Source organism: Hydra viridissima, unplaced genomic scaffold, assembly GCF_058129835.1.
Source record: "Hydra viridissima isolate aposymbiotic clone 2 unplaced genomic scaffold, HvirCarnegie_v1 scaffold_6, whole genome shotgun sequence".
Classification (NCBI taxonomy): Eukaryota; Metazoa; Cnidaria; class Hydrozoa; order Anthoathecata; family Hydridae; genus Hydra; species Hydra viridissima.
Window position 1 is genome coordinate 18,458,254 of NW_028324305.1, and position 288,358 is coordinate 18,746,611.

General features: G+C 30.8%; 17 protein-coding genes, 1 long non-coding RNA gene and 3 pseudogenes across 40 annotated transcripts; 6 read left to right on the forward strand and 15 right to left on the reverse strand.

The window, feature by feature from the left end:
- Positions 1 to 8,470: 8,470 nt before the first annotated feature.
- LOC145190695 (uncharacterized) lies at positions 8,471 to 17,750 on the reverse strand. Of its 4 annotated transcripts, none has more exons than XM_080067580.2 (4): positions 17,539 to 17,730; positions 17,104 to 17,166; positions 16,791 to 16,838; positions 8,471 to 9,239 (listed from the first exon to the last, which is right to left on the reverse strand). In XM_080067580.2, the coding sequence occupies exons 1-4, from the start codon at positions 17,603 to 17,605 to the stop codon at positions 8,542 to 8,544; spliced, it is 876 nt and encodes a 291-aa protein (XP_079923706.2). In that variant the 5' UTR covers positions 17,606 to 17,730; the 3' UTR covers positions 8,471 to 8,541. The 4 variants fall into 4 exon arrangements, with proteins under 4 accessions (XP_079923706.2, XP_079923709.2, XP_089946321.1 ...); XM_090090195.1 differs by lacking the exon at positions 8,471 to 9,239 and adding an exon at positions 13,676 to 14,720 and having other exon boundaries at positions 17,539 to 17,744; XM_080067583.2 differs by lacking the exon at positions 17,104 to 17,166 and having other exon boundaries at positions 17,539 to 17,750.
- On the reverse strand, positions 15,342 to 16,784 carry LOC149887361 (uncharacterized). Its single transcript, XM_090090197.1, has one exon. The coding sequence runs from the start codon at positions 16,708 to 16,710 to the stop codon at positions 16,060 to 16,062; it is 651 nt and encodes a 216-aa protein (XP_089946323.1). The 5' UTR covers positions 16,711 to 16,784; the 3' UTR covers positions 15,342 to 16,059.
- Positions 17,751 to 20,049: 2,299 nt separating the features above from the next.
- LOC145190078 (splicing factor 3B subunit 1-like) lies at positions 20,050 to 39,568 on the reverse strand. 2 transcript variants are annotated; one of them, XM_090090657.1, is made up of 20 exons: positions 39,486 to 39,568; positions 38,424 to 38,509; positions 37,878 to 37,930; positions 35,569 to 35,614; positions 33,856 to 34,072; positions 32,040 to 32,113; positions 26,468 to 26,528; positions 26,038 to 26,373; positions 25,445 to 25,890; positions 25,042 to 25,347; positions 24,329 to 24,508; positions 23,036 to 23,393; positions 22,311 to 22,951; positions 21,928 to 22,110; positions 21,680 to 21,772; positions 21,466 to 21,551; positions 21,191 to 21,376; positions 20,591 to 21,080; positions 20,402 to 20,476; positions 20,050 to 20,308 (listed from the first exon to the last, which is right to left on the reverse strand). In XM_090090657.1, exons 1-20 carry the CDS (start codon positions 39,502 to 39,504, stop codon positions 20,225 to 20,227), a joined length of 4,020 nt encoding a protein of 1,339 aa, XP_089946783.1. In that variant the 5' UTR covers positions 39,505 to 39,568; the 3' UTR covers positions 20,050 to 20,224. The 2 variants fall into 2 exon arrangements, with proteins under 2 accessions (XP_089946783.1, XP_089946784.1); XM_090090658.1 differs by lacking the exons at positions 33,856 to 34,072; positions 35,569 to 35,614; positions 37,878 to 37,930; positions 38,424 to 38,509; positions 39,486 to 39,568 and adding an exon at positions 32,327 to 32,879.
- Positions 39,569 to 52,280: 12,712 nt separating this feature from the next.
- Positions 52,281 to 56,489, forward strand: LOC145190086 (cGMP-dependent protein kinase 1-like). Of its 5 annotated transcripts, none has more exons than XM_090090633.1 (5): positions 52,281 to 52,522; positions 53,335 to 53,431; positions 53,553 to 53,616; positions 53,768 to 54,750; positions 54,958 to 56,489. In XM_090090633.1, exons 4-5 carry the CDS (start codon positions 53,805 to 53,807, stop codon positions 56,220 to 56,222), a joined length of 2,211 nt encoding a protein of 736 aa, XP_089946759.1. In that variant the 5' UTR covers positions 52,281 to 52,522; positions 53,335 to 53,431; positions 53,553 to 53,616; positions 53,768 to 53,804; the 3' UTR covers positions 56,223 to 56,489. The 5 variants fall into 5 exon arrangements, with proteins under 5 accessions (XP_089946759.1, XP_089946758.1, XP_079922977.2 ...); XM_090090632.1 differs by having other exon boundaries at positions 53,335 to 53,396; positions 53,506 to 53,616; XM_080066851.2 differs by lacking the exon at positions 52,281 to 52,522 and adding an exon at positions 52,645 to 52,950.
- A 2,571-nt stretch (positions 56,490 to 59,060) lies between these two features.
- LOC145190094 (eIF5-mimic protein 2-like) lies at positions 59,061 to 69,583 on the reverse strand. 2 transcript variants are annotated; one of them, XM_090091592.1, is made up of 10 exons: positions 69,469 to 69,583; positions 61,943 to 62,008; positions 61,743 to 61,825; positions 60,986 to 61,243; positions 60,572 to 60,817; positions 60,415 to 60,501; positions 60,248 to 60,331; positions 59,980 to 60,045; positions 59,466 to 59,685; positions 59,061 to 59,362 (listed from the first exon to the last, which is right to left on the reverse strand). In XM_090091592.1, the coding sequence occupies exons 2-10, from the start codon at positions 62,001 to 62,003 to the stop codon at positions 59,211 to 59,213; spliced, it is 1,257 nt and encodes a 418-aa protein (XP_089947718.1). In that variant the 5' UTR covers positions 62,004 to 62,008; positions 69,469 to 69,583; the 3' UTR covers positions 59,061 to 59,210. The 2 variants fall into 2 exon arrangements, with proteins under 2 accessions (XP_089947718.1, XP_089947717.1); XM_090091591.1 differs by lacking the exon at positions 69,469 to 69,583 and adding an exon at positions 65,212 to 65,343.
- A 218-nt stretch (positions 69,584 to 69,801) lies between these two features.
- Positions 69,802 to 76,891, reverse strand: LOC145189933 (actin-related protein 2/3 complex subunit 2-like). Its single transcript, XM_090091593.1, has 11 exons — positions 76,732 to 76,891; positions 75,397 to 75,431; positions 74,593 to 74,651; positions 74,428 to 74,481; positions 73,716 to 73,761; positions 73,509 to 73,559; positions 71,635 to 71,864; positions 70,964 to 71,090; positions 70,744 to 70,844; positions 70,521 to 70,621; positions 69,802 to 70,093 (listed from the first exon to the last, which is right to left on the reverse strand). The coding sequence occupies exons 1-11, from the start codon at positions 76,791 to 76,793 to the stop codon at positions 70,069 to 70,071; spliced, it is 891 nt and encodes a 296-aa protein (XP_089947719.1). The 5' UTR covers positions 76,794 to 76,891; the 3' UTR covers positions 69,802 to 70,068.
- Positions 76,892 to 78,080: 1,189 nt separating this feature from the next.
- On the forward strand, positions 78,081 to 81,029 carry LOC145190691 (uncharacterized). Of its 2 annotated transcripts, none has more exons than XM_080067574.2 (2): positions 78,081 to 79,209; positions 80,469 to 81,029. In XM_080067574.2, exons 1-2 carry the CDS (start codon positions 78,216 to 78,218, stop codon positions 80,759 to 80,761), a joined length of 1,287 nt encoding a protein of 428 aa, XP_079923700.2. In that variant the 5' UTR covers positions 78,081 to 78,215; the 3' UTR covers positions 80,762 to 81,029. The 2 variants fall into 2 exon arrangements, with proteins under 2 accessions (XP_079923700.2, XP_079923702.2); XM_080067576.2 differs by having other exon boundaries at positions 78,099 to 79,209; positions 80,410 to 81,029.
- A 1,985-nt stretch (positions 81,030 to 83,014) lies between these two features.
- Positions 83,015 to 84,960, reverse strand: LOC145190184 (protein canopy homolog 2-like). Its single transcript, XM_090091859.1, has 6 exons — positions 84,742 to 84,960; positions 84,446 to 84,513; positions 84,088 to 84,135; positions 83,758 to 83,955; positions 83,572 to 83,668; positions 83,015 to 83,351 (listed from the first exon to the last, which is right to left on the reverse strand). Exons 1-6 carry the CDS (start codon positions 84,821 to 84,823, stop codon positions 83,290 to 83,292), a joined length of 555 nt encoding a protein of 184 aa, XP_089947985.1. The 5' UTR covers positions 84,824 to 84,960; the 3' UTR covers positions 83,015 to 83,289.
- Positions 84,961 to 88,525: 3,565 nt separating this feature from the next.
- Positions 88,526 to 102,848, forward strand: LOC145189932 (uncharacterized). Its single transcript, XM_090090158.1, has 13 exons — positions 88,526 to 88,858; positions 88,966 to 89,104; positions 89,387 to 89,627; positions 92,592 to 92,733; positions 94,494 to 94,604; positions 94,673 to 94,820; positions 94,893 to 95,212; positions 95,344 to 95,421; positions 95,520 to 96,290; positions 96,394 to 96,819; positions 96,913 to 97,830; positions 97,954 to 98,397; positions 99,837 to 102,848. Exons 1-13 carry the CDS (start codon positions 88,643 to 88,645, stop codon positions 102,765 to 102,767), a joined length of 6,885 nt encoding a protein of 2,294 aa, XP_089946284.1. The 5' UTR covers positions 88,526 to 88,642; the 3' UTR covers positions 102,768 to 102,848.
- On the reverse strand, positions 99,984 to 107,715 carry LOC149887362 (uncharacterized). Of its 2 annotated transcripts, none has more exons than XM_090090159.1 (12): positions 107,459 to 107,715; positions 107,167 to 107,346; positions 106,910 to 106,964; positions 106,738 to 106,827; positions 106,081 to 106,214; positions 105,149 to 105,344; positions 104,130 to 104,919; positions 104,010 to 104,031; positions 103,849 to 103,929; positions 103,664 to 103,771; positions 102,923 to 103,405; positions 99,984 to 102,763 (listed from the first exon to the last, which is right to left on the reverse strand). In XM_090090159.1, the coding sequence occupies exons 1-11, from the start codon at positions 107,639 to 107,641 to the stop codon at positions 103,055 to 103,057; spliced, it is 2,190 nt and encodes a 729-aa protein (XP_089946285.1). In that variant the 5' UTR covers positions 107,642 to 107,715; the 3' UTR covers positions 99,984 to 102,763; positions 102,923 to 103,054. The 2 variants fall into 2 exon arrangements, with proteins under 2 accessions (XP_089946285.1, XP_089946286.1); XM_090090160.1 differs by having other exon boundaries at positions 106,179 to 106,214; positions 107,459 to 107,686.
- A 173-nt stretch (positions 107,716 to 107,888) lies between these two features.
- LOC149887363 (integrator complex subunit 1-like) lies at positions 107,889 to 133,603 on the reverse strand. Of its 2 annotated transcripts, XM_090090993.1 has the most exons (44): positions 133,495 to 133,603; positions 132,891 to 132,980; positions 129,395 to 129,439; positions 127,767 to 127,886; positions 127,485 to 127,601; positions 127,208 to 127,404; positions 126,362 to 126,502; positions 124,759 to 124,949; positions 124,412 to 124,604; positions 124,175 to 124,320; positions 123,946 to 124,087; positions 123,733 to 123,770; positions 123,248 to 123,392; positions 121,780 to 121,882; positions 121,448 to 121,568; positions 121,175 to 121,252; positions 120,882 to 121,036; positions 120,477 to 120,573; positions 120,270 to 120,361; positions 119,906 to 119,966; positions 119,463 to 119,532; positions 119,107 to 119,361; positions 118,354 to 118,836; positions 117,939 to 118,193; positions 116,216 to 116,474; positions 115,740 to 115,886; positions 115,175 to 115,367; positions 114,574 to 115,094; positions 113,487 to 113,597; positions 113,135 to 113,393; positions 112,900 to 113,008; positions 112,698 to 112,800; positions 112,550 to 112,574; positions 111,550 to 111,651; positions 111,353 to 111,473; positions 111,129 to 111,262; positions 110,830 to 110,974; positions 110,554 to 110,607; positions 110,336 to 110,463; positions 109,330 to 109,505; positions 109,062 to 109,132; positions 108,734 to 108,825; positions 108,342 to 108,451; positions 107,889 to 108,046 (listed from the first exon to the last, which is right to left on the reverse strand). In XM_090090993.1, the coding sequence occupies exons 2-44, from the start codon at positions 132,937 to 132,939 to the stop codon at positions 107,934 to 107,936; spliced, it is 6,267 nt and encodes a 2,088-aa protein (XP_089947119.1). In that variant the 5' UTR covers positions 132,940 to 132,980; positions 133,495 to 133,603; the 3' UTR covers positions 107,889 to 107,933. The 2 variants fall into 2 exon arrangements, with proteins under 2 accessions (XP_089947119.1, XP_089947117.1); XM_090090991.1 differs by lacking the exon at positions 133,495 to 133,603 and having other exon boundaries at positions 132,891 to 133,028.
- Positions 133,604 to 138,472: 4,869 nt separating this feature from the next.
- On the reverse strand, positions 138,473 to 144,027 carry LOC149887364 (uncharacterized). Of its 2 annotated transcripts, none has more exons than XM_090090994.1 (3): positions 143,778 to 144,027; positions 138,852 to 138,920; positions 138,473 to 138,690 (listed from the first exon to the last, which is right to left on the reverse strand). In XM_090090994.1, exons 1-3 carry the CDS (start codon positions 143,985 to 143,987, stop codon positions 138,631 to 138,633), a joined length of 339 nt encoding a protein of 112 aa, XP_089947120.1. In that variant the 5' UTR covers positions 143,988 to 144,027; the 3' UTR covers positions 138,473 to 138,630. The 2 variants fall into 2 exon arrangements, with proteins under 2 accessions (XP_089947120.1, XP_089947121.1); XM_090090995.1 differs by having other exon boundaries at positions 138,590 to 138,710.
- A 3,366-nt stretch (positions 144,028 to 147,393) lies between these two features.
- On the reverse strand, positions 147,394 to 148,678 carry LOC145190116 (uncharacterized). Its single transcript, XM_090090858.1, has 3 exons — positions 148,531 to 148,678; positions 147,886 to 148,160; positions 147,394 to 147,737 (listed from the first exon to the last, which is right to left on the reverse strand). Coding segments are annotated over exons 1-3 (501 nt in total). The 5' UTR covers positions 148,533 to 148,678; the 3' UTR covers positions 147,394 to 147,513.
- A 4,173-nt stretch (positions 148,679 to 152,851) lies between these two features.
- LOC149887365 (uncharacterized) lies at positions 152,852 to 157,898 on the forward strand. The gene is made up of 6 exons (XM_090091587.1): positions 152,852 to 153,255; positions 153,415 to 153,526; positions 154,101 to 154,238; positions 155,834 to 156,100; positions 156,316 to 156,594; positions 157,290 to 157,898. The coding sequence occupies exons 1-6, from the start codon at positions 152,911 to 152,913 to the stop codon at positions 157,478 to 157,480; spliced, it is 1,332 nt and encodes a 443-aa protein (XP_089947713.1). The 5' UTR covers positions 152,852 to 152,910; the 3' UTR covers positions 157,481 to 157,898.
- Positions 157,899 to 167,173: 9,275 nt separating this feature from the next.
- LOC149887366 (uncharacterized) lies at positions 167,174 to 174,081 on the reverse strand. 5 transcript variants are annotated; one of them, XR_016453630.1, is made up of 8 exons: positions 173,292 to 174,075; positions 171,403 to 171,522; positions 171,221 to 171,257; positions 171,020 to 171,101; positions 169,640 to 169,765; positions 168,653 to 168,715; positions 167,836 to 167,943; positions 167,723 to 167,741 (listed from the first exon to the last, which is right to left on the reverse strand). XR_016453630.1 is itself a non-coding variant. In XM_090091362.1 (7 exons), exons 2-7 carry the CDS (start codon positions 171,431 to 171,433, stop codon positions 167,686 to 167,688), a joined length of 1,212 nt encoding a protein of 403 aa, XP_089947488.1. In that variant the 5' UTR covers positions 171,434 to 171,522; positions 173,292 to 174,081; the 3' UTR covers positions 167,405 to 167,685. The 5 variants fall into 5 exon arrangements, 4 of the variants coding, with proteins under 4 accessions (XP_089947487.1, XP_089947485.1, XP_089947488.1 ...); XM_090091362.1 differs by having other exon boundaries at positions 167,405 to 167,741; positions 167,836 to 168,715; positions 173,292 to 174,081; XM_090091363.1 differs by having other exon boundaries at positions 167,674 to 167,943.
- A 311-nt stretch (positions 174,082 to 174,392) lies between these two features.
- Positions 174,393 to 189,027, reverse strand: LOC149887367 (endoplasmic reticulum junction formation protein lunapark-like). Of its 2 annotated transcripts, none has more exons than XM_090090963.1 (12): positions 188,807 to 188,892; positions 182,548 to 182,613; positions 180,264 to 180,451; positions 179,630 to 179,688; positions 179,457 to 179,497; positions 178,990 to 179,073; positions 176,424 to 176,472; positions 175,904 to 176,050; positions 175,762 to 175,823; positions 175,247 to 175,355; positions 174,897 to 175,085; positions 174,393 to 174,642 (listed from the first exon to the last, which is right to left on the reverse strand). In XM_090090963.1, the coding sequence occupies exons 6-12, from the start codon at positions 179,059 to 179,061 to the stop codon at positions 174,590 to 174,592; spliced, it is 681 nt and encodes a 226-aa protein (XP_089947089.1). In that variant the 5' UTR covers positions 179,062 to 179,073; positions 179,457 to 179,497; positions 179,630 to 179,688; positions 180,264 to 180,451; positions 182,548 to 182,613; positions 188,807 to 188,892; the 3' UTR covers positions 174,393 to 174,589. The 2 variants fall into 2 exon arrangements, with proteins under 2 accessions (XP_089947089.1, XP_089947087.1); XM_090090961.1 differs by having other exon boundaries at positions 174,394 to 174,642; positions 182,575 to 182,613; positions 188,807 to 189,027.
- A 5,694-nt stretch (positions 189,028 to 194,721) lies between these two features.
- On the reverse strand, positions 194,722 to 211,411 carry LOC149887368 (uncharacterized). 4 transcript variants are annotated; one of them, XR_016453491.1, is made up of 5 exons: positions 211,363 to 211,411; positions 211,024 to 211,165; positions 206,881 to 207,012; positions 195,123 to 195,243; positions 194,722 to 194,858 (listed from the first exon to the last, which is right to left on the reverse strand). It is a non-coding gene; the product is annotated as an uncharacterized LOC149887368 (long non-coding RNA). The 4 variants fall into 4 exon arrangements; XR_016453493.1 differs by having other exon boundaries at positions 211,071 to 211,165; positions 211,363 to 211,408; XR_016453490.1 differs by having other exon boundaries at positions 211,308 to 211,408.
- An 8,071-nt stretch (positions 211,412 to 219,482) lies between these two features.
- LOC149887369 (phospholipid scramblase 1-like) lies at positions 219,483 to 232,925 on the reverse strand (annotated as a pseudogene). Its single transcript, XR_016453625.1, has 9 exons — positions 232,638 to 232,925; positions 224,689 to 224,835; positions 224,235 to 224,351; positions 223,084 to 223,161; positions 222,584 to 222,776; positions 221,032 to 221,146; positions 220,001 to 220,085; positions 219,789 to 219,847; positions 219,483 to 219,577 (listed from the first exon to the last, which is right to left on the reverse strand). The product of XR_016453625.1 is annotated as a phospholipid scramblase 1-like (transcript).
- Positions 232,926 to 245,238: 12,313 nt separating this feature from the next.
- LOC149887370 (uncharacterized) lies at positions 245,239 to 246,254 on the forward strand. Its single transcript, XM_090091513.1, has 2 exons — positions 245,239 to 246,036; positions 246,105 to 246,254. The coding sequence occupies exons 1-2, from the start codon at positions 245,239 to 245,241 to the stop codon at positions 246,252 to 246,254; spliced, it is 948 nt and encodes a 315-aa protein (XP_089947639.1).
- A 12,589-nt stretch (positions 246,255 to 258,843) lies between these two features.
- On the reverse strand, positions 258,844 to 265,108 carry LOC149887371 (uncharacterized; annotated as a pseudogene).
- Positions 265,109 to 266,643: 1,535 nt separating this feature from the next.
- On the forward strand, positions 266,644 to 267,653 carry LOC149887372 (uncharacterized; annotated as a pseudogene).
- Positions 267,654 to 288,358: the final 20,705 nt, after the last annotated feature.

Here is a 288,358-nt window from a genome sequence, read left to right on the forward strand (position 1 = left end):
CATCATAAATAAACGAACACCGTTAAGTTTGGGAAAACACCACTCAGTTGTTTTCTATTTAAAATAAGTAAGATATTAGCCCAAGATTTTTTTAAAATAAATAGAATCATACTAAACTTTACATATCAACTAATTTTAAAAGCCAAGACAATTGTCAATAACTCTAAGCTATTACTCAGTTTGAAAATATTCTTTCAGCATGAGAGCCATTAAGAAGCTTGACTGCATGTCGCTATTTTTTAGACTTTCAAAATCATTTGTCTATGTGCTGCGTAAATGTTGCAAATAACATAACTTACTTTCTATTATAGATGAACGACGGGTAAAGTAATAGGACTTCGATTATATTGTCAAACTAAGTACCATCTATTCATTTTTGAGAAAACGAGGTTTCACATGTTTGTAACTTTGAAAAAAAGGAATTTAGTTTGTACATAACAAAAGTTACTACCAGTTCGACATTATTATAGACAGTTACGAGTTTTTCATATAATAGAACGTCAAAAAAGAATTCACTTGATCAAAACTGTACTTAGTGACTTTTTTTCATCTGAAATGACGACCAACGATGTAAAAAAAAATCTTTAAAACCGTGACAATGAAATCTCTATCTAACAAGTCGGGGAAACCACCCTCACTGTGTAAAGTTACCCCTCATGTGTATTATTCACGGTATAATTGTTCGAATAAGTTTTTTTAAATGTTTCTATTTCTTAAATTGTTTAAAAAAACCTTTATATTTCTTATTCTTCTATCTTTATAATGTTAGTAAACCACGGTGATATTACAGCCAATAGATGATTTAAGTAAAAAGATGCTTAAAAGAATATCATAAGCTTAACAATATTTGGATATCATCTCAAGTAGGTGTTAACAGTTTTTTAGCTAAACACACTCTTTAAATAAATAGTGATAAACCTCGCAGTCATCATGACTAATTATTGTGCAAAAGTTACAAACGCTAAGAAGCATTCACATTTAAATATTCCTGCGCATTACGTTTCGAAAGGGTTTTTTATGGTATAGTTTTGCTGCAATGAAGTTCCAAATTAATTTCACTTTTTGCTATTTTTATTAAACTATAATACTTTTAAATACTAAATGGCAAAAGCGCGAACTTTCTGTAGGAAGAAGACTAGCAGCATTTACTTCGTATCAAGTAAAATAATCATAATGGCAGAAAAGTTGAAATTCTCTATTTATCTTCTAACGGGATTGAATTTACAATAATACTTGGTGAACGGATGATAAAACTGTGTGATGCCAATTATAAAACATGGTGGACATAAGGTCGTGGTATGCTGTTATTTTTTGGTAACAAAACTGGTGGTATTGTTAAAACTGACAGAATGTTAATAAAAAAGAATCCTTTTGAAGACTAGTTGAAATAAAGAGGAATAAAAATTCTTTAAGAAAGAGAAATCTTTAGCGAATAAGTTTGTAATTGCTTTTTTAACTATTTATTCCACACCAAATGTTAAACTTCCGTGATGTGTGATTTGCTTGAGTAATTTGAAGCAGTAAACACCAACATAGTTGCAACAAATTAACTGACTGCGAAAGAAAAAAATCTTTTTTTGTGTTAACAAACCATTTGCGATTCTCTAACGCGCTTTGCGAAAGTTTAAAATTGACATAAAACTGTTTTCTTTAAGAACCAAGCCTACATATTTATTCTAAATGTGTAAAAGTAGGTATACATTAGATAACGAAGTGCCTCCTCGACAGATTCATCATTTATATATTCGCAAATCTCAGTTTACTGTCAAAACATTGTGTCTTTGAGAATGACCAGTCAGTCTACAAAGCTATGACAGATCACTTGAGGTCGAAAACTGGGTATTCAAATAAATAGAAACTCAAACCTCTTTTTCTTTCCCTTGTTTTTTTTCCTTCATTTTTTCCCCTTTTTATTGTTACTATAAAAAAAGGAATTTCATTAGAAGATAAAAAATCAAGAATCTGAAAGACAACATTTTTGAACTAGATTCTCCATCGCAAAAAACAACGTTTTTCCAAAATTATATTTATTGTTGACTTAACAATGCGCGATAACGACTAAACGCTATTACAAAAATTAAATCGCCACAATCGTTTAATGAAAAACGTTCATAAAAAAATTCTGATGAAAAACCTGTAGTGGTCTAACAAATCAGAACGTTTTAGTGCACACTGCTTTTGGGATGTAAATTGAAAATTAAAAAAAAACACCAGCAAGAAGAAGAAATGCTAACAACCAAGACAGTGATTCCATTTGGTTGGGTTAATTTAGCCAAATGTATTTTTTATTTTCCACCCAAAAGTTACAAAACTCTTGGAGCATATATTTCTGAGGGGGCTGTGTTCTGTGAGGGGGCTGTGTTCTGTGAGGGGGCTGTGTTCTGTGAGGGGGCTGTGTTCTGTGAGGGGGCTGTGTTCTGTGAGGGGGCTGTTCTGGAGCCAGAATGGAAAGAATTTGAGTTTATTGAATTTATTTTGGAAGCTGGGACATTAGAGATATGCAACCAGATGCTTCAATTTCAAACAGAAGTGAGTCCGAATATCAAGGTTCATTTTATTATTATTATTTATATAATCAATTTTCATGATAAAAAAAAAATTATAGAGTATGAATATTTTTTCTGTATGAAAAAAAATCATGCACCTAGTCCAGAGCTAGACTTCATTTTTCATTCCAATGAACTTATGAGCGATGGATTTTCTTATAAGCTGAGTGATAAATATTCAAATACAGATGATGAAGAACATTTATTTAAAAATACTCCAGATAAACTACTGCTCTCTTAGTATTTATATCAACTTTATTACTTTTTTAGAATTAGAAAAATTGAAAGCCGCACAAACTCCCACTGTGTAGCTTGATTTTCCGCCTGATTTGGTTTAAAAAAGTGTCGGCATTGAATTTTCAACTTTAGATCGTTTTAAAACTGGTAAATTAAAAAATTAAACATTCAAATTTAGGTGATGGTGGAGTTTCTTTTAAAGAAATGAAAAATAAGCCAGAGTATTTTTGTATTTATATTTGTATTATATATTTTTTATATTATATCTTTGTATTTTCTTGTAAATATTTTATCAATATTACATTACAGATAGTTTATGAAAATTGCTTCTTATTCATTATTTTGTATTACATTAATAATAATATAAACATTTCAGTTGTTTGTTTTAACTTTAGTTTTAGAATTTAGAATAAAAAACTTATTTAAAAAGCTATATGTTTAGTCATTTTTGACAAATGAATACATAAAAATGTTTAGTTAAAATCTCAGTTTTTGTTTTCTCAGAAAATCTCAGAATTCCAATATGCTTTATAATATGGAACTGATACGTCAGTTTGATCAAATTAAGGAAAAGTTTTGTCAGTGTTATTTTTTTTTTAATGTAGAAAACTTATTTGAACTGTGAGGTTTGGGAATATAGTTTTGTAAGTGTTATTTTTTTTTTATTATTGTAGAAAACCTATTTGAAAAGTAACCTAAATCAATAAAATTTAAAACGCTATCGCTATAAACACAGCTCAAAACTATTGGGTTGGGGAATAAATTCGTAGCGTTTTTATCAAAGACTTTTATTTAAGGGAAATCTTTACTTATAATAATAAATTAATCGATTATGTATTCGCCATCGCTGTTTACGACCTCCTCCCACCTCTCGACCAATTTGTCGATGCCTTTCCGCCAAAAATCGCCCGGTCTAGTACCGAAGAAGTTATTGACCCAGTTTTTAAGGTCCTCTTCATTATCGAAGGTAACGCCCCTCATATGGTTCGACAGAGATCGGAAAAGATGGTAATCTGTGGGTGCAAGATCCGGAGAATACGGCGGATGCTGAAGGACCTCCCATTCCTCTTGGAGTGTGGCTTTGACGACTTGTGCAACATGGGGTCTAGCGTTGTCGTGAAGGAGTATGGTTAGGCCTTGTCAATGAGGTCTTTTCAGTTGAATAGCTTCATTTACGCGGCGTAGCTGGGCTATGTAGAGCTCCTTGGTGATCGTGACATTCCTATCGAGCATTTCCCAGTGCACCATGCCCTCCCAGTCCCACCAAACACATATCATTATCTTCTTTGGATGAAGGTCACGCTTGACTCTGGGCTTTGGCGTATCTCCTGGTGCCACCCATTCCTTCCTTTGCTTCATATTAATGTATAGACACCATTTCTCATCTCCCGTGACGATTCGATACAAAAAGCGCTGTTTATGACCACGTGTTGCTCGATGGCGGGCGAGATGTTGAGAAGCAATTTGAAGGCGATTTTCTTTGTTTATTTCGCTCAACTCGTGAGGTACCCAGGCTCCCAATTTTTCAGCAAATCCCATTGAATGAAGATGGTTGAGAATCGTTTTATGAACACAGTTCATTTTTTCGGCCAATTCATGACTTGTTTGGTGAACGTCCTCCTTTAAAAGTGCTTTGAGACGCTCTTCGTCGAAGTCAGAAGGTCTCCCGCTGCAAGGTGTGTCGTCGCTATTTTTAAACTTTGCAAACCATTTTCGTGTAGTGGACTCACCTATGACACCGTCTCTGTATACGTTGCAAATGTCCCGGGTTGCTTCAGCAGCCTTTTGGCCTCGATGAAAAGCGAAGAAAAGTAGGTGTCGAAAATGTTGTTTTTTACCTCCTGGATATTCCATTTTTAAGCCTTAAAAGTAACAAAAAATTAAATTATTCCAAAAGATGATTAGGAAAGTTTTGTAGAGCAGAAAGAGCTCTATCGAATGAATATTTACACTTTGTCAAACAGAAACAATTCGTTGTAAAATAAAATAAAATATAAAAACGCTACGAATATATTCCCCAACCCAATAAAAAAAAAGTTTGTTACATTGATTTAAAAGCATCCCTACACTGATGTAGACTGCTATTGTCTTTCCTCAACTATAGATTCGTTTGCACTGAACTTTTTTTTAATTAAACTTTTTTATTTTCTCTAGATTACACTGATTAAAAGTGTTGGTGGTTCAACGAAATGTAGAATAGTTAAAAATGTGTTAGACAACCATTGCAAAGCTGTTTTAGTAAAGATGGAATAAAGGGAAAACGGAAATTTGTAGCGACAACGTTATACAAATGTTTAAAAAAAAAATTAATTTACATACCAACTTAAGGTTGTAAGGTTTCAATGAGTGTTGCTTTGAAGAACAAAAAGCCATAATAAAATTTAAGTATGTATTTAATTAGATATAAATATTTAAATAAAAAATAGTTCTATATTTTGCTTGTTTTAGAAGCGCTTGTTTCAGAAAAAGATGGTTTTGACGCAGGCAATATCGAGACACTCGTAGGCGACTTGTTTTAACGAGCAATGCCTAAATTGCAAAATGAACAAATTAAATAATATAAAAGTTCTTTTTTATTAACATTATTATTATTACAGCACTTTCATTATCCAATGCGTATTTAAACTTTTAAATATATCTTTAAGACGTCGCAATTTGTCCTAAAAGTGTCTAAAAAGGACGTCCGTGGACCTCTAATATGGACGGACGAAAGGTGTTTCATTCGGACGTCTGCTGGACGTCCACTGGATGTTCTAAATAGACGTCCTAGATTCAATTTGGATGTCGTTGATGTTCAGCAAATAATGAACATTCAAAATTAATTTATAAATGAACTAAGGGTCTGCGAATCGCTTTATTTCCATATCGTTATCATACTGACATGATATCGGATAAAAAGTATCATCGGAATGATTACGATATAATGCTGTTATAAAAATTTTAACCGGTATTGTAGTTAGTTTAAAACTCGGTATATACCGGAATTCTCCTCACAGGTTTTACGTCTGTATTCTCTAATGTATTACTTTTGATTGAGAAACAATGAGCGTTGTGTGTACCGATACATATTTCACTTTTAATAAGTAAAAGCGGTATCCGCTTTTACTTACAAGACCTATTGTTTAATTAACTAACTAAATTTAATAATTATCATTAACAAAATTGGAAAATACACAATGCCATCAACTCTACACAAGCAATTAAGGCAGGGATTTCGAATTGTAGATTGATTTGAACACCTAAAAGTGTGCATTCAGAAGAGATTCTTTAAAAAAATAGCTTGAGTTGCAAAACTGTTGCATAAATCATTTATACAGAATTTTATGATAAACCAATATCATCTCAAGTAGCAACGCTCGTATGGGCCAGTACCGGCTACGCCAGTTCTGGCGATCCATTTACGGAACATTAAAGTTCCATGAATGGCATGCCGGAGCCGATATGAACCATTGTTGTACCGTAAAAGATTCATCAGAGCTGGAAATATTTTGCGAAAAAAATGTTATGTTAAACAAAAAAACAGATTTTTATTTGAAACATGTATTTATCAATATTTGAACTCAAGATATAAAACTTCATTACAATCGACTTTATAATTTTCATTTAAGGGTTCGTTTATTCCGTCGGCATCTTGAGAGTCCAAAACAGGCTTCAAAAAAATTGCCATATACGCTATTCAGTTATGTTTTGAGCAGTGGTCCAGTTGCGGCTAACCGGCTCTGGCGTGCCATCTGTGTATATATATCGGCCCGTTATTGGATATCCAGGACTCGGATGCCGCAAAAGGACTACATAACAGTTGCTATCTGGCAAACCAGCTCTGGTGAATCTTTTACGGTACAACAATCGTTCATATCGGCTCCGGCATGCCATTCATGGAACTTTAATGTTCCGTAAATGGATTTCCAGAACTGGCATAGCCGGCACAGGCCCATACGAGCGCTGCTACTTGGAATATACTTTAAGAAAGTCCTAATTTAAGAAATGACAAATTTCGTATACATAAAATAAACATTTAGAGAAAAAAAATTGAGCTATTTTATCTAACTAGATATCTAGTTAAAACAACAAAGCTATTTCCCGCAAATGTTTCTTTTATATGTACGAAATTTGTCATTTCTTAAATTAGGATTTTCTTAAAGCATAAGACTTTGTTAGGTCAGACCACGACAATTTATATTCATTTTGGTTTAAATTTACAAATCGAAAAGAGTGGTTTAACTTAATGGTATTTTCTCTACTCCATTAATAAGGAACATTTAAATGGCAGGCTTTAATAACTTAATTAAAATAAATTAGAAATCTCAAACTTTTCTTTTACATTTGAGTGATATGTACATGCAATATATAAAACTGATGAAGAGGAACGTTATAATAATAGCGATTTACTGTTTTTGGCCCGTCACCGATTTGGCTCTGGTAAATCTATGGGCTTGCATAGGACTTTTAAGCATTTTTAAACATTTATTATTATTACTATTATTATCATTATTATTATTATTATTATTATTATTATTATTATTATTATTATTATTATTATTATTATTATTATTATTATTATTATTATTATTATTATTATTATTATTATTATTATTATTATTATTATTATTATTATTATTATTATTATTATTATTATTATTATTATTATTATTATTATTATTATTATTATTATTATTATTATTATTATTATTATTATTATTATTATTATTATTATTATTATTATTATTATTATTATTATTATTATTATTATTATTATTATTATTATTATTATTATTATTATTATTACTATTATTATTATTATTATTATTATTATTATTATTATTATTACTATTATTATTATTATTATTATTATTATTATTATTATTACTATTATTATTATTATTATTATTATTATTATTATTATTATTGTCTATATTTCAACTGATGTTTGGAGGAGTTATATAATTTTTTCAATTAACTACCTAATGCCTGAATGTAAATAAATAAATCGCCAAATTCACAGACAGAGTGATTAAATTGTTTTTATATATTTAAATTTATATATCAAAAATATTTTAAAAGGAATTCCTATGCCTTACCAACTTTAACCTTTAAAAATCATGCATATTACTATTCTTAAGACTCCCAGTATATAAATATAGTTTTTAACTTGAAACGTAAAAAATGTAAAATGTTTTAATTTAATGGAAATTTGTTGACACTTTTTAGCAATTCATGTGGATTATGAGCCGAATTCACGTAGATTATGAGCGAATTCACGTAGATTATGAGCCGAAACGTAATTAAGTGTATTAAACTCAAAAATCTATTTGCCGTTAGAAGTACAAACTGATTTCAAACTACGATTTCTTTTGCCTATCAGTGGGAAGTTCAGTTTGCCTATCAGAGCGTCAATTTTTGTCTTTAATTTAAAATTTCTCAAGAAAGTTTAGAAATAACTTAACTAGCAACATCGATCAATTTTTCTGATTGATTGCTGTATTATTATTTATTATACTTTTATTTATTATTTAATATATTATATATATATGTATATATATATATATATATATATATATATATATATATATATATATATATATATATATATATATATATATATATATATATATATATATATATATATATATATATATATATATATAATTTAGTATCTTTTTTAAATAGATGATAAGAATTGGATCCAATTCAATTGTAAAATGGTTTAGTTTAAAAAAATTATTACAAAATGTTATTCTTGTTCTTTGTTAAGAATAATTTATCTTCCGCAGCACTGTGGTGCGCAGGATGCCATGCAGGCTTGCTGAGGCTGTGGTTGTGCTTGCATAGGCGGATAGCAACATTGTGATTGTTGACACTGCTGTGGACATGATACAGGTTGCGCTGGGGCTGAAGGAGCTTGGCTTATGATTGCCATCCAATGAAGACAGATTGGACTGCAAGGTCTCGAGGCTGGAGCAGGCATTCCTGGTGGCCCACATGGACCTTGTGGCCCACATGGTCCCATTGGGCCTGGTAAACCTGGCGAACCAGGCATACCTGCTGGACCCATTGGTCCTTGTGGCCCTGGTATATAGGCTACCTGCATACTTGGCATAGCTTGCATACCTTGCATACCTTGCATACCACCACCGCATCCACTCATCTGTTGACCACATCCTTGCGGCATTTGTTGGCCGCACATTTGTTGCCCACCACATCCTTGAGACATTTGTGGCCCACACATCTGAGGGGCACATCCTTGTGGCATTTGCTGTCCACACATTTGTGGTCCACATCCTTGTGGCATAGCCATTGGAATCGGCATCATTTGAGGAGGAGGTGGAGGTGGTGCGCAAGGCATTTGAGCATACCCACCGCATGGCATTTGTGGAGGTGGTGGAGGTGCGCAACCTGGGGGTGGTAAGCATGGCATCGGAGGTGGTGGACAAGCGTAACTGCACATTTGACGTTTACCTGAAATGATAACATAATTTTAATTATACAAAAACCGTTACAAATTTTAAGATAAAAACAGCAGTTTAAAATTTTTGTTTTCTTATTTAGCTTAAATTTAATATGTGTGTGCGCGTGCGTGCGTGTGTGTGAGAGAGAGTTATTGTGTTGGATGTTTAATTAGCTACAGCAATAACTTTTATCAAATTAGATTTAACTTAGAGAGTTATTTAATCGGTTTTGTATCAGTTTTTAAGAATTAATGTTCATAAAATAAAAAAAAGTTAAAATTAAAAAAGCTTAACAAGTTTTAAGATACGAATCCCTCGTATAATTTTTTAGTTTTAGAATTTTAGTTAAAACTACAAATTAACAAAAAAATATAAAACTGTTTCTTGTTGTTGTTGTATTTAAGAAAAAGTTTTCATGATTAATATGTTGTATGTTATATGTTGTTTCATGTTATATGTTATATGTTGATTTTGTCGTTTCAACTCCTGTTGTTGCCTTCTTATATATTTTTTTATGCTAATTCAAAATACGGAGCTATGATTTTCTACCACTAAAAAAAGTGGATTGGTCAAAGTATGATATGCTAATCGTTTTGGTAAATAGCTTTCTGCCAAAATGTAATATTTGATTAAAGCCCCGACCTGAGAATTTTAGGTTTTTATGTCCCATTTTTTTCATCGGAAGAATGCTTTTGATTCTTTTCTAAAAGCAGTTTTTATGTAAAGTTTTAAAAATTTTTTACATAAAATCAAGTTTTTAATATAATAACAATCTAATAATATAATGTTATGATTTAATATAATAATTCAAAGTAGCTTATATTTTAAAAAATTTTTTTAAAAATTTTAAAATACGTGTTTTTAAAATGTAATTCTAAAGCCGTGAAGCGCTGAAATTTGTTTTTATTTTTTAGATTTTACAAATTTGGTTTATCAAAATTAAAATGGATATGTCTTGAAAGTGCCGAACTAACTCCATGGATTGTTTCTATCAAATTTGTAGTCGATGATTTATGTTAATTTATGTAAGGGAATTTACATGACTTATAAAATGAAACGTTTAAACCTTTCGGAAGCAAAGCTGATGACCAGGATAAAATTTGCGTGTCAAATTTATGCTGAATTCGTTGCATTATCAACTTTAGAAAATGGTTAAATGGAAGTTGAACTTCTATTCAATAGGTACCAACGGCTCCATTGTACCAATAGATACCAACGATTTGCAGTCAACCCAAGGGTAGTGGACTTTTGTAAATCTAATATTAAAATTTTCTTCAAAAAACAAAGTTGATCAAACATTTTCTCTATTGTAAGTCCTGTGTTCCATAGTGAAATCCATCGTATTAAAAATGTTGATAATCCTGAGATGTTAATTATTCTTATGGCTCAAAAAACATTGGACTAAGACGAATATTAAAAATTAAACCAAATGGATATGCATCAAAAAACGAGAGTATAAACTGCCTCAAACAAAAGAAACCCCATTTCGTTCATCAAATAAGTTCATTTATCATATCCATAAGAGATCACGAGTTCATATGAAGAACATATGAAGAACACTTAAATTTCATCTTAAAGGAAACTAAAGAAATAGACTAAAAGGATATGAGAAACTAAAAGTGGTTGCACCACTGGATATGCACCATCGGTATACACTGGATATGCACCATCGGTATACTTTTATACTTTTTCTGGGGTTGCTTCTCTTCTCCTAGTTAAATATCGTCCGACTCTTTTCGAATTATATCTCATCAGCTATTGGTTGATCTAAAAGGTGACTTATTAGTTCTCTTCCATATCTTCCATATTAGTTCTCTTCCATATTTTATAAAAGCCATAAACTAAGATCGAGTAGTTTTACAATATCTTTGCCAGACTTTTCAACATTTCAAAAAAGCAAAAATAAAAGAAGGACCTTTTGTTGGCCTCATATTTGAGAACTTATGAGATGAGAAAAAAAGCTTTTAAACGGATTGAAAAACGTTATTGCAAAATATGAAGGCAAACATAAAAATGACAAGAAATTTGTGAAAGAAATGTTCTCAGTGTATGATTTGTTTTCAATTTCTCTAAATTGCATTTTATTTGTATTCTCATTTAGATTTTTGTTTAGAAAATCTCAGACACTAGTGATACAAAAAAAAATTTTTCTGAGTATATTTACTGTTAAAAAGTGTGATAAAGAAAATGAGGGCCACTATTAACTCTTCTGAACACTGAACAGCCACTGATGTCATCGGTTTGTTTCACAAACCTGAACAAGTAAAAGGAAATTAATGGCTGTAAAATTTTTGAAATTTTAAAAGCTTTAGAGATTTGGTGTAAAATTAAATGCTGTTTGTTATTTTTTCATAAAAATGCAAAAAAAGACAAATTTTTCAATAAACTGACGTAAGATCTAAATTTTTCAATGACAAACAATTCTAAAGTTGACAATACATGACAATGCACCTAAAAAACTTATGACAGTTTATGAGAATCTAACTAATACAATTGTACTATAAGATGTTTGTCATTTTTAGCTTTTGTATTCCCTCATGAGGTATTTCACAATGCCCTCATAACCCACAAAAGGTCTCCATGAACTTTTCTACATCTCAGTAATTGAGTTCAATCAACAGTGAGTTTAATCAACATTATTTTAATCAACAGTGAGTTTTAATTGAGTTCAATCAGCAGTGAGTTTTTAAACTGGTCCATCAAAAGTAACGGATTTTATTTTTACACAAATCAAATAAAATAAGTTTTCTACTAACCTTTTTAAACTAAAATGAGATTCTTGTACAGGGTTCGTAGAAACTCTTAAGAAAAACGTTTGGCTTTTATAAAATCAAGTCTACTGCTTCTAAAACGTTTGGCTTTTATAAAATCAAGTGTACTGCCTTTAAAACATAATAAAAATGGAAAATGGAATGAATAAAATATCTTTATTTATACTTTAACCAGGCAATGATTACTTCAAGGCAAGTTCTGAACCTTTAGCAACTTTCTTGATGAGGATTCTTTCATTTTTGACCAATGCTCCTTTATAGTAACTTACAGAGGTTTCAAATTTTGACGAAAGAGTACAAACCTTGGATTCAATTTTGCCCCCTATGGCTTGGTCTAATAGATTCAGGTTAGGTTTGCTCGGAGGCCACTTTTTCTTTGACTAGAACTCAGGCATATTAGGTTATAGCAATTTTTGAAATTTTTTTTATTATGGGCAGGAGTCTTGTCCTACTGATTCATAACCTTTGCATCTAGACTTATGTTGGACTTACCAAGGACAAAACCTACTTTTTAACTATACCTTGGTAGTCATCAGCTGTAATTTTTGAGCCACTAGAAAAAAACACTAAAGACATCTTTTTTTCTGAATCAAAAGCTAAAAACAATAAACCCTGCAGCGTGTTTCGTTTGAAAAGCATGTCTGATGTTTTTTGGAATATATTCAGCCTTTTTAAGGTGTATATAACGTTTATTTCGATTGTTATGAACATTATCAAGGTTGAATTGCTTCTCATCCAAAAATAAGATCGCCTTCTTCTGTCTTTCGCTTTCTTCTGTCTTTGAAAATGTAGAGTGACTATGAGAATGACCTTTTTGATTTTTATAGTTTTGAAGCTTTTATAGTGTCTGTAACCAGGTAAAGTCTTGTTCTTGCCCTTGAATTTGCTTTAAGGTTATCTTGGATGATTTTCCTGATCTTACCCTTACTTACTCCAGCTTCCATGATCATTTTTCTCATGTATCTTATGAGTTATAGCAAATTGTAAGCATACCCCAGAGTGCTTTTGAGGTCTACATTTTTTAGTCTGTAAACAGGTGCTAAACTGTAGCTTAAAACATTTGCAACATCTGAAGGTTTTATTTCCGCGGAAATCAGCTTGAAAGCTTTTTATTGATCCTTTTTAACACATTTAGAGAGGTTTTTTCTAAAAAATCTTCATTCAAATCATTCAATTAAAAAAAATAAATCAGAGAGCGGTGATTGAACCTGCTGCTCTTCAATTCACGTAAGCACATCTAAGACGCATCACGATTTCTGATGAGTTTCTACGCAACTTGTAAAGAAACACATTTTGCATCTTAAAAAAAGATGATAAACTCAAGATTTTTTCACTAGATATTGGTATTGACAAAGTTTTGATAAACTAATTTTTAATGTCATCTTTAGTGAGTGTCAAAAATTTCTTAATTTATAGAGCAAATGTTTTATCAGTTAGGGTTATCTTTACATCAGTTAGGGTTATCTTTACAAAAGATGTGTTAAAAAGTTCCTAAATTCTATAGATCTGACTATGCTTCTTTTTAAAACTTTTTTAAAACTAGGAAACTGAACTGAAGTTTGATGTTATTGAGGAATGTCATTTAAAAAGGAATGGTTTCTACTAATCGCATTAAGAAATTTTCTGAATTTTATCAGAAAAACCCATCTAAAGATCGTTAAAAAAGAAACAGTCATGAAATAATTAGTAAACTTTAAAATAATTTTCAAAAAGTTTTGATATTAAGTAAATTTGTTAATATTTATTGAAGCATTATTCTTAAATGATTTTTTTTGTAGGTTGTCATTTTGAAAGAATACGCATATGCATCTCATCATAACAGGTTATGCATACAATACCAGATGAACTTTTTTATTTCTTATTGCGTCTGCTAATATTTAATTTATTGATTTTACTGTAAACCTTTTTAAACGGCATGACTACCGCAACTGTGAAAAATGTTGTTAAATAATCTTTTTCTTTCACATGCAATAAATATTTTCCCGCCAAAAGTTTTTTTTTGTAATTGCAAGAGTTATGTGAAAGAACATTTTTGAAAAATTAACCACAACAAGCCGGAGCACATGACGGGTTACAAGCTGCAGGAGCAAAAGGAAAGCACGGTGGAGATGGGGGTAATCCGCACGGCATTGGTGGTGGTGGTGGTGGCGGAGGTTGAGCAGGTCCGCAACAATTGCTCTGAGCACACTGAGTTGGGCACCCTTGAATTGGTTGTGCAGGTTGGCCTGATGCTGGATTTGGTCGTGGCATTTTTGTTATAATGGCTTGGAAATGCAAGCATATAGGGGCACATGGTGGCTCTGGCGGTGCAGGCATACCAGGTGGCCCCATCGGTCCCATAGGACCCATTGGACCAGCTGGACCTGGCACTCCTTGCATTCCTGGTGTACCTGGCATTCCCATTGGACCAGGAGGCCCAGTTAATGCTGACATTCCACTTGGAGAAAACATACCATTACTCGCCATGCATGGGAATGATGGAGAAGAACCCATACTAAAGCAAGGTGCAGGTGCAGGTACTGGAGCTGGAGCTGGAGCGCTACATGGGACTGGTGGGAGAGGAGGAGATGGTCCACAAGGTGCATAAGGGGGTGGGAACGGTATTTGTATAACTGTAGGAGGTAAGACAATCGGAGGAGGAGGTGGTGGTGGAGGAACAGGAGGACTTTGAGCAGAACACATGCCACATGGTGGTGACGCACAAATACATCTTTTAGAACCTAGATAATAATTCTTGAAGTTCAACACATTTTCAAATAAAATGATGAACGAGCGAAGGAGTTGTGCATTGGATTTTTTGGTGCTAACTATATATGCATGATCTCTTGAGAGTAACATAGCATAGACATGTATGATTATTTGTGCATAAGAGAACATAGGCGTTGTTTAAGTGTATTTGCTTATATCATTTATTGTATTGATGCTAATAAACAATACTCCAATAAATAGTACAGAAATGGTGGAGCTTTTTTAAACTCCTTTGTTTGGTTACCAAGGAAGAAAATTAAAAAAACAAAGTAAAAAAGCATTTGAAACTTTTTATCCCCTTAAAGTTTGCATTTAATGAAAAAGTCGCTGGAGTTTTTGCAACTAGAGAGACCTGTCATGGCCTTTTGCCATTTTGCAGGTGGCTTTTTGTTGTTAAAATTTTTTCTCTCAACTTTTTTATTCCAAACTTTTTTTTTTAAAGAAATCTTTTGTTTCTTCGAAAACTAAAAATTATAAAAAGTGATAAAAGAAACATTTATTTTAAATTGAAATTTAAAATTTCAATTTCACGCGGAAAATGAAGTATGACATTTTCTTTATTGTAAGGGATCCGTCAAAAATATATCAAAATATTTTTCTAAAAATAATCTTCTATTTTTTTTTTTTTTTTTGTGTAATAATAAAATGTTTTACAAGAGACTGCATTGAATGGATATAGCTATATTAAATGAATGAATGAATTGTATAAACAAATTTACATTGTTATTGTAGTATCTTTATAGCTCAGGCAAATGAGACACACATATACACATATTTACTAATTACTTATATATATAGTAAGCTTAATATGTCGTATATGCAGAATAGTTATGTGCAATATATTATCATAATTAATATAAATTGATATATTTAGGATAACTAAGAATCCCATAAGCAACAAATGTCCTAAATTTCAGAAACAGGTTTGAAACATTCGTATTCAAAAAGTTACGGCAGATGCTGTGCAGCGTTTATTGCGCTGAGGGAGAGAAGGTCAGTCTTGTTCGTTACCAGTACCTTATCTGATGTATATATTTGCCAGTACCACAGTGGTTTAAATAACGCTGTTAATGTCTATTTAAGTCTCTGAATTTAAAAAGGTGAGTTAATTTTTCTAAACTCGCTAAACCGGTCGATCGGAAACTTTTAGATTACCGATGGAGATATGTCACTGTCATTGAAGTTTGTTCTTTTGTAGTTCGAAGTCATTGTGCCGTAATTGTCATGTCGTCATCATATTGCTTTTTCTTTTAACAGAATTTTACTTCACTGTACAACTTGTATCCGTCATCTTTTGTCAGTCAGCGCGAATTACTTCTTTCCCAAACAACAAGCTGGTGCGCACGCAGGTTGACATGAAAGAGGTGGAATCGCTGGCATAATTGGGGTGCAGCACCCTTGAGGAGCGCATGAGGGTTGACAAATTGGCATAGTAAGGGACATTGGTATTGCTGGGGGAGGTGGTGGAGGCGGTGGCATAAACATCATTGGAAAAGCCATTCCTTGGGGCAAGCAGCACATGGGGGCACATTGTGGTCTACAAATTGGTATCATTTGCGGCATAATTGGCATTAAAGGCATTACAGGTGGGGGTGGGGGTGGTGCTGGAGGTGGAGTGCAGCAATTAGTTGCTTGACATTGTGATGGACAAGCTAATGCTAATTGTTGTGGTCTTGGTTGACTAATAATTGTCCACCAATGAATACAAATAGGAGGACATGGAGGTGGTGGGGGAGCTGGTATACCTGGTAAACCAGGAGGACCTGGGGGACCCATTGGTCCCATAGGACCTTGCATTCCTGCCATACCAGGTGGACCAGGCATTCCCATTGGACCTATTGGACTAACCATGCTTGGAACACTCATTAACATAGGTGGATATGACGCAGGGTAAGCGCCTGAATAACCAAAGTTGCAACCAGCTGCCCCACACATAGATGATGTCATTGGGGGCATAATCATAGACGCTGCACAACAAGCGCTACTACAAGCAGGGGCGCAACTTGGTGCGCAACTTCCTCCACAGAAATATCTTTTCTTACCAGCAGCAGCTTCATTCTTTTTGTCTCCTGGAGCACTGCGTCTTTCGACTAAAATAATTTAAATTATATCTATAAGTATTCACGCAGGAAAGTAGTTCACGCAACAAAATAGCACTAAAGCCCAAAGTTTGTATATAAAAGATTGGTATATTTTTTTATTCAAAAGATGTTCGCAGGTTTATCAAAACACCTTGAAAAATTCTTATTTATTGCATTTTATCCTTTCGAAGATAAATGTTTGATTATTAATTAAATAAATTTAAATTTTTAGCAGATAAACATTTTTTGGTGTGAAAGTCTATGTAACTCTTACCATCTTCTTTAACCTCTTTCGTTTGGTGCACTATCTTACCATGGTAAAGATAAGCCTCCCTAACTAAAAAACGCACGCATAAAAAACATTTAGAATTTTCTTTGTTGCAGATGACGTGAAATGTGCATATCATTAGTGGGTTTGTCCAGTTATTATTTCGTGTATCATTAATATTTGAATTTTTCACATATCAAAAAAGAAAATGCATATTTTTTTCATAGGCACGACTCAGTGAATTGCTGTAAAGTCTTGGGCAGTATTTTAAATTGCGTAATTAAGTATTGTAATTTACAATAAGGATGAGGTAGGTTAAAAGATGGAAAGAGTTTACAAAGTTTTTTCATCCCAAACTTCGTTCTGAGGTTTGAGAATACCACTGTTTTAATGCATCAGGTTTTAGCTGCCTGAAGCAAGCACCCTACAAAATGAACTTACTTTTTCTGGAGTGCACATTGACCAGCATTAATAGGGAAATCACTACGGCTACGCTTTTAAACCCCATTCCCGAGCTCTATCAGTTTCTTTATAGACAAAAGTGTAACTGACAGTAAATAAGCCTTCCTTTCCTATAGTAAATAAAAAAATCTCTTTTCGATTTTGCAAATGTAATTTTTTTGCATGTGTGATTTTTATTTAACGGTGCCCAATGGGGCATCAACGTTTCAATTGAAGTTCATATGTATCACTGAGCTTGATAATAAACAGCGTTACGCATCATTGCACGAAAGAGCTTACAATGAACATTTGCAGTTTAACGGAGCTTTAAAAAAAATGAAAAGCAAGCTGAAAGTGTTCGCGACAAACATCAAACATTTAAGAAGAAATGATAAAAACAAAGAACTCATCAACGGTTTAAAATATTAAAAATAAATCACTTAAAAAAGAAATCCTCAGATTTTTTATAAATGCAGTTTTGTAAGAAAAGAAATATTCAAAAAGTTTCAAAAATATAAATCTTTTTTTACAAAAATTTAGTCAGGCAATTTTCACTCTTTTTGCAACATTAAGAGTACTAAGAGATATAGTTTAACACTCATTTATCTCGGTCCAGTGAATGTGATTTTAATTTGCCGTCAGATATCTGTTATATCCATTTAAAACACGGGGCCTCAGTCATTTAATAAGGTAAAATTTGCTGATCAACGTATTTCTCATTAAGCATATTAAACCCTTTTTTGCTTCTCTAAAATTAACTTTTGATTTTTACATTACTTTTTTATCAAAATCTCGCCCCGTAAAAGTATACCGTAAACGAATATATTCGACGTTTTGTTAGCAATTTAATTACTGGTTGTTGCTGTTATTGAGAAAAGAAACTCTTCGAGCGGGGTGGCAACCCTTGGAACAGGTTAGAAACTCTTTAACCAAATTAGAAACGAATTTCACAAGATTTATTTTGTCCAGCATGAGTATTTGTTTGAAAGTCGTCTATGTCATAAACAAAACGCATGAAATAGTATCATTTAAGCACTACAAACTTGAATGGAATTGCCATAATTAGAGGAAAGATTTAACATTAGTTTGAGAAATCAAACTAATGTTAAATCAAAGGTAATCGAGAAATTTATCTCGATTACCTCCAACAGCTCTTATTTAAATCACACTTAAAGGGTTTCGATTAGTATTCGAAGAAACTTTTTATTAAGTAATAATAATTTATAAAATATTTAACTCTTTCACCTATGTGTAGGTGAAAAGAGCTAAAGATTTTGTTCCCACAGTTTAGTGCAATCAAGATTTCTAATTTTCGCGAATATTAAATTTCGCAGCCATTTCTTGGAGAAACAGCATAAAAATAGGGGAAGTTCGTGTACCTAGGCTCACCCCACTTTTTTTGAAAACCAATAAGGTCAAAACTATGCTTCTCAATCAGGTGATTTGTTATACAAGTTTCTATTTTTTAATCCTATTTAAAGTCTTACAGAACGTTGCCAAGGCAAGTTATAACCGGAAAACGTTTTTTGATGGTCTACAGTAAAGTCTTGCTATTGCTACCTTGTTTTAGAATCCTAAAGGAAATGCTTTTCTATAGGGTTCTTGTATATAATACTGTTTGTTACTTAAGTACTAAATACGATATTCAGTAAGCTTGTGCTTTGGGCCATGTTTGTTTCTCTGATAAAGAACTTACTTAATCACGAGGTAGTTTATTTTCGATTGGTGAAGAGCGTTTTTTTTCCGCGGTCGTCTTGTGGATACCATTTTATGCGTAGAATTATTCGTCAATTTTGATTAGAATTATTAGTTGATTTTGTTGTTTATGTTGCAATCAAATTGTGTTACTTAAATGTTCAGAATTCATGTTTCTATAATGATCTGATTTGGATACTTAACAATGCAGTATATTAACGTGATGATAATTATTATCATCACAAATATTAAATATTCTACAAATAAGAGTTGTAAACTTGTTAAATATTCTACAAATAAGAGTTGTAAACTTCGCTACATAACTTGTTGATTGTAAAGAAAGTTATAGCTTTTGATATATTTATATTAAGTCTTTGTAATTATTATCATCATCATTAATATCATCATTACTATCTTTATTATATTATTATTATTACTATCATTATTATTATCATTACTATTATTATTACTACTACTATTATTATCATTATTATTATTATTATTATTATTATTATTATTATTATTATTATTATTATTATTATTATTATTATTATTATTATTATTATTATCATTATTATTATTATTATTATTATTATCATCATCATCATCATCATCATCATCATTATTATTATTATTATTATTATTATTATTATTATTATTATTATTATTATTATTATTATTATTATTATTATTATTATTATTATTATTATTATTATTATTATTATTATTATTATTACTAGTACTCTTCACATCTTTTTCAGGCTTGTAGTAAGGAAGTAAGGAAGTGAAATCAAAAGAAGAAAAAATACAACTCAATTAAAATGACCCCAATTTTTAAAGATATACATTTATATGATCAAATATGAAATATAAAAGTCCTGTCGATTTTATAAAGTCCAACTTAAATCTTATTAACAATTGTTCTGCGCTTTTTATCGATGTTGATCATAAAATTTATCGATCTTCATCACAAGATCTATACCAACGTATTTTACAAAAAGTAGTGAAGCTCAGTACGTAAATAATTGTTTTCACCTTCATTTGGTATAGACGGGTAGCCAGCAACAAGAGCATCCTTATATCAAAATACAAAAAAATTATATTTTTTAGAACTTTTTTTAAATACAAAAGATAATATAAAAAGCGAATGCTGACCAAAGCGAAATACCTGAGATGCAATATACAAGCCGTTATAGATTTTCCAATATACATCTCGAACCTTCCTTGCCGGATGAAACAAACCCTATTGTAACATAAGAAAACAGAAATTTATATCAAAAAAGTTTTCTTGAACTAGCAAAAATAATTGTATACAGAGCTTAGTAAATAAGTTTAATATTTCTAACACTAAACTTGCCTGCAAAACATATTGTAATAGCCGAAGAGGACCTAATCCGACTCTCATGCCTTCAACTGCTTCAATAACAGCATTAATAACATGTGGAGATGTTTCAAAAACGTTAGGCCACACATAGTTCATTAAATGCGTGAGAGAGTCTTCACAACCGAAGCCACAAACACCAATTGCCATGTGTTTAATCGCAGCACAAGCGGTTTGTCGGTGAACTAAGTCTCTGTCCATAAGTGCATCTTCAAGCAATGGTGTTACTGCATATATATAATCTTTGCCCATTTCTCCTATATATTCAAACAAGAACGAAAGTGACTTCAAAACACCATTTTGTACATTCAACTCAGGAACTCTGTATTCGTTCATAAGAGCTGGTAAGACAGTAAAGGGGGAACACGTTTCAGCAACAATAGCAATAGCTACTGTTGTACATACACGATTTTGACGCTCTTGAACTTTTAGGTTATTCAATAATGTGGCGAGTACATCTTGCGGTCTAGAAAACAAAACACTAAACGTTTTAAGAAACTATGCCATAAAAAACAGGATAACTTATTTTTATTCCAAAAACGTTAATATATAAGCTTTACAAATATAAAAGAATACCCTATCGCTTTGGCGATATATCCAAATGTATTGACAGTAGCTCGTCGTATTGCTTTTTTATGAGCTTTTAACAACTCAAGAAGTTCAAAACATATTCGCATCCATTCTCTGGCGGACACGTGTTCAGCACCTCTGTCAGCTATTCGACCAACTAAGTCAATGCAGTTTTCTTGAACTTTTTCATGTCTTAAATATGAAAAGCATAAATTTATAACCAAAAAATAATCTTTTTAAATAGTTTTGTGTAAAGACATACAATGAAAACTGTTTATTACCTGTTCTTGAGAATCGGAGTAAGTCGTGGTAATAAATCTTTAATAGGTGGAGTCATTTTATTCATACCAATCACATTTACGATTGACTAAAATAAGCGTGTAGAAAAATTTAAGAAACAGCGTACACACATGAAGACCTTTATGACATCATTCGGAATCTTAGAAACTTTTAACAAATCATTTTTGAACATTAAACCAAAAGGTTTCATCTCACCTTTAATGCTCCCAAAATACTTCCTAAAACTTCAGGGTATTCTTCTCCCAAGTATTCATACAAAACAACACCTAAATGACCCATAAGTTTCTCCTAAAAATAAAATAAAAAAAAAAAAAAAAGTACTAAATATTCAGTGCATTTGAACGGACAGTAAAACATTGTTTTGCTTTCCTATTTTTTTAGATATTTAAACAGTGCTTATAAAACAGTAAAACAATAACATTTAGAAGAAACAGCACTCATACCTCTCCACATATCTTCATTACATACGATATACGTGCAATGAGATCTGCAGCTTGTTGACGAACTTTAGCTGATTTATTATTTAAACGCCACAGTATAGTACCACATATTTGCGGTAGATAGGGTTTTGTTCGTGCACCAAAAGCATTCACTACGGTACCAAATCCATTTAACATGACAATATCCTAACAAAAACAATAACTGGATATACTTAAGTATGCTTAGTAATCATATATATACTATTGAAACAAATTTACTGATCTCTGAAAATAATATGAATTGAAGACTATTTCATAAAATACAACACTCTCTAAATTAAATTTTTATTTACTGGAAAATTGGAATTATTTTTGAAGCTGAGAATGAGCCACTGGATTAAACATACCTCATTAGTTTGCTCTTGAAATGCATAGAGAATTCCATCAATTAATTGCTCTTCTAACCGTGAATCAACCTCAGAAGCTCCAAGATTTGACATAACTTTTTCAATTGTTTCAAGAACCATCTTCCTGTATTGTTCATTTTCATCTTTGAGATCATCAACTACTCGCCCAATAATATGAGCTGCACCAACTTTATTAGCAACTTCTACCGTTGTATCTACTAATTGACGATAATTTCTACGATCGAGTGCCATCCGATGTGTCCAAAAATGTTTAAAAAATTCAGGTAGAATTTCTTCTTTTATGTAATTGGCTTCCACACCATCAGTAGCACAGCATTGCTTAACCACTTTCAACACAATCTTTTTCATTTCTTCATCAGGAGACTGAAACTCTCGAATTAAAATAATCATCACTTCCCTTGTGTAATGATATGCATACTCAGCATCCATGAGTGGAATAAGATAACCAATAGCTTTAAGAAATGCAGCTAGACCTTTACCACGATGCTGCTTAATACCTTTCCAAAGAGGTTTTAATACACTGTCAAAAGACTCGATACCATATGGAGTTGCAGCTTCAGCTAATGCAGCAATAGCAAGAGCAGTAATAGTTCTAACTTTTTGTTGCTCATCAATTAAACCTGGCAAAATTTAAAACTAATGATTAAAAATTGACTAAAAAAATTCTATAAAGAGAAGAAGATTTAGATTATTAAAAAATGTACCATGCTCAATAATTTCTACAAGGTTTCTCAGATGAGGCAGTATAGCACAACCCATAAGAATAGCAATTTGCTGGACAATCTTAATTCCAGTGTGGCGTGCTTGCCATGATTTTTTACTTTTACATACAGCTTTTAAAAAAGGAAGCAGAGATGGAATACCAAGAGCAGATGCTACTACAGCAAAGGCCCTGGCTGTTGTGTTACGCACATACTCATCTATGTTATCAATATCAGGTCTCATAGTGGAAATCATGGTAGCTAAACCAGCAGCTTTCGCAAGATTTGAAATAATTTCTCTCCCTTCAACACGTGCATAATAATCCTCATCAATTAATAAAGGTTCAATAACCACAAGAATCTAGTACAATAAAAAGTTATTAAAAAAATCTTATAAGAATTTTTCGAACAAATATTTCCTGAATAACTGATATTGTACTATAACCATATTGTTAAAAAAAATGAAGGTAGCAAGTAATTCTATATAAGCTTTAAAATGTTGCCTCTTTGTTTTCTGTGATTTTATTATTTTGCACTTATGGTCCTATGGAATTAGGTGTGCAATTTGATCCATAATTATTTTGTTTAAACTTAGTCAAACAGAAATCATTCTTAACATTGACTTTGGTTCATCACAAGCACAACACTTTATAGAGATTTTTAATTGAGGTAATTCTACTTTGACAAATTTCAGTAAACACTAATGGCATAATGGACATTAGTTTTTGGGTCTAAAAGTTATATCTTGAACATAACTTGTCAGAAACTCTGCATGTATAATAAATTCATAAATAAATGACTTATTTTTACATTTAAATAATTTTACAAAATAGTTTCTTTCTGGATTTTATTTACACTGAGGCATATTTTTTAAGTAAACTTAACCAGTTCACCAATTGGAATATAAAAACTTTTATTTTTATTTTGTCCATTTATTTTGGTTTCTCTAATAAATATTCCTTTTCTTTTTTATTACTTTGATGATAACTTTTGGGCTATAATCTTTAATGCATTCTCATGCTTGTAGAATATATCAAAATTATATACAGTTGTTTTTTGAATATTTTCACAAGTGACTTTAAAAATATTGCATTACTATAAGTGTTTATATACAAACTAATGTTTAAAGTTAAGAGTTTCCAGAATAAAGACATATTAGTAAATATTCTTTTACTAAAATAATTGTTGCTAAAAGTGCTAAACTTTTTTTTTAACTTTGTAACTTCTAAGTCTTCAGAAATTATTAGAATCAAAACCAAAAACATAACTAGAAAATCATGCTTTAAAAAAGTTTACCTTATGAACATAAGGTCTAACCAGATCATCAAGTTTATATAAAATCCTATCAATAACTTTTACTAATAAATGTCGCTCTTGATCTTCTAAAGTTGGTGACATAAGCAATGGTAGAATCTGGTTAAACAAAGGCCCTGCACCAAATTCACGAGCTTTGTCTGTAACTTGTCTTAGAGCAGCCTAAAGCAAAATTTTATCAAAATACAGAATAAGAATGAGATGATAAAGATAATTGTTGAACTTGTATCTTAACCCTGACACTGCCAGTAAAAAAAATTAGGCATAAATTAGTAGTCAATTGCAAATTCTTCAAAATATACTTTTTTAAATTTCAGTTTCCTAATTCAAACTTGCTAAGAATACTTTTCCAATATAAAGTAAAGAAATAACATAATCTTACTAAATTATTATACAGCTGATTGTTTTTAAAAAAAACTTCCTTAATTAACATTGTAGCAATATAATATTATCATGGTATTATACAGCAATATATAAACTATTATAACAATATCAGCCAATACTATTAAAAAATTGTTCTTACAGCTTTTATCATTTAAATTTTTTTAAAAGATGTTTAAAAGAAAAAAAGTACTGGACTACCAACAAGCTTTTTGGTTGATTTCACTGGAATAATGCCAGAAAAAGGTCATCAGCTAATGTTTAACCACAAAGTTCTTAATTAAATTTTGGCACCACAATTAAATATTACCTACCTTTCTCATTGGTGGAGTACCATTCTTAATCTTTAACAAAAGTTTCATAATTTTACGCTCTCTCTGTTCCTCTGCACTTAATGTAGTTTCATCAACATCTACAAGTAATTTGTCAAAATATTGATAGTCATCAGGCTTTAAACTAGGAAGATTTCCAGGAGGTTGTTCTTCAACAACACCTTTAATGTTGCCTCTTTCATCAGTTTGCATTCGAAACCCAGTACCCATGTTCAAAGGTGTCGGGGTAGCAATAAGTTTGCGAGCAGGTGTTCGAATTGGTTGATAATTTGCAGGAGGTTGAAGAACCTAAATACAATTTGATTTTACAATAAATTACAACCAACATAAATTTGATATGAAAAAGTTTAAAATACAAATAGTTGCAACACATCATTGACTTTACCTTATATCCTTCAAAAGGCATCAAAGTATCAAGCTCATCATCAGTTAAAGGACGATTTCGTTCATCTATTTCCTTTTCCCATCTATAAGCCTGCATTTGCTCAGGAGTCATAGATATTAGGTGTCCTGGTGTAGGAGTTTGCATTTGCATAGCAAGTGTTCCACCTGGAGTTACTCCAGGCGTACCAACTATTGATGGTGTTCCAGCTGGAGTACTCATACCTGCACCTGCAGGAGTAGCATGTGGAGTTCCACTACCAGGTGTTGCACTTACTTGTGGTGTTTCATCCCAGCGAGATTTGCGCTTTGAACCATGAGGAGTTGGTGTCATTCCAGGAGTCTCCCCACCCTGACGATCTGTTCTAGGAGTTTCAGCCCATCCAGGAGTTCGCCCTGGAGTTTCTGTTGCCTGGCCAGGAGTTTCATCCCAACGCTTTCTGCGAGAGCCTAATTAAAGAAACCTTAAGCTATTAATTTATGCTTTATTCTAGAACAAGCTTAGGGAAATATTATGCAATTTCACAGCATTTATCCCTTTTAATAAAAATTTAATCATATACTAAACAAGGATTAATGTATAAGTTTTTAACTTACTGGCTGATGGTGTAGTACCTCCTGGTGTAGCGTTACCAGGAGTACTTGATCCTGCTGGAATATAACTTGGGGTTGCTTCCCATGACATTTTTGGGGTGGCACCAGGAGTGCGCCCTGGAGTTTCCTCACCTATAGGTGTTGCAGCTGGAGTTTCACTTCCATGTACTGTACCAGGAGTTTCCCCTCCTTTACCAGGAGTTTCAGCACCTTTAGATCTTCCTGGTGTTTCATCCCATCTGGTATTGGATGGTGTATCAGCCTGATCCCATTTTTTTTTTGGTGCCACAACTTCTTCCCCAGATGGCTGGTCCCATCGCCCACTCCGCTTTTTTGTTGCTAAAGGAAAACAATCTTATAAGATTAAGAATTGATTAGGGCTTATAGAATCAAAAAACTATAAACTAAAGTATAAAAAAGTTAAAAAAATTACGTTTTGTAACTTGCAACTCTCCAGCTTTGGCTTTATCTTGAATTTTCTTCACAACGGCAGCCTGTAAAAAAAATTTTGAAGCTTTTAAGTTAGTATATATGTTAAATGAGCAAATTCTAAAGGTCTCTCATTCATGTTAAAGCACAAATTGAACACTGAAAATGAACATTTCAAAAATGAACACTCTGAAAATATTGGTTACAGCCTTTTGAATTTAGCGGGAATTTTTACTAAATCATGTAACATATTTGTAATCACATAACTGTAATTAAAATATTGCATTAACTATACTGAAGTGGCACAAACAACTTTGTAGTGTGTTATGAAAATTCAGCATCATTATCTTTAATGAACATCACTCAGGTTAGCTAGATATTTTCACATAATCTGTACTAAATGAAGGAGCTTTTACATTCACTTTGGGATTATAATCTTTCAATGTGCTAATAGCTGCCTGTTCAAATTTAAATACAAATGATCCTGGATTTTTTTAGATATCTATTAGACATGGATTTGTAAATACACTTACACCCTCAATTGTTTCTTCTAAAAGATAATTCATCTAGGTGATAACAATTAACACTATTTCAACCTTCTTGCAAATATTACCTTTCTCATACTTCTTTAAATTATTATCCCTATTTGCAGACTTAAACAAAAATGTTCATGCATCTATAATGGTTTAGTTTTCAGAATACACATCAGTTAAGCTTAATGACAAAAGCAATTAAATGCATTAAAACAACAGCAATAACTGAATATTTCATTCCAGTTCCTGAATCTGTATTTCAAAACTACTATAATAATGGCAGAATATAATTTCTTAATGTAAATTAAGAAAAATATAGAACCATGGATGTAAAATACTGTAATTAAAAACTCTACAATACTCAACTTCCATAAAAAGAAAAAATACATTGGTTTATACCAGACTGCAAACCGAAGAAATTATTGCTGTTAAGTTAGAGATAGAAGATTTCAAAGACAATTTTAGATTTCTTATTGGTTTTTGTAGAGGATTCTGTTTCCTTAAAGAAAATTATACATATCCAAGGATTTTGTGCCAAAGTCACCATCTTTATACAATCCCAAATGCAATTCACAGGCTATATATATGCTATTATATTGTTCTTTAAGCCCTTTTCAATTATATCCATATCAGAATGACTGTTTTTAGAACCAAACATTGAAAAAATATTTTTCCTACAAAAATGTGCATTTTAATCTTAGTTTGTACAACCAATGATGATGAGTATACTTGTCACTTAAAAAGATTGGTAAAGTTTCTGTATGCACTATGAGGTATGAAATGAAATATTGAACAGAAATGGTACTTTTCTGATTTGAAAAAGCCATTATGCTAAATATTGTTTGAACTTACTTCGTATCCCATGAAAGTTTGCTCTGCTTGTGAAAGCTGAACTAAATTCCAAAAATATATTAATATAAATTGATTGGTGTTGTTTAAAATGGTGCTGATTAAAGTGATCACTATTAGGAAGAAGGCTGTTTAGATTTTAGTAGAAAAATATTGGTCCATTTTTGACCCAGTGACCATGTATAAAAACATGACTGCATGTGACAGAAGTACTTTTGACTTCAAAATTATACATTCTGTAGAACTTGATAAATTAGGTCATTAGATATCATAAATTCACATGATTTTAAAAGTTAACACAAAGATCTTTATTTCTTCCTTATCTTTTGTTCTGGTCCTTCTTCTGGTACTGCACTTTTTTGCACTTATCTTCTTCTGGTACTGCATTTTTTTGCACTTACCTTCTTCTGGTACTGCACTTTTTGAAACTTGAATGGGAAAAATCAAGTATAATTTTTAAAATTTGCTTTTTTCTTACAGAATGTAAGTAGCCTCAGAGACTGATAAAAAAAAATCATTTAATGGAATCCTCATTCTCATAAATCATTACTGACTCTTCTGATTTCCTTCAACGACCGAAATAGTAATTTTCAATTAGACTCAAATCATTTGTATATTTACATAATCATTTTTTGTTTTGTTATCTAAAACTTTAGCTTTTTAGTATTCAGACTAAATTTATCAGTGGCTGTAAGATCAGAGATATGAAGGAGGTTGGAAATATATGAAGCCAGGTTTCCAGCAAAAATTGGTTGAGCAAAATAAAGTTCTTCTACAAGTTTGATACCAACATTTTTATTGTTAAAATTTTATTTCAAAAAGTTTTATCATTTAAATTTGAAAATATAACCTTCAAAGTCACTTTATTAGGTCAGTTGTTTCTATATGTAAAGTTTAATCCAAAAAAAAAATAATAATAATGCAAGAAGTAAGCTCAGTAATGTTTAGATGCATACTTTAAATTTAAAAAAAAATCATAAATTATAAAAGAAAAAAATTGCTATTGGTTATAAATGCACATTTTAACCAATTAAAGTAAGTTAGTTAAAATGTGAATTTATAACCAATGTTATTGGTCATAAATGCACATTTTAACTAACTTATGAGCTTAAACATGCACAAAACCCCTGTATACCCTCCTCCTTCTTTCTGAACAGTCTGTTTAACAAATCTTGAATCATACTTTTTGTGAGCCATTCTTTTGATTGTCTAATAATTTCAAAGTTATTTCATCACTTTAAACAACTTTTTTCAATTGTTTTATGGTCCAGTTTTAAAATTCTTTATATCATTTTAATCTTTTTTTTTTTATCAAAATGTTTTAAAAGTAGGCTTTTAGCAGCAGAATAAACACATACTTTATACTTAATATTCTTCATATAGTACTTAATGAAATATATTTGTTCCTAGAAATATTAAAGCAAGTAAAAACTGGCTCTAGGATAAATCCTTAAATTGCACAATTATCATGAGTAGTAGTTGCCAAAGGTAAATTTCATTTTCTGGAGACTTTTGTTTTAAAAACAAAATTATTTTTAGTTGTTCTAAAATACTTTTCTGAAACTCCAGCTAATTATACAATTTTTCTATTGCTTTTAGTTTTTTCTTTTAGGAAAGCGATAACCTTTCTCATCTCTCTAGAAACAGCTTCTGTTCACCTATTTTTATTTTTTTTTTTTTTATTATTTTTTTTTTTAGAACTTTCTTTAAAAAATTGAATTTTTCAACTAGAATAAATAATGAAGCAACCAATAAATAGTCAAAAGATCATTTCCATAAAATTTTATAAATAATTAGAGTAAAAAATAACATTAAAAACTTATCAATTATAACCTTATTTAAAGGGAGAAATCAAACAAGTAGTTTATGCTTTTTTATGTGAAATATTGAAATTTTAAATGATACATTGTCTTAACTTTTGAAAACTACTTTAACATCTCCTACAAGTTAGTCAAATGTAGCAGTGTTAAGTTAATTACAAAGGATTTACATCAAAGATTATAAGGAAATGAATATGTGAAGATAGATGGAGGCTAAGCATATCTAAAGTAAAATTAGCAAAATCGGCAAAATTTGTAAATGGTAAAGGTGATCGTTTCTGAGTTTTTTTTATAAATCATCAACTACACTGAAGATATTAAAAAGTTTTCAGCATGTATCAGAGAGATCTTTGTTACAGCATTACTTACAGTCGTTCATTACCAAAACAATGAGTGGTAAACTTTTATATTTTACAGCAACACTTTTTATTCACTTATTGATAACTTTATACCTTTTAAATATTAAACCTTTTTAATTAAGACTTAGTGTACTTAATTTAGCATATGTTGAAATCTATTGAGCAAGACATTGAATGGTTTTGGAGGTACAGATGGTATTTTATATACAAAGGAAAGATATGCCACTGGTTACAGACAGCCTTGAGAAAAACTGTCTGCCCATAGTCCATTTTGATAGGGGTGCACATCTGAAATAAAGCGTATAACTTATTAAGGTTTGTTACTAACACTAAATTTTAGATTTTTGCCCTCATTCCAATAAAACACTGTCTGTAAATAAACTTATAATGAAAAAAACTGTCAAGTAATCTATATGAATCTTTTACAAAATTAAGAAATGAAAACTAAGGAAACCCATTGAAATTTTTTAAAATGTTAAAGAACAAACTACTTTTGTTTCAATACAAAAAAATATTGATTTAGATAAAATTTAGCAGAAGCACTTATTCTATGCAAGATAGATATATATTGACACAACAACATAAAAAAAAATTACAGAAAAAAAAAATCATTTTTAACTCCAAAAAAAAAAAGTTTTAAAAGCATATCATTAAGGGCATATTAGATCAGTAATTGATGACATATTAATTGTACTTAATAGCCTTAGTACATTTATGAGGCATAGACTCAATAAGTTTGCTTTATTTGTGACCAGATAGTTAAAGTTACTAATACAATTCATCAGCATTTCTGAACCTACCATGACTTATTATGGTAAAAAAACATAATTTACTATCAAGTTGTTTCCATAAATTCTTAGTAGAATTTAGGTAAATGATTTTTATTTATACCAATTGCAAAAAACATTCTGAAACATTTTCCCAAACCATTAAGCTTTTGCCACTCCATGTTTTACAGTAATATATATATTTCCAATAATATACACTTATTAACTGATTGCTAAAGTTCTGTTCACTTTTTGTTTACCGTATGAACCTTTCAGGTTAAACTTTCACTCATACAACTATAATATTTGTCTCCACTGCACTACCATCTAATTTCTGTGAGACTTAGCAAATTCCAAATGTGCTTTTCATTCTTCTGTGGATATGAATCGCTTTTTTGCTGCACAATAACGATTCATCCCTGCATCATTCATAACTATCCATCCTTCCATCAAGCTCCAATTTGCAAATTATATTTTCGGTACTTGCAAATAGATTCTTTTTCACACACTTAATAATATAACAATCAGTATAGGGAATGCTATTCTTAATTATTCACTTAAAACTCAATTTTAGAAGTTCCTCTGGTTTTATATTAATTCATCAACATATCACTGCTTTTGACATCTTATAATTTTTACATAATTCTCTTTCTGTTCTTCCAGCATTACAATCATCAATGATTTTTTGTTTGAAAACTCTATATTCATTACAAGATTCTCTGTTATCTTTCAGATATAGCTTTATAGTAAGTTTCTATTAAGCAACATTTGTAGCATTTTATGTAACACAAAAGACTAATTATAAAACTAATATGTCTTCCTTGAATAAAACCCAGATTCAAAATGAACAGTTTATTATTAAATTGCAGTATTTTTCTAAAATTAACAGCATTAGGATAAAAGTGTCCTTTCTTTTGAAATCTTACTAGTCTTACACTGTTTAGTATTCATTAAAAAAATATTTAAAAGAGAGTAACACAAGTGAAGACAAAACAACAATCTATTCCACATGTATTAGCAAACAATATATCTAATAAAAGTTTATAAGTTAAAACTGTTGTATAATTATTTTAAAGGATTTTGTATTCTGGAAAAGTATTTTACTTTCCCTTTTAAGTTCCCTTAGTTTAGGAGGACAACATATATCTAAGAAAAGAGTATTTATCTTTGTCATAAAGTAGATATGACATGCATAGAAAACAGTAACATAGAAAAATAGAAAACCAACAAAAAAAACAGAGAACATACCTGATCTTTGATCAATTTCTGTTCTTTTAAGACATCATGATAAGAACGCAATTTCGGATCAGGCGTCTTACCTCCTAAATATAAAAAATCATTCATATTAAAATAAATAGACACAACTCTCTGAAGTAATTAATATCACCACCTGTGTAGATCTTCACAACTTGAATGCAATCACCTGGTCACCTTTTCCGCCAATGAAGTTGTAATTACATTGAGATTATTTTAAAATGTTTATCTAAAGAATTTCAGAGAAAAAAGCTCTTTTCAAAACCTCATAAAGCACTCACCTCAAAATAACACTCCTATAAAGAAAGGAGGTTTTGTGTTAAAATTCATTGTGAAGAATATTCAAAAACAAAATTTTCTTTTCAAAATTCAAATATCCTCTGTTGTTCTTTAGGCTAATTTTTATGACATGCAAGACCGTAAAACAGATCTATGAGATAAGAAACCTTAATGTTTCTACTTAAGTTTTAGCTTTTGATGCCCCTATCCAAATAACTTTTAAAATGTTTTGTAATCATTAGGAGTTCACTATAAATAAACATGGATACTTTAAGATAATTTAGCCTGAAGAACAACATCAAATAACAATCACAAAACTAATTAACAAATTTTTTAACAACAACATCATCACACAGAAGCTCTGCGTATTGATATGGCGTCTTCCTGAAAAAGAGAAATTCAATAGCAATTAACAAAATAAAGAAATGTGGTTTTATATGAAAAAAATAGAAGGGATTTCAATCAGGCATTTTACAACTGATATATGTGGTAGTATATTTGCATTTCATTTTGCTTGCAGATTTGAGCTCCAATGTGCATTTTTATTGAACTTTAAAATATTTTTAAACAACTTAAATAACCCAAGTCTTAAAGCCAAACCAGGTAATAATAATTTGACCAAAATCACAAAAGTTGGAAGTGGTGAGGTCTGTATTTCTTCAATATTGATTCTTGAATCTTTTAAAGGGACATTTTCAATAAAGATGCTGAGGTGCTAAATCAATGAAAAAGTCGTATGAATTATAGGAAAACGCAATTGATTGTAATCTGCAAAATATAAAAAAAGTTATTTTAACTTCAGTCCATTAATAGGTCGTTTTACTCCTTAACTATAGCTAACTCAGACTGTTGGTATTTCTGTTTGAGAAAATCTTATTAAAATCTCATCTAAATATTTTAGTTGATAAACAGGACTCAAAAATTAGTATTACAATAATTTTCTTTTTTTTTTTTTTTTTTTCATTTTCTAGAAAAACTACTTTTTAATTTGTAAATTGATAAGATTCTTAATCAAACAAACTTTTTTTAAAACCCGTTAGGGTAACAACTTTAAAATATGCTGGGAAACTTGTTTTAAGTTTTTATAGTATGCTTTACTACAATTAAAGTAAGTTTCTATTTGAAACATAACTTGGTTTTTCAATTTTTTAAGGTTCATAAAAGAATATGAAAAATATCAAAGCAGTTTTTTAGCATCTAGCTACAGCTAGTGAGCTAGCCAGCTATCAATATAAAATATTGGGATGTCTTCAAAATGATTAATGAAAGAATTACAACTTAGCAAGATTGATCAATAAGTTAAAGTTTCCAATAAAGAAAATTTAATATCTTTTTACAAACACACAACCACAAGTTCAATAAGATGCATTTGAATTTAAGTTAAAAAGAGCAGTCTTTTTAAAAAATCAATTGTTTTTGAAACCCTTCCTTCAAATGTTCAGATTTTTTAGAATGAGGATTCAGAATATGGAAACTCAAAACAAGTTTTAAAAAATTACAAAAAAAGTTAGTTTTTGTAATAAAGACTTACCATCAGCGAAAGGATCTACTCTGGCAGGAGAAATCATAAGATTTCGCATACGTTGCTGATATTCATTTTGACGCTCTGCTATTGTGGGTTTTCTTGTTGCAGCAAATGGATCTATATCTACACCATTTTTTGCAAGATCTTTTAAAACTGCTTGGGGTGCAGTGAAAGAAGATAATTTTGAGCCACCTAAAGGAGCACTTGAATAATCATCTTCATCCTGAAAATCCAAAAATAGCATGATACAAGCTATGGAGATAAATATAATCTTTACTGAGTTTTAAACTTTTTCAATGTTGTTGCCAATCAAGACTGCTTTCACTAAAGTGAAAGGATTAAATAGACTTCTTAGGCAACTTTTCACCTATTTGACTGATCAACACTACGTAGACTTTTTTGACTTGTTACAGCAATAAGTTTTTTTAGTCATCAAAGAATAATTAAGATTTGTGAATTAATGCAAGTGGTAAGGAAAGTCCTATGGTTAGTCTTAAAGTGGTGGTCATTTTTAAACTTAAGTTTTCTTTCTAAATCATAAAGCAACAATAAATCATGAATAAAAAATAAAATGTCAAAACATGGCATTGAATTTACAGAGGTCTGTGTTTTGGGTAAGTGTTAATTTTAAAAACCATTGCATTTTTTTATATTAAATGTTTGTTTTTTTTCCTTGTAGCTTATTCAAATTAAAGTACTATGCCTGACCTTCTTTTAATGGTTTCCACTCACTATAATTATCCTTGTGTATCTACTACTTGTAATGGTTTCTACTCACTATGATTATCCTTGTGTATCTACTTGAAGATTAAAATTAATAACTTAGCATTTATAGCTAGTTAATCCTCATACACACCCAATTGACAACTTGACCATCCAAATAATTTACCTTTTATAACTGCGTTTTTATCCTTATCTTATTCACTATTGTAATTCAAAACTCATGAAATGTATTTTCCTGATCATTTTTAACTTATACTTTATTCAATGATGAGGTTTAAATGTTACAAACACATAAAACACAGGATGGATTATAATTTATGGTAAAAGAACATGGTTATAATTTTCTATTTTTTTTTGCTGAATACAAGCTAAATCTGTTTTTTTAGACTTTTTTTTTTTTTTGGCCAGAGCAGTCTGGACTTTAATCTGATGAAATATTTTTGAACACTTGGTGTGTTCTGAAGTAAAAGGCTCAAAACCTTAAAAAAACAAAGAACTGTAAAAAGCTTGGGATGACCTTGATGAGGATTAGTTGCAAATCATTATTGATAATTTCCCAAGTATCTCAAACCCTATCCTGAAGTTGATGAAAGATATTTCAAGATCTTATCTTAGTTTTTTTCTGAAAAATATTTTTTATTTTGAAATGGACTTTTTTAGTTTTATACAATTGCTGAAAAAACCTGTTTGCATTTATAGCTATATTGAACTTTTTTTCTTTAAATAATATTACAAAAATATTTAGCAGGATTTATTTTGGAAATTGGCATTTTTTGTTAGCTTTCATCTATGACTAACTTGATTAACTTATACACCCCTATATATTATGTACATCCAAAAATATTATATTGAAAAGATATACTTAAATGTTATGTAAAGTTTCTTTTACATCCTACTCCACTCAAACATTTGATTATTTTAATTTTACTTATAACTTATAAGAGTACAAAAATAATTGAAACATAACATAGAAGAAAGGAAAAAAAAAAGACGTACCTCTTCTTGATCATTAGTGGCAATTGACATATCATAGCCAGCATATCTAAAGTAAAATATTTAGATTACAGAAATTTCAGTTAACTGAATACCCAACATAAAAGACAGAATTTATTTGATAAAGAGAAATTGTCTTACTTTTTAATGCTCCTTTATTCTAACTTACAAATAACCAATGAAAATTTTTAGTCTAGCTAATTAATTATGATTAAGTAATATTTAGCTAAGCAAACAGCATCTTATTAGAAAGACAAAGTTTTTTAATTATTTTCTGAATTGCATGCAAAAGTTTAAGAGCAATCTTTTTTCTAAGTTTTTTTTTTTTTTTTTTTTTTTTTTTATAAACTTAATTCTTTTAAAAGAGACTTAAGATTGCAATTAAAGAAAGTTGCATCAGTTTAAGCGCAAACAAGGAAAATTTTAATCTTCCAAAAATCTATTAAACTAATTTCATTTTTTGTAAAACAAGTCATTATTTGATTCATATTTTATGATTACATTCTAATTAATCGAGTTAATTGTAAGATTCAACTGAAGTAACTGGCATCTTAAATCAGTTACAAAACTTCCACTAATAATTTGCATTAAAGTACATAAATAACGATATCTTTTTATAAATGATGTTTTTAATACAATTTTATTTGTTTAAAAATTTTTCTCCACATACTAGATCAGTTCTTATTTTAAAGAGTTTTTAAAGTCTTATTTTTACTTGTATTTTTATTAGTATTGTTAAGCTTACTGAATTTATTGAGATATTAATGAAATTTGTTTTTTGTTATTTGTACTTTAATCATTTTTTATGATTCGTCAACATAAATATTCATCAGTTAAAAAATTTGACTATATTTTTTTCAACGAAATTCCTTCAGCCCTGTTGTCATCAACATGTCAACATCCCCCATATAATGATGGTTTGGTAAGGTCAACAAGGGTGGTTTATATCCAATTAATGACTCATAAGAGAAAGGAAACACTGAGGTTTCAGATTCAGAGGAAGATATAGACAATGAAACTAAAAAAGGAGCAATTGCTACTCAAAACACCTTTCAGTCTCAGTACTCAGCAGCAGAGGAACATGTCAGAACACCAGCTAGGAAATAACTGAGAAGATATGAATTACCCAAGGCAGTCAAATGACAAGTTCTGATTGCTGTTAGAATATATATGTACAGACAAGTTTAAGATTTTTTGCATAGTTTATAATTCTTAACATTTTTATCAGAACTTTAACAAAAGTGAAACTGTTCTAATGCATGTGTATAATATTCTAGTAACAAATGGGTTTGTAGAAAAATCTTCAATAGTAGTAAGTGTAAGAATATTCATTTTTGAACTTTTATGACAATTTAAGGGAACAGGATTGTAATCAATTGATTGATGGTTCTCGTAGTTTTTAACAGAAATTTTGAGCAAATTTCTTGAAGTTACGAATATATTGAAGCAATTCTTTGTCAGAACTTCAATATTACAATTTAACTGATATTGCTAATTGTTGGATTGGGTCAATTTTACACACCTAATTTTAATCTTTAATCATTAGTTCACAAAAACTTCATAACTCTTTCCTCTAGCACCAAAAGACTTTTACAGAAGATTACCAATATAAAAAGTAATATTTTGAGCAAATAAAACTTCTAACTTTTAACTAATTTTAAAGAATGAAAAGTGAGCCCATGCAAAAGTTTGCAAATAATTAGTAATTAGTGTGCAAGTTTAAATTTCAAGGTTCAAGAAATCATAAAACTTAATTTGAACTTAATTATAAGCTTAACACTTTCTTGAATCAATTGCTTCATACCAACACAATATGAAATCCTCAAGCTTGATAAGTGCGTAAATTTAAATTTATTCCAAAACATACTTAACAATCATAAAGAAAGTTGGTCATTCTGTTTGATTCCAACCTATTAACTCAAATGTCCCTATAAAGGTTCAATTCAAATGTTCCTATAAAGGTTCTACAGGATTTAAATTAGGAGTTTGCAACAGCAGGAAAGAAAAATTGAAAAGATGTCATTTCTCTTAACATTTAATGTTTGTCTATAAATCTTACTGTGTTTGCTATTAAGTAATTAATAGTGAGGAACTTTAACTTCTGCTTGAATTACTTACTCGGCAATAAAAAAAAAATTGAAAAAATTAAGTTGATTTTGTCACTAAACTTGTTAAACTTAAATGTGGGTTTTAAAAAGAACAGTATTATTCATACACTATTTCTACAATACATCTCTTAAAAATCCAACAATTACTAGTGATAAACACTCAGTTTGTTTTTTATACTTTTAATGATAAAAAGAAATTCTTACTTGTCACCTGCAGAACCATACAACTCTGCTTCCACTGCAGTTCCAAAAGCAATCTAAAATAATGTGATTATTTAAATATTTCAAGATATTTTGAAGTATGAAAAAGTTTTTATTGAACTTGAAATTTTTTTAGAGTTTCATATAAGTAATTGTTTAAATATTAGGTACCTGACATCATTTTAACAGTTGCTTATATGAGGTAATTAAAAATAATCTGTCTTTAATAAAGCATTTTTAGTCTAATTGTAACTTTAATGATTGTTATTTAAATTATTCAACCTGTTTTAATTTATTCTTTTTAATTAAAAGCTTTTTTTCTTTTCTTTAAAACATTCATTGCAGTTCTTTTACTCAGATATCCAATTATGAAAGATAAACAAGAGTATATGCTTATAAATTTATAACATTTAACAATTTTTCAAAATACTTTTAGATAAAATAAATATTAACAGCTTGGTAATAACAGACAACAAGAAAAGTTGCAACAGAATATTTTATTGCATACGATTTCTGATTGTCTGTGAGTCACAATTTTTTATATCTTACACCAGCTTTTCTTTGTGTTTCATCATCTTGATCACCTTTTTTACTTCCTCTTAACGTTTGGAGTTCTTTTATCTGTGATTCGATATCTAAGAAATATAGAAGCTAGTCAGTAATTTACATCTATTAATACCTATATTTAATTACAAAAATATTCTACTAATGCCCATACTGGATGACTGAATAATGCTATCATAGGCTTTAGCAAAATATTTTTCTTTTGCAAAAACACCATTCTTATTTCAATATCCAAAGTGATATAGGGATTTTTCATGATACTGTTATAATTTCATTAGGGGTGCTTTGTCTAGCTATCAAATTTTATTGTTAAACAAATACAAAATACAAAGATATTTTGCTGTGAAAGAAGTATTTTGGCTTCATCTTTAATTTAAAATATCAGAGTAGTTATGTTTTATAGGCATAATTAAAAGTGAAAAAGTAAACTTGAGTATACTTAGTCAGTGAACACAAAATTTGGTTACAAATTTTTTGTAGACAACTTTCATAAATTATAATTAAAAGGAAGGAGAGTTGCAAAAAAATAACATTCTAAATATGCTAAATTTTATCAAATCAAAAATTTAAGTTTGTGAAATATAAATAGTACACAGATTTAATGTAGATTTAGAAAGAATAACCATAGAAAAAAAAATCCTTTCTAGATCAGCCAAGCAAAATTAACCTGGAGGGTTGTTACTTAACTTTAAAAATGTTGCAACCAGCATTTTATTTTAATGGAGTAAATCAACTAACTTTATAAATAGAAAAAAAGACAAAGTTTACCATTGAAATTTAAGAGAAAAGTATAAATTACAATTCAATTCATGAGTTATTACAGATGAGGCGACATAAAGCATGTAAGTTATTATAGATGAGGCAGCTCAAAACATGTCGGCTATTTACAATTTAATTAAAATTTGTAAGTCGATAAAACCAAATACTATTTCATGACTTTGAATAGATTTATAAAAAGCTCGAAATAACAATCATAATGACATGCTCGGCTAGCATGAAAGATAACTAATACTCCTCTAATAAGGTTGTTATTTAAATTTATCATACCTTGCTGAACAGCAGCCATTTTTCTGTCTTTAATGATCTGAATAGTTCCCAGGAAATATTGATACCTTATTTAAACCAATAATACGAGCATGCGCAGAAGTTTGTAATACCCCCTCTCCCCTCCCCCCTCCTCTTTCTTTTGAAAATAAATTTTAACTGATCTTCTTTTTTTGAGGGTTGTTTCTTAGCGAGAATATTTTTCATTAACCTTTACTTGTAATATCAATAATGTTTTTAGAAACGATCGTGCGAAATTTTTTTCTACCTCCTGCCCCTCACTTCCATCTTATTGGGAGTTATTGGATTTATCAACTCGAGCTTTTATTTCAGCGAATATCTAATAAAATCATACGCTCCAATTCAAATTCATACTTGTATTCTTTTTGGTCTATTCCATAAGGAGCCAAGTTTTTTTTGGTTCTGTTAAGTAAACTTGACATGTTTTTAGATTTAAGTCTAAGATTATTTGTAATCTACATCAAAACTCTTTAAACTCACTAAAGAGAATGCGGGGCCGTCGTAAACTAAATTTTATCTGTCGAATTATGATGTTTAATTTACTGACAAGTTATTTCATCGTTTAGAATTCTACTTAAACAACGTAATAAATTGCAAATCAGTCAAACAAAATCTATAGTAAAAAAAAAAAAAGGTGAAGCCACATTAAAATGGCGTCCAAAACGTCATCTTTAAAGGATGTCAACCACACATTCCATCAATCGTCTGGCGTGAAAAAAGAGATGTGCAGGCTAGAGTACAAAAAACCTGCAGTTCTATTTTTATAAAATGATGACGCAATACACAAAATAAAAATACTTCTATTCTTATTCTAAATGCTAAATCAGCACGGACCAAATGGACCAAAATGTTGTACTGGGGCCAATGCTGTAAACAATTCGAAATTTTTTTCGAGAAAAAAAATCTTTCGTAAAAACGCAATTTTTCACGTAAATTTTTTTTACGAAAAAAAGTTCGTAAACTCGAAGAATTTATCGCTGTTTGTATTTTTTTCGGCCATTGCTATAAAGCATAAAACGTATACGTCACTAAAATTCACGTACTTTTTTTATTCGTAATACGTCATTGAAAACAACAATTTTTTTTTAATTTTTATTAAGTAGGCCTACTTAATAAATTTTATTAGTTGTTAAGTAGGCTGTGCTGCCTATTCTATTTTTATAAATATTTTTACATTCTAGTATTTGGTGTTTAAAAAAACTGTGTAAAATTAAAATAGGAACATGATTTAATTTTTTCGGATGAAGACTTAGACTTCGAAGTTGCAAAAAATGAGCTTCGCCACCGATTGCCTCGAGAGGTTGGTGTTTAAAACATCACTTAAAATTACTAAATTTTGATGTTTTTTTAATGATTTTTTATCGAATAAAATCAGAAATCATACTAAATAGGCGCAGAAATTATATTTTTGTTTTGTTCTTCAATTTCATTTTAGTTTAAATGGCCGCTTTTTTAACGAAGATGTTTCTAACAACGTTTTTCGAGAGCAGTATCGAGTCCCAAGAGCTTTATTAGATTTTTAGAAACTAGGCTTAAAGATGGTTTGCAACATTATACTAAGCGAAATAAAAGCATTTCAGTACGTTTCCAGATAATGATATTTCTTCATTTTATTGGCACAAATGTCTTTTTTCATGTTCTCAGAGACTGTCATGGAATCTCTACCAACACAATTTATCGTATTATACATAGTGTAGGAGAAGCTATTTTCAATGTTAGTGTATTAAGTTAATAAAACTATTGAAAGCATATATATATATATATATATAAAATTGATATATACTATATATATATTGTAATATATCTCTGCTGTTGCTACTGTTTTTGAATATAATGGTTAAATTCCCATTATTATAACCCTTGTTATATATCATCAGCACTATTAGTAGTTTACTTTACATTAGTTTATAACTATTTGTGTGCAAACTTGAATGTAAAATCTTTAGTTAGAAGTATATGATTGATTGATTTCAAACTTAAATTATGTTAATATATGTTATATATTACATACTTATACTATAACAACACTTGTGTATATATATATATATATATATATATATATATATATATATATATATATATATATATATATATATATATATACATGTAATTATACATATTTTTACTTTAATAGTTTGCTAATTAAAACATACTAAGTTCCCAAGAAGAACCTCTTTGTTTTCTCTGATCTTTATTGCTAGTATCATTTTAAGTTCTTTAGACAGCATTTTATTTTGTTGTGTATTTGTGTATTATTTTGTTGTGTATTTGTGTATTATATGGCATATTTGTCGACACAACAAGGAACTGAATAATCGATTAAACGCATATTTTAAGTAATTAGTTTATTATGGAGTTACAAAAATCCTTTTCAGTTTTATCTATAAAATATCTACATAAAAACACAAACAAAGAATATTCAATGATTTTGAAGCGCTAACGTTGTTCCAACAATGGCCGCCAAAAATCACGAAGAAAATATCTAAAATTGAGATCAAAAATCTATCTGAAGTTTTTTTTCAAAAAAACGCATTTTTTTATCTGAAAAGGCGATTCTCTTGTTCGTTTATGGCATTGGATTTAGTAGCGAAGTTTTTATCTTAAAAACGGAATTTTTTGAATGTTTATAGCAATGGACTTTTTTTTTCTTCGCTTTTTACGGTAAAAACTTCGTGTTTTACGGAAAAAACTTCGTTTTTTATGTTTATAGCATTGGCCCCTGATTTACCGATAATACGAGATTTGGGTGAAGCATTAAAGCATTTTTTTTAAGCTCTTCGATACTTAATAATTTTTGTTTTATATTTATAAATGTTATTTTAGATTGGTATTTGTGTGAATTATAAACCTAAATTTAATTTTAAATAGTTGTTTTGTGTCGACCAACTTTATCCGGTTTTGTTTAAGCCATATTTGAACAGAACCCAATGGAGAGTGTAGCTTGAATATATCTTTTATGTTGTTTTTTTTTATTTTTTCTGTTTAATGATTCATGATAAATAAGTAAAAAATAAAAATAATATTATTTGTTGAAACAACATTTAAGTGAGTCAGCAATAGCTGATTTTATTTAATACAAACGTGAATCATATGTTTAAAAAAACTTCATTCAAGCAAGAAAAATTTTATGTTATGGCGAACTGGAGAAAAGAGTTCGTTAGTTTCATTTAAACCAAATCTTTGTATTTCTTGAATTTATAAAAGTTCAAAATTAAGAATGTTTATATTGTTGTTGGTTAGGTCAAGTCCAAGTGCAAAGTATATTTGTTTAAGGGTGAACAAACCAACCGTGGAATGGTCGAGGCCATCACTTTAAAAATCAGGTACCATTCTCTGCACAAAAACCCGAAGTAGGTCGAATATTTTGTAGGAAGAAAGTCCTGCAAATTTCCAACAAGGATGCTAAAGTGAATGATGCTGACCGTGTTGAGAAGAGGACGTGTGCTGGAGCTACAAGCAAGTGGTTTGTTTGTTCAGATTATCAGCTTACAAGAGAAATGGTAATCAGGGAATTGTTGGCAAATGATACTTTTGTAAACCACCTGCTTTTGTTAAGATGATGGGCGTCATTACCAGAGACACATCGTCAAACACTTTTCTACCTTTGACAAGTACTTTAAAAAGTAGTTTAATAATAGTGTAAATAGTCTTTGCTTTGGTAAGATTTGAACCAAGCTAACTCAATTATTTACAATAGGTAAACTTAATTTTCGTCACTAACGAAAAATTGCGCTTAGTATTCGTGGCTGACGAAATAAAAATAAACAGTATTTGTCAATGTTGACATTGACAATCAATGCTTTTTTCATTTTTATTTTTGAAATAACCTACCCTTACTGTACCAAGCCATCAAAAGTTATTTGTGTAAAATCCAAGCAGTAGAACTCCCCGAGGTTAGATGGCCCAAACCTTTGATGGTTGAGCCTCTTGCTCTAATAACGCCTATCAGGTGATAACCTTGCACTTTGCAATAAGAAGTTTATGTTAAGTAGATGGGTCCTTGGTGTCAGCACGCCACACTGGTAAAAATATAGCAGAATATCTCAATGAACTGATAAAGGGTAATGAAGCCCTGAACTATACCCAGCATCGAGTTGCTGTAGTTGATCAGGCATACAACATGAAGGCTGTACTCTCGTTGTTCCTACAAGTGGAATCACTCGACCAAGATTTAATCAAGTGTGAAATCACGATTTGAACATGAGCCACTACAACACCATTGAGATGGTATATGTTATGAAGTCTGCTATTGATGCCGTGGAATAAGTGATTAGGCTACATTACTCTGTTCATGCGTAGCAGCTTCTTGTAAGCTATTAAGGCTTTGAAAATGAATTAAAATAGCTACGACAATAAATTGAAAAAGTTTCTTTATTTTAACAATCAAATTCTGCGGCCTTTAAAAATCTAAACAGGTCATTTTTAACGAAAATTTCGAGCTAAGTAATAGATTTCTTTTAGTTATAACAAGCCTTTGGAATGAATTAAACAAATTTAATTGTCAGAACTTTAATTTTACAACTTAATTGTTAAGGTTAATAGTTGCGCTCGTTAAATTTTACAAAGGCACTTTAAATGTAACAATTGAGAAGTCTTTTCTTTTCCTCTTCTTCTTGACTTTTTTGTCAAGTTGTATATGCAAATGCAGTTTTTTTATTGGTGAAAAAGTAAGACATTGTTACGAATTGAGATCAACAATCAAACTCTAAATTACTTAACGCTACCTGATTTTTTAACTAAATTTTTACCAAGGTGAAAAAAATGATTTAAAGGACTTATTGGAAATTTTGAGGGTAGAAAATAAGTTTCTATTTTTATTGTCAAATGGTTTCAAAGGTGACAGAGGCAGACAGAGAAAATTATTTCCAGATCAGTGTTCTTATTAAGCATCTGCGTCTCGTTATTTTTTTATTCGAGACGAGACGAGATGATGATATCCGGGACACAATTTTTAAATTCCGAAAAAAATTTATTGTCCCGGTTTACAAATTTATTCCGGGACAGTTTATTCGTCAATTTTTTCCGGGACATTTCTCGTCTCGTTATGCTTGCCCCGGTTCATTTCAAGAAAACGATTCCGAGACGCACACCCTTAGTTCTTATCAAACTATGACATTTGCCTCTTTATTAAATTTATTATCTTTGTTAAATTGTGCTAAAGCTCATTGTGTCTTAAATATTTTTGACAAATATATTTTATACTACTATACTTTAAATAGGCAGCTTTTTATAATCTTAAAATCTGTAGTTTACATGAAGATTTAGAATGAGTCCCAAAATTTAAAAAATATAGTCTCAGCCAATATCAATCCATTATGCTTGAAAAAGGCCCATTTGTAATGTTAGAGTACTTAAAAATCTTTTATTTTATCATTTAAAAGGTTAAAACAATATTATAACTTGACCTAGAAAAGTTCAAAATTTTTTTTGCATTAATTATTTCGCTAAATTCTAAAAAATCAACCACTGAGGGGGTTAAGGGGGGTTGGGGGTGGATGAGCATCGAAGTTAACATCGCTTACATTGAATATGAAACTTATGCAGTTTACAAATGTCAGCAAAGTAACCGAACCGAAAGTAAGCAAACAAAATAATTGCAACTTTGAAATTTTATCACTTCTGAAAATAATTATTGCATACGAAATGCTTCAATGACTTGAAACATGAGCTTGTTAAACAAAAGTTTCAGTGCATCAATTTGTTTGGAAGAAATAAAAGGTTTATGAACTATAAATCAACTGCATTAAACAATACAAGTAGTTAAATAGTAAGAATAACAGCGATTGTTTAGAAGATCTATCTACAAATGTTAAAGTTAATTATTTCTACATTTTTTATTATAATCGACAAGATATTAATTAAGAATGGCTTCATCAGCTTCACCGAGAAAAAAAACGAAGGCTCTGATTTTAACCTAGCACTACAGCATTAGAATGACGTCTTTATCATAAATTTATTTTGCTCAAGCTTCACCAGTTTTGCTACAGGAAAGCGTCACGTATTAATTCAGTCAATTTACTGTATTTATGACATTACGTTCTGAAGAAAAACATTCAAACAAATAAAATGCGGGAAGCATGATGCTTCGCTGTCACTCATAACGATAAAATAAATTTTTTATCTCCAACTTCTGGATAAAATGCTCATATTGGTTACAAATAGTGGTGATGCCCACATTAGGCACAAATGAAGAAACCCTCATTGTGAACCGGAGAGACTACCAGGTTTTAGGTTGTGTCACTCGCTAGAAACCTTTATTAACAAATTTTTTTGGTTTATGTAAATTGTCCAATAAAAGTATTTTTATATTTATTTACATAAATGGGTCCCCTTACCTTTTGCATGGCCCTGTGGTAGGCTATAAGGAAGTGCATACCTAAAACGAAAGTTACTTAACAATATAATAATCTAGATGATAATTATCTATAATCTCTTAATAATATTCTAGTTAATATTTTCAAAAAATGTTAAAAAAATAACACATGTTCACTTTAGTCACACATTTAATGTAGACAAGAATAGGGTAGGACTATTGTAATTGTAAATGTAAAAATTAAATGCAGCTTCACATTACAATACAATAATATTGTATTATAATATTACAGAAACAATAAGAAAATTCTATTTTGGTATTGTATTGCTGTGATTTTTTTTTCTAACAATACAATAAAGTTCTAGAACTATTGTATTATATTGTTTTAATGAAATAAAATAACAATAACTATTGTATTGTTTTGATGAAAACAATCACAATAATTATTGTAGTGTATTACTTTACATTAAAGAAGAAAAGCTAACGTATTTTAACGTATTTATATTCATCTCTGACGAACTTACAATTATTTTTTATTTCTCAGGACGTATTTTATGTTGAATCGCTGTCTTAGGTCTGACGAGTCCCTTTCATTTGCAGAAAAATGGTGGTTTCCTTTTTTTTGATCCCGTTAACTTTGATTTTCAATATTTAAAGTTGCCCAATTTACCATTCTGGCACCCCTTCCCCCTCCCATTATGTTTCAGTAAAATAGTGTCAATCATTAAATATTAGTTGTACCCTATTTCAAGGGTACAAGGGTATATAGTCGGCAACTGGACTATTAAAACATTTATTAAATTACAATAACAATATATTGTTATTGTATTACAAAGACGAATATTTATACAATATTTATTGTTATTGCAGTGGGTCATTACAATACATTTTTTTTTTAAGATATTATTATTGTTTTATAAAGATGAATTGCAATACAATATTTATTGTTATTGTATTTAAGAATTACAATAGTTGTAAAATCACAAGTATTGTTATTGTTTCTAAATTAAGTTAATACAATAACAATAATTATTGTTACTGTTATTGTTTTCATTACAATTACAATAGTCCTAATCCTAGACAAGAAGATACTGACCTTTTTCAAAAGATGTTGACTCAATGAATCAATTTTACAGGGTGCGGCAGCAATTCGCGAACTAATTTTTGGCTAGGTTTTGTGATGTAAATAAAATACTTCAGCAATTTGTTTTTGTTGATTAATATTCAATGACCGTCTTAGATTTTAATAAAATTGTGAATAGAAAACATTTTAGTTAAAAGTTTTACAATGGAAACCAAAAGAAACGAAGCTTTAAATTTGATTCAAGGGGGTTTGCCTGCACGTAAAGTTATTCGTGTTTCTGGAATGTCTAAAACTTCATTTTACAAAGTGAAAAAACGTGAAAGTGCTGAGAGAGCCAAAATCCCATCTCTAGTGAATAAAAGAGTTGATAAAAAGTTCACAGAAAAGCTTAAAATGCATTTTGAAAAAAATCCTACTGTATCCATCAGAAAAACATCAAAATTGTTCAATATTGATGAGAGGACAGTCAGAAGAACTCTAAAAACACTTGGAAAAGTCAGAGTAGCCCGACCTTCATGTCAACTTTTGACAGGAAGAGTAAAAACGTTACGATTGGAGTGATCAAAGAAGCTTCTGAATCAGCTAAAAAGCTATGCTTCGTCAAAAGTTAAAGTTTTCTCAGATGAAAATCTTTTTAGTATAGACTGTGTGATAAATAGGTGAAATAAATAGGTGTAATAAAAGATTCATTGTGCAGAAGGGTGACAAAGCACCACCTGTGTGTCACACCAAGCACCTTCAGTCCATCATGATGCTAGGAATCATCGCTTCTAATGGAGAGAAATGTCCACCAATCTACATCAAAGAGAAGGAAAAAGTTACCTCTGATGTGTATATCAGCTTACTAAAATGTTATGTGGTGTTATGGCTGAAGAAGACATTCCCAGAAAACAATTATATCTTTCAACAGATAATACACCTTGTCATGGGTCTAGAAAAACTCAACAATATCTTCAGGACAGTATGGCTAATTTCTGGCCCAAATACTTTTGGCCACCATCCAATCCTGATCTGAATCCCCTTGACTATAGTGTGTGGAGCGTAGTTGAAAATATGACTTGCAAAAAGGCCTACTCAAGTGCTAAGTCACTAAAGTCATCAGTTATCCGTGCTAGGAAATCAATGTCAAGGTACTGTATAATAAGCACCTGCCAGTCTTCCGTCCTAGGCTTGAGACAGTGATCAAAAAAAAAAGGAAACCTAATTGAATGTTAAGGTGGGAAAAGTATTTATCTTCAACTTTTCTCCTTTTAATATTCCATGAATGCAATTTTTTAGTGCTTTAAAAATTCATTTTGAAAAATGTTCTAAAAAGTTCGCGAATCGCTGCCGCACCCTGTAGGTTATGATTTTTTATAAATAAGATAATTTAGTTTCACATGACAAAAACATTTCGTGACGTTTAAATAGGTTTTCGTTGCATTTAAATAGGCTTTACAGCACAATTTTTTTTCGATATACTGTGATGACCTCCTGAACCCCCCCCCCCCCCCCCACACACACACACACACACATCTCCTTTGGATTGGTCACTGTATAATGTGTTCGTCAAAGCTTTAAATCAATGTTTCTAACATAATATCACACGATTTCGAATTCAAAAGTAGCTTAAATGATCAGTACAAACTGATACTGGACTAATAATAAAGATTTTAAAGGACATAAAACCAGACGATCTTCCTGGTTTACTGTGCCCTCTTCAGTCTCCTTGTGTGAAATAGTAGATAAGGCAACACAAGCATACGTTACTTAATCACTCTAAAATATTACGGAACCTTTCTTTAATTTGAATAAATACGGCACTGAAAAACTGATAAAAAAATAAAAATTAGTTAATGCTAGGGATTGCAATCCCGCATTGCGGGATCCCGCATTAATTTAGCGCATGCGAGATCCCGCAAAAACTACTGCGGGATCCGCGGGATTTGCGGGATTTTGAAACAATTGCTTTTAAACAAAAAAGGTCAATTCTTTTAAACAAAAAAGACAAAAGAGATATCAAATTAAAAGTGTTTAATGTATTTGTGAAACAAATCAATTTAAAAATTTATCTTCAGCTATTAAAATTTTTTTCTTAGCTATAAATATAAAAACATCATTCAAAAATAAGCAATTATTTAGCAAAACATTAGTCGAACTCGTTCAAATTTTTTTTTTGTTTAATTAATGATTATGTTGAAATTTTCGCTAATGAGTATGTTCAAATTTTTGTTAATGAGTATGTTGAAAACGTGAAATTGAAAACGTGCGTGTATAATTGTAAAAAATATACTTTTAAAAACTACTTTTTAAAAAGTCTTAAAAAATTATTTACATCAAGATTTTAAAACAAAAGTACTAAGCATGTCGCAAATTAAAACTATATGGAATTATTTTAAAAAAAGTGATAATGAAGAAAATGCCAAGTGCATTTTATGTTCGGCTATTTTAAAAATTAATCAAAGATCAACTAAAGGGTTATTAATCCATTTAAAAACTAAACGTGGCACCGATTTAAAATCAAACGTTTTACAACAAGACGGAGCTTCAACTTCAAAACAGCATGAACCAGTTGAACTAGAGCTTAAAATATACATCGACTGCGAAGACGAAGAAGTAATTCCATCGAAAAATATAATGCAAAAATTCACATCACTAAAAAAGCAAAATCAAAAGTTTTCAATAACGTTTGACGAATGGACATCACAAAATAGTCAGAGATACTTAAACTTAAATTTACATATGGAGGCGAAACACTTTAATCTTGGATTGATTCGAATCCATGGATCGTGTAATGCAGAATATTGCGTCAAGTTAGTTTCAGAAAGGCTAAATAGCTTCGATATTGACCTCCAAGAAGACATTATTGCCATGACCACTGATAGAGCAAGTGTGATGGTGAAAGTCGGTAAAATGATGTCTTGCTATCAACAGCTATGTTATGCTCATGGAATACAACTTGCAGTTATTGATATCTTATACAAGAAAAACTGCGGAGAAGTCGAAGAATCGTTTATTACATATGAAAATTGTGAAGAAGAAGATGAATGTGGTAAAACTGAGGATGATGAAGTTATAAATAAAGAAAATGGTTTGACAATGATTTTGGACCGAGCATCAACTGAATTGGTTAGCAATTACAAAGATCTCATAAAAAAAGTGAGAAAGGTTGTAAAAATATTTAAAAACTCTCCTGTAAAAAATGATACATATTTACAGAAATATATCGTACAAGAACACGGGAAAAAGCTTCAGTTGATTCTTGATTGTAAAACTAGGTGGGACAGTATATTCGATATGTTAGAAAGATTTCATAGACTAAAAGTGTGTATTGAAAAAACCTTAATTAATGTTGGGTCAGAAATTCGTTTCACCCAAGAAGAGTGGTCCCAAATCAATGACTTAATTATTTGCCTGGCACCACTAAAACTTAGTCTCGAACTTTAATGCAGAAGAGAATCGAACCTTGTCACGGTGGAAACAACTTTTCAATTTATGCTAGATAAATTGCGAAAGCAATCATCACTTTTGAGCATAGATTTAGCCGCGGCACTTCGTGAGAGGTTTACACAACGTCGTAATAAGAATTTAAATGGACTACTAGTTTACTTAAAAAATCCGACGAAGAAAATGAACTCGAAGAAAAAGAAGCTGTAGATTTTATTAACAATTCCCAAATACTTATTCCTACAATTCTATCCCTGAAAAAAGAATTGGAAAATCAAACACAGAAAGACAAGAACAACTGGACAGAAAATGTAAAGGAGAGACCAAATTTAGATTCTTTAGACTTTGATAAATTATTGAAGCCGGAAATGTCTGCCTATGAAAGTAATGGAGTAAGAGGCAAGTTTCTAGATATAGCGCATAGTTACTTGATGACCATACCACCAATAAGCGTAGAGGCCGAGCAAGCTTTTTCAGCTGCTGGTTACATATGCAATCCTTTGAGGAGTAGATTAAGTGATGATACTTTAAGTAGGGTCTGTTTCTTAAGAGCCCATTTCTTACAATCATTTTCTCAATTTGATATTTTAAAAAACAAATAAAGCTAATAGTTCTACGTAAAGCTAAAAGATGTTCTATGTACTTTGGCTTATCTTTTTGTTCATTAAATGTTAAGAATTATATTGATTTACAAATGAATTGCGTTTTTTGGCTTTATTTACCTTATCTTATCAATTTAATAAGTTGAGTATATTTTTTCTAAAATACTTGAAAGAAAAATACAATTTTCATTTTGCCTTTTATAATGTGCATAAGAAACCTACTAATCCCGCGCGGGATCCCGCGGGATCCGCACAAAAATTAAAAAAATCCGCGCGGATCCCGCGGGATTGAAAAGTGTGCGGGATTGCAATCCCTAAATATCACTTTATCTTTTAAAAAAGTTGCAAGCATTTTTTTTCAAAGACTTTTTTATAATGAGTTAGAGCATATGATAAATTTGAAGACAAACGACATATTTTCGATGAGTTTATTATAATCAACAGTGAGCACTTAAAGTTTCTTCTTCAAAAAAGAAAAGAAATAGCTCAACTAAGACCCTAACAAATTTTTTGTAAACAAATAAATTTGAAATCTGTGGCTATATGAAAGGAATAAATACTTTTAGAGGTTTTTCTTAACGCAGGCTTTATAAGATCGGCGCCTGTTGCTGAAATATTAAAAAGAGAGCCGATGAAAGAAATCTTTGAGAAGCAAAGCAAATAAAGCACAAGCGAGAAGAACGGAGAACAAACAATTCTCGTAAAACACATTAAAGTTAAAAATATGCAAGAGAAAAATTTTCAACTAAAAATAACTCAAAAATTAAAATAATTTTAAAATCTCAGTTGAGCCGCTTTATGAATTTAAACCTTTTTTATGTTCATAAACACTAAGGATTATTTTAAGCCTTCAAAGTAAAAAAAAAAAAAAAAAATCGATCTTTTGTTGTTGTCGAAGCTTTTGAAAAACTCATTTTTGCATTTTTATTGCGCGTTTTAGAGTTTTTACACGTATTTTATTTTAGTTTGCATATTCGGTTATACGACATTTAAAATACTTTTTTAAACATTGAGGATGTTCTTAATGTTGGATTAAAAGAATGTTACAAATTTAAATTTCAATACGTTTTTAAGCCCCAGAGAATATTTTTTTTTAAAAGATTTGTTTGAATTAAATGATGGAAAATATTCTGAAATTATTAATCCATTTTTACGAAACTTGGATTCTAAGATCTTAAAGGTTGGCAGAATTAGGTGAACGCTTTTTTAAGAAATACGTAGTTCTCATTTGCTCGCTAATAGCATTAAAAAGAGGAGTCTTTCAAAACGAGAGTTTTTTTTATTTAATGTTGATGCTGTTGCCATAGGGATTTTAAAATGTTTTATAACAGAAGAAAAATACATTAGCACATATAAAAAACTTTCCGAACAAATAGCAAAAAATAGAAAATTAGTGAAGTTGGCAGCATTTTTTGAGTTATTGCAAAAACATGGATAGAATTATTTAGTTATACGATTTCTCACCCGTTACTTTGATTTATGCTTATTTTTTTTAAACTTGTATATTTTCAAATAAAATATTTGGTGGTGTTGTATTATATTGGGTAGAAACTGTAGATTTTAAACTATCCAATGAGATCACATTCAAAAACAGGTACACGCGTCAGTTGTCAATTTGACCTTTTAAATAGCTTTTATGAAAACTAGTTTCGTGTTTTCGATTTACTGTTATTCGCGCAATTAAGTAATAAGTAAAAAAAAAAAAAAAAAGTAGTTTTCGACCAAATTGAATGCAAATTTCACATATTTTAAGTTTCTAATTGAATGAGATTCGACTTCCTTGTGAATAGTAAAAAAATTTATGTAAATAATCTTTAATGAACGTTTGCCGCAAAAGCAAATGTTAAGACAGCCTGACAAATAGATTTATCAGGAACTTTAACATGAAGTTTTTTGTACAGAGTAGTACATGTAGTTATTTTTAATTATCTCGTTTTTGCATTTCAAACCTCTTCATTTGTAGACTTTTTCAGTCGTTTTTTAGTGGAAACTGTAAGTGATGAAGGGAATATATAGTTCTCGGTAAATTTTTATCTATTTGCTTCCAATGAAACCGTTTTACATTTAAATTGTTAAAAATTTTAACTTTATTTAATTGACTGTCAGAATTGAAAGTTTAGTCAATATAAAACAAAAAAACGCAGCACAAATAATACAAAATCACCCGAGATATTTTTTACTAATAATTCAATTAATAGGTTTCAAGTGACTTGGATTAATTTTCACGAGTTTTTAAGCGTAGCACGCAATTATAGATCGAACTTAAAGGCTGGTAACATTCGAAACTCGAGAGAAGACCGTCTACCGAATTGCAACTCTCGCGTCTTCCAAAAGATTTCTTTTTGATGAATATTATTATTTACTATTTACCATTTTAATTTTTTATTACATAATTGTTTTCCTTAGGATTGAAAATATTCTTGATTTAAGTCTTCAGAGAGAAACGTTTTGGAATTGTAATGAAACACGTAAATACATTTTTAGAACTCTGATTACTATGTAGGTGCGTATTTTAATGAGGTTAAGTTGAATAATGCAATTTGTCTAAATCGCTTTCTTTTTTTTTTAACATATTAGAATAAAGTCTCCAAATTATCAATTGGATATATCGCATTGATCTTTAGAATAGTAAGACAAAAATACGTTTGCTGTAGAAAGAAAAAAAAAAAGTCTGTGCGTCGAGACGAGGTTATTTCTCTATTTACTTTGAGCGCTGCTTCCAGTGCTTCGTTGTTCGAAAAGGCGTTGTTGTAACAGCGTTATTTTTTGATCAACTTATCAAATTATGGAATGTAACAATTTTGAATAAGTAAGATGTAAAGCATAAACTCCTTTTTAGGATTTGAAGAAGAAGACTAGAGAAAAGAAAGTACGAGATGGGTAACAGCGCAAGTTTGCGAAGAAGCACTGACACTATGAATATTGATGGTGAAAAAATCGATTGTGCAAGACTTAAGCACATGTATCCTAAATTAAGACAAGAACTAAAAAAAAAAGATGAATTAATTGAGGAAAAAAACAAGAAGCTTACAGGATATGAACTAGATATTTTAAATTTAAAGAAAGAGATACGCCAGTTGCAAAGCGTTATCGAAGCTACTCGCAGCACGAACATCGCAAATGATGTCATTGTCGAAGAAGGCAATCAAAATGAGTCTCGCCATTCTATAAATTACCCAAAGGCAAAATTTATTGAAGTTGTTAAAAATGTTCGCAACAAACGGTTTGCAGTGTCAGCAGAAAGTGGTAAAGAACTTAAAAATTTAGACTTTCCTAAAACACCCAAAAGTACAGAAGTGAAAGAATTTATAAGTCAGGCCGTGCTGAAGAATAACTTCTTGAAACATTTGGAAGAATGTCAAGTCAAAGAAATTGTTCTCTTTATGACACAAAAGTCTTTTAAGCGAGGCGAATACATTATTAAAGAAGGTGACATGGGCAATGCCTTGTTTGTGTCTTATATTGGACAGTTAGAAATAAGCCAAGGTGAAAAAATACTTGGAAAACCTTTAAGGCCTGGTGAGTTATTTGGTGAGTTAGCAATTCTTTACAATTGTACACGGACAGCATCCGTCAAAGCCATCGATGATGTTGAAGTATGGTATTTGGAGAGAAACGTTTTTCAAGCAGTAATGCAAAAGACTGGTATTATGAGAAGAGAGGAACATTTCAACTTCCTTCAAAGTGTTCCGGCGTTTAAAGAACTCCCTAATGACACTTTGTTAAAGATTGTTGAGGTAATCGAGGAAGAATTCTACGATGAGGGAGAGTATATTGTGAGAGAAGGAGAGCATGGAGATTCCTTCTTCATTCTAAAGCAAGGTAAAACCTAATTTCATGCTTAATTTTTATGCTTTAGGTGATTAGAAGCTTACATTTTTTTTTACGTTTTATTAAAGTGGCTCCTGGTAAACATATTATGTGTAAAGCTTCAGTTTTTTTTTCTATTTTATCATTTTTAAAAATATAATTCATATTAAGTAGTTTTACAGGATATTTTTTATTAATCATCAAGTGTTGCTCTTTTAGGCTTAGTTAAAGTTCTACAAATGCTTGAAGGTAAAGAAGAACCGCAAGAAATTCGTCAGTTATTGCAAGGCGAGTATTTTGGGGAAAAAGCGTTACTAGGAGAAGATGTTCGTACCGCAAGTGTCGTCGCTGGTGCTGGTGGCGTTGTTTGTTTAGTGATTGAAAGAGATACGTTTATGAGTTTCATAGGAGATTTGTCGTATTTAAAAAATAAAGATTATGGCGATAAACTTAGAAAAGCGGTTAATTTATCGCGAGCAAATTCACTAACCAATAAACCAATTCCCGACACATTAAATCCAGACTTTTTAAATGTAAAAATCACTGATTATAAAGTAATTGCTACTCTAGGTGTTGGTGGATTCGGTCGCGTTGAATTAGTACAAGATAAACGCAACAAAGATCGAACTTTTGCGTTGAAAAGCTTATCAAAGCATTATGTTGTGGAGACAAAACAGCAAGAGCATGTTTTCAACGAGAAAAAGATTCTGATGTCTCTTGATTCTCCTTTCATAATTAAGCTTTACAAATCGTTTAAAGATGAACGCTACGTCTACATGCTACTCGAAGTTTGTTTAGGAGGAGAGTTATGGACTATTCTAAGAGACAGAGATTACTTCGATGAGCCCGCTTGTCGCTTCTATATAGCATGCGTTGTTGAGGCATTTGAATATATCCACAAACGTGGTATTATTTACAGAGATTTAAAACCAGAGAATCTGCTAATGGATAGCCATGGCTACATAAAAATTGTCGATTTTGGTTTCGCTAAAAAAATTCCGGCTGGAACAAAAACATGGACATTTTGTGGAACACCGGAATATGTACCCCCAGAGATTATCCTCAACAAGGGGCACGATTCTTCAGCAGACTACTGGTCACTAGGAATCCTCATTTACGAGTTAATGGCAGGAAATCCCCCTTTTACGAGTTCCGATCCTATGAGTACTTATAATATCATTTTAAGAGGTATAGAAGTATTGGATTTTTCGAATTTAATTACAAAAAATGCTCAAAATTTGATAAAACGTTTATGCAAGGATAACCCAATGGAGAGATTAGGAAACCAGAAAGACGGAGTTATGGACATTCGCAAGCATAAATGGTATCAAGGTTTCCATTGGAGCGGTTTACGTAACAGAACTTTACCAGCGCCTTTCGTTCCAAAGATTCGTCATCACGCAGATAACTCGAACTTTGACTATTTCTCTCCGTTGAAAGAAAAACCACCGAAAGAATTTTCAGGTTGGGACCAAGACTTCTGAAGTTGTTTCAAAACATGACCCCCGTTGTAATTTTTTAACTATTTATTCTCCTATAACTTGTAGCATAAGGAAGTGATGTCTTTAGTTTGTCAACAAAGAGACTTTCAGCTGCATGTTTCAGTCACTTGTTATGTAGTTAGGTGTATATTCAATTTTGCATTTTTGTATGCAACGACAAGGGATAGTCCTCCCCTCACACTTCATGTGTGAGAGAAAAAATTTTATTTTTGACGTTTTTGGTTTCAATACTAATCCCAAAATGTTTGACCTGTTGTTTCTGTTGTTGCTATTTTTATAAAACTTAATTTTGAAAAGTAATTCAAGCTAAGCTCTGGTGAAATGAAAATCTCGGATTTCTCATGTCTGTCAAAAATCTCCATTTTGACCATTCTCTCTGCAGAAGTATGTGAATGCTTTTTAAATTTTTCATTGTTATTCTGATGACTCTTTCATAGACATTTTACGACAATTTACTAATATAATATTTTATCATTAAATTTTCCATTTGATGATTAAATCTAGATTATTTTTGAAAATTTGTTTACAGCTTAGCGTATCTTTTTATCATATTTGCGCCTTCATTAAAAATTACGTAACAAATATTTTTAAATTTGATTTTCTGTTCTTTTTTTAAACGAATCTGAGGAAACTTCGCACATTGAGAAAATTGAAAATCCCTGCAGTGTTGAAACTGACTTAAAAGAAAAAACAGAAAATTTAATAAAGGGTGTTAAAATAGTTTGGACAGATGTTAAATGTGAATGGGAGCTTAAACATCAATTGTTTTTTTGAGGATATTTATAGAAGTCGTTTACAAATTGGAATCGTAGAAAAGTTGAGCATTAAAAAAACATGTTAAAGATATGGAAACCTATTACGAAAATAGACGTTCAAAGTAAAGTGTATTCTACTTTTTTTTCTACGTAATTGACTAACCAAGAGAGTGCTATTGACAAAACTGTGAAGAAATTCCAAGCAGCTGGATTTGTGGCAGATGTTAAAAAGACAGTACGTGCTCGTGCAGGGCGTTCATTGGAAAAGTTTACCATCGTGAGAGAGAATGAGGCCGAGAGCCCAAACATCACTATTCGAAATCTAGCACAGGAACTGCACTTGCATTTCATGCGCTATTCGTCAGAACTAACTGGAAAATTATTTGTCATCGACAAAGAATTTTCCAGCAAATACGTCGATGACAAATCACATTTCCATCTCAATGGCTGCGTCAACAAGTAGAAATGCAGAATATGGACAAATAATAATCCAAGGGCAAATGTCGACAAACAAATGCGTCCACAAAAGTCAGTGTAGCCTGAATTTTGTTTTGGAGGAATTATCAATTTTACATTTGTTTCCTATTTTTGTGAAGATTATTCTGGGAAAAATCTCTGTAAAAGTAGTTAACAAATATAAAATATACAAGAAACCTTTTTTTTAAAAAAAAGGGCTTTTGTAATAAGTAACCGAAACTGATTGATTTTAGTGTGTTTAACCAAAATAGAAAAACTAAATATTAACTTTGATTTTTTAAAATACTCTTCAAAAGGCCCTAAAGAAGGATTTTAAACGGTGTCAAAATCGCATATATTCTTCAACATTTGTGATACCTACTTTTTAAAAAATTGTTTCCAAAACATCTTCTACAGTTTGACTGCCATCAATCATAACAGTTTTGATAGATCTACTTTCAAATATCTGTTTACCTCGATATATCAAGTAGATCCGATTGTTAGTTCCATAAAATCAAGAATTTTGTCATTCTCTAGCCACTGACTTTTAAAAAAAATCTTTTTGGTCAACATAAAAGATTTCGTTGAAATCATTAACAAAAAAAAAAAAAAAAAAAAAAAAAAAAAAAAAAAAAAAAAATCAATTTTGCTTTAGTTCTATTTTTTTCTATCTTACTAAATTTATGACTTCTTTGTAAATTGATGATGGTTTAAACTGAAATGTTTTGACAATTTCTAATAACTCAAGGTTTACTATGTTTACAATAAGATTCGACATTTCAAATTTAAAGCTGCTTCAGTTATATAGTCAATTAACATTCCTCATTGCTGATTTATTCATAATGGCTTTCATCGTACGAGGAATGGTTGATGCAATGATATATATTAACTAGATGTCCAACTTCACTAAAACTCCGTAAGAAAAAGTGAAGCAAGTTTTTAATGCCGGTAGCAGTGTTATTTTAACTGGCAATAATTCATTTTTGTTCTACTTGATATATCATTGCGTCATTTCAGGCTGGCAAAAAATTTGCTTTACTGCGAAAGCGCGAGTTAGTTATCTAGTTAATATATGTTTGGGTTGATGTCATGTGGTTAGGACAACCCTCTTTCTTCATGGTACTTTATGCGAAAATCGTTTTTCTGTCTAAAAAAATGAAGTTTCGAATTCGAGACAGAAATTCTTTTGTTTTTTATTGCTGAGTTGTTTACAGGAATCTTTATAAAAAATCTTGAAGAGAGGATAAAGATCAGAGTACCTGACTTCTTGAATTCTTCAGAAGATGTAAATGTCTTACAATTCTAACTCAGTACTAGAGCATGAAGATCGCTGAAGATTTTAGACTGGTTATAATTAAACGAGTAAAGGAAATTGTCCATAGTTATGGACAATTTATAGAGCCTATTTTTCAGTTTCTCCAGCTTTACCTCGGGACGCTTAAAAATTTCGCCGTTTTCTAAGAAAACTCTTCAAGATCAACTTTGTTATTCCAATCTAACGCAACAAAAAATTAATTTCTTGTTAGATCGTTGATCATTTCTTTTATAATAATGTTAAGTGAAAGCATAACGAAATATGATTGATTATGCCTTTAGTAAGTAAGCGAAATAAGAGAAGGATGCGAGATGTATTCAAAAGATTTCTACAGTTTTAAAGAAGAGCATTTGGTAAAAAATGAGCTATCGAGTCTCCTTTTAAATTACTTTACATTTTAATAGGGGATTTAAAAAAAATTCTCGCGAAAATTAAATAAAACATTCAACCATCGCTTTCATCTTCTGAGGATTCTTCTTGAGCGGTTTGTAGCCATTCAACCATTTTCTCCATCTGAGCGAGAAATACGCTTTTTCCTTTCGCGCTGTGACCATTTTTGTACCACCGTATAACAGCATCTTCACCGATGACATCAGCTAAATTTAAATTAAAACATTCAGCAACAGAAAAATCATTAAAAACTAGAGAATGATAAAACGCGGTTTAAAAAAGTATATAAAAAAGTCGATTCAAACTTACTTTTATAAAATAACATGATGATCTTCTGAAAAAGTTTCATAAAGTTCATATTATCGTAACAGTACTCTTGTATCTTTTGAAGTAGCAGAAGTTCACTTTCGCTTTCAGGTGTAAATGCTTGGAGAACCGAAGAATATTTTTTCAAATGCCGTAAAGCTTGTTCAGCCAACAAATCTTCTTTTTTGTTCCACTCAACAGCATTCATAATTGACGTCCATAACTAAAGAAACAAAATATTTCATGCTTTAGATTATGAAAAATGTTAAACTGCTGAAACACTTAGCAATCTTAATAAACTTTGCCTACTTATTTTAAATGATTTTTTTTTTCCAACTTCAGCAAACAAGAAAACTTGTGTAGACTTATTTTTGTAGAACAAAATATCACAGGTCTTTTTTTTTTTTTTTAAAAAGTGACCTTTCAATTGAAAGTTTTAACTTGGTAAAAATACAACAGGTATTGAGTTTGTTTACTTATGTACCATACAACTACCAAAGTATCAAACATAACTCACCAATATGCAAACTTCAGAATCCTTTAGTCCGTGTTTCTCTTTACAATCCTTAGAAACTGCAATAACCTATGAATAAAATGTCTGTTGCAATTGCTTACCAAAAAAGAAATCCAGTTATTAGGTTTGACAAAGGTTGAATGATATTCAAAAACTGAATATATTTAACTGTCAAGTTTGAAGTTGTAATTACTTATTGTAACCTTTTCGCCAAAATCAACAAATCATGAATATGCAAAAAAAAATTTTTTTAATATTCTTTTAGACATACCTCTGCTGCACTTCCATCATTTTCAAGCAACTTTTTTAAACGACTTTTTAATTCTTGAATGGCAGTTCGGGTATTCTGAGATCTCTACAAGGGGGAGAAAAAAAAATCAGGTTTAAATGTTGCACCTAAACTTAGACCATTTTATGATAATAGGAATAAAAATTTACCTGAAATTCAACTATTTGGTTGAGATTAGCACCACTGAAGTATGCTTCAAAGTTTTCTATTGTACGTTTGTTCAATGGGAAAAGCTCCTATTATGAAATTAAACTTTTTATATGAGATAGTAAAAATTCTGATTTAATTAAATGAATAATTACTAACCAATAACTTCCCATCGATTTCTGACTTTTTAAGCATGCTGATCAAGCTTGGGAAGTCTTTCTCATTTAACCAAATAGAAAAAAAAGAGCGAGCAAAATCAAGTCCAATACCATCTTTGGTAAGATGCTCATTAATGATCTGTGCTAGACAGACAGGAGAAGATAGTCCACTAGAAATGAGTAGATAAACAGCAATTGATAGACGCTCTCTTTGAATATCAGTAAAACCTTTCATAAACATCAAGACCTGGAAATTATTTTAAATAAATTTTAAAGTTCTTTTGAATTAAACTACAGGTTATAAAAATTCTGAAGATTATTTTTAACAAAAAAAAAAAAAAAAAAAAAAACAAAACAACAAAAACAAAACAACACTGCCACAATTAACTAATTAGGACAAAATAACTTTGGTAACCTTCTTCATCTCATCATCAAGAGACTTTTCCAAATATTTGTATTGACGAATCATTCTCTCAAAGACACTTGTCATATTTCGCATGCTTTTAACATCCTTTTCAGTCTCAAAAATACATAAACTTGTGGTAGCACCATTATCATCATTAATAGTTCCACCAGGTCCGAGAATTCCACCAGTTATAAGAATATCAAAAAGGGCTTCAGCATAGCGACGAAAGTCTAATTTACTGCCCGCTTGAATTAAAAACTTTGAGGCCTGTTAGAAACAATCAACACTAATTTTTATAAAAAGAAAAAATACTAATAAAGAAGTAACTTAAGATTTTAAATAGTTATTTATGTAATAATTATCAAAATTTTTATCAAAACAAAATTAATCAATTAAAGATATTGCCTTATCACATTTGAATATTAATAGATTCAAATATGTACAGACAAACAAGTTACTTGATTTTATTGAAAGTTAAAATTAATCATTAACAGAATCATTATCTTAAACTTGAAGAAATTCATTACTTTCAAAAAGAATATTAAGCCTTTTACAAAAAATTTAACTGAAAGTAAAAAGGAGTGCCTAGCATGAATGCACTTAAATAACAGCTATTTCTCAGTACACAACCCTAGGCTTGTATTACAAAATGAGCACATCAGGTATCCATAGAAGGCATTCTCTTTTAAGCATTGCAGACCTGTGCATATCTTTACAGACAATAAAATTTTCTTACAATTTCAGAAAAATAAAAAATTAAAATAACCTGTTCAAGATCTGAATTAACAGCATTTAATCCAGCAACTATTTGATCTCGAAAATTTGTTGGGTCATACTTTTCTTTCTCATCTAAATTTTAAAATCTAGAAATTAGTCTTCATCATTTCGATTGAAGTGAAATAAATAAAGTAACAAGTTGAAAATCTCCATACATGTTCATAACTCATAATGGTAATTAAAAATTACCCCTTTTTCTGGTTTTAATCCTCTGACCAGTTAATGTTGGTTTTGGTGCTTTTTGACTCATACAGTCTAAAAAGAAATCCTTTCTAAAGCCTGTAGTTTATATTTCTCATATAATTTAGAGACCAGTTTACCCTGACTTAAGCTAGGAATATACAGCTGTATTAAATAATTTACATACTTTTTAGAAAACACAAAAGTTTAACCTTTAACTCAAAATAAAGTACTAACTTTCTAGGTTCTAGACAACTCGACACAAAAATATACCAAAAATATTTTCCATTAAGATCTTTCTTTTTAATTGAAAAAATAACTAAAGCTTCTCAAATAAGCTAAATTCTTTAGAGAAAATTCTGCTATCTTGATTGAGATAAACTCAGGCAGGCTTTTAATCTGCTTCCTATGCTTACAGACTGTTGTCTTTGCTTACAGTTTCAAACAATTTTAGACACCTGTAGATCTAAAATATACATGCTCATAATGTTCTGCCTTTGCAATGCTTTTTCTTACAAGAAAGATGTTGAGCTATTTGATGATTTATAACCTTAAGTGCACAGTAATATCTTAAGTTCAAGACCCTTTTTAATTTTGTCACTCATTAAGAAATTGAATTAGCTGTACCTTGTTTACTGCTATATCTTGTTCCATTTTGTGTGCTGTCAAAGACTAGATGTTACCAATATTTAATTGTATCTTACCATAAAAGAAATCTGCAAAGACTATTAAAAGAGGCCTTGGTATCAGTCATCAAAAGAATTACTTAGCTAGACTTGCATCTCTCTTTTTTGGAATCAATAAGTGAAAATAGCAAAGACAAGTAAATCAAAAAAATTGTAAAGAATCATTTGGGGTACCATGTTACCATACTCTATGGTCTATTATTACTTCAAGGAAGTATCTGGTTCTACCCAAAGGCCAAAGTGAACGATTGAGTACTGAAAGAAAATTTTTTTTGTCAAAAGTAGCTTGTATCTCTTTGTAGCTATTTTGAATTGTCTTTTATTAGGGAAACTGAGGATTGTGAAACAGCTCTCAATAATAATTTAGGTTAAAACACCACTAGAGGTTGTATCTGCTGAATGTATAAATTTTACTTGAAGTAAAACACAAAAAAACCATCATACTATATTATTATAACCATTCAGTAGAATGTGATTAAAATTAAAAAATTTTTTTTTTGAAACATCCTGGTATATCATAAAATTAAACATTAAACCAAAAAAAGAATTAATTACATCTAGAACAAAACAAAAAAAAAACAAAAAAAAAAAAAAACAAAAAAAAAAAAAAAAAATTAAAAGATTGAAGCTTTTAAAATATTTAGGTATTGAATAGAATATTTATGTATCAGATTTACTCACACTAAGAGATCTGTCCCTTTTTTTTATTTTATAAGAAATAAGGGACAAAAACAAAAGAAATTGTAAAATATTTGATGAACAATGTTTACTCAAAGTTAATTGAAAGGTGGACCCAACTTAATGCCTTATTAGTGTTTCCTGTCATCAATTAGGGTTTATCTAGAAAAGTAAAATTAATTTCATGCCAAAAATAATTTTTTTTTATTACTATTCAAGAAAATTATCCCCTCCTTCATTATGTTGTTTAATTTATTTTTTAACATTTAGCTTCAGAGAGGAGTAATCTAGTGAAAGAACTATTTTGGTACAAAGAATCTTTCTACCCCCCCTTCCTTAAAAAAAAGTCAATATAATAGCTGAATGTTCTAATAATTATAATATTATTAGGGTTTTGGAAACTGGAAACATAAAATGGAAAATATTTAAAGAGCTTTTATTTCCCTACTTCACATTACAGAATCACAATATAGATAAATTTATTTGCTGAAATAAACTTTTTACAGTTTTCAAAAAGAAATAAAAATTTTCAAAAATACTATAATCTCACTGTTTAATCTCACAGAGAAAAGAAGAAAACAAGTAGCTACATTAAATCTGCTGAAGTATTAAAGCTTGTAACTGCATTCTGTGAAGTCAGTACTACTGGGAGCCTTAATCCTCCTTTATTTGTCTTCCCATGAGATAAAAAGATTACTTCATTATAGGTGCATCTTAAGGGTTAATTGCAACAATGATGGACATCATACTAGTTAAGGCTGATGCAGAAGATTCAAAAGAGAAGACATTCCATTCAATTATGTAACAAATAACAATTAACTGAAACAAGACATAAAATTTTACTTATTTTAATATTTGCATTTGTCGAAACAATTGTTTAATGAAAATTTGATGTCTAAACTCTAGTTTAAGTGAAACAGATTTAAAAAATTACCAGTAAGGAACAGGAAGAAAGTTATAACTAAACCAGGTAGATATCAATAAAGAGTCACAAACTGAAGATACTTAATCAAATCAAGCCTTTTCTCCAAAATTAAATTAAGAATCAGAGAAGAGGCCAGAGAGATCATCTAGGTATTGCAAATGTAATTCTAGCAAGTATAAAACACAGGATTACTTCTCCTCGGATTGACATAGGACTAGCTAGAGAGGTTCCTATCATAATAGTTATTTAATGTAATAAACTAAAGAGAGTGCAAGAAAATCTCATGTTGCCTCTTTTGAGTTTGATGAAGGATGTATTTCTAAATTAATTTACTGTGTTCTTTTTATAATTTGAACTAATCACTCAAAAACATGGTCAATAGCTGAAGGTTTTCATCAAGAAAATGACCTCTTTCAGTAAGCAAGCAAAATTACACTAGATGTGAGTTAGAAGTGCTAAAAAAAGCTCAAAAAATATTAAATAAGTAAAAATCAAACAACTGATAAACAAAATTTTCAAAAACTAATGGTTTTAATCTTGATAAAAGCATTAAAAAAAAAAAAAGTTTAAACAAAATCATCATCAAATAAAAACTACAAAATATTTTGAATATACGGTTTAGCAGCAATTAAACAGAATCAGGAATAGAATTTATAGAGCTAAGAATGAAAGAGGTGCATTGTAGGTATAATTTTCATGTTAGCATATACTTTTTATAATTTTCAAATTTAAAATTTTTTTCTGAGGTCTTAGAATAATATAGTATACATATAGAATATAAGAATTTAAGTTTTCAAATGTATGTGTAATTGTGTTCTTATGTATAGCATATAAATATATGAAAACTTTAATTCTCGAAATTTTAATTCAGAATGTATCATAAATTATATTTAAGATAATTGATTGACTATATTCAAAGATTTTTCAAATGATAAGAAAACTAAAGTTATTCTAGCACAAATAAGCTTAAGAATAGAATGTAACATCACCTTTCGTTCAGTTTTTTTTTTTCAAGTACTTCTGATCTTACAGGCCTCGTTGGTCTATTCGTACCTTTTCCTAAAGGTATAATGCGTGCGAGAAAAAAATACAAAAATGGCGAGCTCATAAAAAAAGACTGGACTTTAATATGAAGTAGAAACTGTTTTGATAGGGCCGGAATTTCGGTTTGATTGGTTAGATTTAGATTTATGTGCTATAACATTTTAAAATTCTAAGGTAATTAACGGAATATTGGTTGATTATTACAGTTGAAACTCGTTTTATCAACAAAATAATTGCTAGAGTTGAGAGTCCAATTAAACTAAACAAGGTACTTAAAAATAAAGTGTAAACAATTAACCGGAAGTTAAATTCTCTAAATAACACAGAAAAATTTTACATTTGGAAACTATTTCAATAGTTGGAAACTTTTGGGGATTATTGTAATTTTACAATTATCATTAGTGAAATTATTAGGTAGAGACATGTACATATATTTGGTATATATATGTAGTTATATATATATATATATATATATGACAATATGTTAATATAAATCTTTAACAGTATTCAATCTTTATTAAAAAATGTTTCAAAAGTTCTCATGAAAGCTTTTTTGTTAATTAAGATAAGAATAGTTTTACACTAGTGCATCTTCCTCCCCCTCCCCCTCCCCCTTTTTTTTTTTTTTTAATTTTTATTTCAGATTATCAAAGATCGTTGTTTAAAATGGAGAAAAATGGTATCCATTTTATTTTAAGACCAACCCAAAGCGCTCTAACTTTAACTTGGAGAAAAATCAATTCCCTATCAAAACGCTAATTTTCACCGTTTTCTCAACGCCGTTATATTTTAATTCCCTATTTCAAAAACTACTTCCACGTTAATAGTAATTTTTTAGAGAGAGAAAGAGAGAGAGACAGAGACAGATATAGAGACACAGATAGAAACAGACAGAGATAGACAGAGACAGAGAAAGACAGAGAGAGACAGAGAGAGACAGAGAAGAGAAACAGAGAGACAGAGAAGAGAGACAGAGAGAGACAGAAAGAAACAGAGTGAGACAGAGAGAGAGACGGAGAGAGACAGGGAGAGACAGAGAGAAACAGAGTGAGACAGAGAGAGAGACAGAGAGAGACAGAGAAGAGAAACAGAGAGAAACAGAGTGAGACAGAGAGAGACTGAGACAGAGAGAAAGAGATAGAGAAAGAGAAAGATACAATGAGACTGAGACAGAGACAGAGAAAGAGAGACAGAGAGAGTGAGTGAGAGAGACAGAAACAGAGAGAGACAGACAGACAGACAGAGATAGGAGGGGGGAGGGGGTAAGGATGGTGCCTAAGTGCACTAGTGCCAAATTGTTTAAATTTTGGATTTTTTATATTACCAATTTATTCTTCCTGTTTTTCTTCGAGGAGTTAGCCAAAAAATATACCAATGGTTACATTTATGAATTTAAAGCTTCATGTATTGTTTCAATTTTTCATACATTTTTATCTGGTTTCCTTTAAGACTTTCATCACACATAAACAAGGCACTCGTTGGTGGTTTTCAGAAAACCACACTGTGTAACAAAGTTTAGGTTTTTATTTTGTTTCAGTTAGCAAATTTCCTAATTTTCCTAAACTTTCCTAAACTTTCTTCATGCAGAAAGTCCTATAACCATGGTTTTTAAAATTAGATTAAGTTATCGAAGCTGGAATTTTTATAGCATTTTAGGTTTTTAGACCTACGATGAGCTTCTAAAAATTTCATGAACTTTTGCTACTACATATCCTGGAGTAAGGGGGAAACAACATCAAATGGGAGCTGCTGTTGAGAATATTGCTTCCAATGAAAGATAAAAATGATTTTTATGTAAAACAATTTAAAATGGCTCTAGATCAATGGCTCCAAAACCTTCAAGCATACAAAAGATTTCTTCTTAAGCTTTTAAAGGCAATGATCAAAGCTGGTGTTTTCGTCGGACCTCAAATAAAGAAAATTATCATTGAACTAAGCTAGAGGAAGCAGCTTGGAACAATTTTTTTAAATGCCATTTTGTTCCTGGTAAATTATAAGATCACAAACAATGTAGAGTTTGTTCAAGTACTGGTGAAGAAAAAGGTGAAGGATGTCCCTCACAAAGTCCACATCCTTGACTCTCATGGTAATAAATTCAAGTATATGGGTGTATTTGGAACTGGGCGAGCGAATCTAATAAGAATCAGATTATTTTGTAGCATAAGTATACCAATAACTTTGTTTAAAACACGAAAAGGTTTTTTGAGTGTATGATAAAATACGAAAAGGTTTGTTGAGTGCATGATAAAATTTGAAAAGGTTTATTGAGTGTATGATAAAACTTGAAAAGGCTTGTTGAGTGTATGATAAAATAAATGTTCTTAAACCAAGCTTCAATGAAAAAGAAATAAAAATCCAATAGTGACAGTGGACCACAATTATGCTAAACATTGAAAATGTTGAATTTGGCGGCCCCCCATATCTTCATTTAAATGCTTATGATCTTCATGTCACATTTTATGATAAAAAATTTCCATTTGCCAAACTGAGAATATCTCTGTTAAGAGCCAACGGAAGAAGTTTTTTGAGAAATTTCCAATCATAAAACGTTTCAAGGAAAAACTATTCATTTAAAACTACAACAAAAACAAAAAAAGGACTTGTTTTAAGCATATACGTGTATGTTTTAAACATATACGTGTAGTCCTTGTATAACTTTTCGACGTGGTAAAACAGATTTCTGTTATAAGATATTTTGAATGAACCAAAAAAGTTTATATTTAGAACATGAGTTTTTTTTTTTTTTTAATGTTATCAGAAAAAAGAATATCTACAATGCCAATGAGGTATTTTGTTTAAATACTCCAAGGGGTATACAGCATTGAGAAAATCAAATACAAAAAACGGCAAACGATGTTGATGATTTGCTTAAAGCTCGTTTTTTAGAAGTGCTTCTAATTTCTTTAGCTTTAAGAAAAGACGTCAAAGCATTAGTTTAGCCAACGTCACAGACTGTTGAAAATTTATAGGGTTCGATTTATTGTGCAGGTTGTCTAATATGAGAATGAATAAATCTAATAGTTTCATCAAATATATAAAATAGATTCATAGATATATTTAAGATTGAATCTTTTTTTTGCATATGCAAGGAAAGAGGCAATCCATGGACTCGATAGATTTGCGATGGTTTGTGAGTTTTAAATCAAAATTCTTATTAGTAAAGATTCCCATTCCCCCTCATGCATAACGACAAACAATTTATTTCAACGTTGTTCTAACCATTTTAACTGACTATTAGTGCTAATAGCTTACTCCTAAACTTAGCCACAAGTGTATCGAGTTTGAGATTTCAAAATTACTTCGTTTCGAGACGGATAATCTGTCTGGAAAACAAAATTCAAATTTGATTTTTATCCAGAAAACAAGATTTCATTCACAAGAAACTGTTAAAAAAGAATCTATGTAAGTTAGTTTAAAATAAGAATGAATTTTCAATTTTGATACAAAATTTTAAGCAGGATTGCGTTTGCTTTCTCATCTTTTATTTCTTTCAAAATTTTCTTAGACCTTTTTTGAATTGAAAAACTTTATTGGTCTCTAGTTGGTCTTTCATTAATTACGAAAGGTAAAGCCCCTCAAATCCTTTTTTAATATTTTTAGTCTTTAAAAATGATTATTATTTGTAACTAACAAGTATATAAAATAAATATATATAAAAATAAAAATATTAAATGTGCAACATTTAAAAAAAAAAAAAAAAAAAAAAAATAGGAAACGGATATTTTTTTAAGAAAGACTTGTTTCCAACACTCAGGATAAGGAGGCGATGATGAATTAGAATACATATAGTCCAGATTTGGATTTTTAGAGTAACAATGTAGTAGTCATCATGTCATGTGATCTATTCATGTTAAGCTTCCTTTTTAAGGTTTGAAAGGGGAAAGAAATTTTTTTTTTCCTTAAAAGTATTTAAATTACGTTTAACAATTAATTATTGATCTATTTTTTAAGTTTTACAAATCAACGAACAGCAACAGCCCTGATGCACGTATTGCAACTTTATATCCGTCACACAAAAAAATCACAACATGCCGTACATTTTGATGTGTGAAAGATTTACTAAATACAACAATGTAAGAGGAAAGCAAAATACTGCCCCATTTAATTAGAACTTAAAAAAATCAATCGATCCGAGTCTTTGTATAAAAATCGCTTAAATCACAGCGGATTAGAAAAAAAACCTCCATGAAAAAGTCACTTACTTTTGCAATAAAGTTGACTTAAATCTGCTTTTCTAAGGACGCTTTTCTAACTTGACCGATCCTTTGCAAATTCCAAGATCAAAACTTACATAAATCTTTAAACGACCTAATACCCATCACCATTAATTAATAAACTTTACTATACTATATTATGTCTCCAGGGCAACCGTTGATTCAAATCCTGACAGCAATCAATAATCTGAAATCTATTCGAGTGAAACAACGATAGCGTGGAGTATTTGCGTCAAAGTAAATGCGTTTGGGTCAACAGAATTTGACATACTGATTTTATATTAGAATTTCTTCTTTCGAGGGAAAGCGATTTAAAAGTCATTTACAAAAAAAAGCAACTATTTCACAAAGCATGAATACTTGCATATAATTATTATAATAAAAAATAATAAAAAAAAAAAACATGCCACTGAATATTTCTGAGTGGATAAGCATAACTATAGGTAGCTCTTTCAGAAAACAACGAAAAAAAATCAAATAAAAGTACAAAATTAACTCATTTACACAAATCATTACGAAAGAGGTTTAATAGCCGCCAGACAATTTCCACAAACAGTATAAAATTTGATGGCCGTTCTTAATTCCATGTTATTGACGCGTGAAAGTACGACCGCTAAAAACAAAAAAGATGACATCATAAATTTTTACGGTCACTGGGTATAAAGCCCTAATTTTTTTCATATTAAACTTAGATATACACCAATTGTGAGCCACCTATTTTATTACATGTTTATTTGGTTCTATTAGGTTTTTAATCGACATGAAAATTGGTTAATTCAAAAATGGAATAGATAAATTTGTCGGTTGAAATGAAAACTTGATGGAGTAGGTGCAAATCAAATGTACATAAAGTTGATTAAAATTTAAAAAACATCATTGTAGACATTATAGTATTACAATTTTTAGAAGTTTGCAAAATAACAGATTAAAGTTATCTGTTCAAAAAAAGGTTGATTTATCAGTGACACCATATTTACGCAGTGAAATTACTTTAAAAAAAAAAAAAAAAAAAAAAAAAAAAGAAGTTTAAAAGAATTTACGTGATAGTTTTCTTTTCTACTGTTTTTACTTCAGGTCGAGCTCTGTTCAAAACTTTTATAAAATCAGTAGTTTTAGCACGCATGCGTGAATGAAGATATGCCTAGAATTAAATTAGAAATAAGTAGGAAAAAAAAAAAAGTTACAAAATATGCATACTGCTATATTAACTCACAAAAAATGTCAATGCTGGCCCGATTTCTAACCAATTTAAAAAGTAAATACCTTTGAACACTTAATATGATAATGTAAGTAGTTTCTGAAGGTATGAATCAAATTAATGGTGTTTTCTCGCGCCTTCGGGTTAGTGTGGCGTTTCTCCAACACTAGAAAAAAATGAAGATTTTAAGAGTAAAGGTACGTCAATGAGAAACAAGTAAATAAAATAACGAACTGTTGATATGAAGAAATTCAAATGAAAAAAAAAAAACCTTAAAAAAAATACCGAAGGTAATGTATCCAATATTGTCCCCGCGTGCAGCATCTGTTCCTTCTAATTCTCGTGGTGGTTCCTTGTGACTAAATAGCACCTGCGGAGCGGTCTGACTGGCACGACGACCTTCTTTAAATTCCTAAAGTCAATAGATAATACATTTATAGAGATAAAAAACAATAATGAACATTTACTCAATAGATAATACTTTACAAAAAAGATAGTAATTATTTCTAAGTGACTATGAAAAAAAATGCAAATTAACTTCTGCAAAGTAGGCCATCTTTTGTTAAACAGCCTCAATTTGGACTCTTTTCTTTTTATCAAAATGACTATTATTCTTAACAAAAAAAAGAGCTCTTTTTTTTTCAACAGAAATAAAACAAACAAATGTGTGTTTCTTTTAATGGTCTGTTTATTACATTTCACTTGTAGCATTAAAAATGCTGACATAATATGACATGATATGCTGACAGGCTGATAGTTGATTATTATTAAAACAAATAAAAACTTTTGATGTATTTTCCTTAAACAACTAAAAAACATCCAAAGACATAAGTATATTTTTAGTTGCTATTGTAGTTATACCAGCATTTTAGCAATTGTAAAACAAAGGTGCAGCTATTTATGACAGCGAAGAAAGTTTTTAAGTTATTGCAACAAAATAACAAAAATGTAAAAACCTGCATGAACACTTTTCCAATAATGACATCATCATCATCTTTAAATACTGTACTGAATATGACAGTTACTCTGTCAGCTTTTGCCTCTACATACATTGTTTCATCTTCACGGTAATGTATTACAGCTGTTTCCTTGCTGTCTTCTTGCTTCTCAAGGAAGTTGAAGTAACGTTCAAAAACAGACGCAAAACAGTTACGCTTCAACAAACCAATTTTTTTGATGAGGGGCTCTAATACAGTGAAAAATTATTATGCAATAATCACAGTAAAGTATTCAACAATAATCAAAATGATAAGTAGGCTGGCCAATATTTGTATAGAGTACTAACTTTTTTTAAATTTTTCTTGCACACCCAATTCTTTAACAAGATTTGATGATATAGGATACAGAAAAATTGTAGGGCAATTAAATAACAGAAAGAGATCCCTCACAACCCTACAAACTATGCTCATGATCCAGTGTAAACAACAGTATGACTTCTTACCCAAAACACTGAACTTCTACCTAATACACTGAATCATAAGCAAAATGAAAAATGTTATATTGTGAGCTAAGAAAACCTAGACGTACTTACAAAGTACTTAGTTGTAATTATTAAAGACAGCAAAGCAGATACTACATTTATATGAGTGATAGTAAAGAAAACACTGCTCCACATGCTTATATATCTTTATATATCTTTAAAAAAGTAAGACATTTATCTATTGCTAATTATACGGTAATAGATATTGAATTATTAGTTATAACAAACTGTTAGTTATAACAATTTATATCGATTACCATACTATAATAAACAATATGAAGTTAAAAACCACAGAAAAAGATGCCAAAACAGTTATCACTGACATTACACAAGATGTAGTTTGAAAAACTTATTTTGTAAGATCTTTCTAGACCTTTACTTGGTCTCTGCCTGAAATGAAGTTTTTTCTTTCTCTACTTACTACCACCATATACATTAAATTTATGCAGCTTGTGTATTTGATTCTTTCCTTATGTCAAAAGAACCAGAAAGTAAGCTGTTTGGTTGACTGAAATCTAAATGCGAGTATAGAAAAACTCAATAGACAATGATGAGGACTGTCTAAACAAAAAGGAACAAACATTTCCAGCCATGTTGGTTCAGTTTCAGTTTTTCCAATTCTTTGCCCTTTTTTTTCACTATTGGAATTGATGACAGCTGATTTTAATGCATGGAATAAAATAACTGAATTCAATTCAGTTCTTACCAAAAGTAGGACAGATTACCAGCTTTTGTACTGGTTTGTAGAATGCCGTAGAGAATTGCTAACAAGTGCAACTTAGATGGAACTTGTCAAGATCAGCACTAAAAGTTAATAACTTAAATGCTCTAACTGTAAGATTCAAAAGCAGATCAAGACTGAGTAAGCAACTTTTACAACAGTAATTTCATTTTTGCATTTTTATTAGTCTTTCTAGATCAAATCGATCTTTTAAACATTGAGTAAATAAAGTCTACTTAATTTAGGTGGATTTAAACCATTTCAATTCAAAACAAAATAATATCATAATTTGAATACTTAGTTATCAAATATATATATATATATATATATATATATATATATATATATATATATATATATATATATATATATATATATATATATATATATATATATATACAAAATATAGTCATAATAAGACAACCCAAGTAATTTTGAAGAATTACTTAAAATCATTTGATAGCAATAAATTTTTAAAAAGGCATTTATTTTATAATACCTTAACAAATGAGAGGGTGTGCAATTTAAAAAATGTATTTCTAATCACCCTAATAATGAGTAATGATAACAATTATTCAACAACCATCATTTAAAAAAACTAAATCATATTTGAACGAAAAAGACAAAACCTTTATCTTCAGGGAGTTTTTCCACATCAAGAAGTAACGTGATATCAAAACCTAAAAAACAATTAAAAAATATATTTCTAACATTACTTGATGCGCCTCACTGCTCTTAATAAAACTTTTCATTATGTTTAAAATTCTATATGTGCAAATTCTAATCATTTAAGAAAAGTCAATAACACTCTTAATCCATTTGAAGTACTAACAAACCTGGTTCTGGTTGAGTGAGATATTCACCATACTCTTGCTTTATCAACTAAAAAAGCAGAAATAAATTCACTTTGTATTTGTATTGAGAGAGCACCAAATTTCAAAAATGTTTTCTAAACTAAAACAACATTATAAAAATAAGTTTAAACATAGTGGCCATTACAAGTCACTGAAACTGCCTAAAAAACAAAGATTTAGAAAAAAAAAAAAAAAAAACATTTGGTGGATTACAAATGAATTAGTCTTTAGCTCTAACTAAAAATAATGCGAAACAAATGTAGCATTTTAAAACAATAGGCTAAATAGAACATTTTGTATGTATATCCCTCCTACTCTTATGTGAATGTGAATACCAAGCTGGGCTAAGTAGAAGAAACGGGAAGTATTTTTTCTTTTTATAAATTACTTTGTTAAAATTAACTTGAACCCTAATGGTCTTTAATTAAATTATAAGTTAGAACTATAAGTTTGAACATCAAGATATAAACACAAATTTGAGATGTCATGATTGGTACATTTTAGTTGAGAAACTCTAAAGGATGTAACACCACACAGATTTAAGCTGCCATAGAAAAGAGATATAACTCCTTGAACTAATTTAACATGGTACAATGCAATCAAATGTAATTTGGTGATTGATTTGGTATACAATAACCATTTTATGATGGATGGAGATTTTTTATTCTTGTTAACTTTACATTCAAAGGCTTACTTCATCAGCACCATGCTCTTGCAACTGCTTGTAAAATTTCAATGAGATGCTGACCTAAAAAAGATTTTTAAAAGATTTGCTTTCTTTTTTTTGAATCATTATTTTTGGTATATTGTATTAAGCTAGATTACTAAAAGAACTTAAAACTGTAAGTTATTTTCTTACAATTATTTTAGATTTATCACCACCTTGGTTCCCAACATGAAAAATACATCCATCAAAATCTAAAAAATAAATAATAAACTAGGATAAAAATTTGAGATTTATTAACAAAGGAACTCAGGCTCTCTAAGAGTTGATTTGATACCTAATATTTGTTATAGACACTGAGGAGTGAATAACTAACTTAAAAACCTTTGCCAATCAACTCAAATGCAGAGGTACTCAGGCATCAACATTATTTTGACACTGGATATGAAAAGCCAGTATTTCCTAAACCAAAATCCTAAGAGAGAACACTTGAAAATCTCCTATTTTTGAGAATTTTGGCTTAAAAATGAAAAATGATGCCTGAAAATTACACTTTCTTAGATGAAGTTACTGGTATTTTTTATAATAGTATAAAATTAATTGATTTTTTTTCCAGAAAAAAACAAAAACATTTCCATTCTCTCTCTCTCTCTCTCTCTCTCTCTCTCTCTCTCTCTCTCTCTCTCTCTCTCTCTCTCTCTCTCTCTCTCTCTCTCTCTCTCTCTCTCTCTCTCTCTCTCTCTCTCTCTCTCTCTCTCTCTCTCTGTGTGTGTGTGTGTGTGTGTGTGTGTGTGTGTGTGTGTGTGTGTGTGTGTGTAAAATCTAGCCTGAATCAATACCTAAAATAATTATAACTTAAAGAATTGTAAATATGTTGGATTGGACATAACTTACATCATACGTAATGTTTGATGAGCTAATAAGTTAATATCTAATTCCAGCAATTTATTATGCTAGAAAAATAACCTTAACTATAAAGCAACAATAAAATAACCTTACCAGCAACCTTGATGTCTATTGCTTCTGGCTTTTGACTAAAAATGCAACCAGGAGAGTATTAATTTTGTGGGAAACAAGATAGTAAATAAATAAAAAAGGGAAGAGCAATATTAAGCATAAAAACTAGTCAAAAATTAAAAACATTTATCTTTTGAAAATCTTTATTGCAAGTTGGTCTACAGTTGAATCCTTTTGTAAAAATCTTTATTCTAAGCAAATCTACAGTTGAATCCCTTTGGAAATTACAGGGAAAGACCCACTGTTGTCTACTTTTCCTACTTTTGAGAAAAAAGGAAAATATTTGTTCGAAGACTTCAGTAAGCATTTGACTTTAAACATTTTTAAACACTTCTTTAGTGTCTGACAATTGTGTTTTCAGCTTGTATATTGTCAAAAGTAATAGGTAAGCACCAATACATGATGAAAAGGACACAAACATGAAAAATTGGCTTTTTTCCTTAAACTTTTAGCGTTCATTTGTAGAAATCTTTGTTTAAAGGAAATCAACAGTTGAATCTGCTTGTAAAAGTTGAAAACAACCTTTAAAACTTTTAAGTATTAATTTTTTTTTTTAAATTTTTTATTTTGTGTGAAAAGATTTTAAATTGTGAATTATTTTCTGATTATACATTACTTATGACATTGCTTTTTTTTTAAAGGCTTTTTTCATATTCAACACACTATTTTTGGATAATCAATTACAGATAAACTACAGATTTTATAAAGTTAATTTTTTAAATTCCCAAGCATATAGCCTTAAATGGTAAATCAGCTTATGTTTAAAATTGACGATGATGATGACGATGATGATGATGATGATGATGATGATGATGATGATGATGATGATGATGATGATGATGATGATGATGATGATGATGATGATGGTAAAAATTTTTTCCTTGTAAGTAATATTTTGAAATTCATAATGCAGATCAACTCCTTTGTATTATTTAAAATAATTTACCCAATGATGATTGATAGTAAACTAAGTATGAGCTTGATCAGGATGCTTTAGATCAAACTGCAGGAACTAGCTTAATATTGAATATATACCAGTTTTTAGGATTTTTATACACGAGGAAGTTACTTACTTTTTCGTGGTTCATAAAAATGAATTTTTATTTATATATTTCACTCCTTCTTAAAAGTTATACTGCTTTCCGTCTTATCCTTCTCTATGATCATTTCTTGCATGTAGCTGATTATATATGACGGCATCAATAATGCTGCCATAATAAGTCTGTTTATAAGTTACATGATTACATAATCATGAAACTAATAAAGTTAAAAAATCACTTCCACCTCTTAGAAAATCAGATAAAAGAAGATATATACCTCGAAAGTCTTGATCTTAATGCTTCTTCAACTATGTTATTGTTGATCTCCAAAAGAATCATTTTTGATCAGCAAGCAATTTAGACAGTAGAATTTTGTTTTATTTTTAAGGTCGGGAGTCGATCTTTCTCGCTAACCCATAAAAAAACTATAATCAAGGCAATTAATATATACATAAAAACGATGGCGCGCCCTTTTACTGCTGAACAACTAAAGTCTCTAGCTTTAGTCTCTTTCTTACTAGGGGAAGATTGCGCAAGACAGAACAAGTTTTAATTAAACTCACCAAATATATCTTTTTAATCCCCTAAAACACGTTAATCAATAACATTATCATCTTACAGACAATTTTATATTATCAAGCCAAAAATTGGTCTGGTTGTATGAATTAAATTACAACTTTCAAACACTTTTGAAAAATCTTTCTTTTTGTTCTTTCCTTTGGCTGACACTAAAGACAAGAAGGAGCACCTAAATGACAATAATGGATGAAGAAAAGTTAAATGCCTGCCAAACTATTTAAAAATTTAAAATTGAAGCGAACTTATCTAAAGTATCCCAGGTAGAAAAAACGGATGGCTTAACTTTAAACAAGTTTAAACGAGTTTCTGGGGAGAATGTAGCTGTGACGATAATATATGATTGTAGAAGAATTAATCCAAAGTTTTCAAAGGACATTATAGTAAAACGGATGTATAAATTTGCCGTTTAATTTTTAACGGAATTTTTTCTAGAAATGAACTTGATTTAAATCGTTAAAACTTTTATCTAACGAGGATGTTTGTATTTAGCGAGGATGTTTGTATGAATCTTTGCAATTAGCGTTCATTGTTCTGTCAGCTTCAGGAGGATAAGGGGCTTATGAAATATAACTGCACTTGTCTCAAAAAAATGCCCCAACAGACGGCTTAAAGCTAAACTAATGTGCAACTCCAGGTTCCTTTGAATAAACTCATGTATAAACAAATGAATTAGAAACGCTTTTCAGTGCGGCTATAGGGTATCTACTGTAATTAGTGATTTTACAAATAAATGAGTTTACTTAAATTAAAAGGTTGAATTGTTTTGATTTGAGTAAAAACTTAAATTCATAAAATATCAGAATTTCCAGGAAATATTAGAAAATTCTGTAATCCCTGAGTAAAACAAGTTCAAAGTTTACTAAAATCAGCCGAGATTTTTCAAATTTACTAATTTGTACTATATTCTATGAATTTACTGTGACATATTTGAATTCGTTTAAAGATAAAAACTGCTAATTGATTATTCCATATTATTCAATTCAACCGTGACCGGCAAAAGATTTTGTTCGAGTTTAGAAACGAACGTTTTGAAAGATTACCACCATTAAATAATGCTGCATATGTGCACACCATACCTTTGAGTATATTACTTCATGCTTATGAAAAGAAAAAAAATTTAAAAAAACCTTCTGAGTGGGATGGTTATTATGCAATCAAGAATCCAGAAACCTATTGAGAAAAATGGAGAACTTAGCGAGCGATAAAACATTAGAGACACCACAAACTAAACGCGGTTTAAGCGTAGCCGCAGCAGTATTTTTTATAGTTGGTGATGTTGTTGGTGCTGGTATTATAACGCTACCTTATACAATGAAATTGGTGGGATGGGTGGGTGTTCCACTGTTTTTTATTTCAGCTTTGCTCATGTGTTTGTGCGGAATTCTACTTTCCAAAGGATGTCTTCTCGCTTTTTCTTCTGTACACAATAGAGAAGCACTAAGGGATCCTTACCCACAGTTAGCTGAGAAATCTTACGGAATGTTTGCAAAATATTCTGTCGCGGTGATTTTAAATTTGTCGCTTATTTTTACTTGTATAGTTTTTTTGTTATTACTTGGGGAAGTTTTTAGCAAGATTGCGCCGATCCCTTCTGACTTAGTTAATAATAGAAATCAACTGAGAATATGGTTTGTTGTATGTGGTATAGTGCTACTGCCTTTAACTTTTCTTGGAACACCAAAAGATTTTCCAATGATTGGATTCTTAGCGACGGCATGCAGCTTCGCAGCTGCCGTTCTTATTATGCTTAATATAGCAATGACAAGTCATTCGGTAGGATACAACGTACCTAAAAAAACTACTGCAAATTTAGAAACAATATTGGGCGTCTTTGGAACAGTTCAATTTACTTTTGGAGGAATAGCAATATTTCCTACAATACAAAACGATTTAAAACAACCGGAAAAATTTCCGTACGCAGTAGCGATTGGCTACACAATCGTTTTTTTTATTTACACTAGTGTTTCCTTGAGCGCATTTATCATTCTTGATCAAAAAATCCAAGAAGATATTTTGACAACTTTTACTGAGATGCCACTTTTTACTAAATGCGTTTACTTTCGTACATATGTCACTGTTGCTCAAATATTGATATGCGGTCACGTTTTATGCGCTTTCATAATGCTGGTCAACCCAGTCAATCAACAAATGGAAGCTATTTTTAATGCACCATTACGTAAGTTCAACTTAATTCAAATTTTAAATTTACTAAACCCCTGTATACTAGATAACAGCAGTTTTTATAATGTTGGTAATAGCAGTTTTTATAATATTTATATTATTTATAATTGTTTATGAAAACTTTTATTAATGGTTTTATTACTTTCTCCTCGTGTTAAAAGTAAACATCGGCGTTCGTTTTGTTCTTCTTCATTCCGAACCTCAAGAACAAACTCATTATTCAATGTGTACTTTCGCCTTAAACATTTTATTAATCGCTTTTCATAATTTGTCGGAATAAAAGGTTTCATCAACTGTTAAAAACCGAGTAATACTTATATTTGTTTTAAAAAAAGGAAAACTTTTAAAGTTTATAGTTTATACAAATAGTACTACCTCCGTTCCACAATAATTGTCACATTTGGATACTTTTGGTCCGAATATTGAAAATGTATGCTGTTTAAGTAGTTTTTTTAAAGGTTTGCGAAATTTGTACCGTTCTAATTATTTTCTAAAAGTGAAAATTTAAGAGAATAAATTTGTAGTACTCACCACAAAATGCAAATAAAATTACAGTGTGAATCTACCCTAAATAAAGAAAAATTTCGATGAGAAAGTCGACTCCCCTTAAATTTAAAATGTAATGCCGAAGCCGTGGAGAATACGAAAAGTTTTTTAAATATTGAATAACTGAAATAAATGTTACTGCAATAAAATTAATAAAGAACTTATTTCTGACTCGCAATTTTTTATTCTCCTATTGATCACCTATTTTTAAGTGGCCAACCGTGTTAGAAAACCTTGAGTAAACCTTTTCAACAAGCTATTACTTTTGAAAATCGGTCTAACACAAGCGAAGCTATAGCTATAAAAGTTTGATCAAATGGGACAAGTATTATGAAACAAACTTTATGCATCAAATGTGACAGCTCTTGTGGAACGGAGGTTGTAGTAAATATATAATTTAATAAAAGTTTTTTTGTTTTTTGTTTTCACAGTTTATAGAAAAATAAATTAGCAGTGTGAATAAATTAAATTTTTTTTTTTTAAAAAAAAATTTATTCGCACTTCCAAAACATGGTCAAAAATTGGCCAGCGTGCCTAAGAACTTAAAAAAAGTATACATTGTATATCATTAAATATTCTTTGAATATGTTAGTATATATTCTCGATATAAATGATCCAGCGAATTTAAAAAATGGTTTTTACATTTTAGAATTACTTTCATGAAAACTTCTGATTCCTTGTGACGTCTAGTTTTGTTCTGTTTAATAGACTTCGGGTGGCAAAGATTGGCAATTCGCACAACAATAGTTGTTGCTATAGTAACAATAGCACTTGTTGTACCAAGTTTTGGTCCTGTACTTTCTTTGGCCGGTGGAAGTTTTTTCAGCGTGCTAAGCGTAATTTTACCTATTCTTTTCTACTGCAAGCTGGTCGATCATGTTAGTTTTATAAAGGAACTTTTTCTAGGCGTCATAGTTATTGTTGCCGTAATAACAGCCGTCGGTAACGGTTACGTAGAAGTAAAGAACGTCGCAAAAGTGGTAAAGGGAACATACCGATGAATTTTTTTATTTAAAAAATTTTTTTTATATGAATGAAACTTTTTGTGTCTGAAACTTTTTTTAGCTCAATTTTTATTTAAAAAGCGATATGACTAAGATTATCAAAAACATCAATTTTTTTTGTAAATCAACGTAGCAAGAGATTTTCATATTGTAATTATACATAATAACAAATTCTTAACGCGAATTAGCTTAATTATTTCTAATTATGCTTTAAACATTTTAATTAGAGACTGGAAATCTTAAAAAAGAAGAATTTCAAAAGAAATGATGTTATATAGTATAAATGTAAATATACTTTTCTGTTCGTATAAAAAGTATTTTGTAAAAACAGTAAGACATCTAAATTTATCCATCCTTGGACGAAAAAATCTCGGAAGATGAGCACAATCTTGAAATTAGTCATGTACTTAACCCATTTTTCTAACTCTTTTTAAGGGAAAATCGTTTACCTCAAACAGATATGAAAGATTCTCTTCACTGGAACTGATTTATTGTGATCTTTAAATACTACGTTATTTCTTGCATTTTGATTGTTAGTTTTTCTGTTGCTTCTATATAGAGGCTTCTATCGATTCTAGATGATTCTGTTACCAGGAATAAGATTTTAGAAAATCATATAAAATTTTATCACTAAAACTTCCCCAACTTTACTTATGTTCGCCATTTTGATTAATTCTACCATCATTTTCTACATTATCAGTACGCTCAACTTCCTCTAACGCACTAGCCACAGTTTTAGGTTTTTCAAATATTTCAAGATCTAATGTAAAGGAATAAATACCAGTTTTATTCTTTTAACATATAGTAGCAATTTCAATTATTGCGGCACACAAATTGGCTTAGCATAACAATGAGAAAGCCTAGAATTTTTTATTGCTCGATTGGGTCTATTATACAATCACCTGTTGTTAGCAGACTTTTCATAACCTTTTAAGGTAACCTATGTCCTATCTCATGTTTTCTTACGGAAAGGATAACTTTCATAATCGAATCAGTATCCCAAATTCATCATAGAATCCAAAATTTGCAGGTGGGGGAGGGGAGAATAAAATATGGCAAAAAAAAAACAAAAACTGAACTATAAAGTTAAATATTTCCATAAATTAATTCTATTTCTTATTAGATTTTATGAGTTCATTTTTATGTTTAAATTATAATTTATACACACGTAAGCAAGCAACCAAGGAAACAAATTATTATTTTAAAAATGAACTCTAAATCTTAATAACTGACTTTGTTACTATAAAGTTTTTTTAATTTTTGTATGATTTATACCCAGGCCATGTTACATTAAGTCATGTAGCTAAATTCAAGAAAAAGATTTATCTCCATAAATAGTTAAATATTTATTGAAAACTTTTTTAGCTCTGTATGACATCGGAATAGTATTCATTTAATAACATCCATAAAAAGTTCATGAATTTTGTCCTCTAACCACTGTATTGCTGATTTTCTTAGACTTGCAGTTTAGGAGGTCATCTTTTTCATTAAGTACCTCAATTACTGCAATGCTGGTGGAGTTCTCTTTAAAAACTAAATTTTTAGCAATATGGCATGTTGATTTCTATTACATGTAAGTAAAGTCCATTAAGCGTATTTAAAAAAAATTTTTAAAATCAAGAAAGTAAAGATTTGGACTTGTTTTACTCCCATTCTTTAACGTCGGTGTGACTCAGGAAATTTTTAATCAGAAACATTACTCATAATAATGATTTCTGAATTGAATGATGAAAATGTAATTCAAAAACAATCTAAGAAATGTTTTGAGAAAATCTTCTGGCTTTTGCTTAACGAGGATTTTACGCTAATATCGAGTTTTAGCATTAGCCAAAATGCGCCGATTTTAAGTTAATACGAAGAAAGATTGTAGGGTGGTATCTTGTTTATCAGTTTCAAAGTTTCATTGATTAGGTTACAATTGGCTAGCGTAAATCTTAACACATTTACAAAAAAAATAAACACAGAGAACGTGACAAATGTAACGCCATGAAAGCCATAAAGAATGAAAACTCTAAAAATGAAAACGAAAGCTGTAGATCTATCAGTAATAACTCAAGTTGAAATGATGGAAAAAACGTCGACATTCGTCACTATTAACATTCCTATCGGTTTAGGCTTGAGATTAGAAGAACAAGAAAAATAAGTTTTAGCCAATTTAGACTTTTAACATTGAACATTTTTTTATTAAATAATAATATAAAAACCAGCTTTGTAAATTATAATTTTTTAAATCTTAAATCTCATTTAACGTTTTCTTTTTTTGAAGCCAAATTTCAACAGAAGCCCCACCTTATCAAGTAAGACAATTTTAAATCACAATTGATCATTAAGTTGACAACTTTAGGAGCCACAGAGAATGAAAATTTACGAGCAAAAAACAATTAATGTAACTTTGGTATCATGTAAACAATTCAAATAAATAGTTTAAAAGTATTTAAAAACCTATTGCAAATCCTTGTTGAAAATCTTGGAAAACTTCACATAATTGTAAAATCATACTATAAAAACTACATTCAATTTTAAATCTATAGCTCTTCTTTATTTTCCTCCTCTTCAGTTTCCTCTTTAACATCGTCAGGGCATAGATCTGTTAGTAACAATCAAGAAAAATTTTAAAAGCAGGTAAAAAAGTATTTAAAATACTTTCACAATTTTTAATAAAATATTTAACAAAAAGACTATTTGAGATTTTTTTATATTTTGGAAATTTAAAAAAAAAAAATAAAAAATGAAATCAACAATACAAACAAAATGCCTAAAGAATGTCAAAAACATATTAAAACAGACAATAGAGATCAAGAACTAACCTGTTACTTTAGAACAGAACTCCGATTTAGGCTCTGCGGATGGCTTTTTAAAGAACTCAATTATATGTTCTTCATTGTCTTCAATAATATTTTCACACTAAAAGTTGTTCATCAAAAATTACATAAAGTAAAACAACTTGATTTAAAAATTGATCAACCTTTAAAAAATGAAGCGAAAAACCTCACCATAATCTGCAATTTGTCAGAGATTTCAGAACTTATTGAAACATTTTCCAGCTGTATGGGTTGACCATCACGAGATTTAGTTGATACATACTTGATATTACCAGTACTTTTATCAACTGATTCTGCAAAATTTTTCATTCTTTGACATAAATTTTCAGTCACCTCTGTAAGATGGGTTTCTGAGCGTGCATAACTTATCTGTGCAGAAGTAAATATTCTTACAGTTGATCATTAAAAAATATAATTCTGTTGTGATAATTATCATAATACTGTGTATGAAATTATATTTCTTATTTTGCTTTTTATTTTTTACTAAGAACTTTTTTTTACCTGCTTACGCTGCTGGTTTCCATTTGGATCTACGCGAAAACTTTCAATCTAAGTTCAATAAAAATGTAAATAAACATTAAAACTTTGAAGGATTATAAAATTTATTTGCAAACTTATTGAAACTTAGGATAAAATTATTAACAGTAACTATTCCAATAAACCAAATAGCTATGCTTCTAAAAAAAATATTTACTTATATTAGTTCCATATGCTGTTTTTAATCTTAAATTTTACATTAAAACATTTTTTTAATTATTAGTAATAAATAATTTCAAAACTAAAAAAAACAAACTAAAAACAAATTAAAAAAACAAAACATCAACAAACACAAAAAACATTAAAAATGCTATCTTCTTACATCTAAGGTTTTTGCTGGATCAACTTTAGATATTTCATACTCTATTTCATCAATAACCACATGACAAGCTAAAATCATTAGAACTTGATTTATCAATTTATCAAAAAACACTTTATGAGCAAATTTACTACCATAGCTAGATTAATTAAAAACTACACAGGATATTCAAAACTAAATGAAACACAAATATTTGTAGAAAACAAAATTTTTAATGTTTAGTTTTAAACTAACCCACTTGACATTAACTTCTAACTAAAGCACATAAATGAAAGATAAAGAAAAATGGTAACACTGACCTGCACAATATCTTACTTTGTCTTTGTTGCAAGCTATTTCACTTAACATGCATAAACCAAATATTAGATATAAAAAAATCATTGCAAAGCTATATATTAAATCCTATAAGTATAGTAATCTTCAGTACATTTTGTGCATTAAACATCAGGAAGTTTATTTCAAAGAAACCATTTAAAAATTGTGGATGGAGAGTTTAATATTTGTCTAAAATGACAACATATAACAACAATCTACATCTTATAATCATAGTAATTTATTTAATCATAAAATAAAAAAGGAGCGTTTGTTCTTTATCAAAGTAAATATATTCAATGTGTTTTTATGCTACCAATAGCGCAGTGAGACACATGCCACACATATGAAGGATTGCAACAATGTACCACTTTAACCACATTAAAAACTTTCTAAATCATATGAAAACTGGATATTTTTGTATGTAATAAATTGAGCACGATCTGTGGAGCATCAGGAGATATTATCTAGGTTTTCCTAAGCAAGAAAACTGAGTACTAGATTAACTGACGTGGAATTCAGAAGTTATCAAGCTTTTTCTTATTAAGAGAAATGAGTACTAGATTAACTGACGTGGAACTCAGAAAATGAAAGTGAAAATCTCGTGGGACATTTTAGCGGTAGAAATGTTTTTTTCAATTGCTGCCGGATGAATGCACAAATTTATGACCGAAACTAGGGTTAGGACTATTGTAATTGTAAAAATTAAATACAATTACACATTACAATACAATAATGCAATCGGCATTAATCTTGATCGCCTTCGGATCATATTTAGATATCGCATCACCTATCTTGTTATGTATTTCTAAGCTCTAAATGGCCGCAGAATATTGCCTGTCTGATGATAATCTTACTATTTAAAGTTGCCCAATTTACCATTCTGGCACTCCTTCCCCCTCCCATTATGTTTCAGTAAAATAGAATAAATCATTAAATATTAGTTGTACCCTATTTTAAGGGTACAAGGGTATATAGTCGGCAACTGGACTGTTAAAACATTTATTAAATTTTGACAATAAAATAATTTTTTTTATTACAATAACAATATATTGTTATTGTATTACAAAGACGAATTACAATACAATATTTACTGTTATTGTAGTGGGTCATTACAATATATTTTTTTTTCAGATATTGTTATTGTTTTATAAAGATGAATTGCAATACAATATTTATTGTTATTGTATTACAGAATTACAATAGTTGTAAATCACAAGTATTGTTATTGTTTCTAAATTAAGTTAATACAGTAACAATAATTATTGTTACTGTTATTGTTTTCATTACAACTACAATAGTCCTAACCCTAACCGAAACTATATTCTAGTCGCTGTTAGATCAACTAATACGCATTGCATATAAAACTTATTGTCATCGTATTATTTTTGAAAAAAATACTTGCCTTCTTAGAAGAATATTCGACCGTTGAAATGTTTTTAAACAGACTTGACCGTTATCCTTTATTCAAATTTATTGAACAACAACAAACAGCAAAGTAAAAATGAATGAAGCTTTTTATACACTGAAGGAGGGGAGAATAATGTCTCATAGATTTAATTTGTAATTTTTAAAATCCTTAAAAATAATAATAAAATTTCACTTCTATGATGAAGTTAAATTTCTTTGACTGCAATTTTTAGAAAAGTTAGAGTTGGATTTAAAATGAGAGTTTTTCTAAAATAATGGAGATCTTATTGAAAAACGAAATTCTTCCCAGTGGGCATCGACGTCATTCTCACGTCGGTTCGATGTTAGTTTTAGGTTAGCGACGTCGCCAACGTAAATTCAACATCGCACCAACGTGAGAATGACGTCGAAAATTAACATCGAGTTGCGATGTTAAATCAACGTCAAAACGACATAAAACATCGCGATTTCATCGCGATAACATCGAATATTAACGTTGATCCAACTTTCCATTTCCAACGTTAATGCAATGTCGCACTCGACGTCGCCTAAACGTTAAACCAACATCGCGGTGCCCACTGGGTTTGTTCAAAATTAGTCCGCTACCAAAATGAGTCTCCATTACATAAACAAATATACAATTATTACAACGATTAACATTAGAATTCACAACGATTTCTATACAACAGAAGACTTTTCAACCTCGGTTTTTCATACGTCGGCACCGTTCGAGCAAACTAAAGATTTTTACCATAAAAAATGAAAAAGAATCCTTCTCGTCCTGTACTGTCGTCTCTTTTTGGCTTTCACGAAAATTTGGTTTTGCATTTTAAGTACGTGCCAAAAAAGAATAAAGCTGTGAATTTGCTATCCACCGTACACTATACAAAATAATACGAAGCCGATGGAATGAAACCACGAGCGATTTTGCATTGCAATAAAAAATAAAATTGGTGTTGATTATATGGACCAAATTGTCATCCATTACTCAACAAAAAAGCCCACTAAACAAAGGGGACTTATTTATTTTTTCGTAATATGTTATATATTACGGTTTTAGCGGCATGGAAAACGATAGACTTAATCAACATGACTCAAGACGCAAATTTCTTCGAAATTTTTTTGGTAAACCCATCCGAATTTCAGGAAATAGATTGCTAACTTAAACAAGTGGTTAAACAAGATTGCTTGCTTAAACAATACACTAAAATACACACAAATACAAATACACTAAATACACACTAATACAAATACACTAAAAAGAAAGAGAGATGCTAAATTTTGTTTACAAGGAGGTGACAATTTGCATCGCAAACTGGATTTTTCTTCTGAGAGATAAATAAATAAAGTAACAATAAAAAAAATAGTTTAGCAACAATCCCGAACAATCCCAAAAGTTCTACTCTTTTAAAACCTTTACAAATTCTTATTTTAGTGCTAATCTATCATCATCTTTACAATCAAATAACTTTTTATCAACAAAGATACAACTATTGTTTTATAATATTGTAAATATATACCTGTTCGCTCGACTTCCATTTTAAAAAAATGTTTAAATAACAGTTTTAGGTACACTTAAATTCACTTTGAAAGGGAGGCGCTGGTAAATTGCCTGAAACTACTGAGCGTAAGCTCAGTAAAGAAGTACAACTTTCGGGTTCAATTGTTCACTTCGAGGTGGGAGTTGAGTTCTAAGAACGATTTTTTTTGTTTACCTGGTTACCTAGGTATTCAATAAGTGTCATTACAACCGATTATTTGAAGATGAATTTTATGCCTTGTGCAACCATAGATTATGAAAAAGGACCACCGTTCGCCGTCTAGGAGATTTCCTTACTTTGTGAACTGACGTGTGATGCATGAGTCAATAATTAATTAAATTTTCGGAGGCTACCAGGAAGCACAAGTTGCTAAGTTGATTAGACATATATCAAATTTACACTCAAAAAGTCAAAAAAAGTCTAACCCGACCCATGGTCTCCAACGAAGGGTTAAGTAGCGTATATAAAAAAAACTTTTTTATTGGCTGCTTTTCAGATATTTAAAACAAACTAAAATTAAGAAAAAAAAAACCCGGAAACTAGTTAAATTTAAAATTTGAAAATTAATTTTGAATTCTCAAGTATTTACTATCTTTGTGTTGCTAATTTATCCCTTTTTTTTCATTTAGGGGGGGGGGGGGGGGTATGATGCTCCCTTTACTGTGGTGCCCGAGACAAACTACAATTTCCCTCTCCCCCACTCCTCCCTCGGCGATCTTAAAGATGATATTGATTAACTAATCGATTTTTGAATTTCGTATAAAAAAAGCTAATACCTTCAATGCAACACGAGAGTGTAACTGACGCGTATCATTGCACTTTCAAACAACAATGCAAAGTTTTCTCACGCGAAGCTATTGTATCGCAACAGATAAAAACGTTGATACTTTTGCAAATTTTTTTTATTAAAAAAAAAAATGATTTTCGATTTGAAAAAATGATTCTTATAAACAAAAAAGAAAAAACCAAAAAATCATACAATTGGGACTGGCTGGAAAATGCAAGTTCACAGAAGGAACGTTGTTTTACTTTCCCGCAAATAAATCCATCTCTAGCACTGCTAGAAACTGTCTCCAGTTTAGATCGCAAGGTTCCCTATTTGCATGGACCATCAAATGTTGTTGTTCTTTGCACTACAAAGGTCGGAACGAAGGTAAGATTTGGCTAAATGTTTCTTCATTTTGCAAGAACAACTTTAAAAAAAAAAATGAACTGTTTCATAAAAGCTGTGAAATTTTTTCTCCACTCATATTTTAAAAGAGATTTCAAGTCCCATCGAAAGCAGAATTCGATCTCAGAGATCCATTTCGACCTCCTCCGCAATATAACTTTCTTCACGATAGTCATCTTACCAATTATCTGATGAACCCTCGTGTAAAAAGAAGGTTATTGAAAAAAGGTAAATCTAGTGCATTTTAACCGTTTGCAATCTATTCATATTAAAAAGTTTAATGATGTTTTTAGAAAACTTTTCGGTTGTGGGTTTTACATTTTGTAGACTCACTGTTGCATCCGCCATCATAAATAACATATATGTTTATTGAGTAAAAACAGTTTAGTAGAAGGGATGAGGATGTTAAAAACAATAATCTTTACTCCCCTGTTTGTATACTCTTTACCTTTACTTTGGATTCTAGTTTTCAAAGATACTTTAAAACTTTTCAAACTTTCAAACTTACAGGTTTGCTAACGGAAGAAGGGGATGTTAAATGCACAATCAAAGAATTTAACGAGTATAGACAATGGATACGAAAACTTAAATTGGATGCCATTGACAAGGATTGGCGTAAAGAATCAAAGAAAGCAAATAAATTTGACAAACTAGCAATAAATGAAGAAACAGAAATGATCAAACAAAAAAATGATCGTGCAAAAAAGTTGTTCCGAATACAGTTTATAAAAGAGAAATCGAAAATTGAAAAGTAAGTTATTAAAATCTGCGTTCAGCGGCTGTTTCTGCAACTTGACGTACCACTAGGATAAATAAGGAGGCTTGAGATTCATGGGGATGGGATACTTTTGACGAATTTTGATCATTATAACAGTTAAGCAATGCAAAAAATAACGAATCATATATGTTAGCTGTTTGCAACATAAATTTTTCAACACGCTGAATAAAAAAAAATGACTGTACTTTTAAGAACCAGGGTGTGTTAATTTAATTTAATTGATTCGCGATTAAGAAATATCTGCAATCGGTTTCTAATCTATTTGATTGACATAAGAATATAAATATAATTTAATATATAATATAATTTCCCATTACGATAATTCGATTAAAACAGTGAGTTGTAGACAATATGGTTTGATATTTTTATTTCGTCAAGAATACCATTGTTAATCGTGGTTACCGAGGTTAAAATGCGTACTGTTATCACGGATAAAAATAATGCCGACCTAGCTGACCCGAGAGCGCTACCTATAGTGCCAAAAAATCAGGGGTGACCCTAAACATCGGGTACCCTGTGACGCTAATTTTGAAATCTTTTAATTACGTCCGCGGAAAAAAAATTGAATTTGAAAGTTCATGTTGAGTAAAATTATAACCTCATAGCGCGACAAATAAAAACAGCTGTAAAATCAGAAGCAATCATTATAGTTTGATCAAACTTTGTGCAAATGTAGCCTATGGCCACACCAAACTCTGGATAAAATTTCAGATGAATTGATTCACTAGTTCAGGATTTATAGCAGATTCATTTTTTGGCACTTCTACCAGATTCAGAGCATTGTCGGGCCCGCTGATGCTTGGTTTTCGAATGATATTTCCGAATGATTTTCCATTAGCGCAAAACCAACCGGATTGCTTAAATGATTAGAAACAGGATTTCATTGAGCCCAGTATTCGCAAGTTTCTGGAGTGCGCAAGGTTCTTGGATACTATGTCACATCATGTTCATGGGTGGATACTTGAGTGGGTTGTCAGACCATACAATTTATTTGCAACCTTAATGTCACAAGCCAAAATATTGGAGTGTGTTTCTGGCAAATTTTCTGATACTACCAAGAGAATTTCTCTCTTGACTCCAGTGTCTTTGCCAGTCCTGTGAGTGAGAAGTTGTTTTTGTAATAATGAGCTAGATTCATCCCTCGATGCAGTATCATCAATGCTAAGAAAATACTTGAGAGAACCTTTGCAAACGTCAATACCTTGCTTTACAAAATCGCCAATACCTTGCTTTACAAAATCAAAAATGGCCATCAGAAATCTTACGAGGTTTAATAACATGATTCACAAGGTTTGGTAAATCTTTGCAATGCGCAACAACCCGAATAGAATCTCCTTTTCCGTTTGAGATTTTCAAATCGCTGCAGGTGAAGAAATCTCTTAAATATTGACCTGCCTTCTGGAAATTTATTTAAAATTTTGTCTCAACCATCTTGCTACTCGATATTTGATTCACAATTCTGACCAGTTTCTTAAACCCGTAGTTTGACAGGTAGGTATTTAATTGAACATTGGCAAAAGTTTGAGCCGTCAATTTAGGAGTGCTTGAAGGTGGCTTGGCACTACTTGGACCCGAATTCAAAACATACAATTCCAGAATATATTTATTATATTCTTTTTGAAGAAAGTTTTTTGTTAAACTTGAAATTCAATTTTTCTGTTTTTTAAGAGATCAGAAACTATACTTCCTCAAATACATCTAGTCTCATTTCGTAAGAATCAAAACTTTCTCTAAATATATATGTAAAAAAATTTCTCATCTATAAATATTTACCGGGTGTGATTGAAAGTCTACCGGTTGCTTTGGCAAGTTAAACAGTTACTTGAGGGGATAATTCCTTGTTAGAAATTACTTAAGATGCAATTTGTTTTGCTGCTTTGGCGTCTTTTGTTACAAAGGATCGAAGGTTTTCTCTGAATTTAAACTAAGAGCACTGGTGCGGCATACCATTTCCTAAAAGGCTAAGGCAAGTGATGCAACTCACACATGGTTCTTTCTCATTGTTTTTTCTTTTGGTTTGCTCTTCGAGAGTATGTTTCTCTTACAGCTTTGAACAGCTTTGAACAAAGGGGAGATAAAATAAAATAGATAAATATGCTAAATTGTATTCTGGTTGCATTTTTTTCAAGCCTAAAATCGAAAGTAAGCCATAAGATACAATTTGTATTTGTAAAATTTTTCATTGATTTAGTTTGAGTGGTTTGGATTTTAGAGTCGATTATATTTACTTCTCAATGAGGTCAAAAAGACACTCTAATCGGTCCTTAAAGTTGAATTTTTTTCCACGGGCGTAATTAAACGATTTCAAAATCATCCTATATAGCTAGCGTTTTCGGGGAAGCTAGGTTAGCACTATCGGTATCTGTGGTGACTGCGTCCTTTACAAGAAACAGATTGATACTCTTGACCGCTTTTAAAAGCTCCACAAATCAAAGTTGATAGTTCTAGGAAAAAAAACTCTGAAAATTAATTTCCAGAATAAAGCCCCCATAGGGTAAAATATCCCGTGAATATAGCCGCTATGAAAACTCTCCTCCCCAGGATATAGTTACCAAGAAAAAGTCCCCCTCCCTACTTTATCATGAACGTTTTACATTTTGTAACGTTTAAAACATTTAGAAAAGCAATTCATTAAAGTATTTTGCACTTTTAATAAAAAAAAAAAAAAAAAAAATTAATAGTAACAAAAAAAGTTGTGCATTTGACAACGGAGGATTCTGGAAGATTTGTTCCCATCAGGGTAATACAAAAGTTCATTTTTATTGCAGCTTCTAATTGTTGTTGTTCGAGTTCTAAACACTTGTAAGTTTCATTTCAAGGTAATATATTAAATATTTTATCAAATACTCTATTGTTAATATGTTAACCGCAAAATCGTTTGGGTTTATCTTACAATAAAATAATCAAATGCAAATTTTTAAAGTGTCTTTTTTTCAGATACATGACACTTATAGATGAAAAAGAAGCTCGTACAAATCTTAAGAAAAAACAAATTGAGAAGAACATAAAAAAAAGAAAGATTAAAAGAAACGAAGAAAAAGAAAAAAAACGACAAAAGCGTGAAGAGCTAGAAGAAGAGGTATTACTCTCTCCTCCTCTTTCTCTCTGTCTGTCTCTCCCTTCCTATATATATATATATATATATATATATATATATATATATATATATATATATATATATATATATATATATATATATATATATATATATATATATATATATATATATATATATTGCATATTACAGCGTGTTTCTACTTATTTAATTTTGATGGCATTTCTAATGATATCTTACAAGTTGGAAATTACATTATTGTTAGGAAGTAAATACGACAATTAAAATTTTTATTGCCAAACTTCGTTGTGTTGACGTGCTCAATTAAATAACACATGCCAGTGAAGAATCCCATTTACTGTTAAAAATTGGACTTTTTCAATAAAATTCTTAACTGAGAACTGAAACAAGGGATTGTAAATTTTATTTGTAATGTACTTTTAATTTCCTTGTAGTAACTAAACAAAGGGGGGAAACAAAGATTGCTCTGTAGAAAAAAGTAGACTTAATATTTCTGAAATTTCGTATCAACTAGTGTGTTTTAGAAAATTGCTTCAAAAATTTTGGCAAACATTAAAAAATATAATACCATTGATGATAAAACAAGAAAACCACCGCTAAAAAAAACTTCAACCAATATGGATTAACAAATTGTTTGGATGTCTAAAAAAATTCTTTTTTAACTTCTAAGGAAAAAAAAAACAAAATGAAAGTATAGTACCATGTAGTTTTTTCTGCCCCAACCATTCGTTGTCGTTTAAAAGAAGAAGACCTTCAAGCCGGCATAACAATGAAAAAAAGCATTGTTTCAAAACGAAATTGACTAAAACGATTAATGTGCAAAAATATTCCTTAATAAAAATGTTTTCTTTTGAAAAAAAAACGTTTTTTTTTCAAAAGAAAACGTTTTTATTTAAGGAATATTTCAAATTTAATTGCTTGCAGTCTGATTGGATAGTATATGATAGGCATCCTATGAAGCAAGAAAACAACCCATTTTATACTCTAAAGATGGTGAAGCACGGTGGGGGTAATATTAAGGTTTGGCAAAATATGTCCTGGCATGGCATTAGCCCGCTGGTCAAAAAATGATGGAAGTTTGGATCAATACAAATACAAAGATATATAAAAAACGAATATATGAGAATAAACCCTGATATAGCCGTATGCTGATGATAAACTGTTACTTGGATTAAATGAACGACAACGATCCAAAGCATATTACGAGATCCGTAAATTCTAGGCTTGAGGAAAATAAAGTTGATGTTTTAGATTGACCACCCCAAATTCTCGATCTGACTCCAATTAAGAACTTTTGGAACGATAATGGGAAGGTTTTACGAGATAATGAAACCTCTATTTTTAACAATTTTTTGTGGGGAAATTAAAAAATTCTGGTATGCCACTGCTGTCGAACGGATGTCGAAGGCTTACTAACAGTATGCCATCAAGAATTGCTGAAGTAATAAAGAATAAAGGCTACTCAATAAAATACTAATGTTAGTTTTAATATTTTGATGTAGAGTTTTATACAGCATAAACTTTTCAATAATTATAGTTATACTTCTGTTATACTTATAGCTTAAAGCTAATAAATGGATATCAATTTTATTTTTTAAAAATTTCTCTAATGAAGAAAATAATTATATTAATTCTAATAAAAAAAAATGTAAGGTTACTATTTCTGTGATCACCACTGAGTGCGTTCGTGTGTGTATTTGTGTGTGTGTGTGTGTGTGTTTGTATGTGTATGTGTGCGTATTTATAGTTTTTTGTTTTTGTAGGATAAAAAGTATCGCCATCGGATTTTGATGCTATCGAAGAAAAATATGAAGACGCAAGAAGAGAAAGTAAACAAAATTTACTTGGAAAAACAAAAAGTTATGGAAACGAAGGTTGGTGACGATGAAGATGACAATAGCTGATAGCATTTGCGATTATTATAATAGTTGTATTGTTTCAGGTTGTTGAGATGTGGAAAAGAAGGCAATCATACTTCATTGAGAAGATGGAGGATGAAAAGTTAGCTTATGAGAATGAAATAAAAAAAAGAATAAAAAATATTCAGAAAAGAGAAAAAAATTACATGAAGCAAAAAAAGAAGAGAGAAGGTAATAAATGATTTTTCGGAAATTTTTCATTACGATCAAATAGGGTAAAAAATATTTGTTATATTTTAACAGAATACCTCGAGCAGCATTTGATTAAAAACAGAGAGAACTCTCTAAAACATCTTCGAGAGGCCAGCCTGTATTTTATAAAAATGCAGAGAAGAAAAGAATGTGAAATCCAAAAATGGAGGGAATATCAAAAATTTGCTGAAAAAAGAGAACAGATGCTAATGTACTGGAGGAAAATAAGATTAAAAAACGAAAGAGAATCTAAAAAGAATAAAAATCCTCGACAATTACAGTGGAGAAGTGCTTGGGATATCAGTAAAATTCTTCTTAATCAAGACGAAACATCAGGAGATACAAAAATGGACCATCAGGAACATCATACGGTAATTAGATTGTTAGAACACCTGAAAATTCTTCAGTTTTAAACATCATTTTCAGTATTGTTAGATTATCATATCTTATCTATTTTCTTATTACTTAAACTGTACAGCATCAAACTTGCTTTTTTGTAAAGGTTGACCAAGAGCAACGCGAAGAGTTGTCAAAAAAGTTCGTTCGTGAGCAAAAAAACAAAGATATTAATAGAAGTGAGGTAATGGTATACGAATTAGATCGTCAGCATAAAGTTGCGGTAATTTCGATTTCAGTTTTGGTTCCAAAAAAGTTAAAATAAATCTCTTTTTCTTTTAGAACAAAAAATCCGGCATACAAACTGATGAACTAAATATCACTTCTTTAGAAAATTTAAATTCTGCACAAACTAAAGAAAACACTACTGAAACAAATTCGATATCAATTCTTAGCGCGCCATCTCCTTTATGTTCCAAGGATCTTAACACATCATTTTTTTCTCTGGTGGAAATAGAACGAATTCGTATAATGGCCATCGAAATTATCAACACTAAGCTTCTATCAGCTGTAGATGACTTTCTTTATGTGCAAAGAGAAACTGAAGAATCCCTTTATTTAAGTTTTGAAGTCCTCAGTTACGCAAAGAATATTGCAGCGTCAACGCTCGTCAAAGCAGGTCAACGTCTAGGATTTGATAAAAACCAAATTATATCAACGTTTGGGATTGAAGAACTCATAGCAGAACCGAATATCAATTCTACAGTAGAAAACTGGGAAGATCTCAAAAAGGAATTAGAAAAGATTTCACAAGAAGGGCATGGAAAATTTTTGTCGCAAGAAGCTTCATATATGGAAATAGAATCGTCATTAAACCTTGAAGTGGAAAGATGTGCTAAAAATATTGCAGCATTAACCTTGATTAGAGCTGGTGCATCCTTAGGTTATACTTGTCTAGAAATTGTGTCGTCGTTTGGTATAGAATTTAGTGGTACAGATCTTCTTCCAACCGTGGAGAAAACAAACCACCGGTTTGTTACCAACTTGGTAAAAAAAGCCGTGTTACAAGCAGCTTTGAGTCTAGGTTACAATCAGATTGAGGCAGAACTGGCGGTATTTATCTGTTTGTCTGTCTATCTGTCTTTTTGTCTAAGATAACAATTAATGTTACAATCTGTTTAACTTATTATTAAAAAACTTTCTTTCTCTTTCTTAGGTCAATTCAATGCAACCTTTAGACGACAGTTTACCTGCGCATGGTTTCATTTTGCAGGATGACGAATTTTTATCTAGGACAGCTCAAGAAAGCCTAGCGTTAACAAACATGTTTGAATTAGGGAATTCTAATGTTTCAGGAAAATCAACTCGAACTATCGCGTCAATAGGCAACCAAAATGCGCTTGAAAATGCTGAAATCACAAATTATGCAAAAGAAATTACTGCAGTTTCGCTCATTAAAGCAGGTATATCATTGGGTTATGAAAACCTTGAAGTTGTGTCAGCCTTCGGTATTGAAGTAAGCGGCGATCTGTTAAATTATATACAGAAAGAGAACAAAGATTTTGTGTCCAAAATGGTGAAAAAGGCTGTGATGCAAGCTGCCTTAAATTTAGGCTATAGCGAGATTGATGTAGAACTTGAGGTAAAAAACTTGCGGTTTAATAATTCAAATCTTTTCTCTTTCACTGATTAACGTGTATATTTTACATTAATTTTACATCTTTAAAACTTCTAGCATCTTTCCGATCAAGAAATCATTGACACAGATTTGAACGAATTCAGGAAATTAACAAACTATCATAACTCTATGGCGAGTATACTCGAATCAGTCAGGCCAGTTGGCCCAACTGATGGGATGAATCATGGCACAGCAGAAAAATGTATTATGGATCAATCGTATCGGTCCTCTGCCAAAAGAAAGGAAAAGTTGTACTCAACCACTATTTCCATGTCGCAAATGGATGCTGAAACAAAATCTTTATCAAGCCTTGAGATAGCAAACTATGCTAAGAACATGGCTGCAATATCAATTATGAGAGCGGCAGCATCCTTGGGTTATGATCATCTTGATGTTGTACCTAGTTTTGGTATTGAATTGAGCGAAGATCTCATATCTGACATAGAAGAGAAGTACAACGAGTTTATAAGTGACATGGTAAAGCGCGCTTTGGTGCAAGCTGCTTTGAGCCTGGGTTATAATCAGTTTGAAGAAAATGACATTCATATTAATTTAAGTATTTTAAAAAGAGAAGGTAATAAACGAACTCATTTTTCAACAAAATCTAAACCGTTTGCCTGCACTGATGAGATATATAGCGAGACATCAACTGGTGTAACGCCTTTAAGTAAAAATAACTTACCAACTGATACATATTCCGATCACAAAATGCATTTTGAATTGGAACCATCAATGAGTTTCCAGATTGCTGATTATGCAAAGAACCTTGCTTCTATTTCGCTAATTAGAGCTGGTATATCGTTAGGGTATGATAGTCTTGAAATCGTATCTGCGTTCGGAATTGAAATTAGCGGGACAAGTCTTATTATCAGTATAGAGAGAAAATACAACGAACTTGTGCGCGCTATGGTAAAAGAAGCTGTTATACATGCAGCTTTAAGTTTGGGGTACAGTCAGGAAGAAGCCGAGATTGCGGTAAGCATTGGTCATTATGCAAGCTGTAAGATAATTTGCAACGTATAATTACAGTTTTTGTATCTAAAATAAAATCAGAAATCTAAATAATTTATTTAGAATTTGAAATAATTTCTTCTTTAGATTTTAAATTCTCAGAATATTTTCAAAAATATATCAGAAGATACTCAAGCGAGTTTGCTCTTTTCCAGCAACCAAGCTCCTGTAAAAAGTGATCAAACAGGTATTGTTACTCCTAGTTTAAGCAAAATAGCTCTACACCAAACAAATCATTTTAGCAACTCCGACCAAGAAAACAGCATAGAAAATACTTTTCCTATATCTCCCAAGAGATCAAACAAGGAGCTTGCTATAGATCCTACCATAAATGCTCAGATAATGAGATGTGCAAAGAATATGGCAGTTGTTTCACTCATTAAAGCAGCTGGTTCACTCGGTTACGATTTAAGCGAAATTGGTATGGCACTAAGATTAAACATAAACGATGAAAATATAAACGCATATCTACAGAAATTATGCAGTGATCTTGATTTCGATGGAGTAAAAGAGCCTGGTGTATCAATCGAAGTAAGCAACAACCTTATTAAAAAATTTAAAATCAGCGGATTTCACTTGTTTTTAAACTATCAATTATTTAACGACAATGTTTTCGTAAAAATTGCGTATTTTAAACGAAACCATTATAGGTTGTGTTTATATATTACATATGGTCGATGCGGGTAAAACTGACGCTTTAAATTTTGAACAATAACAGCATCCAGTAAGTTGAGATAAGCATCTCATTCAGTTGGTATTTTTGTGCAGATATCAACTTTTAAACCAGGTACATAAACTTCTTTTATAATCTCAAAGATTATTGACAGACATACCATGGCGTTTGGCCTTTATCTTTAAGGTTTTTATGTTAGGCATTACGTCTAGCTTTCAGACAGTTGCCACGTTGTATAACGCGCTAGCTTAGAATGCTTTTTCCTTACGATCTGGCTATAACTGGTTCGTTTTTTACTTCTTTTTCTTTGACACAAAGAGACGGTTGTGCGTTTTGTTAATTACCCAAAACCAAAAAATGGTGGGCAAAATGCGGATACCAGCATAAGTAATTCAAAATGATAAAAGAATTGAGGAATTACCCTTAAGAGGCCCCTAAGAAATGAATAACAATATGAGAAGGAAGATTGTCACTACTGCACAAATAATAACTGAATATATCTTTTAAAGGTAAAAGAACGTCACAATACATGCTGTAAAAATGCTAAAAAATTTATTGAAATTAAGGCCTTTGAGCTAATCTCTATGGACAATCATCAACCGCCACGTGTACTTAATTTGTAATCTATTAAGTTTTTATGTTTTTATTTTGAACTGAAGCCATGAAAAAAAATCACCTTGTTCAAAAATTAATTTTTGCCAAATATAGATACGGTATTTGAAAAAACATTAAATTATTTGAGATTTTTAAGACAATATTTGTACCTCAAAATTTAGCACTTAATTTCACTCTACGCGTCAGAGGCTCAAATTTTAGCGGATTTAATGGCTAAAACTGGCACACTAAGTTTGCGATAATTGTTCAAAATGAGTGGTTTTACGAGAGAAAGTGTTAAAAAACCTAAAATGCCCAAACTGATTTCCATAGAGTTTTTCAGTCGTTTGTATGACGATGCTTGGATAAAAGATGCCGTTTTATCCAAATCGACCATTAGTATTCTCTACTAAGACAGCTAATCTCTAGCATCGTAGGAGCTCTAGAAACAAATTCAATTCGTATTAGTTTGTCTTCCTTTTCTCAAAGTTTTCTGCTCAGTTTTAAAGAATTTTATGAAAAAAAAAAAAAGTAAAAAAAATAAAAGAAAATTAAAGCTTTCGAAGAAAGTGATAAGATACGCGTGAACAATTTTGTAATTAGTTATAATTCACGATGCTATTTTTTCATAACTTATTGGCCTAAAGTTTAGCTTATTTTACAGATTGTATTTTCATAAATTTGATGCAAATACTTTGTTTAGCTTAGTTACAAGGTTGAAACAGATGCTTCCAACAGATCTCAAAAATCTAGCCCAGGTGATGACCTAGAAAAGCATATGCGATGTGTTAACAACTTAATGCACTCTCAAAATTCTCATTTAAAGGGCTTTAAACCAAGACTAAACAGGTTCAGAAAAGATTTTATTCATCCGTTATTTTCTAAAATTTTAACTGGATGTCCATCTTTGTCCTCCATCCAAAGTGATTTGGTTCGTACTGTTGCTTCCAGCATTGTGAAAGAAGCTTTGTTATTGTCAGTGGAAAAACTGTGTCGCGATCAATCTGGTACATTTAAAAAAATAGAAAGAATACCTTTATCACCTGATCGTTCTAAAACTTTCATGAATAATGAAGCTAAATTATCTTCCAATGACGAACTGAACGGTTATGCTAATGACATTGCTGAAATTTCATTAATCAGCGTCGGTATTTCATTAGGTTTAGACAGTAACTCAAAATCATCAGCATTTGGAGTTGATAAAAGTAAAGAGCCTGTTTCTAACATAAAGACGAAGATGATTTACGACGAACTTGTGAGAAACATGTCAATGGAGTCCGTTTTACAAGCTGCATTAAGTCTTGGATATTGCGAAATCGACATAAAAAATGCTTTAACTGATGAAAGCGAGAAAACTAACAGGAAAAAAAGAAACCTGACAGGTTTTGCTGTTGACGTTGCGAAGAAAGCTATCTCTGAAGCCATTAAATCAATTGAATGTTGCACAGAACCCGATTTAATGACGAATTTTGAAAAACGAGAAGAATTAATGCAAATCTATTATGCTATATCGAACTTGAAATCTAACAAAAACGAAGCCTCGTATGCAAGTTTAGCTTACAATGCCTTAAGACGTGCTGCCAGATCGCTTGGATATTCTGAAACAGAAATAAAAATGATTAATGGAAATGAAAAGACTAGAATCTTACAAAAACCTCAAGGTATAGAAACTGATATTAAAAAATTGCAACACGAACCCAATACTGATGTTAACGAATGTTCAAAATTCTTGACGGAACTTAAAATTATGGATATCCCGCCGAAATCAGTTTTGTTAGATAAATTAGAAACGATACCAAATAAGTTTAAAACAAAACCAGTGCAAGTTGTAGATACAGGCTCATGCAAAAGTTTAACTAGCACAAAAAAAAACTCGCGAGATTTTGGGACTGATGATGAAAAAAACGCATCCAAAAAATCATTAGAGAATATTTTGTCGAGTAGCCTTATTTCCCATCATGATTTTCTAACTGACCCATCAGACCGCAAGACTCCTCTAAAATTAAGTGCTGAACTTACTAGTGTTATTGTATCTACACCAACGTCGTCGTTACAAAAAGAACCTAAGAAATCTAGTAAAAAAACTACATCTGTTTGGGAATCAACTCCCACGTCATGCTCAGAACTAGATTGCAACGAAAACAATGATCTTTTATCAATAAGCAATGACAGTCTGTTTGTGACAGACGAGCCTGAAGTAGTTATAAAAAATCCAGCAGACTTTTACGATAATAAAAAATCATCTTTTGCAATTCAAAAAAAAAAAACTCATCGCTATCTGAACAAAAGAAACTTAAGAAGAACCGTCAGCCATCAGTTGACGTCAAACGTAAAGCAAAAATTATTTAGATTTTATTCAAATAGCCATATTCAACCAAGTGTTCAATGCGACGAATACGTCTGGAAACGATTTATAATTGGTGACGAGCCCAGTGAAAATACTTATGAACATTCAAACATAGAACTTAATTCAAAAAGGAACTCTAACCAGCAAATAAAACTGGAATTTAAAAGCAAAAATTCTTCACAGAGTTTTTCTAAATTATCTAAAATAGCTTCCCTTCATAAGGCCAGTGCAGAATCTCATGAGCAACATCTACTCTATGAATCTAACGTAGCGAAAAATATTATTCGCAAAGCTCAATCAAGTAGCAAACTAAAAAGGGAGTTTTTAGATGAATCGGTCTACAACTCAAGCTATTTAAAACCAGTGTCAGTCTCTGTCAATACAGGATTAAGACGAGTCACAAATGTTAAAAAAGGTCACAATATAAGTCTAAAAGATATGTTATCAAAAAATCAACACACTAGTTTAGATGCCGAAAAATACTCAGATTCTTTGAATGGACCTACATGTGTTGATACGCAAAAGGTCGGTGTTTCAGAAAGGAACTTAGAGACAGGACCAAACAATTCTACCATTCAAAAAGACAGTAAAGAAAACATTCAGCAGGATAATGAAACCTTACATCAGACAAACTTTAGTAGAACATCGGAGAACATTCCCAGCACAGTTAAAAAGCAAACTACTTCAGTTTTAAATAAAGTTGGACCCTCCGGAATAAAGTTGACGCCTTCTCCACCTTTAGCCTCGAAACCACGTTATCCTTACTTGTCACAGTCCGTTAGAACACTTGTAGACAATAAAAATATGACAGAGTTACTGAAGAGTAGAAGCCTTGATTCGGCAAGAAGTTTTAGAAATGCAAGAGTTAGACCATTTTCATCCAACAGAGATGTAACAACCAATAGTAGGTTAAATATAGTTAAACACGTGAACTCCAATGAAACAGGTGCATCAATTTATCCATTTATAAATGATACCAGAAAAAAACGATTAAGACCATCTGTAGCAGAAAAAAGTTCTCTTCCACAAGTCAATTCAGCAGACGACAACATGAAAACACCTTACACGATACCGGCTGATCAAGAATCAGTTACATCATTAGTAGCTTCAAAAGACGGGCGTCTAATTTCAATCATATTAGCTAACGATGAAGAGCCAACCGATCAGATGAATACGGCTAAAACTTCTGAGATGTTAGAAGACAAGACGATTTCAAAAAATCTTTCATCAGACGAAATGACATTAAATCCTCTGGGCTCACATCCGGATAGCAATAATCCAGTCTAAGATTAAAGTAAAACTTTAATAAAAATGTAAAAACAGTTGAACTTTATTTTAAGAATAGATTTTATTAATCATTATTTTTAAGATCATCGTTTTCTATTTTTAAAACTGCGGAAAAATATTTTTTGGAAATCTAACAGTTCTTAGCTATTACATACCATTGAGACTATTTCATATAGTTTCCTCGCATGCATTCTTGTTCACCTCTGAAACCCATTCATGTCAAGCAGATTTTAAAATTAAAAAAATGAATTTTTTTGACATGATATCGTCTTTGTAATCGAAGGTCTTTAAAGAGTTCGAAAAGAATTTCCGCCCAAAAGCGATTGAAAATATTCGTACTGTTGAGGCTCAAAGTTACACATTCCGAGTTGTTGCCGGGGTATATATTGGTGCAGCCGTTCTTGAAAGTTATTTTGGGTATTTTCAGATACTAAAAATTGACTGTAACTTGGTGTCTGCAGGTAATATTGCAATAAATCAGGAGAAAACAGATTTCCACCACATGTAAAAAACCTCGTTGGCAGTTGCCCAGGGACATTTGAATACATAAACTGGGTCAGAGGCTGAACATTTCCTATAAAAGGTTGCTGCTGTTGTAAGAACTGTTGATTCGTGACTGATTTCAAAGCCTGTAGCATCTAAAAAATAAAAAGTATGTATGTATGTATGTATGTATGTATGTATGTATGTATGTATGTATGTATGTATGTATGTATGTATGTATGTATGTATGTATGTATGTATGTATGTATGTATGTATGTATGTATGTATGTACGTACGTACGTAAGTACGTATGTATGTATGTGTATATGCATGCATGCATGCATGCAAGCATGCATCCATTTAATTATGTGGAAGTGTTACTATAAGAAAAAATAAATTTAAGAGTCCTCACAGACGCAGGCATATTCTCCATCCTATATTGTAGCAACGCTTGTGTTAGGGCATTCGAGATTTGCAGAGCCAAATCTGCATCTGCTTCATTTGTAACACAACATTTAGCCTAAACAGAACAAAAAAACTGTAAAAACGCTTTTTAAAATGTTGCAAACGACGAATAACTTCATAAATTCTCCTCACTAATTCTGTTAAGTTCTGCATCACAAGCCTCTTAGTTTCTTCATCGAGAGTTCTGGGAGGAGGCGGCGGAGCATTTCCATGCTAAAAAAAGTTGCTGACAAAATAAACGTGCACTTATGTGTAAAGAACAAAATACCGACTTGCAAAATTATCTCCCTTACCTCTTTCTCTTTTGTTGAATTTCTAGTAAAACGTTAAAAGATGAGTTACTAAAATTACCAAATAAAAATTTCATTATCATAAAGAAACTAAAGAAAATAGGAAACAAAAACGGAACATACCTCATTTCCTCTTCTTCTCTTTTCTCTCTTTCTTTACTCTCTCCCTCTTGATATTCAGCACGCCTCATCTCTTCTGCCTGTTTTTGTATTCTTTTCATTTCCTCCTTAATCTCGTCGCCAATATCTCTTTGGGGAGGTGAAAATCCCCCATATGGAGATTCGTACTCCGCAAGCGGAGATAAAGAACGGCTTGATTTTAACTTGGACAGTGAAGTTGCGACAACATTCCGCGTTCGAGATCTATGAAAAATGCCGCTGCGATGAGATTTTAAACCACAAGGTGACCTTGAACGCCTCAAATCGTGTGGAAAAATATTGCGCACACGCAACTTATTATCAGGAAAAGATATACATTGAGTTTCTCGAAGAGGGCATAAATTACGATTTGTAGGAGATTTTTTACATATTCTTTTAAAAGGAGAGTTAACTTTTTCACGGCAGCTTTCTCTTAAAAACGATCTATTTTGCGGAGCAGTTGTTTGAAAATCGTCAAAGGATTTTATGTTTAAGTTATGTTTTACATTTTTGTTATAATCAAACGAATGTCTTTGCACGTTTTCAATACCAGAAGATGAAAACAATGTCTGTCTGTCGTTTCCTTGAGGTACGTTGTCTAAATGGATGTCTCGTTTTAATAGTGAATTATCACCTCTATAATCAGGAGCGAAAAAATAAGGAGGGCGAATCTCTTGGTCCATGAGTGAAGGAATGTAATCGTTCAATAAAGATTGTTTTTCACAAGATGAACAACTAGGTAGATTTTTTTCTTTTTGTTGTTGCAGTCCATTTTCTAAACAAACTTTTTTAATCAGAAAAACTGAATTGAAAAAAAAAAAAAAAAAAAAAAAAAAAAAAAATAATAATAATAATAATAATGATAATAATAATAATAATAAACAGAGCAAATAATAAAAAATATGCGTAAATATAGAACAAAAGAAATTAGATAAAAATGGTACACCAAATTATAAATTACTTTTAATACTAAATGTCATTAAAAAAAAACCTTTCTCAATTACCATTATTATCCTCGTCTAATTCCCCTTGTTCTTTTTCCTTTGGCAGAATAAATAACTTTTCCGTTTTAAAACGAATCTTTTGTCTACCCTCAAAACGCTCTAGTTTTAATGCTGCATCAGCCAATTCTTTAATTAATGCAGAGCGTTTGTAACACGTTTGTTCGATACGCGTACCCAGTTCTTTAGACTTAAGCTTCTGATTTAGAGAAAAATTTAAGTTTTAAGATTTTTGAAGTTTATAGCTTACAAAAGTTTTAAAACCAGAGAATTTATTGTAAAAATATAAAAATTATTTTAAAAAAATTACAGAAATTTGCTAAAGATAGAGCTAATTTTAAACTTCAATCTTATCAAATAAAATGATCATAAAGATGTTTAAAAAATATTTTTAAACATCTTTAGCAAAGCATATACACAAAAGAAAAAACTCCCACGTGGATGATTTGTGAACATTGCATCTTGAATCTTTCACAAACAACATTAACTATTATTTTTATCAAATATTACATACTATCAAATATTAGATACAATCAAATAACGTTAAAGAGACGAAATGCGACAAAGTAAACTTTTAACAAAGTTTCATTAAGATCTTTAAGATTTCACTGCACCAGAACATTTTTTCTAATCTTTTTACATTTTAATCACAATAAAGAGACCTACGAACAGTTTTTTGCTCATACGAACTTTAGTCTTCCTTTTTAAAGCTCAATCGTTTATCATACCTTCACAAAAAGATAAAGACACCAATATATGTGTTCCACTTTGCAATTCCAACTGCAACATATTTATACCGCCACAAAGAAACACAGGGACAAAAACGAAAATTATGGATATTTTTCCTTTGTGTTTGAAGAAAGGTTAAAAAAAATATCATGACCAAACCTACAATGTAATAGGTTCATTTTACAGAAAAGTGAATAGCGACTTACTACAACGTTTAAGCGATGTTTTACCCCAGTTATATGTGAAAACTTGGAATGACTGTCGAATTTTATGTGACAAAGAGAACATTCAAAGTATAACGTACCGATAGCTTTTTGTGCAACGACGATAAACTCTAGCCCTAAAAATAAAAGCATACGAACAAATGTTAAACTTCAAGCTGATGGGCTGATGAAAAAATCTTCTTTACCTTAATCTTCTTTACCTTCTTTACTTTAATCTTTTTTAAAAAATCTTCTTTATAAAACACTTTGTTTCAATGAAAAAGGAAATTTCATAAGAAGAAACAAAAAATGAACGATTATTAACTTTAAAAGAACTTATCAGAGTTTAAATTTTAGTGTTTTAAAAGAGTTCTTCTAGCAGATAAAAAAAATCTTTTAAGATTTTCAAACTTTTCAAAAATTCGCACTTGTCTTTGTAACGGATTAATTTTTCTGACATCTAATCCATTCCAACTTTATATTGGAGAAACGAATTCTGATTACAATTGACACATATTTTCATTTCAAATAAGTCAATAAATTGAAAATCAAAAACTAAATGTCAAATCAACATATCTTTCATGTGCCCAGAAATGCCATCTAGTAAAAAAAAATCTTCAGATAATCAGATGTTGATCAAGCAATTAATAAAAAAATTACCTATAAGAACCTCAGGATGATTCATGAACTCTCGAGCTAATTTATTTGCAGGATGATTTACTTCTGTAGATAACTGATTTCTCAACACGTCTATGTTAAAAAAATAAATAAAGAGATTTAAATTATCAAAAAATTAAAAAAAAGTATGAAAACTAAAAACAAAATTAATTACCTTTTTCAACAACATATCCCACAGATGATCCGATAACTTGATACTGCTTCTTTCTCTAAAAAAGCATTGGTCAAATGTTTAATCTTTTATTTACTTTTTGATAAAAAAAAAAAAAAAAAAAAAACGTTTGAAAGCCAACACTAAAGATATATAAACATTTTTAAGATTTAAGATTAAAAGCAAAAGTGATGTCTGACAATCATTCTCAAGCCAAACAACGTCTACAACAATAATTAGCTTTAAAAAATTGTCTATACCTTTTTATGCTTTAACCCCTGCAAATGAGCTTTCCAGCATATACTCCCATTGCAGATGACATTACATAGGTCACAATGATGCATCTCCTTTTCTCTGCCTGCATCATTTTCATTGGCTGCACTTTCTTGTGGAATGCAACTTTTTAAATGCAACTCTGATAAAATATGTTCTTCGTGTACCTGAAAATACCAACCTTTTTAATTTTTTTTCTTTCTTAAGTGATTTTTTAAAGATTTAACAATATTCTTGATGAAATCTTTTTATTGATATGGCTGCATAATAAACTCTCACCGCAAATGATGATTTGTTTTCACATAAGTCACAAAGAAAGTCTGGAACTGTTTCCAAGTTGTTTTTAGATTTTGTAGAAAGATTTTCTATTGATTCACAACGAAAATCTTTTTTGGGATCTTGTTTATTTGAGAATTTTTCATACTCTCCTAATAAATCTGTTGCTGCATCTGATTGGTACATCTCTACATACTTAACTACATGTAGTTTTAAATGTTTAAGACTAAAACAAATAACTATGTATAAAATATAAATTCCAAATAATAAAACGTTGATCATAAATGATCATTAAGGATCAAAATGAATTAGGATTTTACAAAAATGCTTTTAACATTCCGTGGAGTGAGCATTTCAGTTAAAATTTGCATGTGTTGTAATGGCAAAATTATGGCTAAAATAAAAAAAAAAAAAAAAAAAAAAGAAACTCAAGTAAAAATGATAAATATATTTCACTTAAAATTCTTTACAAAACTCTTTACATAAAGTCAATATTCAAATTTGCGACTGTCTTTAACAAATGCGTGTCATTTAATGAGCAATGTTTTGTCGATATATCAAACAATCGTTTCAACAACTTTCCACAGTTTACTAAAAGCATAATTTTAGAAATGAAACAAATCCTACCATTTGTAAATAAGTTAAATATATCGTTTAGTCTGTTTATAAATAAAAATTATAAACACAAAATGAAAAAATTACTAAAGAAAAGTTTTGAAAGTTAAATTAAATTTAACAGAAAAAAAAAATAAAGAGAAAAATTACGCAATGAGAATAACAAATTCAACAAATGAGACAAAAACATGAATTAAAAGCTAAAATGAAATTTGAAGTTTAAGTGATATTGGAAAAAAAAAAAAAAAAAAAAAAAAGCAGATGTTCATACCATCAACAAATAGAAGAAACTGTGGCACATGCATGCTTGCTGATGAAACAATATCTGGGTCATCTGACTCCAAACATTCCAAGTAAACATTTATCAAACTGGTTGCTTGACTAAAAAAAAAGGATTAGAAAAAGTTAGAATCTTTAAACTTGACACAAAGTGTGCTTTGTCCAAAATCCAATTGTTTAATATACATTATTACTTACCAAAAATAATTGACAAACTTTACAAGATTCTTAGTTGATTGACATTACATTCATTTTTTTAAATTTTAAATGTGTACTTGAAAATTACAACTCTGAAGCAATATAAAAAACCAAAATATGGCTAAAAGATTTTAAGACAACATTCCCAAACATCATTAAAGTCACAAATAAAGATAAATCACATACCATGGCTTATGCACACAATGCCTTAATAGCAATAAATGAGACTCGTTTCTGATTTCCTGAGACTGAGAGGTTGTTAATGAAGCTAACTCAGCCTAAAAAAAGGGTAAATTAATATGCTTGCTACTTTAAGTTCAAATGTCTTAACAACTTTTTATAAACTGCTATTACATAGATAAAGTATAAATATAAAAAAATACATATAATATGTAAATGAATATTAAGAAAATACTTAGTACAGAGCAGGGTTTTAAGGAGAAATTGCTAGAAAATATCTGGTTCAGAGCATAATTCAGAGGAATGCTTACAAAATAAACTTATAAAGCTATACCAAGAAATACTCCAAGATATCAACTCTTCTCTTTGAATTCTCATCCAAATCATGAATTACCTCTAGTAACTCTGGAAAAAACTCAAAATATTAATTTACTTAAGAAGTTTGAAAATTTTTTATTTCACTAAAAATAAATGAACAACATCATTTAAAATACTATCAACTATTTTCTATATAGAATTTTTTTAAACAACTTGTTAAAATAGAAATCTCGCAAAATTAAAAATATCTACTAATTAAGAAAGAATTTAGAAAGACAATTCACCTTTTTGATGACGATGAAATGTAACAAATCTAGTTTTTAATGAACTGAGTTGACTTTTATCTAGTGCTACAGCTGATGAAGCACATAAAGTGGCACCAACAGAATTATCTTTTGTTTTTATAAATGTACATATAGCAGTTAAGCTTTGCATGCTGGGGAAGCTGTACATTAAATCCCTAAGCAAAATTTTACAAGCAACTTGTAACATGCAAGATAAAGGTAGTTGCAATTTTAGAAAAGCATATGAAAAAATGAATAAAATAAAAAACTCCAAAATCCAGCCAAAGTAACATTTTGAAATATTATTCACAACCTGAGAAATTCATGAATGATATAGATAAAACTCTCTAAAGTTTATCTTTTGCCATATAGAACTAGAAGCATAGCTCCAAAAAATAAAATCAGGTTCATAGGACTTTTTTCTAAAAATTGGCTTTTAGTTCAATTGAACTTTATCACAGATATATATATATATATATATATATATATATATATATATATATATATATATATATATATATATTCAGTAGTTTATTGTAAAAAATTACAAAACTCTTTCATACCAATGTCTTAAAAATATTTGTAATATAAATTTACTAATACAAATTTCCAATTAAAATGTGAAATTATTTATTCAAAACTTGCTTCTTTTTTTTAACAAAAGTTTAGTTTAAAGTTGAACTAATAATTATTTTTAAATGCATTTGAATATTTTGGTTGATCTAACTGACAGCAAAATAATTATTTTGAAAATTAAGTCTCAACATATGAATGTTTTTGATAAAATTTGAATGAATTCAAAATCAATTTTTAGAAATAAACCCTTACAACTCAATTTTAATTTTTAGATTTTCTGAACAAGTGAGGCTTCTAGTATTATTTGCCAAAAGATAGATTAGAGAGAATTTTGTTTATCATTTATGCACTTTTCAGGGTTTGTATTGCTTGAGAAAAAGAAATGATTGATTTTCCTATTGACTGATAACTTTATCTTTTCTAAACTTACATGAAAATAAACTCATGTTGTGACAGCACTTTAGCAGCATCTGAATTTCCAGAAGATATATATCCATTAACTAGTTCAACTAATTTACTGACCACAACTGCACATTGATCAGGATTGAGACAAGGAGACTAGAGTCATGCAAACAAAGTGTTCATACATTCTTTTTAAAACAAAACAAAAAAATACAAAAACGAAGAATAAAAACTTTAACTTCATACCTGGATAAGCTGTAAGAAAACATCAACAAGAAGCTCCATTGTTGTTTGGGATAGCTACAGATAAATATGATAGGCATCTAGTCAACTTTGAACGATAAGAAAATAACAATAACAACAAAAAAATAACATTTAAATAAAAAGTAAAAATAAAAATAACTGCAAAGATATCTTGCTGTAAAAAAATAATATATTGTAGCATATTAAAATAGTATATTATAGTATATTAAAACAATATATTATAGAAAGCATTATTTTCAAAAATAAGTAAATTGATACTTCATTTTGCATGAAAATATGCGGTCGAAGCAAATCACATAAATTTAAGACATGCATGAATAAACGAAAACTTTGAGTAATTCGAAATGTTGCAGGTGATGCACGACTTTTACCCTGTAGCAGTGATAAAATAAGTGGCAGTTGCCTGAAATAAATTATATTTATTAAATAAACCAATCCTAAATATCATGATATCTTTATAAAATAAATAAATTTAAATATGTTTTAAATTTTTAATAATCAATAATTAAAAATTTTTTAAAAAGTTTAGTAAAACACAAGAATATAAATCAAAAAACCTGGAGTACAAATGAGGGTGATTGTAGGCAATCCTCCTTATAATTGCAGATACACTTTGAAACTTTTCTTCCCAAGATGAAGATCCATCAGGTTCAGCTATTGATAGAATCAAACGATGAATGAGTTTATCAACCTAAAAATTGTAGAAAAAAAAGAAAAAACATACTTTCATTCCATAGAAATAAAAAATGGTGAAGGTAAAAAAAAAAGAAAAAATATTCACCACAGTTTTTTGTTGTTGCAGTTGAGAAACATCAGTAAAATCATGTGACAAATCTGGTAGCAATAGAGGATTGTGCATATACACCAACTTTAAAAACATCATCAAAATGGAAGGTGGAAATCTTGAAGTAATACAACAACATAAAGTGAAATGTAAAAACTTTACAAAGTGCACTAACTTCAAATTAACAAAAATACCTTTTGACTTGTCGAGTCAGTTGGATAGCTTTCTTGAAAATCTTTGTTTGCTTACCTACCAAATTGAACAATAAGGGTAAGCGAGACTGAATTTTAACTTGCCTAGAATAAGAAAAAAATTTATATTAATATATTTTTAAATGTATGCAATATCTGAAAACAAATTTTTTACTTCAAAAAAAAAAAAAAAAATTCTGTTGGTTTATTTCTAAATAAAAAAAATAAAAGTAAAAAATTTTAGCTTCATTTTTCTTTATAAAATAAAAACAACTTAAAGAACAGAAAAAGACAGGTGAAACCCAGTTGAAAGTGTTAAGGAGCCATTCTTAAGGGAGCCATCAAATGGCTCCCTTAAGAATGGTTCCCTTAAGAAATGCAAACCATCAACCATTTCACTCAACTATATTGTGAATGAAGCTATACAACTGCAATGATGCTGATATATTAGAAAAATTATTGTCTGAAGAGTACCTACAAGAGTACCTATATAAACATACACACAAACTTACATATATGTATACTTATATACATATATTTTTATGCTGTGTGTATGCATGTAAATATATATGTATATATGGATGTATCTAAAATTATATATATATATAAATATGTGTGTATATATATTTTAATTTTTCAAAAACAACATAAGTAGCTCTATGTAAAAAAAACTTTTTTTTTTACATTTTGATTATTCCAAATAAGTAAATGAGATTTTAATTAAAAAAAGAAAATGTCAAAATAAGATCCAACCCTGTACTGCATCTCTTTAAACACTAAATATGTGATGGGGTGGTTTACAGTTTTTGAAAAGAGGATGGAATGGGATCCCACCCCATCCTACCACAGCTTGAGTACTGGTGATAGTTAATAAGGACAGAAAAAGTTTTATGTTACTTTACAACTTGATACAACATAATAAAATATGAAAGTAATTAAAATGTTTTACATGGATTCAAATATATAATAATTTGAACCTAAATAAAAGAGTGATTATTTTTACCTCAGCAACTCTAAATCTTCAGACTCTAAATAGAAAAATTTTATTGAAAAATTGATAAAGAAATATTTTAGGCAGTCAATAAAAAATGAACAGAGAGTAGAAAACTCTTTATAATGATGTAAAAGTAACTTAAAAATAACATGAAAACCTGTTCCTTCAGTTAACTGATTATTTGCTTCACAGAGGATAACTTGTATAAATCGATAAACTTGTGGAATTGTTAGGGTTAGGTTCAAGTGGTCACCAGATTCCTATTAAGAGTTAAAAATATTAGTCTTAAAAAGTGTTATATGCTGTAAATATTTCTTTTTTTGATAATAAGAATTTGATATAAATGAAAGTTAAATTACATTCAGTTTTCCAGAAAGTTCTTTTGCTTCTTTACTTTCACCTCCATACCACAATCTTGGGTTCTCAATCATTAGGCCAATTACATCTAAGCATTGTTTTGCATTTAATCTAAATTAAAGTTTTTCCATTACAAAGAAAAATGCAAAAAAACTTAGATTTACAATGGTAAATTGATACAAAACTAATAAAACCTAAACTCAGAGCATAAAAGAAAATATTATCAAACAGACAAACCCTTTGACATCTGAAGCAGCATCAAGTATCCAGTTAAAACAGTCTTCTAATGTTGAATTTTGGGCTTGATGTGTCAACAAAGAAATTAAATATGATTTGGCTTTTAACACAGAAGGTAAGGTGGTCACCCCATTTGAGTACTTGAAAATAAGTTGACGCTGCAGTAAAGGGTTAAGACATAAAATCTCTGGATCAAGTAGATCAAGAAAGCTGACTATAATTCCAACAAACTTTTGTTCAACTACATTCATTAACTCAACTGAAACAAAAGTCAAGTTATTTTAAAGTGTAAAAATTCTTTTAAGAGTTTAACCTTAAAAATACCTCTGAAAATTAAAATATAAGAACATACTTAATATATCAATGCACAATCTTCTTGCTTGAGAGTTTGTTGCACCAGCACATAACACTTGTATAAATATTTCAAACATCAACTCGAAACAACTTGAAATCAACCTTCCAACTTTAAGTCAAATAATTTTAAAATGAAGTGTAAACTTTTAAAGCAACAAATATAGAAGCAGTAAATACAACACCAGTTTAAAAAACAACAGTAAGGAAAAGTAGAATTACAAAATAATTTTTTAACAGAACATTATAAATTCAGGCTAAGTGCTTGGACACTTGAAATTATCAGAACAAAACTGATCATAATATACAACTGATGATCACAACCAAAGTTAAATCCAACTCTCTTTTTTTTTTTTTGAAACAATGAGCATTTTTTCAATCTTAAAACTTTATTTCAACCATAAAAACTTTTTTCTAACAATGGTTCTGAAAGATTTTCTTTTTCCTTTTATCCCTTTCAATATTATCTTATCAATTGGTCGGAATTCTCATATACTTTTGTTACAAAGAAAGCAGCATTTCAAGGTTTTTTGGATCTTTTTTTATTTTTGGCTTTTACTAAACTTTTCAGTAATTTTTCTATACTCTAAGCTACTTTCATGATCATTAACAATCACTTGCTGTAACTCAACACTAATTTCGAAGGTCTTAGACATTTTGTAAAACTTTTTGAAACAAAACAAAAGAAGTAATTATTAAAATATTTAAAATTTCACTCCTGCGGTGTAGATATAAGAAAAAAAAAAAAAAATTACCATCAAATGTAATCAAAAAATAAACTTACAGCACTAAATAAATCAATAGGTAAGGAATACTTATGTTGTATATAAAATTGCACATTTAATGTTATATACTAAATATAACCAATCATAACAATTTACCATAATTAACTATCAACACAGAATTATTCTTTACTTTCATGTTTACACATATTCTTTTTATTTATAGCAGTAAAGAATAAACACATTAGAGTATGAAAATAAAATTTAGTATTTTGCGAGGGGTATGAATAATTTTTTCGCATACTATGCATAAAAAGAAAACAATAAAATGCATGTTCTAATAGGTTTAAAAAGATAAAAGTCAACCTGAAACCCACTGATCTCTGGATACTTCTGTAATATCATCAATCCTTTTAATCTCCATAAGAACAAAATGCATACAATTTATTGTTGCTTTACTCCCTGACCGTATAAAATCTCCCAAAACTTTTGTAATTTTTTGAGGAACTTTTGCTTTGTCTTCTGTTAAAGAAAACTTTCTACATAAACCATCAAAAACTATTTTTAAAGACTTGGTTTTTTGTGCAGAACTCAATACCAGAGATTTTAGAAGAGCTAAGAATACTTCACTGTGATGAAAGTGAAGCACAAGCAGCTTTAGTAGCAACGCAGATTGATTTGATGCACAGAAACCTTCCAGAAACTTTTCATTTACCATCAATTCATTCAGAGATGAGAGAACCATCTCTGGCAATCTTTCATTTTTCTTTTGAACACTGCTCAAAGCAAGATTTTTTTTCAAATTATAAAAGATATTTTTCCCAGAGCAACCAATAAAAAACTGCTCTAGACATTCTTTAACATTTTGGTGATTGAATTCAAAAAAGCTAAAAAAATAAAAACAAAAGAGTAATAACAACCACAAAAAACACATTGCATTTTACTTTTATAGAAAAGAAATCACAACCTTACAAAATCAGCTACTTTTTCTTTTGTTTTCAATAGCAGTTTACAATTGCTAAGATTGCTTGCAATATCATCAATAGACATAATAGAGTTATTTTTATACAATTGCTCTAACGTTTCATAAAATATTTTCCCGCTAACAACTCCTAATTGCCAGTTTAGTTCTACCCATTGACAGCACAACTTTGTTAACCCTTAAATTAAATGAACATTTAAACATCAGCATTACAACATTAAAAAAAAACCTGGAAAATTTCAAAAACAATTCATAAGAGCGAAAGCGAAAACAAAAAAGAATGTGCAAAAAAAAAAAAAAATAAACAAACCTACAAAATATGTAAAAGAATGTTTTTAACTTAGCAAAAATAACTAAAATAAATAACTCATGAATGAAAAATCTAGTAACACTAATCTTAAAAATTAAGTATTACTAAATTCTTAAAATAAAAGTATTACTAAATTCTTCATTTCTGAATTATTTACAATAATGACCTATTTAACAGTAACAATTTTTAATAGTTATGATTTATTCCTTAATAATTGCAAAAACTGAACACAAAATTTACCATTTTGTTTAACTAATTTTTGAACATCTTTAGCATCAACTTGGCAATAATCATCTAGTGCATCTAATACCATACTAATACTTTCCAATGGTAGCCCTGAGATGGTTGTTAATGCCAATATCTCATTTAAAGTCATTAATTTCAAAGCTAAAAAGAAAAATGTCACAAAAAATTTTGCAGTAGTAAAAAAGTTCCATTTGAGTTTGATAAACTCAACTTTCATTTGAAGAAAAAATGCTCCAAGTTTGCTAGAAAACTTTAAAATCAAAACAATAACAGAAAAAACAACAACAAAAACAAACAACCAAAAAGCTTATTTAGTCTTGAAAACTTTCTCATAAATTATATATATATATATATATATATATATATATATATATATATATATATATATATATATATATATATATATATATATATATATAATAAATTTTCAAAAGTTTAAAACTGCTCAAACAGTTTTTATTTTTTTTTACCTTTTTTTACAAGGTATGGGTTGCTTGACTTAATCAAAGCATCACACAGGAAACCATTAAATACATTGTTTTGTGAAAATTTCACATTTTCTGAGCAGAGTAGATCCATAACAAATTTATAACATTCTAAATTACTGTTCTCTGGCTTCTTTGCCAATATAAAAATCACAGCCTGAATGGCTTCCACAAACACTATCATGGAGTTGTTAGCATTAGCACTGTTAGTATCCCAAGTTACTAAAACAAGCTCATCTGGTTGCTAAAGTAAAATGAAATAAAACACAATGTCTTTCTAAAGAAATAAAAGAAAACTAAGTTTACTACATAAATTAAATGTAAACTATAAAACATGAATTTTTTATGAACTTCTTAAATAAAACCTTCATAAAAAAGTCCTTAAGAAGTTCAGATTTTACAATGAAGATTATAATACTTGACCTAAAAGTAAAACCATGTGTGAAGCAAAAGTATATTACCATGAAAGCATAGCAGTTACTGCAGAGAGAAATAGATCATTATTTTAAAGGAAGAAATTAAAATGAAATTATTAACAATTAAAAAATTTGTATAGTAAACTGTTTGAAAATATTTAAAAAAATTTTAAAACAACCCTAATTGATTGAAAACAGCTAAAAAAAACTCATTATGGTCAGCTATTTAAAAATTCATTATGGTCAGCTACTTTACATAGATGAGTGCTTCCACTTATTTTGTAGACTATGGTGACAAGATAAATGCAAGTTTTTACTTTTAAAGTCCGAAACTGATAAACTTCATCCAAATCATGATTGTATATTACAATATGATACTTTACCAATTCACAAGGCTTAAATATGTCAGGGTTACTGTCATAAAGAATTTATACTGTAATGGGAAAAACTAATAGTGAAAACTCTGTAATGCTATAGAATCATGTAATTGTAAATAATATGTGGTTTATGTTGTGATAGATTTGAGCAGTTTTGTAACATGGTTTATGTTGTGATAGATTTGAGCAAGATTGTTTCATCTCATGATACAGTTATTTAATTTTTTTGTGAAAATAAAGAAATAGTTTACAAACAAAAGTTATATGTATCAAGATGCTAAAACATTTATATAGAAGACCAGGACATTTTAAAAAACTGCTTAAAATTTTTAAAAGAAATTATGCGCCTTATAATTTTAAACTACTTGTTATTCAATGAAGGTCACTCAGTTTTGTATAAGTTGAGGTGTTCAAAAGCCAAATCAATTAACTCCACTTTTTGAATTTTTTTAAAATTTGAATATTAAATCACTTGAGTCCTAAGCTTTTATATTCATAAAAAATTTAAATGACTAAAACAAATTTATATTTAAAAGGAAATTTCAAAACATGCTGCACATTATTCTAACACCTCTACACTTCTTCTTTTATGAATCAAATTGATAAGTGACCAGCTCATATAGAAAACCTGATTCATACAACCTGGTGTCAAATTTGAATAGAAAACCAGTATGTAATAGGAAATTGTTAAATCAGGGCAAAAAAATATTTTCTAAACTCAACTGTGGTGTTTCCTGATTCAGAATTAAAAGGAACTCAAAGTAATCTTTTTAAGAGAATAATAAACAGATATCTTTTTAGTGGAATTTAACTTATTAAATCTTAATTGTAAATAAAATAATATCGACACTTATTTCACAATTTATTATTCAACAAAAAAAAAAAGAAAAGAAAATATTTATAAGAAAAGTTCACCTTTGCATTAGTGAAAGAAGTATCACTTTTGACTAAAGATGACTGGAAATAATGGAGAAACACTTTAAGCATTTCAGAACTCATATCATCTCCTCTGCCTAAAAGTTTATTGATTATTGTTTTACGCTTGATTATCAAGTGTGACAAATCTTTTACAAACATATGAAACATTTCAGAGGTTTGATTAAAACTGTATCGAATCAGAAAGGCAATGTAAGCTTCCAAGCGTGATATTACCACTTCTACTCGCAAAGACTGGATAAAAAAAATAAAAATAAAAGATTAGGAAGAAATAAGCAGGACGATATGCAATAAAACTAAGCATCTGTTTTTGAAAAACTTGTGTTATGGTTATTAAAACAGAACATGAACATTTTATTGTTAAATCTAAATAAAGAAATTTATGAGGGCTGACCTTTTGAAGGGATTTCATTAAGTAAGGCAAAAGATCTTCAAAATAAGGGAGTGCAGTTAATTTCTCATGAAGCCATCCGTATGTATCATCTTTTATGATCATCATTTTATTAGCTTTTTTTTCCATTTTTATTTCATCTATTTCCATTTGTTCTTCACTTCCAATGCTTAACCTGCTGCATTTCTGTAACAAAAGAATTGATTGTAAACCATCAACAGAAATATCCCGATCCACCATATCAGATGATGACCAGCGACTGACAAAGTATTTCACAAGTTCCTTTGAGGATTTGGAAGTTGCTTCGTTTCCGATAAGCAGATCTTGCAATCTAGAAGCAACTTTTGGTTTGATCTGTTTGCTTTTTATGTTCAAAGTATGCTTCATAAGAAGAAACTCGCACAAGCATTGAACAGGAAGAGTATTTAATGAAGATTCACTCGATTGAACAAGATCCGCTAACCATGGCATGGCTTTTGAGGTGCCCTTCAAAAAAAGCTTTAATGCATTAAGACCAATCTGATACATGTCAATTATAAGTACAAAAGCAAATAAATTATACAATTTTACTACATTAAGTAACAAGGTTTTGAAACAAAATGTAAAATGTTAAGTAAGAATGAGGCAATAGTGAAAACTCATGTCATTCAAAATAATGATCATTTACAACTTCATGCAGAGGTGTACACACAAAATTAATATTGTTGATTTAAGTGGTAGAAAAAAAGTAGAGCAGCAAAAAATAAGTAAAAATACTTGAGCTTGAATAATAGCAAGTAGAAAATCGGGAAATCGACTCTGGCAAAGTAACTCGTTTAACTGTAGACTTTTGTTGAGGTGCTTTAACTTTTCAATAATGTTGACTGGTGGTTGTCGGGGAAGTCCACAAGGATCCAGACTTATTAGCTGGCTAATTAATAAACTTGTACTTTCAGTTATAACAGCACCGCTTGTTGCAGCAGCTAAATGACTTTCAAATTCAACAATATCATCTTTTTCAGCGCGAGAAACCTGAGAGTTTTTTAAAATTTCTCATTAAATTTAATTAAATTCAATTCTCATTAAATTTAAACACAAAAGGTATCTTATTTTCTATAATATTCTTAAAATACCTGAAGCTCATTAGCCTGTATTTCATCTGGGGAGAATCCTTTAACTGCAAGTGGAGGAAAAGAATATGCACTGCAAAGAAAAAAAAAAAAAAAAAAAAAAAAAAAAAAATCAAAAAAGAGTCTTTTTTTTACTTTAATCAAATTATTAGACAAGAACAATTATTGTATTAATATATCTAAAATTTCTATTTTCATGAATGCATTACCTGTGACTCACACACTATTAGATCTAGTAATACAACAGTCACATAGTTTATCATTATGTATATAATTGTCTCATTTAGTTATTCAAATAAATGACTTTTATCTTCATTAGATAAAAATCAAACAAAAAGATAAAAGCAATCCTATGTGAAATAGAATGATGACATTAAAAATAAAAATATTTAATTTATAAATTGAATAATAGTTCATTTAAGAAGCAAGTTAGTTTAAAAACAAACCCTGTAATGATCATTTCCATCATACATCTAGCTGTAGGGTATTCTTCCCAAACACGGGCACCTAAATAGTATTTTGATTCAAATTTTTTACCAGAAATATACATTGTGGTACCAGACTAAAAAGGTCTGTTGTTGGAAGCATAAAAAAAAATCCAAGTTCCTCAAACTTTAAGAGTTTACAGTGGCATGGTGCAGGAAAAAAGCAATCAAATTTTAAAAGCTAAACTGTTTATTAAAAAGAAAATCTAGGTCCAATAGATTGAATAAAGTTAAATAAATTAAGTAGATTAAGAAAAAGTTTTTTTATTAACAAAAAATAAAAACCTATTGTTAAAGGTTTTTTTTATAAATAAAAAATAAAAACCTATTGTTGAAGGGTTTGTAGCAACAAGCACCAGCAACACCCACCATGCTTTCCAATACAAATTACTAATTGCTAGAGTTGGAGGAATATATCTAAAAAAAGATTTGCTAGCTACAAAGATTTTTGGAGTATTATATAATCTAACAACAACAGTGAGGAGCAATAGAACATTTTACAACAAAAAAACAAAAAAAACTGAGTAATTACCCAACAGGAAGAGTGATGTCTTTTGGGTGAGTATAAGCTGATAAACTTAGAAGCATTTGAATAACTTCAGTTCGCTCAATAACTAGTCCACAGTTTCCTAAATATTTAAATAAAACAAATTTTTAATTGTGTAGCTATACATTAATAGTAACAAAAAAGTTATAATGCTATTTATTTATATGCACATACATACATACGTACATACATACATACATACATACATACATACATACATACATACATACATACATACATACATACATACATACATACATACATACATACATACATACATACATATATACATACATATTATCATATACATAAATTTACAGCAAGCAGGGAAATTAAAAAGCTACCAGGAAAATAGCAAAGAAACACAAAAGTATTAAATCTGCTATTTACCAGACTTTAATTTAGCAGCTCTGAGTACCACCTTTTCAATAATGTCAAGTGTGGCAGCACAATTGACAGGAAGATCATCAGCAAGGCCAATTAGATGAAGTCGTAACAAACCATCTTCCATTATAGGTATATCTTGAACCAATTGTAAAAAAGATCTAAATTCATTTATGTAATAGTATAGGTTTTTTTTTTTGATTTTCTTTAAATGATTAACATAACAAAGTAGGAAAAGTCTAAGCTAACTCTCAAAAAAATACTCTTGTGATTGTCCTAATGATAATAATATCACTTACTGCCGATCTGACTCAGGTGGCCAGTTATCTTTAGTGCAGTACTGTTCAGCAGGATCAAGGAACAAAATATGACGTAACCTGTAAAATGTGCTTAGTAGAATATGTAACAAATTAAATAAATTAACATAAATTTAAGTTAGACTGTTTTAAATAGGAAATAGATTAAATTTACAATCTTTTAATTCTTATTAAACTCAAATAAACCAAATTTATATAAAAAAAAAGCTAAATACAAAACTTAAAAAAAAGAAAAAGGAAAAAGTATAATTTTACCCTAAAACAAATTCCTTTTCATTGCATCGATAGATCGGCAATACCTTAGTATGAAAAAACCATATTGCATCTCGTTGAATTATTGATAACTGCTTTTGGAAAGTATTCAAATTTGAAAAATCTAAATATTAAATCATAAGAACAAGAAAAAAGACTTTTATGATAAATTTCTTTCTTCAACTAAAAATAACCCTTCAAAAAAAAAAAAAAAAAAAAGAAGGAAAATTTGTTAAATTACAGAACACAGAAAAAAAGCAAGTTATAGTTTGAATTTTGAAAGATCTTTCAAATGTAATACTCATTCTAACTTAAGCATCTTTAACTGGTCTCACCTTTGTTATCATGATGAGCATTTGACAATTCCTTGATTTGTGGAGAAATACTTAAAAAGCATCCCAGGCAAATAAGATCGATAACAGATGAAAACATTCTATCCTAAACAAAAAGAAAATCTTCAAAAAAACTTTCATTTTCTTTACTAATTTTACAAAACAAATAAGAAACTCAATAGTCATAAAAAGAAGTTAAATACAAAGATGATCTTTTTTATTACAAAATTTAATATTAAATTTTTTTCAATTTGCTTTAGGCTTCACATAAAAAGAAAATTATTTCAAAAAATTTTGAACATGTAGAACAAATGAAAAGTGACAATAACTTTAGGGAAAATATTTATCGTATAATTATTATGGTAGATTCATATTGGTAGTATGATGATGGATTCATGAAATTTGTTAGCTGATTCACCAGACATTAGTCATTATCATTACTTATCTTGATACTGTCTTTTACTGATGCAGCCCATTTTTCCTTAACAATTTAAATGTTTTCTTGGATTCATACACTGAGAGATCAAATATTATATTGTTTTATGAAACCTTTTATCCAATTATATAAGCTTTATTACATTGTATTATGCAACTTTTTATCAAATTATATAAGCCTTTTGCATTTTAATTTATTACTGTTACACTTTGGTGTTATAATTTCATAACCTAAAACCATGTTACAAGAAGAATCAGTCTGCAGAAAAGTACTGAAGCAGAGCCATCTTCACTAAGGATAAGAAGTAGTCAGTGTACAGAGTGTGCAACCAAAGTGATTAAGATTTATTTATTCTCAGGAAAAGGGCCTTAACAGAAGTATATTTAATTCTGAAGATTGTTTAGTAAAAAAAAACTTAAATGTAAATTGTACAATATGAAGGTTTTATGATTATCTATAGAATGATAGAGAATCAAAGTTAGTTTGCAAAGGTTGTGACACCATTGAGTTAAGAAATGCAAAGTAACAAGTTTATTCACATTGAAACACTTTTTGCTTCAAATCCTTTTACAGCGATCAGTTTGTAATACTTGAATTTTACAAAAACATCACTTATTTTTTGTTGCATTATTGGTTTTGTAATCAACTAATAAAGAAAACCTCAATTTTGAAATTCTGAAACTTTCCTGTGCTTACTCCTTGTAACATGTGAAAATACAAAAATGAAAAATTGAAGGGTTTAAATTTCATCATTGTAAAAGAGTAAATTGACATAAAAATAACCAAATGCAGTAATCAACTTATTTTTATGAATTGATTTTTTTTCTTTAAAGGTTTCAAAGTTTAAATTAAAGGAATAAAAAGTATTTTGTTTATATTAGGACAAAAGTACGTTATATTATAGGATTGTAAATGTGAAAATGTTACAACCAAATTTTGCTAATTACTTTAAACATAACCAAGTTATATTTTTAATGTTTAAACTACTTTTTAGTACAGTCACCATACTGTTCTTGAGAAGACACCAATTTTTACCTTATAAACTTGATCCAAATCAGAAAAGCTAACATCACATCTTTCCTGCATCAAACCACGACAAAATTCAACCATATTCATTTCATACTTTAGCATGCGAACTATCTCTCTCAGCAATGCTCTGATGGGTCGTATAAAGTCTTCTCTAAATAATTCAGCTCAAATTTTTTATGTAAAGTTTAAGTTCTAAAATGCCTAAATTAATTTTTATGAGGAAATTTTAGCTTTAAAAGAAACAGCCTTGTTAACTTGAAAAACTGGATAATCATCAAAACCTTGTTTTATTTTCTTTTTTTGTTCAAGGTCGACAAAGCTAAAAAACTATCAGCTCTTAAAAAAATATATATAAAGCCAAATAACTACATATGTATTTAGAATTCAGATTTTCTAGTAGATGAATGTGTTCAGGTTTTAACTTTTTTTTTTTTAAAAGAAAAAATATTGATTGCATAAAAAAGATCCATCCTTCAAATACAATAATTTACCTGTTGCATAAGAGTTCAAGAAAAACAGCTGATAAATGCTAAAATCAGACAATAAGTCAGTTAATATACATTTAGAAAATTAACAAAAATGATATTTAATTTCAAAATATCTATGTTTGATGTGCATAACAGCCCTTATCATTTTATGTTAATAATGTGCAATTATTAGATCTGCAACTTAAGGGATTTGTTTAAACCAAGTTTTTTAAATACCTGAGCAGATTTTTCTGGTTCAGAAGAGAAAATAACAGCCAGAAGACTCATGTTATTTGGGTTTCGCTGTTGACTGAGCTCATTGTAAACAATATGCTTCAAAACAGTTCCTAAATTGTCAGGATGCTGTTCCAACAATTTTCTAAAAAAAAAAGGGAATAAATTCTTTTTAAGGTTATACAATTGGTAGAGGATGTTATGTTTGTTGTGGAATAAAAATTTAACATACTTTATGCATTGAATGTAATGATTAACAAGGGGTTTCTGCTTCAAACGCATGCGAATGAGATTTCCAATAACATCTACATCACTTACTGAATGTGTATTACAGTTCAAAGCTACTGACATTAGCAAGTCTTGAGCAGGTCTTGTCAACTAAAAATAATTTAAACCAAATAACAATTTTAATAACTATAACTAGTTACATTATAAAAAAAGAAATTTTTATAGGATTCAATAAAAATACTTTAGGGTTTTGTATCCATGTTTCAATTTTTTGTGAAGCCAATAACCTGACATCAACATAACCGCAGACAGTTACAAGGAAACGTAATAAGTTCCGTGAAACACTGTCAACAACTTGCCGTTTGTTAAGCTGTTCCTTAACAATATCAATAATGTAATTCATAATTGCTTGCTCATCTTTTTGTGTAATATATCTAAAAATCAATTAGATTAAAAATATACTGCTTCAAATATGGTTTTTACAGCTGAGAAAAATTTGTTCTTTTCCAGTTCTTAACATTTATTAACCATAATAACTAACCTAACATACCTAATATATCGAAATATTAATAAAAAAAAAGTCTTTACCTATTCACAGCACTTGCTGAATCATCTGCTTCAAGGAATATTCCAGCTTCCACCAAAAGTCTCTCCTCTTCAGTTTTTGCTTGTTTGGGTAGAGGCTGAGTACCAAATACTGATATGATATTTGCCACAAAGTCAGTATTGTTTTCATTATCAACCCAGGAACGATCACCTAAAGCATCTTCAACATAGACCTTAGAAAATCAAAAAAAAAAATTCAATTTAATTGATAAACTTAGACAGCAGTAGAGTTCTAATTCAGATGCAAAAAATACAACATCACTTATTTTTATTTTTATGAAATTTTGTTAAGGGTCAGAAGGTATTTCTTTTACGTTTCAAACCATCAGAATTACAACAAGTTTAACAGTTTTGATACATACAAGGTTTTTTTTTGGCACTTAAATCTTTGGCATATTTATAAACTACACTCATTTTTTGTATCTTTTGTAACCAATTTACAACTTTACTCAAACATTTAAGATGCAAAAAAGTTTACAAAGTTACAAGGTTAATGCTTATGACAACTCCTAAGAAAAGCCTTTGGAGGTATGAATATATGATGGTATGAGGTATGATGGTAGGATAATGATGAAAAAGAGAGATGTTCAATTTTTAAAATGTCAATGAAAAACACATTTAATTAGCAAGTTTCAACAAGGATATTTTTTCTTTTAGACATATAGTGCATCTTTTTTCAGTTTGATGCATGAATGAGGCTCTCGAGATTGATGATAATGAACATTTATCACTTGTTTTTTTTTGTTTTTCTTTGATTGGATGCTTTTCATTGAACGTTAGCTTTCAAATCTGGCAAATCAAACATTCAAAGTTTAGAGAAATTCCAGTAAGTGGTCTTATATGACTTAAATCACAATTAAAAAGCTCAGGCAGTAAATTTTGGTGTCAACTTCATGCTATTTTTTGAGCAGCTTTGAGCAGTTATCACAGACTCCTCTTGCAACCTTTTATTGTTAAAATCCAAGTTTATATGCTTTTCAATATTAAATGTTGCAAGTTCTTCTTTACATTTTTGTAAACATAGAAAGTACAAAAATTTGTTTAGAAAACTAATAAAATCACAATCAATTTCTTTTTGCACTTTACATTGAAAAAAGTTAGTCATTTAAACTATGCATTAGGCATTGGTTAATCTGATGAAACAATTTTTCAAATTTTGAATGTAACAAAAAAGAGGGAAAGGGAGGGTAAACTTTAAATATTTTATCATTTTTAAATTTAAAGCAATTTAGAAATAATTATAGAGCAAACTATGAATAATTATAAAACTGTCAGTGGATGGTAACTTTAGATTTTTCTTGCTTTATTTCTACTACCTACAACACTTGGTGGAGAAATGATTTTTTAACTCAGACTACAGTTATTTTTAGGGGTGTTATTCATCAAAATGTTGAAAACTGAACAACTCTCTCAGACAAAATCAAAATATTTCAAAATTTTGCACAGCTGCTATCGTATGTGAACTTTCATACCTCCTAATGTTTATGGAAATAGCCATAAACATTAATCTTGATTTTTACGAACCATGATTATTCTGTGAAAGATTTACCTTAAAGATTGAAAAAAAAAACAGAAACAAACTTACCTTTAAAAAGGATTGCGGCCAAGAACTTTCATTACTAAATGCATGGAACAAGATATTGCAAGCCATAATGCAGAGAAGGCTGTTAGACTTGGTTTTTGTCACTGTCCCAGTATTTTCTTTTCTCAAAAGCGCAAGTAAGAACTGTAATACAAAATTTATATTTGTTAAGGCCAAGTAAAACATTTTTCCTAAATCAGATTTTTGAATGAATTTTGAAACTTATCCATACTTAATTTTTTTGCTGCTATATTTTGCACCTGTGCTCTTTAAGAAATCAGACAGCCGCCATAAAAGTTAAGAAAGGAAAAATTCAAAAAAAGCTACGTATAGAATGAATGAAAACATCCACAAGGAAAAATAAACCAAAAATATGTGAAGCATGCAGTTTCCAACCTCCTCTAGTATATTCATTTTTCAAACCTCTAAAAAACCATTATGCTAAATTAGTTATTATTGTTATTAGTTATCTTTCAATTATATTAAATTACAACATGGCTTTCAGCAACTGTGTGAACAACAGAAAAGACATAATCTTTAAAAAACCAGTGCAACTGTTAAAAAAGAAAAATGATGAGAACTGGAGGAATTTGTAAGTGCAACATTAAGAAATTTCTGAAATGAACAAACTTAGACCATTATAGTTGTTGTTCTCACATGTTAAGATAAATGGCAATTTTTTTATTTAATGGAAAATAACTTTTAAATGTGTTACATTGACTTCTTAAAACGTATTTTAACTTTTTTTATTTTGTTTTTTCCATTCATGATTGTACAGAAAAACTGTCAAATAAGTCATTTTTAAAAAGTTTACTTTTAAAAACAAACGTAATCTTGCACAATTATTACCTCTACAACTGCTTTTGATTGAAAAAAAATTGGTTCTATTTTTGCTAGGTGAATAAGAGTAAGATACAGCATTGGATCAGGTTTCATTCTATTGACTTTAAGCTGTTTCAATGCATTGCACAGTAAACCTTCAATTCTATCTATATCTTGATTTGCATGAGCTAGTAAAACTTCATCTTCTAAATCCACAGCTTGTGCTTTAGTACAAATAAAGGAAGTAAAAATCACTTGAAGTATAAAGAACTCATTTTATTTTGCAAAAAAAGAGTAAACTTACATTCTATAAGCTTAACAGGAAGCACATATTCAGAGTCAAGTAATTTTAGAGAACTTCCACTTTCTTTACTTCTGTTAAATGAAGGTGAGAAGGTGCGCAGTTGCTTTGTAGTTGTAACTAAATACATGATGTTATGCATAAATATGCTAACATAATCATGCTAACAAATTGCATAAATACATGCAGAAGAAGTGTGGAAACAAAAGTGATAAATTAATTTAGATAAAGTATTAGGCAATAAATGTTTGAATTTTAAAAATAATCTTAATAACGGATACCAACCTGGATGAACTGGTGGTGAGATTATTTCTTTTCGCTTTTGTGCAGCAGTTGCTAAACTTGATTTTCTTGGTTGACCTTGCAAATGTTTACCAGCATCTGATTCTGGGCGAATTTTAGTTCCTGAATAATAATATTTTAAAGATTTTTAATAAGATATTTAGAAAAAAACTCATTATTGCTATGATTAATAGTGAACATGGATTTGAAAAATTTAAATTAAGTTAAAACAATTAATATGGTACACTTGCATTCCTGTTATAATAAGCTTATCAACTAAGTTAGGCTAAATCCAGGACAAAATTGTGATTGACTGAGATATTCTTTCATGATTGTTTTCAAGTGTTAAGTAAATTTTTTTTTTAAAAAAAACTTTTCTATTATTGATTAAAATGTAAAAACACAAGGCATATATAAAGTCAAGTACAAATACTATGTTAAAATTATACTTAGTACCATGAGGCCAAACCATTCTCATGTTAAAAAAATCAAATTTTAGAAATTAAACAGTTCATAAATCAATCAAAGCAATCAAAAAGAAATATGAAATTTAAGATATTTTTAAAATATGAAATAAAAAATCAAAGAAAAATTAGGACTGAAAAGTTAAAATACTGAATATAAATTATCAAATTTTATAAAGTTTTGAGTTGATAATGTTTTTCAAACAAGCATGTTTTATTTCATATGCTTTTTAAATTATCCCAGGCTTATGTAAGAGGATAAAATGTAACTGAACTCAAGGGTATAACGGAACAGTTTAAACTTTAAAAACTGATTTTCTCAAAATGAGAAAAATGTGTCATCGCTAAATTTTCTACTGATGTCTTCATTTGTAATCAATCAATTGATTGTTTTGAAACTATTTCATTTTTAAAGTATAAAAAAGTATTGCTTATGACTTTGTGCCTCCATCATGTACACCCAGAGTATATGGTGTCACACCTTAGATATGCTTCTAGATAACAGGGTCCACTTGAAATACAGACTCAAATTATAGACTTTTAACTATTAAAAGATATTCAGAAATACAAGACAATAAACAAGAATCTCTCTACAGCTGTACTCAAGACATCTTTGTCGTTAATATTCCTTGATTGAAGAACTGGTTGCTCTTTTCCTTAAGATAAATAGTAACAACCCTAAAAGTTGCTCTTGCATTTTTTGACAAAAAGTTTTGAAAGATACAAAGCAAATGCAACACAAAAGATGCCTTAAACAAAATAATATCAACTTTTCTTAAATCAACAAGAACTTTTTCTTGAACTTTGAAGAACTTCTTGAGTTTACTTGAAATTTCAATGAACTTCTTAGAAACAGATCCAACTTAGTGGGAAGTTTATGGTAAATGCCAGCAGAGTAAACAATTACAGCTAATTTCTGATGATTTTTGCTCCTGAATAAGTGATTTATCATTTAAAGTAAAAATATTGGATTAACAGAAGAAATAAAAAATGCATATACAAGCAAATTTTGGTGAAGACAAACAATCAAATAAGGTTAAAGTTGCTGACTAAAAAGTATGTCAGCAAAAAAACCCCTAGCTATTAAACCTTTTATGGTTAAAATAAATTAAACATAAACTCACAAGTAAAAATAAACAGTAAAACACCAATGTTCTAGCAACTGACCTGGTATCTTCCCTAGTGCAATCATATCACCTGGTAGAGGCAAAGCTAAAATAAATTTCATAAACTTACAATTTCATCAAAATAGTTAATAATAAAAGAAGCATAAAAATTTATAAAGGCTTTTAAAAAATTAGGTTTGTTAAAATTAGTGTTCGGCAAAATCAAATATACGTCAAACCTTTAAAGATTTGAATTTGAACTGTTCTTTGAGGGGATAGATTTGAATTTGATTTGACAAATATCTGGAGGATTTGGATTTGATTTTCAAATGTTCACTTTGTTCTCAATTTTTGCGTTTGAAAAAAAAACGCCAAATTTTACAGGCCCGCAAACATATATATCACTTTATTCCGGGGTCTTTGCAGTGGTTTCCGGAATGGCGGTCGCCTTTCAATAACGGAAAAAAAAAAAAAAAAAAGAGTTTTTAATTAAAGTTTGTTAATATTAAAGAGAAAGTAAAGAGCATAGAGAAAGAAAAAAAGAAAAGAAATGTAAACAAAGTACAAGATTAAAAGAAAAAACGTAGAAAAAAATATATGTAAAAATCAAAAGAAAAAATTGCAAATACAATTTAACCACAATAAAAATGGAAAAAGTAAAACAATAACGAATCGAAAAACATTCATTGAAAGAAACAATCATTCGAAAAAAGAAAATAATAAAAAAATATAATAATGGCTTGCTTGAAAGCAAAGAATTTTTTTTTTTAATTTTATTAATTTTCTGTGCGTTTTTGTATATTGTCTTGTATGTTTGTCTATTGTTTGTATTTTCCGTCGTGTATTCAAATTCAAATTTATTTTAATATTCGTTATTCTTATTTTCATTAATTATTTTTCATTATAATAGTTGCTATATGTCATTGTTTACTTTTACGTTTTATCAGTTTTAACTGTTTGTAACTGTCTAACTTTGTTTATGTAGCTATTGTATTTATAAAGACAAGTGACTTATATATAATTATTATTATTGTTATCATTATTATTAATATTATTTTTATTATTTAAACCATTATTATTTTAATCATTTTCATTAGGTGTTTACTTAATATTAGTATATTTACTATTTGTAAACAACCTTGAAATGTATCTATTTCAGAAATATATATTACATTCCTAATTATGTCGGATAATCCAGAACCCGAATCTTTTTCTGTTACAAAAACCACCAAACGTTCACAATCAATTGTATGGGATCATTTCACAGTTGATGAGCATGACAAAACCAAGGCCATATGCCAGCATTGTCCAAAGCACAAGAACAAGTATGCTTACAATAAAGGTGGGACAACAAATCTAATGAACCATTTAAATTCTCAACACAAAAGCAAATTACTTGGGGACAGAGAACCAAAGCAACGACGTTTAGATGACATGATAATGACACCAATCGTTTATTCTCCAGATCTATTCAATGAATACTTAGTTAGCTGGATTGTCAAGAATGATCAATCATTTAATGAGGTAGAGTCCAGCCACTTTCGTAAACTACTCACTCTACTGAAACCAAATTTGTCAATCATTAGTGCGCGCCAATTAAAAAGCCAGATAATGGACACTTACAACACCAAAAAACAATTGCTAAAGACCCTTTTTTTGAATCTTGACTCAAAGGTTTCATTCACCACTGACTGCTGGACATCACCCAACAACATTGCTTTTATGGGCATAACGGCTCATTACATTGACAAAGACTAGAACCTTCATGCCAAAACTCTTGATTTCAAATCCTTGCCTGATTCCCATTCAGGTTCAAATTTATCTAATGCATTCTTGTCAGTTTTGATTGAATTCGGTCTTACAAGCAAAGGAATGGGCATTACCTTAGATAATGCTTCCAATAATAATTCATTTATGGATATTTTAAATTCCAAGTACGAAATTAAAACCACCTTTGAGCATATCTGGTGTTTTGCTCATGTGCTGAATTTGGGCGCGCAAGCAGGTTTGGATGTTTTGAAAGATGATCTTGTAAAACTTAGAACAGGAATTAAAAAAATCCGATCCAGTCCTCAATCATATTCTAGGTTCAAAGGTTTCCAGCAATCAAATTGCACCTTAAAACCAATACTTGATGTCCCTACAAGATGGAACTCAACAGCTGATATGCTTAAACGAGCAATGGAATTAAAAGTTGGTTTCATTGCGTATTTTTGCGATTTTGACTCAACTGCAAACAATCCAGACTGTTGTCTATCAATTTCAGCAGATGTTTGGAACAGGTTTGAAACAATTGTTTTGTATCTTGAACCATTCAAGGAATTTACCCAGCTCATTAGTGGTGATTCATATTCCACATTGTCTTTGGTGGTTCCTCTCTTCAATATTCTTTTGGATCACATTACTGAATGGATGACCACAAAAACCAACCCTGAAGATAATCTACACCGCTCTACAGTTGCAGCGCTCGCAAAAATGTCAAAATATTATAATTTGACTAGTGACTGCTTTACTATCTGCACTGTCCTGGACTCAAGATTTGGTATTGAATATTACAAAAATGATAAGGGCGCAAACAGCGAGTCGTATACAAAGATTATGGACACAGTCAATTGTGAATATCAAATCAATTATGCCCCAAGCAATGGTACAACTGCTACAAGCATTCAAAACGTTTCAAAATATACCCCGTTCAAATCGCGTGTTTCATCAAACCCATGTAATGAGTTTGAAAACTATTGTAATGATACAAGTAAGATAGATGGCGGCAATAATAGCAACATAATACTTTGGTGGAAATCTCGATCTGACAAATATCCAAACCTATCCAGAATGGCCAGAGATTACCTGGCCATTCCTGCTACATCTGTATCATCAGAAAGGCTCTTCTCATTAGGAAAAAATCTTATTACTGACAAAAGAAATCTTCTCTCTGCAGATACCATTCAAGCTTGCCAGTGCTTGAAGTCTTGGTTGGATTAAAAAGAATAAAAGAAGCTGTAATGTGTGAGAAATAGTAACAAATGCTGCAATATGAATAAAATTTATAGATTCAGATAACTAAAATTAATAAATGAAATAAGTTAAATAACGTTCAAATATACATCAAATCTTGGAAAGATTTGAATTTGATTTAAATTCAAAATAGGAAGATTTGAATTTGGCCATTTCAAACATTTGACGCATATTTGATCAAACTATTTGAATTTGTGCCGAACACTAGTTAAAATTTCTTGATTATGAAATAATAACATTGTTTGGCAATTTATATACAACAGTACTTATGCATATATATATATATATATATATATATATATATATATATATATATATATATATATATATATATATATATATATATATATACATACATAAGTTTATACAACGTTGTATACACTTATATATGTATGTATGTATGTATATATGTATGTATGTATGTATGTATGTATGTATGTATGTATGTATGTATGTATGTATGTATGTATGTATGTATGTATGTATACACATATAAGTATATACAATGAATATCTAAGTGTGCATATAGCATATAAACCTACTTCTTTTCAGTCGAGGCTTTGGGCCAGGGTTTGCTCTTTGTTTCTCCATATATTATTTAGCCTCACTTAACTTTATTGCCTATTAAAATTCTAAAAAAATATGTAAGAAATTCAATGTATAAAACTAAATAAAAATACTTTAACACTTGACATGCACATGTCAAGTGTTTAAGTTTATAAACACAACATACACAAAAACACACATAAATTTATGTATGTTTATGTATATGTATGTATATATGAATGTATTTAAGTATATGTATGTATGTATGTATGTATGTATGTATGTATGTATGTATGTATGTATGTATGTATGTATGTATGTATGTATGTATGTATGTATGTATGTATGTATGTGTGTGTATGTATGTTAGTATGTTAAAATAGACTTTAAAGAACTTTTTCATGTTTATTATGAATAATTCACTGAAGTGCTCAACCTGAATGATGGATAACAATACTAGTCAGCAACAGAAATTTTTTATCATTTGTATTTTATATAATAATCTTTTTTTTTTTTTAACATTGAAATGCTGGATCTGTTGACACGTTTTTTCTTTTAAGTTGATGATCAGTTCAAAGTCACTTGTCATTCAGTCTTTACCTGTTATTTTCTTGATTTCTAAAGTCAGCAGCTAAATCCTTATGCTCAGGGATCTAACGCTGGTTTAACATTAGTTATATTCCTACAGTTTTACATAGGAAAAACAAATTATAGTTATTTTTATTCATAATTAGTTCCATACTCTTTTCACCAGCAAAGTTTATCATGGCAGGGAGACAGCAAATTACATTAAATGAATTAAAAAAAATTTAGATTACTAAGTTTGCAGCAATTTTCCTAATTTAATTTTACTTGGTATTATAAGCTTGAGTTTACTATTAAGAAATGAAAATTATCACTATCGTGTATTTATTAGTCGTATAATTATGAGTTTCAGGATAATAGACAATAGACTGCCTTATCTCAATTTGGTTCGGTTTGGAATTAATGTTTAAACAGTCCTGAGCCTGTCAGTGACAGGCTGTGGTGTTGCGTTAAAAAAGTTAATCGTTAAAAAAGTTTATTAAATGTGAAATCTGCGCATGCGCAAAATAATTACAACTTTTTTAACGCCTTACGGCGTTAAAAAAGTTTGCCCGTTAAAAAAGTATTCAAAATGGTACCGTCAACCGGGGTAACTTTGGTCGCCGGGGTGACTTTGTTGACCGGGGTCAATTGTTGATTTTTTTTTAAATTCCTAAAATTTAACAAAGATAACATGTTTTAATTTTGTTAGAGATATCAACAATATATATCGACTATTATATCAACAAATTTGGTATATCAACAGTTTTTGTGAATATCGCACAGTTACTTCGTAAACTACATTGAGTTTATTTTGGCATGTTTTGACACTTCTGATACATTTATTGAACCATTTGAATTCTTAGCCGGTGAAAATGCCGAGGAAATATAAGCAAAAGCGTGGTTCAAGAGCATATGCAACTTCATACAGTCAAGAAACGTCCAATGCTATAAAAGAATGTTTAACTGGAAGAGTAAGCGTGAGAAAGGCTAGTCGAAAGTTCGGAATATACGCTTCCCATTTGCTTTAACCGCTGGACGTTGCTGTTTTCCGTCCGCTAAAAATAGAAACGCGCATCAAAGAATCAATACCAAAAAATCAGTTCCTCGGTCTTCTTGCTCTACTACAACGTCAATTGAAAAGCGATAATTTGAGATCTGACTTCAAGGCTAGTGGAATATTTCCCTTCGATAAAGAAATGGTCATGAAGCGTTTGCCACAGGTTAACAAAGACATTGGAAGAGGTACCGGTAGTACTGTTAAGGAAGTATTCAATGAAGATATAGGTCTATTAGTGAAACATTGTGGACAGGATGGGAAAACAAATCGCACCAGAGGGAAAAAGATCACACCTGGCAAAGCGATAACACCGCAAGATCTGGTGAATAACACAACTCCTACCACATCAAAGAATAACAATAACACCAAGAATAACAGTAACACCAAGAATAACAAGAAAAGGGCAAGAGTTAAACAAGTGTCATCATTCTCAGATGACGATAATGACCAACTAGAAAATGACTGTTAATGACTTTTGCACAATAACAGGGAGCTAGTTGCAAAATTTTTTGTCCATTTAAATGTTCTTTTCATGTTTCTCTAAGTGTTTAAGGGCTGATGATTTTTTAAAACTCCAAAAAGTGACCAATGTTACCCCATAGCAGGGGTATTATTGATCAAACATGATAAAAACCTGGGGTAACATTGGTCACTTTTCGGCGTTTAAAAATAAATATTTGTAATAAAAAAATATAAAAAATAAATATAGAGGCCTATAGCCAAGACCTATAATGTTATTACCACAAGAGAAAACTGTAAAAAGTTAATAAGATTCAGAGATGTTTAAGAAAAACTGCCAAAACTGACCAAAGTTACCCTGGCTACAATACTCTTTAATTTGCGCAACCCTCAAATCCACAACAGAATATGCTTTGATATTTTGATTAAGGCATTGGGAAGCATTCTTTTTTTATTTTTGAGCAAAAGCTCTCAAAGAGAGTTTCAATTATTTTTTCCAAATTTTTTTTCCCTGTAATTTTCTAATTCTACAAAGTTATACAATTCTCATGACATTTTCTTTTTCATTTGACCTCCTCATAGTATCAAAGCTTTTAAACTCCTAAATAAATTATATTTCATGAAAAAATAGAACATAGATACTCACTTCTAAAAGAATTATACTATACTAATTATAGTAATATATACAAAATCAAATATTTTTAAATTCTCATATTATAGTTCAAAAATATTCACATTTCACCATGAGCTCCTGTTAAGCTATATCTCTTTGCAGTATATACATTTCCACCTATACTAAAAAGTCTTTCACTCTCCACAGAAGACAGTGGGCAGCTTAAATACTTTAAAGCAAGCTTTGCTAATAGTCGCATTTTGGTTTTCTGTGATTTCCACCACAACAAAAGATTGCTTTCTTTGTCAATAAGGTCTTCATTTGAGTTGTGTTGAATTTTGTTTAATAAAGTTTCATTTGAAATTAAAGTTTGTGGTTGACCGATTTATTTAGAATTAAATCCTACAAGTTCTTCAAAGCAATTATCAAAACCCATTTGTACTATATCTTTCTATTCATTTAGTAATGTACCATTATTTTCTAATTCTGAGTCAATATTTTCAATGTCACAAGCTGCAGACCGATCATTTTCAGTAACTTTGATGTTTTTTATATTTTCATGGGTTTTAATAAGTTGAATGGTTATGTTCTCAGTACTTGTTTTAGCAGCTGAAAAGGTGTTTTCATTTTTGAACATTTTTAATTTGAATCTGGGATCAAGAAATATTGACAAGATGATGTTATAGTTATCAGTATATTGTTTGAAACTATTCTCCATTGAATTAGCTGTCATCAATTAAAAGTTTATTTATGAAATGTTTCAAAAACTGTATCTGTGGTATAATATCTGAGACAATAGAATTTCTTTCACTCAAGCGAACTCTTGTTTTGTGGAAATCTTTTAGCAAAACACAAAACTGTCCAATAATCATCCATTTGTTTGCATTTAATAAAGGAAGCTTACCATTTTCAAGTGCATATATGGTTAGAGGTTTCCTTTGATCATAAATTAGTTCTAACATATGACGGGTACTATTCCACCTTTTTGGAACATTTTGAATAAGTTTGTGCTTAGTAACATTGTTTGCTTCTTGAAGAGCTTTAAGTTTAGGGCAGACTTGGGGAGAATGGCTGAAATGCCCAACAATTTAATGCCAGTTTGCAATGACATTCTTGACAACTGTTTGTTCAAAAATACACTCATTAATTACTAGTTGCAGTGTGTGTAAAAACAAGCCATACTATCATATGGGCTATCTTTAATAGCCTTGACAATATTTCTACCATTATCTCTAGCTATTAAATGAATTTTTGAAGGTGATATTTTAAATTCAGCCATATCTTCAATCAATTCAGCAATATTTGCTGCTGTATGCCGCTCAGGAAATGGAGCTACTCTAAGTACAACAGTTTTCTGATTAAATGTATTGTCTAAACAGTGACCTGTCAGGCTCATGAAGCTTTCATTTGAACTACTGGTCTATATATCAGTAGTAAAGCTTATAAATTCAGCAACTGAGTAAACATGGACAGCCATTTTTAACATAAAGTATAAAATAATTTCATCAACTGAGTAAACATGGACAGCCATTTTTAATATAAAGTATACACTAATTTTTATTATTTTACATACCCTAATGAAACAATGCAACTTTTTTAACGTCTAATTTCATTCCCTAACGAACACTCCTTTGACCGTACTATTTGTTAACTTTTTTAACGACTAACTTTTTTAACGCAACAGTGGCACAGCAATTCAAATTTCTATAACCCATATTCTAGAAGTACATTCAACGAAATTTTTTTTAGTTCACGTTATTAAATAAAACTGATTCTAAAAATGTTATGAGACCTTGTTGTTTACAGATGCATTTATGACAATTTTATGCGTTTCTAAGAGAATTGACGCAAAGTTTTCTAAAAAGTTTATAAAAACCAGAATACGAATTTTCATCAGGTATATCAGTTTGTTTTGAACATTCAATAAAACATACAACATACAAAGTTGATTTCACTTTGATTTCAATTCAATACAACATACATCCGTTTATTTCATGATGTATAGGGATTTTTTTATTTATTGAAATGCCAGTTTAGGCATAATGTTTACCCAATTTCATTATGATTTGAAGGGAGCGTTAAACTACGGTAGTCTTGAAAAGGTCCTTGCTTACAAGCCGAATTTTAAAACCAGGTTCATCTACCTAAATTGCTCTCGCCATTCATAAGTTAGCCCCTAAATGTTTTTCATCATTAACATTAAACCAGTATTAATCAACTAGAATTAAAACGCGAATTTTTATGTTAGCTAACTTATTACGGCTCCAAAGGTATCAGGGAACTGTGAGAACACTCCGGAAACGCTTAAAATATTTTAGAACTTAGAAGTTTTCTTGAATCTTCTAGAGATGCCCTGCAGTATTTATTGAGTTAAATTATAATCTCATTTCATGTGTGAAGTTTGCGAGAGTTTGTTCAATGTTTACATGCTGATGCAGAGAAGAAAAGAAGGCCAAGAAATTTGTAAACGTAATATTTTGGCGTAACCAACTGATCATTCAAGCAACTGCTATTTTCGCATAATGGACTTATCTTGATTTTAAGTGATCTCAAATGAAACTTATAAGTTTATATTGTATATATGATTTATATATGGGATAAATGGTAAAGTTTAAGAAAACAACCGGTAATAGATTTAAAGTTAAAAGTAATCTTTTTCTCGCCTATCAAATATTTCTTTCATCTGAATTAAAAAAAATTCCAAATAAATTTAAAGTCTTAATTTTTCTACTTAACTTTTTTTCTTCTCTTAACATCAAAATTTATTCTATATTTGATTTCAAATTTAAGGAATTTTCCCTCATTTACAACGCCACTAAAATTATGCTGCAAAGTCTTGGGTAATGGCAGAATCGTTCCCGCCGATATGCGCATAATTGTACTTGATAGCTGCATTTTGCTTTATTTACCTTGTAAAAATGCTTTTGTTTTGTACATATAGTGAATCGTATTAAGTCTTGATTTGTTTATATGAAATTTAGTAAAAGAAAATACGCATCTTTTATCTTGAACATTTAATTCAGAATTTCTTCCCAACAATTTATTCCCGAATAATAACCAAATGGTCTACTGGTTCTTTTGCTTCATGCCATCTTATTTCCTAAAATGTTTGAAAAAAACCTAAAAATCATAACAAAATGAATATTTAGATTTTTAGGTATAAATATTTTTCTCAGCAAATCTCAAATTATTTTTCGCTTAAGCTTCAAGCCGTTAAAAATTAGTATTTAATAGTGTAAGTTTATTAATCATATTTTTTACCTGTGCCTCCTGTATTAAAGCGCAAATCCCACAAAACATATGGCAGCATATATCATCACAGAGAGTTCCCTAAATGTGAAATAGTGCTTTAAAAAAAATTAATAAGTTATTCTTAAAATATTTAGACTGAAAGGATTTTAATACAGAAACTTCCAAACGTCAAAACTTCAAAAATTTAAAACAAACTTTTTTTTTTTAAAAGAAACTTGTTTATAAAAACACTAGTGCTAGAAGTCTCCAAATCATAAGAAACTATAAGTACTAAATTGCTTTTCGATAAGAAACTTATTTTAATAAAAGTTCGAGGAATATTTCCTAAGTTGTGTTCTGTTCAAAGACAAATCGGACTATATTACGTTGAGTGATACTGATGGAATTCAAAGAAATTTAGCTGACTGCAAAACATTTTATCTTACTTGTTAACATGTTTTTAGATTATATTTTACTTACTTTTTCTCTCTTTTGATGGTGCGAAACTTATAAAAAACACTTAAGAAACTTTTAACACTAGAGCTGTAAAAAAAAATACCTTTAAAATAAGAAACTTTCTAGCACTAGCCCATTTGCTTGTTTTCTTACAAAAAAAAAAAATAAATAGATAAACTTATAAATTTAAACAACCTAAAACCAACGATTAACTTGATGATTGGATGAACTTTTTTCATTTTTTACTGATTTCATATTTTAAGGTGGTACCAGGGTAAAAAACGACTATTTTTGATAAAATTTTGAAAAATACCAAAATATATGTTTTGAATTCTTAAATCTACCTATTTCAATATGCGTTTTGAAAAAAGTCAAAAATCTTGTTAATTTTATTCAAATTTCCCCTTATTTTAAGAGTGGTTTGGTTCTTGCTTCATAACAACGACCTTAGCAACACTTTTTCTCCAATACCTCCTGAACTAAAAAAGCGAATAAATTCAAATTTTTGCTAAACAATGCTCGAGACGTTTGACTTCTGCTTAAATTCATTTTAAGCTTAAAGCTGTACGTTGAAACCACTAAAACTGTTCTCAAAATAGAAGGCTCCTGAAGGACGGTAGTCAACTTTTTTTCAGTTTTCCTTCAGTTTAAATTGAGTTATAATTAAAGATTTTTTAGTGTTTTTATTTACAAATGGGTTCTTCGAGCAGGTGTAAGTCCTCTAAAGGTAAAAAAAAGAAAGGTTTTTAGAGGAAGAGTTTCAAGAAATAATGGTAATATAGCATCGAATATTACAAAAAAAGTTGTAAATAAATCGGCTTCTGCAGAAAAGTTAGAAATTTCTTTGGAATTGAATGACAATTCTTCATCTCTTCATACTGCATTCGAATGTAACTTTATTACTAACAGTGAATTATTTGAAAAGGGAGAGACATATGGTTATGACCATTATTAAATAGTTTATGTTACCAAATAATTACAATATATTACTTTTTAAAACTTGTTTTGGCTTTTCTGCAACTTTTTTTTTTTCGCTAAATCTCAAATTTTCAGAAAAAATAATTTTTCATAGAAAATAGATGAGCTGAAATTTTGCAAGTTTAAAGATGAACCTATTAGGATTGTTGCCTATGAAGCAAAATTTTTTTATTTTTTTTTTTAAACTCATTTTTATCATGCTTTGGTCGCAAACTTCACTTAAATTTTATATGTTAAAGTTCGAATGTCAACTTGGTAAAATTAAAAATGTTTTAACATTTTAAATACATTAAAGAATTCATGTTCAAATTTTCAAATAGTTTAGACTCTATTTGAGTTTGTTATATTAGATGAAATAATGGGCAGTTTTGGGGTAAAATAACACTAATTATGCGCATGGTTAATGACGTCATCTTAAAAAACTTTTTTTTTGGTACTGTTTTATATTTTTTTTGTTCGTTAATAGAAAAGAGCTAAAGTCTATTAATAGTTTTCAATTTTTTGTTAAAAAGTTGCCTTTACCCTGGTACCTCCTTAATGACGTGCAGATAAAAAAAATACCATTACTGGTGGTAGTTTATTCATCTGCAAGTCATTTTATCTCTATGCTCAGAGTTAATTTTTAAACTTTGTGTCAATTTTCTTAGAATCAATTTTCATCTCCCTCTCTGTCATTTGTTGGCCATAGATTTTCAACACAGACGAAGAAGACATTTGAAGTAGAACAGACGCTCAATCACCAAAAGGAGAGAATTTGGTTCATCGAGACTCCCAATCGATCCTCTGCCAATGAATTCAAACATCTTGAAGGCTTTAGCACTTTTCCAAGTCCAACAGCACTTCAAAAATCCAGCGTATTGGATAAAAGCGACAGTTAAAGGAGCAAGGCTTGTTTTTGCTTCCGCAAATTATCCGTTTGGCTATAATACGGATGATACATCATAAAGCCCGACAATATAGAATTATCACACTTAATTATAATACTTAATTATTAGCCGAGTCGTAATTACAACTAAGAAATGATTAAAAAATGACAATGCGGCTAGCTAGCCACTAGTTATATCAAATATGACTAGTTGCTGGCAAGCATGGTTGATACAGCTAACGAGCTTAAGTTGGTAATAGTGAGCATAAAATTACTAATCAGTTATCTAATTTTATTACGACAACTATGTATTATCATTTTTGAAAGCTACAACTTAATATTGCAATCAAAACTCAAAACTTATGATATGTAATACTGGTACTCCTTACCGTTTTAAGTTTTACGAATTCATTTTTATTATTACTATGGCAACGGCCCATGTAAACGAAACTGTTTCGGAATGCCGATTTATTGCTTCATTATTGCCAGATGCAACCAAATGTACTGCTACGTTTAGTCTAGCAGCCGTTACGCTCATTAAAGCAGGCCGTGACACTCAAAGTATAGAGAAAAACGTGGGGACCGATATTTGAAAATCAAGATGACGAATATTATTCGTTTTAAAACACTCTTCAAAAAGTGAACTTTGGTGCTCATATTTATTCCAAAGTTCTTAAACTTTCGAGGATGTTTCTCACAAGTTCTTCATAGATACCAGGTTTCTGTTTACCCAAAGAGATTTGTTAAAACTCTTTAAATAAAGACCATGCCGCTTCACTATCGTTGATTGATAGAGAAAAAATGGCTGTTTGAATTTGCTATTAAATTAACTGTTAAACTTGCAGTTTAATTAACTATTTAATCCCCCTCTTTATCTAATGCTTTCACAGGCTATTTCATCAGCCATAACTTAATGTGAAAAGAAGAGAGTATAATTTTATCTCGTGGCGCCATGTTTTTCAAGTCGGCTACAGAGTTACTACAGAAAGGTCATTACTGTGAGATTGATTTGCTGACGGGAGATTTGGGATTTGACAATAACTGCGAAAAGCATGATTGGGTTATATATTAGCTCTTGGCGATATTTTTTTTTAACTTGTTGTTAGTCTTCTTATTGGTGCACATTTGTGGGTCATGGATTACCAAAAATCATTCAATGATAAAAGAGATTAGAAACATTATTCACCTCTCTGTTGGTTCTTCGGTCTTAGTGGCATTTCCATTTAAGAGCCTTAGGTATATGATTATTACCATTTCTTATTAAAAGACTTTGACTTCCAAGAACCCTCTGTAGCTAGCCTTTTTTTTAAAAAAAAAAAAATATTTTGTGCAATAAATTTATCAAAAGGTTCGGATTGTGCAATAATTTTATCATCAGGTTTTGATTGCGCAATTTGTTTTTTCTAAAGGATTACGAGTTAGCAATCTTTAATTATTGTGGATATAAATTTAGTATTAACTTATTATCTACTTAATGATTTGTGGAAAAAAAAAATTTTTACCCTTTAACTGTTTTTGTCATAAAAATCTGGTAAAAAAAAAAAAAACGAGTTTAAATTGTTCTTCTATTTGATTAACGAGATATTCTCAAAGCAAAAGGTCATGTTCAAGCTATATCTAGATGTTTTTTCTCTGTTAAAACAGAATAGTTCTTGCTCTCATCGATTGAACCCTTACCCATATATTTGTTAATTAGCCTCTATCATTTTGTTTTATCAAAATGCTCCCTTGCCAAATAGCATGACACCAAAGCTCCCACTTAGAGGCGCTAATGATTGGTCTGAGGATGCTGATGCCTTTCTGCACCCACCCACCCACCTATTCAAATTTCAATAAGATACATCTAATTTTTTGCCCTTCTTTATGTGTGTACTCTGTGAAGATATTTATTTTCTCACAAAATCTTACTTCTCGCTCAATCTTGACTAGTTGTTGATAAGAAACGTTTAAATTGTTTGTGTAAACGAGTAAATGAACAATTCATAATCAAAGTAAATTATGATATTCTACTTTTCTACTTTTCTCACATTTTATGGTAAATGATATATAACAATTATGATAAATGATTTTTTACAACTATAATATCATATGTTATATTACAACTATGATATATGTAACAATTACGATCTATGATATATTACAAAAAATAGGAACAGAGGTAAGTAAAAGTTAAAATCTATTACGATATAAAATGATAATTTGATTTTAACTTTTATTTACCTCTGTTCCTACTTTTTATGTTTTAAACACAACAACAAAACAAAGGATCACAACATATTTTTAAATAATGCTATTCAATTAGAATTGTCTAAGTTAACCTTGAAAACATTCAAAACACTTTAGTTGAAAAACCATTTATAGATTCAAATATCTTCAACAAATGAAGATTACAGCGGAAAAACCACAATAGTCCAGTTTCAACTTTCGTGTTTGCGTCCTTTTCATCATAGATTAGTGCTTACTTATTACTTTTGATAATATACAAGCGAAAAACACCGTTGTTAGACACGAAGTAATCGAAAGTGTTTTAAATCAAAAGTTTCCAGAAGTCTTCGAAAACGAAATTCTACTTTTCTCAAAAGCAGAAAAAATGGAAAAATATGGTTTTTTCCCTGTAGTCTTCATTTATTTAATGTAAAAATATTTACAAAACTTACATCTATAGAATACTTTGTTCGAATCTTTTCTCTAATTAAAGCCCTACTACAAATTCCTATTACAGTTGTAGACAAATACCCATAAATGCAACAATCATCTCCAACATGTTTGGCATTCTGACCCGCTATTATAATTGGTGCACAATTTGCAACGCAACATAGCCCTATGTCTTTAGTGCAATTACAAACTCCATACTTAAATTTTGCCATACTTTATGACGTTCAGGTTGTAAGCAAACGTTTAAAGTAAAAGAAGGTTTATTTAACTTTTAGAAATTTAAATATAAGGCAGGGTGCGGGTTTTTTTTTTTTTGAAATTCTCATTTCTTAGGTTCTTCTAATACTTCTTTTTATAGTATTGTTTTATGCTGCTAATAGCTAAATTAACTAACAATAAAATTTCATAGTTAAAGTCTGATTTCAGTTATTGATAACATTTTAAGAAATTCATTTTTTATAATTCATTTATATATCGCTATTTAACCCCCGACTTTGTGACTTTAATCTGGTTTGTGAATTAGAATGGTATAAACTATTGATTTGGTTAACACGTGAAATTTGATACAATTTGATATTTGATACAATTTTAAAATAATTTTTTCTTTAATCTTTGTCTGACACTACTTAATTCAAAACATTTAACGTGGAAACAAATTTCAACTCTCTTTGAATGCTACGCCATTAATTTAATTGACTGAAAAAAAAATTTTTGTTCATTACTGATTTTAATTCATCGCTTTTTTCCAAAGTCTTCCGTTGAAATCTTATTAGACAGAATTCTTTTCGACATTATTCCTGACGTCTTATACAATTTTTTTTACTCTTTTTATTTCTTTCTGGTTTGTTCTTCCAAAACATTTTTCATTTTAATTCAACATAACTTTTATACTCAGAGGATTTGAATCAACATTTCACTTTCTAAGCAATCGCGATTTGTTTGTTTTTTTATGCGTATATTCTAACTTCGCTTGTTAAAATGCTTAATAACCCCGTAATTTTTTATTGTATAGGGAATACTTACACATAGATGAGAAAAAATCAATTGTTTTTCACCCCTTGGTTAAAGATGACAGTACCCAATATACTAGGATGCAAAGCGAGTTAGGTGATCTATAATCATTAAAATGTATGCGGTGTTTATTTGCATTAGTTTTAATGTAAACAAACACCGCTCGGTTGTTTTCACAATAATTTTGATAGCAATAACATTTATTGTTGTTATTGCTATTCTTAATATGGGTTAAACTTGGGAGGATTTTTTCATAACATTTTTCAGATTCACAACAAAATACTTTATTGTAAAATTGCTGACATGGTATAATTGAAAATTTTCTTTATTGCAAAAATGTTGTGTTGTTTTTTTAAGGTGTTCTCATGGTGATAATGCACACAAAGTATGTGCACACGATGGACAGAAAACATCGTGTGGTAACAAATCATTTTAGTCTTTTTCTTTATCTACAACTATCTTTATTATTATGGTCAAGCTAATTAAAGATCACCGCAGTAGTAAATTTAACATATTAAATGAATTAAATTATTAAAATTATTAAAAGTTTAAATAAATTTAAAAAAATAAATAAATAAGAGTTTATATAAATTATTAAAAGTTTCCAGTTTTTGTAATTCGTTTCAACAAGTTTTGCAGAATAATACCTATTGTATTAGAAATGCCTAACTATCAAGGTTTTTTTATCACAAGAAATAAAGAGATAGTGCTGATGGCTGTAACCGTTACAATTGTCTGATTACAAGATACAAGTCGTCCAGTTTTACCACTAGGTGAATCTCAACACTTATGCAACAGCATAATTCCGGAAAACGGTTTGTATGGGTGGTTAGTGCTCAGAAAACCACTCATACAACCAAGAGTTAAGAACATAATAATCAAGCAATCTAAGTAATAAATGTGAGTTGTTTTTGCATAATTACAAAAGAGTTAAATAATGTGAGTTGTTTTTGCATAATTACTCAAGAGTTAAATAATGTGATTTGTTTTCGCATAATTACTCAAGAGTTAAATTTTTCAAAAGTTCAAAAACCGCAGTAGGAAAATTAACTAAGAGCAATGTGAGAGCGACGTTTTTAATGATGTTTTTTGATAATTTTTATTTGATTTCAGATGATTTAGTTAATTAGTTCGTTTAACTGTGAGTCTGTTTGTAGTATGTAGCTGTGGTAAGGTTTCGGATTTAAGGAGGTATGGGTCTAGTGTTATGTGTAAAAGGGTTAAGGTTGTATTTGCCGTCCTCAGTATATTCTATTATACAATATAACTCAATAAACGTTCTATTAGTGTGAAATGTCACCACTCTTTTATTCATTACGTTTATGTAAATACAAATAATATTCTCTCACTCTATTTTTATCTATTACTCCTCTTTTTGGCTCCTCTTTTTTTTTTTTAATATCTCTTCTTTATTTGAAACTTCTGGTTCTTCTTCTTTAAGCAATATTTCTTCTGATTTCTATTTAATTCTTTACTCCTTTTTCTCTTTTAAAACTTGTTTATTCAAATATTTTTTTTCTAGTCACAAAAACTCTTTCTCTTTAGAATTCTTCATAAAAATTTTCTTAAAAACTCTTATTTACTTCTCTTTAGAACTCCGTCTTCCCCCTCCTTTTAAAACACTTCTTCCAATCATAAGACTTTTTTTTTTTTTTTTTCTTGTTTTCCAGTTGCGATAGCTTTTCATTTATTTATATGGCGGGTTGATGAGTCTTCATGTTTACTTGTTTTCCCAGATATTTTTAATTTAACTTTCTTCTTTCCATTTTATCATTTACTAACGTGAAGGGTTGATAAATCATCGTGTGAAAACTTAGTATCGCTTCATTTACTAACTTAATCATGTTTGCTTCCATATAAGTTTTACGCTATAATAATAATATTCTTTGATACACATAATATCCAACAACGTTTACTTGTGTAAATACCCATGTACATTCTATTAAAGCTTATACTGTGAGCTAAAACCTAGGACTGAAAAATGATTTTTTTTCATCTGCGTGTAAGCATTTTTTATACTACATGATATTACTGGGTTATTAAGTATTTTTAATAAGCAAACTTTGAATATTCGCATAAAAAAACGAAAATAAGGCGATTCCTCGGAAAGAGAATAAGCTGGGAAAGGGAATCAGCTGGGAATTCTTTCTCAACAGGAAAATGTTTCTAAAATTTTTTTTTAAACAATTCCCCATCATGAGTTTTGGTTTAGATGTTTTTTTTTTTTTTTTTTTTAAAAAAAAAAAGAACTATGAAATGTTAATAACTTAAGCATCTTAGAGTGAAAACAAAAACATATGACCAAAATGATTTTCTATAGCAGAGACCTTTTCACAGCTGCAGTTGATTGTGTTTACAAGTGCCTACAGCATAGTTTCACAATTTTTAAACAATTGGTTTTACATTTCCGTTTTTCAAAACCAATTGATGCCTAACATTAGCAACAATGCGAATGGAGATCACGTTAACAAACTTTACTCACGTCATTAAGATCACATTGACGTTGTTCACGTCATTTTCTAGAAATGTAATTAAATATGAGTAAGAAGAACTAATGACGTATTAATAAAACGCGCAAAATGCTAGAAGAAAACTGAAAAGTCCGTAGAATTCTCAAATTTATTAAGGTAAAGCTATAGTTTAAAGAGTTACAATTTACAAATGTATCTCAAAGTGTTAACAGCATCATAATTATTATCTTTTAAAAGCAAAAGAGAATCAAAGTTATTATTCTTTGAAAGGAGAAAAGCATTTCTTCAGCAAATCTATTCCTCCTTTAACAGTCGCTGTAAATTCAGATAGAAAAGCTCCTTTTATAATGCTAACTACCTCATACTTATCCTTGATTGTTAGCCCGCAAAAGGAAGGAGTTCCAAAACCAGTAGGATCAGTATAACATGGTATATGTGATTCAAATGCATACTTCTTCAAATATGTACAATCGATTTTTGCTGAAAAAAATATGAAAAACACACATCGTTTTGATAAAAACGAGTTAATGATGTTTTTAAATATAGAAGGATAAATATACGTTGCTGTAATTGAGAAAAAAGCGATCAATAGAAAAAGGAATATTAAGTAAAAAGTAAAGTAACTTACCACTCATTTTGCTTTTAATTAAGGAAGCAAGCTTTATTTGAAGGCATTTTTTTACTGATAGAACCCATTTTTGACCAGATAAAGAGAATTTGTGTAAATTCTGTTCGTACTTATTGCAATATTTCAGTGCATAATTAATTGCGTATCCTTGAGCACCGCACGGATTTAATTTCTCCAAACAGTCTCCATACCAAGAGCAATCGTTACCAGATGGTTGTGTACAATTTAAAGCCACCACATGCGAAATTAATGCAAATATGATAACCAACCCAAACCTTTGTTTTTTAAAAAATAAAAAATAAAGTATGTTTTGTTTTTATTATATTTGAGGTTTAATTTCTCCATTTTATTTTCTTTTTAAAAATCTCTTTCACACAATCGTAGTGGAAAAAGAATAAGTTATTAATATCTTGTAAAAACATGAATCTAAATGGAGGTGAAGATTGAAATGACCACTCTAGCCATAAATAAGCTTATTTTCATTCATGTTTTCATTCAAGTTAACTTATCGATTTTTGCTCAGAAACAAAGTTGATATTTGTAATCGAAATAAAGTCCTAAACACTCTAAGATACTCATAAATACTCGTAAATACTCGTAAATACTTTTTAAAAATTTCACTTCGATATAATATTGTAAACTTACATTTTACTTCCTTTTTATGCAAAAGAGAAAGGAGAGGCTTTCTTCCTTCAAATACTATTGATTTCCTTAATTAATTCTGTTTTATTTTCTAAATTATATTTTTATTTTCGTTCAATTTAATACTTGCAGCTTCAATGTTTGCACAGAAAGCAATTGAGCTAATTTCAAATGTAAACTGACCATTAAATATTTAAGCAGCATATTTAAATGTAAATAAAACGTGTTTTTTTTTTTCCATTAACATGTATAAAGACATGTTTTATCATGATTTGAGTAATATTATGCACTCAATTCTTATAGAAAATCCACTCTTCAGATATTTAAATACTTATAAATTAAGTTATTGCAATTGTTGTATCAATTGAAAGAATTTAGTTGCTGATCCCTATCAATTTTAAGCCATTGATTTAGTCTCTGTGATTTCCTTACTTTTTAGTTTTTTGCTGACAGAGTAAACTAAAGAAATAAAAGTAAAACTGGAACTGATGCAAGCAAATGAAAATTTTGAAAATCATTACCGCAGCAGTTTTTACTGCATCATAAATTAGCTATTTCATCGAAATATAACTGATAAAATTTAATTGGTGATAAATTTATTTTCAATTTCAAATACTAACTTTTATAAAGAATGACTAATGGAGTGGCAGCATTTAGTGGCCAGGCATATATACTAAACAATGACCGTGGCCACTTGATGGTACACTAATGGGCTAATAAATGGTACTGTAATTGGTACGAAAACCAGGCTGCTCTTTAAACTGGCTTTGAAAAGCAGCAATTTTTAGACTATACTGGTCTTGCTTGGTCTGCTTGGTCAGCTTGATCAGCTTACCAATAAATATCAAACACAACTGAAGCGGTAAAGCCTTCGGAGAAGTAGTGACGGCTAATAAAACAATGTAACGCCAGCCTGCAATTATGTTATCCTGAAGGAACTACCATCAAACAGCACAACACAAAAGTACAGATAATTTAAAGAATGTACTGATGAAAACTGATCAAAATATAAAATCAACTCCTCTGCAATCTATTTATATAGAGCTTTCTACTTTAAAAAATTTCAAGTTTAGTTAACTCAAATGATAAAGTTTAATTTTATTATAAACTAAACCAAAGAAAAAGAAAACGAGATGCTTAGAAACGCTACAGGAAATTTTTCTTACATTGAAAATCTCGTGTAGGAATATCATTTTACACACAAAAAAAAGAAGTATTGAAAAGAAGGAAATTTTTTCAAATTTTTTGAGTCTGAATCTCAGCACTAAAAAAAACTCCTTGTTATCTGTTGTTCGAACGGTGAAAACAGCGGCACGAAATTCGCATATATGCACAAAAAAAAAACAACCTGGAGATCTATACCTATTAAGGATTTCGATGCTAAGCGTTCTAAGTACAATGAAAAGTAAGCTGTATGGAATGTTAAGCGAAACATTTTCACAAATCGAGCCCCATTAGCAACGGGGGATTTATGACGATAACATAAACGACGACTTCGCCTGTGCATTATGTTCTGTTGTTGCAGTGCACATGCAGACGTAAGTTTCACATTCAGTTTGCCACTTTTGAAAATATTTTTTTTGTCTTTAGAATGCTGAGGTAACAATAAAATAACAGTCACTCGGAAAAGATTTGGGACTATTTTGCCATAAAAAAATAACGACACATTTGTAAATTTCTTCCTTTATGGCCTTATGTCCAATGACATGACCATCAAGTTGGAAATGGCCTGGTCAACAGTTTACACTATTATTGATCAGTATAAGAACCTTGGCCGTATCGACCAAAAGTCTTTCAGTGGAAAAGCAAGAAAGGTTCTTATCACTCATCTTATTAGAACTGTTTGTGTCGAATTCGCGTTGAAATCCAATCCGGAGCACAAGGGATGCTTACAGCTAAAGGTGTTGGAGTATGCGGTAAAGAACGTCATAAAACATTACCTGAATGCTAAGTCAAGGGCTGAGACAAAGAAATATCTTGTTACCAAAACTGTCAAAGAGAATTGGAAAGGTGTAAGAAAATATTAAGCTACAACAAGAAAGACCTCACATGTCACTATACATCGACTAAAAACTCTTCACAGTTTATTCAGAGTCCAACAATTGAATAGATTGCTACTTAAACCCCCTGAAAGTTCAATTAGGTACCTGAGAATGTTAATACAAGTTTAAGACCAAACATTCTGCGTCTGTGACGTTCTTTAGCCTAATTGCTTCTGATGGGAAACGCCTTGGTCAAAATGATACATATATATACCTGGATGTCCTTCAAAAGAATATCAAGCCTTGGATGGAATCTATTTTATCGAAGAAGCCATTACTATGATTGACTCGCATATTGAATCCTTTATAATATGCATTTCGAGTCTTTTAAGTAAAATAGATTTGTTTCCCTAATTACTTGTTCTTCATCTGAGTTGTAGTTTGGATCACTCAACTTGCGAAACTTACGGTCGCATAGCTACTACATTCTAAGAACGTATTTGTGGACTGAAATTATAGGACTGTGGCTACCACTAGAACTAATGATGACATTGTAGCATAGTCTAACACGGGCTGACACTTTATTCACTTAGTTTATCATTGCAATATTTTCTATTACTGGACTTTTTTTATCATTTTGTAACTTTAAAACTGAACATTAAAATTATGATTTTATTTAAAGCCTGCTGCTTGGTACCATCAACATTCTAAACTTGACAGAGAGTTTTTATTTCACAAATTGACATTTTATAGTTTAATAATGGAATTGTATTGTAATTAAAAGTCAGCTCGGTGGAGCTGTAATAGCTTTGAGGGTTTTTTGTGATTTTTTTTAAGTTAATGTAAATGCCATTCTGGTTGATATAGTTCAGACCCTAGACCTATTTTTTAATTGCTTAAATGGATATCCAAAATACTATCTTGATGGCGTTTTAATCCATGGGTCTAGATATAGCCAATCCCGATAATAGTTGGTAGCAATAAGTTGACCTAATGTTGTTTAGTATGGCAACGTTAGTCAATTAAACCAGAGTGTCAGCTGCTTGGTAACTTTGTCCGATAAACCCAATGAGAGGAAAAACGGACCTTAATAGTTCAATTAAATTCAATTAAACTGAAAATTTTTGTTGTTTGTTGTTGATACTTTTCCAAGGTGACAGATATGTGATTGAAGATACGCAAAAGACGAAACACCAAATGGAACTATATAGCCATAAAATGGTGTCTTTATGTATTGCGGTTTTGACTGGTTATAAAAGCATGTTGCTCATAAGATCTTTTGTTGATAACTGTGTTTTTTGTAAATAGACAAGTTTGTAAATTATTAATTTTTTTGATTGGGAAAAAATGCTATAGTAGTTTTCATGTGACCTTTTCTTTAATTACTTTTTTTCTTTGTCAGACGCTTACACCGGGAGGAAGACAAAAAAAAATGAAACCCATAAAAAATTCTTCTAGATGTGTTGCAACCGGAAAGCTTTCCTCCCCATTTCATGTAGCATTTTCTGGACTCTAGAGTCCCATCAGAATAAGTTTCCCCGGGCCTCCTTCGTTATTTCGACTGGTCTGGGTTAAATTTATACAACAAGGAACCTTACTAGAAATAAATTTAAGTTTGTATTTATTTAAAATTGTTTGGCAGCATAAAAAAATATTAAAGGATATCATCGAAAGGTCTGTTTGTTTGTTAACTTTAATTGATCGAAAGAAAATTATTAAAAGTAGATATAATAATTTTTAGTAAAACGCTATTTAAACCACGTTTTTCTTTTTCGATTTTTTTATTTTACTTTTATCGCTGTTATTGAATGTGTGTACATGGTGTACTGATGGATTTATCAACCAAGTTACTTTCTTTTTTAACAAGTTTCTATTTTTTTTTTATTACACTAATTTTTTTCTTCAATGAATTAAGAGATTCTAACTCAGGCCGAATTTTCCGCCAGAATAACATGTTTTATCTCAAAACATCAGCGGGAAAAAATAAAAACGTAAAAAGTTTCGTGCGAACATTGTCAACGGTTGCGGTACCGTGAACGTGGTTGCGTTACGGTTAACGGTTGGAATATATTTATTAAGGTGCTTTTTGGAGAAAAACAAGTTTTAGAAAACCTTATAATTTTGTGAAAAAAACATTAAAATGATGCCAAATAAGTGAAAAATGTAAAAACTAGCTTTGGAGAACTGAATTTAGAGCTTTTAAATATATATTCATATCATTCAGTAGCAAATACGTATTTACACTAAATGTCAACTGTTTTTTTAAATAATAGATAATTTAGTTACCTAGCATTTATATTGAATTCCAGTTTTTTGAATTTGTTGATCCAATAGTGATTTTGAATAAAAACTTAATTCTACTGAGAAAGTGTAATCTAGAAGATATGGAAATCATTTGATAATGATAAATGAGCTCAATCCGTTGTCATTTTTTGCAACGCTGTGCATTATACAACATGTTCAAACCAATTTATATCAAACCTCTTTTTTAAAAGATAAAGAAAAGTTCTATTTTTTTAAAAGCAGATCACCGTTGAAAGAATTTGTACCGTTTAAACAAGAAAATCACAAGGATTTCAATTCGTGCCTAAGATCATGTAAACTAGAGGGGAACGCATGCGCGTCTATCACGATTGTTAAAAATAGCGACTCGCAAAATTTTAGTTGCAACTTTTTTGATCGTGGAAACATTAATTTAGTAAAAGATTCGACAAATTTACTATCGTATTTTGTTAACAAGAGTCGAGTCAGTAAAACATCCATTATTTTTTTTTATTGTTTACTTGCATTAAGAAATATCAAAAAAAAAAAAAGTGATTTAGTAAATTTGTATTTTGGCAAAATTTTTTTTAGCGTCGATATTATTATGTTAAATCGATATTTGAACTTGGTTTTTCTTTTTAAGGGATATTGCAGTGAATACTGTCAGTGGCAGAATGGTGAAAAATTATGTGGAGGCTGTAAGTGCAGAAACACTTGTGGGGTGCAAAAAAACTATCAATGCAATTGCACTCAACGTACGTCAGCAATTTTTAAAATACTTTTCTTTCTATCAAACTTATTGTCTTTTTGTTGATTTTTTCCATTAGATTAAATGCAACTTACCATTAAGAATCCTTTATTTTTGCTCATACAAATTATAAAGTATGGGCGTTTCGTGGACCGTGAAAAAGAGATTATTTTTAGTTATTGAAAAAATAATAAATGGTACCTTAAATTGTTTCAGTGGATTTCCCGTAAATTAGCAAACGATTAGCATTTTCTTTTAATTTGGAAACAGGATAAAAATATGATAACAATTTAATGATAGATGATTTGACCTGTCTAGAGTGCATTTTGCAGTTTTAAAATGAATTATAAAGATTCAGTCGAATCAAACTAAAATGAGTATCTACTTGTCTTTATGAAAAGAAACAACGAGAAAAATTTTTAAAAACGTCTTTAAATGGTGCAAAACATCCTTTTAACAAACCGCTAGGCACAAAGCTTTAATCCGACTTTAAGGTTCTGCTCGTTTTTTTACTGCTTGACAAAGGTTTGGTAATTAATCACTTTGCAAGTTTTTCATGTTGATATCGTTAATATTTTCAGTGATTCCAACAATGCGAAGTTGTGAAAAGATCTTTCAATCGGGAAACATATTATCCGGATGGTATCTAATCGATCCTGACGGAAAGGGTGCTTTTCAAGTTATGTGTCACACTCAAAAGATGGAAAATACAAATAGAGGTAAAGTTATTCGGAATTAATGTTGCCAACTCGGGTTATCTACATAAAAAACCATGCACTTAAGAGAGAAAAATTAATCACTAAAATATAACAGCAGTATTAAGCTGTTGGCAACAGCTTAATTTTGCTATTATATCTTAATGATTCTTAAGGGTGAAAACATTTTTTAAAGGGCTTGTGACTTAAGTGATTGGAGATCGCTTTAGTTTGTTTCTCTATCGCTAGTTAGTATTCCGCATCACAGTTTCTAGGTATTAAAATACTATTGGAAACTTTTCAAAAAATTAAAATGAAATAGCTTTGATGTAACGAATTGTTAGGAAATGTTGAAAGACTTTAATTGAATCTAGTAATCGCCACACAATAAAAATGCAAAAATAGAGATCTGTTAATGAACCGTAAGCCCTAATAAGAGTTCATTTAATTTAAGGCTGGGGTAAAAAGGCTGGGGTAAAAAGGCTGGGGTAAAAAGGCTGGGGTAAAAAGGATGTGGTAAAAGGCTCTTGTTGATTTAAGATACTGATAAACAAAAAGTGTTTTCCTTAAACCACTGCTGGGTCATCAAATAAACTTGTAAACATAGCTTTTGTAAGAGAGTTACTTGCTAAGACTCTTCTTTGGATAAATTTTCTTCCAACAAAAAAAAGATAGTTAGCTCTTATATGAGGAATTTACATTTCTTATAGCAGCGTTTTGCCTTTTTCTCAATTTTAGTCTTTTCATTCACCAATCATGACTTTGAAAAGTCGAAGCTCCTTGTAACAGAGAAAAAATGTTTCCAAAACAACCAAATTTGTTCATTAATTACGACTTTGAGCAGGTATTTTTTTAAAACTGTGACAAATAAATTTCTTAATTGAAGCCAATAGTATCATAGATTTGATAGCTAATGAGCTTTAACGACTGCATCAAGAAAAATGCAATTCCAAGAGTTAAATCAAAAAAATCCTCCATTTCCTTGGCTTCTTTTTAAAGTTGCTTCGAAAAAGACAAAAAGAGGGAGGGAAGGATAACTCTAAAGTATGTCCTATTTTTGCTAATATAAAACCCACCAACATTTTTTAAAAATAAATTTGAAATTTTAGAAAGAAAATCTAATTTAAGCTTCAATTATTAAAACAATTGTTCAAAAAATTATTACCCAACCGAAAAAAAAACAAAAGAAAAGGAAAAAAATCAGCGGCAACGTGGTGCTGCAAGAAACATTTTTAAAAGTTTCGATTTTCGTGTATCGTGTCGATTTTCGTGCATCGAATGTTTTCCTTCAAAATTTGCTTCTGGTAAAAATATTTGGACGATTTACGGTAAAAATGCTGGTTTAAAATTATTCAAATTAATACAATCGGTGTAAAGTTACAAAAAGAAAAATGGTTCTGTGTGATGTTCTCAAAGTTTCTTGAATACATAAAAGCGATGTAAGTAGAAATCTTATCCTTTTGACCAACACCTATTTTCATCGTATGAAAGTTAGTGTAAATTAAATCTTCTGTATTTTTTAACGTAAAATGAGCTGCCGGCCAAAGTTTAATGAATCTAACTACAGGTTTATAACATTTATCAGTTTTTTTTTCATTTTTTCTCCCATTTTATTTTAGATATAAATTGCAGCTTTAAGCAAAATACGTGGAGCGTATCTAATAATAGCAAAGACTCTACATTAAAAGACAGCATTTTGACTTTCTCCGATTGTATGCAATATTGCTATAGTTTCTTAGCTTTTCAAAACTACAACGGTTGGTCCTACAACCCTTCATACAAACTATGTACATGTATTATGAATGCGGTAACTACATATGTAGCTCAAAATTGGTATAGCTGCATAGTAACTTTGACACCAGTTCTCACACAGAGGACACCATTTCGTAAGATAAACTTTTAATTGTTTTGCTGTTGTTATAGAATGAGTTCATTTAAAGTTTCGCTTTAAGAAAATAATTTTCTGATAATTGAATACAAGAAATTGGTATGAATAAATTTTACGCTTATTAATGTTAAGTACACGCTAATTTATGTTAATTACACGTTTAGATTTTCAGAGGAAACAGATTTAAATAAATTTTTTCTTTACATTTTTTAGCTACCACAGTGATGTTTCGAAGACAAGCTGGCACCGACCCAAGCTTCTGGAACAAATCTCTAGATATGTATTATGAAGGCTTCCATTCAGCGGACAATCTTTGGATTGGCTTATACCAACTTGAACGCATTTCGGCTGTATTTCGATTCGATATTAAAGTTCTAATTGCTACAAGAAGCATGAAAGATATTGTAACAACATATTATCGTGATGTTAGAATAAAAAGAACGTTGGGGACTTTTATAATTAACTTCAACGCTTTTGATTCAAATAATGCAAGTATGTATGTATGTATGTATGTATGTATGTATGTATGTATGTATGTATGTATGTATGTATGTATGTATGTATGTATGTATGTATGTATGTATGTATGTATGTATGTATGTATGTATGTATGTATGTATGTATGTATGTATGTATGTATGTATGTATGTATGTATGTATGTATGTATGTATGTATGTATGTATGTATGTATGTATGTATGTATGTATGTATGTATGTATGTATGTATGTATGTATGTATGTATGTATGTATGTATGTATGTATGTATGTATGTATGTATGTATGTATGTATGTATGTATGTATGTATGTATGTATGTATGTATGTATGTATGTATGTATGTATGTATGTATGTATGTATGTATGTATGTATGTATGTATGTATGTATGTATGTATGTATGTATGTATGTATGTATGTATGTATGTATGTATGTATGTATGTATGTATGTATGTATGTATGTATGTATGTATGTATGTATGTATGTATGTATGTATGTATGTATGTATGTATGTATGTATGTATGTATGTATGTATGTATGTATGTATGTATGTATGTATGTATGTATGTATGTATGTATGTATGTATGTATGTATGTATGTATGTATGTATGTAATGTTTTCATTACTATTTGTATGTATGTATACTCATGATCAGTAATGATAGCGTGTAGAATATTTGTTTTAGGAAGTTTGGGATATTTTGATAAAAGTCAATTGGTTGATAACACAACATTCAAAAGCTGTAAATGGTATGGCACATGGTGGACGTCTTGCTCTTCCATAAATGAACTTCCAACAAAACCAACTGCAGACTTCGGCTTCGGTACCATCACAGATATCACCAGTATCACTTTTTTTTTACTTACAAAATCTTAATAAAAACAGATCATTTTAAAGTTCATAGTTTTTAACTCTTTGTAAGTTTTTTTTCAAACTGTTTAGCTATTTAGAGTTATCTTGTACAACGGGTTTTATTTGCATATGTTTCGCTCGGTTATTTTTATCTTTTACTTTATAAACCCAATAAAATATTTCTTTACCTTTTTTTTATGTGGCCCTTTAACAATTAATGTGCCGCTAACACCAAAAGCGTTTATGGAAGCAACATGTATAAATCTGTTTTAGCTAAAAATGTTCACCAGTTTCAAAAAATAAGTAGATCATCATTTTTTTGATCAAATAAATTAATATTCATTTTTGCAATCTCAATTTATGCATTAATTTTTTTAACTTTTAAATTGCCAATTTATGTAATTCTGTGTGTAGCTTGTATTTAAGCTGAATAGTTCTCCTTGATAGCATGCTTCAAATTTTTTAATTTTTTTTTATATTAAAGAAAACGGGTTTTCATGTTTTTCAGTAAATTCTCTCCAAAATTTTGAAAAAGATTGCTACATCATCTTGCGCAAAGTTAACAAAGTATTTTGTGTTAGAAAACTCTACAACCAGAGAATTATTTTTCTAGGGCAACAAATTTGACCTGATTATTTTGGTAACCTCAAATTAGATTACCTATTATTCTGTGCATACTTCAGCCAACATTCATATTGAAATTTCCCCAGAAAAAGTCAGTTCTATAACTCTTTTTATGTGCGCGAGCCTTTTCAGTAAAATGTGAGAGCAAGGATTTTCTGAGTGCGAGGTTGATGTGAGTTGCGTGGATTTATTTAGCCCAAGGATTTAGAAGATATCATTTTGTCTTTGGAGAATGTGTTTAGTTATGTTTGGTTATGCTACGTTAGGGTGTTTAGGTGTTGGGTAGCCCTCACTGTTGTGTATATTCTGTATGTGTTGTGTGTAATTCGTGTATGGTTTACTTAAGATTAGGTGAAGCTCTTACCACCAGTTATAGAAGAAAACTTTGGCCATGTGTAGGCACATGGCCAAAGTTTTCTTTTATATTAGAACTGTTCTTACTTTAAATTCTTCCCTTTCTCTTGAAAAATGTCCCTTTAATTCTTTACCTCTTCTTTCATGATTTCTTTGCCCTTTTTACCAAAAATCTCTTTCAAAAATCTCCCAAAATTCTGCAAGATTTTCTCAAAGTTTTCCTAAATCAAGTTTTATTCTAGCATATGGATTTTTATCTTAAATTCAATTTAGTGTTTTTGTTTCGACCTCTGAATCATTGTTTTCTAAAATAGATTTTACCGGTTAACTTTTGATCAGCGTTTGTCCACGACTTGTTACTAAAAATCATAAAATATTTACAGAACTTTCACAGACTTTAGTATTTAAACTTTTATCATTTTAACATTGTAGTTACAATTCAATTTCTGGTCGTTTTTGCGAAAATGGTTTTAAACTTTAATGGTGCGACTGATTTATTTTTCATGAAACTTTATATTTGTGTTTACCTGGTGTTTTGGCTGGATTTTTCTTTGATCGAATACGTAATATGGTTGAATCAAAAAAAACTTTAAGATGTTTTAATTTTTTCGTTTTCCCTTTTCAGAATAGTATACAGGGTGGGGCAGAGAAACTTGCTTATTTGAAACATATATTATAACAAAAGTATTGGATATATACAAATGAATTTTGTAATAGGATAATCAAGGACAAGTAAATTTTACAATTTGCCAGTTTTAAAGATGGTATCACGCAAATGACGTCCGTTATTATCAATATATTGTATCAGTCGTGTCCGAAAATTGGTGTCAACTCTTTCCAGCATCTCAATAATGACAGACCCAACAACCTGAACCATCTCACGAATGTTATTCTTGAGATGGTTCAGGTTGTTGGGTCTGTCATGGCATACGACGGACTTAAGATGTCCCCACAAGATATAATCGTAAGGTGCAAGATCAGGGAACCTGGCTGGCCACTTAAGATTGCCACTCAAAGAGATCACGTGCCCAGAAAGTCTTCGTTCAAGAAAACCATGGATGCTCTTGATGTATGCGCAGTTGCACCATCTTACTGGAACCAAACATTGTCCAAGCCCATCTCGTTCAGTTTTGGCAGGGAGAAATCCTGTAACATCTTCACGTAACGCTCAGATGTCACCGAAACTGTCCTCTCATTTTCTTCAAAGAACCAGGGACCGATTATTCCAACTAGAGATATTGCGCACCAGACAGTCACACGTTGCGAGTGTAGAGGTCGTAGGTGAAGTTCTCGTGGGTTTTCAGCGCTCCAATACCGCATTCTTCTTCTTCACATCTCCAAATTCCCTGAAGTTCTTCACCCACGAAACGATTGACTGTCGTCCTGGAACACGGCCACGAGGTGCAACATTGAAGCTAAAATATTGAAATGCTAAAAACTTTTTACGCAAAAACCTAAATTAAAATAGAGAATTAAATAAAAAGAAAACAAACTGAATCACTTAACGTAGCTAATTACTGTCGCTTTCTTCGATCTCATAGTAAACAAAGCTTCTTACTTTTAAAAATAGTTAGCAAAGCAATACTTGAGCATCTTTTAATCAGACGCAACAAAATCTTTACATTTTGCAAATGGATTTTTTTAACAATATTCTTAAGCTATCGTATGATTTGGAATATCTTAAACTCTTGAAAGAATTTAACAACGCTGAATTTTACTCTTCATGTAAATTGCAGACTTTTTACTTTCACTTGCTTAAATAACATGACTTTCTATTTTTTGGTTAAATATTGTAACTGCAATATGTAATGGATATTGCTGTTACATAACGTGACGTAAACTCTCCTATTGTTTGTAATATCTACTATGACACTTGAGTTGTGCTAAAGGACCCATTTTTCTCTATAATTTATAAATGTTAAATGTAAATGGTCTCTAAAAGAGCACTTTGATGATTAGTTTTGTAAAAAAATTTTTTTTTCGTAATAAAAATGTGACAGACTTGTTAATGCCATTAAACTTACCAGGAACGTCAGGTTCTGCAGCAGTCCAAAGTTTGTATATCGAAGGTCCCAATAAGATTTGTAGTTTCTTCATAAACGTTAAGAAGCCGTTTAAAACTTTCAATACGTAAGTAAAGTTTAAGACCAAACAAAAAGATGATAAAGTAGTAATTTAAAATTTGCATTTAGCTTTAACTTTGTTAAATATTTGAATAGAAGAAAGTTAAAATAATTGAATTGAAAAAAAAAAAAGTTGTTATGAACAGTGGTATTTTGAAAATATTTAGAACTTAAAGTGTATTATTATTTTGTTAGTACATGAAAAATATTTCTAGAGAAATTTTAAAAGGCAATGCTTACAATTAACCTTGCCAGCATACGCGCATTTCAGACCTCTTTAACTTCTCTTACTCAAAGAAGTTATTTCTCAGACCTCTTTAACTTCTCTTTTTCGGTTTCCGCAAAGATGCCTAATAAAAACACTATTTTTTTTTTTTTTGCTGCGACAGTCACATTGTTATTTTGTTTTAATGATATCTTTTAAGCGAGTTATTTTTCTCAATACACTCTTCAACTTATCAAGTCAAATTTTGCAACTATCTACTTTCTCATTGAGTTTTTATCTTTCGTGTTTGTGATTAAAATGGTACATCAAAAACAAAAGTAAGTTTGTTAAGCGAGTTTAAGTAATTATTGAAAAGGTACTAATATTTTAATTTTGAAAAGGCACTAACATTTCAATTTTGAAAAGGCAACAATAATTCAATTTTGAAAAGGCAACAATAATTCAATTTTGAAAAGGCAACAATAATTCAATTTTGAAAAGGCAACAATAATTCAATTTTGAAAAGGCAACAATAATTCAATTTTGAAAAGGCAACAATAATTCAATTTTGAAAAGGCAACAATAATTCAATTTTGAAAAGGCAACAATAATTCAATTTTGAAAAGGCAACAATAATTCAATTTTGAAAAGGCAACAATAATTCAATTTTGAAAAGGCAACAATAATTCAATTTTGAAAAGGCAACTATAATTCAATTTTGAAAAGGTAACAATAATTGAATTTTGAAAAGACAACAATGTTTCAATTTTGAATAGTAAAAAAAGTAAAATCAATAGCAACTTGAGTGTCACAATCATAGCTTACAAAACCTTTAGGCTATTGAAAGTTGAGCTTGTTATCCATACTCACTCACTGTAATGTTGTGGATCTAGCGTCCATAGAATTTAAGCAAACTTACCATTTTTACTCTATCTTTAGCATCGGTGGAGGCGGAGAAGGAGTAGGAGTTGGAGGAGTGAATAAACTTGAAAAGAGGGCTTATTAGTTTAAATGAGTAGTTGAAATCAGCTTCTTGATGTTTAAAAAAGTACTCTATAATGAAAATAGCAATAATGATTGTAATTTGGTTTTAAATAGCAAAAAGAATAAAATCGATAGCATTTAAAGTATATGTCATATCCACAGCTTACAAAACCTTAGGGTGTTTGAAAGACGAGCTTGTAATGCATACTCACTCATTTGAATGTTGCAGATCTTGTGTCTATAAGATTTAAACAAACATACCGTTCGGACTCGGACATTTTTTGGCATGGGGAGGAGGAGGAAGAGGTAGAGGAGGAAGAAGAGGAGGATGATTATGAGAAGAAGGAGGATGAGGTTGTAGTTTTGATAAGGGAGATTATTAATTTGAATAAGAAGTTGAAAACTGCATCTTGATGCTCCAAAAATAATAATTGAAGCAGTTGAAACAACGTGTTTCTTAGAAGAGCCAACAATCACTCTTTGTTTGTTAAGGAATTTGAAACTGTTATGTGCAAGTTCAAAACTCCAAGTTTTTTATGGATCTCGCGTTAGAATAGTAGAAAATGTGAATTCACATGGGCCATTTCCTGGTGTATTGTTGGTTACTGCGAACTTTTATTTATTGTTATTTAATGAGAACTAAAAGGTAGATCATTCAAGGACTCACGGAAATATATCCCGTGTTTGTTTAACTCGCCACCTAGCTAATTCGATATTTAGAGGTAAAGTTTTCGATTGATGGGCAATGTTACCATCGCTAACACTTTTGCTGTAAGCTAAAACGTCTTTAACGTGAAAATCAAGTCTTATATTACACGATCAACACTAGAAGGCTCCATTGAAGCTAGTATTTTGATAGTCTTGGACTGAATTTTCCTATACTTCTTTCTGTATACTCTTTCTTTTCGTTCAATTTAGTGCTATAATGTTAACGGTAAAAGTAAAAAAAAGAAGATGTGAAGCAGAGCTCTTGTTTTTTTGTATTTCAAAATGCATAAGCTCCTGTTTACACTAGTTAAAACTTAAAATTAAAAAGCAGCTATAAAAAAACCGGGGATGTAAAAACAAATTTTCTGAGAAACTTTTAAACTTCATATAACAACATAAATTTTACAAAGTAAAATCAGCAATTTTAAGAAAGCCCTAGTCCTCTGGTCATTTAAGCTTACTAAACATTTTTGGAGGAGGCGAAATATTATGCAAAAGTTCGCAGTAACCAACAATACACCAGGAAATGGCCCATGTGAATTCACATTTTCTACTATTCTAACGCGAGATCCATAAAAAACTTGGAGTTTTGAACTTGCACATAACAGTTTCAAATTCCTTAACAAACAAAGAGTGATTGTTGGCTCTTCTAAGAAACACGTTGTTTCAACTGCTTCAATTATTATTTTTGGAGCATCAAGATGCAGTTTTCAACTTCTTATTCAAATTAATAATCTCCCTTATCAAAACTACAACCTCATCCTCCTTCTTCTCATAATCATCCTCCTCTTCTTCCTCCTCTACCTCTTCCTCCTCCTCCCCATGCCAAAAAATGTCCGAGTCCGAACGGTATGTTTGTTTAAATCTTATAGACACAAGATCTGCAACATTCAAATGAGTGAGTATGCATTACAAGCTCGTCTTTCAAACACCCTAAGGTTTTGTAAGCTGTGGATATGACATATACTTTAAATGCTATCGATTTTATTCTTTTTGCTATTTAAAACCAAATTACAATCATTATTGCTATTTTCATTATAGAGTACTTTTTTAAACATCAAGAAGCTGATTTCAACTACTCATTTAAACTAATAAGCCCTCTTTTCAAGTTTATTCACTCCTCCAACTCCTACTCCTTCTCCGCCTCCACCGATGCTAAAGATAGAGTAAAAATGGTAAGTTTGCTTAAATTCTATGGACGCTAGATCCACAACATTACAGTGAGTGAGTATGGATAACAAGCTCAACTTTCAATAGCCTAAAGGTTTTGTAAGCTATGATTGTGACACTCAAGTTGCTATTGATTTTACTTTTTTTACTATTCAAAATTGAAACATTGTTGTCTTTTCAAAATTCAATTATTGTTACCTTTTCAAAATTGAATTATAGTTGCCTTTTCAAAATTGAATTATTGTTGCCTTTTCAAAATTGAATTATTGTTGCCTTTTCAAAATTGAATTATTGTTGCCTTTTCAAAATTGAATTATTGTTGCCTTTTCAAAATTGAATTATTGTTGCCTTTTCAAAATTGAATTATTGTTGCCTTTTCAAAATTGAATTATTGTTGCCTTTTCAAAATTGAATTATTGTTGCCTTTTCAAAATTGAAATGTTAGTGCCTTTTCAAAATTAAAATATTAGTACCTTTTCAATAATTACTTAAACTCGCTTAACAAACTTACTTTTGTTTTTGATGTACCATTTTAATCACAAACACGAAAGATAAAAACTCAATGAGAAAGTAGATAGTTGCAAAATTTGACTTGATAAGTTGAAGAGTGTATTGAGAAAAATAACTCGCTTAAAAGATATCATTAAAACAAAATAACAATGTGACTGTCGCAGCAAAAAAAAAAAAAAATAGTGTTTTTATTGGGCATCTTTGCGGAAACCGAAAAAGAGAAGTTAAAGAGGTCTGAATAGACGGTTTGCCTTTTTTTAAATCATCACTTGTACGAATGTGGCGAAAACGAAAGTTTCAGACATGTTCCTCTTTAACTTTTTCATTATTGCACTAAAGTATAGAAAATCTAAGCCCAATTTTTTGAGAGGATTTTGATCTAGAAGTCAAGCACCTTTTTTCAGCTTGTATAACTTTCACCGAAATGAACTTAAAGTTTGTTCTTGGTGTCTTTATCTGTGATGCTCCAACTTGAGGATTTTTGAAGCAAGTTTTTGGACACACCTCAAAACCTGTGCCTGTGAGCGCTGTGAGATTGTTGGAGAGTATGTTGCTCCTCATATGATGTTTTTTGATTTCAAACTCAGGATTCACTTATTCTATGTTTAGAAACTACTTCAAAAAGAAATTGAAGTTGGTCGTCATCTAAAGTTATTTTTTCAGTTTAGTTCTTGAATCAGTGTTACTTTCTATCTTGGCAAAGTTTTTTGTGTTCTTTGCCTCCAAGTAACTTTTAGTGCTATTCATAGTATTTCTGTCTGGAATTAGTTTTCAAATGCTTGAACTTGTTTTGTTAAGTTTTGGTTGTATTTTACAAATCAATGCATAAGTTATCTTACACTTTTTCGGTAGAGATATTGTTATTAAACAAGAATAGACTCACTAAGTCATCCGCAAATTACTATAAATACCCCAACATCTTCTAAATGTGGCCTGAACAATATTCAATTGTTTTTATCAACCCGTTTATCCACAGAAAGTTATAGTTTGGAATTACAAAAGTTAACAATATCATTTTTGTTTTTTTATCTGTAATCTGAAAAATGATTAGCAACCAAAAATATTTTTCTCCAAAAAATCGCTTCAAGACACGTTCTCCATCCATTTTTCTTGATGAATATTTATTGTACTACGATTACATACTAAGGAATTGGTATCCAACCTCTTTGGTGTAGCCCCCAATGATAAATGTTGCTAATATGCTACTGACTTTTGTTCTGCCCAGCGCAGCAGCCAATTCATGTGCTAGGAGTTTAACTTCCTTTTACTTGCATTAGCTTCTTTATGTTTGTGTATAACTTAAAATTATTCACCTGACCCGTCAACCCTGTTTTTTTCTTCAGTATTGCCACAAGGATTTTATACCGTTTTTATAGAAATCTATCTTAAGAGAGCTGTTGTTCTTCTTTGCACTCTACTTTACTCTTTTCTTTTTAGAAACCAACTTCGTCTACAGCAGTCAAATATCCCTTTCTCCCTACCTTCCAATTCGAATTATATTTTTAATAATTCTAGCTAAGACAGAATCAAGAGAACAAGGGTATTTCCAAATAAAAAAAAAAAGAATATTACGCGCCTTAAAAGATTGTTCGTTCACCGTGACGGAGTGTCACAGAGGTAGGCTACTAAAAATTCAGATCAGTCCCAGCGTTGATCAGGTATATTTTTTTCATGGGAAAACAAAGAATAACTTCAATTACTCTAAGAAAAAAAAAGCGAACTGAGGTTCAACAAAAACCAAATTGCCAACTGCTGTAAAAACGGTAATATCTGCCAAACTTCTTAGATTGTCCCCGAGAGAGAATCTTGCGATCATCTCCGTACTAGAATAATTAATTGCATTTAGGAAATCTACATTGAGCTCCTAACCGATGTTGCTAGGTCGGAAGACTTCAATTGTAAATATGTAGTGGTGATCATAGAAATACAACACCCTATAATATTTTCTTTTAACTGCATTTTATAGCGTCTTTCTATGTATTTAACCTTAATGGCATTTATTAGGTTAACGTAAAGTTGGAACTTATATTATTGCTTGTTTTAAACGATGACTAACACCAAAGATAATTACGAGTTTAAAGTTTACTCAAAAGAAGCCACTACAAATATTCAAGTGAAAACCACTCAAATTACGACCCTAAAACTTTGAGCTCAATAAAGTTTACGCTTACAAAGCTTACTCCACGTGCAGTGATATACATTTAAAAAATGAAATAAATTTTTTAATTCAAGTTTTCAATAAAAATGGCTGCGACAAAAACCAACTGGTAAGTATTGCAAACCAAATTAGAGAAAAACGGTCCATAAAAAACAAAAAAATTCAACCCGAGTATGAAGCCCTCCATACAGTATCATTACCGTTGTTAACATCTCTGTCCATAAAATAAGGAAAATATATAGAAAAGTTAGATATTGAGTAGTTTTTAGATCAAATCCTAATTTAAAATAATTGCTAACATGTAAAATTAAACCTAAATTACCTCGCAATAGCCAACCTGGAACTTATTTAATTAAATACAACTGTTTAAAAAAACACGTAGGCGAAACGAAATTACAAATTAGAACTCGAACTCCACAACATTTAAAAGGTTTAAACGACCTACAGTAAGTTTTGCTCGGAAGAAATAAGCTGGGAGAAGACTAAAACTCTTCAAGTGGAGACAAAAAATTTGAACGAATGGTGCGTGAAGCTTGATATACAGAGGCACCAATTTTTCCCTTTAGATCGCGGAAATAATCTTGATAATGGTCAATTTGTTAAAAAGAAATTTTGAACTCCATTTTTCACGTTTTTACGTAAAAAAGAAGCCATTTAACTGCCGACGTCAGTTAATTTTAAACTGTTTTTTTAAGTTTAAATAATTTTACGAGCTGATAATGCTTGTACTCATAATCCAGCGAAAATTTCTTATGATAAATTATTATTTGTATTATCTGATGTTATATATATATATATATATATATATATATATATATATATATATATATATATATATATATATATATATATATATATATAAAGTATACAATAGATTTTAATAGAATAGTATATAGCATAATTTAAAATCATGATATAAACTAAAATAATATATTTTAATATATATCTACATATAATGTATATTATTTTTAATAATATAACTTTTGTATATATTAGAAATTTATAAAGAAACAATTTAATTAAAAGTCTACTTCAACAACCTTTGTCTTCATTAAAATACAAGCGCATTTCAGTGATTCTTCCCATAACGCAGAACGAAACTGGAAGCCTTCCACCCGAGGACGTGCACTTTCCATATTTTTAAAAAGCTGTAGATAGCTTTTAAAAACGCTAATAACACGCTCTTTGACAAGTTCATAAAAAACACTCATTTCACTTTCAATCCATGTCGCTGTTGTCGTTGTTGGACGAATCGCGTTATTGAATTTCTCAGCCTTTAAAATGCTAGTGATCCGGTTTTCAGCAAATCCTAATACAACTGCTTTCGTTTTTAAAACTAACTGAATTCGTCGTAAACTAAAATTGAATTCTTCTAACAGCAAATTGGTTAAATCTAAAGATCTCTCGCAAAGTACAACAGTATAATATTGGAGCTGACTTGACTGGCTTCTAAATTTGATATAGTAACAAGTGTTATCGTTTTTTTCCGTTTCGCTTTTGACTGATTCAGCTAAATAGTTTATAATAGAAATTTCTACATTACCAACGCTGGTTGAAGCGAGATCTTCAAAATCATAACAGATATTAACTGACAGTAATTGAGACAAACAGTGCAGCTGACGATAAGATTTTACGTGCAAATTGATTAAACCTAAACGATTAAATTCAGAAACTAAAGTTGGATTCAAATCGCCTCTGTGAATAATAACATCAACGTTCATCTCCAATATTTTACTTATAATTTGGCTTTGAACAGGTAAACGAGACGAATTGTAATCTTTCAATGAAATATTCTCAACCAACGTGACATCATTTAGGCCAGGAAGATCTACTCCGTATGAAATGGTGTTTAATAACACAACATTCTTAAAACTGGTTTTAAAATTTTGTAATAAACGAAAATTCAAATCATTTTTAGAATTAATAGAGACGAGTATCCCCTCAACAACTTGAGACTTTGAAGTCGTGGTGATACATGTCTCTGTGAAAACACATTTTGGATTAAGTTCAAGTAGGTCTTCATAAGTTGAAGCATTACCATAATACATTAAATAGAGATTGCAAATTAGTTCCTGGACAGTTTCATTTGTAGAGGTACAACAGACTCGACAGAAACTTTCTAAAACTGCTTTATTTCTTACTGAAATGGCTTCTTGCAAGATATTTGAGTGTCTGCTGTATTTATTAAAAAACGGTTTTGCAGTTTTTACAGGTGAAAAAAAAGAACGAGAACCAACTTTTTCAAATGCAATTCGATTGCCAGATTTCTCGTTTTCACGGATATCAATTCCTTTTATAGAACTGAGAAGATTTTCCAAGTTAATTAAGTTACTAAATGAGCAAACGAAGTTTTTACGAACCGTTTCTATTCCATGATTAAGCATAGTCATGCAGACACGCACGATTGCATCACCAGATATACCCTATAAAAAAAATGTTTTCAATGTGATAACATGAATATGCACACAAACTTTGGAGTAAAACAATAGCACGTGGTACTGGACTTTTTCAAAAAAAATCTAGAAAATTAAAAAACTTCTAAAATTTAATTAGAATGAGTTTTTTTAACAGAAACTAAGATCAGACATTTCACGAATAATAAGTGCTCTTCAAGTTGACCCGAAAGTGCCACATATGCGTCCTCGGATATAAATTGTTGTAACAAGTGTTTTCGTGCCTTAAAATAACTTAATAAGTCTGACAGACTGGTAGCACCTACATGAAAATTGGAGGATAATTAACTACACTATTTTTCACCCAGACCAACCAACTGAGACTGGGATGACAAGAGTTAAAACAATGGCAAACTTTTCTCCAAGGTTGCCAGACAAATTACTATATTTTAAAACTTAGTTTTGTTACTTTGGCCTATTTTCTTCCATAATATTGGTTGGCATCAAACAGTGCATTTTTCTAGGAAACGACAATTTACCTTTGTAATCTCCAAAACAAATGTTAAAGGTAATTTAAAGGTAAGATATTTAAAAAGGATATTACAAAATTTGATTTTAATTTTCTAATTAATATATTCTAATTTTCATGCTTTACTAAATAATACCAGTTCTCTATATTAGGTAAAAAATCAAAATTGCCTAATTCAAAATGCCTAATCAGGCTAGAAATCATGATAGAAATCATGATGGAAATAGAGAAAGTTGTGTGCTTATTGTGAATGAGAAAATGCCCAGGTCACTGACAAAATTTCAAGAAAAAGGCTTTCTAAAGTTTTACTATAGACAGGAACCCCTTTCAGTAAAGATTTAAAGAAATCCCCCTCCTCAGAAGCGACTTTTGACTCAATGAATAAAAAAATGGATTATTCATAATCACTGGGAAAATAAACATACTTCATGCAGCAGCTCTATGAAACACTGGCACCAGGCTCCTACATAAAATAAAAAATCCTCTGAACCAAAGAAAAATCTTTCCTCAAAATACATGCATCTTTCACTTATAACATGGTGAGTCCAATGCTAAATAAAATTAAACAAAATTTATTTAGAAGATTAACAGCAGCCAGTTGAAAAATAAATAAAAAATTATGACTTTTTACTAAGTGACAAAACTTAAAATTAAAAAAAGATATTTACACAAAATGATTATAGCTAAATGAAACAGATTTAAAATTCCGATTTTGAATCTATCTTGGTAATGTATTCAAATTTGCTATAGTTTACTTTTTTTTTTTTTTAAAGAGAAAGATGGTATTAAAAGAGGGAAAAAAGAAGAAGCTTTTTTCACCAATTAAGGACCTGATGCTGATGAATGTTGAATGTTGTTGCAGTAAATTAGCCAAAAGCACTCAAAAAAAAAAAAAAAAAAAAAGTATCACTAAGAAGCCAGTAAAATGTTTATTCAAAATAGAATTGAATGGGATATTCCAGGTAGCAGGCTCATTATATAGAAACGAAGTCTTAAAAAATATTACCAAATAAATTATAGGACCAGCTTGTTTTTTTCTTTAACTGAATTGCTTAAGTTAAAAGAAAATATTGAATATACTGATTTAGGACAGTGGTTTGCAAGCAAAAGTTTTTACTTTTTAAAAAATGTCTTCATTTTGGAAGAATTGGACTAAAGTTAAAAAGCTTCTTGTGAGCCGCAAGCTTCAGTGACAGAAGGAAAAAATAAAAGATTAGTGATTTAGGAAAAATTTTAAATACTTCATCCAAAGAATTTTCTAAGAAAGCAGATATTTTGGTTTTCCAAATCTAGTTCTCATGACTGATAGCTGATAGATATATTTCCAGAGTTTTTATTGGATGAAGAACAATTAGATCCAGTTAACCTTATTGAAAAAGGAGATACTCTAAAGAAAAGGAAACTAAGCAAAAGGAAGCAAATAATGTTTAATATTAAGTAAACTCATAAAATTTATTTTATTTCACTGTGTTAAAAAGATTTAACATGGGATATAAGATTGTGTTTAACTAGAAAAAGTTTGATGAAGATTTCTTCTTTAAAAAATTGATAACCTTTTAGATGCAGAAACTTTGGGTGATTTCCAATGTTCAACAACATATTTATGGTCTGAAGTGCATTTCAAAGATTTTATCAGAAATTTAAAGTACAATATGGTTGATACTATTGAAGCTAAAAACATAACTGGATTAGGTCTTGGAATTTGTTCAAAACTTGCAAGTGTTAGAGGCCTATTGTCTTCACAACAGTTGCATCCAAATTTAAAAAAGTAAACAAAAATAAAAAAAAAAACAAAAAAAAAACACCTTATTGTTGCAGGAATTAAAATATAACAAAGCATCAGTAGTCATTAAATAGCTTCCATTCGATTGAACAACACATTTAACACTAAAACAATTAAAACTGTTAAAACTTTTAAGGATAAACACACTCTCTAAGTTTTGGGTAACAATAATGGTAACAACAAAAAAAAAAAAAAAAAAAAAAAAAAAAAAAAAATTTTTAACCATTTCTGTTCTCCAACCAAACTTGCTATGTTAGAAACTAAATTTAAAAAAATACATTGAAGAACAAATTATCATAAATTTAATTTACTGTTACAATTTAATTTTGTGACAAAACATTTTAAGACTCACACTGTTACCATTTTCAGAAAAAAAAACCAAGTCTTGGAAATTAAACAACTTACCTGCTCTTTTAGCTGCAATTAAATCCTTCATGTTGCTTCTTGCCAATCTTTTTAAATGTAAATAGGCAATTGTTTTTACGTAGTGTTTTATCCAGTGTTTAAACAATTGTTTTATGCAATCTAAAAATTCAAAAACAATAACGTATAAGAAATCACAATAATGTATATTATGAACTATATTAATACATCATTGAACTATAATACAAGAAGTAGAATTTTTGAATCAACCAAAACAATAAAAATGTAAAATTTAGTATGATGAAATGCTTATAGCATTTAATTGTTTATAAAACTCTTAAGACAATCCAACACCATATGCAATAAAAATGAATTATACATAGAAGGGGTGTAAAGGTTTTTGGGCATTATACATAGAAGAGGTGTAAAGGTTTTCTTTTAATCATTATGAGATGTTAGTATGAGATATAGGAAATAAAATAATTTAAAAAAGTATTACTTACCTTTGTGAATAAATCTATTATTGTAATTTTTATATTTACATACCTTTGTAAATAAATCTATTATTTTAATTTTTATATTTGCAAAAGCTTCTGGCCACATAATATACTTTGACACAGTAGAATTGAAAGTTTACATTTAGTTCGTAGAAGGTTTTGGGAGCATACACATTGCTCATCATCACCTTCATCAATGCATATTCAAATTTGTGAGAGAGAGAGTAATCAAATTTTCAAAGGAAAAAAAATCTTCACTATTATAAATGGTAAATTAACCATGACTGATGTTATTGTAAATTAATGCATTGAATATGATTTAAAAGTATGTCCACATAAAAGAAGACCAAGAAAAATATTTAATAAAGTAAATTATATCATTAGATGCAAATCAACTCTGAATGTCAAAAAAACTGCTGTTGAAGTAGCATGCAAGCAAAATGATAAAAACCTATCTAATGTCAATCATACTGTAACACAAACACAACTTGATGCAGGACTTTTGGGCCATATAGGTATTAGAAAACTATTAATCAGTGCAAAGAATAAGGAGAATAAAAAGAATAAGAAGAATAAGAAGAAGGCCTGATAATAATTTGCCTAAATCATCTAATTTAGACCTAATTTATCTCACCGAATTAGAGAATGAAAGATAGGAAAAGTTAGGTTTCTCAAACAAATCTAAATTTAATCTTTTTGGAACTGATGGAAGACAATTTTGTATGATATCCAATTAGCATAAGAAATGATATTCGGTACTAAGTTTTAACTGTAGAACAGTGTGGAGGAAGTGTGATGGTTTGGTGAATTTTCTAAGCACAAGGAGTTGGTCCAGTGGTTGAGATCAACAGAAACATGAATGCTACAACTTATAAGGATTTTTTAGAAAACACTTTGTTATCATGTTAAAAAAGTAATACTGCAGAACTGGAGATTTCAGCAGAATAATGACCCAAACACACATTCAAGTTGTTAAAGCAATGATTTTCTGCTCTAATTTGAGAGGTTTAAGCTAGCTATCTCAATAAATAGACTTGAACCCAATATAACATTTATGGAAAATACTAGATCATCAAATTCAAAAGTATAGATAATCAAATCAAGACACATTATTCAAATCATTGAAGGAAGAATTATGTAAAATTCCACCTGTTTGTATCAATCAATTGTGTCAATGCCACATTGTTGTGCAGCTGTTACTGCTGGAAAGTATATGGCTACAGAATATTAAAATAAAATACAATTTAAGTCAATTATAGAGCATGTGCACTAATAATTTTTCTTGTGGTAGAAACATATTTACTATTGCAAATATAACAATTATTATAAAAAACACATTTGTTATTGTAAATATATCAATAACAATAATAAATGCATTCACAAGCATAAATAACATTCTTTTTCTATATCATTCTATATATTCAACATTGTTACCATAGCAAAGCCATTCATTTTTTAATACTTCAATATGTCTTGAAGTACAAAAACTTCTTCAATGACTGTTTTTTTTCTTCAAAATATTTGTTATAACTGTTTTTATGTCAGCCCTATTATTTCCATTTTCTCCTGGTTTTCACAATCACTAATATAGTTTGAGTTTCAGAATCTAAAAAAACAACAATGAAAATAAATTTCACTTTCCTTTCCAAAATTACAAAAATGCAAACTTTGCAGAATCTAAACAAAACAATCTTTTTTGCCCTTATAAATATAATAAAGAGAATAAATGACTTAATTTAGCTTATTCTTCTTCTTTGTTTTTTTTCTAACCCTTTTTCAAAAAAATGTCTAAAACTTAACCAAAATTCATAAAGACTACATTTATATTTGATTTACTTTGCAACATAACATCAAGGAAAATCAGATTGCTAAAAAAAACGTTTTAAAATGTTCAGAAAATTTTCTTTAAAATTTAAAATATGCGAAAGTCTAGCCCAAAGATGGTTAAACTATTTTAAATCTTGCAGCACTAGCTTAGAAATGCGGAAGGCAAGGTCTTTTTAGCAAATAAATTATAAAATAGGCATGAACATACTCCTCAGCTGAGGCAACTTTCATTAAATCTTACATTCATTTTCAAATTCTGTCTTGCAAAATACAAATATCTAAAATACACTGTTCAAATGTTGCTATAAATATTCTTTTAAGTAAAATTATTTGAAAGGGGTAAACAAATCTTTTTAATATCTTGTTACTGTTCAGGTGTTAGAAAGAGTATATTTCACAAGGTTCAAATAAATCAATTAAACTAAATGTAAATAAGTCTTGTTTAATTTAACTTAAAACAAAAAAAACAACAAAAAAAAAAACAAAAAACTTTAAATATATATATATATATATATATATATATATATATATATATATATATATATATATATATATATATATATATATATATATATATATATATATATAGCTTAAACATTATATTAGACTTCTCACACAAATTGAAATAAAGTTATGTTCATGAAAATACATTAGTAAACTTGACATAATAACTGTAGAATACTTTCTAAAAAAAAAAACTACTTTATATCCCATTTACATTTCTAAATTGTTTTATAAAATAAATACTAGAACAACTTTACTCAGCTTCATTCATTAAAATTTCTTTTAACAAAAACATGAAAGTACTTTAGCTGCATTTTAATTAAAAGGAATATATTCAGATGAAAAGATCAATTATAAAGAACCAAATCAACATAGGACAAGAAAAAGAGAAACCCCTTTAACTAAATATCTTTTTTTGATTCTTGATTTTCAGCAGGAGTGGATTCACCATCAGCTAAAAGAAAGAATTTTATACTAAAACATATCTGGGTTTGTAAAAACATTAAAAAAGATAAACAAGATAACTGAGATTGATTGTGAAAGACAAAACAAATTGCTTAGAAAAAGTAATGAGATATGATCAGTGATCACAATACATTACTTTATACTTCTTTAATTTTTTTTTAACTCTTGAATACTTTTTCTATAAATTGCCCATTTCACAAGCAAACAAAAAATTACTTCCTATACCAATATCATCTATTATACCTTCATCAGCTATAACCCCATCCTTTTTTTGAGTGCAATTTTCTAATTCTTTATTTACAGATGTTTCTGTGGAAATTGAGGTGTCAGATTCAGAGCTGTCTGAGCCATGGTTTAGTTCAGGAAGCTTTGGGGCTTGTGACCTTTGTTTACGTGCAGGGTTGAAGGTATTACAATAGCAACACTTGTATGCTAAATGATTAAAAATCTTAAGCTAAAAATTAATTTATCATAAGCAATATCTCCTAACAGTGCAAAAAATACAACTAGTAGTCCATTAAATATAAAATAACTTTTTTTAGGTTGTGTGCAAAAGCTACTTAAATTTGTAGTCTCCAAACAAATTTATTTACCAATAAACTCAAACTCTTCGGCAAGTGCCATGCCATTGTGAGAGAAGCATTGTTTGCAAATCAAAGCATATCTATTGTTCGGTCCATCACCTACAAAATATTCTGCAACCTAAAGATGTTATAAAAGGCTATTAACAAATTAAGTAAGTAAAAAGATTGATATCTGCTATTAAAAGGAATAAAGCAGCCTATATAAAACTGTAGCATGGACTCTGATAAAAGAAATATAAGAGAATTTATTACATTAGTAAGTAAATGGTTTATTTGGAAAACACTCTTTTGTCAAAAAAATTGTCACACTTTTAAAATGTATAAATTATTTATGCGGCGTTAAAATGACAACTTATCTTATAATAGTCATATAGCTTTTCAAACTTGAAATATTTGTACTTTACAATCAGAAGATTGATAATTTTTTCTTAAACTTAACTTTTAATTTATAGTTTATGTGATTCCTATTGAATTTGTTAGTATTGCTATCAACATCATTATTAGTGAGATCAATATAGAAATACCTTATCAAATACTGATCTATCTCGTGGTAGAATTGGAGCAGCTATTTTTGCTGGTGTCAGTCCTAAGCAAAATTACAAAAAAACAATTGATACAATCTTTTAAAAAAAGTGAAACTCTGAGACATATAAATGAGCTACCTACCCATCGGAAAATTCTGAGGACCATTTCTGAAATGAATGGGTTCATGAACTTCTTTAGGCATAACTTGTGGCGCTTTACTTTTTAATATTGGTATGGTTTGGGTGTTTAGCATAACTCCAGATGATTTTGCTGTTAGAATTTTAGCTTCTGAATATAAAAATAAATTACAAAAAACTTTAAAAAAGGCAGTAAACAGATTTTGTTTTTGCTGAATTAAAAACAAAAAACTATATTCCATTGTAAAAGAACAAAAAAACGGATATTTTAACTTTCAATTAACAGAAAATGAATATTTTAATGGTTGTGTAATAATTTTTATTTGAATGGTTATTTGAAAGTAAACCAGGATATGTGCCCATCACAGAATATACTGTTATCATTTTCTGACAGTCAATTTTTCTACTTTGGTTTATTCATTCCAATTGGAAACTTTATTCAATGATGTAGAAAGTAAAAATAAACTGACCTAAACTTTTAGTTACTCTTCAAACCTTCAAATAAATTTAAATAAATGATTAACCTTGGCCAGTAGTTGAACTTTTCTGGATCTCTTTAAATGAAGTATCTTGCTATAAGAAAACAACAACTACAGTGTCCAATAAGTCATTTAAATTAGCATATACTGTATATTCAATAATAATATAGATAGACAAGTGAAAGTAAATTAAACCAAAAAGATTAATTAGGATGCGTAGACTAAAGTAATGTATTATAAAGATTTAAACGCCCTTTAAGATACTATCAATATGGCTGATTAAGAATTTTTTATTACTGAGCATATGCCTCAGGAAAATGCTTGCACAGCTGAATAGAATTTTATTTTCTTTGCAGCTATAAAATGATTCCTGGTGGTAGACCTTAACTTGTATGTTCTCAACTTTCTTTACTTGAATTCTGTTTCAGAATATTTCTGGTCAAATATAAGCTACCAATAGAGTGGTGCATGCAAAAAAAAGTTAAATATTGTCTGGCACCCAACACCCAGCTGATTAAAGTATAATTGCACTGATAAGATCATAAAACTAGTTCTGGTATATAAAAGTATGCAAAGGTGGAGGATGTTAGAATACCTTAATTATATTACAAATAAAGAAAATCCCTACCTGTTTAAACATAGTCAAGAGTTATTTGTTTCAACTACCTGATGATTAACGTTTGTCTAGACCATATGATTGAGTAAAAGTTATTATTAAACAAGTGAAAGAGATCTATGATCCCTGATAAAGCAAGTGTTCTATCAAATCATATCAGCAGCATTGAAGTTGGAGTGAAAAGATTTATGTCACCTTAAAATAAATAGCTATTAGAAAAAGATCATCTGCATCATTTAAAAGTAAAATTTCATTATTTCAAAAGGTGTTTGATGTGTGCACTTGCAACTGCTTAGTGTGGTGTAAGTTTTTATATAAAATACCATTGAAAAGGGATTTTTGGCCCAATCAGAACAAATTGAAAATGCATTGGTAAAGTGGACATGACCATAGCATCTAATTTTGGAAGGAAAAAAAAAAAGGAAAATGCAATAAGTTCAAGCCACAAATGGCTAATGAGAGAAAAATGAAGAGGAAGAAGAAGAGGATCACAGCAACACTTTGAGCAACTATGATAGCATGTTTTTAAGTGACCAGTCTATTGATGATTTGCTTTCTCTACAAAATAAATATGCCCAGAACTATATATAGATGCAAGATCAGTGACAGAGAAGGTTGTATATTGCAAATGCAGTATTGAAAGATCTAAACCTGCTAACATTAAAGACTATAATCAATCTTAGTAAAATAAAGAAACAAAAGAATTATTGGAGAGAACAAGAGATTAGGTTGCATAATGATGAGACAAAGGAACTGAAAATTATTGAATTTAATGGAAAGTAGGATATGCTCTAATGCATGATGCCAAATGCCATAGAAATATGAAATAGAAGCACTGTCATAATTTCTTTTCCTGAAAAAAAAATGTTGATCAACATATTTGTTTTCTGGAAAGGAAATTTGTTTCAGAAAACAATTGAGCTAATAATTTTGCCACTGAGATCATGTTAGTCCTTAAAAAAACAATCTATAGACACTCTTCAAGCAATAGTATGTGATGGAACAAACAACAATATTATGTTAGAAGAATGAGGTATATCAGCAACTTGTTCTACCAACATTTCCATGCCATTAAAAAGCTGTTGAATGATAATAAAAAAATGTTTCAGCATCCCATTCATAAGTCTATGTACATAATTCTTGACATGGCATGACTCTGTCTGGCAAGAAAGCTCATTTCAAACAAAAAGTATATCTTCATTAGTACCTAAATAGCTTGTTTGTTCTTAGCTAATTGTTATTCTAAAATAGTATTAACATGAGTATTGACTGTCAGAAACATTATTGCATTACATTCTTAGGCTTATGTAACAATAACACTTTTCTAACAGGTATCATAAAAAGAATGGTGTGCTTTTATTTTTCATCTCAATGAACTTTTATGCTTAAAGTCAAGTTTTATTTAAAAAGATTCCCTTTTTTCCCTCCACAAACACATATCTTTAACTTTAACAAACATTTGTTTTGTTTGATTTTAGATTATAAACAGTATCAACTTGTGTAAGTACCAAAACAGTGGTACTTTGCTAATGTGTGATGGTGTGTCACCGTTTTGGTACTTTGTAAGTACCAAAACGGTGACACACCATCAAACTTTACAGGATTTTATTTACTAAATAGTTAAAAGTAATTTATATTATTGGGCATACAAGAAAGAGGACTGAACCACTACTTATTGATTGCCAAAGGACAAAAAAGAATATACAAACTCAGTTTTCTGATGAGAAAATGGTATAAAATGTAGTGAAGCCTGATATAAAAGGGGATGTGTAGGAAAAAATATATGTATAAACATACATGCATTTTGATGTAAAACATATTTTATTTAACCCATCATTTTAGTATGAGCAAAGTAAAGCCTTTAATAAAAGCTCATAAAATATTGTACTAATTTGTTATAAGATATGGCTTTTTAGACCACTTATTCCTTTAAATCTCATAAACTTAAATTCTTACAAATATTCTTTCACTTAGAACTAAATAAGTTTTACATACCTCAACAAGCTTTCTGTTAGGATCAAATCTTTGCAAAATATCTTTTGCAACTTTGTATGTTTCTGTCTCCATTACACTTTCCAGCTAAATAAAATTAAAAGTTCCAAAGTTATATACAAAATATTTATGTATATAAGATACACTTAAAAAACAGAAAGCAATCTAAGTCTCTCTGCAATTACTAACTAATTTTAAAAACTTATGAAGGATATTAATATCCCAAAGATTCCTAAATAATTACAATCACTGCTCCACTTCTTGTAAATACATGTAGTGTCTAGTAAATTAATGACATTAATGATAGATTTTAATATTGGAGTCAGCTACTGAGAACTTGGAAGTGAAGTGGCAAATTATCTCAATATTATGCAGTTAAAAGATCAACGAAAATTTTATAGAGATGAAAATCAATGCCACATTTTTCAAGTCACACCAAAAAAAAAAACAAAAAAAAAACCACATCTTACAATTTTTTTCTTTTCCTGTTTCAGATTAGCAAGGGATCTAGCTAAACCAAAGAAAACTATGAAATAAACTTTGAATACTTTTTTGGTTTAAAAAGGGCCTTGTTCTGGCTGATTTCAGTCAAGCATGTTTAAATGAAATGTTTCATCTAACTTTAACTAAAAACTTAACTGACCATTTTTTGCAATTCTTGTGACAAAAATGAAATGAAGGAGCCTTTTTAAGAAGAAAATTCTAAAGAAAAGGAAAAAACACTCAGCCAATTAAGATTTGATAGTAAATTTATTATAAAAGAGTGTTTAAGACTAGTTTATGTCACTAATCCATTTTAAGAAAAAATTTTTCTTTTGTTTAATTTTGGATTTATAAAAAAAATTAAGTTTTGGCAGACAAAAAAAGAAAATAAAATGAAATAAGCCATAAAATCATATAAATAATTAAAAACCTGATTTAACTATTTTTAAATGTTGCAAAAGCAATAATACTAAAAAATCACTTAGTAACTTTTTAAATTATTTTATAGGTAATTTTTCATTATAGTTATTGATTTATTTTCATAAAGAAGACACATGGAAAAATTAACTCTTTTTTTTTAAAAAAAAAAAAAAAAAAAAGACTAAATTTTTCAATGTGTCCTTTTTATGAAAATAAAGTCAATAACTATAATGAAGAAACTTATTAAGAAAGCTAATATAACTTGATTGGATACTTTATAAAGCAGATTTCACAATCCTTAATTTTATTCTAGGTTATAATGCTACAAGAACAGGTAAAAACTCTATAACAACATACAGTCGAAACCAACTTACAACACAGGAAAGCCAATAAATGGTAACAAATAAAGGAATCTTTGTAACAATTTTTTTGGAAAGTACCAAAGATAAAATATAGCAGCAGCCAACACATATAAAAGGACTGATATAACAAGGAAAGAAAGCACAATTGATTTTTGGAGTTCTTCATTTCTATTTTGAGTAGCTTCTAGTCGATGAATGTCCTAAACAGACAATTACATACAACAAAATGTTGCTTTTATAATCAAAAATTAAATTTAAAAACACATACAATTATAAGATTATTTAAAAAAAAAATGCTGATCTATAGCTTACATTACCACAAATAATCTCTTGCAAATGCTATATTCTTTAGAATAATAAAAACTGATGTTCACTTTATATATTCAACAAGAAAGAAACCTTAGTTATGCACAAAAAAAAATTAAACAGTTTCTGAGAATTGGAAACTCAGCAAGGAAGTTAGTTTAATCATTCACAATCCTACTTATATTCTTTTACCAAATGAAGATTTTCTTTGATTAAGCAGCAAAAATATACCAAGTTATTGGCTTATATTGTTCAATAAGGAAACTGTTAGTTTAGTAGAAATAACACCAATGGTTGCCACTAGCACAAACAAATTAATAACAGTTTTTAATCAGAAAAAAAAACAGGTATCTAGATTGAATATAAGCTTTGAAGAATAAAAACTTTTTTAACTTTGCTATATATAAGTTTATGTATACATTTGGCATAGCATATGAAATTCATCCTTTTTTTGAAAAAAAAAGCTGAAATATTAAATCTATTGTAAAATATAGTTGGCAAAAAATAATATGAGTTGGTTAAAATGCAACAACTTCTACCCACTAAAATGTGGGTACAAAGCAAAAATACAATTTGAAGAAACTTGCTGATAGCACCTATTAAAGTAATTAAATTAACAAGCATTAGAGTTGATAAATTAACAAAGATTAAGCCGAGACTAGTATTATCACAAAAATCTTTTTCCAAACAATAGGTTGTAGTTTGAAGAAAATAAACCAGAAAAAATGAGTATTTTCAAAAATTTTAGGTGATTTGTAATTCAGTAATTAAACTTTGTTGAAAAAAGCAGTAAGTTTTTATTGATAAAATTTCCTATGCTTATAATACATAAAACTAAACAAAATCAAAGGATGGAGGAAATTAGTAGATTGATCAATATAACATGCAATAAAAAACCTGCAGCAGTATAATGATGCTTATGAGGCACTTTGAAGAGTTTACATTTAATGGTTTTCATGCCAAAATAAAACTCAATTGAAAAATGGAGAGATTTAAGAGAAAAAGGCAAAATATTTTGATACTTTCTTGATGCTTTATATTTAGATAGGTGATTAATTTAATAAAAATATAAAGATAGAATGTTTGTTTTACAACATTTGCATTCATTGTAACAAATGTAAAAAAAAACCACATTGAACAGTAATTTACAACAACTTAAATGAATTATTGTAATTTGCCAAAAATCTGTATCATAACTTTTTCAAGCTACTATATTTGTTAATTTGACTGTGTCCACTGGATCAAATTTTATAAATTTAACAACCCAACTCAAGAGATATAGACTTTCTTGTAGGGTAAGATTGTAAGCTGCAAAAGCCTTTGGTAGACAGAGAAGGCAGATATTGAGAAGATATGTCCAGTTTACATGAAAGCATGATGAGGAAAGCTTTGTAGTAAAGTTAAAAAATTGAGCAGTAATTACTCAATCTTAGATGCAGGCTGCAGAAAAAATAAACAAAACGACAGACCACTTAAATCTTTATCACAAAAAAATTGCCAGGATACTAAGCAAAAGTATTTTTAAGTATGGCTTTAAGATGCATATCAAAGGATATAGGACTTTTTGGATTGATCATGTCACATTTAATGTTAAAAACATCAAATGTGACATGATCAATCCAAGAAGTCTTTCTGCAATCTGTTTCAGTGTTAATTAGACAAATATAATGTTCTACAAATGATGGTTATAAAAATGTTTCAACACCACTGCCATGCTGGCTCAAAATAATAAGAAAAGTTCAGAAAAGTTGTCCATTCCTTCATTAAGGTGTTTCACATATGACTACTTATCTCAATTGAATGCAGGAAATTAATTCTTTAGACTTTTAATTACCCCCAATTTTATAACATATTATGGGCAGTGCTTCACTTATAGCAAATGGAAGCGCCTAATGTCTCCTAATTCCCCCCCCCCCCCCCATACACACACACACAAAGAAGCTAGCTATGCTATGAGTAAAATTATACATACTTTAATGTTAATGCTTACAAATATTTAAACCAACAAAACTAAAACCTTTTCCATCAACTCAAGTCTTTCTTTTGTTGTCTTTTTCTATAAAACAAAACAAAATTAATCGCAATGGTATAAGTGTTCAAAGTAATGGTATACCTGAGGGAACAAACATCAGAGATGTAATGTAAAAACAACTAAAAAGCTCATTAAGTTGGGCTACTAACTACCTTCTTAAGAACATTTCTGCACTCCAGACACTCCACAGATTTGATGAGGGTTGTTCCAAATAAATTGAACCACATTTTTACAAGTTGCCATATGGACCACCTCAGATTTTGATGGAACATATTGAAATAATGTAATTCAATGACACATTTTTTAATTAGGTGTTATAAAGAAACAGCTAGTTAAGAAATGGTTCAATACAAGTAAATTCTCTTTCCTTGAGTGAAAACTGCTTTTTCTTTACTTTTAGAGGTTATTAACTCTTGAAAATTTGGTTACATACCTCAAGTTTTCTAAGTAAATATATACTTCACGTATACTTTGAATCATTTCATGAAGTTTAATGTTAGTATAAAACTTTAGATATTGCAATTCAACATATAAGTCAATTTAAATGGTTTTTTAAACAAATTTTCAATTTTTTTTTTTGTAAAACAAAATGTTCATAAACCTTGTTTAAAGATGTAAACAACATAATATACAAAATGCTAATAAGTCTGTTGTAGTAAATTTCTCAAATTTCGTTAAATGACAGAATTCATTTGTTGGCTTCTTTTTTCTTTGGATTGGTAACATTTTCATCTAACAAACTGGATCTTAAGCTGTTGAACTTTGTTAAAAATGTGAGTTATGACTACCCAGCACAGGTCATTTTTATATGGCCAGGTGAATGTGTTTTGATGTGATAGTCTTTTTCATAATTTTAACATAAACTTTTTCATAAACTTAACTTAAAATTTTTATTTTCTCCTGACATGCTTACAATATTGCCTTAAAATCATAAATTCACAAAATATATGCGCTTGGAGAATGTAGGTAGATTGACTTTTAGCTATGAAATGATGCTCTTGTAACTATCTATCTGTTCAAAAATGACCTAAAGTTAAAATTGCTGAGAATAAAGTATAAGAAGCTTTGCATTTTGCAGGTACTTATAAGCACACACTGCATGATTCCCAGAAACATTACCAAATAATCACACCACTTGGGTCTTAATGCTCAAAATTTTAAAAACAAAGCTTAAGATAAATATATTTTTAAAAACTGTAAATGAAACCATTTGATATTGATTAAAGAAAATTGCTTTTTGAAATGTTGCTTCACGCTATTAACTTTAATACAGTGCATTTATTGAATAACTTAAAAAACCATAGAACTTTATTTTTGACCAATGGAATTTTGATAGTTTTTTATAAATAAATATATACACTGCAGGCCAAAAGTTTCCGGACACTTGATATTTTTTATATAAAAAGCTAAAATCTATCCTGTATCATTAAATTAATCAATAATATTAATTTATAATACTTAAACTTACTAACTTTAAGTGTTTATGTAAGTTTGAGGTCAGTAATTAGGTATTACTGGCCTCAAACTTTCATAAATAAGTTGCTTATTTTAACTTGATATATAGCGTTACATTACTCTTAAGAGTTTGGTCTTGTTAAAGTTATTTATTTGTTGAAACATGAAGGACATATTTATAATATAATGATATCCAACTAAAATGATTAAGAATATTTAGCTTTGTTTAGTTCTCGTTTGGTATTAATGATGGTTGCATAAAAAAATCTTCAAAAAAATTTAAAAATTTTATAAAACGACTATTTAATTAAAAATATGGGTAAAAGACCTTTAACGGTTGCAAAACGTTCTGAAATAATTACATTACATAAGAGAGTTATTCAGTTCGTAAAATTTGCAAAAAATTACAAGTTGCCAGAAATACTGTAAAAGATACCATCAAACGATGGAAAGAAACAGGCATTTTCTTAAACAAAAAAAGATCTGGTAGACCACGGAAGACAACAAAAGCTGAAGATAATAGTTAATATTGATGAGTAAAAGAAATTGAAGACTTACGGACCCAGAAATAACTTCAGGCTTTAATAGGAGTCATTCAAAATCTATTTCATTAACCACTATCAAACGACGTCTTAGACAAGCAGGACTTTCTGGCCTTATAGCGGTCAGGAAACAGTTGCTACGGATTGGAAATAAAAAGAAAAGGTTACAATAGGGTATAGACCACCAAAATTGGACAGAAGAAGACTGGGGAAAAGTACTATACACCAACAAATCCAAATTTGAACTGTTTGGGCAAAGACGTAGAATTTACATCAGAAGAACAACAAAAGAAAAAATGATCCCAGAGTGTTTAATGCCGACAATCAAGCATGGTGGTGGGTCAGTTATGGTATGGGGATGTTTTTCTTCAGCTGGTGTTGGTGACCTAGTTAAAATTGAGGGTATTATGAAAAAAGAACTATAAAATTATTCTAGAAAACAATGCTATACCTTCTGGCTTAAGAACTATTGGTCGTGGTTTTGTTTTTATGCAGGACAATGACCCTAAACACACCTCAAAATTATGTAAGAATTATATAAAGGAACAAGAGGATAATGGTGTCCTCAAAAACATGACCTGGCCAGGCCAATCACCAGATTTGAACCCAATAGAGTTACTGTGAGAAGAATTAGACAGAAAGATCAGACAAAAATGCCCAACATCCAAAGAGCACCTGTGGCAAATATTAGAAGAATCCTGGTTACCAAATACACCCGAAATAATAAATTAATAAATAGGATGCCACGGATCGCAAAAAAAGTGATAAAAACTTGTGGGTTATTTTTTGACGAAAAGACAGTTTAATAATAATAGTATTGTTAGTATTTTTTTAATTTCATTTTTTGTCTTTTTTTTCTCTCTTAAATAGTAACTATAAGTATCTCTTAAAAAATAAATATGATACTTGAATTTTATTGAAATAATTATGGGAGTTTGAACTAAAAAGTTAAACAAAATCCAAGTGTCTGGAAACTTTTGGCCTGCAGTGTAGCTCATATATGGAGGTTCATTTATTTTTTAGAGATTTTTTTTTGTCTCTAAGGATTTAAAACTAACATGGATTAACAAAGCGCATTGATTTATAAAAACAAAAAATGTGCAACTGCAGCTCTCAGGCAATTTAAAAAAAAAGCATGGATAAAATGTAAATCCATTCTCAGTATCCTCAATTACTAGATAAATTGACAAATTTGCAACAAATGGGTCTATTAACAATGCTCTGAAATTGGGATGTCCATCTCTAAAAGATGAACAAAGTGGCAGTCTGTTCAATGCTCTGAAAGAAAAACAAAGCAATGATCTTTGTGGTTTTGCAACAGCATCTGATATTTCAAGAGCAACTAGAATATGCAAATCAAGTGTTTACACTTTGCATTTAACACAAGTCATAACAGCAGCTGACAAGATTGCACATGTCAATTTCTCAAAAAAAATTATTGAAAATCAGTATCGCTTAACGAACATCCTTTAGAGTAATGAGGCATATTTTTACATGGATGGTCATGTTCACAGACACAATTGTGTCATTTGAAGAGATGAACAACCTTCTAAAACATTACCAAAGATGCTCAATGCAGAAGAAATTTGAGTTTGGATGGGTTTTAAAGCCTCATTTTTATGCAACCATTTTTCTTTGAGGATCTGTAAAAGGAGAAAAATATACAGACATGCTAAAGACTCACATTCTGCAACAATTGCGTCAAAGATATAAATTATCCTAAACAGTCTTTCAGTACAATGGTGCAGCTTATTCCTTGCCTGCTAGAGAAGTCCTGGAGGAGCACTTCCATGAACATGTCATTTGTCATGGATTTGATTTTAATTGGGCTGCCAAATCACAAGATCTTAATCCCTTAGATTTTTATTTCCTGGGTGTGATTAAATCAAGAGTTTATCAAAGAGGCAGTGTCCAAAACATTAATGATATTAGGAGAGGAATTTTAGAGATCATATCTGAAGTATCACATGATGAATTATTGGCTTCTTTGACCAATGTTCTGTGCAGTGTCCAAAACATTAATGATCTTAAGAGAGGAATTTTAGAGGTCATATCTGAAGTATCACATGATGAATTATTGGCTTCTGTGACTGATGTTCTTTATTGATGTAAATTGGTTAAGCAAGTTGATGGGTGTATTGTTGAAACTACAAAATAAAACCTCCAAGAGTGCTAATAATTATGAAACTTTTTTGCAAATGTTTTAACAAAATGTTTGAGATACTGTCTATTTATTTTTTGTATTGCTTTATAAATGCACTGTAGATAAACTCTTTTTTCCTTAGTCACAACTAAGAGAATTTGTCAGAATGATAGAACTAATAATCTAATAATAATATTATACCTAATAATATAAATCTAATAACAATATTATTATAAACCAATAATAATATTATACCCTCACGGTTTTATAAATATTCCAGTTTTTTTTCACAGCTCTCTGATTTGTTTAACAGATCTTTATGACCATTAAAAAACTCTGCTGAGTTTTCATTATTGTCCAATTATCTAGAGCAGAATATTTTCTTTAAATTTTGAAGATGTTTTCGCCAACTTTGATTTGATTTAAGTCATAATATTACTTAAATCTTGTTTGTTTTTCAGTTGAAGCAGTTCTTTTTTCACCGACAGTTGTTTAATCTACACATAGTTGTTTGCAATAATCTTTTTAGTAGCTGCTCCATATGGTTCACTTAATACTTTCCATGTAAAACTTGATCTCAGTTAGAAATAGGTTAAGAGGTTAGCAGTTAAAACTGATATTTAAAATCAGATCATCTTTTAATATATAGCCCAATCAGTAATCTATTAATGGAGGTTATAAATGAAACCTCTAATCTTTTCTGGCTTTTACTGATAGAACACATGTAGATTAATATGTACAATAAATTTTAAGAAAAAAAAAATTATTTGGTACAATATTTGATTACTAGTAACAATAGAGTTCTTATCCAGAATGAGTTGATTAATACCCATTTAGACTTGTAGAGTTTTGAAATTTAGTTTTTAAGAAAAAAGTTTTTGATATTACAAAAACTTAGCTAGAAAATTTCAAGTTTGCATGCTGTTATAGAAAAAATTTTTAAGTCAGATTTTCAATTTTTGCTTTCCAAAAATTATCTATTGAGTACTTTGTAACTTGTAAAAATTGAGGTATAAAACAAACTTTCAAAAATTCACATCCTCTAAAAATAAAGAACAGTTTTCACTTGAGGAAAGAGAATTCAGCTGTTTCTCAAGAACCACATAAGATGCTATGTTAAAATTTCTAGATTTTGCTTATATCATTGAAATACACCATATGAAAAAGTTCTACCAAAATCTTAGGTGGTGCCAGGCAGTTAGTCTGATCAGAAAAACAATATTAAATTGATAGGTTGATAGGTAGAAAAATAGTTTATATTATCTTTATACCATCAAACTGCTATATATCATTAATGCTAAATATCCTAGCATTTCTTACTTTTTCCTTGTTAAGCTTTATATGTGAAAAGTTCATTTAAAACCAACAAAGAAAAAGAAAAAAAAAACAAGCCTTTAATAAGGGTTATTTTTTGTTGTCCACTTTTTCTACTTTTGAGAAAAATGGAACTCTGAAAACTGAAAAAAGACTTCAGTAGACCTTAGAGTTTAAACATTTTTAAACAGCTTGACAGTGTCAAATGTTTTTTGCTTAAATATCATCAGAAGTAATAGGTACGCAACAGAACATAATAAAAATGATGAAAATACAAAAATTTGTGAAATTGGACAACTTTGGTTTTGGCCATGTTGTCTTCAATTGTAGGAAAGTATGTTAATAAAATTTTATCATGCTTAAGTGCTTCTGCTGCAGACAGAAAATGTTTTTTTATTTATTAAGCAAGCTTACCTTTAAAAACATTTTTGAGAAAAGTAAAATTCTAAATATGATTAATTTCTTAGTATGATTTTTGGATTCAGCATCCAAGAAGCTAAACACCAACAAGTTTTAAAGTTTTATAACTAATATTAATCTTTAACTTTTCCATTTATAACTCATTTTACTTAAAGCACAAAAAAAGTCTTTTCAACTCACAAATTTGGAAGATCATACTAAACTACAAGACAAAAACCCATGCAATAACTCTCCGTACTTGTGAACATACATATATATATATAAAGCATAGCCATCATTTTAAATGAGACAAATGCCTATTAACTTTGTAAAATAACACATTTAATGTAGAAAAAAAACTCACTTGAAACTTTGAGGTAATCAAACCCATTTCAACACACTTTACTATGTTTCATTATCTTCAAGTCAATAGTATAAAGAGGATTCTCTGTAAAGAAATAAACAAATCTAATCATTCTATAATTTGGTGATATGTTGCAGAATTAATGGCTAAGTCAGCAAAGCTCAATACCACAATATATTATTATTCACTCAATTACCAGATGCTTTAAATGAATAGCTGCTTGGAAAAGATACAGTTTTAACAACTTAGCAAGAGTTAAGTTACAATAGAAAAACTATTGTGCATGTTGATAAAGCAATTCTGAAATTTTACTTAAATAACTTATAAATTTTAGTTATTACAGAAATTAATATACATGATATATGTAAAATAAATAAAAAATAAATTTTAATTACAATAGAAAAATTACTGTGCATGTTGATAAAAGTAATTTTTAAATTTTTAAAGATACATGAACCAATTTTCATAAGTTAAGTCTGAATAATTTAAGTGTAATAAAAAAACTTGGGTGAAAACATAAAACTACAGACAAGCATTGTTAGTTAGCGAAAAGATGTCTATTTCTAAAGATCGAAAGCGAACTTTGGATTATCTGATGTTAACAAAGAGGAATTTACTACAGAAAAAAGTTTTCTTATTTTGCTCAGTCACATTTCCTTAAACAAATTTTGTGTGTGGAAGAAGGCACGCGAAATAAATGAGTTTTGTAAAACCGTAAACACCACTATTTTAAGTCTATGATATACAGTTGCAAATTGCAACTTGCAACTTGCAATTGGATATTACTGAAGCAGTTTTTGTCTTGTGCAGCGTGCATTGCCTAAATTCTTCGCCTCACTTAATTTAGCAAAGCGGTTTTTGGTATTGCTATAACAGTTTGATCAAATGGGCCAAGTATTATGGAACACACTTTATGCGTAAAATAAGAAATCTATTGTGGAACGAGGGTGGTATCTTTTTTTTAAGTACGACATGGATGTTCCTGTAAATGATCAAAATTAAAAGCCCGAATTCTATTAGTAAAAGTTGTAAAAATTGTAGGAGTTGACTCTCAAGTTGACTCTCTTGCTGACTCCAAGTGAGCCGTTGTGACAAAGGACAGCGTGCTAACTCCTATGCACAAGAGCGCACAAATGTTTTCTAATTCAAAAAGTGTGTGCATTTTTTTCATGCATACTCATTATTACGCTTCATTAGATAGTTATACAAAAGCATTGCCTTCCTTCATAATCCAGAGGGCTAAGATTGATCTGCTATATTTATATATTCCCGTTTTGATAACCATGGCTTTTAATAGCTATCTACTGCTCATCGGAGCTTTGCTTTTACAACTCATAATTCAGATCTTTTTTGAACACATCATTTTGAACATTCTTGGGTCTGAACTTGTTTATTCCACTGGCCTCTAAAATATATTTTTAGTCGCAGACCAACAAAGTTGGAAATGAAACGACCGTTACAATCGACATTAAACTTACCAACGATTTTCTTGTTTTCTAGGCTGTAATAAGGATTATTATAAGGGTACTCGCTGAAATCATAAATTTCAGTCTGTACATATCTTTATTGTCATCTTCAATCTCAAACTTTAGCTGTCGGTATTATGAGGAGAGAGAACTAAAATAAAAACGACGATCGATAAAAAAATATACACAAGATGATTCACCAACTCTTCACATAAATAAATGATAAAGCAAAAAGAATTAAGTTAAAAACAACAACTGAGAAAAGACGTAAACGTGGAGACTCGTAAACGATAAAGCGACAATTAGAAAAGTCAAAAACCACGATCAGAAAAGACTTATACACGAAGACTCACCGATCTATCACGTAAGTAAACGATAGATCTGAGAAAAGACGTAAACACGAAGACCCTGCCTTATAAATAAATGAAAAGATATCGCAACTGGAAAACAAGCAAAAACTATAAAAGCTCAAAAAAAGAAGAACTACAGTTAGTAGAGATGTGGAGAGAGATAGAGATAAGAGCGACTGATGAGTACGGTCGTCTCTTTAGAAGAAGAGATGTAAAAGAGGATTTTAAGAGAAATGAGTTTTTAAGAGATTTAAAGAGGATTTTAAAGAAGAGAAAAAACTTTGAGATAAGAAGAATACTTTGATGAACAAGCAGTTTTATAAGCAGTTTAATAAGCAGTTGAATAAAAGAAGATTTTAATATTGATTGCTGGAGAATAACCAGAAGATTTAATTAAAGAAGAGATATTTGCAATAAAAGAAGATATAAAAGAAAGAGGAGTAATTGGTTTAAACATTATTGAACACTGCAAGAAGCGTAAGAGAATATTATTTGTATTATATAAAAGTTATAAGAGTAAGAGTGCGAACCATTAAACAATAATAGAACATTTCTTAAGTTTTATTATATTATAGAATATACTGAGGACGGCGAATATAAGTTTAGCCTTTTTAGATTAAACCTTGCCCATTCCTAACCAAACTATCCCCAAACCTCGCCCTTACCTAACCAAGTACTCCCCAGTCCACTAACCTCGATCCTAACCTGATACATCCATGATATATCTATATTCCGCATCTTAAGGAGTAGCTAACACCTCATTAATGGTAAGCTCAGGACTTGACTACCAGATTTCTCCTACTATTAGCAATTAATTGATTATCCAGCCATATACACTGTTCTAAAAAATGGCTTCCCATCCAGCAATTCTAATCAAGAGAAAACCTTAAGGTTAATAGTACACACCTAGAAGATTCAAAAAATAGTTATCCCATAATCAACCATTAGCATCCGAGAGAGAAAATTGCATTTCAAATTTGTACTATTAATTAGAAAATATAAAAAAAAAAAAAAAAAAAAAAAAAAAAAAAATTAGATAAGGAATATTTGACGATTTTTTCTTTGTATAGTTCATATAATATCATATATTGAAAAGACATTTCTAAAATATTACTTGCCATTACAAAAACAAAGAAAATAGCTTTAAACTTCACCTTCTAAGATTAACGTTTTACAGTATTATTATAAAACTGCTCCGGTAATAATTTTTGAAATTAGATGTCCAAATATTTAAAGTATGCGGTTGTGTAACAATTTCAAGTGAATGAAATTTTTGGGAAAAAAGCATATATAAGTTAATTTTTGTAAACGTAAAGTAATTTACATTACTAACTATATAAGTTAGATTTTTATCAAAAAAAATTTTGAAATTTTGTTCTATATAAATTATCAAAGAGGGCTTCATGAAGTTAACCGAAAAAGCATTTGCTTTCTTTGTCTCAAAAAAAAAAAAGCCTCTAGAACACTGAATGATGACATGAAACAACACAAATAATTCTACAGAAGCAGATTTTCAAGATTCTGGGATTCCTCTTAGAGTTGGTAAGGATTAAAGGTTTTGTCTAGTGGAGTTGATGAGGGTAAGAAACTCACTTTGTATCAACTTCTTGACTTTAATTCAATCAGTCTAAAAACACTGATAAGAACTTCAACCTGTGATTTCCAGATTTAATTGCAAGACTCTGGTAAAACAAAACCAAATATCCCTGAAAACTCTACTATTTCAAGACCTTTCAAAGTTCTAAATTCTCAAAAGATAAGAGAAATGTCTTATTGCATCTGAAACCGCAAGACTAGCCGAACAGAAATTTGCAACATATGTTAATGGTTCATAGATATCAAGTAGATCATTCTTCAATGCTATTAAGTAGTGAAAATGACTTTCACAGTGTGAAACTCACGATGTTTTCAAAATTGCATCACGCCAATTTCACAATAAGTAAAAGATTAAATAAATAACGACAAGTAAAGCCAAAACGCGGGTGTGTTCAAACGCGATCTAGTTCTCTTTCTTACAACAATTGTGATTTTATACCAAAAAAGGGAGATGCAGAATAGTACGTGAGCTGTGTTTTGTGTTAAAGCCGTTCGTAATAAAGGAATCACCGGCTTTTGTATCGAAAGGATTTAGTTTAAAAATCTTTTCAAAATAACACACCACTCCTGACTTTTATTTTGAATTTGCTCTTGATGTTCAGCATCGACAATGCCTCTTTCTGCAACTTTGAAAATCTTCTTTTTGTTTGCTGTTTTTTTTATTAACCACCTCAAATTTGATTCATCACTAAAAATGACGAGAGTTTTTCCTTACACCATTTATATATTTTTATCCTATCTACGAGAACTGTGAGCTGAGTTTGATAATAAGGCTTGTAACTAGTAACTGAATACATAAAACTTCAGTATAGCCTCCAGGATTAGGAGAATGATGAAAGGGACATTGAAGCCATCAACCTTTGAGAAGAACTACAACATTCAGTGCCTAATACCCTCTTTCTTTTCTCTTAAAGGGGGAAGGGGGGTGGTAGAAGGGAGATCAGATCAACGGTTAAGAAGCAATATTTTCCTAAACATAAACATTAATTTTAAAAATTGCTAATACGGATAATCATCTTTTAATATACCAATATAAAAAAATCTATACAAAAAATTTATTGCTCTTTTTACATTTTAGTAGTACGTTTAATACAACATTCTTGCAGCATCACGCGCGAAAAGTTTAGAAAATGCTCCACAATTTTAAAGTCATGACTTTCAACCAGTTCAATACCATTAATCACTGATAGTTTTTTGGACTTTAAAAACAGCAAATAAAATGTATATATAGGTATATTAAGTGGGTCCCCCCAGCAAATATCTCGTAAAAGAAAAATACATGTTATATAATTTTTTAAAAAGATCCTATTGCACAGGGTCATCTGCTGCGCTAATGCCTAGGCAACAACCCAACTTGCCAGTGTCGAAATACGACGCTGAAGCAAGGTAATCAGTTTAAACTAGGATTAGGGTTAGAGAAAAATGATTGGATTAGCGAAGTTAAGCAATTTATTTCTGAGTGAGATAATTGGGCATTTTCTAAAATAAAGACGGTTTAAATCCTAATCTCTGCTTATGATGCTTACATAATGTCTTGTGTATCGAACCGTTGCCATCATGTTTACAACAGAAACTGTGTAACCTATCGTCGAAGTACGAATCGTACGATTAACAGTTAACCCGCTGTATTTCAATAGAAAAAGGTAAACAGCAATAAATTTTTTGTGTAGATTTTGTTATAGTGATATATTAAAAGATGATTATCCGTATTAGTAATTTCTAAATTTAATGCATATGTTTAGGAATATATTGCTCCTTAACCGTTGATCCAATCTCCTTTTTACCACCCCACTCCCCTCTCCCTTAAAGAGAAAGCAAAGAGGGTGTAAGGCATATGGAGTTTTTGAGACATGGGAGGAGGGGGGAGGGTATTCCTTACTTAAATTGTTTATAAGAATATATAACCTTTAATTATTACAAAAAAAGTTTACTTGGAGTTTTGATATTTAGATTAAAGTAGCCATTGAGGTTATTGCTATTAAAAGGATGCATGACAACAAAAAGTTATAAAAGTGCAAATAAAAAATCAACAAAACGCATATATAAGCTTTATTCAAAAAAATTTCAAAAAAAGTTTTATCAGAATTGTCGCGCAGTGGTGTTAAATCCCTCGAAGAACATAAAATTCTGGAGAAAAATAAATTTCAGTATTAGAAAAATAAATTGCAGACCAGAAAACTACACAAAAAGTAAGAAGTTTGAATTAAAAAATTTAAAATCCAATAAACATTTTTCGCCATTAAACGGATTAATTTAAAAAAGATATTTTTCGTTGTAGACATTTTTTTACCTCATCACGATAAAAGTTATGATTACGTCAAGAATCTCTTACAATTAAAAAGCATGCGTCCAACATTACAGCCTTTACTTTAATATCTAGGTCCAGTGGAACCATAAAAGAAAAAAATAAATAAATAATAAAACAATTTAAACAACAAAAGCAATATCAAACATACATATCGCTACTTTTATCTTTGTTCGTTTAAGATTTGGCATTAATAATCAAAAACGTAAGTTTGAAAACCAAAAAAACTTACATGTTACTTTAAAGGCAGTGGCATAAGTGAACATTTCTATTTTGAAACCGCCCCACAGTCTAGATATTCGTCCGATTTGATTAATGCCATCAATCGACAAAACCTGTATTACACGATATATTGTATTTAGAAAGGAAAGATTGTTTGCCTTAATTTTATTAGGAGGGGGGGCAAAGGCGCAGTGAATTCATTATAAAATCCAATAATAAAAGTGTGTTTTTTCCCTCTATTTATCATCATTTAACATATCTTTATACGCTGCATTTTAAAATTAAAAGATATTTACTTAAGTAATTGTCTGAAACTTTTACGAGGTATATGTTTTAAATTCTCCTAAACTCAGTGATGATTTCGATAAAATTTAGACCTGCAATAGCGTTGATAGTGCAAAGGATTCAAGCTATTTAGATAGCAACTCTGTTGGTTATACTGTTTGTTAAATACTTGGAGTGAAACGTGATGTAATAAACTTGTCCAAGTACAGCATTCTAAGAAAGAGATGTTTACACAATTTTCACAATTAACCAAAAGCTGCGATTGGTTTTATTACTTACTACTAATGAATCGTATTAGTATATGCAGTATGTTCTAATTTTAGCTTATTTTCGGATTGTTTACATGTTGAGTAGATGTAATAAAGGAGTTTAGAGCCACTCTGAATAGACCCTGAGGGTTCATCAGAAGTAGACTCTGTGGTACCCTCTGAGGTCTCCTGCTATACTCCTCAGAGGAAACCCTACGAGGTACCTTCAGGTGCCCCAACGGGTAGCGAGTAAGTAAGTGGCGAGCGGGTGGCGAGCGGGTGGCGAGCGGGTGGCGAGCAGGTAGCGAGTGAGCAGCGAATGGGTGGCAAGCGGACGGGTGAGTGTATAAATAGGGGTTCCAACTCGGTAAGCTTGTTAAGACTTATCAAGACCACAACCGAGCAAGGGTGCGCACACAGACATAGAAATAGCAGATGAATATTGTCGTACCGCTTGCTCTTAAGATCAACCTTTCAACCCTCCTCAACCTCTACCCACAACCACCTCTACCACTCCTATGTCTATGGTCACACCTACAGATTTGAGGTGGTATTGAAAGCTTACAGAGGTAGGCCTTCGGTTAGGGGCTAAGACTAGTCGAAACCAGTGGCTAGGCTAGACTTCTAGGTCAGCACTGTGGGGCGAACAACACTCAGCGCAGCTTGTGACAGGGATACCGATTGGTTGGTGGTCAGAGCTTGATATACATTTTTCCATTTCGAGAATATGTTTGTATTGGTGTACTAGCAGCACGACTGTAAAACAAGGACAGCGCCGTAACGCAAGATTTCAAGATTTTGCACGGAGAGTAAATAGTAGCTTTAGACGATTACCCAACAGCCTTCAAGAAACAGGTAGCTTTGTCAAGCCAACAAAGTGTTGCCACACTCAGATCAACCTCAACGCCCCAACCAAATCCTACGCTTCAACCGACACCACACTCATGCCAACCCCTTCACCCAGACCAACCCGCACATTCCAGCCAGCCCCATAATCCCCGCCATTAACACGATCCACACTTGAGTCTTCAGCTCTGTCATTTAGTAATGAAAAGATTGTCTATGGATGGCATTAAGAGAAATTGGGATGGGACCTAGATAGGTTTGTGGGAAAGCCACCTGAAGATTACTAGCCTTCCCCATTTACAAGGATAAGAAGTTCTTCAAGGACTACAGAGCCATCATCTCACGAGAGTACGAGCTAAAGTCTGATGCGTCAGCGCTTCTAATTGACATGGCTACCCGAACCCGTGATGTGTTGGAAAAGGAAATATCCAGCAGGATCATACGCTGAACGTACAACTAAGTACGGTAAACCTCTGGTTGAGCTGTGCTTTGCGGGGATTATTCACGAGTAAAGGTCTTGCTAAAGCTGAGTTAGAATTGTTGAAGCGCAAGGGTTCCTATCCTAATGAGTACTTCAACAGCTTCGACCGGTTCGATGAGACCTGTCCACCGTCGAAAGAGGCATTCTACTCAAAGCTCACCAAGAGCGAGGAAAAGGATGAGGACTATGTGCACGCGCAAGATGTCTGGAGCAAACTCAGCTGCAAAAACTAAGGCGACTATCACAATGTCTACCTGAAGAATGATGTAATGGTGCTGGAAGACGTCATTGAAAAATTCAGGAGCTTATTGGAGAAGCATTATGGTGTTGCTAAAAAAGAGTTGGGTCGTGCTCGAGCTACTCACCAAAGTCGATATGCATCTGTTTTTCGAGAAGGGAACTCGTAGAGGTATCTCAATGGTCTTGTAAAGGTTTGCCGAAGCAAACAACCCGGGGTGGCCCGACTATGGTGCCTCTAAGTCCAACAGTTACATATCTTATCTGGTTGCCAACAACCAATATAGCTGGGCCATGATGCAGCCGCTACCTGTCGGCGCATTTGAGATAACCCAACCGGAGCAATTTCATGTCCTGGGAACGCCTGATGATGCTCCAGTAGGCTGTATTGTTGAGGCATACATTGAGTGTCCTGAAGAGCTACATGATACGCCTGATGACAATCCTCTAGCCCCCGAGAGCCTAGTAATCTCCAAAGACAGGCTTAGCAACTACCAGAAAAATCTGCTTGAGAGGTTTGAGTGTGGATACAAGGGGTGTCGCAAGCTTGTCCCTAACCTTCGGCGTAAGGAGCGGTATTTCGTACACTATTGCAACCTCAAACTCTACCAATCGCTCCGGATGGTGGTGACAAATAACCACAGGGCTGTAAATGTCAGACAGGAACCCTGGATGGCGTCCAACAGATGATCAATGACCTGAAGAAAAAAGTCATCACCAAATTAAAAGTAAAATTCTTCAAGCTGATAATTAACAGAGTCTTTGGCAAGACAATGGAAAATCTGCGAAAAGGATACGCGTTGATCTCGTTCGAATAAGCGAGATGGATCGCGTGCGGAAACTCATCGCCAACCCTACGTAACTATTGCACAGAATATTCGATAGTGATCTGGTGACCATTCATAACACAAAAAATTGGCTGAAACTAAACAGACCGTTGTATGTTGGACAAGCTGTACTCGACTTGTCAAAACACTTAAAGTATGATTTCTGGTACAGCCAGGTCAAAACCAAGTATGGTCTGAAGGTGCAGCTCCTGTACACAGATATGAAACGGCTAGATATTTGAAGTCGAGACTGAAGATATATACAAAGTTATGTGGGAGAAATTCGATCTCTATGACTTCAGCGACTACCCGAAGTACCACCCATGCTTTGACGAGACAAACAAGAAGGTTGTGGGCAATTTCAAAGACGAATGTAGCGACCGCCTCCTCCATGAATTCGTTGGACTTAGACCTAATATGAATTCGATCCTCTCCTTGTGTAAAAACGGTAAAGTTGAAAATAAACAAAAGCTTAAGGAAATTAGCAGGGCTGTTGTCACTAAGGAATTACGGCACGAATCCTTTGCGGAGTGACGAAAAGACCAAAACGTGATAAGACACATACTAATCACAATACGGAGCGAGGGGCACCCAATTGGTGTATTAAAGCAAGCAAGACCTCACTCAATTCAAACCACACCAAAAGATGGGTAGAGCCGGGTGGTGTTACAACCCATGCCTAATTCCACCCGCTATGCGTTGAGTGATCCTATTGGTTTGTAACTCAATTCCATCGGGAACAATGGATAGCTATTCACGCACGAAGGGTCTGGGTGGTCCATCAGTAAAACTATAAAGGACTTTCTGCCCTTCTTATCTCAGAACTAAATCAATAAACCGTGTAGTCATGGACCAAATAGGATAGATAGAGCGGTGACGCCAACCTTCCAGCTCGCTTGGCGCGTACAGATAACGCACGAGAGAGTCAGAAGATATTACAGGCTCTTCAAGACCGACAACCCTCCGAGCTTTTTGTAAGAACGCCTGAGAGACCTTCGCAGCCTTGATGGTATCTATGCGACTTCTGCCGCGGTCTTGCAAATGAGTGGCCCCGGTTCTTTGTTACGACTTGCCACATCAAAAACCACCAGAGCATATTTATACTTGCGCCTGCCAACTTTGTCATGTAGCAGATACAATAAGTGCGCTTGATGGACCGCTTTTGGTTTTTTCTCACCAACCATAGGCTTATGCATGTTGTGAGGGGCTGACAAGTAAATCTGCTAATTGGCCTTTGCCATTCGCCAGTAACCTTTTTGTCTATAATATACTGAAGATAGTCTCTTATCCATTGAAAGCACATGATGAGTCAGATGAGACTTCAACTAGAAGTAACTCCGGAAAAAGGGGGTGCATAGGCTCGCATGATATAAGCAAGCTCTGGCAATCCTCCGAGAGGCTGTTAATTGCGCGCTCTTAAATATTAATTGAGCTGACTTGGTCTGCCAGCCAACTAACCGTCTCACACTAAGCTATCTCTACCACTATCTCAGGCAATACAATCGGGTCCGCAGCAAAGTTAGTGCAGTTACAATCAATACCATCAAGACTTTCAACGAACACTTAGTTATTGCTACAGCAGCTGTAACTGCTATCGCAGGATGTTTAGGCTTCTCTCATCAATTTCTTCTTTGATTTGCTCTTCTGCTCCTCATTATGCTAATGGACATTTCACACCTCTTGCTAGCATAAACAATTTCCTTGCTATCTCCCAGTTCAGCTAGGTGTCTGCAAAACCGATTCAGCGCGTTAATGCTGGTATGCACGTTCTCATAGCGAGCAATGATCGCTTCGCTTACAGCTCTGACTTTATCGGTATCCTACTCTACATCAACATCAATACCTTTGCTTGTCCTGTCCGTTATGTGAGCAATTATTCATAAAGGGATCGATGAGAAATTATGATCTACAGGCCTCGCACCTTTTCTTTTTTAAATCGAAGGCACGTACCTTAGTACTTCCACATGTTGTACGTTACTACTCAGACGTTTTTTTAGTAGGCTGCGCCCCGACCCTCGTAATCCTACAACATACTGGTCGAACTCTTTGCTACTCGCATGGATAAAACCTAACTACTCACCTGTTTTGGCTATTTTGAACCTTTCTCCGAAAGACATTATTTCCTGGCTAACAACCAGGTCTGTTAAGTGTCTGTAAATTTGATTCAGCTTGTTAAGTCCAGGTACGCGCTTTATCATAATGAGAAATGATTGCCGTATCGACAGCTCTGACTTTATCGGTATCCCACTCTACATTAGAATCAAGGTCTATACCTGTCCTGTCCTTTATGCGAGTGATTTTTTTTTAATGGGATTGATGAGAAATTATGATCTAAAGGCCTCGCATCTTTCCTTTTTTGGAGGGAAGGCACGTACTTAAGTATTGTTGCGGTAATCAAAGCGTCATAAAACAATTAATGTGGAATATGTATAAATGTTATGGTAATCAAGTTGTCATAAAACAATTAATGTCCCCCTGGGAAATATGTATAAATAGCGTGATTATCGAAACCTCGCTCTCTTGGAGTAACCTGTCAAACAACAACAGATTCGAGCAACTCTTCTACAACTAGCTATGATATACGATCTCTTCTTTGTGTTTATCGCATCTTTGTATAACAATACTATTATAATATATTAATAAATTGAACTCGTTTTACAAAGCGACTCTTACGTAAAACAATGTTCACATCTTGTGCAACGCTACTCAAATAATTTTTTAGTTGACTGCGTTTTGACCCTCGTAATCCTGCAAAATATAAGTCGAACTCCTCTCTACTCGCATGGATCAGACCTAACAACTCATCAGTTTTGGCTGTTTTGAGCTTTTCTCCGAAAGACAATATCGTATAAATTGCAAGTTACCTCACTATATACTAAGAGAAAAATTTTTTCTCTAAATAAAATTTAATCTCGAGGTCCGCGGTAGTCTCGGCGCTCTAGGACAATTATCTCGCAGAAGTCCATAAGATTGTTGAGAGCCTTCTGAAGTATCGGATACTCATGATAGTTCTTCACAAAATGTCTGCAGTTGAAATAATTCTTAGCAGTATGGTAAACATTTTCAGATTCCATCGTGACAGTTTTCCTCACTAAAGAGAATAGAATTTTTGATCTGGATCCTTATGCGCTGAAGGGGGTAGCATCTCATCCAATGCTGTATCTATGTTCCTCAGGGCTTGGATTTTGCGCTCGTATGGGTTTGACATTCTATTAAAAATCCGTAAAGCTTATAAAAAACCCAACAGAAATTCTCTTCGAGAAAAAAAAAGGCAACCATGGTGATAATTCTTCAGAACCACTTCTTGAACATTGTGGAGGCTAACTTTCAGCGTCACGACGATCTCAAGGCAGCATACGACCAATCCTACGCGCAATGGCAGTCAGCCATGACCTCGCGCATAAGGCAGATTAACATAGCCCTCGTATCGGTAGGAGAGCCTGAAAGTCATGTAGACTTAGCTTTTGGGATCCTGGCCAACCAAAATGCTCTGAATGCTACTGTAGATGAAAGCATAACATATTTGCTCCCTGAGCCCGTGTAAACCTGTATCGTGCATGACAAGATCATCCTGATCCTCGACTATGCGATGAACTCATCAAATGATCGAATGACTTGAAGGGGTAAAAACAAACTCTGAAATATGATCTAACAGACCAGTCGCGAGGGCTCGAAGCATATCTTTGGCCTTGCCGATCCATTTTTTCTTTTTCTTTTTTATGTTTCACGCTTGACTTGAAATACTATCCAGAGAGTCCCCCGGCGAGTGCGGCTGCGACGATGTAACCGTAGTCTCGCATCCTCTCGTCATTGCTTAGCTTATAATAATCGGAGAATTCGGATTTGTTAGGAAGACTAAGATCTTCTTTTTCGGGCTTCTCTCTTCTGGCAATCATCTTCTCGCGATAGAAATGGCTCGCAATCACATAGTCGTCGAGTCGAGACTTGGATGTGCCCTCAGCTGCAACCATGATGTTTATACTCACTCTAACAAAATAGTCTAATTGGTGGTCATCATTTTAGAAAAGTTGGTCACCACTAATTGTAATGGTGAACCAGATAGAATATCATCTTCTTTGTGTTGGCGGGACGAACGCAGGTAAGACAGCACTCTGCACCCGTCTGTGGAGTGAAACAAGACTTACCTTAACTCCAAGCTGATGTGTGACAAAAATTTTCTCATAGTAAAGCCAAAAATCATAGATCACATCAGCGTCCAGAAAACCCTCATGGTTCTTTTCGAAATAATAGCGGGCGAAGAGTATAACTTTACAATCAACGACTGCATCACCAAAAAGGAAATAGATTCCCAAAAGTCCCCGCTCTCCAAGATTGGCATAAGCGGGCACCACATTAAGCATAGCCTGCGGATCATCGCAATCAGCTGGTCTCTTGCGAGCCTGTCTCTTGTGAGCTTGATCTTGCCCCAGGTGTAAGCCCCAGTCCAGACCTCATCACCAACAATAAAAAACACTATGGAGCAAACATCTTGTGCTTTCGACCAGCGCGTACAACAGCCACAAAAGGGCGATTTCTTCGAGGTAATCGACTGCAACTAAGGACTCCTCATATTGAGGTATCGCTTGATGTTTTTGAGCATTTAGTGTTTTCCATCTATCTCACTGCTAGATGTTTTTTGTACGTCCATACCAACATTCTAGAGCCAACTCCAGACGCTGCGATACTAGTAGCAATAACACCAGTCAGCTGACCAGTCTTGTCAGAGATGACCCTTGTCAGGTCTGGTTCATCCTCTGCTGGCACCACCTATACGTGTAGCCATTTGGCGGTATTTTTTCTTTTTTTCCATTGTAATCGGTAAACTTCAGAGGACTTTTCTATTTTATTAATCCGCAAGAGGACCATCTGGAATCTAATTGAAACCTATCCGTAGCTGATAATGTTGTCAGTATTGAATCTGAGGTCATGGATGGTGTGGATGGTGCACTGATTTCAAAATATAACTCGATAGCGTATACCAAAAAATTTTTTGAAGCCAGTTTTGGCCTCCCAAGATGGCGGCGGAATTAAGGAATGGTGATATGAAAATTAAGAAACTGATGATAATCAGTTTTATATCTTAAGCTCAAATATTGATAGATATATAATTTTTTAATAAAAATCTAGTTTTTTTGTTTAACATAAGATTTTTTTCATAAAAATAACGGAATATTACATATTTACATAAATTTCAAATAGAAATATTTTTTTATTTAAGAAGACATATTCTTACAATAAGTTGCTTTATGTTAACTTTTTATTTGTCGTTTTTTAGAATAAATATATTAAAATAAAAATTCTCAGTAAAACTAAGTACAAATTTTAATTTTAATTTGCTTAAATTTAGTTTTTTTAATAAAAGTAAAGAAAAAGTATTTGTTTGCTTTTAGTTCTTAACTACCCAATGCTGTGTGCTAGAAGATTAATAACACAACAGCATGGTAGGCAGCTGATTTTATTTTTAAGATAAAATGTTTTTTAGGCATTAGTTCATCAGATAGGCACTAAAAAATTATAAATGCTGCAAGAACTATTAGCTGAGCACTGTGATTACACACAACTCAGAGGTTCCTTCTAGAGTTATTATATATATATATCATATCATATCATAAAAATATTTTTGATTGGTTTTTGAATACAATAAGTTTTGTTAATTGCTTCCAAAGCTTTTTTCCAGTTATTTTGGCAGTTTGTTTTTTACCCAGATGATAAAGATATATTTTTGCATAGTTTTCTGAAATAAGTTTAATCAGTGCAAATAAATGGTTATCAGTTATAGCTGAGTCAAACATATGAGAAGTTTGGTCATTAAATATTTTTGAGTAATCAACTGATCTCAAAACAGCTCTAGAAATGGCATTTTGAATTCCTATTTCATTTGAAAGATTGCCATTTATTGAGGCAAGCAACCTTTGGAAACATCTTTCAGTTTCTTCGCATATGATAGCAACACTTTAAGTTGGTTTAATTAAACCTCCTCTGTCTTTGAATTTTAAAAAACTGGTTTGTTCGAAATGATAAGAAAGTACTAACGCATTCCAACATTTAATGCAGATGGTTTATTTTTTGATAAGATTTATAATGTTGATAATGTTTGATAACATACAAAATGTATGTTATCAAAACATTCCATTAATGATTTATTTTGAATAACAAGTTAAAAACAATTGACTCAATTATTGAGAGCTGAAATATTACAAAGAATAATATATAAGTAAAATAACACATATTAAAAAATAATATTTTGCACTTAATATTTTTATTAAATACTATATCCATTAATTACATATATGTATTAAATAATCCTAGAAGGAACCCCTGAGTTGTGTGTACTCACAGCACTCAGCTAATAGTTCATGCAGCATGTACATATCTGGTATCTTGCTACAAAAATTGAAAATATAAAATTTGTCAAAATTGTAAGTAGGCACCACTGCCGCTTACCATACAGTCATGTTATCAACCTTCTAGCACACTGCATTGGGTAACTAAGAACTAAAAGGTACATAGAAAATGCATAAATATTATCTAATCGTAAATTGCACTTAAAAGGTATATCGAATATTTTGTACCTTAGTATAAAAATAATTACTTTAGTTGTCTGATTTTTTTAAAAATCATTTCATTTCTTTAAAGTCATTAAAACTTTATTTCATAGTCTAATATTTCTGTAAAAAGCCTTGTACATCGACCACCGCTAAGAGCTCCGATCGCCGCCACCTTAAGAGGCCAATTTCGGCTTCAATTTTTTTGAAAAAGACAATTGAATACGCTATCCAGTTATATTTTGAGATCAGTGGGATGGTGCCATGGAAGGCACGCTCAAGCTGATTGGCAGCGATGGGTATAACCTCGCTCCAGACATTTGTGTTAGACTTATTTATGGATGTGATTCTTCTAAAACTAAATTAGTGATGTGTGGTTATATTATTAGAGCCATGAGGAACCAAATACTGTCTATTTTTCTATGATCGGTCAGACTGCAGATACTTGCACACTAGCCTCACCAATACTTGCACACTAGCCTCACCAATACTAACTTCGTAGTCCTCGCGGTTACGGCTATTCAAATTTATAACACAACCTGGCGGGCTCAAAATATTTTAATCATGTGCGACGCTATTGATTCGACTGGATCAAATTCGATGGTAGACCTTACATGGTTCTCGTATTATAAGACTTGATAACACGTTGCCGTTCGAGTTGTGGGATCCAAACGTGGAGCCAAGGCGGAAAATGCAGGTTGACACTTGCATAGACCCGATTAACTTTCAATTCGTTGAGGCTGATAATACTTCAGTTGGTGTCAGAAGAACCCTACAAGTGTTTGAGACATGCGACCTCTAAGAACGCTCTCGACGGAAGACAAATTTAATTTTGCTAACTCAGTGTGCGACGAACCAGACAGCTAGATCCAACAAGGCAGCTACGGAAATGCCCATGATCAAGGCATTGAGTTCTACCTGGTGTTCGTCTGTTGACTTACCTGTGGGTAGCTCGATGTGCGGTTTTTTATCTTCCTTGTCAGGCTTGATCGGATTTTTATACCCAGTGACAGGTGTTACCGGATCTATTGAACGGTAGGAGCCCCTTCAGATTGTTCGAAGGAACAGGTCGATGCCTCAATGGAACGAATTGCATAGCCTCTCCCGAGACAAATATGGTTTCCGATGAGCAAAATATCTAAGCCATAGTATTTAATGGTTGATACGCTGGTATGCGGCAGTTCTTCACTACCGACTTCCTCAGCACTAGCAATCTCCTCCTGAACGGCTCTGGAACAAAACTTGAAAATATTGATAATGACATAACTATAAATTTGACTCGCACATCGTCTGGAGCTGCGTCTGTCAATGTGAATGTCTTCGTTGGGCTCGAGCTATAGCAAAGTTCTGTGGTGGTCGCATCATTGATTAAACTTAAAAAGATTCGGACCGTCATCCCTGTTGCAAGCCGCACCGAGTGCTGTGGGACCCACAGCGCATAGCTAGAAGGTTCGCCCAGTCTCTGATCTTGACTATTCTTAGCCCCTAACCGCTGGGCCTACCTCTGTGAGCTTGTCAAGACTACTTCGCAAATCTGTAGGTGTGACCACAGACATAGGAGTGGCTGAGGTGGAGCTTGATGGGAGTTGAAAGGTTGATCCCAAGAGCAAGTGGTACAACAATATTCATCTGTCATTTCTATGTCTGTGTGCACACCCTTGCTCGGCTGTGCTCTTGACATTTCTTGACAAGCCTAACAAGTTCGAACCCTTATTTTTACACTCACCCGTCCGCTCGCCACCCGCTTAACCCTTTCGTACCGGAATTTATTTAGGCGATTTAAAAAGCGCAATAATATGCGACGTAAACACTTAAATAGATGGGTTTCCTTACAAAATAAGTAAAACAAAGTATATATCATTGGAAAGCAGGCAAAATTTAGAATCCAAAAAAATAATTAAGAAAGTAAAAAACTTTATATACATATTGTTATTTATGTATATATAAATAAAAAAAATATAAATATAAAATATCCGAGGCGCATATATGTGCGCCTTCGACACGAAAGGGTTAAGCCTCACTGGCTCGCTACCCACTTGCTACTCATTCGCTCGCTACCCGCTCGCCACCCGCTTGATTACTTGCTTGCCACCTACTAACCGCTCACTCCCAACCTGCTCCCCACCTACTCAATTGCCCACTCGCAACCCACTCGCTGCTCACTCACTCGCTACCTGCTGGGGATCTTGGGACTACTTCGTATGGTTACCTCTGAGGAGTACCTCAGGAGACCTCAGAAGTTACCACAGAGTCTACCTTTGATATACACTCAGGGTCTACTCAGAGTCTCTAAAAGCGTCTATATTACATTTACTTACTGCATGATTTAAATTTTGAAGTTTAATTGCATATTTTCAAATATCTTTTCAACTGATGTTGTTAAAAGGATAGACAAATTAAACTAAGCAATAAAAGAAAATGCAATGGAAAGAGCAATACGCAATCAAATTTAGCTTCCGCGAAAGATTACATTAACTTAAAAAACTGATAAAACGTTCAAATCTAAATAAAATGCGGCAAATGGTGCATTAATTATGAAGAATTCAAAAGTAAACTAGAAGAAAATCATTTAAATTTAAAGAAATGAAAATGTAAATACATATATCTATTTAAAGTTTACAGAGTTATAAAGTTTCAGCTTAAAAGAATACATTTTATACCATTACCTTCAAATAGCTCAGCTAGATGTTCAACTTGAATTTGGTTTGTCTGGTTGTCCGCCTGGTCTTAAAAGTATTTAAGACCAGGTGGACAACCAGACAAACATATATGACGTAAAGTTATCCATTGTTCTGTGCCTGTAATCAAAAAATTAAATATAAAACGTAGAGCCTAATGAAGAGAAAACTTTTAAATCATGTAAAAAACCATTTTTCAATAAAAAACTATTTAACTTTTTTTTATAAAACAAAGTCTTCAGACAACAGGTAAATTATATATTCTTTTATTAGTTGTTTTTCTGTTTTTTTTAAGATAAGATTTCATGTAAAATTGCTGCATTTGTTATCAGTGCAATAGTATTACTGAATTAATAATTCCTTGAAAATTACATGATACAAAATTTAAAAAAGATTAAATATTATCTTTAAATTGAATGTTTTCTAATAGATATGATTAATATTTTTACCTGACTCGTGTTATAATTTGCTTTGATTTGTCAGGCGCTGGGCAATATTGTGACCTATTATGCTGCGGCAGGAGTAGGCACATAACCATAGTTGTGAAATATGGGACGTTGAAGAAGGAATTTCTCGGGTATTTGAGCTCGAAATTTATCATCGAGTTGCGTTAAAAGTGGACTATTCATTTATTATATAGTGAACAAAGTATTATGTTAATCATATTGTGAACTTTATATTTTATGTGGAATATCTCCATAAATAAATTCTAAATTTGCGCCGTTGAAAATGTATTAAGCAAAAGTAAAAACAACTTAAAGCAACAACTTACAGGGAAAATGTTAATTAGTTTGTGGTAAAAATGGAATCCCCATTTAAATATAGCGGATTTTAAGTAACTTTGTCTTCAAAGTTAAAAAACATATTTTATCAAATTAGAGCAGGTTTTACATCAGTTTCTTGAATTTTTATGATTTCTAAATTGTAAACCTAAGACTTTCAGGAAAAATATGAAAAAGAGTTATTGATGATAAAGGTTTTTTATACTCTTATAAAGTTCAGCTTTAGTGTCAATAATCGGCTTATTCATTTTTTGTTTCATTATTCCAATAAATAAAACCAAGGCCATATTCAATCTCCTTAAACTTCACTACAGCCGCTATATAGAGCTCATTGGTATTTTTCTCTTCATCTAGTGATTAATTTTGATAGTGAGCTAGATTTACTGGTGAATTATACGCAATAATTTCTGGCATCGTGTTTTACATAAGTAAAGATGAATTAGTAAACCTTTTACAAAAAAACCATATGTAAAACTCAGGTGTAAAATTAGTTTTAACATTGTTCTTGCCAAAGTAACGAATTCTGTCACTGGAGTAAACACTTAAATGCGAGGAAACATGGCATACGAATTCAACAGTCGATCGGCTTTAATTAACCATTTTGACTAGCTTTAGGAGTCCACTGGTAGAAGAAATCATTATCACTACCATTTTAATTGCGTTAGATACAGAGTTTTCATCAAAAGACACTTTAACCTGTTCCCTTGTCTTAACAAAGTTTTAAAAAATTTGTTTTTCTTTTACAAACATGGATAAATAGTTTTTGAAATAAATTTAATGGGTTTGTTCTACGATAAAAGCCTCAAAATATAGTTCTACAATTCTAACGCAATCTCTAATAGGCAAGATTCAATTTACAAGATCTCTAACAGGCAAGATGTAATTCAAGTAAGTTTAAGTTTACTGTAAGAAATTAGAGTAAAATGTGTTACCAGTTATTCCTGACTTTTAATGAATGATTATCTTTTATAATAGTCCAATTCTAAAAGTCTGACAATAGGTCTAGTGATGCTAATCCTTATGCTTATGGTTTATTTATTTTACTCCTTTATTAACTAAAAGCACCACTGTTCATTACTCATACCGTAAAATCCGAAATAACTCGGAAATCACTTAACATTTTCGTGACCTTTGTGGAAAATAACGCTTAAAAAAATTTCAGATGTTTTTGATATCACTTTTTAGAAATATGTCAGCACTCAAAATTGTCTTGCAGAAATATGCGCGCCTTAAATACAAAGTACCTTTAGCAATATTAACCAATATTGAAGCCGTAACAACATTTTTTACTAAAGAAAATTTTTGTACAAAATTCAACGAGATTAACACCAATCGTTACTGAATATCAAACTTAGAGAAAATATAAAGCGCGTTAAATAAAATGGTACGAAGCAAGTTTCTTTGAGCATTTTTGCATTGATTTATGACAGAAACCTCAAATATGTTATGTGGGAAGCTTTAATAGTCCAAGAGTGGATTGTACCTAATGACAAAATGGTTCGAAAATGCAGTTTGATATGTTAATAATTGGGTTGTTCGCAAATGACCCATTAACAGACAAAATTTTTTAGAAACTTCAAGTATGATTTAGAATAAAAAGGCTGTTGAGATGAAATTTTCTAACGGCAATGAAATTGAATTCCTAGTTATTAATTAATGGAAGACGGCACATTCGCGCAGTTTTAATTACCTTTAATACCTCTTATTTCATTTTAAGTATTATCCATAAGATGATTATTGTTTTCTCGTACGAAACAAATAAGATTGGGCTAAACGCGATTTTGACTTAAACGCTACCATTTTATGTCTTATCTAGACAAACTTAATTATTTTGTATTTTAATAATGCAACAGACAAGCTTTATCAATAACGTTCTGTTAGCTTTTTAAAAAAACTTTATTTTTGAGAAGGAGCTGCATTAAGAGCTTGTCCAGTATCTTCAAATTGAAAATGCGGTTCTTTGTTGCATTTAGGAGTCTTTAATAAAGTAACAAATTTAAAGCTTTTTATGCGCGAAAAAGAGCTTTTAAGTGATGGAACAAAATTTGTGAGAATTTCTGGGTAACTAGAAAATAAAGCTACAAAAGTCGTAACAAGTTTAAATGTAAAAAAAAAAAAAAATTGCTTTTAGTATAACTGCGGTATAAAAAAATTCACCAAGAAAAGCTAATGCAACGTTTTCAGAATAAAACTTTTTTTTTGTTTAAGAGAATATTTAACATAAACAAAAGTTTTATGTTAATGCAAACACGTGATATACTTTGTAAATGGCTAATCTAACAATGGAAAAGAAACAATCAATTGCAAAGAAAATGAGGGATAAGAAACAGATAATGGTTATATTAAAGATTGCTCATAAATATATAGTATTGACCTTAATACTGAGTAAAGTTACCCATGTAAAGAGAGTTGACTTTGTTAAAACTTATAGAAGCATCTTTAGTAATTTCTGAAGTTTGAGAATACTGAGAATAATTGTAAATAGCTGAGAGTGATTGTAAAAAGCTGAGTGAGATTGTAAATAGCTGAGAGTGATGTAAATAGCTGAGAGTGATTGCAATCACGTAAAGAAGCTAAGTTTGAAGTATTTGGAAAAACATATTTCATTGCTGTAATAAAAAAAAGTGTAGAACTATTGCTTTTATGGGTTCGATAATCATAATTGCTCAAGTAAATTTATTGGACTTACGATGGTCAGAGAAAGATACGGGTTGGTAGACAGCGCTTAAGCATTTGAAACTTATAAGCAGGTTTATTAAAGTGCTTCACATGAACTTAATTCTTCAAAGGTGCTATTGGCAAAAAAGCAAACTTTCCTTTTTTTTTTTTCGTTCGCGCAACTTCAACTACCAAGAGAATTGAAAACTAATTACAAACTTATTTTGCATCTTTTGTCAAACTTGCCTCAAGCTTGAATTGCTATCGAAAGCTCCGTGCAAAAAAAGCACGAAGGGATATTAGAATAAGCACTAATTTTAAAAAAAGCACGAAGGGATATTAGAATAAGCACACATTACTATTATAGAAGTTATTAATGATTATATTATTTCCTTCGCTACTCGAACAACTATCAGTCACAAGAATCATATCAAATTTGTCATCATATAGCCTAGTAGTTTAAGAACAATTTTGTTTCTGAACTTATTAAAAAAGTTCTTGAATATAGGAACGGAAGAAAAGAGGGTTTTAAGAATGTTAATAAAATGCGAAAATTTAAAAGTATGTCACTGCCTAACCATGTATTCAGTGACGACTCTGCCTAACCATGTATTCAATGACGTTGAAATGTATACTTAAGAAAAGTATACTAAACTGTGTTACAAAAAATGTAATAAAAAGTTAAACAAACCACATATAAAGCAAACTTTTTGAGAAAAGTTGCATTTGCAAGATTACCATGCTCTAACACGTCTGTAATCTAACAAGCTATATGCGTGCCACTTTAACATTTTAACGTTATTCTCTGTGTCTCTCAATGATACATTGTTTCACTGGAAAATATTATTTTCATTTAAATAATGCTTCAGAAAAATTCACTAAAAAAAATTTACCTAACTTTAAAGTAAAGACAAAACTCAAAATCAGTTTTTAAAATATCTTTAAAATGAAAATTAGTATATAATTTTAATATACCTTTCGAGATAATTACGCATTTTTTTGCTAAAAGAAGTAAAGAAAAATGTCTTACATCTGAATCATCACTGTTGTAACAAATATTTCTATTAGATATTGTCAATAGTGACTTTAGTTGAAACTTTAATCTAATGCATTTTTGGCTTTTGTTGTAATTATTTATGGAAAATTTCAATAAGTCTTCATTATAAACACTAATCTTTTAGAAGTTGTTTTGGTTTCGTTATTTCATAGTTTAGTTTTTCCCTGCAAACTACAAACTGAAGTTATATGTAAGGCTTTTATTGAGAAAGAAAATATGAACTTTAAAGAATAAGATGTGGAATAAAATAATGAGTCGTTTTTTAAGTAATTAAAAATAATTAGTAATTAATAATGATAACTTAAGTTATTTCTAACAATTATCTGTGTATTGTAATATTCTGATAATTCCGAAAATGTTGTTTTATTAATAATGATAAATTAAAGCATCAAAAAAGCTCTTTCCATTTGAAAATAAAAACATATATAATAAGGATTCCCCACACTTATAAAGACTGCATTTATCTCTCAAAAAATGTCTTTGATGATTTTAAAGGCAGGGTTACACTAACCCTAAATGTAGGTTCTGAACCGAAAACTGATCGTGGATCGTTGAAAAGTGGATTTAACAAATGTGGCTTAGTTCCGTCGTCTTTTGAACACTGCTCTGTTATAGGGGTTTTAAGTTGAAGTTATTTATACTTCAGATTTTTTTTTAACCACTCTTTTGAGCAGGTTGACATGAAATAGAAACCGTTGAAAACGAATTACAAATCCTTTTTCATTTTTTGACCATTTGTCTAAATATTTAAAACCTTCAAAAAATGAGGGGGTACTAAACTTTATGTAGCGTTATCTTATGAGCGTCAAAATATATTTTGATAAAATTTGAAGCCTAATTACAATTTATGATCGGATTCAAGATAATATTTTGTTTTTTTTCAATAATTACTTTCCCTCAACCCAGGGGGCGTTTTTCAAGGGTATTTCTACTCTTGTTTGCAAATCACTTGGTTTTTGCCTGAAATTAAAGTTAATTTTATTTAGAGAATAATTACAAATGATCTAATATCAAACTAATGGCATTAACACGATAATTAGACAAACTATTCTCAATAAACTATGTCAATTGTCTGATAATTCATTTAAATTAAACAGTTTGTTAGAGTATTGATTTATACAATTTAAAAAATCTAATACAGAAAATACTATATAAAAACGTTTTTGTACAAAATGAGTCTGCAAAAAGCAAGATCTCATTCAGATAATAGGATATGGATATGTTTCTGTTGTATCAATAAAGACAAAAAATGTCTATATTTGAAGAAGAATGATTCATTGATTCATCTGATCTTAGGTTTTGTGGACCCTGGATTCAATCTGAGCCTAAGTTCTCATCTGTCAGGAAGATGCGGAAGCTGGAAGACAAACTTATATTTAAAACAGAAAGGTAAAGGCATCCGTAAAGCTGTAGAGACTTCCTGGATAAATGGTTGTGATCAACTTAAAAAGTTGGGAAGAATTAAACAAAAAGATGGCAATAGCAATGTGCTATTTGCTGCCTAGGGCAATGTACTAAAAGTAGTAGTACTCTTAATCTTTCTGAATTCACCTACGTAGAATCTGAAAAGCTTACATTCGAAAAAAGAAATTCGTTTCGCTCAGAGTGCTGTCAAATTTTTGGTCCTAGTACTCGACATCCTTGCAGCAAAAAAAAAAAAACTGTTCAAAATCTTCACTCCTTAATTACTTCAAAGAATCAAAATATCGCTGACAGAGTTGTTTCTTGTAGGCGAAAAAATATATCTGTTGTTGGTGAATGTAAAAAAATAAAACTTGCAATAGGAAGAAAAGCTCTTCCTGTTAAAGTATACAAAGACCGATCACCTATAAGGCATATAAGATATGAGACAATCATGAAATTGAAGATAAACCATAATCTTCCAAATTGTGCAGTGTTAGGAATAAGAAGGAGATAAGAAAAGATCTGGAATACAGGAGAACACCTATGCTGAAGTTACGAACAGGTCACTCAACTTGAATAGGTTTTACGATTTCATAAAATGTCAGCTCAAGATCGGTAAAAACTTTTTTGAAAAAGATATTGTTTATTGTACTGACCTATCTACGCTCGTAACTGTAGTTTGTTCCTTCAGAAAAATGGATATTTTTAATTCTGTTGAACACGTTGGTATTGATGGAGAGCAGGGATCTGAAGATTGTTATGAACGTGTTTGACCCATCAGTATTAGATTTTCAACCAAGAAACCAGAAGTACACCGGGGTCAATATAATGAATATTTTAGGCATAGTTCGAAACGTAGAAGAGAATCATCACAATCTGAAAACACTTTTCCAACTCCTTCAACTCAATGAATTGAAGTTGACCTTAACTTCTGACCTAAAATTGATCAGCATCATTATTGGATTATCAGTAAGTATCTTGTTACATTTATATTTTAAGTAAGCAAGACCTATAAGTTATTTTCCATAATCAAGGGTCACAGTGGAAAATACTCGTGTTGCTATTGTGATGGGCCGATGGATGAAAAAGAAGTTCAAAGGGCTTTCGGATCACTAGCAGATGAATTCAAAAAATACGATTTTGATAACAAACCTCGTATACGCATGCAATATTATAAAAATATTACTTATCCATGTCTGCTGGATGAGAAATTGACTAAAGAAATTATCAACATAATTCCACCACCTGACTGTCTTGGGATGAAACTCAAAATATCCTACAAAGAAAAAATAGATAAGTTTGTGGAATCCATGCTTCACTTAAAAGTATATGTCCGTGATGTGTTCACAATGAAGATTTCACTTGGATGGAAGTTTCACAGAATCAGATTCCATCTCAAGGAGTATCTCGATCGGTAGAAAATTCATATCGGTATTACATCAGAAAAAACATCTGAAGCAGAGCATAAAAACTTAAACAAGACACGGAAAAGGTTCGTTGTGTTAACAACGAACATTTTTAGTGTCTTGTTTACAGTTTTAACAACTTAGCAAAAGGTAAGTTACAAAAGAAAAACTATTGTGCATGTTGATAAACCAATTCTGAACTTTCACTTAAATAATTTAAAAGTTTTAGTTGCAATTGAAAATAACATACATGATATATGTAAAATAAATAAAACATAAATTTTAATTACAATAGAAAAACTACTGTGCATGTTGATAAAAGTAATTTTTAAATTTTTTAAGATACATGAGCCAATTTTCATAAGTTTAGCCTGAATAATTTAAGTGTAATAAAAAACTTGGGTGAAAACAAAACACTATAGTCAACCGTCATTAGTTAGCGAAAAGATATCGATTTCTGAAGATGGAAAGCGAGTTTTTGATTATTTAATGTTAACAAAAAGAGGAACTTTCTACAATAAAAAGTTTTCTTATTTTGCTCAGTCACATTTCCTTAAACAAATTTTGTGTGTGGAAGAAGGCTCACGAAATTAATAAATTTCATTCTAAAACTGTAAAAACTACAATTTTAACTCGATCATATATATAGCTGCAAGAGTATATTGCTGAAGTAGTTTTTGTCTTGTGCAGCTTGCAATGGCTAAATTCTTCGCCTCACTGAATTAAGCAAAGCGGTTTTTGGTTTTCGGAGACTCGAGGTAAGATGAACTGTGTACCATAATATTTTGTATTACATTAAGGGTCTGCGTATCGTTTCATTTCCATATCGTTATCATTCTGATATAATATCAGAAAAAAAATCCTCAGAAAGGTGAGAAATTTGGTATATACCGAGATTTAAACTAACTAAAATACCGGTTAAAATTTTTATAACAATAGCACGTCGTAGTCATTCCGATGACACTTTTTTTCCCGATATCATAATGGTATGATAACGATATGGAGATGAAACGATACGCAGTCTCTCATATTATTTGTTATATATCCGGCATTTTTTCATGCATGAAATACAACAAAATGGTGTGACTTAAAACCCTTTAGGAGTTTTCTCTACTGCACACCTTTTTTAGTATAATTTTACACCTGTTACCTAAGAGAAAACTAAAAAAGGGATAGATTTAGGGTTTGTATTTAACTTACTTTTAGGCACGCTGGTTACTAGTAAAATATGTGCGCTTGACATTAAGTTTTTAAAACGCTCTCAAATATAATTTTTAACTCGAAGTTTAAGCTTCTCCATCTAAAAGATACTACCTCCGTTCCATAAATGTTGTCACATTTTGATAGTTTTGGTCAGAATATTAAAAATGTATGCTATTTGTGTAATTTCTTTTAAAGATTAGCGAAATTCGTACCGCACTAATTATTTTCTAAAAATGAAAATTTACGATAAAAAATTAGTAGTACTCACAACACAAACCTAGTTGTATTAAAGTGTGAATCTGGCCTAATTAAAGAAAAACTTTGATGAGAAAGTTGACTCCCTTTAAATTTAAAATGTAATACAGAAGCCGTGGAGAATACAAAAGTTTTTAAAATATTGAATAGCTAAAATAAATATTACTGCTATGACACGCAGTTTTTTATTCACCTATTGATCAACTAAGTGCCCTAGCTTGTTAGAAAGCCTTGAATAACTCTTTTCAACAAACTATTACTTTTGAAATTTGGTCTAACAAAAGCGAAGCCATACAAGTTTGATTAAATGGGATAAGTATTATGGAACAAACATTTAGCGTCAAATATGACGACTATTTTGGAACGGAGGTAGTATCATTTTTTTAAAGTAGGATGTTCCTGTAAATGATCAAAATTAAAAGAGAAGTATAATAAGTATGTCAATTTTGGTTAACAACTTTGCCCTTTTCTGTCTTATAGGATGAAACGAAACAATTTAGATGATTTTCTTTCGATAATTCCAGTTAGTTGAGTAAAGTAGTGTGGAAAGTTCAGTTTGGTGCCATTTTTTTTAATGACAACTTTTGATTTGGTCACAATAAAAAAAGCCCGAATTCTATTGGTAAAAGTTGTAAAAGTTGAATGAGTTAACTCTCAAGTTGAATCTCATGCTAAACTTCTTAAGTTTAATTCAATCAGCCTAAAAACACTGATAAGAACTTCAACCTGTGACTTCCAGATTTGCTTAATTGCAAGACTATCTGGTAAAAACAAAGCCAAATTTCCCTGAAAACTATTTTTTACTATTTCAAGACCTTTTAAAGTGCTAAATTCTAAAAATATAAGAGAAATGTCTTATCGCATCTGAAACCGCAAGACTAGCCGAACAGAAACTTGCAACATATTTTAATGGTTCATAGATTTCAAGCAGATCAATCTTCAATGCTATTAAGTAGTGAAAATGACATTCGCAGTGTGAAACTCACGATGTTTTCAAAATTACATCACCCCAATTTCTCAATAAATAAAAGATTAAATAAATAACGACAAGAAAAGCCAAAACGCGGGTGCGTTCAAACATGATATATGCAAATTATTACATTCTGTGACTTTAGTTCTTTTTTTGTTTAACTTTATTGATGCTTATCTAAATCTGGTGAACATGACCATAACCTACTAAGGATAAAGATAAATAATAAATCCTTATGATCAATATTTACATTTCAAGACTTATTAAATGGGGAAAACTTTTCTTTCTTACAACAATTGTGATTTTGCACTAAAAAAAGAGAGATACAGAATAGTAGCGCAAGCTGCATTCTGTGTTAAAGCCGTTTGGAATAAGAGAATCCCTGCCTTTTAAGTCTAAAGGATTTAGTTTTAAAATCATTTCAAAATAACTCGCCACTCCTAACTTTTATTTTGAATTTGCTCTTAATGTTCAGCATCAATAATGCCTCTTTCTGGATCTTTGAACATCATTATTTTTGTTTACTTTAACGTCATCATTAGCTTTTTCTTTATCAAACCCATCTTCTAGTTCTTTAGAAGGAGCAGAGTTTCTAGAACTCTGAACTTTCTAGATCATCGAAGACCTTGTCAACATTTTTTCAGATATGTTTTCAGAATCATTTGTTCAGTTTTGCTTTTTTGTTTTTACTTTTTTTGCCTCTAATTGAGCATCTTTTTTAATCTGTAGCTCCACTTTTTTAATTCATTAATGAACAGCTTATTTAATTTTGCAGTTCTCAGAGGGCCACTCTAACACTCTATAAACTTGTCGTTTAAATCAATATATAAATACCATTCAGGTCGGAAATGTATCGATTATTACACCATATTTCAAGTAAACCGACTCAATCATTCGACTTACGTTAGCAAGTAGAGTAATTAAGTTGGTCCAAATGTGCACAAAATTGGTCCAAAATATTTACAAAGGAATTATGTATATACATACATAATTTCTTGGGAATTTTTTTCCGAATTTTATCAAGTGCAATTTTCAATTGCACAATAATTTCGACGTTCTCTCTTGATCATTTATAGTTTTCCTTAACCAAATAATTTTGACGAGATTAAGATCTGTTTATCATACTAGCCAGGGTAGAACATGTTGTCTGTAGGAAAATTCATTTTTTATGCGTTTCAAAAAAGATCTATCAGTAGGTAAATGCTTATTTTCTAGAGTCTCTTTGTAATTTTCTATAAAAATATCTCCTTATAAGAAATTCATCCCCATATAACTATCAAGCCACCGCCGCTTTGTACTCTTGGTAAAAAAAATCTTTGCTCATATTTCTCTGAAGCAACATAACAACCAATAAACTATTTATGCAATAACTAAATTAACTAGCCTTATTGTTAAAATGAGCTGACAGTTCTCGGTAGCTTTTTTGGAAGGGATATACACAATATTTGCTATTTCAACATCAAATTAGAAATTATTAAAAAATCAAGCTCCTCTTTTGTTTTCTGAATCACTTTTAGAAACACGTTTGGAGTGTCGTATACGCAGTGTTTAAGTTATACGCTACCAGGTAACTAGTTGCTATATGTAACAGACTTGAAAGTTAGAAGTGAACTAACTGCTTTTCACGATAACTTTAGAATAGTGAAGTTTTTAACAGTCTTGATGGTCTGGTTTGATATTCTAACCAAATTGAATTTAACCAGTAAAATCTTGCAAAAAGCTGACATTGAAATGGATATAGCTCAGATAATCTAAAACAACTAAAAGCTACTTTTGTGGAATATCGTTCTTCAGGTTTTCAAAGTGTTTTATTTTCACAAAAATAATTGTTCTGGAAGATAAGTGTAAACTCCGATTTCTAGATAAAAAGAAGGCAGAACGAAGAAGATACCTTTTGACATTGAAGGGCAGGTGGAATCTGTAAAAGATCCTGAGAAATCATTCAAAGTTGAATACTCTATCGTAATTATTGATTTCATCCCAAGTTAATGTGGAACTGTTCCAAATTGTCTACAAGAGATTTTTACAGTGCCATCGAGTACAAAGCTCATGTTATGAAAAGCTAAAGGTACATAAAGTGTTCGTAGATTTTTTTCTAAAGTCAGTGCTTGCAATCACTGATGTTTGTCTTTCATTTTAGTTCCATTTTTTACAATCTTGTCCTCAGCATTTTTACGCACTTTTCGTGCGTTAATGTTTTATTAAACACATTACTAAAAATGTTATTTTTGTGATACAATGCTGAAACTAGGTAACCAAGTTAAGTCAGGGTTAAGACAAAGGATTGGATTAGCGAAGTTAAGAAGTTTAACACCGAGTGAGATAATCAGACATGGTCTAAAATGAAGGCAGATTAAATCTTAAATGGTGCTTATAATGCTTGCATAATATCTTGTTTTTTGAACCGTTGCCAATCATATTTATTGTAAAATTTGTAAAACAATTAACTATTAATCCGCAGTATTTCAATAGAAAAGGCAATAAATAGCAATAATTTTTTTGTAAATTTTTTTAATATTGATATAATAAAATATGATTACCTATATTACAAATTTCCAAACTTAATGTTTATGCTGAGGAAAATATTGTTTCTTAACCGTTGATCCAATCTTTCCTTCTCCATCCACCCCTTCCCGAAAGAGAAAGCAAAGAGGGTGTGAGGCATATGGAGTTTTGGAGACAGGGAAGGGTATTCCTAACTAAAATTGTTTAAAAGAAAAGAGAACCTTTATTTATGATATATAAATTTCATTTGGGAATTTGATAATCAGATAAAAGAATCCATTGAAGCTGTTCTTGTTAAAATGAAGCATGACAACTAAATATTGTAAAAGTGCAAACGAAAAATCAACAAAACGCATATATATAAGTTTTATTCAAAAAAATTTCAAAAGCCGTTTAATTGTAGGTGTTGCAAAGGGCTGCTCCATGTCTCGAAGAACATAAAATCCTGGAGAAAAGCATATTTCAGCATTAGAAAAATAAATTGCAGACCAGAAAACAGATCAAATAGTAAAAAATTTTAAATAATAAATAAAAAATTATAATCCGATAAATATTTTTCGCAATTAAACGGATTAATTTAAAAAGAGACTTTTCGTTGTAGACTTTTTTTTTATCTCATCAAGATATAAATTATGATTGTGTTAAGAAAAACTTACAATTAAAAAGCATGCACCCAATATAACAGCTTTTACTTTTACATCTAGGTCCAATGGAACTATAAAAGAAAAAAAAGCAAAACAATTTCAATAACAAAAACAATATCAAACATACATGTTCCTTTTTCTTTTCGATCTGGTTTTTTTTTATTGTTACTTATATCTTAGTTCGTTAAAGATTTGATAGTAATAATCAAAAGCATAAAACTTACAAGTTACATCAGTTATTTCTATATGGAGACCGGCCCGCAGTTTAGTTATTCGTCCGATTTGATTAGTACCATCCATAGACAAAACCTATATTACATGATATATTAAATTTAGAAAAGAAGGATTGTTTGCCTTGATTTTATTAGCAGGGGAGGGGGGGGGGCATAGGCGCAGTGAATTAATTATAAAATGCAATAATAAAAGTGTGTTTTTTCCCTCTATTTATTATTAATTAACATATATTTATACGCCGCATCTTCATACTTCAAAGAATGTTACTTTAGTCATCGTGTGAAACTTTAACGAGGTAAGTAATGTTTTTAATTCTCCTTAACTCAGTGAGGATTTTGATAAAATTTAGACTTGCAATAACGTTTGGTAGTGCAAGGCATTCAAGCTATGTTAGATAGCAACTTTGTTGCTTATTTTGTTTGTTAGATACTTGGGATCTAACGTGAGGTAATAAACTTGTCCAAGAACAGCATTCTGAGGAAGAGATGTTTGCACAATTTTCACAATGAATCAAATGCGATCGGTTTTATTACTTAAAACTAATGAAGCGCATAAGAATATGCAATATGTTCGAATTTTGGCAGCTTAGCCACTTTGATAGCGGCTTACACAACAGATGAGTTTTCTATCAACAATTTTTGGTTGGCACTACGCTGATAAATTTTCATTAATACGGACTACAGGTCACGACATTCTCTTACTGGTATCTAATATAATCAGTTAATCTTGGTTTCCATGCATATACCAACATCAAAACAAGTTTATTTTTACTAACATTGGCTCTCTTCTCATCACTATAAAGGAGCGGAGCGCTACCTGTGAAAGGGCATGTAGGCTACAATAGATTCAGAAAAAATATTTTCGACCCCAAAGCACCTTTGATTTCTGAAATTTTGCTAATGAAAACTTTAACAACATTACAGAAAAGTTATTCAAATAAAGTTATCACCTCATTTATTTAAAATACAAACACATTCCAATATAACGTTCAAAAATATGTAAGTCAACAAATATAGATTACCTTAAATTCAACATTTCCACACAACGCTCTGTTTGTACAAACAGGACCTTCAATTAGAAGCAACGCATTTTTTGGAGCATTTGAAACCTCAATTAACGATGCACAACAAGTCCGCCTAAAACAACAAGTTTTCCTTTGAACTGTGAAAGTACTTTGTATGAGTTTAATCTCTAAATTTTTTAATAATTTGATAAATACCAACTCACTGCTTATCAATAAACGTTACCGTGTAACGGGGCGACTTTACACACTTTTCAAATTCTATGCAGAAAATTTTGAAAACAATTAGGACATTTGAAATAAAAGAATTTCAAATTATGTGGAAGTTATGATTTTAAGAATTCAGTTGAAAAAAAATCAGAATTTTGAACTTGAACTTATAATTTCCACAAAAAAATGCTTATTTTTCGGCAATTTTTAAATTTGGGGCAACTTTACACACTTAATGATTTCAATATAATTTTTAAGTTTTTACTTATTTTTCGTGCTATATAAGAATTATGCTGATTATCAAAACATTTTTCATAGTTAAGTCATTGATATTTTGCCTAAAAAAGGTGGAAATTCGAATTGATTTTTAATAACGTTGGGTAAACAGACCAATATCTTACGGCTCCATGGGTTAGCCCCAATCTGCAGCAACTTTAATTACTTCACAAACTACCCTTTTGACCTCTTCTCTCAGAGCTGTTTGACCGCCAGGTTTTTTTGTGTTTTAGTTGTTGGAGGTTTTCGATTGCCTTAAATGGAATGCTATACTTGACACCAGCCTTTTGAATGCTTAATATCTTGGCGTTTAAGTATTTTAAAACTTATTCTAGCTAGTTCTCATCGTAATTCTTGTTACGAGATTCCAATTGCCTTTTTTAACTTCTGATCACTCTGATTAAATTATTGATGTTTTTCAAAATGAAAAATACAAAATGTAGTTAATACTTGGGTCAAATAATAACTTTAAATGGAAATATCTATCATTTAGCATTAATTATACATACCTTTAGTCAATAATCCCAAAAATTACCAAGGCTTAAAATTGACTACTAAAATTAAAATAAGATCAAGTGCTCCACCTGCTTCGTAAAACTAAACTGGATTATTTTAGATGTAAAGTCATCCCTACTTTGCTGAATTTTTATAGTTTATTGAAATTTTATGTGTTTTGATTAGTTAATACGCCTATAAATGGTTGTTTATACATTTTGAGTATTCGCGGTACAAGAATAATTAGTTTTGATGTTTCAGTGTGATTAATATTTCGGTGTGGTTGATTTAATGGATTTTCAGCTAAACCTTTTCAGCAACAGAAACAAATGTAAAAAGTAGGTCTTATTAAAGTTTGAAAAAATCACTCAAAATTTTATAGTAAAATCATAGAATAATGCTAAGTAACACTTTTTTATAGATGTTAAGAAGGTCAAATAATAAAAATCAGTTATTATTAGCGAAAGTTATCATTAAAATTGAAAGGAAAAAAGTGTGTTATGTTGCCCCGCTATGTAAAGTTGCCATGTTACACGGTATAGTACAGAAAAATACATTATGTATTAATTACTTCTGATTCACATAGCCAATAATAATACCAGGCGGAGAAGTAACCTCTAGCTCATGCAAGCAACAAGGACAACAAGACATCCCGCATTTTAAAGGTCTATTTAAATGTATTACTTCTCGCTTGTTATCATCAAAAATCATAATGTTAAAAGGACGAGCAGGACCACAAAGCTGTCGTGTACAAAAATTGGTATCTTGACAAATATAACAAAGAAAAAAAGGTTTTTAACATTTATTAATTATTCACAGAAGGCACAAAAAAGAAGAGGTTAAAGATAATAATGATTTTGGAAATAATTTTTCAGGAGTTAATGGCTAAGTTTTTACAAAAAAGTTTCAAATTAAAATATTTAGTAAATGCTGTACAAACTTTAAAATAATTAATAGCTAATAAAATATCTTTGTTGATTATATCTGCTGCTTGCAAATAGTACTACAAAAGATGAATAATAAAAAATCTTAACAAAACATTAAAAAAATAGTATCTAAATTTCATAATACCTTCTACTGCAAGAAAAATATCTCGACCGATTGAATTCCTTATGTTGTAATAATTACATGTCTTAATGCCTGTAAATACTATAGAAAAATAGAGAATAATTTTAGTTGATAGAAAATGAATTTAAAATTTTCTGGGTCATTTTAGAACGTATATATAATATTGGTAATTATGCAACAAGAAAGTAACCATTTTAATCCCATTTATTTAAACTTTAAAAAATTTCCAGATAATTCTTAAAAAAATTAAAAAAAACAGTGTTAAGTAAATAGTTATGTAAAAATCATGAAAGCTATAAGAGTTTAAACTTTAGCTCGAAATTTACGAAAAATGCGGAATCGATTCTAAACGTAAGAAAAAGTTTATTGAGCAGAGAGAGTTAAAAAGTCATAAACAAACTGTGGAAACTGGGATTTTATTTTTAAACCAAAATTGTTATTCCGTTTGAACGATTAACGCTCATTGATCACTGTGTATCTTAGAAATTTGAAAACGGTGAATATCCTTAGACCTTTATAATGTTCATCTTAAGATGTGTCCACACTTGGTGCTATTTAATTTTAAATCCATTCTTAAAAATGTAAGATACTTCCCTAGGGAGCATGCACAATTTAGTTCAATAATTTTTTAATTTAAAAAAGAAGTTTACCAAACGTTAACAGCATGCGTGAGTAGATATTGCTATATGTTGCATAAATTGTTTAAATAATATACACTATGTAACTATATATTATACAATGTATTTTAAAAACAAAAGGAGTCAAGTCATACTAAAAATCAACAAATATTATTTGTGAGAAAAACGATATGCATTTATATCATCTTCCTAATTTGATATCAAGACCATCTACAGCAGCATGTTTTAATACAATTTAATTTTGACCTAGTTTATCCAGATGAAAAAGTATATTTGCATCTTTAGTAAAAGACTTTTTATTTTAATTGAAGAAAAATAAGTTTACTGAAATTAAAAACGTGACCCTCTCACTTTGAAAGGCGAATAACAAAGGTGTATTAGTTGAAAGAAATTCAGAAATAAAATAGAAGAAAAGCATTTGAATTTAAAGAAATAAAAATGTAAATAAATGTTTTTGTTAAAAGTTTAAAGAGCTAGAAAATTTCAGCTTCAAAGAATGCATTTTATAATCCTTACTTTTAAGTGGGTCAACTAGTTGTTCGACTTGAATTTGGTCAACTTACATTAAGGATTCAAGACCAGGTGGATAACTAGAGAAACGTATAGGACGTAAACTTATCCATTGTACTGTGCCTGAAATCAAAAACTAAAATGTTAAACGCAGAAAACTTTTAAATTATTTAACAAACCATTTTTGAATGAAAAAACAATACAACTTTATTTTTATAAAACAATGTCTTTAGACAACAACTAAAATATTTTTTCTTTTATTAGTTGATTTAAAGGAATTTTTTTCTTCTTTTTTTTTTTACTATAATATTTTTACAATACTATTGCACTTGTCGCCAGTGCAATAGCATTGTTGAACGGAATTCCTTGAAAATTGTATGATATTAAAATAGTATTTAGAACAAGTTAAATATTATCTTTAAATTGAACGGTTTCTTACAAATATAATTAATATTTTTACTTGGTTGGTGCATTATTACTTGCTTGCATTCATCAGGTGCTGGACAATTTTGTGACCCTTCATGCTGCTGCTGACAAGCTGGTTGAGTTACATAACCATATTGGTGAAGTATGGGACGTTGAAGAGGTAATTCCTTTGGCTCTTGAGCTTAAAATTCATCATCAAGTTGCGTTAAAACTGGATTATCCATTTATCATATAGTGAACTTAGTATCATGTCAAATATATTGTGAACTTTATATTTTATGTGTAATATCTGTACAAATAAATTCTAAATTTGCGCAGTTAACAATGTATGAAGAAAAAGTAAAAACAACTTTAAACAATTACGGGGCAAATATAAATTAGTTTGTATTAAAACTAGAATCCCCATTTATAGTGGTGGAAAAAGTAATAAATACACTAAATCTAAACATTTAAAAAAATCCTTTTTATTCACGGCAATTCATGTTAACTGAAATTAATTTTTATGTTCTTATAAACTTTACTGTTAAAAATCATATTTTTAAAAAGATTTATGAAGCTTTTTTCAATTTTTCTAATGTTACTAACAATTTTGTTTAAAGTAAACGGATATTTACTGGAAAAAATTATAAATACAGAAATGGTTAATTTGATCGTATATTTGAAAAAAACAAGAAAATTCAATGTTTGTAAAACAAATATTTCACAAATATAATTAAAAACAATTAAGAATAAAAACAAACTTTTCTTTTTTTTTGAAAAATGTTTATCAATCACTTAATATGATATTTACAAAAATTAACTAAATTTTTTTGCATCTGCTTTATTTTTTTTAACTTCGATAAGTCTTTTGGGCATACTGTTGACCAATTGATGGCATGTTGGTAGTTGAATAGCGTACCATGATGTTTTCACAGCCTCCCACAGATCCTCTTTGTTCCGTAGCTTTTGTTTTGCAACCGCACCCTTTACAATTTTCCATAAATTTTCTATTGGATTTAAATCTGGCGATTGTGCTGGCCAGTCCAATAGCCTTATGGCATTATTTTGGAACCATCTCTATGCGATAGAAGCTGTATGCTTTGGATCATTATCTTGTTGAAATATCCAGAGTAGCGGCATGTTATCCTCAGCATATTGAAGCATTATTTCTTTAAGTACATTTGCATAAATATCAGCGGTCATAGTGTCTGTTATTAAATAGTTAGGAACAATGCCAGATGACGAGAAACATCCCCACAACAAAATGCTTCCACCACAAAATTTAAGCGTTTTTTTAGTGTAATGTGGGTTAAACTCTTTATTTGGTGGCATGCGGACAAACTGCTTACCATCTGACTCAAAGATATTAAATTTAGATTTATCTGTCCACAAAACTGTACCCCATTTCATATTTGTCTATGCAGAATATTTATGACAAAACTCTTTTCTGGCTTTTTTTATGTCACTTTTTCAATAATGGCACACTTCTTGGTGATCTTAAAAACAAATTAGCTTCAACAAAACGCCCTCGAATTGTTCGTGCTGTTACATTTAACTCTAAATTTTTTTTAATGGTGTTGCTGGAGGTAAATGGATCTTTTTTAGCTTCACAAATAATTAATTTATCTTCTCTGTAATTTTTTTGCGACCTCTAGTTTCCAGAAAGAATTTTGGTTTAAGAGCATTTTGAACTATTCCAACAGAACGCTTAGTTACTTTTAAAATCCCTCTATAAGACTTTCCCCTGCTTTTAAGCCGTTGAATTACGAAGAGCTCAGATGAAGTGCAATGTGACTTTCTACCCATAATATCTTAAGTTAAAACTGTTGTATGAATTAATTTACTAATATACATACTAATATCACCATATCATATTTTAAAATATTGAAAATACTTACAGATTCAAAGTAAGAGGCAATACCTTCAACTTCAGCAATGTTTTTTACTCTAATTTTAATTAATTAACTGAAATGATATTAATATAATATATTAGCTAACTGTAAATAGTTAACTGAACATGTATTAAAAAATTATTGAACATTCTTTGTTTCAAAATATAAAGTAAAATATTAATCAGTAGCGTAGGAAGGTCATATCAGTTTTAGGGGGAGTGACTAACACAGCCAGGGTTGGAGATTTGAAGGGGAAGGGTGAAGGAAGTGACCCCCTTTCTTATAAATAAATATGGGGGAAGAGGCTATTACCCCCAACATATCCTCTTCCTACGAGGTATTGATAATAACCAGAGTCAAAGACATATTTGAAAACTAATGACTGTTGAAAATTAAAGAAAACAAAAAGATTAATCATTACCGTATTTATTATTTTTTCCAGTAAATTTCCAGCTACTTTAAACAAAATTGTTAGAAACATAAGAAAAATTTTGAAAAAATTCATAATTTTTTTAAAAATATAGTTTTGAACAATAAAGTTTATAAAAACATAAAAATTAATATCAGTTAACATCAATTGCTGTGAATAAAACGCATTTTTCTAATTGTTTAGATAGTGTAGTTATTATTTTTTCCAACACTGTATATGTTGCGGATTTTTAGTAACTTAGTCTTTAAAGAAGTTTAATATCACGTTTTATCAGGAGCCAGTTTCTTGAACTTTTATGATTTTTAAGTTGTTTACCTAAGACTTTAAGAAAAATAATGAAAAAGATTTATTGATGATAAAAGTTTTTTAGATCATTATAGAAGTCATCTTCTATAATAATTGTATCAATAATCGGTTCGTTCAATTTTCGTTTCATGATTCCAATATATAAAAACAAGCCCATATTCAATCTTCTTAAAGTTCACGACAGCCACTATTTACAGGTAATTGATATTTTTCTGTACATCTCGCGATTAATTTTGGTAGTGAGCTAAATTTACTGGTGAATTTATGGCAAAAGTTCTAACATTGTGTTTTACAAAAGTAACAATCAATTAGTTGACCTTTTCCAGAAAACCATATGTAAAACAAGATGTAAAATTGGTTTTAATATTGTTTTTGCCAAAGTAGCGAATTCTGTCACTGGAGTAAGCACTTAAATCTAGTAAAATCAAAGGCAAAGTTTTTGAATTTCCTAAGCAAAACGTTCTTGGTAAGCATACACAGCCGATTTTTTTTAGTTAACCATTTTGCATACTATTGTGGCCAGCTTTAGCTGTCTACTAGTAGAAGATAACATTATCCCTACTATTTAAACTGTATTAAATAAGGAAACATATTATTTTGAGCAAGTTCAATTTATCTGCAATTAAATCTTACAATACTATCGCTTTGATATTAACAACACTACTTGAAAATGGTTTTCTTTTAACTTCCACAAAGGCATATTAAGTTAGTTGGCATTCATTAAACATGTTAACCATTTCGAGAAGTCTTCACAAATTTAGCTTCAATATTCAGATTAATGCATTTCTTTCACTATCGAAGAGTTTTTTTTCAAATTCTCTGGCAGCAATCACAGAGATTATATCTAATATAATGATATCATGATATTGGAACAACATTAGTTTACTTTCTTGAACTCTACACTCTGTGTCTGTAAGAGTTTCATTATTCTTTTAATTAAAACCAAACAATTCAGTAGATGAATTTTGTTTTTACAAGACTCAATTGATTGTTTTCTTCAAGCAGATCTTTGGCGGCGCAGCTTGCTGAAGTTCAAGTCATTTTTCGGACTAGAAACTCAAAGATCTTTTAAAATAGCATATAAAATAACAATCAAACAGACATCTCCGTTGATAACTTTTTTCTTTAAGAGCTTTTCTAATCTATTAAATTTGATTTCTATTTTATGGAGAGAAATATGGAACTAAATTCAACTTCCCTATTTTCCTTCTCTCTATCCTCAAATGTTGCTGCAAAAATACCTTCTTCATTTGAACTATATTCAGTTTCCAAAGTTTAGAGTAATTAATTCTCCCTTCTCTTTGCTTTCATCTGTTACAACAGGTAAACAAAGTATTGATTCTTGAATCCATTTTTTTTTCATTACACAGTTTTCATCAAAAGACATTTAAACCTTTTTAGTAGTCTTAGCAAAGTTTTAAAAAGTTTGTTTTATTTTTACAAACATGGATAAACAATATTTGAAATAAATTTAATGGGTTTGTTCTACAGTAAAAAACGCAGCATAAAATTCTACAACCCAAACGCTATCTCTAATAGGCAAGATTATATTTATAAGATCTCTAACAGGGGAGATTTAACTTAAGTGAATGTGAATTTACTGTACGAATTGAGAAAAAAAGTATTGCCAGTTATTCCGGACTTTTAATAACTTATTAACTTTTATAATAGCCCAATTCTAAAAGTCTGACAACAGGTTTAGTGATGCTAATCCTTATGCCTATAGTTTATTTATTTTACTCCTTTATTAATTAACAAAACCACTGTTCATTGCTCATACTTAAAAATCCAAAATAACTCGGAAATCACTTAACATTTTCATGACCTTTGTGAAAAATCGTTCCAAAAATTTTAGATTTTTTTAATACTATTCTTTGGAAATATGTTAGCACTCAAAATTGTGGAACTCTTTGGAAATATGTTAGCACTCAAATATGTTCTACGCGCCTTAAACTCAAAGGGCTTTTAGGGATATCAACCAATATTGAAACCGTTACAACATTACTAACCAAAGTAAATTTGTATTAAAATTTCTATAAAATTAACACCAAATCGTTACTGAATGTTAATGCGAAAAAATAATCGAAATTAGAGAATATGTAAAGCGCGTCAAATAAAATCGTTAGAGCAAAGAACGTTTCATTGAGCATTTTTGCATTGGTTTATGCGTTAAAGAAACTTCAAATATATAATGTGGAAAACTGTAACAGTCCAAGAGTTGATTGTCCAAATGACAACGAGCTTCCAGCAGCTGCAATTTGATATATTAATAATAGGATTTTTTGCAAATAACCAACACGGTTTTTACTTAAACGCTACAGTTTTAGTAATATAATAGAGAAGGAGCTGCATTAAGAGCTTGTCCAGTATCTTCAAATTAAAAATGCTGTTCTTTGTTGCATTTAGGAGACTTTAATAGTAACAAATTTAACGCTTTTTATGCTCGAAAAAGAGCTTTTAAGTAATGGAACAAAATTTGTAAGAACTTCTGGGTAATTAGAAAAAAAAGCTACAAAAATTAAGTTGTAACAAAGTTAAAATGTAAAAAAAAATTACTTTTAGTATAACTGTAGTTTAAAGAAATCTCTCCAAGAAAAGCTAATGCAATATTTTCAGAACAAAACCGTTTTTCTTTAAGAGTACTATTAACATAAACAAAAGTTTTATGCTAATGCAAACCCTTGATAAACTTTGTAAATGGCTAATCTAACAATGGAAAAGAAACAATGTATTGCAAAGAGAATGAGGGAGGAAAAGAAGAAGATTATTATATCGAAAATTACTCATTAGTATATGGTATTGACTTATTTTTACCCCTCATCCACAAAGCACATGGTCTTGCAATTAGGTTCTAAAAAATGAGCAATAGAGAATTCAATATTCATCAGCTCCACTTGCAATCATTTGTTTAGATCTTCATTGAAGTAGTGAGCAAGCTATGATGCACCTCGTTTTTTGGCTTGATCATTTCCCTTGCTAATCTTTCTCTGATGTTGTATAGGGAATTAATAACTGAACAAATGCCAATATACTTTTCGCTGCTGCATTTCTCGGAGAATTCTGAGAAGCCTTTCAGAAGCTAGATGACAGATTTAATAGATTCCACTTCATCTTCTTTTGGTAAAAGATCTGTCAACTTACAACCTTCAGAAACAGTAGGGTTCAAATTCTTCACCACATTTGAAGGGGGTCCGAGCTCCATCTTACGGGTTATCTTTGCACTAACTTCGTTTTTGATCTATATAAGGCATTTACAGCATTAACGAAAGTCATAGCTTTTAAGAGCATTGGTTGAAGTGACCTACTTATTTTGCTATTTTGTTGCTGAGAATTGACCACTTCGACATCTTTTATCACTTAGAGCGCCACTGACAACTAGATTTAGACGATGGTCGATACACAAAATTCCACTTTGAACACCGATTGATTCTCTAGCACCTCCTTAAACATTAGCTGCACCGTCAACCGTTACCCAGATTTTGACTCCAAAATCAAGTTCAAGTTTATTGATTCATTGAGTTTCTTGGCAATATTGTCCTCTGTATGTTGTTCTGACATATCCACCGAGAAGCGCTTTAATTAAATTTTTGAATCTTTACAGTGTAGTGTAAGGCTCATGAAAGATAAATTGGTGTGATCAGTGGTCCACACGTCGGATTTGAAGGTCAATCCATCAAGATTTGTCTTGTCTGAATTGAAAATGTTTTTTACTTGCTCCTGGATGAATTTAAAAAGATAAGGAATATATATTGTAGATATAATTTTCGCTGTAATGGCTCTGAATTGATCTTTGGTTCCAGTTTTTATCATCCAGGTGAGTGCGTCAGTTTCTACAATAGAAAATGGTCGACTGTCCTCAAACGCCCATCTAATAATGTCAACAACATTTCTTATTTGACTGATACCAGTGACTTCCCATTCTGGTTTGGTAGCCTGTTTTCTACCTTGCCGTGTCTGAGTGTTAGAAGTGTCACAAGTTCCACTTGGTATCTTTCTATGTTTGTAAACATCTCCTCTTCTTTCCTCTTTCTTGTGTTTGTTTATTGTTTTTTTAATTAAGTTTGGAAGATCAGATTAGAATAATATTTCGGATTATTTATCGAATTTAAAATCCGTAAAAAACAGATCGAATTACATTTTTGGTTTATGGAGTTTTTATTAAAATATTTGCCTCAATATTTTCTTTGTATTTGCCTTAATAAAAAGTGATTATTTCAAATTTTTCCTAAATATTGGTTTTAATAATAAATGATATTTTTGAGGCATACAAAAAATTTTCAATAAAAGAACTAACTATTTAAAGGTTATTTGCCTTAAATGTTGAAATGAAAGTAACAATTTTTTAAACTAGCTTTTATCTCTAACTCTATTTTTATATAACAATATAAATTTTATCCGACCAATCCACTAATTGTAGCCATTCGCAAAGCAAATTAACTCGCAAAGAAACCCAATCTGCAAAAAAAGATAATCCAGAATAATTTTTAACCAATAAATCAAAATAATAATTGCTTACCGTAATAGATATAAGTGAAGAATAGTAGACTGGTTGATTTGTTGAACGAACTGTTGTAGGTTAAAATTTCCAAATAGGACTGATTGAAAATAAAAAAGAAACCCACCATTTTTATGGCGCGCACATAATAAAAATGTAATTTTTTTGGACCGCACGATTTAATGGTGACGCGAAACGAACGCGATTGATATAATTTTTTAAGCGAATTATAGTTAAATTAATTCGTAAAAACTTTTCGGATTAATAACATGAACATCAAAAAGAGAATCCGAAAAATAAAAATTCATAAGCAATAAAATAATTTTTGTATGATGATTTGTAAAATATTTAAGGAACGGACTGTTATAAATAAGTCGGATTGACTTTTTGCTGATTTTACGAACAAAATCGCCGGTGCTTAATAATTAGTTCCTTCAACTCGAACAACTACTAGTCACAAGAAGCATATCAAATTTGATTTCAAAAATATGCTTCCAAAAGCGAGACTATTGAGTTTCTAGAATTGCTTATTGCGTTAATAACAATTTTGTATCATATCTTATTAAAAAAAATTGATGAAATTAAGAGCGGAAGAAAAGAGGATTTTAAGAATGTTATTAAAATGCGAAAATTTAAAAGTATGTTACTACCTAACCATGTGTTAAGTGACAACATAGTTGAAATGGACAGGAAACTTTAACGAAAAAAATAAAAAATGTAAAATACCGTAAAATTTTTAAAAATAAATAAGTAAATTTAGATTTATATAATACTTTTAATAACTATTTTAATCAATTACAAACAACAAATTTAGAAAATGTACCATATTGAATAACTAAAAGTATTATAAACATTTTAACAAATCGAAAAAAAATGAAAACCTTTTGAAAAAAGTTGCATGTGTTAGATACTCTTAAACATCTGCTATCTAACAACCACCCTAACAAGCTGTATTCTTGCCCTTTTGTCTCTCGATGATAATTTGTTTCATAAGAAAAATAAATTTTCATTTAAATAAAAAGCTTTACAAAACCTAACTTATTGAACAAAATTTACATAGCTTTAAAATAAAAACAAAGCTCAAAATTAACTTTTAAAATATCTTTATACTCAAATAAGTATGTAGAATTAATATACCTTTGCAGAATATTATGAATTTCTAACGAAATTCTAAAAAATGTTTTAAATCTGAATGATCTCTGTTGCAATAAATATATCTATTGTATATTATCTATAATGACGTTGAAACATTAATCTTAAAGCATTTTTAAGCTTTTGCTGTAATTACTTATGAAAAATTTCAATAAAGTTTCTTTTCAAACATAAATCTTTTAGAAGTTGTTTCGGTTTCGTTATTTCAAACTTTAGTTTTTCCCTGCAAACTACAAACTGAAGTTACATGAAAGGCTTTTATTAAGAAAGAATAAATGAAGTTTAAACAATAATATGTGGAGTAAAATAATGAGTCGTTTTATTAGTAATTAGAAATAATTAGTAATCAATAATGATAACTTAAACTCTTACAATGATCTGTGTATTGTAATATTCTGATAATTTAAAAAATCTAGGTGGTTAATATTGATAAACTAAATTATCAAAAAACCTGTTTCCATTTGAAAATAAAAACAATCATAATACGGTTTCCCCACACCTTTAAAGACTGTATTTATCTCTCAAAGTATGTCTTTGATAACGGTAAAGCCAGGGTTACACTACTCTAAATGTATGTCTTTGCATTTCAAATAGTATGCTAACCTTGCAAGCAGAGAACATATTGTTGATTTTTTGAAAAAATAAAAAAAAAAGAAAACGAGACGAAGAACTTCAAAAACAAATAATCTTAGACACATGTTACGTTACCTCTGACAAAGATAAAACGTAAAGTTTTGAATGACCATGAATTTTATTGTCCCACTACCATGATTTAAAAATAATCCCATAATCCTGAGGAATTAGGCGCACAGATTAATCCTACTGGAGGTCATAATAACTGTGATATTTGTGTGGCATAATGTAAATGAATTATGGCCCTATTAGTTAAAAAAGAATTGAAATCATGTATGAATATTATGTCCAGAATCCCCTCAAATTTTGAAAGGTGATAGTTTTTTAAAATAGATTAATTTAAATCGGTTGCAAAGCTGAATCTTAGGGGTCGGTGATACTTGCTTCGTTAGCTACAATTCTGTGACATGAAGTACTTTCGCCTTTCGGATTTACTGAAGTAAATCTACATTACATAGTCTCTTCGTGGCGCAAATGGTAACTTAGACAACTAATACTAATCCAACATAGGACTCCAAGGGTAATAAGAAAAAAGATCTTACCCTAAATCCATCTTAAGGCAATGTCAGGCTAACAATCCAAATTAAAATTATGGTTGTTGTATTCAACCATTAATGATACTAAGATCTGAGAATAACTACTTTTTTGATATTAAAAATATATTTACTAGTTTAAATAGAGATTGGATAATATAAATGCTCTAACAAAAAAAAGAACTCTTATATTACTTTTATATAACTTCTTCATTTTGCAATCTTGGCTCGTTTTAATAAGTGGCTAACGAGTGTCTCAATATTTCCTACGTCAATATTAAATCTTTTTCTGGAATAAATGCTTCTAAAACAAGCAAAATATAGAACTATATTTTATTGAAATACTTTTATTTGATAAATACATACTTAAGTTTTATTATAACGTTCTTGTTTTTCATAGCAAAAAAGACTATCGTTGAGGAAAGACAACAACAGTTTACATCAGTGTAGGGATGCTCTTAAATCAAAATAACATAAACTTTGTTATTAGTTTTGAGCTTTGTTTGTAGCGGTAACATTTTAAATTTTGTTGATTTAAGTTTCTTTTCAAACAAGCTTTCTACATTGAAAAAAAAAATAGCGCTTACAAAACTTCTTTCCGAAACCTAGATGCTTCACCTGAATTTAGTCATTTTTCTTCCTTGTCAAACATCTCTAACGTCTCAAGTGGTTCTGTAAAAATGCCATCAGTTATTAATCCACTAGGTCCTGCCTCATTATTTCCAAGAAGTTCAAGGCGATCAAGGATTTTCTTTGATTTTCCTTAATTTAGTAAAACTGACTTGTCAGTTCCATAAAAGTAGCATATTGAAATTCTGAAAATTAAAGCTGAGATTTTAGTTTTATTCATTTTTTATATATTCATTTGTGAAAAATGACTTAACATGTAAATTTTTAACTAGATTTAATTAGCGTTTTTATTCAATAAATTTTTAATTCTAAAACTAAATCAAACATGAAGCACTTTTAATAACTTATCTGTAATATAATATTGATAAAATATTTACAAGTAAATACAAAAATACTCACGCTTATTTGTCATTTCTTTAAAAGAAACTCCACCATCATCTACAATTGAATGTTTCTTTTTTAATTTACCAGTTTTAAAATGATTTAAAGTTGAAAACTCAATGCCAATCATTTTTTAAACCAAATCAGGAGCTTGTGCTGCTTTTCTAATTCTAAAAAATGATAAAGTTGAAATAAGTACTAAGTAAGCAAATTGTTATTTAAAGTATTTTAAAAAAAAATCTTCTTCATCACGTGAATTTGAATATTTATCACTCAGCTTAAGAGAAAATCTACTTCTCATAGGATTTTTTGGATGAAAAATGAATTCTTGCTCTGGACTAGGTGCATGATTTTTTTTTACTTACCAAATAGTTAACACAAAAAAACTATTTATATACTGTAATTTTTTTTTTATCATCAAAAACTATGATAAAAATGTTGATAATAAAAAAAATTAACCTTGAGATTCTGACTCATCTACAGATTGAGATTGAAGCGTCTGGTTGGATGTTTTCAATGTCCAAGCTTCCAAAATAAATTTAATAAACTCAAATTTTTTCCATTAAGGCCCCGGAACAGCCTAATTAGAAATATGTGTTCCAAGAGTTTCGTAACTTTTGGGTGGGAAATAAACAATACATTTCAGCTTAATTAACCCAAAGAGAAGAAACCAGTTTTGATTGGTAAACTTTTTTCAGTTATAACGACAGTACTAAATAGCCTGAGAATAAAAAAAGGATTTAATGCAACTATTGAATGTATCAAAAGTACATACAATTTTCATTAATTTTTCGAAAACTTTTTTTTTTAAAAAAAAAAAGAAATATAAAGCACTCATTTGTGTATATCAAATCTAAATTCAATATTAAAATAAATCTATAAATGTTAAACTAAGGTTTAGAAACAGAAAACTTTAATTTACAATTGAGGGTATAGTTTTTTTTTTTTTAGCCAAAATTTATACAAATATGTAATTGTGTGATAACAAGATTATTGTACTGAGCAAACACACTTTCTCCATTTTATATTTGCACATATTATTTGATCTGACCAAATAACTATCTTATCAGAAATATTTGAAGAATCATAAGAGAAACAAAATCTTCAAAAAAATTATCCAGTTCACTCTTTTTGTAGATCTTGCACTTATCCACCATCGGGCAAAATGTTATTTGTAAAACATACTATCTAGAGTATTAGACAAAGAGTTTTGAGGTCCATTAAACTTGGTAATTGGAATTGTTTTCACAGGGTTCTGTTTAGCGTGTACCAATCTTTTTAAAGGTTTTCTAGTAATTTTCAAACTGGAAAGTTGCCTAGCTGAATTCAGATAACTCCATTCCAAGTTAGCTTCCTCTTCACATAGCATGCGTATTGCAAGGGCTAAACTCAAAAAATGTTTTTATCTTTTTGGTTGAAGAACACCCTTTAGTACAACAATGTCTGCTTATAGAATAAATTTTCTGAATTCAATAATCTCCCACCGATTAACTTCAGTTAGTTCATGTGGTTGTCTTGCAAAATCTGAAGGTAATTTTCCTTTAAGCTCACTTAAGCGACGAGATATCTCTTTCAGATCAGCAGATGCTAATCTACCTGACTCCTAAACATACTAGATATAAATAGTCCAATTGAAACTGTTGTACAAAATCAAGTTGTTTATATCTTGATTATATCACAATCGAGTTACTATATCTTGATTAGATCTATTTTCATTATTTAACTGCGCATATTGACACGAACATAACCTATAATCAGTTCTTTTAAAACCAAATTACTGTTAGCTGTGCCGTATAATATACAACCTTTTACAGACACACCAACCTCGTCACATCTTTCACAGGCATGGTAACCACTGTGTTGTACAATGCACTTCAGAATATTGCCAGCAGATGAATCACACGGAGTTGCAAAGATTGAGACATAATAGGATTTACCGCATAAAACTATGTAGCTCTTTAAGCATATCTGCAAAATTGGTAAAAAAAATCAATATGATTTGAGTGTTTCTGAATAACGTTTAACTCAACAGTAAAGGTTGAAAAACAGAAAACAGGGATGTAATAAACAATAGTTGATATCTAGATGATTTAAAGATGTTCTTTACTACTATAAAAGGAGAGTTCTGGCTCATTTTCATTTTTCATCTCCGTTATGAATTTTTTGTATAATCGCGGGGGTTGAAAATGTTTTGTGATAAAAATGATTTTTTTCTTAGATGAAAATTTTTGACGAGGGTGAGGGGTGGCGAAGATGACGATGACGATGAAGATGACGGGAAAACGTTTTTTCATGACGTGATTAACACGCGTAATGAAAAAAGTTTAATTTTTGCAAAGTTGTTTAAATCTTGCGCGAAAAATTTCTTTTTTTATTTGTTCTTGTTTTTGTTCTTGTTTTTGTTCTAGTTCTTGTTCGAGAATTGATTTGTACCTTTCAATTTCGCGCCATCCTACTCCTTTGCTCCTTAAATATTTAATGGGGTCAAGTGTTTTTATGCTTTTAATTTTTCCGTTCTCATTTCGCAAGATCCTAGTTTTTCCGTTCATTTTATTATGACAAGAAAATTATTTAACTCAAAAAATTTTTTTTAAAAAGGATTCTTGAGAATGGGGAGTTTTGTCCGAGAAGCAATCATGATAGGATGGGTACATATTTTCTGTCTCTTTTGAAGTATAATCCATCTTTGAGTGAGCTTCCTGTGACCCAGGGTGTTAAAAACAGTCCGTCTCCTTTGTATGTGGCAATTTTCATCCCTTTTCTATTGCTTTTGAGATAAGCAATACCATTTCCAACAATTTTTTCGATCAAAGTGGGTGCAAGAGCTCCCAATAAAGGTAAAAGAAAAGGAAGAAACCCTCCTTCTAATTTTATTCCATTTCCTAAAATTTTGTCGATCATATTGGATTCAAGAGAAGAGGCAACCCCGCCCAAAGCAGCCTTACCAAAAACTGGGACGGCTTTAGCTGCAACCCTTCCCAATAAAGGTAAAAGAGCACCAAGAAATCCTCCTTCTACTTTTGCGGTGTGTTCCAATTGAGTTTTGCTCATTTTTATGGTGACTCCAACTCCTCGATTGAGAGCGTCCACAATTTTTCGATGTTGGCTTTCTGTTAAAAGTAAAACGTCGTTTCCGTGTAGATTATCTTTTGAAATACGGATGCTCGCGGGTTTTCCTTTAATGATTGATTTTTTTATTTTATCGATCTGTCCCTGAGACACATTTAATTTGACGCGGATGTAATTGCTCATTTTTAAAATGCCGGAAAAAATATTTATTTCACTTCTCGAATGTGATAACGGATCGTGATGTCCTCACCGCGAAAGTCGATTAGATTACCGTCTTGATCGACAACGCGTGTGACCATCGTGGAAATTTCTGGTACTTTGACAGGGAGGTAAACCAAATGAGTGGGTCTTTCGATGATTTTAAAGCCAGGACCCACAGCTGGGTAAAAGGAGTAGATGCAATTTAATTGCGAGCCGTTGATGTATGCCGACCCGATAACGTTGTTGACGATTCTGATCGTGTTGACGTTTGTAATTCTGACAATGTTGTCGGACTCGTATTCGGAATTGGAGTCTAATTGTCTTTTTGTGAAACCCAAAAGGGAGGCGATGCTATTTTCCACGTTCAGGTCCATCATATAGTTCAATCCAAGTTTGATGGTTGATTTTAAAGTGTTTGAATTGGATCCAATCTTGATGTTTTCTGGTGAGTAGCTGATTTTATTTGCGGTGACGTAGCTTGCGCTTTGAGACGCATAATTTTTGATTGTGTTTGAGACAGTTTTTTGCAAATAGTTGTTGATGTCAATAATGTCGTAGCTTCCTTCTGGAATGACGACGTTTTCCCAATTGGCACCGTTGGTCATGCTGTACCGGAAAGAATTGTTTTTACTGGTGATGTTTGGAAAGCTATTGTACGTCTCAAGACCGAGAAAAGCCATCTCTTATTTTTTTCCTTTTTCAAAAACGATTTTGTCCAAAAATTCTGTTATTATTATGATGGATGTTCCATCCACATCGATGATTATGCCTGACATTTTTTTAATGGGTGAAAAAATTTTTTAAATGGCTTCTTTTGGAGAATAAAAATTGTTAAATCCGCTTCGATATTTTCCATCGTATTTTTTTGACGACAAATCCGTGAGGTTCAGACCAGCAATGTCTGCAAAATTTTTTGAACTCTTCTTTTTTCATGTCGCTCGAAACGTGGTCTCGATAGATGTGGTCAATATTTTTTGAGTCTTGAGGAAACAGGCAAATAAAATTGGTGTTTTCTCGGATGGTTTGACGGGGTAGCATAAAATAATTTTTGAGCGAGGTAAAAGCAGTCGACGTTGGAGTGTCTTCCTCGGATGTAATATTTTTCGCACTTGTTTTGTTTGGTCAATTGCAAATCGTCAAAGATCATTAAATTATTTTTTGCTGAATCGAGATCTTCAGGTTCAGGCACATCGTCAGCCGTTTCAAAAAATTGGCACTCCATGTCCTCAGTTTTGGGATATTTTTTTGAAAGGTAGTTGATGAAGCATTCAGGGTTTAGGTTTTCCTTTTCCATTTCGTTTTGTACATTGAACAAGTTGAGGATAGTCTTTTTTGGCAAATTTTTCTCGAACGAGCTTTTCAGTATTTTGTACTCGGGTTGGAAAAGAGATTTGCCAAAAACCTGTAAGTGGTTATAATCCAACCATCCAGGTTTGAGCAGTAAATTGAGCAGCAAGGTTGTTTTTCCACAACCGGACTTTCCAACGATGATTCCTCGAATGCTTCTTGGTAAAAGATTGTTGTAGTTCCTTTTGTTTTTTCCAATATTTCATGACAAATCGGTCACTTCCATTTTTTTTTAATTTAAAAATATTTATTTAAAATAAAAAAAAATGTACTGCGTCAAATGTAAAAGGAAAACAGAAACAATCCATTTGAGAAACGAGAGGACAAAAAACAACAGAAACATGATCAAAGGGACTTGCGACTCTTGCGGAACGACCAAATGCAAGTTTATTTCTTCGACTGCAAAAGGGGGAGACTTGGTCAAATCTATCAACAATTTTTCAAAAAAAATAAAGCTTCCTTGGGCAAAATTTCCAGGAGAAATGCATATTCCAGGAATGAATTTTGCAGGGCCTGGCACAAACCTGGACAAAAGGCTCACATCCACCAACATGTACCAAGAGTGGAGCAAACCGGTGGACCGAGTGTACAATGCAGCGTACCACCACGATTTGGCCTATAAACACTTAAACGACGTTCAAAGCAGAAATTTGGCAGATCAAATGATGCTTGAAGAAATGAACTCCATTCCAAACCCCACCCAAAAAGAAATAAACGAAAGAAAGCTTATCACACCCATCATCAAAGCCAAAGCCAAATTCAGATTGGGTGTCTCTGCAAAAAAAAAAAATTTTTTTCAAGTTTAAAATGTACGGATCAGCTTGCAGAAGAGCTTCACAAACCAGTCATTCGCCATTTTAAAAAAAGAAAAGTGTTTGTGAACAACATCAATGAAATATGGGCTGTCGATTTGGTTGACATGCAATCGTTTTCAAAATTCAACAAGGGCGTAAAATATTTGCTCATGGTGATCGACGTGTTTTCAAAGTATGGGTGGATCGTTCCGTTGAAAAGCAAAACGGGTCTTGAAGTGGCTGAAGCGTTGAAAAAAATTTTTGAAAAAAGAAATTGTGCCAAAATGTGGGTGGACAAAGGAAAAGAGTTTTACAACAAGCACGTGAAAGCGCTGGGTGTTCAATTATATTCCACTGAAAACGAGGAAAAAAGCTGTGTCGTCGAGCGATGGAACAGAACGATGAAAGAAAAAATGTTTAAATATTTTTCAGCCAACAGCACCAATAAATACATTGACGTTTTGGACGAAATGGTAAAAAATTACAACAGCACAAAGCATTCGTGAGGAAAAAAATAAAAATATGGTCTGGATGAACCTGAATGGAAAGATGCAAAAAGAAAGACCAGAGCCGAAATTTTTAATGGCTGACAAAGTGAGGATCACAAAAAAGAAGACCAATTTTGAAAAAGGGTACACGCCGAGATGGACCGAGGAGGTTTTTAGCGTGTCAAAAGTTCAGCGAACGGATCCACCCACGTACAAGGTTACCGACGTCAACGGTGAAGACATTCAAGGTACTTTTTACGAGCAGGAGATGCAAAAGACGGATCAGAGCATATTCAGAATTGAAAAAATAATTCGCAGAACAAAAAGCAAATCACTGGTCAAATGGAAAGGATATCCAGACTCGTTCAACTCATGGGTGGACAATAAAGAATTAATCCGTTTGAAAAAATGATATAAAAAAATTTTCCTTTCTTTTTAAAAAGATGAATTTTGTTGCGATTGAAAACTTTGACGACAGCAAGCTATCAGTTGGAGAGATTTATTCCGCAACCAAACCAATTCAGTACCAAAAGATTCCGCTTTTTTATGAGTACCCCTCTGGAAAAGGCCCTTTTATTCTAAGAACCCGCGTTTTGTTTTCTCTGGGTGTGTTTGAGAACTGCAGTTTCGGAACAAACGAGCTGGAGGGATATTCCATGTCCTTTCTTCTGTTTTGCCGTTGCGTCTTTGAGAATCGAAGGTGTTTTTGTTGGAGCGCAGATCGAGTCCATTCAGGTTAGGATTCCCAAAGTGGTCATCGCAAAAAATGCGCCTTCAGTTCAAAGCATCATGAGTGATGATTTGGATTTGGGAGAAATGGAATCTGACGAAGAAATGTGAAAACACGAAGAAAAAATATAAAAAAATAAAATGAGTTAAAAAAATTTTCTTTTCATATAAAAAATGCATACCCCACGAATGTCGCAAATCGGAGACGATGTCAACGCGCAAAATGAAAAAAAACAAACACCGCTGCACATCGCCTCTAAAAGCGGTCATCTGAAAATCGTTCAATGCCTCTTGCAAAACGGAGCCGATGTCAACGCGCGAGATGAAAAAAAACAAACACCGCTGCACTTAGCATCCCAAAACGGTCATCTTGACGTCATGAAAATTTTAATTGAAAACGGAGCCAATATAAACGCGCGAGATGAAAAAAACTGGACGCCGTTGCACTTTGCTATTATGAATGAGTCTAAATCAGGCGAAGAAATGTGAAAACACGAAGAAAAAAAAAAGAAAATAAAATGAGTTAAAACATTTCCTTTTCATATAAAAAATGCATGCCCCTCACAAGTTTTTTAAAACCGTTTCCTCGGCAGAAAAACACGTCGATTCGAGTTTGGAGATCTCGAAAATGTATTTGGGACACATGGATGAGAGGATAAAAGAGTTGGAGCAATTCAAAGAGTCGGATCGAACCAAAAATTTAGAAAATTTGGTGGAAAGAATCAAAGAGCTGGAAAATTTGGTGGAGACAATCACAAAACTGCAAAAAAAGACATCGCAAAATATTATTGTGACAAAAAAAAAATTGGATCATCCAAATTGTTTTAACATAAATGCGCAACACGAGATTTTTGCCCAAAAAGACATAAAATTTACTGCTCTTTCTCAAACGGCAATATCGTTGTCTGTTGGATTGAGTTTGGACAAAGGAATCGCTGTCGTCACTTTGTTGCATTCGATCAACGAAAAACTAAACTTTTACAAAAACGATGCCATTTTTTCTGAGCCTGCGGAAGACATCGTTTTGGATATAACCAGCAACAATGTTAATGACGTCATACTCAAAAAAGGAGAAATGCTTTGCAAAATAAATCACATCGATTCGAATTATTAAAATCTGTCTTTGTTAAAAAGATGGAGATAATAAAAAAACCTGAAAAAATTTATCCAGTTCTTCCAACCGATCCAGTTCTTCCAATGGTACCAACCGATCCGGCTATTCTATCAGCACCACCCGATGAAGGAGGACACATTTACCGTCTTCAAAAAATAAGCGAGATCCAAAAAGAAATGGAGGATGAAAAAGTGAAAAGAATGGCTTTGAGCAAAAAGTACCATCGAGTGGCAAAAATTATTCGTTTCGTAGACGATGGGTTGCAAACGGTGTGCATTGGTTTGGGGATTACAGATATTGCACTTTTGTCAACCGTCGTTGCCACCCCAGTTTCTATTGCGTGCGAGGGGATTGCGGTTGGAATGGGTGCTTTGTCCATTTTTGGAAACCATCAAAACAAAAAAATGATGATAAAGGCTGAAAAGCACGAAAAAAATAAAGGTTCTTTCCTAGTCAAAATTGAACACGATTAGCGATCACATTTCAAAATCGCTCATGGACGGGTTTGTGAGCAATTCCGAATACGAACTAATCTTCAGCGAGCTTGAAAAATTTAAAACCATGACAAAAGAAATCCGAACAAAAGCAAAAAGCAGCATTGACAAATTGACAAAAGAGTCAATGATCCAAAAAGGAAGAGAAGAAACCATTCAAGCATTTAACAACCTTTACAAAAAAGGAAAATGAGCGCAAACGAGTTTTCGTTTTTGTTTAAGTTTTTTTTTCTCCGTATTTTAAAAAATGGAGTTCTTTAAAATACAAGACCCAAAAAAGAGAGATGAGATTGTGAAAAGTTACATGGCCAACCGGGAGAAGCTTTACAATGAGAGCTTCAACCGGAACGTATCAAATGCAAATTATCAGACTGATCTGTCAAAGTTTTTTCAACCGTTGATCGCGAGCAACGAAAAAGTGAAAAACGAGCTAAAGAGCATCGCATACAAAGAGGATGGAAACACTCCACTGGCTTTGGCTTACCCAGAAAGCGAGACGTCTTTTGAAAAAATGAATGTTGGAAATACTGCTTTGGATTATTTGTCAAAATACGCAGCTAAAGCAGCTGTTGCAGACAGAGTGTTTGGAATCCACGCAAAAGAACGCGGAAAAATGTTTATTGGAGACTAAGAAATTTTTATCGAAAATAACGACATCATTATTAATGGAGAAAAGTATGAGGGTACTTTAGGTTTTTGGGAGCTGATAACAAGATCCAGACCTGATATGACAAAGGTAACAAACGAGGACTTGAAAAATTATGAAAAAATACTGGTCGAAACGCATGCAATGGAGAGAGAAGGGAAGCCAACCATACCAAAAGCTTCGAGAAGTAAAAAGTGGGAGAATATTGTTTCAAAATTTTGGGAAAAAAATTACACAAAAACGAGGGGAACAAAAGGTCGCGGAGTAATCATTCTCCCGAGCGATCCAAATGCGCTTGTTCAAAGGCTTAGTTTGAGCATCGCCGCTGGTCATGCTGGAAATATCGCATCGAGAAACGAAGCTGTTGCCATTTGTGACGAGCTTTTGAGGCAGGGTGAAGTAAACAAAGAGGAATACCGATCGATTCAAAAATGCATCGAGTCGTGAAACACGAATTAAAAAAAAAATATTTTCTCATTTTAAAAAAATGCTCATTGTGAACAACAGAAGATATTTAAAAAAGAACCTCGTCGGAGGAGGAAAGGTGTTTGAGACGTTTAAAATTTTTTTGAGGAGAATGATAGCTTCAAACGCCTCAAAGTCATCATTTATTGAGGAAAGCAGCAGCAAGCGAAATTGGAAGAGAAGCAATCACCGCCGCCAGATCTGCCGGAAAAGAATTGGCCTCTTCTGCCATATCAACCGCCAGAGACGTTGCCATCGACAAAGGGAAAAAAGCGATTGAAAAAGTTTACGCCAAGACGGGGACGGTGAATCCAAACCAATTGACCAGCACGATTTTGAACGAAGCGGTAAAGCAATATGAATCTATTAATCCCATGGAAGAACTGCATAAAAAAATGTTTGGCTCGTCCATCCAAGCAAAAAAGAAAATGACAAAAAAGAACGCTTCCAGAATCCAAGATCTGGTCAAAATGGGGAGCGGGCTTTTGATTGCGTGATTTTTTTTTGACGAATCAAAAATGACATAAAAATATTTTTTCTCATTTTAAAAAATGATAAACAGCGACAGATTAATAATTGACGAAATGCCTGTCTACGACAAAGGCATTGAAAAAGTTAATTTTTTCGAGTACCTTCCAACAAACCTCGATTTAAATTCTTCAGGATCGATCGTTTTTGAGATTGATTGCCAGTCTGTGCAGACACTTCCGTCTGAGGCTTAAATCCTCGTCGAAGGGGTTCTGAAAAAAGTGGACGGAACTGCTTACGCGGCAGCAGACCAAATTGCCTTGGTGAACAACGCCATCATGTATTTGTTCAGTGATGTCACTTACGACTTATCAGGACAGCAAGTGCAAAGAGTCATGTATCCAGGACAGGGAACAACCACGCTTGGATTGCTAAAATATCCTTTCTGTTTTCAGCTTGCCGATGGTTTGAAGCAAATGTGGTATAAAGACACCTCAAACGCAACTGGAAACGCGGGGTTCATCGTCAGGCGAGACCACTTGTTTGCAGACACCACATCCATTGGTGCATTTTCTTTTAGGGTGCCTTTAAAACACATTTTTGGTTTTTGCGAAACATACGACAAAGCCGTTTACGGATTCAGACACACGATCACCTTTACAAAAAAAGAATACGACGACGCCATTTACAGAGCGGGGACTGTTGGTACAGAAATGATCGACATCAAAAAATTCCGACTCTTCATGCCTCGAATTGAGCTGGATGTTTTGAAAAAATCCGAATTTTTGAATCTAATGGCAAAGAAAATCTCCGTTCCAGTGCCTTACAAAGCAAACAAAGTCGAAACGCAAGCCATTCCCGCTGGTCTAACAGAATTCACTTGGACCCTTGGAAGAATCACTGACAAAAGCGTTCCGAGATATATCGTGTTCGGTCTTCAGACAAACAGAGGTTCCAGTCAAACCGCAAATCCAGCCGTATTCGATCATTGCGATGTCAACAATTTTTTTGTGACTGTCAATGGGATTAAATATCCAAACTACAATTACGACTTGAATTTTGGAGAAAAGAAAGTGGTTATGGCCCATTCCGACGCGTTCACTTTTGACGAAAAATATTATGGCACAAACGAGCTTGTTTGTCAATCAGGTTTGTCTCTGCTTGAATATAAAAATTTGTATCCGTTGTTTTTTGTCGACATCAGCAAGCAAAAGGAAAGAGTTGTTTCCGAAACGGCCGAATTGGTTGTCAACCTAAAGTTCCGAACGGCAGTACCCGAAAGCACCGTTATTTTCGCAGTGATCATTTCCGACAAATTGATCGAATTTGTTTCAACATGAACGCTGTTTATTAAGCGTCATGAGATTCTTGACAAAAATTGATTTAAAAAATTTTTTTCTTTTTAAAAATAAAACATGAGACTAACAAAAAATTATCTGAAAAATTTGCTGAGAAAAAATGGTGTCACAAAAACCTCAAACAATTTGTTGGCCTTGATGATGATTGCGGTTGAGAACAATCTCGTAAGCAAAGATTCACTTTTGGAAGGTGCAAAAGAATGCAGGCAGGTGGGTCGACCAAAAAAGAAATAAAAACGCAAACGGAAAATGCGAAAAAACCGATCGATCCAAAATACGAGAGGCTTGGTTCAACTCGAAAAAAACCTGTTTCTGTGAAAACGACCAACGTCGAAACAGGGGAGGTTGTTGAATACGGATCTCTTTGCAAAGCGATGAAAAAGACGGGGCATGGCTGGAGATATTTTAAAGATGCGAAAGGCTGATCTCGTTGAAGCAATAAAAAACGCGAGACCGGTTCCTGCTCCGCGTCCTGATCCTAGTTCGATTGCCTCGCGTCAAACTGTTCAAAAGCCTGTCATCGCTCCGAAACCATCAACAATTCCACCAAGACCTATCACGTGGAAACCAGCTCTTCCTCAAAAACCAACCCATTTGCAAAAACCTGTCGTTGCGACTGTTCCAGAGCCGTCGCGTTATATCGTTGACGCTCCTGTTCCAGATTCGACTCCTGCAATGACTCCTCGAATTTTTTCAAGGTTTACGACGGCTGTGAAAAATGTGGTTGTCAACAGTTTCAACAGCTTGCTTGAGTTCGTTGATCCGTATGTCCCAGTGTCGGTAAAAAAAAGATTGAAAAATAATAAAATAGAACTAGAAAAAAGAATCTTGTCTCTCAAACCGATCGTGTTCGGAAAACCTCAAATTGATTTTCATTTTCATGAGACATGTTGCAAAACAATTTTCGCATCAAGTCGAAGGAAACCAAAAGGACGCTTCTGCCTTTTTAGATTTCGCGAAAGACGGTGCGATAAAAATTCTTCAAGAGAATAAAAACAAAAAGCGAGCCTTGTTTTGACTATTGATATGGAGAGTGTCAGCCTTACTACGGGAGAGGAGGTGCATCGAATTGTACCTTTTTTGTCAAAAGCTGGGATTATTTTGGAGTCTACGGATTTTGGAGAATTTTGGAAAACCCTAACGAAAAAGCAAAAGATGAGATCCTGGAAAACATGGAAAAATACAACAAAATGGGCTCGAATTGCACAGTGTCCGCCATCTTGAAAATGGACATCAATTTAATTGACTACAAACCCATCGGTGGCCGGTTGTATATCCCTCTCGACGATTTTCTGTCAAGCAAAAAAGCAATCATCAACATGGAGAACGAAGACAACGAATGTTTCAAGTGGTGCGTTACCAGAGCGTTGAACATGAAAGAAAAAAACGGAGAAAGGATTGACAAAGACTTGATTGAAAAATCAAAAAAAATAAATTGGGAGGGGATTGATTTTCCTGTCAAACTCGATCAAATCAAAAAATTTGAAAAAAATAATCCAGAAATAAGCGTTAACGTTTTCGGGTACGAAAAAATATCCATACACCCTTTGCAAATATCGAAATGCTTGAACAGAAAGCATGAAATAGATTTGTTGCATGTCTCAGACGGAAAAACAAATCATTATTGTCTGATAAAAAATCTGAGTCGACTCATTTCATCCCAAGCATCCAACAGAAACGGAAAAAAATATTTTTGCAGAAATTGCTTGCAGGGTATGAAAAGCGAGGAGGATCTTTCAAAACATTCGACCTATTGCAGAGAGCACAGCGCGACACGAATGGATCTTCCTCCAAAAAATTCGTTCATGAAATTTTGGCACATAGAAAGGTCGATGAGGGTTCCATTCATCGTTTACGCGGATTTTGAAAGCTTTGTCAAATCGATGGACTCGTGCGAACAAAACCCAGACCAGTCGTACACCAAAAAGTTTCAAAGTCACGTTCCGAGCTCCTTTTCATTTTACATCAAATGTTTTGATGAAACCATTTATAACAGTGGTCCCACAATATCTGTGTCGGAAAGCGAGGATGAGGACTATGGCGAATATTTTGTCTGCGAGTTGGAAAAAGAAATAAAAAAAGACTATGGAAGGATTGAAAGAAAAAATATGGTTCTCACAAACGACGATGAAAATAGTTTCAAATCCGCGACGGTTTGTCACATTTGCGAAGAAAAAATTCTCGATACAGAAAAGGTTTGCGATCAGACGGGAAAACAAAAGAAAAAAAAATTGAATTGAGGTTCATCGACAGTTTTAAATTCCTTTCCTTCGGTTTGGATGCTCTGTCAAAAAATTTACAGTCAGAAGAGTTCAAAAACCTCAAAAAATATTTTGAAGGAGAAAAATTCGATTTGCTTCGTAAAAAAGGTGTGTACCCTTACGATTGGGTGGATGGATTCGATAAGTTTCACGAAACGCAATTGCCTCCAAAAGAAGCGTTTTTCTCAAAACTAAACCACAAGGAAATAGGTGACGAAGATTATACGCATGCGCAAACGGTTTGGAACGTGTTTCAATGCAAAACGTTCAGAGATTATCACGATTTGTACAACGGGTCTGACGTTTTGATTCTGGCTGACGTATTTGAAAATTTCAGGGACGTTTGCATTAAAAATTACAAGCTCGATCCAGCCTGGTATTACACGTCTCCAGGGTTGGCTTGGGACGCTTGTTTGAAACTGATAAAAATAAAATTGGAATTGTTGAGCGACCCAGACATGCTTCGAATGATCCAAAAAAGAACCCGTGGAGGGATCAGCATGATCTCCAACCGGTATGGAAAATCGAACAACAAATACTTGGGCGACTCGTACGATCCAAGCCAACCATCAAAATTCATTAAATACTTGGATGCAAACAATTTGTACGGATGGGCCATGTGCAAATCTCTTCCCACTAACGGTTTCGAATGGATGGTAGAAGACGAACTGTACAATTGGAGATCGGTTCCGTGCATTTTGGAGGTTGATTTGGATTATCCGAAAAGCCTTCACGATGAACACAACGATTATCCGTTGGCACCCGAGAGAAAGAAAATTCCCGTAAAAACTACAGCGGGATCCGCGGGATTTGCGGGATTTTGAAACTATTGCTTTTAAACAAAAAAGGTCAATTCTTTTAAACTAAAAAGACAAAAAAGATATCAAATTAAAAGTGTTTAATGTATTTGTGAAACAAATCAATTTAAAAATTTATCTTCAGCTATTAAAATATTTTTCTTAGCTATAAATATAAAAAAATCATTCAAAAATAAACAATTAATTAGCAAAACATTAGTCGAACTCGTTCAAATTTTATTTTGTTTAGTTAATGATTATGTTGAAATTTTCGCTAATGAGTATGTTGAAATTTTTAAAAACTACTTTATAAAAAGTCTTTAAAAATTATTTACATCAAGATTTTAAAACAAAAGTACTAAGCATGTCGCAAATTAAAACTATATGGAATTATTTTAAAAAAAGTAATAATGAGGAAAATGTGAAGTGCATGTTATGTTCGGCTATTTTAAAAATTAATCAAAGATCAACTAAAGGGTTATTAATCCATTTAAAAACTAAACGTGGCACCGGTTTAAAATCAAACGTTTTACAACAAGACGGAGCTTCAACTTCAAAACAGCATAGGCCGGGTGAATAAAAATGAGCAATTGCTTTTACTCAGTAATTGGTCAGCTTTACGTGAATAAAAACTTCAAGAACTTTTCTTTAGTTTTTATTCAAGTAAAATTGTGAAATTACTGAGTAAATTGCTTACCTTCACGCGAATAAAAATATGAGGAAAACTGCTTAAGTTTTTTATTCACATAAAGCCGACCAATTACTGAGTAAAAGCAATTGCTCATTTTTATTCACCCGGCCTCATGAATCAGTTGAACTAGAGCCTAAAATATACATCGACTGCGAAGACGAAGAAGTAATTCCATCGAAAAAGTCAGAACAATTGAGAGGTTTTTCGAAAAGGAAATTTCTATGGAAAAAAATGGTATCGTGCATGGTTGCAAAAGATGGCTTTACATTTAATAGTTTTTGCACATTTTCAGATTTACGGTACTTGTTTTCAAAGTGTGGTTTCCGGCTCCCTACTTCACCTAATACTATAAGATCGATGGTATTTAAGTTCTCAGGCTCTGTAAAAGCCGATATAATGCAATAATTTACATCACTAAAAAAGCACAATCAAAAGTTTTCAATAACGTTTGACAATGGACATCACAAAATGGTCAGAGATACTTAAACTTAAATTTACATATGGAGGCAAAACACTATAATCTCGGATTGATTCGAATCCATGGATCGTGTAATGCAGAATATTGCGTCAAGTTTGTTTCAGAAAGGCAAAATAGCTTCGATAATGACCTCCAAGACATTATTGCCATGACCACTGATAGAGCAAGTGTGATGGTATAAGTCGGTAAAATGATGTCTTGCTATCAACAGCTATGTTATGCTCATGGAATATAACTTGCAGTTATTGATATCTTATACAAGAAAAACAGCGGAGAAGCCGAAGAATCGTTTATTAGATATGAAAATTGTGAAGAAGAAGATGAATGTGGTAACACTGAGGATGATGAAGTTATAAATAAAGAATATGGTTTGACAATGATTTTGGATCGACCATCTGCTGAATTGGTTAGCATTTACAAAGATCTCATGAAAAAAGTGAGAAAAAATGTAAAGATATTTACAAACTCTGTTGTCAAAAATGATACATATTTACAGAAATATATCCTACAAGAACACGGGAAAAAGCTTAAGTTATATCTTGATTGTAAAACTAGGTGGGACAGCATGCACTTCGTAAGAGGTTTACACAACTTCGTAATAAGAATTTAAACTTAAAAAATCCGACGAAGAAAATAAACTCGAAGAAAAAGAAGCTGTAGATTTTATTAACAATTCCCAAATACTTATTCCTACAATTCTATCGCTGAAAAAAGAATTGGAAAATCAAACACAGAAAGACAAGAACAGCTGGACACAAAATGTAAAGGAGAGACCAAATTTAGATTCTTTAGACTTTGATAAATTATTGAAGCCGGAAATGTCTGCCTATGAAAGTAATGGAGTAAGAGGCAAGTTTCTAGATATAGCGCATAGTTACTTGATGACCATATCACCAATAAGCGTAGAGGCCGAGCAAGCTTTTTCAGCTGCTTGTTACATATGCAGTCCTTTGAGGAGTAGATTAAGTGATGATACTTTAAGTAGCGTCTGTTTCTTAAGAGCCCATTTCTTACAACTATTTTCTCAATTTGATATTTTAAAAAACAAATAAAGCTAATAGTTCTACGTAAAGCTAAAAGATGTTCTATGTACTTTGGCTTATCTTTTTGTTCATTAAATATTAAGAAATATATTGATTTACAAATGAATTGCGTTTTTTGGCTTTATTTACCTTATCTTATCAATTTAATAAGTTGAGTATATTTTTTCTGAAATACTTGAAAGAAAAATACAATTGTCATTTTGCCTTTTATAATGTGCATAAGAAACCTAATAATCCCGCGCGGGATCCCGCGGGATCCGCAAAAAAATTAAAAAATTCTGCGCGGATCCCGCGGGATTGAAAAGTGTGCGGGATTGCAATCCCTAATAAGCTCGTTCCAAATTTAAACGACAAAAAAAATTATGCCCTTCACTGTGAAAACCTGAAATTGTACGAACTATTGGGAATGAAAATCTCAAAGGTGCACAGAGGTATAAAATTTGAACAACGGGATTGGATGAACCGTACATTGACCTTAACACCGATTTAAGAACAAAAGCCACCAGCGAGTTTGAGAAAGAATTTTTCAAGCTGATGAACAATTCAGTGTTTGGAAAAATCATGGAGAACATTGAAAAAAGAGTGGACGTGAGACTGGTGACAGAAAAGGGAAAGGCAATAAAATTGTCGGCTAAACCCAACTACGACCGACACACGATTTTCGACGAAAACTTGGTTGCCATTCACATAAAAAGGATAAAAATTTTTTACAACAAACCAATTTATTTGGGTATGTCCATTTTGGATTTGAGCAAAACCTTAATGTTTGAGTTCCACTACGATTACATCAAAAAAAAATATCCTGGTGACGTAAAGCTTCTAATGATAGACACGGACTCGCTGGTTTATGAAATAAAAACGGACGATTTTTACAAAGACATTGCCGACGATGTGGAAAAAAAATTCGACACGAGAGATTTTAGCAAAAGCCATCCAGCCATTCAAAGAGCTGGGTTCAAAGTAGGTTTAAACAAAAAGGTCATTGGGATGTTCAAAGACGAAACCGGAGGAAAACAGATTGAAGAGTTTGTCGGCCTCCGGTCAAAATTGTACTCTTACAAAATACATCAAGAAAAACAAGAAAAAAATGCAAAAAATGCAAGGGGGTGAAAACATATGTTGTCGAAAAATACATCACACACGACGATTACAAAAAATGTCTCGAAACCAAGAAAGAAAAGGTAAACAAAATGAATGTCATCCGATCCCATTTGCATGACGTTTACACGGAGGAAATCAACAAAACCTCTCTCAGCTCCGACGATGATAAAAGAATCATTTTGGATGATGGGATACACACGTTGGCTTATGGTCACTACAAAAAAAGACCTTGTCCTTATTCGGTTGATAAACCTTGTTTCAACTTGATCGATTATGATAAGTTTTTCGGTCCAGAGACAGAGCCAGAGGCAGAGGCAGAGGCAGAACCAGAGCCAGAACCAGAGCCAGAACCAGAGCCAGAACCAGAGCCAGAACCAGAGCCAGAACCAGAGCCAGAACCAGAGCCAGAACCAGAGCCAGAACCAGAGCCAGAACCAGAACCAGAACCAGAACCAGAACCAGAACCAGAACCAGAACCAGAGGCAGAAGCAGAACCAGAGGCAGAACCAGAGGCAGAACCAGAGGCAGAACCAGAGCCAGAGCCAGAGTCAGAGTCAGAGGCAAAAAGGGCGATCGCAGAGATCAAAAAGATAATCGCAGAGAACAAAGAAATCTCAAATAGGTCAAAAATGTTGATCGCAGAGTGCAGAGGGATAATCGCGGAGACCAAAGGATTTTAAAAGAAAGAAAAAAGGTAAGTGACAAAAAAAATTAACAAATTAAAAAAATGAACAAAATGATCAATGTGGAAGGAGTTATTTTACCGAACGTGGCTTTGACCAATTTTCAATTGATGGAAGCAGCAAAAAAACTAAAAATAAAAAATTTTCGTGGGGTTTTTGTCAGAAACATATTGCCAAAAAAACCGAGAAAAAAAGAATGCGGGATTATCAACACAGGGGATTCGAGCACTGGAGGGTTTCATTGGGTGTGCTGGTACAAAGACGGAGACGCAAAGTTCAGCTTTGACTCTTACGCTCAACCCCCTCTCGTCGAGCTCGTCGATTATTTAAAAAGCCCTGTCTTTTACAACAGCAAAAGGGTTCAATTTGGAAACACGTCTAATTGCGGTCACTTGTGTCTTTACGTCTTGAAAAAATGTGAAGAGGGAAACAGCTTTCAAGAAGTTGTCAACACCCTTTTGTGATCACTTGCGAATTAAATAAAATTTTTACCCTTTTAAAAAATGATTGACAAATTCAACAGAAACGAGTTCAGCGCTTATTTAGAAAATCTTACCGCAGACTCAACAAGCAACGTTTATATCAAAACGGATGGATCCAGCACCATCACTTCAGACATTGATTTTAACTCTTAAAAAATCATCAACCTGGCAGAACCAACCAACTCGCACAACGCAGCCACAAAAAATTACGTCGACACGCATTTGACAGGAGGAACTACAGGAGGAACGGCTGACTTGAATTTGAATTCGCATAAACTGATCAATGTGCTCGACCCTTCAAACGCGCAAGACGCCACGACAAAAAGTTACACAGACGTTTTGTAACAAAAATCCAACTTTTTAGGGCTTGTTCCAAATTCAAGCTTTTCGTCCTTAGGATTAAAATCGCAAACGGTAGCATCAGCCGCCACGACAACAGTTTTCACTTACTCGGACGGACCTGGTGTTCTAAGAAGGTTATGGTTGGCTCTCAGTGGAAACTTTCCTGGAAATGTTTTCATTCGAATATTTACACATGGCGAGATTAACGTTGGAAATTATTCAGAAACCACGGAAGGAATAGGAGTGGACAACACTGGACTTGCTTGCGACTTGCTTTTTTCTCCCATCGGCGGACCTTTTTACGCCAATTCTTTGCAAGGATGCAACGTTTTAAGCAACACTTCGTTGGGAGGATATTTTACTCTTGACATGCCGTTCAGGACAAACATCAGCATCCAATTGGTCAACAAAAATGCCTCTACAATCACTTACTGGATTCAACCGTTCATTTCAACTCTTGCTTCCATTCCTGCCTCCATCACTCTTTTCAAACTTTACTGCAAGACCTTCAGATATTTAAACACCACTTATGGAAACGAATATGTTTTGCTTGACACAAATGGAAAAGGAAATGGAGTTTTTCTAAAATACATCAGGATGCACATCATCGGCGCTTCTGGAAGCTGGTGGGAATCGAGAGTCAGGATGTACGACGGCAATCTACCTCCTGGAAACGGAACCGTTCTCAGTCCTTGGACACCTTATAATACAAACAATTATACTACTTTTTCTGGATATGACGGTAACAGCAAATGCATCTTTTCCTCGTCTGGATTGGAAGATTTTTATTTGTCTTCTTGGAACGGATCAAACGTATCCTCGTTCAACAACACATCGACTGGACTGCTGTTACAATCCAACTCCACCATCGGATCCACCACAACCATTTCCTTTTACAGAAATTGCAGAAGCAGATTCCATGCCCAGCGTCGCAGCCGGAAGAAGGCTCGTCGTTACTCTCAACTCCGGCGACGCGCAAGTCGGTCAATCCGGAAGCATTAACCTTCTTCTCGGACAAGCCTATTATTACGCCTAATTCACAAGATTTAAACACCTTTGCAAAAATTAAACTTTTTTCATTACGCGTGTTTATCACGTCATGAAAAAACGTTTTCCCGTCATCTTCATCGTCATCGTCATCTTCGCCACCCCTCACCCTCGTCAAAAATTTTCATCTAAGAAAAAAATCATTTTTATCACATAACATTTTCAACCCCCGCGATTATACAAAAAATTCATAACGGAGATGAAAAATGAAAATGAGCCAGAACTCTCCTTTTATAGTAGTAAAGAACATCTTTATTAGAGAAGCTTAATTTCATCACTGTCATATGCACTGTGCTTCATTATATCACATTTGAATTAAACAAATATTTTGAATCTTAACTCTAGGACAAGTAAAGTCCTAGATCACCAGAGAATAATAATTTGTATTTTTAATAAATACTCCACATTTTTTAAAGAAGAAAAAAACATGAAAGCTCTCTTTAAAACACTTAGGTAATCAACAAACCTTTTACACCTTCTTTGATACATTATCTCTACAGTTATTTTAATTTACTAGGTTAGAAACTCTGTACCAAAACTATATGAAGTTTTTTAACTAAAGTTTATTTCAGCTTACTTTTACTAAGAATTTGTATTATATAATTTATACCTTTGGAATTTTTCACTTGAACCACTTTGAAATTTTTTAATATATATTTTACGTTCCATTCTTTGATTTTACAAGAAGACAGAATAAACGTAGCATTATAGAGAACAAATTTATTATTAATATATTTATTCTGTATAATGCTACATTTAAATTAAAAAGTTAAAGCCACAACTGGCCTCCCAAGATGGCGGCGCTCAGAGCTCTTAGTGGTGACTGATGTACATTTTATAAGGTTTTTACAGAAATATGAAAGAAAATAATTAAACAGTTTTGAGAGAAAACTTAGACTATGAAAGAAATTTTTAAAAAGTTTAAATAAATAAAACAATATAAAAAAAAAATTTGAGAAAGAAATCACTAATTTAAGTATTAACGATCAAAACATTTGACATACTTTTTAAGTGCAATTTACGATTAACTTAGTATTTATGTAAAATTTATGCACCTTTTAGTCCTTAGTTACCCAATGTACTGTGCTATAAGGTTGATAATATAACCTCATAGAAAACGGCAGTGGTGTCTGCTTACGACTTAGAAAATTTTTATAATTTCAATTTTTGTAGCAAGATACCAGATATGTACAAGCTGCATGGGCTATTATGTGAGTGTTGTAAGTACACACAACTCAGAGATTCTTTCTAGGATTGTATAATACATGAATGTAATTAATGGATATAGCTTTTAACAAAAATATTATATACAAAATATGATTTTTAAATATTATATTTTATTTTACTTACATATAAATCTTTGTAAAAAGCCTTCAAAATTTGTGTTAATTGTTTTTGAATTGTTATTCAAAACGAATTTAAAAATTATTAAGGGAATTCTTTAATAACATCCATTATGTATGTTATCAAACATTATCAACATTATTTATGTGATCAAAGTGTATGATTTTGTTTATGTTAATTATCCTTTAAAGTTTAGGGATAATCACTCCTAGTTTAAGATATAAATGCAAGTGAAAACACCTTAAAAAAAAAATTTATAAAATATTAATAAACTTTTGAATATAGAAATATTCCATGAACAAACTTCTCATGTTTGACTCTGGTAACCATTTACTTTATCAACTTATTTCAGAAAACTATGGAAATATATGTCTTTAGCAACTGGGAAAAAAACAAACTGCCGAACTAACTGGAAAAAAAGTTATGAAGCAGTTTATAAAACTTATCCTATTCAAAAACCAATGAAAACTATTTATTATATGAAATGAGAATATATATATATATATATATATATATATATATATATATATATATACACAAATAAATATTATTAAAAAGTATTTATATATTAAAACTCTATACAATCAAATAACTCCAGAAGAACCTCTGAGGTGTGTGTACTCATAGCGCTCAGCTAATAGTTCATGCAACATTTATTACTATGTAGTACCTATCTGAAAAACTAATGCATAAAAACTATTTTATTTTTAAAGGAAACTCAGCTGCCTACTATGCAGTTGTGTTATTAACCTTCTAGCACACATTATTTGGTTGTTAAGAACTTAAAGCCACATAAATTATATTACAGATGCCAATTATTTGAAATTTGAGATTTCTGCAAAAGCAGACAATAAAACTTTCTTCACTGCTAATAAGCAAACTTAATTTATACAAACAAAAGTTAAAATTTGTACTTAGTTTTACTGAGAATATGAATTTTATTTTATTATATTTATTCTAAAAAACGTAAAACACAAAGTTAATATACAACAAGTTGTTTTAAGAATAAGCTTTGTTAAATAAAAAAATATTTATATTTAAAAATAATGTAAATATGTAATGAAAAAAAGCATATGCTAAACAAAAAGGATTTTTATTTGAAAATTATATATTTATCAATATTTCAGCTTAAAATATAAAACTTGATTATCATTAGCTTTTTTTTTCATAGATATATAAAACACTGGGTCCGGTGTCGTACAAATTTATTTCCCCCATACATTTATTTCCGTGGCGCAAGTTTTATTTACTAAGGAATTAAAATTATGCGGCTTGCATATAAAAATGTTTCCCGATATAAATTTATTACATTAGCGGAAAAAAGTTTGCAGAAAAAAAACAAAAAAAATATTATTTTTTTATTTATTTGCGAGGTAAATAAGGCAATTTTGTAGCAGAATTTTTTAACTCAAAAGTAAACTAGTCACTCAAATATTAAAGGAGGTCTAGAGGGGGAGCGCAAAATATCTGAGCCCATAGATTTCTGAGGCTGATTTTGTTTACTTTTTTACTGGTATTTCAATTTTTTCTATATTTTCTTAAATTTATTATACCAATATTGCCAAAAGGGGCCTTATTGGAATGACTTAGTCCGAGCGTCTGAGTACTTGTAACCCCTATATGGCCCGAGAAGGCTGTAACCCCAACTTGATGTCCCAGAGAAACCCTCTGAAAGGAGTGGTATATACACACCCCTGATATCAAAAACGCAAAAACTAAAATCAAACTATTTTGTCCGAGAAAAAAAATCATTTTTAAAATGATCAGTTTTTAACACTTATTGTTTAAATGATAGCTTCATGTACTTTGCATTTATTACAGTATAATTTATTCTTTCTATTGAATTATGAAATTTTACCTTTGATTTGATAATAGAAATATGACTTATGAAGTTTTTTTGTCTGCAAAAAATTTTTTTTTTAAAATTCACATTTAATTACACAAATTGAATAACTTTTACTTTTGCATTTTTAAAGCATAAGTAGTTTCCATAAAATCTTTCAAATAGAACTTTAATTTATATCAACCATAAGTATTTTTGTGGTGGTGGTTAATAGAATTTTCAAAACCGTGTTTTTATCGAGTTTCTTGGAAACCGCTGTTGCTCATTTATTTTTCACATCAATTGACAACAAAACTCACTAGTTTGAAAATGCATCTTTCTAATAAAGATCAATGACAAGCATAAATGAACATAAAATTTATGTTGCATATTTCTGCTGTTTCTATTGCAATTTACAAATGTTTACTGTTATAGTCCACAACACAGAGTTGTAGTCATTTTCCATATTCAGAGTGGCTGTTTGCTCTTTTGTATCACTCCCAGTGAGAATGAGAGCTGTGATGCAGAGATTCGGTTGTTTGTTCACTGAACTTACCAAGAGGCTCTTTTCGTTTTTCAATGAATTGTGCAATGTGGTAGAACGCAGCATGAACTTTGGGAGTCACACTTACCCTTTCTAAGTCTGTATATGAGCTCTTAAATTCAGTAATTCTTTGCGTATAGTTCTATTCAAGAGATGTTCCAAAACAGGAAGAAACAACTTTTCCGAATTTTTTTAGTGTGTCAATGATGCCAAAAATTTGGAAAGCACAATTTTATTCAGCAAGCCTTTGAAGCACGTCAATGTTTTTCAGTAGTTTGTGGCAGTCATTTCCTTCAAAAAGACCTCCTTGAAAAAGCTGGATTTTAAGACTACCTGTCTTTCAATGTTTTGTAGAGGAGGTTCACCATACCCAGAAGAAAATATAGTTCCATGGGTGAAATCAAGTCAAGTACAAGTTCGCTATTTGACTTAGAGATAAGAGGCTCATGGACTACATTTTTGAAATCTTTCGCTTTTTTTACTTCTTTTCCAGCAGCTTTGAAAGCTTCAAAGCAATTTCGAAGTGATTCAAATGTACCAAGGTTTCCACAATTTTCCAAATTTTGCAAGACAGTATCACACCATGTACATGGGTGACTACTTGCATGTGACTGCAAATCACAAAGAATGTTTGCCAATTTCAATTCACATGACACAACAAATGGAACATTTTAAGGACAGATCAAGGTCAAAAGTTTCTTAACATTATCAAAATTTTCTGGTACATCTTAAGCAATTGCAACAAGAAGCTGTCGTTTTACACTACTGTCTGCTACAGTTTGGCAAGTCAAGGTCTTTTTTCTGGGTTGGCATGGAATGGGACTATTTGTATTGAGCTCTTGAATGCCCAGATTGATTTTGAAAAAGCCACCACCATTATCCAACCCCAGCTTGACAGGATGTTCTGAGCATATTTGTCTTTCAAGATCGCATTTTGAATCTCTTAAAGATTCTTGCAGTGTACAGCAATTTCATTGTATTTGGCATTTTCAAACTAGTGAGTTTTGTTGTCAATTAATGTGAAAACTAAATGAGCAACAGCGGTTTCCCAGAAACTCGATAAAAACACGATTTAGAAACTTCTGTTAACCACCACCACAAAAATACTTATGGTTGATATAAGTTAAAGTTCTATTTGAAAGATTTGATGGAAATTACTTATGCTTTAAAAATGCAAAAGTAAAAAGTTACTCAATTTGTGTAATTAAATGTGAATTTAAAAAAAAAAATTTTTTTTGCGGACAAAAAAACTTCATAAGTCAATATAAAGAACACGGATTATTAGTAAATAAATCAATAAAAATTTAACTTATCTGAAATGTATTATCATATAACCAGATTGACAAAAAAGCTTGTATCACGCTAGCCAGCACGGGAACATACAAAAAACGTATAATTAATGTTTTGGACGCGTTCTAAACGCATGCAAGTGAAGACTCTCAATGATGTCCTCTTTGGGCGATTAACTTCCATATGCGTATAAAATTGATCCTGATATCCCAGCTGACATTTGGTCCGCAAAAGACGTCTTTGAACGTTCAAAAGACGTTCAGAATTTCTTTTAAACGTTCAAAAGATGTTTGTTATGCTTTTGGAGCGTAATTTAGTAATCACAAATTTTTTTGAGCTTTTTGTGACTTTAACGTTCAAAAAGCATAAGTGGCGTAAGTGAATACACAATTATAATACAAGAGGTTTTTTCCAGAAAATTTAAAGTAACAAAACATATTTTAGATTACAAATTCTACAAAAATAACAGTATGGATTTCTTTTTCACGGCCACTGCTGCCTTTTCTATCCGCCTAAAAAATAAAAACGAAAAGTATTAAACGAGTGTGTCATTAAAATCTTCTAGGTCTGATGCCTGATTCATGAAATATGAATCAAGTAATTCACTACGTTCACCTACCATAAATATAAGTCAAAGTTCATATATTAACTTAAAAAAACGAAAAAATTGTCTTATTCTTATACGTGTTACAGGAAATAGACCCTATTAAACATATTTCTTGAATCTCATTGTCATTGAATATGCTAATCCAGCAGGTAACTAAAAAAGTTTTAGTACAAAAGGTAAATTGGAATTCTTTACAAATATTTTTCACTAATACATTTTTTCACATGTGCTTTATAATGTTTTTAACAGAATTGTGGCTATGAAAAAAGCCTTTTTCGTGATGATTATGACTGCCTAATTCGAATAAGACGCATCTTTTGTATTTACCATACAGCATTGACATCAGATAGAAAATGTAGATTTTTCAAACAGGTTTAATCTTGTCTTCTAAAGGCATCAATATCCACAGAAGCAAAAGTCTAACTTTCAGCATGCTCTGATAAAACCTTGCAATAATAAACAAAAAAAAAATATATCTGGTATGCCCTAGGGTAAAAATAAATCAAAATAACTTAGTTCCTGATGCATAACACATTTTACCATTAAAACATTAACAAAAGTAAATCCCTTAATGTTTGCTTTGACAAATCCTCACATTATTACCTGAAATAAATTAAATATGATATATAAAAATGATAATGAAAAAGTATAGAGCCATTCATAGACTAGCTATTAGGGGATGGGAGGTGCCATACGGTCAAGTTACTCTGATTTACTAAAATTACTAAACACCAGCATCTTTGTAATTTGTAGAAAACTAAAATAATCTGAAGCTATATTAAAAGTTAATTATTAAATAATACAAAACAGACATTTCTATGCACTAATTTTTTAAGCTTTTGCCACTGATTCACAAGCAACAAACCACTGTCAACTTCTCTAATTTGTTGGTGACTTGGTTGGTATAGACAGTTAATTGTATTTTTAGAACACGATATAATTGAAACAATTTGGTTTTGTACATGTAAAGTTGCCATTTGTTTCTTCATTGAGTCATAAATTTTAACTAAATCAATTCAACAATGTGTGCTAATCAATAGCCAGTTAAAGGATCCATCATGCAAAGTTTATAGCATCTCCTTTTACTGTTTGCTGAACATAAGATTAATTCCTAATAAAGTGTCTTGCATATCTTGAATTGCAAGAAATCGATTTCTTAACCCTTTGCACCCTAGCCTAGTAATGCATAAAGGCTACCAGCAACTCCAGCACTATATTAGTTCCAAGTACATACCTATGATATAGATGAAAAATAGAGTCGTTTAAATAAAACAAAATTTTTATTTCTTAGTTATTTTGTAAACAAAACATATTCTAATTTATACTATAAAAGAAAAACATAAACTTTATGACTTAAAATTTTTTAAAGTGTGATATCTTTCGAAACAATTGTCCATGCGCATTCGCGGTTTACCGGGACAAGTATCACAGTATTCCGAAGTTTCGCGTCTTTGTCCTTTTTCCTGTCTATTAGAACAAATAATACAATCTCTTTTCTTGTCTTTTTGCAATATGTGCAGTTTTTTGTCCAGTCTTGTTTCAGTTGCTGAAGTGAAAGGTCTTGATCGATCTTCGCGGATTTCGCCTACAAGTTGATCGACTAATCTCTTGACGAACTTCAATGGGGTAGTGGTTTTTCGTTCTTGCTTTTTTTTACACACTTATATAAAATGTATGCATTTGTTGCAGATATCTCCATTCCCCAAAAGAACATCTTCCTCCACCACTTAAGAGATTTTCTTAGAAAACAATATGATGATGCGTATTGATCAGCGCGATCAACACCACCTATTGAAGTTGTGTAGTTAATAACAATTTTTAGCTTTTCCAAATTTTGTTGTTCACCTCCTTTTACAAATCTGGTTTTTGTAATGAATTCAGCGCTATCACTGGTGCTTATCAGCGTAACCACCCTTTTATCTTTCCAAGACAATATCATCGTTCTTCCCTTTTTGTAAGCGATCGATTTATTTTCACTGAATTTGTGTTTCTTTATTGGATCAGGTGTGCCCTTGCGATTGATTTTTATTGTACCTGTTAGATGGCATTTCATTTGTAATAATTCTTCCGCTAGGACAATGCTAGTGTAATACCTATCTGTATACATATAGTAACCTTGTGCGTCTGGTACGTTCGACAATAAATTGTTATACAGGTGCAATGGAATTCTAGTACTGACAGGCAATTGAGGTTTTATAAGATTATCGGAGGTAATACTACCATAATATGGGAGAATATTGTACACATCCAGTTTCTGAGTCAGCCAAATCGTATATGCGTATGCCCCATTTTGTAGGCTTATTTGGATTGTAGGTTATAAAACTAATTTTACCTTTGAATTTTATAACCGATTCGTCGACACATCTTGTCCCGGTACAAAATATTCCGCAAATTTTGAATTGATATATTCAATAAAATTACTGACCCGTTGAATCCGTGTTTGATGTCTGTTTGTTGCTGATTAACTGTTTTTAAATGTAACATCCAAAATAGTTGGTTAAATCTGCTTCTAGTGAACACATCAGAAAAAAATGGTATTTTGGTATTTGCACTAGTACACCAATAATCTTGAACATTTGGCAAAACCACAGTTCCCATATTCAAAATTACACCGATAAAGGCCCAAAACTCCTCCTTATTTGTGTCGCGCCATGTATGCCATATAGAATCTTTGGAAAGAGTTTTATTTTTCAATTTGGTCTTGGCGTAACTATTTGTTTCTGACACTTTTTCGTCCACTAACTCTTCCGTGAAATACTGTTTAAAAAATTGTAATGGTTCCTCGATGTTGAAAACTTGTGGCCCTGGTATTTTATTTCCAGTTGAAAAATTGATATTTTCCAAAGGAATGCTGCTTCCCGTAATATTACTTTATACATCGCCGTCTACAGATAGTGTATCTTCGTCCTGTAAATCAGATTCAATAATTGCAATTCTTCTTTTTTTTCTAACTACTATTACGTCACTATCTGTCTCTAAATGATTTTCTAATTCGATTTCACTTAAATCGGCGCTTGCAAACGCACAATCGAGTTCATCTTCCACATCACTTATTTCACAACTATCGTCAAAATTTTCGCCGTCCATCCTCACTACACGAAGGGTTATAACGTAATGAATGTAACGAAATATACTTAAATAGAGCACTTTTTACTCTTATTACAATATAAGCATAATAAAGGTATGATAAACACTATGAGATAAGCACAGACTACTTTGATTAACTAACTGTTAAGTGCGCACAGGTAGCAAAACAACTATGTCGCCGTAGAGGCGACAGCGGATTTGCTGTTAGCTTTTTAATGTCGCAAATACGGCGACAACGAAGTGCAAAGGGTTAATATTGCATGAGCAGCATTAGTTTTGATATTTGTTAACATGTTTTGATTCAGAATACTCTCAAACACAGATACACTAACTGTAATGCTATTTTTGGGTGAGTAAGAATGAATATGGTCAATGTTTATAATATCTGCCTGATTTTGTAATGACATTGTTTGACTAGATGTAGTCTTTTGGACTAAATTTGTTTCTGGGTAACTACTGAATGACAAATCTAAATGAGTTGCTTCTTGATGCTGAATATTAGTTTCTATATCTTGACATGGATAACAAGATTTAAGCTGAGGAACGCTTACTTTTGTCTTTAAAATTACACCCTAAAGGTTTTTTAAAATGCATTGACCTTTCACATTTAAAGCAGTAAGAATATATGGTGTCAACCACTCCTTAGATAAAGGCTCACCTTTGCGACCACGCTTTCTTGCATTTAATTTCATCACTTGATCATTAGCTATAAATGTAAATGTATTTGCATCTTTTTTTGAGACTTTTTTCATGTGCCGCTTGCACTGCTTTTCTTGAGCAACTTTTATATTTTGCTCTTATTTTTTTCTCTACAGCTTCACAATCATTAACTAGCTTTTCTACTGCAAAATAAGATATTTTTTCAGAAAAACTACTAATTTAACTTTCATTAGTCTCATTCTGAACCTTTATCACCTCAATACCTGGGCGATGTCTTATGTATGTAAGATAAAATGGAGTCATCTTTGTAGATTTCTGGCCTGATATGTTCAGTCCATAAGCAACTGCAGATGTGTAACTAATAGAAATTATCAAAAAAGAAATTAATAAATGAAATTGTACATTTTAGAGCAAATGAGTCAAAATTATAAAGACTATCAAACCTATCCCAGTCATTTATCTCATTATTAGTATACTTGCTTAAAGCACACCTAAAAGTTTGATTTGTGCGTTCATCTTGACCATTACTTTGAGGATGGTATGCTGATGTCACAGAATGTTTAATACCCATTAATTGAAAAATTTTATGGTTAAGCTCTATAACAAAAAAATTACAAATAATTGATAAAAAAATTTAACTACCACAAAGAAGATGAAAGTTTTAGAAAACCTTTTAGCATTTACCTCATTTACAAAATCTCTTCCTTGATCAGTGATTATTTTTTTTGGTGGACCATACAATTGAAAAGTGTTAACCAAAGCAGTGGTTAAAGCAACAGTAGATTTTTCAGGCAATGCTCTAGCAACAATCCATTTTGTAAGTAAATCTGTTATTATTAAAACATATTTGTTGCAGGGTTGGCATTAAAAAACCCACCCAAAAAAACCCAGTTAAAAAAACCCAAAAAAACCCGGGTTTTTTTGGGTTTTTTTAAAATGATATTTTATTCAAAGGATTCTCTTTGCTTGGTTTTTTTCTGTGATTTATTTATTTCAGAAAACATTTAAACATAATTATGAATAATTAAAAGGAAATTATTATTGAAAAGAGGATATGGATATGACAGAATATGGTATTTAATATGAATCAAAATTTTTAAAAGACATGATTTTTTTGAAATATTTCTGAAAAAATAGTTTTAGGATTTTTTACAATATACTTTCAGTGATCTCAGTGGCTTTCATCAACCATATCAAAGTCAGGCCTGTGTTCTATTTTACAAATTACTCAAGAAAATTTTATTCAAACAGTATTATTATTTGTATAGCATTAAGTATATTTAACTTTCATATTTCGATGCAATGCGTATTTTTCAGAAAAAAATCTTTATAAGAATGCCATTCGGAAGTGGAAGGAAGAAAGGATGGGAGTGGAAGGAGGTCAGTGAGATAGAAGGGGATAAAAATAGTGTTCAGTGTGACAATTGTTCAGAGAAGATTAGTGGAAAAATTGAAAGAGTTCGTATTCATTTGGAGAAGTGTAAAGAGAGAAAGAAGGACACTGATGAACAAGAACCAAGACCTGGAAGCTCAATGAGCAATATTAGCCTCTTGTTAAATGAGTCAGATACTTCAATTTCCGAAGGATCTATTATGTCCAGCTCCACACCAGCAAAAAGGTTTAAAAGCAGTAACTTAAATAACTTTGTAGTTACAACATCAAATGATCAGAAAGATGTCATTGATATGCAAGTTGCCCGATTTTTTTTCAGCTCTAACATGTCTTTTAATTCAGTGGAAAATTGTGAGTTTCAGAAACTTTGCAAATTTCTTCGCCCTGGGTATGTCCTAACAAGCCGAAAGAAACTGGTTGGAGATCTATTAAATGAAGTCTATGATGATCTGTCAGCTGGGGTAAAGAACGAACTGGAAACCAAAGACAAGTTGGTAATTTGTCAAGATGGATGGTCTAGTAATCAGAATGACCCAATAATTGCTCACTCATTTTATGATGGAAAAAAGAGTTATCTGTACAACATAGTTGACTCAGGATCAGAAAAAAAACCTGCAGAATACTGCTTCAAAATCATCAATGAAGCTATAGTTAGCATAAAAAATGATTATAATAAGTTTGTATTTGCTGTCTGCACTGACAATGAAGCTAAGATGAAGAAAATGAAAGAGCTGATCAAACAAGAGTATCCTGATATGTTAACATATGGCTGTAATGCCAATTATATAAACTTGTTACAGAAAGACATTTGCAATTCTTTTTCAACAATTCTAAAACAGGTTGTGGAAGTTCAAAAACATTTTAGAAATGTGCATATGGCCGATGGTTTGTTAAAGGAAAAAGGTGGATGTCTGCCTCAGCTTCCAAATGAAACACGCTGGAGCTCTCAAGATGCCTGCATTGAGACACCAGAAAAATTATAACTTCTACGTGGAGATCTATCGAGAGAAGATGGAAAATTTTTCAGCCAATATTGGAAGAATAATTGAAAATATAGCCATCAAACGTGAGGCTAGTCGTCTTCTTCGTGATATAAAAAATTGGGGATTGCCTTAGACAAGATGCAGAGTGATCTTGTCATCTCTCTGACGCAGTTCATATCTGGTATTCATTGATAAAGGATGAAGAGCTATCCATATACTATAATGCAATAAAGAAGAGATTTCAACATGCTGTACAACCCTTTCATATTTTGGCCTATATAACTGACCATCCCTATCTAGATGATTACAAAAGCTTTATTGATAATGATAATGAAAACATTGCAGAACAATGGTTAGAGGACAGGAACCCTGATTTCTTGGGTTTACTATACAAGTTTAACTTGAAGGACAGGGAGGTGTTCCCCAAGCAAATGTTCTCAGAATCACTGAAGGTTATCTCTCTATCAGAATGGTGGAACATCATGAAAGGAAAGGTTACTACATCTCAAATCAGGGATAAAGAGGTTTCTGCCAATTTCTGCAGCTTTCTAGCTTCTCTACACTCCTATCCTGCAAGCTCAGCCTCAATTGAGAGATGGTTTTCAACCTTTGGATTTGTCTAATCGAAGATCAGGAATCGTCTTGGTGCAGACAAGGCAATGAAACTTGTGAAGATTTACAATTTATTTCACAATAGCTCAGGAGCTGACAGCAGTTCCTGTGATGATATGGAATCTTGATCAATAAGTAGGTAAGTAGTAGGAAAAATCGTTTTTAACTTCAGAATAACAATCTAAATTCTGAAAAAAATTCTATTTCTAGTATTTAAGTGTAATTTATATTTGTTTTAGTTTATTCTTGATGATCCCAGACGAAGTGTTTAACTGGAAATCTGTTAAAAACATCTGAAAAGCTGACAAGAATTGAAAATTATTGTAATAATCAAACAAAGTGAAATTATGTAAGGAGAATTTTATTTACAGTTTTCTTTGTAAAAGGTCTTTTCAATAAATAAATATAACTATTACCATGTGTTTTTAATTATTACTTTGAAAAAATTAAATGTATAAAGATAGTTTGAATGCAAAATAGGTATTATGTCTTTCATTTTCTAAGCAAAAAAAAGCTATTTTTAAAAAAACCCAAAAAAACCCAATAAAACCCAAAAAACCAAAAAAAACCCAGTGGGCTGTGTTTTTTAAAAAAAACCCGGGTTTTTTCCAACCCTGAATAAATCCCACACAAACCCTTGCAACGGCTCATGCAAATGTAGTCTTCAAAGCCATTCTCCAAACAAACTTTATTTAGTTTGTATCACAAGGATGATCAAAAAAGGCTAGTAATTTTCTGCAGCACATAATACGATTTTCTCACTTAATAGTAAACTAAACCAAAAACTTCCAATAAAATTTAATTTCAAAAGCAACAATTTTCGATTGGCTTCAGTGATGTCATAAAATTCTTATAGTTTTTTCATTCTTTAAGTTTGATAAGCCTTTTATTTATAGAAAGCGAAAAGTCTAAAAATTTATTTAATATAAGAGGAATTTATACCCATAAGACTTTTTTTTTTTTTTCAATATAATATTTTTTTGATACTTTTTTTGAAAATAAAGGTTGAAATTGTCTTCTTAAGTTTTTTTTACTTAAAATAATCTTTTCACAAAAATTCTTAATGCGACTCTTTTTTTTGAAATTATTACGTAAAGGTAAAAAACCATTTTGAATTACAAAAGTTTATGTATATGTAATTAAAAAAAGCCACAGTAATTGTCGCTTACAATGTTTTTCATTAGAGTTTTGTTTATTTTAAAAATCTGTTTTACATTCTTGTTAACGGAAAATTACAATTATTTTGCAATTTTTCGTTCAACTTAATATTCCTGTATTCTAATACCATAAAAGTATAGTTTTTCGTTTAACTCAATTTACTTATATTCTGATACCATAGAATTAAAACTAGAATGAAAGTCCAACATTGAAATGTTTGTAATCGTCCTGGTGTTAGGAATAATAAATTAACATCTTATTACTTAATCTGTTTTCCGTAAAAACATATAAATATAAGTGTAAATATGATATCGAAAATTGAGCATGACCATGGCCTTCTTGAAAGAGTCTAGCAGAAAAAATCAAAGTTTAAAGTATAATAAAGTGTAAAAAACAACCTTTAAACATTTTAACTCAAATTTTTTTTTAAATTTGCCATTTTTTTAAAATTTGCCACAAACATGCAAAGCTATAGTTGATTCTATTTCTCACCCACTCATTATCTTTCCTTTAAGGCAATTTTTTTTCAGATAGTAGCCTTATTTAGTAATAACTTTTTTTTTCAAGACTTAAAGATATTAATTAAACAAAAAATTTCGATAACGTAGTTTTCGAGCTTTGAGTTAATCTCCTTTTGTTGGAAATTTACGCTTAAGACGCTGATTTCACTCTACAGTTGCAAAAGAAACTCTACAGTAACAATAGATTTTTTCCTGAAGCTATGATGAACCAATGAGAAGTACAGAAATATTTCCGCACGGAAGTTATGCGCTAATAAATCGAAAGTGAAAATGAAGCTCCTCATTCCAGCATTTCGCAAAAAACAGTCGTATAAAAGATCAAAAATTTCACTCTTTTATACTTATTTTATAGTTGAATAAAATGATAAACGCAATGAAATAATTTTGGTAGTTCTACTTTAACTAATTTACTTTAAGTAATTACACTTGCAACTAGGTTAGTGCGCAACAACTTTTACAATTAAGTCATTGAAATTGTTTTTAAAAGAGGAATTTTTTTAAAAGAAAAAGCATTTTTAAAATAATTTGACATGCAACGAAGCCATTTATTCTTATCATTCGTTAAGTGTATGAAATCCATACTTTCTTTTAAATTTGTATTTTACGCTGCATAGGTTTCTTTAAAAACGCAAATATTAGATTTTTTAAAATTTCATCCTAATGCTCACGTTGTCATTTGAAAAGTCAAACAGATTTCCCATGGTGCATATCATACTTTTACTTATAACATTTTATATTTTATATTTAAATAAATGTTCAATAGTTTTTTTGATACCCATATACGATGATCTTTTATTTGATACAGCATCAAAATTAAAAAATTTTTAAACTGCTTCCGTATCTGGAGATCTTTATATGACAAACTTGTAGAGCATCGGAATTTACGTAAATGCGTAAATTCTGATGTGAGAAATAATTTATGAAGGTGACTCCGATGTGATTTAATCTTTTTATTTTCCGATATTTTCCGATGGTTTGTGGTGGCTTGCAAAATTTTGCTGTAATTCTGCGAAAACTTCGTAATCATATATAAATACATCGGAAATACCACAATATTACGAGTTTACACTTTAAATACGATTTATTGTGAAATTACGCGAAAATATCGTACGATAATGCGTAAATCTCGAAATATATCGGAGAGTGCGTGAAATTCTCCCCATCGGCCTCAGACTAGATTGCACCTCCGATGTGATACCATTCCTCACCATCGCATCACATCGGAGTCACCTTTATAAACTATTTCTCACATCGGAATTTACGCATTTACACAATTTCCGATGGCGGGATGCTCTACAAATTTGGGTGCAATTTAGAAAATTGCAAAATCTTTCTTATATTGTTTAACTTCAAAATAAAGCAATACGAATATTTTGTTTCTGCCCTAAGCATTTTCCTAGATATATTTTATATCTTACATCAAAAGTTCTTTGGATTTGTGACTTAATTTAATGCATAGATTGTTCATTTCTTTGAGATCAACAGCAACAGCCTCCTTCCTAACATATTTGAATGGGCTTAAAAAGTCGGATGATGTGCTGACATTAGTCGGATGATGTGCTGACGTCTAAGATTAGTCACTTTTCACTACTTAATTATTCTGCATAAATGACAACAACATATGGAATTAATTCCACTACAAACCAGTGTACACTTTCTTGGAACACTATTCTGGACACATGTAGATGCTTGTATTCAAAATAATAGCAGTATCAAAGAAAATGCAAAGTCAAGTTGTTTTTTTTGTATTTGATTATTTGATTAATAGAAAAAAAAAAGGGAGCCAGAGATGTAACGGACGTCTAATGCTATTTCCGCAAATAAAGAAGCTCTGCATACTTTAATAACAGACGTTTAATGAAAGTGATTAATAAATTTTGAAACTTAATAATCTGAATTTTATTTAAAAAATAATGTAAAGCTGTTAAAAATCCCATTAACTTTTTTATTTGTTCTCATTGAATTTCTAATTAACAAGATAAAAAAAATCATTTGTTTCCGCTTGTTACAAAACATATATATGTGTGTATATAATACTTTAAATTCTATACTTTCATGAAGTTTTTGCCCCAGGCCTCCGAAGAAAAGTTGGCCTACGAAAAGAAATGATTAATAATTAAGTTGTTTAATTAGAAAAAAATTAAAATCATAGTTTTCTTTTTTTTTAATTATTATACTTTTGGTTTCGGTTTTGGTCATTCACTAGTTACAGATGAAAAATGATGGGAACATCCGAAACCGAAAGTACTGAAATTTCGATTCAGAAAACCGTCACCAAAATTTGGTTTACAAAAGTCTATCTGTTTCAGATTTGCTGAAACATTTTTCAAACAACAACTGGTTCATAAGCTCGAATGTTGGAAGTAAATCAGGTTGCGTCACATGTACTGAACATTCTTCAAATCAATTTGGATTAGGTTCAGCTGAGTGCTGTGTGAAAGCAATATCCTTATTCAGTACAATTGCGGAAATATATATATTTCGTTGTCTGATTGTCTACAACGACGGGCGAAACTGATTGCAAGCATTAAAAACAAGGAATGCGTCGTTAAAAGACTTTCCCAGACAATATAGTCTGCACGTGAAGTTGCAATGTAGGCCTTGGCGCTAAATTTATCAAAAGTATGGGAAACTTCATCAACAATTGAAGAGCGCCCTTCAATAAAAACTAGAATCAGCTTACCAAGCACTCTCACTTTTTCAGCGCTAGACAGATTATTTTGTGCAACATTATAGTTGTGATCTGGAAGCGGATTTCACGGATAAGATCGTCATGTTCTTTGAAATACTAAAATGGATAGACATCAAGTAAAAACAGTGAGCAAATGTCGCAGTATATTATTTCAAAAACGTTAACTGTTGCTTTCCAAAATGTACACATTTATCTCAGATTTACTTAAGCATCTTGGGTACTTCTTATGAAAGAGAACGCTGTTCTTCAATAATTAAAAGATAAAAGAACTAATCTTGCTCTTCTCTGCATCGGACACGATTTGATAACAAATCTAAATGTAGATCGCATCATCAATTGCTTCTTAACTTTACAACACAGGGAGAAAAAAAAAAATCTTTTAGCTTTTTTAAAATTAATGCAAATACACATAAAAATTTGTCTTACTTTTTTTAGAAACTTTCTTTTTAGAAAACTTGACAACTAACTTTTTACAAAAATTGTTTGGAATATAGACATTCCAATATTATAGACATTGTGCAACACTACAACCTTTACATTGATGTTTTTTTAAACATATATTATGTCCTAGGCCTACGAAATGGTTAATCCGGCCCTGTTTTTATCTGAGCTGTAATGTTTTTTTTGATTGTTTTTTTTCTCGTAAGAGCCTTTTTTCTCCCAACACTCGGCGTAATTAAGGCGAGTCCCAGTCAAATTAACATTGACAAATACAACAAAGTTCTTTAACTTGACAGTCTTTAAATTTGATGGTAAATAAAATAAGTTAAAGTTTATTTTTGTTTATAAAGCTGCTTCTGTTTTGTTTTTTTTTTTAATATTTTCTTTTTCAAAAATGTTAATTTTAAGAGAAATTAATGTTTTAATGAGACTATATCTAAACTTTATTGCAGTTTTTGTATTGTTTCAAATTGCCTCAAACAAAATTTAAAAATATCCTTAATTTAAACAGAAATTTAGAACATTTACAAAATTTGTAGAACCAATAATTTCCTAAAAAAAATGTTTTTTTTCACATAAAAATGTGAAGTCCTCCACTTGTTAAAATGAAGTATTCAAAAATCTGAAATCCTGGCAGTTATTTTTCTTTTAGTTTCTTGATAAAATTTCTATTATATACAGCTGCGGACAAAACTACGTGAACGATTGCAAATAGTTTTTTTTAATGAAATTTTCAATGTCTTAAAATAAGTTTATAGTTTAATACTATATATGGTTGGATAGAGCGTTTTTTGCTCTATAAGACTGTGTAAAGTGTATTCTCTAATAATTTGTTTAAAATTAAACATATTCTAAGAACTTAAAATCATTTAAATTTCTCAAGATTATTCTGTTTAACATCAAAAAATTAAAAAAATTAAACTATAATGGTTCGTCAAACTGATTCAAAAATTGAAAGCTTGGTTTTGCGTTTGCGCAAAGAAGAAAAATGGTCCATTGGGCAAATTGCAGCTCATGTGAAGATGTCAAAAGGTGGAATACATAAAATTATACACTGAGAAAAGAGCAAAAAGATCGTTAAGAAAGGTGGTCGTCCACGTATTACGGATAGGCGGTAATATTCCTTTAATTTTCTTTTTTTAATATTTAATCTTAATAATATTAATGTTAATGTTAAATTTAATGTTTAACATTTTATTTTTTAGTACTGATCGAAAATTTGTGCGAAAATCTCTTGAGAATCCACATTTGACAGCCCCTGAAATTCGTCTGCAAACAGGCATGGAAAACGTAAGCACACGAACGACTCAAAGGCGTTTAAACGAAGGAGGTCTTAATGGGCGCAGACCTGCAAAGAAACCATTCCTTAAGCCCAGGCACGTCAAAGATCGCCTACAGTTCGCTAAAGATCACTTAAACTGGACGGTTGAAAATTGGAAAACAGTTTTGTGGTCGGATGAAAGTAAATTTAACATGGTTTGCAGCGACGGTGGAGGTTATGTTAGGCGTCCAGTAGGTAAAAGATTTGCAAAAGAGTATACAATAGGAACTGTAAAATTTGGGGGTGGCAATATAATGGTTTGGGGGTGTTTCTCCTGGGCTGGAATTGGTCCGTTGTACCGTGTAAACGGTATAAGGGACCAACTACAGTACAGGGAAATATTATCTAATCAAATGTTGCCACACGCTTTAGAAAAAATGCCTCACAATTGGGTTTATCAATATGATAATGACCCTAAACATACAGCTTTGACTGTAAAAAATTGGCTCATAAATAATAGCATAACGGTTTTGAAGTGGCCTGCCCAATCTCCCGACTTAAATTCAATCGAAAATTTATGGATTGAAGTTGAGCGACGCTTGGGAGGTCGCAAATTTCAAAAACCGAATGAACTTTTTCGAGCCGTACAGTATGAATGGGAGGCATTACCAAAACAGTTACTAGAAACTCTTGTAGAATCTATGCCAAGACGGTGCAAGGCCGTTATTGATTCTAAAGGCTATGCAACTAAATATTAATGTTTGTTTTTTTTTAGAATCTATTATTTGTTGATATTAGTAAAATTATTCTTCTACGTTTGTATAATCGTTCACGTGGTTTTGTCGCGCAAAATATTTGATGCTTTTTGAACATTTAGATATGTTTAATTTTAAACAAATTATTAGAGAATACACTTTACACAGTCTTATAGAGCAAAAAACGCTCTATCCAACCATATATAGTATTAAACTATAAACTTATTTTAAGACATTGAAAATTTCATTAAAAAAAACTATTTGCAATCGTTCACGTAGTTTTGTCCGCAGCTGTAAATGCTTTTGCACGAGTAAAAATAATTCCAGCACAAAGGGAGGCGGCTCAAGAACTCGAGATTTCTCAGGTCTGGAAATTTATAGCTTAACATACTAAAAGTATACTGGAATTTCACCGGGATTGTTTTAGTTAAAAATGTCGTCCGTAATGTTTGTTGATTGCGAAGCAAGAAACTTGATAAAGTTTAAAGATGTTTGGAATTTTCTTTCAATAGTATATACCAATGCAAGTATTTATATACCTAAATAAGAGCAGTTATTGAAGCTCCAACATGGTGTATCTTTGGTAGATGTCCTGCTAGTATTGCTGTACTATAAACAAAGAATAAATGGTATTAATAAAATGAAAAACCCTATTAGTCAATCAAATTGAAATTTATTATGAAATGAGATTCTTTAGAGATGATGTTCCTATAGCCCGATTTGAAGCAGGTCAGCAAAAAAGAGGAAATCATTTGTGCTGGATTAGTGACAATAATATTGTAGAGCATTCTAGTTCACAAAAATGAAGCAAAATAAAAATGAATCAAAACAAAAGTGGATTTAAAATTAACAACAACCTCACACAGTATTCAAAGAGTTACAAGTATCAAAGTTTATTAGCTAGATATCAGTTTACTAAAAACAATACTTCATAATGTTTTTAGCCATGTAAAGAAATCTTTATTAAGAAGATTTTTATGAAGCTAAAGAAATTGCCTTAAAATTTTGATAAAAAAATAAAAAATGAAATTAAAGTAATAACTGAGCTTTCATTTGAGGGAAAAGTTGCTAAAAGAGCTATTAACTAAAGATCAAGAAGTTTTATAAAAATCCTTTGACTAATCTTTTTATTACAATGTGCCAAACTCAAGAAATATTATGCAAACCAGAATCTGAGTGCACTGACCAACTTAGATTTAATTGCATTGATATTTGAACATGTAATACTGGTTATTGAAAACCTGGGAGAAAATTTCAATTTTTTTAAAAATTGTATGGTAAATATTTCCACTATTTAATTTCACATACTCCTGACCAGTTAAGAATTGTTTCCAATAAAACTGCGAACACTGAAAAAGAAAAAAGACAGATTAGCACTATCAAAACTACATCAAACCGTCAATATAGACAGGTCATTTTAAAGTTATTCAACCAAAATCAAATACTATTATATAATTTGGAATAAGAAATTATCCAAAAAAACATTACGCAGTTCTAGAAAAAATTGCTGATTTTCTTATTGGATCAAATGCTTATTGGTGCAAGACAGGGTTCCACAATATTTAAGAACAAAAAATAGAATTTAACCATTTTAAAATGTGCTGGGAAGAAATCTTATAAAATGGCATTATATTAGTACCTGCATTTAAAGTTAAAGTTGATAAAGATGATGATAAATGATAAAGATAAAGGTGGTGACAACAAAGAAATTAATTTTGAAAACATTGTAAAACTTTTACCTCTGAAATATTGAAATAAAATAAAGATTTAAATTATTAGTCATAAGTCAGGGCCAGAACCAAGTGCAATATAAAACATCTTTCAAAAAGTTTTCCTCTTTCATTTGCTTTTTTTTTTTTGCTCATTTTTTTTACAAAAATTTTGAAATCCTAAATTATATTTACTAATTGACCTTTGAAAAGCATTGGAAAAAGTCTTTAGGTTTTAAAATATTTGTGATTTAAAACATCATTTTAGGCACCACTGATACTATATTATATTTTTCTCTTACAACTTAAAAATATTTGCCTTTTTTTTTTTTTATTAAAATCATACCTGGCTTCATAAAATAAAATAATTTGCATTAATAGCAACTATTTTGTTCCGTAAAATGAATGATATATTTATAGATATGTTATATTGTATTCTAGTAACAAAATATGATTTTATTACGAATGGATCTGAAAAATTAAAGTTTACATTGATATTGACATGTATTAGTTTTAATAAAAATCATTAAAAAAAACAAGAGATGTAATTTTTTTTTGTTTTACCCCGCTGAGGCCGAGGGGTCGCTACTGTCGACAAGGCTGCTTATTAATATTTTTTCTCAACCTTAATCGAATACGAGCTTTGGCGAACAAAACCGCTACGCACAGAAACACTGTACTTTCAGAGGCATGGGGATGAACTTTGAATATTTAAGTCAGTTCGCTTGGTAGGCGGTCTAGTACCACCATCCACTACCTCATCGTGATTTATTTTTCAATGTTTTGTTTGATATTATCAAGTCATATTAATATATAAATATAGCAATAATAATATAATAATGTTAATATTATATCTATATATTGATATGACTAATGATAATGTAATAATATTATAATTGTTATATCTATATATTAATATGACTAATGATAATACAAAATTACTAATTATAATTAATAATATTAATAAAAGTAACTAATGATAATATTATTAATATTATATTTATGTATTAATATGACTAATGATAATACAATAATATTATTATTGTTATATTTATATATTAATATGACTTAATAATATGAAACAAAACATTGAAAAATAAATCACGGTGAGGTTGTGGATGGTGGTACTAGACCGCTTACAAAGCGAACTGACTCAAATTTCCAAGGTTCATCCCCATGCCTCTGAAAGTACAGCGCTGAAAGTTTTTCTGGGCGAAGCGGTATTTTTGAACATTTTAAGATTAAATTTAATTTATCTTAAAAAAAAAAAAAAAGATTTATTTAGTAGTGGCAATGTTTTACAATATATATTTGGTTGAATAAAATATAAGTGAATGATAAAAGAATTAATATGCACTTTATGTTTTAATAATAATATCAAAAAATTTTTAAAAGATTGCTTGCGGTCGCAATAACAGCTTCGCACAAAATATGTTATCACGTATACTATTGCAACTTTGTTTTTTGAGTTTTAGTGAAAACGTTTCTTCGATGGAAAGATCTCTTTTTTCTTACAATTCTTGAGTTTAAAAAAATCTTTTATAATACTATTGCAATTGGTTCAATGTTTATAACATCTTTCAATTGTTCATAACTCCGTTGTACGCAAAAAGAAAATTATTGGTATTAAATACAAATAATAACATTTTATTTTTTATATAAAATCAAGAACTACTGGAGTAACGTAATATTGCCAAGTTCGGTAACATAACCTTTGAACATTCATATCTCAGGAATAAAAAATCTTTTTTTAATTTTTTCGGAAAGATATAGCCCATTGCATTCTTAAGTAAATTTGTTTTAAATTTGAAAAAAATTGAATGAAAGTTGATAAAAAAAAAAGGAAACAAAATGGCCAACCATATTCTCACTGCCGTATATCTTACATTTTAGAGAAGGAAGTTAAGAGGCCGGTTTTTAATGTTTTTGACACAAAAAATTGCTTAAGTACTACTTTAAAATCTTTTCTTCTTGAAGAATTTACTAGTTTGAAGAAAATTATATTTAAAAAGGTCAACAAATGTGCTGCACCAAAATGTTCATCCGGATATTTAAGCAACAAGCATAAACAAATTGCATCATTTCATTTTCCGTCAGACCAAAACTTAAATTAACTTTGGATACGATTTGTTAACCGTTCAGATTGGATTCCAACAAAGCATTCTGTTTTATGTGAACTTCATTTTTGAAGATAAATATATAACTAGAGGTGATAAATGCACCCTGAATTGGCTAATAAGACCTGTTCCTTCCAAGTATTCATTTGAACTTTTGCAAAAAAAAATCATCTTTACCAGTTTCAAAGTCTTCTCTAAATCCTTCTAAAAAGAGAATACTCCAAGAAAATCAGTTAGATACATTCGAGAAAAATGGTACACTTACAAGTTTACATGGCTTCAATGAAGCAATAGCACCACCTGGGTTTCAATATAAACAATTTGAAAAAGGTGTTGTATTTTATAATATTGCATTTAATGAACAGACATATTTTTCAACTATGTTAGAATCAATAACAGTTGATGCAGACATGAATGTGTATTTGCACTGCAAGGGCACACCACTTCCATTACCAAGTTGGTTGTTAAAGGACATAATGCAAAACTTGATAAAATTAGTATGCTAGAAAATTTTCCTTTTTATATTAGAAACATAACTTTAGAAAATTGCAACACTGTTTTAGATGAGATTAAAAATAGAGAGCTTTATAAGCCACAAGGTAGGCCACCATATTCTGCAGAGATGATTCAGTATGCATTACAATTCTAAAATATACTTCTTTGCACGCATACAAACTGTTACTTAAAAAGTTCCCTTTACCATCAATACCTTTGTTAAATAAGGTTTAAGAAGGAGGTGTTGATTCTTAAAACGCTTTAAAACTTCTACTTGGAAAAGAAAAAATTTCTTGTGATTGTATTATCATGGTAGATGAAATGTATTTACAAAAAGCAGCACAATATCAGGGAGGAGAGTATGTTGGTGCTGATGAAGAAGGCAACTTGTACAAAGGAATAGTTGCATTCATGAAAATTGGACTAAAAGAGTCAACTCCTTATATTGTTCTAGCAATTCCAGAAGTTACATTTTCTTCACAAAAAATAGTTGAAAACCTTGAAAGCCTAATAGCTGCTGTATTTACTGTGCGTGGTATAGTACCAGACAATCATTCCACTAATGTTAATGCATTCTCATCATTAGTTACAATGTTCAATTCTGAATCAAAACATTTTATGTGGACAATTGCTAATTCTAAACTTTCACCTAATATTATTGGCAATGTATCAGACATGAAAATGACATTTTACCAAGCTCTAGCTAATTGAATCGATCAGTGGTCTCTTTCACCTGCATTCACCCTCACAAATCAAACTGCATCAGCATTTGTAGTCACTCTATATGCTCAAGCAGTGCTTGTTGAGGAACTCTTGAATGATGGATATGATTATGTGATGACAGCTCATTTACAAAGTGAACTAATTGAGAGAAGTTTCTCACAATACAGGCAAATGAGTGGGGGCAGATTTCTTGTAAGTTTAAGAAAAGTTATAAATTCAGAAAGAGTTTTGTCATGTTGTTCCTTAACTAAAGAGTATATAAACTTTTGGAAAGATAATCTACTACCAGATGCTCATCCTTCATTAACTATACTTGACGAACTGTTTAATAATCGAAGTGAGGATATTATGGAAAGTTCTCTTGATTGTAATAGTCAAGAAGTTGCAATACCTATAGCAGGCTATGTTGCAAAAAAATATCAAAAAGGTCTAAATGTGAAAACTGCAAAGCATATTTGAAAGCTGGGGACTGCGATCTTGAAAATAACTCTTATCTATCTCTTTTATCACACGGTGGACTATTTGTTCCGTCCAAGCAGCTTGCAGAATGTGTTTTTAGTGTGTTTGCCATTTTGGATTTAATTGAGAATGAAATCTCATCTTTATCAATTCCTGTCATTAATTCATCAACATACATGGTACATAAATATGCACCAAAAAGCAAATTTGTTTGTGAGAATCATGGAAGTTGGGGAATTATGTTTTCAACAAAAATTCTTGTCAATGTTTTTTTTAACAACAAACATAAAATATTAAAGGATTTCCTTTCCAACGATAACTTAAAAACATTTAAAAAGAGACTAAGGAAAAATAAAGTTAAAATTGGAAATATAAGTTGTATGTTATGCAAGTTGTATAGCATTTGTTTATATACTTTATTAAAATTTACCTTCTAGTTGAGTTCTTTGAATTATTTCTTGAAACTTTTTTTATAGTTTAAGAATATACATGAATAAAGATATATATTATAGATAAATATAATATACATAGATATAAATGTACTTTGATTTGATTAATTTTTGTGACAATCAGCTAACTTTGGTATTTTAGCAATGACTACAAATCTCCAACAAATATTACACAAATGTCTTCAAATCTTTGATAACTAATATATCTTGAATAAATATATAATGATAAACAGCGATTGCCACTTTTATATTGAAGAAGTATAGGTAAATAATTAAGGTTTGAACTGCTTTTTAATAATTAGATATTTAGTGCAGGCATTTTTTCGAACAGAAATCGGCCTCTTGATTTCCCCCTCAAAAATGTGAGATATGCTGCCGTCAATATAGTTAACCATGGATACAATAGTTCAGTTCAAATGAAAATATCAATTTTGGCAAAATTTTAATACTATATATATCTAAAATAATATGTTATATGGATAAATATAATACCTCAAAAGTTCAGTCACTTTACAAAAGCCACAAATTTATTGTTAAAACTAGTTTTTACATGTTATTTTGTAGTAGAATCATAATACAAAACTAGTTAATACCATAAAAAATAATAAACTTTTTAATTTCAAAAAGGAATTTTTTTACTTCGAAGATGTGAAGTTATTTTAAAGTTTCAGTGTTTACGTTCTTTTTCGTTTTCAAAACTCCAGGTGACTTAATTATACTGATAGTAATTCCATTATTTCACTCTTTTTTTTCACTCATTTTTTTCTTACATTATTTCACTTTGTTTATTTGAATATTCAATTCTACTCATGATTGTATAAGTGTTAGTTAGCAAACAATTTATTTAGCCATCCAATATGACCGAAATTAAATTACTTAAAAATATCACTTATTTCTAAAAAAAGGAGTTAAAATTGAAAAAGAATTTTTTTTTTGCAAGTTTGTTAATTCTAGTGATTTTTAGTCAATTCACTGAATCCTTTGTTTGTTTTCAATTTTAGAACTATTAATTTTTCCAGCAAGTTAACTCAGTAAATTGCAAATAAACATAAAATTTTTTTTTTTATTTTTATAGATTCATATACACAAAACCACAAAAAATTTTTTTTTTAAAAAATGGTCCGTATTCTCTACTATTTGAAAAATTGATCCTTACAATGTTATATGAACCACATATTCTAATATCACAACCAACGTGTTTTACAGTATTTCTTGTCTATCTGTAGTTATTGAATTTATTTTCTACGGCAATTTGATCAATAAAGAGCTAAAAACCTTTTATCGCTTTAAAAAATCTTACTTCAATTTTGGCCAAACCCAGCTAGCCAGCCCAAGAGGTACCCGGGTGGGTCCCGGCCGGGCCGCAGGACGGGACCCGTACGGGTAACCCAGCCGGATCCCGCCGGTTTTTGTCCGCGGGATCCAGACGGGACTCGTCCGGGATTCCCGCCATAAAACAAAAACGGGACCCAGCCGTGACCCAGACGGTATTCAGCCGGGATAGCAAACGAGATCCATACGGAATCCAGTTGGTATTCAGCTGGATAACCCACATGGATCCCACATAAATCCCAGATATTGTAGGTATAATTATAAATTATTATTATTATTGTTATTATTATTATCATTATTGTTGTTGTTATTGCTGTTGTTATCACTATTTCACTTTAATAAGTCCTGTAACTATATGGGTGGCAGATAAGATGCATTTTATTAAAGGCAATAATAATACTGCCAAAAATAATTGCTAAAATTGATAAGCGGTTAACTATATGCAAAAATAATGCAAATTGCAATACTGCATCACTGGAAGCCATAACTTATTGAAAATATACCAAGACATACACATGAGTGCTTACAGGTAATAACAATTAGTTAACTAAATTTTCAACGAGCATAACTGAATTAAACAAATAAGAGTATTTAAAATCAGATCCTTTTTGCTATAAGGCAAAATATATTTACAGGCTGGAAAAACCAGTATAATGTATACAGTGCTTGAAAAACAGATCACATTGTGTGCTATTTTCAATCAATCATAACTTAGACCATGGCAAACAGTTTGTAAACTCTTAACTGATGCTAGATCAAAAAACATTGTTCACTGTTTAGCGTTTGTAACTGCATCATCAGGAACTTGTATTAAATTATTGACTTCTGTTGCATTCTTCCCTTTCGGTTTTCGGCTCCCTTCCCCACGATCCCGTGAATTTCCAAACCACGTAGAAAGTTACTTCTCCAGCATCTCCATGGTTGTGTCCTTAGTGGCAAAGTTTTGTTTAGCAGCACCTAAATATATATAAAACAATTATGTTGATGCCGCAGTATACATGTTAAATTATTATTATCATTACACTATTTAGCAAGTATTACTTTTCTGGGCTAAATGTTGTGATCTAAATAAATAACTCAAGATTAATATGTTGCTGTTAAATGTGGGCATACAAGTTTGAAGTGAATACTTACTAAACAAAATCTGAAAGTGTTGCAGTGCTCAAAATTTAGTTTTGCTTCGTTGGCCAATCAAGTTACACTGTCGCGCTTGCTTAGATGTTATTAAATAGGCCATGTTTTGCTTGATAAATTGTGTCAAGCTGCCTCCACTATTACTGACAAGAACTAGGAAAGACGTTGTTACCTTCAAGTTCTACAATCGAACCAAGAATTGGCTAGAGAGAAATGTTTGAGCTGTTAAATAAAGGAATGCCATCAATATTTATGTAAATTGTAAGCTGTGTAGTATCAGATGAAATTGAAAATTTATTTAGGAGCAAAGATAACCAGTTTTTTAATCCTATATAAAAATATTCACCACCAGCTACAGAAGCAATAATAATATTTCGATCAGTTCTAAGAAGTGTTCTAGGTTCTAGCATCTTTAGGCAAACCTAAATCTGATTTTTGAAAATTCTAAAGCAAATTATTTATAGCACTATGAGATATGTTAAATGCAATCGCCAATTGCTTTAATTCATCTGATACACTTTCATTCACTTTTGTTACCATCAATATCATCACTGTCTAAACCATCATGCAAACAAGCTTTCCATTCAATGTTATCACTAGATTCTTCAAAACTAATGATAGGTAAATTTATATTGTCATCCAAACAGCATTAATTTTCGGGAATTTTAGGAGAAGACTCGGGTAACAAAGTATTTTTGACAATAGGACATGATTTAGAAGAATTAAACACTAAAATATTATTCAACAACTCCGATTCATTGCATGATACTTCTTTCTAATTTTACTACGTTTTGTTCTGTCTGAACTCATAGTAAGGTTACTTATATCTTCCTAATTTTACAAAATATTTTTCTGCTATTTAACAAAATTAATTAACAAACAATAAATAGATAATAACATAATAACAAATAATATAAAAGAAGTATATGGGTAATAAAATCTTATTAGTTTAAAAATATTCCCCAATTACCAAAATAGTTTTATTATAAATTAAATAAAGGTAGATTTTATAAATTATCTGCGGTAAAAATTATTAACAACGTATATGTTGCTTTCTCGCGGCGAACGCAACGTATCAACTCTACATTTTCTCTTCTAATAAAAAACTCCCATCCACAAAAAATTCGCGTTCATTTTACACTTTACAAATCAGCTCAAATATGTCCATAAAAATACCGCTCAAAGTATGTTTACAGTATTTTAAAGAAACTGCGCAATGTCCACCTTTTGTAACTGCTTTCGCGCCTAGTGTAATTACAGTGTCTCAGACAACTCAAAACCAATATTTTCAACTTAATGTTTTAATCAATTTGCAAAAATCAACGTAGAATAATCTCTAAATAGTTATTGCAAACATAACGAAAACATAATGAAACTGCAATACCTAAAATACTGTTTGTAAAAAAATTATCCTCAAAAAGATTTTGCTATAATCAAACAGTAAAAAAATTGTTCTTATCCGACAATCGTAATTTAAAAACGGATAACTTTAACGAATTTTTTTAAAAATATATGCAAAAAAAAGTATACTACTATTTGAAAAAGAAACAACTTTAAAGCGTAAAAGAAATATAACATTAAGAAAATATCGCAAAAACTTTCACACAACAAAATGGCAATTTCAATCTTCACGCATGAGGTTAATTCTAATACAGCCGATATGTGGCGTTAACGCCCGGGAAAACCGTACGGTTCCCGTCTGACTCCCGGTGCCATACCCCGGATGATAACCATACCAGATCCCCGGTTTAATACCGTACGGGACCCGTCTGTATAGGTTAGCTGGGAAGACTGTTCAAAATTTTCTTTAAAAAATTCTTGTCTTGATTTCAAGTTCTTTTTTTAAAAAACTTACCTAGATATTCTATTGTGCGATATACTTTTTGTTAACATTGTTTAAATTGATCAGAGGCTAGGATCAAATAAAAATCTTGTTTTATTTTAGAAAGGGTTAAAAACTGGTCTAGTTTACCAACACAAACTTTACGTGTGCCTACTCTAGTTGAAGTCTTTCTACATCTGCCTCGTGTTTCAAGTTGTTGCTTTCCATCCCATAGCATTTATTACATTTCAGCAAAATATTAAGTTAATTAATTGCAAATAAACACATGAACACACCGTAAAATGTTGAGGCCTGATGTATAAAAACATTTTAACTTAAAACAAATTTTGATGATGGCTCAGTTAAATCCATGAAATTTGATTCCTCAGTTGTAGTGTCACAATCAGCTTCTTGTTCATAATTTTTAAATAATAGGAAATTTTTGACAGCTTCTAATACCTGATGTTTAATCCTTTTCATTCTCACATCCAGTTTTGCTGAAGACACAATAGGGTCCAATGAACCTAATGCTCGATTAAATACATCGAGCAAATTACTTTTACGAGAACACTTTCGAGAATGATATCTTCGATTCTACCTATAGTACTTATTATAAGATTCAGCTCCCTCTTCACAAAAAATCCATGTGATAATGGTAGTGTCATAACAATGTTTTTTGAATGACAAAGAATTTTATGAAGAGAGACAGGCATGTTGAACCATTTATACTTACTAATAAATTAGGAATATGTATCATGGCAGAAGGACCCAAATTTTTCAAAGTCCAAATGTTCATGACAATTAAGGACAGCAAGAATTTTTACTTAAAAACGAGTTATACTTAAATAAATATTTTGTGCATGTAAGCTTTCAGAAATATTATTTAATGCAAATTATAAAGATGATCACATGTATGTATTAGTAAGGCCGTAGACAACTTTTTTTGATGTTTGAGCAAAGCAACTTTGAAACATGAAGAAAACTCTATATTTAAGTTTGTTCATATATATAAGGAAGGAGGATGCTACGCAAAAAATTGCGGTGATTGGAGATTGGGAACAACAAAAACCCTAAAACTTAGCCCCCCAGCCCCAAGTATGAGGGAAATTAGTCAAAATTGTTATTTTTTTCAAAATTTTAAACTTTATTTATATTCATCGACAAATTTTAAATTTGATTCAATAATCTCTTTTTGATCGGCTTTAATGACTTTATAAAGTTTACACCCCCCTCAAATTGAGGTTTTTGTGAAGTTCCATCATTCTGTTTGAAATTCTATAATTCTTAAACGGGGATTTTGAGGGGTATATAACCTTAATCTTTTTGAAACCCGGAGTATTAACCTTTCATTTGGTACCAAAATAATTGATACTTTTTGATACTATAAAGAATGCGGGTCTTGTAAAGCCAAAAAAATGGTAATAACCCCAAATTCCGTATCTCTAAATATTTCTTAAAATGTTTTATACGCGGAGAAATATAAATATGATCAGTTGTAATCAATTGCCTAGAATCACATTTGTAACTATTAAATATGTGTTGTGGGAAAAGCTTCAACTTATTTGCGCAAATTTTTTGCAAGAAATATCAGAAAATTTCATTTTTTTTTAAATTAATAAATATCAATTTCGATAACCTAGAATATCAATACCGTGAAAGATATTTTCAAAGTTCATTCAGCTACAAATTTCTATAATCATAAGTTAATAAAAAATCATATCTAAATTGAAAATTAAAAATTTTGGTTTTTGATTTTTGTGATCAATTTTTATTATTTTATCTCATAGTGCACCGAACAAAATTGTCGACCGATGAAAGCAGTCTTAGCACTAATCTAAAAAAGAAAATAATAATTTGCAAAGGGGAATTAAAATCCCTGTAACAATTACTCCTGGATCCAATAAGAACAGATTACAATAATTCTTTTAATATAAGTAATTTTAAAGAGTTTCTCTTTTACTTAAAATTCAGTTTCACTAAAACTTATTTAAAAAACACATTTATCTTTCTAAATGGTTTTTGCGGCCTCCATTTTCATTTAAGACACAAGCGTTTTAAAGTTTAAGTTTGTCACAAAATGCTTAGTGTGATAATTTCTCCATCAAGGTCTTCAAATAATAAATAGTTCACTTTAGTGGTTTTCACTTTTATTACCAAACTAAAGGCGAGCAATCTAGCAAAACTAGGTAGCCATCTAGCCATATAATTTTAAAATTTCATCATTCTTATAAAAAACTACTGAACTGCGTGCTAATCAATATGAAAGCTAATAAAATAAAGGAAACTTCATTTTATTTTATATAATGATGTATAAATCTCCATGTTGAACATAATATTTCAGCTCTCCAGCAAATATAGATCAGTTTAAAAGAATATGCATCAAAATGGGTTACAAAATCAATCAGTCAAAATAGATTTCCAAAATGAAAAAATAACTCAAAAAAACCACCACCTAATCTATGGGAAATAAGGAGATTAGCAACAATCTTAAATTCTTATTAAGTAAAATAGAAAAGTTAGTATTTTATCACAAATCTAGGTAAATAAGCTTGAATTCAAAACTTCAAATTCAAAAAGTGTAGCTAAGAATCTATTTGTTACTCATTGTAATTCTAAACGTCGTACTGTCAATACTTTAGCATAAACTTTTGCAGGAAAAAAATTCTAAATCAAGAAACCAGATTCAAAATACTATTTTGCAAACTAAAAGAATTATTAAGATGTAAGCATTAATTCTTTTAAAATTCTCTTTTCAACTTTTACAAGTGATACTGTAGCCTTATAAAAAGTTAGATAAAGAAGAAGTAGGTTGAATAAATTTCCTAAATTCAATTTAAAAATACACTTATTTTGATGTATGAATGTAAGTAACATAGTTTTGTTGATGATACAAAAAATTCCTGTTTCTATTACATTATACTTTCTGTTACCTCTATTTCATAGAATTGGTTGAAAAAAAAGCGAAACTTTACGATAAAAAAGGGAAACTTAATAACAAAAAAAATCATTTTTTTTAAAAAGAAATTGTATTGCATTATTGCTAATAATATATTCATATATGAAACTAGATGCACACATTAATTAACAAACTTTTTGTTACTTTTACATAAGGGTGTTTCAAATTAGTATAATTATACAAAAGCAAATTGCCTTTTTTTCCTTAAAGCTGGCAATGTTCCGTAACATACTTATATTGTGTATTTATAAAGCATTTTATAAGTGACTCTTTCATTGTGTAATTGGATAATGGGTGATTTTGAAAATCCTGGCCTTCTCAGTATTTACACAAAAATCTTGTAAATCAAAAAACACATTCAATTTCTTTGAAACTCTTATATGAAATTATCGTAAGATTAAGTAATAAGGGCGATTATATATTATATTACTGTTTATTTAATAAGGGGAAACAATTACACACACACACACACACAATCTTAGGCTCCTATTATACTTACTTGAAGACAAATGTGAGTATGCTTTGACCCTTATAACAGAAATAAATAATATTTTTGTTTACAGTAAGCCCTATTTTATGTTTATCTAATCATAGCTTGATTTACTAAATTAAGCTCCCTAAAGTAAACTAAATTTTTTGCTTCTTTATAAATTATTTATAAGCAATAGTTTTGCCTGTATTTACGTGTATAAGTAAGTATAAAGCTATATAGCAATAGCTATATAACAAAACTTAACAATTTCTTATTATGGAAATAGCTACCTTTAATGTATAGGTAAATGGAGCATAAAACAAATAAAAACAGTATA

What these genes read in the sequence shown, in the direction of transcription:
- LOC149887364 (XM_090090994.1), bottom strand. Translation starts at nt 143,987, where the DNA reads ATGGCAAAATTTAAGTATGGAGTTTGTAATTGCACTAAAGACATAGGG. An exon ending in GAACAAAGTATTCTATAGAT is followed by an intron (nt 138,921 to 143,777) that starts GTAAGTTTTGTA and finishes TTTCACATTTAG; the next exon opens with GGAACTCTCTGTGATGATAT. An exon ending in CTTTAATACAGGAGGCACAG is followed by an intron (nt 138,691 to 138,851) that starts GTAAAAAATATG and finishes CAAACATTTTAG; the next exon opens with GAAATAAGATGGCATGAAGC.
- LOC145189933 (XM_090091593.1), bottom strand. Translation starts at nt 76,793, where the DNA reads ATGATTCTTTTGGAGATCAACAATAACATAGTTGAAGAAGCATTAAGA. An exon ending in TTGGAAAAGTGTTCATGCAG is followed by an intron (nt 71,091 to 71,634) that starts GTTTTTACATTT and finishes TATTGACTTTAG; the next exon opens with GAATTTAAAGAAGGTCGTCG. An exon ending in ATCATATTAAGTGTTCAAAG is followed by an intron (nt 70,622 to 70,743) that starts GTATTTACTTTT and finishes ATTTAATTCTAG; the next exon opens with GCATATCTTCATTCACGCAT.
- LOC145190078 (XM_090090657.1), bottom strand. An exon ending in AGAGTTGCAAGTTACAAAAC is followed by an intron (nt 26,374 to 26,467) that starts GTAATTTTTTTA and finishes GTTTTCCTTTAG; the next exon opens with CAACAAAAAAGCGGAGTGGG. An exon ending in GCTTGTATATTGCATCTCAG is followed by an intron (nt 20,309 to 20,401) that starts GTATTTCGCTTT and finishes TTTTGATATAAG; the next exon opens with GATGCTCTTGTTGCTGGCTA.
- LOC149887367 (XM_090090961.1), bottom strand. Translation starts at nt 188,833, where the DNA reads ATGGGTTTGATTACCTCAAAGTTTCAA. An exon ending in AACAGGAAAAGAAAAAAATT is followed by an intron (nt 179,074 to 179,456) that starts GTAAGATGTGGT and finishes AATTTTATTTAG; the next exon opens with CTGGAAAGTGTAATGGAGAC. An exon ending in TGGGGTTATAGCTGATGAAG is followed by an intron (nt 174,643 to 174,896) that starts GTATAATAGATG and finishes TCTTTCTTTTAG; the next exon opens with CTGATGGTGAATCCACTCCT.
- LOC145190094 (XM_090091592.1), bottom strand. Translation starts at nt 62,003, where the DNA reads ATGAGTCAAAAAGCACCAAAACCAACATTAACTGGTCAGAGGATTAAA. An exon ending in GATTAAAACCAGAAAAAGGG is followed by an intron (nt 61,826 to 61,942) that starts GTAATTTTTAAT and finishes TTTAAAATTTAG; the next exon opens with ATGAGAAAGAAAAGTATGAC. An exon ending in TTGATGATGAGATGAAGAAG is followed by an intron (nt 60,818 to 60,985) that starts GTTACCAAAGTT and finishes AATAATTTCCAG; the next exon opens with GTCTTGATGTTTATGAAAGG.
- LOC149887362 (XM_090090159.1), bottom strand. Translation starts at nt 107,641, where the DNA reads ATGTACCAATCAGATGCAGCAACAGATTTATTAGGAGAGTATGAAAAA. An exon ending in GGGATATGTTGTTGAAAAAG is followed by an intron (nt 106,828 to 106,909) that starts GTAATTAATTTT and finishes TTTTTAACATAG; the next exon opens with ACGTGTTGAGAAATCAGTTA. An exon ending in TGCAGAACTTAACAGAATTA is followed by an intron (nt 103,772 to 103,848) that starts GTGAGGAGAATT and finishes TGTTCTGTTTAG; the next exon opens with GCTAAATGTTGTGTTACAAA.
- LOC145189932 (XM_090090158.1), top strand. Translation starts at nt 88,643, where the DNA reads ATGATTCTTATAAACAAAAAAGAAAAAACCAAAAAATCATACAATTGG. An exon ending in AGATTGATGTAGAACTTGAG is followed by an intron (nt 96,820 to 96,912) that starts GTAAAAAACTTG and finishes TAAAACTTCTAG; the next exon opens with CATCTTTCCGATCAAGAAAT. An exon ending in AGGAAGAAGCCGAGATTGCG is followed by an intron (nt 97,831 to 97,953) that starts GTAAGCATTGGT and finishes TTTCTTCTTTAG; the next exon opens with ATTTTAAATTCTCAGAATAT.
- LOC149887365 (XM_090091587.1), top strand. Translation starts at nt 152,911, where the DNA reads ATGATAAATGAGCTCAATCCGTTGTCATTTTTTGCAACGCTGTGCATT. An exon ending in TCAATGCAATTGCACTCAAC is followed by an intron (nt 153,527 to 154,100) that starts GTACGTCAGCAA and finishes TAATATTTTCAG; the next exon opens with TGATTCCAACAATGCGAAGT. An exon ending in GATGGAAAATACAAATAGAG is followed by an intron (nt 154,239 to 155,833) that starts GTAAAGTTATTC and finishes ATTTTATTTTAG; the next exon opens with ATATAAATTGCAGCTTTAAG.
- LOC145190086 (XM_090090633.1), top strand. Translation starts at nt 53,805, where the DNA reads ATGGGTAACAGCGCAAGTTTGCGAAGAAGCACTGACACTATGAATATT. An exon ending in CTTCTTCATTCTAAAGCAAG is followed by an intron (nt 54,751 to 54,957) that starts GTAAAACCTAAT and finishes TTGCTCTTTTAG; the next exon opens with GCTTAGTTAAAGTTCTACAA.
- LOC149887363 (XM_090090993.1), bottom strand. Translation starts at nt 132,939, where the DNA reads ATGGAGAAACAAAGAGCAAACCCTGGCCCAAAGCCTCGACTGAAAAGA. An exon ending in GACATCACTCTTCCTGTTGG is followed by an intron (nt 120,362 to 120,476) that starts GTAATTACTCAG and finishes ATCTTTTTTTAG; the next exon opens with ATATATTCCTCCAACTCTAG. An exon ending in CCCATACCTTGTAAAAAAAG is followed by an intron (nt 115,887 to 116,215) that starts GTAAAAAAAAAT and finishes TTTTCTTTTTAG; the next exon opens with CTTTGAAATTAATGACTTTA.
- LOC145190695 (XM_080067580.2), bottom strand. Translation starts at nt 17,605, where the DNA reads ATGGGGTTTAAAAGCGTAGCCGTAGTGATTTCCCTATTAATGCTGGTC. An exon ending in CAATGTGCACTCCAGAAAAA is followed by an intron (nt 17,167 to 17,538) that starts GTAAGTTCATTT and finishes TGCGTTTTTTAG; the next exon opens with TTAGGGAGGCTTATCTTTAC. An exon ending in GAAAGAGGTTAAAGAAGATG is followed by an intron (nt 16,839 to 17,103) that starts GTAAGAGTTACA and finishes AAATTATTTTAG; the next exon opens with TCGAAAGACGCAGTGCTCCA.
- LOC145190184 (XM_090091859.1), bottom strand. Translation starts at nt 84,823, where the DNA reads ATGATTTTTTTATATCTAATATTTGGTTTATGCATGTTAAGTGAAATA. An exon ending in CAAAGTAAGATATTGTGCAG is followed by an intron (nt 84,514 to 84,741) that starts GTCAGTGTTACC and finishes TAATGATTTTAG; the next exon opens with CTTGTCATGTGGTTATTGAT. An exon ending in GAAACCAGCAGCGTAAGCAG is followed by an intron (nt 83,956 to 84,087) that starts GTAAAAAAAAGT and finishes ACTTCTGCACAG; the next exon opens with ATAAGTTATGCACGCTCAGA.
- LOC145190691 (XM_080067574.2), top strand. Translation starts at nt 78,216, where the DNA reads ATGGAGAACTTAGCGAGCGATAAAACATTAGAGACACCACAAACTAAA. An exon ending in TATTTTTAATGCACCATTAC is followed by an intron (nt 79,210 to 80,468) that starts GTAAGTTCAACT and finishes TCTGTTTAATAG; the next exon opens with ACTTCGGGTGGCAAAGATTG.
- LOC149887361 (XM_090090197.1), bottom strand. Translation starts at nt 16,710, where the DNA reads ATGATTATGCCCCCAATGACATCATCTATGTGTGGGGCAGCTGGTTGC.
- LOC145190116 (XM_090090858.1), bottom strand. An exon ending in AATTAAAAGCAAAATGAGTG is followed by an intron (nt 147,738 to 147,885) that starts GTAAGTTACTTT and finishes TATTTTTTTCAG; the next exon opens with CAAAAATCGATTGTACATAT.
- LOC149887366 (XM_090091359.1), bottom strand. Translation starts at nt 171,433, where the DNA reads ATGAAGGATTTAATTGCAGCTAAAAGAGCAG. An exon ending in TTGGTTGGAGAACAGAAATG is followed by an intron (nt 171,102 to 171,220) that starts GTTAAAAATTTT and finishes TAATTGTTTTAG; the next exon opens with TGTTAAATGTGTTGTTCAAT. An exon ending in TCATAGAGCTGCTGCATGAA is followed by an intron (nt 168,716 to 169,639) that starts GTATGTTTATTT and finishes TTTTTTTTATAG; the next exon opens with GGTATATCTGGTGATGCAAT.
- LOC149887370 (XM_090091513.1), top strand. Translation starts at nt 245,239, where the DNA reads ATGTATTTGTTCAGTGATGTCACTTACGACTTATCAGGACAGCAAGTG. An exon ending in ATTATGGCACAAACGAGCTT is followed by an intron (nt 246,037 to 246,104) that starts GTTTGTCAATCA and finishes TGTCGACATCAG; the next exon opens with CAAGCAAAAGGAAAGAGTTG.